General features: G+C 37.7%; 9 protein-coding genes across 11 annotated transcripts; 4 read left to right on the top strand and 5 right to left on the bottom strand.

The window, feature by feature from the left end:
• The first annotated feature begins 42,154 nt into the window (after positions 1-42,154).
• cgref1 (cell growth regulator with EF-hand domain 1) lies at positions 42,155-51,884 on the top strand. Its single transcript, XM_015339072.2, has 7 exons — positions 42,155-42,247; positions 42,557-42,832; positions 43,614-43,725; positions 45,457-45,534; positions 46,075-46,148; positions 47,438-47,562; positions 50,113-51,884. Exons 2-7 carry the CDS (start codon positions 42,823-42,825, stop codon positions 50,488-50,490), a joined length of 777 nt encoding a protein of 258 aa, XP_015194558.2. The 5' UTR covers positions 42,155-42,247; positions 42,557-42,822; the 3' UTR covers positions 50,491-51,884.
• A 43-nt stretch (positions 51,885-51,927) lies between these two features.
• ctsbb (cathepsin Bb) lies at positions 51,928-125,759 on the bottom strand. Its single transcript, XM_069185836.1, has 41 exons — positions 125,622-125,759; positions 118,283-118,406; positions 117,269-117,354; positions 116,631-116,745; positions 116,204-116,319; positions 115,432-115,517; positions 115,055-115,201; positions 114,568-114,684; positions 114,077-114,205; positions 113,699-113,772; positions 98,879-99,073; positions 98,097-98,257; positions 94,331-94,513; positions 92,130-92,175; positions 90,335-90,447; positions 89,373-89,546; positions 89,232-89,280; positions 88,959-89,124; positions 88,345-88,550; positions 75,230-75,273; positions 74,628-74,725; positions 73,206-73,268; positions 71,291-71,426; positions 70,405-70,571; positions 69,252-69,365; positions 68,240-68,345; positions 66,858-66,921; positions 66,187-66,264; positions 65,150-65,238; positions 63,592-63,657; positions 63,002-63,049; positions 62,397-62,438; positions 61,848-61,959; positions 60,736-60,872; positions 60,058-60,147; positions 59,130-59,271; positions 57,942-58,105; positions 57,203-57,319; positions 56,344-56,406; positions 55,421-55,496; positions 51,928-53,122 (listed from the first exon to the last, which is right to left on the bottom strand). Exons 2-41 carry the CDS (start codon positions 118,403-118,405, stop codon positions 53,036-53,038), a joined length of 4,389 nt encoding a protein of 1,462 aa, XP_069041937.1. The 5' UTR covers position 118,406; positions 125,622-125,759; the 3' UTR covers positions 51,928-53,035.
• Positions 103,065-111,218, top strand: LOC107075915 (uncharacterized). The gene is made up of 5 exons (XM_015339039.2): positions 103,065-103,176; positions 106,942-107,259; positions 108,299-108,487; positions 109,333-109,376; positions 109,695-111,218. The coding sequence occupies exons 1-5, from the start codon at positions 103,134-103,136 to the stop codon at positions 109,794-109,796; spliced, it is 696 nt and encodes a 231-aa protein (XP_015194525.1). The 5' UTR covers positions 103,065-103,133; the 3' UTR covers positions 109,797-111,218.
• Positions 125,760-128,604: 2,845 nt separating the features above from the next.
• fdft1 (farnesyl-diphosphate farnesyltransferase 1) lies at positions 128,605-143,225 on the bottom strand. 2 transcript variants are annotated; one of them, XM_006642920.2, is made up of 8 exons: positions 143,016-143,225; positions 140,819-140,916; positions 138,357-138,540; positions 137,112-137,240; positions 135,899-136,090; positions 132,290-132,466; positions 131,284-131,436; positions 128,605-130,952 (listed from the first exon to the last, which is right to left on the bottom strand). In XM_006642920.2, exons 1-8 carry the CDS (start codon positions 143,112-143,114, stop codon positions 130,731-130,733), a joined length of 1,254 nt encoding a protein of 417 aa, XP_006642983.1. In that variant the 5' UTR covers positions 143,115-143,225; the 3' UTR covers positions 128,605-130,730. The 2 variants fall into 2 exon arrangements, with proteins under 2 accessions (XP_006642983.1, XP_015194553.1); XM_015339067.2 differs by lacking the exon at positions 143,016-143,225 and having other exon boundaries at positions 140,819-141,338.
• A 7,971-nt stretch (positions 143,226-151,196) lies between these two features.
• gata4 (GATA binding protein 4) lies at positions 151,197-174,996 on the bottom strand. Its single transcript, XM_006642933.3, has 6 exons — positions 174,037-174,996; positions 157,447-157,613; positions 156,847-156,972; positions 155,228-155,312; positions 154,806-154,933; positions 151,197-153,364 (listed from the first exon to the last, which is right to left on the bottom strand). The coding sequence occupies exons 1-6, from the start codon at positions 174,566-174,568 to the stop codon at positions 153,239-153,241; spliced, it is 1,164 nt and encodes a 387-aa protein (XP_006642996.2). The 5' UTR covers positions 174,569-174,996; the 3' UTR covers positions 151,197-153,238.
• A 28,481-nt stretch (positions 174,997-203,477) lies between these two features.
• On the top strand, positions 203,478-216,227 carry xkr5a (XK related 5a). Its single transcript, XM_006642934.3, has 7 exons — positions 203,478-203,695; positions 204,829-205,009; positions 207,184-207,368; positions 208,227-208,439; positions 210,669-210,838; positions 211,732-211,843; positions 212,789-216,227. The coding sequence occupies exons 1-7, from the start codon at positions 203,596-203,598 to the stop codon at positions 213,691-213,693; spliced, it is 1,866 nt and encodes a 621-aa protein (XP_006642997.2). The 5' UTR covers positions 203,478-203,595; the 3' UTR covers positions 213,694-216,227.
• A 5,561-nt stretch (positions 216,228-221,788) lies between these two features.
• tram2 (translocation associated membrane protein 2) lies at positions 221,789-240,303 on the top strand. 2 transcript variants are annotated; one of them, XM_069198513.1, is made up of 11 exons: positions 221,789-221,996; positions 225,124-225,187; positions 231,035-231,144; positions 231,601-231,717; positions 232,610-232,668; positions 233,519-233,603; positions 234,239-234,309; positions 235,994-236,098; positions 236,350-236,493; positions 237,772-237,929; positions 238,891-240,303. In XM_069198513.1, exons 1-11 carry the CDS (start codon positions 221,877-221,879, stop codon positions 238,965-238,967), a joined length of 1,110 nt encoding a protein of 369 aa, XP_069054614.1. In that variant the 5' UTR covers positions 221,789-221,876; the 3' UTR covers positions 238,968-240,303. The 2 variants fall into 2 exon arrangements, with proteins under 2 accessions (XP_069054614.1, XP_069054619.1); XM_069198518.1 differs by lacking the exon at positions 221,789-221,996 and adding an exon at positions 224,304-224,512.
• Positions 240,304-242,880: 2,577 nt separating this feature from the next.
• On the bottom strand, positions 242,881-255,616 carry efhc1 (EF-hand domain (C-terminal) containing 1). The gene is made up of 10 exons (XM_069198505.1): positions 255,433-255,616; positions 252,978-253,199; positions 250,824-251,111; positions 249,626-249,775; positions 248,899-249,091; positions 247,727-247,947; positions 247,169-247,309; positions 245,604-245,817; positions 244,229-244,381; positions 242,881-243,083 (listed from the first exon to the last, which is right to left on the bottom strand). Exons 1-10 carry the CDS (start codon positions 255,493-255,495, stop codon positions 243,064-243,066), a joined length of 1,665 nt encoding a protein of 554 aa, XP_069054606.1. The 5' UTR covers positions 255,496-255,616; the 3' UTR covers positions 242,881-243,063.
• A 2,820-nt stretch (positions 255,617-258,436) lies between these two features.
• LOC102696298 (histone H3.3A-like) lies at positions 258,437-267,090 on the bottom strand. Its single transcript, XM_006642922.3, has 4 exons — positions 266,981-267,090; positions 262,912-263,059; positions 261,934-262,087; positions 258,437-261,292 (listed from the first exon to the last, which is right to left on the bottom strand). The coding sequence occupies exons 2-4, from the start codon at positions 263,037-263,039 to the stop codon at positions 261,164-261,166; spliced, it is 411 nt and encodes a 136-aa protein (XP_006642985.1). The 5' UTR covers positions 263,040-263,059; positions 266,981-267,090; the 3' UTR covers positions 258,437-261,163.
• Positions 267,091-269,761: the final 2,671 nt, after the last annotated feature.

The following is a 269,761-nucleotide window of genomic DNA, read 5'->3' as shown; positions in this document are numbered from 1 at the left end:
TTAAAGCCATATAGCTTATCACCATATGTCCCAAGACTGATTAACTCAGTCTGAGAACCGGAAGGTTTGTTTTTTATAATATGTAGTGTTTAATGGAAACATGTCTCGTGAAGTGGTTCCCTTGAACTGGGCGGCTGCAGTAATATGTACACAGCAGTGACAGTTTCATCGTAGGATTATTTCCTGTACAAGTTTAGTGAATGCAATATAAAGCACTTTAACCTCCCTTCTCAGTCATTCTTATCCTAATGACGTTAATTTGCTTTTCATTGAGCTAACCTGATAGTACACTAATCAAAAGTCTCTGTGTAATTGCACATTGCAAGGATTTCAATTAAATAGCACTAATTTGTGGAGCATGCTGGTTTGCCCCTGATTACATTTTAAGTTGTAAATTGAGGTGATTTGATTCTTCCCTGTGTCCTGTCTAATGCTATTAAACTTGATCTACTATAAATTCTCACACCATGCATTCATCGGCTTTAAACATTTTTTAGGAAATACCTTTTATTTTTTAGCAACTTTTATTAGTTCAGCTTTACTGAACAATTAACATATTAATATTCCCACAAGGGGAGGAATGGTGGCACAATGGATAGCATTGTGCATCACAGCACAGGGGCCCTGGGTTCTCTCCTGAATCTGGGGTGCTCTCTGTATCTTGTCCCTGTGTTTGCTCAGGATTCCTCCCACAGTCCAAAAACATACTGGTAGGTTAACTAGCTTATAGGAAAATTTGTCTGGTGTGTGTGATGAACTGGTGTCCTTTCCAGGATTGGAAATTGCTTGCTGGGATAGGCTCTGGCTCTCCCGAGACTGTACTGGATAAAGAGGTTAGAAAATGGATGAGTAGATTGACTACAATAGTACTGTATATACTAGTAAATTCCTAACATAGTACCCATCTACAGTATAAAAGGAGTGATAACACTGAACCAAATAATAACAGACCAATGAGTCTGACTTCTATTACATATTACACCTCAATATCAGAATTTAATTTGAAATTTAAAGAATTTGAAATTAAAGGTTCACATAGATGGATATCAGATACTATGGAACAGCCAACATGGTGGTGCATCTTTAGAATAGGGAGATTGATTCCCTTTCACTATTGGGCCTCTGGATTTATCTGAAGGGACCTTTAGCACTGGGGTGTATTCTGTTTATTTACGAAAAATTATATTTGGCCTGTATAGGCATTATGGAGGATTTCAGGACTTCTGAGATGTCTTGGTTTGTATAAACCTTCATATTTAATGTAGAATGTACTGTACAGTATGTAAAGTTTTGTTCATCATTTAGTTTTGTGTCATTGTCTCATCCATAAATATTTAATAAATATTATAATATAATTATGTTATTGTTCCTCCTTGCTACTGCCTCGTCACTGCCAGAGCTGTCCCAGAAAAAAAAACAGAAATCAAGTACATCAAATTATTTAATTATTTTATTATCTCACTCAGTTTTCTATTTTCCAAACCCTTATATTTAACAATAGTTGTATACGTATGTGTTAAAACGTGTTAGACCAAACACCAATTTCCCCAGTTTTAGCTCATAGAAAGTATTGGAACAAATTAACTTAAATTAAACTAGTGTGAAGTTTGTATCTGTTAATATACCCCTTACATGCAATGATTGCTTCTGAAATCTATTAACACCACCAGACTCCTGATATACAGTATTGCTTTGAGATGCTTTTCCAAACCTTAATTGCAGCAATTTTCAGTTGTTGCTTATTTGTGGGGTTTTTTTACTTTAGTTTCCTTTTCAAGAACTAAAATGCATGCTCAATACGAGTATGTTTTCATTTCTTCATCCTGATGAACTCTTTGGTTAAATTGATTATTGTCTTGGTGCAGAGTGAGATGCTGCCCAATCAGTTGGGCAGACCATATGTTTTTGTACATTTCAGCATCCTTTCAGGGTGTTTCCGACCTCTTAGGATGCTCCGAATCAGAGCAGTCCCTCGGGAGGGCACCAGAAGCCGAGCTGATTCAAGGCACATGCCTTCGGGGAGGTCTACCAGGCCAGGATTGTGCTAGTCTGGAAAGGAAAGGAAAGGGCCTGGAAATGGACAGAACTGGATTCCCAGGCGTCCTCAGGACCAGGCCAATGGAGAAATCTGTTGATGTCAGGTCCCCCCTTCAGACCCATCCTCCGATCCCCTCTCAGCTACTGGAATCCTCTGAGCAAGGTTAAAACCAAAGAATTTAAATCAATGAGTGTCACGGTAAAGTTATTCAGTATAATGCAGTAGCAAGATCTCATTTTGCATATTGTGTCAGTCAGTCCTGTTTTACTGCATCTTAGCCCAGCTTTTGATACTGTAGACCATAAAATACTTCTGCATAGACTGGAAAATTGGGTTGGACTATCTGGAGCGGTTCTTAGTTGGTTCAGGACGTATTTAGAAGGTAGGGGTTATTTTGTCACTATTGTCAATTATAAATCTGACTGGACCACCATGAAGTGTGGTGTTTCCCAAGGTTCAATTCTTGGGCCTCTCTTATTCAATCTCTACATGCTTCCACTAGGTCAAATTTTGCAAGATAATAAGGTTGCTTATCATACTTATGCAGATGACTCAGATCTATATAGATCTATAGATTTACTCTGTAAATGGCTAGAGAAAATAAATAACTGGATGTAACAGAATTTTCTTCATTTGAACAAAAACAAGTCTGAGATAATTCTCTTTGGGGACAGAGGAAAGGCTTAGCCTTAGTGCTTACCTTGACTCTAGGGTTCTAAAGACTAAGACCCAAGTCAGAAATCTTGGTGTATTAATGGATGAGGATCTTAGTTTCAGTGGCCATATTCAAGTAATAACTAAATCAGTCTTTTATCATCTTAAAAAATCTAGCTACAATTAGAGTTTTATGTCTAAGCAAGACTTAGAGAAACTCATTCATGCTTTTATCTCCAGTAGAGTGGACTATTGTAACACTCTTTTGAAAAAGAGAATTAGACAGTTGCAACTCATTCAAAATGCCACTGCTAGAATTCTAACAAGAACCAAGAAAACTGAACATATTACTCCAATTCTTAGATCCTTATATTGTCTTCCAGATAGTTATATAATTGACTTCAAAGTATTGCTCCTTGTGTATAAATCACTCAATGGCTTAGGCCCAAAATATATTTCCGAAATGTTTGAGGAATATAAACCTGGTAGGTCTCTTAGATCTTTAAGGACTGGTCAGCTAGTGGTGCCTGGAGTTGAAACTAAACCAGCTCCAGAAGGATCTTAGATGTGTCCCAACCTTAGCCATTTTTAAATCTAAGTTAAAAACTGTTTTATATTCCTCTGCTTTTGCTTAGTTTTATTGTGTTTTTAATTATTTCTTTTATAATATTATTTTAATTCATTTTTATTTTATTTTCTGTTTTTCTTGTGGTTTGCACTTTGAATTACTTTGAAAAGCACTTTGAATTACCTGTGTGTTTTTGAAAATGTGCTATAGAAATACATTTGCCTTGCCTTGCCTCAAGTTTACCTTTTAGAAGTCTTCAGAGAAAGAAAGATTTTTGGTTCCACATTTTAAAATTTCACTGATTCAAAATGCAATCTTTACTCTTTGTGTAATTGTGTTCTTATGTAAGCAATGCACAAATAAAATTCCCTTTTCAATAAATACATACACATTTGCCAGTGCTTAAAATACCAAAACATATTGGATGATTGCAGCTAAACATGATTATCTATTCAGCATGTGGAGTCACTGAATCAGTATAGGAGCTGCCTGCAGATGAAGGCTTCTATTCATGACTGTGCTGCTCAAAACACTTCTTGCTATGGATTTTCTTGGGGCATTTTTCAAGCTCCTTCATCAAAGCCTCTGTTGTGCTTTTCTGACAGAAGTGTATGTATTGTCAAAAAATCCAAAAACATAAACCTACTGATCAAAATGAAAAACGATACAATATTTTGTTCTAAATGCAGATTGCTGCTTATGTTATGCTGGTTTGGCTTTCATCAGTGAACCAAAACACCAAAGTTTGTCAAGGCAAAACTAGAGCTGGCAACATGACACAGTGTCACTGATGAGATGTTTCTCCTTGTTATTGCCAGGATACCCTGAAGTCTGATTGGCAGCCAAGGAACCTGTTATGGAAGTGCCTAAAGCAAATGTTGAGGTCTTGCTGAGCTGCTGTCACATACAGTTCTTGTCAGGAAAGCCTTTCAAACACATGACCAGTAGCACACATTCTCAATATGAATCCTGAAATGTACAAAGCATGACTGGTCATTTTCACAGCAATCCCTGAGAGATTTGGTAGTTTGTACTCTGCAACCTCATTAATGACACAGCAAATATTGACAATTGTGTCAAATGTTATGAAACCATATTATGCTGAGTCTTTACTGTTCAGACCAGTAATTTAAATACTACTGCCATAAATTAAAGATGTGAATAGTGTTTTTTTATTGTGACAACATAATCCTATCACCAATTGTTATATCACTATTTATTTATGATTAGTCAATAAACATCAAACTCAGATAAACAGTAGACAGCTCTAATTGTGCTCATTCCAAATGTGTTTTATATTGTACTTTATTCTCACCTGTATTTTCCACTGACCTTCCCATTAATTTACAAAGTCTTAGCCCAGCACCTATAATTCTATGAACCGTATTCTTTCCAAAAATTATGGATGTTATTCTAAAATTGTATAATACACCAGTAAGATCTCATTTGGTATATTGCATACAAAAAGACATTGCTATTATGGAATCAGTTCTGAGAAGAGCAACCATATACATTATGGGAGTTAAAGGACAGGAACTGACAGGTTGAAAGAACTGAAACTTCTTGCTGTCTTGAACAGCGACGGGGAATTGGTACAACCTTTCAAAGTCCTCAAAGGCATTTATAAATTCAATAAAACACATACCAGAATGAACAGTGAACAAAAATCAGAGGGCGCATTGTAAATGCATTTAAAACTGGGAACACAAAGATTATTACTTTAAAAAGGATTAAGGGAATGTAGAACAAGCTAACAGGCAATTTTATCAAAGCCAATACCTTGGCTTCTTTCAAGAAATTGTTAAATGAGGTTCTCAGATCAATTAGCTCTTGATCAAGGTTAGACTAAAGTGGGGCTTTCCAATCGGCTCAACTGGTAAAGGTGCTTTCTATAGGCAGGTTGAGTTCTAAGATCCCAGGTTCATACTGTGGTCATATCACTGGTCAACTGTATCCATAATTCCAACATTATAATGACTGAAAGGGTAAAGTCTTCCTCTTAAAAACATTTATGCTGTTATTGACCAAAAGTGTTATTGAAGATTTTAGACAAGTGAAATGTGTCAGTATGTGAGCTGCGAGGAACAAGGAGGGTTTTATTCATTAAAACAAAATTTTGCATGAGGAGCTTTCTTTGGGTTTTTGGAGGAATAAGGGAGTCAGCAGGAATATGAATGAAAGAGAAGAACTGGGAGAAAAAAGGGTTGGGCACATACTGTACCATACCAGCATTCAAAGATTGATTACTCTCTTGTTAGTCTCACTTATACATGCACACTTCCCCCTAGAATTTGTCTCCCACATTTCAATTTCATTTGTCCCCTCTTTAATGTTTAATGTTTCTTTATTAGCCCTATACAATTTCTTGCATTAGGAATTCATCTTTTCGCATAACCCAGCTTTTCTCCATGGAGACACAGACAGGGAGAGAAGCTTGGGGTCAGAGCGCAGGGTCTGCCATTGTACGGCACCCCTGGAGCAGTTGGGGTTAAGGGCCTTACTCAGGGGCCCAACAGAGTAGGATTTCTCTGCCGGCCATGGGATTTGAACCGGCAATCTTCCAGTCACAGGCGCAGATCCTTAGCCACCGCTCCACCCTACCTATACCTCAGCCACTGTAGTCTGATTTAGCTGTTATTTATTTATCCTGGGATTATCCTCTTAAAATATTATTGTTGTAAGTTTTCTAAGAGAAAGAAAGTTATTTTGCCGAGCACAATGAATTTTCTACTGGTACTTATGACTGTGAAAGTATCAACAAAACCATCAACTGCCTTCTTTTTCAGTCTACCTAATTAAATGTAGTTGCAGTTCAGATGTTTCTGTACATTATTTAGATATGAAATCAACCATCAATCATCTTTTAAGCAGATTTTGTTTATTTTTAGACTTTATAAAAATAACAGCTCAAAAGATTTCCATTTTCCTGTGACAACAAGGAGACTTGAAACACTTTTAAGGAAATTTAATTTCTTTCTTTATTTCTGCCACAAGAAGTGAAAAATGGTGCGATGCCCGACTAGAGAGTTTTAATTATCTGCTCTAAGAATCCTCAGCAATGCCCTGTCTGTATGAAGCAAATCGAGAAGCAATTGCTGGGTCATGGAAACAGTGTTCAAAAGTCAGCATTAAAATCTGCTGAAACTGGTCTACAATTCAAAGGCTAATCACTGTAAATGTTGAGGTTAGCAGAACAAAAAGTATCATACAAAGATAATGAAAATATGCTGCTAGAATTACATTACCAAAGATTTGTGAAATAATAAGGGTATATCCAAAACAGTACACATTTTCCTGAGTGTATGTATTGTTACAGGCTGAGGTAGGTGAAAATGGAGGTGTCTGAGACTAGATAAAGTGTGTAACACCTGGCAGTTTAAACATTTCCAGCTTCAAAGCAGAGGGGATGTTTGCTGAGATGTAGGGGGTCCAGAGTCTGTGATCAAAGCAATCATAAAGTTAACTAAGCTCTCGGTAAATGATTAAGTGTCAATCAATAGTCCAGAAACACACCATGTAAGATCAGATCAGGAGAAGGAAGGGGGGAAAAGGAGAGAAAGGAAAAAGAAGAAGGTCAGACCACTAGAAAGAGAGGAGTTGGAACTTTTAGCATGAGCCAGGCAAGAGCCCCTACTTTATGATCATCCGAAAATAACCCAATTGGAATTAAGTATTTGAATCCTGCTAAAAAAACGTGTTATTCTGTAGCTTTTAGGGAACTTTGAGTCCCTGAGTTAAGAATCCCTCAGCTTAATACTGCCTGTCCTACAAGCAGGTGCATTTTAGAATCGAAAGTTAGGCTCCCATTTATTTTTTCTCACAACATAATAAGGAAGTATTCAAAGTAGCCCTGGACAGTAGGAAATAGAGGGACCTTGTAGACGCCTTCAGTATGTAACATGATGAGGCCTTAATAAGCAATAACAAACAATTATTTATAGCCATGAATACTATTGTCAATGTACTTAATTATTTCTTACACATCTGTTTTAAAGTGCTTTTTATGATTCCTTGTTTTTTTTCATCTTTTGGCAAGTTTCATGTTTATTCCCCCACATCTTTTACAATTAATTACAAAGACAAAAACAGAGAAAGAATTGCATATGATGTAACATACCCATGCGGCATGTCATAACAGGATCTTTAAAATAGGCGGATCCAGGCCGACAGACACACCAAACACACAGCTGTAAGGTTAAAAAATAACCAGTGCAATTTCTGTCACAGTGTGTGGAAAATATCCAAAACAAAAAACTATGGTATTCTTCGAGCTACTAACTTAACTTCCTCTCTAAGTCACTAACACAGAAAAGCCGCTAAACTACTTACTGCTCTAGAAAAAACAACAGCAATAATAATAATTCCTTACACTTACTGTAGATGGCACTTTTCTGGATACTCTTTACTGTTAATGTGGACTCCTCTCCACCAGCACCAATGTGCAGCACCCACCTGGATGATGTGATGTCAGCCATAGTGCTCCAGTTCACTCACGACACACAAGCTATCAGTGAGTAGGAGAACAGAGTAATGAAGCCAATTCACAGATAGGGATTATTAGGAGGCCAAGATTGGTTAAGGTAAATGGGAAATTTGGCCAGGGCTCCGGGGTTACACCCCTACTCTTTTCAGAAGTCAGGACCTCAGGTTTATTTCTCATCCAAAGGATAGTACCTTTTTGCAGTATAGTGGCCCTTTCACTATACTGGGGCATTATGACCCACATAGACCGCAGGGTGAGTAGCCCCTGCTGGCCCCACTAACACCTCTTCCAGTAGCAACCTTAGCTTTCCCAGTAAGTCTCGTATCCAGGTACTGACCAGGCTCACACCTTCTAAACTTCTACACACATCTTCCTTGAGACTCATCTCAAAATTTCCAAGATTCACAAATTTCAATGTCTTCAGTCACTGGTTAGTCCTTCTCCCACTGGTGACTGGTCCATGCAGGGGTTCTGTTCTCAGTCCCTCAGCCCGTCAGCCAGCTGCCTTCTGCTCCCACAGACTGAACCTGGAAGCATCTTCTTCCTGTTTTATAAACAGTCAGCAGACCAGTGGGCTTCCTGCAACTGGTCAGGTGACAGAGCAGCAACACTTTGCCCAGAGGAATCTGGTCCATGCTGGGGCTGTATTCTCGCAATGAATTTTATTTCAAATATTTCTGTTAATTTAAGGACAGATGGAGGCATTTTAATTTTGTGTTTGTATTTTTCTTACAAATCAGCAATCACAACTATACCTCAGATGTAAAAAGCAAAGTGATCTAAAAAAAAACTTTCTTTAGTACATAGTATATGGCACTGAGCAGCTCCAAGTCAGTACCTGGACAGCAGCACAGAATAGGCTGGAGACAGGAATTCAGTTCCAGCAAAAGGGGGATTATTATCCTTTCCTAGTACAGTGGACGTGCTAGTGATTAGTGGGTGAGTAGGTGCAGGGCAGAGGAAAGGGGATGATGATGAGGGTGATGCAGAGGAAGCAGAAGCAGGCAGGTGTCACGCCCTCTGCAGCCAGAGGGCGCTCCTTCTCTGTCCTGTTCCTAGTTTCCGGTCTGCTGTCCTTCCTGTCCCTCTCTTTCCCTTGGGCTATATATTTCCGGGTCTTGCACTCTGTCCTCGCTCAGCATTGTTGTTCGGATGTCCTGAGACCCGCCTAGCACCAGGGCGCCCCACGTCCGCTCCCTGAGGGCATAGGTTTCTATACGGCATTCCTGAACTCTTTGCACTAATGAGCCCGGGCCTTTTTCCCGTCTCGCCGCCACGCATATGGGTCTTTTTCCGCTCTCCTGCTCCCCACGGTTAGTCCCTTTGGACGTCCGTGACAGCAGGGTCAAAGGTGAGGGAGCAGAACATTACAATCGAATTTCCCAAAACTTCTTTTAGAATATAAAGTTACTTTGTGTGGTGGAGCAGAACAAGCTAGCATGTCTAGCGAAATCTATATCACCCAGCAATTTTCTTCCAATGAAACAGAATTACACTAGCCCCTCTGGGTGGGTACATGCAGCTGTTCATAAAATCATAGCTTGTAGTGTGATTGTTTACTATTTCTAATGCTCCTTCCATTATATATGAAGTATAGCAATCCAGTTATCAAAACTAATGAAAATTACTATTGAATGTCCTTATTTTGAGACAATAATAAAGATACAATTACAAACTCTTTTAGTGTGGCAAGCTGCCAGGTATATTTGAGAACAAATTGAATGTGGCATCATAACTTTTTTTATATGTTATGCTTAGAAACTCCAAGTGAAAACATAATGGTGTCATTTTAAACCAATAATGTGGTTTAATTTATCAAACAGTTATACAGTATGATACTGATTGAAGTATGCTGCATTCAGATTGAAGGTCATTACATTTTACTAATCAGTAAACTAAACTGTACTTTATTAAAACAATACAATGTGTTTATAAGCTATTAAACTAATACATTAGTACTCTGGACTGTTTTGACACATTACAAAACATGAAGTCCTCATAAACAAGATTTATATATATTTTATATATTTAGCAGAGCTTAAATGTTTTGGGGTTTAAATGTTCACTGAAACATTCTTTCTCTGGATCAGTTTTTCCATGGATGATTTTTTTAGAATTTAAAACATATTATAAAATATGAATTGTTGTATATTTATTTTTCTCCTTCCTTCAAACTGCATAATTTTAATTCAGCAAACAATATCATAGCAATTGATCCAGAATTATGCATTTTTTTATTTTCTTCCAGATTGAATTGAAAAGGACAAAGATCTGCTGTGCTTGCTTAAATCATCTGACATTTTTAATCTCAATACAGGAATAATGATTGTCAGTTACCTTGCAAGAAGCTAGATTTACATAACACGTACATAAGCAATACGTTTTATTATGGTGATATTAGCTTTTATGTGTGCAGTTGCCAGTCAGGATGTAATTCTATCCAGACAGTAATCTTTAAATTCTCAATTACTGTCAGAACAGTCTTGTTTGAATTAACACCAAAGACGTTAGATCAAAACAGAATAAAGATATATTCTGCAATAAAACCACTAATTAATTTGACACTGTCGAGCAAAGACAAACTTTAAAAGGCATTTTTCATCAATGTTTAATGTAATATGAATGATCAAAGCTTGGATAAGTTTTCACAAGTTTCCCCATTCAAATTTGAAAAGAGAGATCCTCATTTTAAAAATATTTTGCAATATGTTTTTTAATTAAATCCCGTATTATAATCCAAGGTAATGTTTAAGTTTAAAGTTTGCTCTCTAACTGCAGTGGTATGGTAAATGCAACCCAGTGAAGATCTGTGAAATTATCATGTTAATTAACTTTATTATCTCATTCAGATGAAATGTTGATCATTAACTGTTAAACAAAATACTGTTATGTTGCTTCAAAAAACAAATATCCTGTAAACACACTAAACAGAACCAAATTCTGATGAGCTGACTATTACAATTACTCTCTGAAAATGTATTTTTTTAAATTCTATTGGAGTAGGACATTTATACAGTACATGCAATATAATCTACAATACACTTACAAGTGTCATTGCAGGCTATATTCTCATTGCACAGCTAGAAGCTATTGATTCTGGATGCTGAACACCTACAGGTATACATGGAAAAACACCTTCATATTGTTGTCGAAAAGGCTGCAAAGTTCAATGATGTGCAGTGTAAAGCTATATTTCCATGGGTCTATAATATACAGTAACATCCCTGTCTTTCATAGGTACTGTAACACCCATCAGAAAACTAACTAGGACATTATGAATAAAACAAGAGGTACAGTGGAAAAACATAATTTTGCTTACTATTCTTCTTTCTTTATTAATAATAGATGTATCAATTGTGATAGAGCACTTCATAAATACAGAAATTATTCCAAACTGAACTGTTAACACCAAGCATTCTGTTTCCTTATTGGTATTAAGATCTGTTCTGCTTTCTTGCTTTACCATTTTCTGGAGCTTATTTTTGATGATTTAAAAACATCCAAACCCTGGAAATTCTTACTTCATCCTGCCCAAGAAAAGACCAGATGACTTTTCTGACAGGTACTGTATCAGTCTCAAACAGTTATGCATAACATTTTTATCTTCACCCAAAACAATAAACAATCCTTTTTCTCTATTTCACTATACACTAAAAAAATACTTCAGAAATGTGTAATCTGCCTTGTGAGACAATAAAGAATAATAAGGAGACCGCAGTGCTACCACCTTCTACCCCCTTACCAGTATCAGGAAGTTCAGCATGGCTGGGCCTTGACAGTTTCAGAGTGGAAGACCTCAAGGGAAAACCAGGATACTGCGGTAAGTGGTGTTAGTAGACCAGTAAGTGTCAGCCTTTACTCTTCAACAGATCTTACAACACCAATTCTGTCACAAGGGACACTGTGCTTTGGACGAGATATTAAACCATGGCTTTGTTAATGCATTTTATTACTATAAACAGTATAATAAAGTATTGAAAAAAAAGACCTGGTGTTCACCCCCCTCCCCCACAAAGAGACACTCCAGCACTGTACCACTAGGTTTATAAAGTAGCTGGGGCTAATTATCCCTGACTGCTGCTGTAATCACTGCTGGGCTGCCCATCACCATTTTGGCTCAGCCATTCCCCTTGATTCCCGGATGAGCCAAAATGGCTGCTTTCTACAGAAGCCTCCCAAGGACCCCTCAGCTTCATATTCCACACTGGAATGTAGACTTCCTCATACCACCTCATTTGGAATTATTTGGTTTTGTGGCTACAGTCCTTGTACTGCATGGGACAAAAGGACAAATGAGGGCCTGCAGACACACTCCTCTAACACACCCATCTGTTAGCACCAATTGAACAATTAGCATGCCGCTCACTGATTTAAATGCTAGGTACAGTAACTGGTAGATCTCGGGAATCATAGTTGTGCCAAAAAACTAGAGACCCCTAGTCTCTAGTGATTAGTGACTAAAGCACACTCAAACTCACTTTTCTAAAACATAGCAAACATGTAAAAAAGTGTCGTGGGGCTTTTCATTATGAAGCCATAATCAATTCACATTATATTACTGGAATAAGAATAATTAACCATCATCTTAACATTGTTATTAATTTAAATTTATAGAAATACTGTACTGTATGTCCCTTATCATTTTGCAAACACAACTTTGTAGCACACAGAGTTTAATTATAAGTTATATCTTGTGACAGTTCATGTGAACAGAATAAAGCAATAATACATTTTTTAATCAAGGCATAATTTGGCAGACAATGATAACGTGGGGCTTTTGTATGCATCGTTAATTCTCTGGAGCTCTATAAATAACCACAGTGTATGAAGCACCACAGAGTTTTCTTTTAAAATTAGCTGCATGAAATTTGAAAACTTACATCATCTTGGATCAGAAATCTTTCTTGCTTTCCACATGTACTTTCTGACATAGCTTTTGTCCAATGTGGTAGCTTAGACAGTGATAGGGAAATGAAAAGATTATTTCATGCATACATTTTGCCTCAAGGCAGATCACAGTTCCAGTCATAACAGTAGGACAGTGGCACCAGCAGAGAACCACTTAAGGCCTGGTGCCTTTTTCCTTTTCTGTGCTCATAGTCATGCCCTAGTTAATAATGACATTATAGTTTGCTGACTCAGAAAATAAGGTCATTTTTTAAGCAGTATCCATAAACCCTGTTGTGAGAAAATGTATTATCTTCTGTATCTTCTGGTTATGACCATGTTCTCAAGTATTAACATTTTTTTTATTTATACGATCACATGTAAGCAGAATGAAATGCATCTATTATCTATTGCTGTGCTGGCAGGCAACTTCAGTTAAGTCAAAGGACAGATGTGTGATGTTTAAACTGATTATTAGGCTGCTGCCAAAAGAGCACTCTCTCACTCGCAAAATTAATAAAATGAACTCCCAATATAGAAATCAATGAGTAACTCATTCCTTACTGTTTTTATTTATTTTATGCTTGGTCTAAATTTGCAAGGGATAACCATAAAAGTATAACCTACTAGATAATGCAATTGTGTGTTTGTGTGTGCTAGTTTAAGACTGTGTACTGTACAGTATGTATATCTTTCATGTAAGAGGTTTCTTCCACAGTGTTTTTCCTAAAAAATTCAAATCTTCAAGGAGAAAGACATAGTTAATATTGTCACAAAAATCTAAAATGATATGGTCAGCTTTGCATGTGTTTTCTTGGGTCATGTACAAAAATATATTACCTTTCTGCTCTCAATTCATATTGCCAGTTTTACGTTCTGCTTGTCAGCTTTACAACATAATTTAGCACATAAATAATGCCTGTTCTGAGAGTTTCATCCACACTTTTGCAATTACAGCATGCAGTATACATTATTGTGCACAACTCTATTAAATTAGTAAGACACTGCATATAAATTGTGTGCTTTTATAGCATCTTCTTCATTAACAACTTAATGCTTAGCAGCTTTTCAAAAACAGTCAGTCTGGTCAATACCTGGAAGGGAGACCTCCTGGGAAAAACTGAGGTTGCTGCTGGAGAAGGTGTTAGTGGGGACAGCAGGGGGCGCTCACCCTGCAGTCTGTGTGGGTCCTTATGCCCTATTATGGTGACTGGGACACTTTACTATAAAAAGGCACCGTTTTTCAGATGGGACGTAAAACTCAGGTCCTGACTCTCTGTAGTTATTAAAAATCCCAGGGCATATCTTGAAAAGAGTAGGAGTGTTACCCTGCCATCCTGGCCAAATTTAGCATTGGCCTTTACCATGGCCTCCTAATAATGCACATCTGTAAATTGGCTGCATCACCCTGTTCTCCTCCGCACTGGTATGTGGTGTGTGTACTGGTGTACTATAGCTGCTGTTGCATCTAGTTGGATGCTGCACATTGATGGTGGTAGAGGGGAGTTTCCGTTTCCTGTGCTTTGAGTGGACTGTCCAGAAAAACGCTACTGTACATAAGTGTAAGGAATTGTTATCATCAATATCAGTACTTTTTACCTCAACCTAAATCAGAAATTATTTGCATGAGGACAGAAATCAAACTCAATGGACAATAGTTTCCCACTGGAAAATCAAAGTAACGGGCTGTACTATAATGGTGTAACATGTTATGAACTCATTTACTGTAGGTCATTAAAAGCTCCGTTTGAATGAGATCCAGCTGACACACCATTCTTTCAGGAGCAGTATCCATTCCTGGTGTTAATCCTGGGTGTGATGCTGCTGTTGTACCTTTGAGCAAGGTACTTCACTCAAATTGCTCTATTAAATGCCCTGTTCTCTCCTGGTTATCATTGTAAACGAGAATTTATTTACATTTGACCTTTCAGGTTAAATAAAAGCTTTTTAAAAACGGTGTCGTAACTCATGAGTTCAGAATTGCAGAGGGATAGAATCTATCAGATTTCAAAGAGCTAACGACCTCTGAAAAATGTTAAACTAGTCCAATTAATATATCAGATCAAAGAATAGATCAGTTAGGTAGTCATAAAATCCTCTGACACTGCTCAAAGATTAATTCAATGATCTAAAGTGGCTCCTTACATATAGTACAAAACAAGATTTGTACTTGTAAGAGTTGTTGAAACATAGTCAAGAAGTTATGTGTACTGTATGTCAGATTTAAAAGTAATTTAGCATAATAAGCTTCAGATACTTCTCTGTTTTGAAAAGATTGTTTTTGGCAACTTTGCAATCAAAACATATTACCATTTGATGGTTTAAAAGTCTTACTCCTATGCATTACTACAACCAGTAATTCACTAAATGTATGTTTTAAATAATTTTTTTACTTATTAATTTATCTTATAGGAATAAACACAATTGGTAACAAAGACTGAACCTTTTAAACTATATTAAACAGACTGTAACTGAAGTGCTCTCCACTCTGTCAGTTTTTGAAAGTGAAGGTTTTTCATTTTTGTCTGTGTACAGAACATTTACTAGAATATCTCAAGAGTTGTATTTTATGTACTGTAGCTTTCCATACAATGATAGCATTATTTTACTACACCAAACATTTCCTGAACAATTATCTTTCATAACATAGCTGAAGACTAAAAAGAAACATGTTTCTTGAAGTGTTTTTTATTAAATAAACGACTGCCTCTATCTTAACAAAAAAACTAATCAGGTACTGGTTGAAGGCCAGTTCTTACCTGTTGCTTTTTAAATTGGTCTTTTAGGCCTTATCTTCTGCCCCCCATCTTTTCTCCATTTATTTTCTGCTTGCAATCTGTGTACCTACTTTACTCTCCATGCCTCTATAAGATGAAGTCTGCAATCATAGGACATCATGACAGGAAAGCCTTTGACCAGTTTTTTATCTATTCCTCAATATTCACCCATTCAGACTGCACCTGGAGATACTGTATAATTTTGAATTAGCAATAGATTAAATCTGTAAGAACCAGCAGCTTTTTCAATTGATTTAGTAATTCAATTGAAAAGTAATACATGGGTATTAAAGGTATAGGAGGAAATCATACTGTTTCCTTCTTTTGTTTATTTTAAAGAAAATAAGAATAAATTTTAATAAATAATAAGTAATCTGCATATTTGCAAATACAGAATCTAAGCTGAAATTCACTTCCATAGTTTCAATTTAAAGTCCTAGCAGTGATAACGTTCTGTAGGTACATATTTGTTGAGTTTTATAATAATTTGAAATTATACTTTTGTGTAATTTAAAAATGTGAACTCTCTACTAAAACTTTAATGCTTTCAATTTAATAATTTTATATAGGTTTCAACAAATGACTGATCAAAGGACTGATTAAAAAATGTATTTTTAATTAGTTTTTTCAGTTAGTACTTTTATCCCGCATTGGCATTGGCATTGGTTGGTGGTTTCATTTAGTCTGTGTATCAAACACAGAAAGTTTCAGCTAGATTTTATTGTCGCTGAGGTTTTCTAATTTGCACCTTGAGACTATTTTATAGTTCTTAGATCATTCAGTATGGGAATAACTCATTTAGTTTAGTCCTGAATTACTAACTCAATCAATCAAAGTTTATTTATCAAATGCACAACAATACAGGACTTCTTAAGACATCTAGCTGAGTAGATATCCTGGATGTTTGGTAGTTCACAGCTGTTAATGAGCTGCGCTGACTTCACCACCACCTGCAGTATTTTGGGAGCAGTTCCCATACCAGGCAGTGATGCAACCAGTCAGGATGCTCTCAATAGTGCACCTGTAGAAGTTGGCCTGGATATGTGATGGCATGCCAAACCTCTTTAGCCTGTGGAGAAAGAATAGGCGTTGCTGTGCTATTGTGACCACAATGTTGGTATAGTTGTTCCAGGTAATAATGTAATGATAATGTTGCTTTATTAGCCATATACAATTTCTTGCATTAGGAATTTGTCTTTTCACATACCCCAGCTTGCTCTCCATGAGACACAGACAGGGAGAGAAGCTTGGGGTCAGAGCGCAGGGTCTGCCATTGTACAGCACCCCTGGAGCAGTTGGGGTTAAGGGAATTGCTCAGGGGCCCAACAGAGTAGGAATCCGCTGCAGGCTGCGGGATTTGAACCAGCAACCTTCCAGTCACAGGCACAGATCCTCCAGGCACAGGGCACAGGGCCACCACTCCACCCTAAGTCCTCTCTGATGTTAATTCCCACAGGTTTCAACCTCTTCCCTGTACTCAGTCTCTTCACCATCTGTGATCAGGCGGATTACTCTTGTATCATCCACAAACTTAATGATGGAATTTGAGTTATGCCTGGCGACACTGCAAAGGTTTCCCAGCTCTTATATACAGTCAGAAGAAAGTTTGTTTCACAATCTGAGTTCTTTGGTATGTAATAACTTAATAACGTATGTCCTACTCTGTCTTGCTCTAGGTTCTGTCCTTTGATATGCAGCAGACATTGGTCTGGTTTATCCTGTTTGTGGGTGTTGTTCCTGTCTTTTATTATGTAGCGTTAAGCCACTGGGGCTGCTACAGCAAGTCAGCTTTATGGCATCTTAGTTTAACTTTTGTTTGAGGCTAAATTAACAGACCCCTTCAACACCTCTCACAATGTGCTTAAGTGGTAATACTGTGATGCTGGATAAGTGAGATATATGCATGTTCCACTTCAACACAATCATGGGTAAATGAAGAGTACAGGACAGGACTAAGCACACAGCCTTGGGGGGCTCCAATGTTTAGAGTCAGAGTAGAGAATATGTTGGTGCCCACCCTCACCACCAGTGGACGTTCCGTCAAGAAGTACAGGATCCAATTACAAAGGGAGGTGTTCAGTCCCAGGTCCTGGAGCTTGATGACAAGCTGCACAGTCATCTGCAGCTACTCCATCTCCTTTTGTTCATTGCGCTTCACTCATTATGACTCAATTTCATGATGGCTAATGATTTTAATCCTATCACAGAATAAATCTACTGAAAGATACCAACAAGGAAAACAAATTCAGCACTGAGCCAGAATGGCTGCTGAGGAAACAAACAATTGGGGCCAGGAGTGCATTATCACACCAGGTGCGCCCAGGGTTTATGTGTGCAGGGACACCAAGAGAAAGAAACTGAATAGGAGGATGTAGAGTAGATTGGGAACAAAATGGTCCCATACAGTATGTCAAACTTGGAGATGATTTGGGTCTGATAAAGTAAGACGATTAAGAATAGCATAAATTAAATGTCAATTAATTGGTTGTTAGCTGAGACTCCAAAAAGGAGATACTTTTTTTTTGTTTGCCTAATACAAGGTACTGTATATGTTATGCATTCCACTCATGTCTCTGTCCTATCTTGCATTCCCACGCGCACACCCTTTAACAAACGCTCACGCCGCAAATAATACACCTATCACCGTTTACTCCCATCACTATTTTAGCTCTCCTCTTTCCTCACTTCCCTGCTCATTATTGCAGATACTCATAGGGCTCCCAAGGGCGCGTTATTCTCTTCTCACTTAAACCTCGGTATTTGATCATCTAGCCTGCTCCTCGTTTTCGACTTACATTTTGGATTGTTGCCCTCTAGTTGTCTCTCCCGTGTACAGACCTTGGTGTTTTCTCTAACTCCTAAGTCCTGCACAGGATCCATTCACCCTCTCAGCGCGATCCTGACGGTATATTTCAAAACAGTCAGATGAAAAGTTTTTGGCAAATTGTTTTAATTTTGTTATTTAATGTGCAAATAAATGTATTTATAAACCTGGAGTCCATATTTAATCATGGTTCTTGTAACCAGACCTATACTCACCTGAAGTGCACTCTCACTTAAATGCTATTTTTACAGCATTTTTCAGCTGATTGAAAATTTGCCTAAATAAGCTACATTATTGATGAAGATACATTTCCAAGAGCTTTGTTCATTGGTTTTGATTGTTTTTAACTTATTTTTTTGGTTTAAGGAACATTTTTAAATCTGATGACTGGAGGGCTTCAGAGACACATTGCAGAATTGCTCTGTTAACAACCCAGCTTGGGTTGGCATTAACACACTACTTAAACATTTTTCAAGCTCAGTACTGGATTTTAGGTGCCAAGTAAAGCTTAGGATAAGTGATAAGCTTAGATACTGTAAGTTACTCTTATTTGGATCTTTTTTTTCAGTAGTTCTATTCCAAAACTGAGTCAGATGTAAAGTTGTACACTCTGAATTATATACTGTAGTGTTTACAGGTTCTTTTCAGAACGAAAGAACAGTGGAGACGCAATTAACAAACCAAGCGCTAGCTTTATTCGTTAACAACCACACAAAACCAAACACAGGATATACACGCACATAAGGAGACTGACGGAACACATACACATCTTTAGGGTGGTAATTACATAAAAACACGCTATACTTTTACAAGACTATACAGGGCACTAGAACAACTAGGACATTATTTACACAGGTAGGGTCAGCCGCTGGTCATCGTGCTGACCCTCAGACTCTCCCCGGCTACCACTCCCAGCATGCCCAGCGGTACTACGAGCGCCTAGGGGCGCTTCCTCCTCACCACCAGGTGAGGGCATCACAATACTATTTTTAAAGCTTTTTCATCTGATTTGCCTAAATAAGATACATTATTGAAGAAGATACATTTCCAAGAGTTTTATTCAAAGGTTATGATTATTTTAGCCATATTTTTTTGTTTTGAGGAACATTTTCAAATCTTATAACTATTTTTTCCCAGCTCCAGTTTCATTCTATGATGTGTACAATGGCATTTTCTCTAAAGTCAGTTTGGTGTTCTCCCAGAGCAGAGTGTGTAGAATGTATGAATGAATATAAGAATGGTAACAAAACTTACTGAGGCAATTGTAGACCAAAAGGTCATTTTATTTACATAGAAGGTTGTTGAGAAAATGGGGCAGGTAAAGTTAAAGAATGCATGTCTTACTTAGCAACTTGTTAGATTTCTTTAAATAACAAACAACAGTAACACATTGAACATACAAATTCCTCTTAAAGTTTGGTTCTTAAATTACAGGTGATATAATGGGGAAAAATGTGTGTGCTTGGATTGAGAAAATTGAAAATAATACAGAAAAGGAATAAATTCTCCACTTTAGGGCCTGTGATTAATGGGAAACAACAGGAATCTGTAGTTGGACCACTGTTCTTCCTAATTTCTGTCTATCAACTAGATTATTGTATAGTTAGTAAACTAATCAGGTTTTCAGGTGATAGGAGGATAAGGATTACGAGACACCGTAGAAGTAGCTAATTAAATTAACAAAGCCTTATATATAACATGAGAGTGGGCAAACACCTGGAAGATCTATATCACCCTGCAACTCACAAATGGCAACCCACTGAAGCTACAGTAAGTGGTTGTGACCTTTGCCAGTACCTGGTTGGGAGACCTCCTGAGAAAGCTAAGGTTGCTGTTGGAAGAGGTGTCAATGGGGCACACCCTGCGGTCTGTGTGGGTCCTAATGCCCCAGTATAGTAACAGAGACACTACACTGTAAAAAGGCTCCATCCTTCAGATGTAAAACTGTAAAACTGAGGTCCTGACTATCTGTGGTTATTAAAATTCTGCGGGCATTTCTCAAACAGTGTTGGACGTTACCCCAGCACCCTAGCCAAACTTCTCTTTCCAATTTCCAATTGGCCTTCACAAATCATGGTCTCCTAATAATCCCCATCTATGAATTGGCCTGATCACTCTGCTCTCCTCCACACTGAGAGCTGGTGTGTGGTGAGCGTTCTGGTGCACTATGGCTGCCGTCACATCATCCAGATGGATGCTGCGTTGTCACACAATTAATAACACATGCACTGATCCCAGGTATATCAGAAGATGCATATTTACTCTTAACATGTACTTCTTGATTTAAGTTCTATGCACTCTTCTAGATTTTATACTGAAGCATTACATTTTTACTGTTTGTACTGCTTCCCCACATTCTTTTATGGATGACTTCCTGCAGCTCAGAATCACCCATGTGACATGTGTGATGTGTGATCCTCCTTCCTGTGTGGGTTTGTGTTAAATTGTATTTACAAGGCATCTGCCAAATACTTGATTTTCATCCAAGTCTATTTAGACTTGCTTTTCTGCTGTTTCTGCCATGTTTACTATCACTATATTTGTATTGCATGCCAGTTTAACTATGTTGTTAACTTTACCAGAATTTAAATCATTGACTGTACAGTACTGTAGATCAGGGAGGACTGTAACAGATCTACTGCTTTCAGCTGCCCAATAAGGTTATTAAGCTGAAGATGACTTGCTATTGCCTGTTCCTTAACCAGTTCTTAATCCTTGTGTGTACATTACTTTTGATTCTTATGACTATTATCTTTTAATGAGGAACCTTGTCCAATGTTTTCATGAAATATAAATATACCAATATGTGTCAGTGCTATTAGCTGTTCTTGTCACTTGGTGAAAGAGGTATAGTAAATTATTTAAAACCTTCCCTTTCTGAAACAATGATGGCTGTCTTTTAATGCACTATTGTTTTTTTAAGTATTTTTCTAGTTCATCATTTTGTTTAGTTTTTGTTAACTCTTTCATTTTCAAACTTTACCAGTAACAAAGGTAAGATTAGTAGTTTGTTGGTTTGGTTTTGTGCTACAGTCACATAGAACACCCAGAATATTCATTCACCCATATCCAATGTTTTCCTGGCAAACATTGGGCGCAAGGCAGGAGGATGCATGGGCACACACAGCATAAAGACACTCACACCAGGAACAGCTTTCCCAGAAGCCAGTTAACCTACCAGTATGTCTTTGGACTGTGGGAGAAAACGGGAGCACCAGGTGGAATCTCATGTGAACACAAGAGAACATCCTGTACAAACTGCACACAGACAGCACCCCAGGTCTGGAATTGAACCCAGGCCACACCACTGCAAGGCAGCAATAATAAGCACTGATAGCACTAATAATCACATGCCATCCAGATTCAATATATCTAATTAAAAATAAGTTACAGTATGAAGATTAATTAAATCCTATTGGTACTTGCCAATTAAATTTAATTGAAATATTTAATATAAGAATATTACAAAAAATAAAATTGAGGTACAATGGAAGCACAGGGATAACAGATGTGTTTTTTTAGGAATTCAAAGGTGTGTAAGTAAAGACAAGCATTCACTCCACTATGTTTAATTTTCTTTTATATAGTTTACAGAATAAGGTGAATTATGCATGGGTTCATCTATATTAAGGCAGAAAGGAAATACTGTACAGTAGGTGTTTGTCTTATAGCATGTCAAGCTCTTGCACACTCAGATATAGCTCTGGCTATGGCACTACTGTGCTGTAGTAGTATTTTACTTATGCTTTACTTTAGTCAACGATGGATTCTGAAACAGATTAAATTAATCAATAATAAGGTCTGCATTTAAAGTGTTTATGCTTGAAAGGGAAATAGCACAATTGTGGGGCAAGAAAGTATTTGTCATGGGAGTCAGCCATGCACCTGTCTCTCAGTGCCAGTTACCATGGAAATATGTGCCAACAGGAAATCAGCATCACCTGCAGGCTTTTTACAGAGTGTAGAGTATTCTAGGACTGCTCTGACACTGCTCAGAGCTCTGTTATAGAGCTCTGTCTCTGAGCCCCTGGAGTCCTGCTTGCTCTTTCCCTGGTTTTGCCTTTCTTGGAATCCTGACCCCTGCAATTTTATCTACCTCGATCCCAGATCACCCCTTGGCTTGTTTACCTGTCCGTGTTAACTCAGCTTTGACCCTGCTTGTGAGTAAACCAATGACTTTTGGATTTGGATGTGCCCTTTGTGCTTTGGACTCTTTGTTTCTCATCTCCCAGATTCGACCCCCACTTGCGGATCCAAGGGCGGAGACTGCATTCTTTGCCTGCCACACTACCATCTCTCACTGTGTGCGCAGCTCTACTGCATCTCCAGGTCCCTAGCTAGCTGCTGCACCACACCGCCTGTGTGCTCAGCTTACTTGGCTGTCCTGCCGGCTCGCAGTCTCAAAAATGTCTCAAAGATGCACACTTTCCTCTCAGCGCAGGCACCTGTGTACAGTATGTGCAGCATGCAACCTGCAGCTCCTCTCCCCATGCGCACTCTCCAAACTCAGCCTAGTCCTGTACTGTACACACCATTGCTCAGCTTTCCCCTGACAGTGTGCAGTTTCCTAGGTACTGTCAGTTGTCTCTCCCAGAGTGCGAGTTCATCCTGGGTCTCTTAGATGCACCGTTAGTCCCCATCAGCAGCAGATCTGACGTGACCAGTATGTGTTCCAACATCAATGGAAACCCATTATTTGGACCACCAGTTTATTCAAAAGGTAATATAGGAAGTGAAATGTAATGGACCCGAAGAAGGCAAAGTGGACAAAATGCTTGCAACTGAATTCAGAATGAAACGTATCCAAAGATAATGTACGTAGTGTCCGGCTCTACCATTGACAAGGTTTGGGAGGAAGAGTTCATGTGTTTAAACTGGCTATCTTCTGAACCTTCCCACCCTTATCCAAGATGTTGGGCTGGAAGTGCAAGTTCCTCAGCAAAATGCATTATTTTGCATAAAAGTGCTAGATGATTAATATCAGGTTAAATAGCAAGCTCTTACAGTAATTCCTACTGCCTTGCTTCACATAACAGGAAGAAGGATTAGCTGCTATCACTGTCTTATTCACTGTCTTATATAGTGTTTGATGCTTGAGGTTTATGCAATGAAACTGGAGCTTGGCCCAAGTAATGTTAATCCACATACATTAGCTCTTGTTAGCAAACAGAAGGTATACAAAATTGGTTGATCGGTTCTGATTCAATTACGTACAAGTTTTAAAATGATTATTGTACTGAGTTAATTTGTAGTTCAACAGTAGTAAGGGATTCTGAATTCTCTGATCCTATACAGTATGTATTGTTGCATGTGGAGTTTCACCAATCCGATTGGTGAGGTAGGTCCACAATCGGTGGGAAGGCAGTATTCGTTAACCAAGAGTCGGGAGAGATTTCCAAGTCCAATTCGTAAGGCAGGTGCATAGTCGGTAGGAAGGTATTCTAACCTAATTCGTAAGGCAGGTGGTATTCGTTATCCAAAAGGTAGCAAGACAAGCAGGCGGTGAAAGGGATAGCTGAAATGAATAGAACCCAATGGTGAGCATGGAGAGGTGAGGTGGAAAGGTTTAAGTAGAACAAAAAGGGGAACAATGGTTGGATAATAGGTTAATTAGAGTGGAGAGAGTACGTTGGAATGAGGCGGCGGGTGCGTGGAAACTCTGACAGGAAGGCACTATGGGTCCATATCAGACTGTGGTTTTGTTTTTGTGTCCTTTCCTTTATGTAACTGTTCACGGTTTCTAGGGGGTTCTACTGCAGTATTTGCTATTGCTCTGTTTCCTGAGTTTTTTTATTTTTCTGTTAGAACACCTTAGTGGTTTAGCGCCTCGGAATTGGATCATTCTATGTTCAGCAGTGTGTGCGAACAACCCAGTGGTGCTTTTGCTCATAGCTAATTCATTATAATTTCATTGCACTTTGCACTTCTTACCACAAGGAGGTACCAACACCACAGCATATTGTAGCTTGAGGGAAATATTTATAGAAGTCAGTTTAGTTTGATCATGATTTTGGTATTTACCCATAAAACATCTGTCTCATATGAAATATTGTTAAAATCGGTTTATCTACAGCCCTTGTCTGACACAGAGAAGCTAATAAATGATTTTCTAGCTTCTTGAATGAATTATTGTCAACATGGTTATCTGGGACAGTATTTTTATTACTCTACGTTATTGGCAGGAGTTCAGGTCCTGGGAAAACTGACCACACCGTCCCTAATTATACCTTCATTATACTACCATTTATAATAGGATTTTACTTTAAGCTATAAGAACATAACAGTTTAGAACCAGCGTACTGTAAGCGTATTGTAGAGCCACGGGTGGCGCTTTAGCCATGCGCAAGCAAGGCGGGCTGGGAACAGCGCCTGGGGGCGGGACTACGGGGCTGTATAGAGTGAGGCGGAGGTTGGGAGACAGTCTCTTCCCGTCGTGTCTGTGTGTTAGGGAAGGTGCAGCGCTATAAACGCTGTCCCTGTGTGTGTACCTTTCCCCGGTTCGAGTTAAAAAATGCGTTGTTCAACCCCATTCCCTGAGCCCCATGCCTGCTCCATTCCGTACCGAAACCCGAGGTCGTTACAGTATGAACACTTTTACCTGTACAGTATATTTCACCTGGGGCTTGATAAGAGCTCGATAGAACATTATGTGTGCAGTTGTTTCAAGGATCAAAGAACCTTTATTTATCCCGAGTCATGAACTTATTTTTCCTTGAATAAGGAATATAGATCGTATCAGCAGTTTTGTGTGCAGCTCAATGCCAAACACTTTCATAATGATTTTCAAAAACTTTTTGATCGTTTTATTGCTTTTTCAGAGCATCTTCCAGAGTAGAACAGTATTCTTTAGCAAAGTCAGAGAAGGTCATTGTTAACATCATCGTTGTCTTGGTAATCTTTTGAAAAAGATAGATACTGTATGTATGCAATTTTCATGATAAAAAACATCGTCAAGACTTGTGGTTTATAAAGTGGGCAACGTGCCTAATTCCTGAAATTGCAGAGACAACCAGGTGTTGGAAGGTGGGGTAAGTGTGGAATGGGGGCGTAGAACTCCTAACTCTTCCTTAGGCTATCGATGTTTGCACAGCCACAGCATGTTCAGAAAGTATTCACCCCCCTCGGATTTTCTCACAATTTGTTATGTTGCAAGCTCAAATAGAAATACATGTACTGTATATGTTTTTTGTCACTGATCTCCACAAATTACTCCATGAATTTGTTACAAATTATGTTAAACTGAAAAATATAAAAAAATACGGTATATTTTACATCTCTTTTTTTAGGTTGGTTAGGCATTATATAGGTTGTGAATACTTGGTAGCAGTCTGGAGCTTTTCTGGTTGGTCAGGATGTAGGTTTTTGAGAGTCCTTGTTGTAAACAGTGTAACTTGCATGTTGATGTTCAAGTAGATAACCCCGTCAGCATGCATAGACAGAAAAGGAACATGTAAAGTTTAATTCCTTTCTAAATGTCAGGAAAAGAAACACAATGTTTTAGCTGTGGAACTTTCTTCAGGTGTGAGGGAGAAAGGCAAAGCAGCAGGTAAATAAGCACAGGGGGAAACAAAGTAGGTAAGAAAGGGTGGGAAGCAGTAGGGAAATGGGCATAACGCAGGTGAGGAGAGATGTGAAAAGCTAAAATCTGCAAATGAACAGAGAATTTAGAAGGAGATGTCATTTAGAGAAGGGGAGAGTTATGATCCAGGTTTTGGCTGTTGTTCTGCAATAGGAGTTCCAAAATCCCTCTAAGAGGGGCCTTGAGGAAATTGGAACATCAGCACTTGGCCTCCAGTGTTTCTCTTACAATGATAGAAATGAGAGTAGAGGGGTTACTGGGGTTACCAACCTTGTGAAGAATATAGCCAACTGTGCACAGCTATACAAAGATCGCTTTTGCCTCAAAACGGGAGCATCCAGCTTCAGACAGGACAATATTCTGCTAGCAAACTTGTAGAATGGAATGTAGAACTGATGAAACTGCTCTAGAGCCGTTATTTGTCATCTCATCTATGAATTTCCTACTTCTCACCTAACAAGTATAGCAATGACCATTGCTTGACAGACCATCACCATAGAATGCATATGCAGATTTCGCTCGTCAAATTACTCTGTCTTAGGCAGCCAAAGGAACTAGATGCACAGTATTGAACTTCTTAATTGTTGAGGTCTGCCCAGGTATGGGAAATCCTGAACGATTTTAAGAACGCTTCTGTCATGTTGATGAAGCAGGAAAAAACAAGATCCACAACAGAACTAATAACAGTAATAAAATGTACTTTATTTATTGACTTCAAAAGCCTCATTCAAATGTACATATAACTGTCCTAAATTCCAAATACAAAACTGCCTTGGTCAAAGTGGATTTATTTATTTCTTCACTCTATCACAGCGCTTTGCATGTTCAAGAACTAACAGAAATACAGGTGAACTAACGTGTGGCATATTAATTTTTTAAATGTGAATTACTAACCGCATTCACACAAAGCTAATTTATTCCATAAACCATCACAAAAACATACTGTACATACCGGCATAAAGAGCTGATCTATCTCTATTTGTGAGTATTTTTTAACTTCTTAGCTGTGTTTTTTAACTTCTTAGCTGTCTCTGAACCTGCAATGATGCACTTAGCTTTGTAGACTTCTTTTCTAACAGAGGCTCAGCCATGATGTTGTCATAGAAACAGCCAATTTTCAGATAGAAACTGTGTTAAAAAGGGGGCAATGTCATATTATGTGTCACCAAAACCCTAGTGGATTTTCCACTTGGCTATATCTGTAATTCTGTGACTTTATCTACTGTTTGTTTAATGTAAATCTGGTTCAGTGTTATAAATCCATTCTCATCAGATTAGATTGCCACTTTATGCCTGTGTCTTTACAAAAAAACACAGTGTTAAAAAATTGACGCTTATCAGTTCTACTAAACACAAGCCTTCCTTGCATTCTGGGAACAATTTACAGGTATATTGTTTTTCTTGAATTAAATCTATTAAATTTCAGGTTTGGCACCTTAGTACAGAGTTGCTGAAAATCCCTGAAGCTAGACAAACAAGCATATTTTAAGGTATCTTTTTAAAATCGATCATTTAACATTGCGTTTACAATCTACACGTTTTATTGGCAATATGTACGAAATATGTGCGAAATGTCCAAAGATGTTAACATCATTTAACAAATTCGGCTGTCTTCCTGCCCTTCCCGTTGCAGTTAACTACTCTGTGTGTATTTAAATAATTGACAAAGGTTACATGTGAACAGTGAATATCTTATTCTACCTAAGAGAAACATTTGGGTTCTCCACCCCAGAACCCCTTAGGTACCTCGGTACTGAGCCAGATCCCACACCTGTTCAGTTGCCTCAAAAGTATTAAATTGAAAATATGAGGCATAGCATAATGACAATCATAAATATTCACTTTTCTTTGTCCTTAACTTTCATCAGACATAAAGACCCATAATCATTCTTCTTCAATGAACATAAAATACACCCAAAATTCAGACTTGGGGTACATTTTTATGCACTTTACTAAGATCACTTTATTAGCCATATACAATTTCTTGCATTAGGAATTTGTCTTTTCACATACCCCAGCTTGCTCTCCTTGAAACATAGACAGAGAGAGAAGCTTGGGGTCAGAGTGCAGGGTCAGACATTGTACAGCACCCCTTGAGCAGTAGAGGTTAAGGGCCTTGCTCAGGAGCCCAACAGAGTAGGATTCCCCTCCCAGCCTCAGGATTTGAGCTAACAACCTTTCAGCCACAGGCACAGCTCCTTAGCCACAGTGCCACCACTCCACCCTAGCAGTCTAGGAACTGGTGTCCTTGTTATTTCCATAGAGATTTTGTAAGATCATGAGGATTCTGTCACTGTTACTGTAGTAGTTTTCATAAAAAGGAAGCAGATCTTCCATATTGCTGTTCTCTGTTACTTTATTAGTTACTTTTAATATTTAAGTTAACAGTCACTGTTTCCGTTTCTCATTTTGTAAACACATTTTGAATAATCCCATTGCTTGGGTAAAAATTATATAACATAGTGATCTCTCAAAAGAACCTTATATAAAATCCTTTAATTTGGTTAATACATTTTAAAATATGATTTACAACAGGAGTGACATAGTGGCACTATGGTTACCATTGCTGCTTTACAGCACTAGGGTGTTGGGTTCGATTCTTGGGGTGCTATCACCATGGAGTTGGTATTTTCTCCCTGTGTACAATGTGTGTTCCGATATCCCCCCACAGTCCGAAGACATACTGGTTGGTTTATTAGCTTCTGGGGAAATTAACCCTGGTGTATGTGTTTTTCTGTGTCAGTGAAGGCCTTCCATGGACTAGCATCCTGTCCAGGGTATACCCTGCCTTGTGCCTGTTGCTTGCTGAGATAGGCTCCAGCTTCCCTGCGACTCGGTATTAGATAAAGCATCTAGAAGATGGATGGATTTACAAAAGGTCACTATTTTATAGGTAAATGTAAAATGCAGACATATACATAAATACTGTAGATCAATTTCCAGTTCAGTAGCATTTTATAAATGCAAAGTGAGTATGAGTTATTTCATTCATCGGCCAGTTCTCTCTGCTTATTGTTTCTGTCATTATTTTTGTACGTTTCTTTAAAATCTTAAAATAACTAAATGAAGAGATAAACAACAAAAGTAGCACATCAAATCAGTTCAGTCAATTGCAAGGCAATTGTTCAGATGTAACACAGTAGCCCATCTTAACTTTCCTAAAAAAGTGAGACCCGCCACTGTACACCTGCATATTGGTAAGAGTAGGAAAGGACTGTCTGTCAAAGTTAGGGGTTTGGGATTCTTAATTTCAGAATTTGTTAGATATGTTGATTAAATAAATAGTTTCAGTGGGTCCTTGTGATGTGTGTTAGACTACCGAGGTTAGCTCCTTGGCTCTACAGACAGTATAAAGAGAGAATATTAGAGAGAAAATAAAGAATTCCAACAGCACACATGCACTTGAACAGAGGTGGAAAAGGAGGAAGGTCACTCTCCAAGAATCCTACAATAAGCCCACACAGGGATGCCCATGTTTAAAGACTCTCCTGGGTGAAGAGGCAAAAGATGAAATAAGGGATACCATGTGCCACCTGCAGCAAAACCATCTTTAGCAATCCAATCTTGTACATGTTACTATCCATTTAACCTAATCCAGCATCTTGGTTTCCCACACACCTATTACTGAATGCAGCTAGGGCTACTATTATTTTACACATAAATGTCTTAGCAGCGGTACATGCAATGCTTATCATCACAAAGCTTAACAATTACGTCCACCTATAACCTCACACACAAAAGTGCAGCACTGCAGGCAGTAGAATAAGGCACATTAGGATTCAAGGAAACCATTTTTTTTTTCATTTTACAGTATTTAACTCTAAACAAACTCCAATGGACAAGAAAAATAACTCTGTTCTGTGATATAATATAAGTTTAATTTAGTTTAGTTTTAATGGCAGCAGTAGCATCGTCCATGCAGGAGCTGCTCATAGGTGGTGGTGCAGGGCAGTCCCCGTTACCTGTAAAGCGCTTTGATGGAGATTCATTAGTCGCATGCCTGAACAGACATCAGTATCTGTAGTACAACATATTTCCGTTGTATGCATTTGTAGTTTTAAAGGAGATGGAAAATTCTATTTTAACATATTTTAGGTTTAAAGAAGCTGATATTCAGTTACTACCTGTCCCTTGGATCTTGAATCTAAATCTGTACGTTTGCTGTTTCTTTGTCAATAGCAAAACCAAATGTGAAAGAACTCGTACAATAGAAAGAGGAACATTTCAAAATATCTTCATCTAGCTACTAATGGCAGATTAGCCATCTTAAACCGTATAAATTAACATTTGAGCTTGAACATAAAACTCATTTTCCTCTGGAAACTGAAGGCAAATAGTACATCAAAATTCAATGCAAATCATTGTGCCCCCAAAACACTCCTCTTTTATTACAACACACGAAACAGAGCATTTTTAAAAATTGGCATTTTTTAAAATGTTTGCATTTATTATTGATTGCGATAGTTTGGAAGTGTTTTGAAACGTTCACTGACTCAGTGGCTGACTGCGTCATAGAACCAACCTGGCATACAAGCTGAGAGAACATGCTGAGTGCCTTCACATAGCCTGCTGCCTTCTCCCTTTGAGAGCCTTTCAATGAATTCACAAACCAAATGGAATTATACATGATATTTTAATGTAGTTTTCTTCACCCGTATATTTTGTCTTTAATACACTGCACTCTAATTCTTGCATTTCTAAGATGCAGTACATCACAACAAAAAGGTTTCTCTAAGAACACATTTTTGGAGTACACTGGAAATGATGTCAAATGAAAATAGTTATATTTTCCCATTCAGTGGTTTCTCATTTTTGGAAACTTGGGACTTCTTTTATTCCTAGTTGGTTGTAATCTTTTTTCTGTAACTCTGTAAAACGGTTCTACAAAGCAGGTCATTTTCTGGGGTTATTTAAGTTGGTACACCAAGGCACTACAAAAACAGATTGCTTTAAGTAACAAATGGAAGAGCGGAGAGTTATATTGTATTCATCAGCGCTAGAGGAACAAAAGAAAACCATGCCCACCAGCAGAGTAAATGTTCTTTCCTGAATAATGAAAAAATGACTATTTATGGTATGGGGTTTTGATTGACATTTACATTCAACTCACAAAGCTTTTATTTTCATTCCAGCCTACACCGTGACAGATCCTCCTCCATATGTCTCATTTTCCACAACACAGTGTGACAAGAAACGTTCTCTCCAGAGCCATGTCTGTCTGTCTTTAAAATCAATATCCACTCTGTTTTTGCAGAGCAGGAACCCATTTATTGATGTTCCATCTATCTTTATTGCCGGTCCATTTCAAGCATTGCTTGAGTATTAGGATAACAGATGTAATAAATACTTAAATTATGGTCTTTATTTAGCAACATTTTCTGAACATCTGTGGACATTCTGTGCGCAGCATTGTAATTGCTCAGAGGCTACGTCTTTCATCAAAGACACAATAGTCAAATGCATGACTAGATTTGAATATCATAGAGGCTATTATACTGTATGTGTCTTTACATTATCAGTGATACATATCAGCTTACAGAGTCCATTTAAAAACAGTCATGCATCAGCAGTCCTACAGCTTTCCTATTAGTGATTTCATAGCTACTGCTGTTTTAAACAACCTGCAACATATCTCAATATCATACATATCTTTATCAGAGCATGGGTCATCTATAGTCACATCCATACCCTTAACAGACAATCTTCCATCTTAGCATGTATTTTATTTTACTTTATCTTTGATTAAAGATAATCTTTAGAATTCTAAAGGTCTATTATACAGTATTATTAAATATATTACTACTATACTTATTCACCTTCTATGTAGTTTTATTTCATACGGTTCTGAACACATGTGTTCTTCTAAAACTCTCAGCTTTACCTTGGTACCAACTGTGACATTTCCCTGTTGGGATGTCCTGGTTCACGTTTCTTCCCATAACTAGAACTTGTATTAACCACAATTATTGGCCACAATAACCAGGTCTTCCCTTATGCCCATCTTTGTTTTCCTATTCTGTGAGAGAAATATATTATTGCAAATACAACCCATGTACGAGTTCCAGATTCCTGTTCAATTACCACAGAAACATTTACATCAGGGGTTTCAAAATCAGTACCTGGGGAGCCTGTTGTCTTCTGGTTTTGTCCTTTTGTAACTGTGCTGCTCCGTGCACTGTACGTGGCCTGCTATAACATCTCAATACTAACTCAGCGCATCTCTATCCTAACACTCCTCTCTTCTTTCTGTCTAAACTGTGGTACATCTATAGGACACATCTTTTCCTAGCAACCTACTGTACTTAATCCCTGTACTTGTCAGACACTAGCACTTTGTAGACTGTTAACTTCAGCTCTCTACTTGCAAACCATTCTTTCTGCTTCAGCAGTCCACCCTCTTGAACTCAATCACAAATCTACAGCTTGTCATGTGTTCACTTTGCCTGGATTCTTTCTTACACCTCCTCTCCTTCAGTCTCTTCATTATTCCCTATCTCTGCATACGTCCAGTTCAAGATTGTTTAACTCTTACCTAGCACTCTACATCTCTCTGCTTCATCCTACCTTATTGTCTTACCTTAAAATCCTTCACTTCCATTCTTCTCAATTTACTAACTGACTAATGCAACCTCACCTTTTGTCTTTTTTTTTCTCTCCTGTCCACTTTTTTGCTTCTCCCATACCTCTGGGGTAGAACCAGCTACCTTTGGATCTTCCTGGTTAAATTTTTGCACCTTTGCAAAACTCATCTTTTAGATTGTACCTGTGATTCCTACCCCGATCTCCTGATACTTGTGATTCAGAACTGCACTGTTTGATATAAACTAAAACATTAGCATTATTAAATCACTCTGCTTCTTGTGTGACTAATTTACATTGCACAATGGAACTGTAATACCTCATTACAGAAATCATGATTATTTAAGTCATCGTGAGTAAAGGCATCTGTAAATTACAAAAACAATTCTGTATTTATGTACAGTATATATACTGTATATGTTTTACTTGCTTTCTCCATTCCATATGTACAGTATATTACAGAAGCATCTATATTTAACATTTCTTATTTTCTCTTGTTTGCGAAGGCCCTTCAGAGCTATAGTTGTGATCCCTGGTCTTTGTCTGTTGAACTAAGTATTCATTGATGCTTGGATGTTTACCCTTTACTGCACTTTTTAGTTTAAAACATAAATCAAACATAGATTATAGCCAACTTCGGCAAACAGACCTTTATGCAGCTATTTCTTCTCTATTTTGTTAAGTAAGAGTTTAGCTCCCTTATTTCTGTCTATGCAGCACTAAATAGATTATCAGTTCCTGTTGAACAGGTGAGAATGGCCATGTACAGTATCAGACAGTCGCACAGTGCTGATCCCCTTCCTCAGAGGTCCAGATGAATGAGGGCAGGTCTGTAACTGGGGAATTAATACAGCAGTGATACTTATTAGAGATACTGTAGCATTCCACACATTAAGAGCTAAAGGCAAGTGTATTAATATGCCTACAATAGATGATTTAAAGTAATTAGCCTGTGATTAAGAATAAAACCAGAAGAGAGAGGGATCATCCAGGATCAGAATTTGTAGTTTGTAGTCTCTGTAGCATGCATTTTTCTTTTACCATCCTAATATATTATAGAACCGGTTACATCTCATTAAAAATGCCAGCTGGAAACTAGGTCAAATAAAAAGAAGTAGGTAGACATTTGCCATTTGATTTTGTAATTATGGAAACACAGATCATATCAAATCACGGTGAATGACCTGGAACCATGCGGGCAAAGAGAAAGCTAAGTTTTATTTTTTAATTTTGTAAAATGTTAATAATTTTATGAAAACTCATATAACCACTTTAAGTGTATAGGACACAATAATGAATAATTTAGTGAATTACTGTTATTATTATATTATCATTAATATTAAGACTTAAATACTGTTAATATTAATAAATCCACTAATATTCCATCAACAAATAAACATTTATTTGCGGGTTTAAGAATTCTTGTCTGTTCATATATTTTATAACTTTTTCATTTATGCCCAAAACTTCATTTTATGCAAAATGTTTGAGGTGTCTTTACTGAAACTGATACATTTGCATTTCCACCCAGTTCATTTCAAGATAAAGAAGAAAGCAGACTGCACTGTGACAGTATTAGTTTACTGCATGGTTACGTCACAGCTACAGTTTTCTCTGTAAACGTGTTGTTCTAAGAAATTCCAGTAAGGTTTGTATTGGTCAAAGTTTTGAAAAGGAGAACACAGCTGTGCTTTCATGTTTTACATATTGCTATTCATTAAAGTAACACAGGTAACTGTAGAAACCTGTCCAAACTTGTTATTGCTCTTTCATAGTTCCTCTTTCCCTCTCTCTTTTCCCCTTAAGAGAATGCGGTGAGGTACAGTATGTTCGCGCAGTACCTTGCTGATTTCATTTTTAGAAGTATTACTTGAAAAGTATTCCAATTCATTTCTGCATTCTTCAGTTGTGTTCTCCCATTATGAGGTTAGGGTGAGGAGCTGCAAAGGAAAAAGTAGAGACTGATTCCATGCTGAAAGTGAAAATAGAAAAGAAAAATATGTCTGGTATATCTGATGAAGACACTATGAATGCAATCTTTTTTCTCTTATATAATTGTTATTGTAGAGTTTCTTCAACTGTTTCAAAGTAAGAAATAGAACCTTTATAATAGTGTTTACTGTTAGGAAAAGTCTATGGACCAACTCAGAAGTGAGGCTAGTTAAGAAAAATGTCATTTAGGTTAAAATATCCATCTGCTTGTCATCTTAAAAGATCAACATTTCACTGACCACTGACGAAAATGTACACAATTGTTATTGGACAAATGGAATTTCTTCTGTGGTGACACAAAATCACACAATTTTAAAACAATACAATATGAAATGAGCATAGTGTACAACATAATATGTATGTGACTCATTTTATAGTTAATGTTCCCTGAATACAGTAGGTAGCAATTCCTGCCTTTGAAATACACTAAATGTTATAGAAACTCATTAAGAAGGCATGGAATAAATATATTACTTGTTCCTTTGCAGCCTACACATGCTGATACAGCTGCCCACCTGAACAACTTCCATATCTATGTGATTATTGCAATATAGGATAGAAAGTATTTTTATGTCTGAATATGATGATATACAGTAATCAGATTAGACTTGGGTATCTTTTACTGCATACCTTTATACATCTTGTATCAACCCATTGGATCTAATTTACAGTATGTCTAAATCAAAATAAATGGTGTAAGCCTTCCACCTGCTGTCAGTTTCATGAAATAACAGGTTTAACTAACTTTCTTAGGCGGCTGCTCTCCTCCTTTTCAGTTAGTGTCAGTGTTTCTTAGTGCCCAAGAGAAAACATGATTATTGTGTACATCCTCAGCAATTCTGTGCATAACCCAAGGAAATATAGCAAAGAATCTAGCACAGTTTTATTCAAACTGCACAAATTATTCTTAATGATATTCATCTTAGAAAGGTTGAAGATGTTAATGACATCCACATGCTTCACAAGACATTCAAATGATTTAATAAACTCACTTATCACAATCATTTTCAATGTCCAGTTATCCAATTCAGGGACACAGTGCCTATTCTGGGAAGCACTGGTCAGAGGGCAGGGTGGGACACTAGTCCATCACAGGGCACACACAAAGCTTTTTTTTCCCCTTAAGTCAATCTACCCATAAATCTTTGGATTGTGGAAGGAAGCCCAGGTGAACACAGTGAGGACATATACTGTATAATCCACACAGATAGCACCCCAGGAACTGAACCCAGGACTTCAGCACTGTGAGGCACCAATGCTCACCACTGTGGCACCATGCCAGCCATTGAAGAAATTAGTAATGACCAGGTTAGTTAGACCAATTAGTTTTGTCCAGTAGTCATTTTAGAAGAATTTTTAATGTGTTCCAAAGTGCGCCCCCTCAAAACTAGACTTACACCCACTTACTCGCTTTTTTAACTTGACCGTAGGATCAAGGAACTCTTGCATCTAGCAACTTTATTTCTATAGTTAAAGACTTGTAGTGATTTGATGGTTTTAATTTACTTAGAAGATTCAAAATTTGATCAGTAATATCAGAGGATATGTTTAATAATATAGTTTATGGCTATTGGGAATCAAATAGAGCAATTAAATTACACACGGTATATTACAACAATCTCAAAGAATACAAGATACAATTTCTTAACATAATAATAAAATGTGACAATTTACAAAGGCAAGTGTAAATATAAGCCAAAGTGATATGATGTATGCAAATGACTGATAAATGACTCTGGGATTGCAACTGCTCACTCATAAGGAGTTAAATAGCTTACAGGTACAGTAGATGACAGTGTGGTCAAACTCATAAAAGTCTCAAATCATGAAAATGAATATTTAGAGTAGAAACATTTAGAGAAGACAGGTAAATATTATACCCCTGGTAGCATTAATATGTTTGGAATAATGGTTTAATTCTAGAGTGTTAAATTGTGAATATTTAATATTTTATCCATCCATTTTTTAACTGTTTTATCTAATATAGGGTCATAGAGAAGCGGAAGCCTATCTTGGCACGCTTCAGACGCAAAGCGGGATTCACACTGGATGGGATGCCAGATCATCACAGAGCACACACAGAAGACACTTAAACCAGGGTCAATTTTAATAGAAGCCAATACCTACCACTACGTCTTTGGAGTGTGGAGGAGACCCACACAAACACAAGGAGAACATACTGTACAACCTCCATGGAGATAGCAGCACGGGAACTGAACCCAGGGCCCCAGCACGGCAAGGCACGAATTCTAACTGCTGCACTGCTGTGCCATCTTGGAATGTTCTACAGTATACAGTGTACATAGGAATTAATACGCTTGACCATGCAATGTTTCCCAATGAAGACAGAAAGCCCTGTGGTGATAGAACTAGCTGAACCCAGAATCTATATTAAATTGTGCCTGATATTCAGTCATGTTGACAAATAGCACACATCCAGAATGTCCCACTTTATTACTTGGTTCTCTCATAAAATCACACTTAAGAACATTCCAGAATTTGTCTGGTTGCCTTTGCACAGTATTCTGTTCTGCATAAACTCTCTCTCGGCACAGCAATGTCTCTTGGCTGAAATTATTTTTTCTCGGCAGTTCGGTAAGGACAGTTTGTCTGCTGTTAACGTAGTATGTGGTCAAGTTGCCAGGACCTTGGAAAGAAAGCACAGGATGTGGTGAAACAACTTTTAATTCAGCCACACGGATGGTGATTGTCGGACATATGGCAGACCCGTGTGTTATTCTGCTTACTGGTGTGTCATTCTGGCCCTGTGATTGGTGACAGCTGCCATCCATTTGGAGCTCAAGTCTGGACTGCAGTCTTCTGGGAAGACCTGGCCATAGACTTTCTGTTACAGAGTCCTAAACTCTTTCATTGAAATCTAATTATCCAAACAGCATACCCTTAGCTATGAAAGTTTTCTAAGTTTTTGTCATTAAATTGCAATGTTTTCCTAATAAGGAAAAGAGACGAAAGAAAACACAACGTTTCGGCTGTGGAGCCTTCTTCAGGTGAACAAATGCTTTCCAAATGTCCATCACTGAGTGTATAAATATTATTGTTCTTGCTGAAACAGATTCCTTTTGACAGAAATAATCATTTTGCAAGGTTATGTCACCAACATTAAAGTGAAATAGAAATTGGAGTATACAGTAATTATAAGAAAACTTTTTGTTACAAATACTTTGTAGAACACTTCAGGGCTGTGTACTGTACGAAGCCAAATTAAGTTCAAACCTTTAGAATCTAAAATCTATTAGAATTAGAATCTAGATGCTGTTCAAGGACTAGGGAGTATTCTGGATGTTCTATCCACAGAAGGTGATATAGGCGTTCAGCCTATACTTTGCATATATTTTATGTTTTAAAAACTTGTCTCTCCATTGCTAGGGACTGGAACCCCTCCAGGGTGTATTCTGTCTTGTGCCTGTTGCTTGCAGGCTCTGGCTCCCTTGCAACTCTGTATTGGATAAAACAGTTACAAAATGGATAGATGAAAGTTGCCTCTCTCATAATTGCTGTTCCCTAGTTCTTTTTCCAAGCCCCCAACACTTGCTTTCAATGAAATAAATCTATTTTTATTTCTTTTTTAACACTATGATGAATAATACATGAGCAGCAATTGTAAGACAGAAGCACATAGTAGTACTTTCTGAGATGTGTTTATTAAGCTGGTTTCGTCTGTGTAGGTGGATTACAGATGGAAATTGGATAAGAGAATGGCCTGACATGTAAGAGTGAGCCCCCCAGGTACACTTAAAATCTATCACCTGACACACTGACAATAGGTTCAAACATGGGCAAAAGCTTTTTTTTCATTAAATTATTTTTTCACGTACTCTAGATTGAAATGGAAGTACTGTGTAAGTGTTATAGTTGAAATCAAATCAATAGAAAACATCAGTGGGACAGTATAATCAAGCTCCTTTAGAAATACCAGTTGAGTTGAATATCGACAGCACTTTGAAAGTGTATGAGTCATCTCATCTCAGCATAATATTTTTTTCTCTCTTTCAGTAACTGAATACATTGGCCTTCTTTTTTTGTGTATATATGACAATTTGGCTAGTTTAAACACCAATTGACATAACTAATAACAGCCCATGCATGTTCTCTGTAAAATAAATCACATTAATAAATTAACATAATTTATGTCAAATATCAAACAGATAACAATGTCTTACTGTGCAATTATAAATAGCATAATACATAAGCTCCATAGCTGAAATGTGCTTCTTTTCTTCTCTTTTCAGAAACCTTTACTTCTTCCATAATATAATAGTTTCTTGACCCACAAAAATGTAAAATAAAATGATTACGTAATACAAATTTAACTTTTTCCCATGATTGCGTTGCCTCTGAAAACAGTTTATGGATTTCAGAATGTTAAATAAGTTCAGTTTGTAGTCACCTACAGTATCTCTTTATCTGTATCAACCTCTTCGAGGCACATGGCTGCAGTGTCACATGTTGCACTGTATTGGGCTCAGGACGCTGAAGAATCTTGCCTTCACATCTGGAGCCCCAGATGTTCCAAGGATACTGTGGGTCCTGATTGAAGAGCCCTCAGCAGAGGCAGGAAGGATCTGTGTGTTTGCAACACTGAACTGTTTAGTTATTACTGTGGTGTGTTTATTACTAGAAAGTACAGTATGTATGTACAGTATAAATGAGATACATTTACTTCTCAAGTTTTTAAAGACCTTGATCTTTTTACCATGTGGAAAACCTGCAATGTTTTATTACCTTGGACATCTGTGGTGCTTGAGGAATTGATTTACTCCCCACTTTTTAAATTTACAGTGCCCTCCAAAAGTACTGGGGCAGTGAAACTCTAAACTGGGATTTTCACTATGAATTGTAATTGGAAATTCTCATAAAAATACCACTGATAACTACAAGTTGTAGGTTTTATTTTTGATTAAGCTACTTTATTTCTATGACCCTATGGTCAATTAAATAGTTTTGAATGTCTTTATTGCAGTATGAAGGCGAAAAAAGCATTGGGAAAATTGGCTGACAGGTGTTTGTTGTTGGGTAATTAGTCACTCATAAAAGAGGTGTGGACATTCTCTCAGCCTGCCTCCCCTGAAGTCTTTTTAAAACACTTTTTTTGTTCTATCTGAAACTGATAGAAAATACAACTGTAATCAGAACAATAGTACAGTAACTGGGCAAGCCCTAATCATCTATTTGGAATATAATGAAGAACCATGAAAACACAGACATAACTACCAATTAACTAAGACCAAACCATCATACACAACAATATCTGCAATGGATGATAGAAAATGTATCAGAGCTGTAAAGGAAAAGCTTAAAACAACTGTCAGTGAAATCACAACAACCTTCAGAGTGCTTGGGTGAAAGTATCAAAATCCACCATTTCAGAAGGCTGAGATGCAGCAGAAGACTCTATGCACAGATAGGACCAAATTAAAGCTTTATCAAAGTGATGGAAAAGTTAAAGTGTGGGGAAAAAAGAAACTAGCACCAACACACCAATGAAGCACGGTGCTGGTAATGTCATGTCCTGGGCCCATACAGTATGCCAACCTCTGAAACTGGCTCCCTCCTCTTTGTCAATGATGTAACTTTTTATAGCAGCAGAATAAATTCTGAAGTTTACAGGAACATTTTGTCTACTTATGTACAGTAGTACCTACTGGGCTGTGCTTTACTGTGCAGTATAACAATGACTTATAGTTGTTTATCGATAGGAAAGAAATGGAAAATCTTAGAATGACCAGGTCAATATCCAGACTTTTGTGAATTCAGTGAGTCAGTGACATCATAACGTTATTGCCTCAAAGGGATATACAACCAAATACAGTCTTTTCTACACTGAAAGTACTGGAACTGAATGTGTCTCAGACTCTTCTCAAAAACATTACCAAACATTTCTCAAATTCATAGATCACTTTGACCCTCAGTCAGTTGCTTCCTTCTCACTTCTCTCTGCTGATGTTGCAATGAACAAGATTTGCCCTCAGTCCTCCAGACAGCAGATATGACCAACCGTTGAAAGCCTCTGATTCCTGCTTTTTTTAACTCTAACCTGACCGGTCATCATCCACTAACTAGCCAAGCGACCAAAGGCTGCAGTTTATTATCCACAGCTTCTTGGGGAAATTTGTCTGGATAAGGGCTGCCATCTTCCCTGGACCTGTTTTATCTGATTATACCACCCTGCAACTCACAACTGGCAGCCCACTGAATCTCAGTAGATGTGAGCCTGGCTAGTACCTGGATGGGAGACTCCTGGGAAAGCTAAGGTTGCTACTTTAAGGGGTGTAAGTGGGACGAGTAGGGAGCTCTCACCCTGAGGGTGTGGGTCTTTATGCCCCAGAATAGTGATGGGGACACAATACAGTAAAAAAGTGCCGTCTTTCGGATGGGACATAAAACTGAGGTCCTGACTCTCTGTGGTCATTCGAAATTCCAGGGTGTTTTTCAAAAACAGTGAGGGTGTTACCCCATTATCACATTCAAATTTCCCAATGGCCTTTAACAATCATGTCCGTATAATAATCCCCATCTCTGAACTAGCTTTATCACTCTGTTCTCCTCTCCACTTACAGTATAGAGGATGTGTGTTTAGCATACAAAGGTTCATTTATACAATGCAAAAAAAGGGGGCTAAAATTTTTCATTTACTTCCTGGAAAATTATTTTCATATTTATTCAAAGACTAGGAAAACTTTAAAGCTCATAATGTGTCTAGTGGACTTAATATTTTAATATCCAGCAGAGGAATCCAGTTTGGATCATACGTACGGTATACTGTTTCCTTTCCTACCATGATTTGGTTAGATTTTCTTATAATGTAAGGGCCTATTGTGAGATATGGCCATGTTATTCTGTTGCTGTGCTGTGTGGCTATGTAAGTATAAATAATCAAGGGTTCCCAATGAATCTGCTGTTCCTTTAGTGGCTGTGTTGTCCACAGTAAACTCAATAAGCTTACTGTAGCTAAATTAGTTAAATGAGTGTACTGACTTTCATAAAATTAATGCTTTTTTTCTTTAAAACAATGGCTTTTATTTTCACCACTGAGCAAAATATAGAGGGGGAGATTTTGGATATATTTTACAGACGTGTACTGTAGCTGATAAACACAATTCTTTATTGAAAACCAAACTATTATTCATATTATCGTCGGATGGTATTTATAATATCTATCAAACAGAAACATCACATTGAAAACACATAATTCAGACGCAGTATAAAAGTCCAAGACATAATCCCTTAAAATGTTGCTGCTCTGTGTAATATCTCTGTCATATCACAAGTCTGAGAAATGTTCTGTAATATAATGATGGTAGTATGGTGTGTAGTCTCAATGCTGAGATCCTCTTATCAACAAGCTCTTAGCAACCATACTGGAATAATCTGTCCATTCTAAAGTTCCCCTTAATTGAATTGGTGAAGCAATTCTCAATTATCTACCAGCTTTTCTGTATAGTGTGGCTGTTAGTGCATAATGTCTGCTGCCCATCAGTCAGGTGTTTGGTGCACTTCAGAAGGGGAAGAAGTTGGTACCCTCTTATCTTTAAAGTGGTGTTGGACCTTATGAAAGGTGGTCTATAAATTAAAAAGTAAAGAATAACAGATGAGTAAATCTGCCAAAATGGCCACTTATTGTTTGTAACCTTTATGTTGTCATGAGTGAAAATATTGTATTTACTATGCAAACGACTATACAAATGAACAGTAAAATAAGGTACTGTACCCACCCACCCTTTTCCAAATAAGTTAATGGTGTTTCCCTGCAAACACCATACCATACTACACATCGTTTTTAATCTTTTCATTCATGTGAAAATAAAGACCTCGAACATTGTATTTTAGATAGGAACTACGATTCAGGTCAGTTGTAGCATTTTCATTTTTTAAAGATTTGTTTTTACCCTCCGCGATGATAGTAGCGCTTATTAGTCAGAGGTATTAATGAAGAACGATAAACGTTGTTCTAATTACCGAATCAGTAGTGTAAGGGTAGTGTTGTGGCTTAATCCAACAAAGTATATTCTCTGTTTCAATTTTGCCGTGGGACTACGCTGTAGGAAAAACGAAAAGGATTGAGTTTAAAATATCAGGTTTAATTTCGAACAGGGTGAGGGGATAAGTCGCTGACGAGAAATTCAAAATGTGTGCTGTTCTCTTTGCCCACTACAGCCAAGATGAGCAGCCGCTGCAGCTACGTGGCGCCAGTATCAGATGGCCCAGAAAGGCGGAAAGACAGCAAGGCGAGGCGGAGCAGGCAGTGCGGTACCGAGATAAACGCGACACGTCCTCGCGATCCACGTGGAACCTGTCATTGACCAAAACAGAGCTCCGCAGTGCAGAACACCGGGGTCGAGTCGGTAGCGAGTGCTGTTGCAATTCGTGTACAGTATTTCCCTGAGGCAGCGAAGAACACATATCTCGACCCAGCAGCCATCATGACACAAGGTACAAATGCACAATATCCGGCAAGTGAGCTATGGCTATTCTATGCTGCATGTTTTAGAAATATGGTAAATGGTTAAAGGTCTAACTTGGATTGCATCAGTTTTTATTAGTAACAGAAAAGGCTCATGTACGGTAACTGTACGGTATCTGTTTCTGTTGCATAGGCTACTGTACGGAATGTATTACTGTTGTACTGTATTGGAGCATTGTATAGTAAATGCATTCAATATGATTATCGGTAATACAAGAATAGTGTAAACGGTATAACATGTATGCCTGATCTATATGGTTAAATGTATTAAAATTTTACTTTCGTTTTCAATCTCTTTCCTATACTTGAAAATAAAAGGCATTCATTTACAACAAATGTTTTATTATCCTTTCTGTTGAAAAAAACGATTGAACAATAATCGGACAATATGCCAATAGTCATACGGCATATGAGCTGTGATATAATCTTCTCATTGAACTTAATATTCCAATTGCATTCATAATCATTTGTACTTACAATGGAAAATTGGCATTTTATCGCACTTGCAGGTTTCCGTGTATTTATATTAAGCTGCATACATGGATTTTCTTGCGTTTGTTTTAATCAATGTATGTGTCCGATGGACAGAAATAACAGGCTACTCCTTTAAGGAGTCAGCTCATCTTATTGTCACCTCTGAAGTGTACTCTGCGCGATCATTTGCACTGGATCCGCAGCCCGTTGTCAACCTGCAGCAACTCAGAGCGAAACCCGGATACCTTTTGAATTACTGCACAGTGTTGTTTCTAGGGCTGGCGTCGCGGGTCTGTGGACACAAGGAGGTGCTGAAGGCGACCGTAGTTTTGCTGCTTCTGATCTCACACCAGTGCCTAGCAGCGCCTCAGGTCTCTGCTTCTCAAAGGTAGGCGACTGGACTTGTTGTCACAAACAGTATTCCAGAAAGTTCTGTTTATGTGAAGCCGGGGGGATTTTAAATGTATTTTTTTAGTACCAGCTGCCCTTGTGTTTGGAGAAAGAGTGGGTTTTACAATTAGAGTACTTGGCAAATAGAGTATCTAAAACTTTATGGTCTTTAGAGTAACGAACATACCCTGGACGAGAGAACACGGACAATAGCTCCTCTCAAAAACCTATTTATTGCCATCCTACTTCATTTTCTGTAGTGTAAATGTAAAATGTCGAGCTTTTCTTGGTTGTGATTTGGAGAATATGTAATGGAATAACACATAAAGTACTCGTATTACACACAGAAAATGTCCTGCACAGAATAATCTGATCAGCCAACTTCAGGTTCATAGAAGATAATTCGCTTCAACAATGAGTGATAACAAATGAATATATATATATATGGTTCAAATTGATATATATATATACTGTATATTAATTTGGGGTTATTCTAAGTACAAATGAACTGTAAAATCCTGTGTTCATTTACTGTATGATACATGCATTTTGAAAGATTCCTAACATTCCATCTTATCAGAGGAATTTTACCTCTCCAAAAGACTAATGTCACTACAAATGGATTTTCATTCTTAAATTCCTAAAACTAAAGATATAAGGAAAACATAAAGATACTGTAAGTTGATTTTGAACTAAATATTTCATTTGAATGTCTCTGTCCCTTTTAGAATGGAACATATAAAACAAATATCTGTTAAGACACCCAATAATTTTGTTTTGTATTTCATCTAATGTGGCAAATTGAGCAAATTATTGTACTTCACGTTAACACCCTCATCCACAAGAAAAATATTTAAAAAAATATAATTTTCACCACAGAAACGTGAACTTTATATACAGTATTATGTATGCTACCTGTATTATGTTTGTATTCATGAAAGAATACTGTATTTGATGTACAGCATGTTTCCTTTTCTAAAAACTGATCAACAGGCAAGGCAAGGATCAAAGGTTCATTTAAGCCCCAGAAAAAAAGTGTTCATACATATTCAAAGGTTGGAGCAGAATTACAAATCATTGTAAAGAAACAGAAGCAGTAACTTGTTAAAGCAGGTTATTTTATTCCCAGAGTTTTGTCCTTTTTTTAAAGTAATGGATGATAAAGTTTTCACTTCAGTAGTCTACTTTAATATAGTATACCTGGTAATGTACAAATATAAAAAAAAACTTTTACTGCAGCTTATATTAGTTACCTTGTTTCACAATAACAAGTTATGACAGGATCTGGAATGTTTAACACAGGCTAGGAAGGTCAAACCCTGACCTCTCTCTTTTCCTCTCACCTACATGTACTGTAACTATCTTGATTCTGGAGCACCCCCTCGTGCATCATGGGCTGAATGGCTTAATTATTTTTTTTAACCTTTCTTATGTCCTTAATTTAATCTCATATCTCTCCCTATTCTCCATAATCACTCGGGCAGCAGCTTGTATGCTTCTCTTAAATGAAAGGAGGAGTAATCCTCATCCTTGTGTTCAGGTTGTCATTCTCACATTCTCAGGCAAGTTATGCAAACAGAATTCATCCTATGCCTTCCCATCTGTGCAGATCAGGGAATTCCCTCGGACATCTGCAGCATAATTGATGTTCAGAGCCTTTGCTTTTCCATTCTTAAGGCAAAAACTGGCACTGCATTTGGTAACCAAATCTGTCCATATCTTTCCCCAGGGCAGATGCAGAGTTGGGAGAAAAGTCTCCATCTTTAACTATGACAAATCCGTTTGGCTCTGGAGAAGAAGAGCGCAGGTAAAACTTGCTTTCTCTCTTACATGACCTAAAAAAATTCTTAGTGTAGTTGTGCAATCTTGCATTATTAATTTTTGCCTCCAAAACCAGAATAAAACTACCGTACTATTTGTTCAGCTATCATGTGTTATACCCTATATCCTATGGTTGAAATGAAAAAAAAGCTTATTTAATGTCTGTTATCTTCCCCAAAAATAACCTAGTTTGTCTTAAGCACAAAAGCCTGAAATGGATTTCTGCCTGGCACAAAAATGATGGATTGATAGAAGATAATGACACCACATTCACTGTCATGAAATGTGTAACCCCTATCACCATTGAAGCTTTGCAAAATATATGTGAAAAAATGAAATTAATAAATTGTAAAGTAAAATAGTTACTTCACGCATGAAGCTCATTAAATTGCATTCACGGTGGGGTCGGATAATGTAACACATTACTGTAAATTCAACTAGTCAGTTTTGAAGTGTCTTCAGATCTATAGTGATAACATGGTAAAGTGGCTGATAGCTATAATCATGTTGTTGCTTTCTCGGACAGGTTACTCAAGATGTACATTAATAGTAATTTGAAGGAAGTACAAGGGAGTCCTGATCACATGACATGGGAACAAGGTAAACAGCAACAAATATCACTGCCTATTGTTTTGGGGTTTTTTGAGTCCCACAATATTCAGATTTTTTTTTGCTGTACATTCTTCCTCTTTCAAAAATAATTTGTATATTGGAATGATAAGGGTAAAAAATTGTAGAGTATACTTATGGAAAGGGACACAGATCTGATGACACTGAGTTGACGTGAGTGATAAGCAATTTAAGATCTCCCACAATATAGTTGAAAAAACCTTGCAAAGGTTACACCCAAGCAACATTTTGGTCCAATAAAGGATTTATTTAAGGAAATTGCACAACTGAAATGAAAACTAGCAGGTATTTAAATTCCCAAGAACATGATTGGGAACCTTAGATCTGTGGAGAATGTAATCTTTTGCTAAGATATTTGGAAGATTAGCATTTGCTCTCAGACGATAATCTAAATTATTTATTTTTTTGTTATTATGACACATCAGTTGGTATTTGACAACTGTCATTACAGTTCACCTTTACAATCCTTCAGCCAACACAGGAAAGAGGAAAACACGTGCCTTCCACCAAAGTGTTTTTCACATCATGCACCTTGAATGGAGCAGCATCCCACTCGATTGATGCTTTTGTCAGAGCCAGTCAAAGTGGTCAATCTTTCATAGCACGCTAAAGATATCCCAGCTGTTCCAGACCCCTCCAGTTTTGGCTGGGTTTGGGAATTATTTCGCAACAACTTGGAGATCCCTGATCACAATGACTCAATGACGATGTCTGAACCATAGGCCTCAAACTGTGGTCCATCAAAGTGCTTTCATCTGTAGAGCCACACAGGGTCAGATTGGAATATTTGTCTTTTCAATTCGAATCCAACATCTTTCGCTTTTATGTGCTTCTTAACTTAAATTCACTGTCTGATCACCTGGCTGTCCCTTTTCACTGCTTGGCCTTTAAATCTCTGTAGTACCAGAGAGTACCAGAGTGTTGAGCGCTTTTCGTATACGCAGTTGAAATTCAGTTTGATTCAATTCTGATATACTCTTTTACACGTGAAGTTTTATGCATTAAGACTACCACATAATTTGTATTTGAGAGATCACACTGTCAAATTATAATTGTTTTCAGCTTTAATTTAGTTTTGATAAGATTCTGCAAAGTAATTATTGTTGCTTTTGTGTCAGCACTCTATTGTGATAGAGCGCTTTGAATATATGCAATTTTATGGTGAAATTGTAGTAATACCAATTAAGCTGTTGTCAGCTCTTCTATAACACAGGAAATACTTGCTGTTGTTCATGTTTAATTCTTCTTTCTGTTAACAGAGATATTCTACTTGTTCTCTCTCCACGACTATGATAAAAGCGGAGAAATGGATGGATTGGAGCTCATGAAACTGCTGTCTGACTTCATTTCTCATCAGTCTCTGACACAGCAGTCATCAGAGTCTGTTAGTAGCACTTGAGTCTTTTGCGTCACAACAAAGGGCGAAAGTTTGTGTGAGCGTGGGAGTGTGATAAAACTCTTTTCATGTGTTTTGTTGGAATTAACTTTTCAAATCATTTTAACTATGGTATAAAAGTGCAGTTATTTCCCCTTTTTCATATTCAGTTAGAAACCAACAAAGAAAAATACTGAAACTTCATCTTAATGTCTGGTAAGAAGTACCAGAGTATATCAGTTACACAAATATTCCTTCTTTAATTAAGTTTTCATTGTAATCTGGCATTTATTTGCTTCCCTCCTACACATCTGGGCAGTCAGTTCTTTCAAATAATTTGAGAAGTTGATACTGTCAATACAGTAGCTCTATGAGCCAGCAGCCATATAACCCTGCAGCTCTCAATGGGCTACCCACTGAAGGTAAGCAGCATTGAGTCTGGTCAGTACCTGAATGAGAGACCTCCTGGGAACCTATGGTTGCTGCTGGAAGAGGTGTTAGTAGGATCAGTGGGGGGTGCCCACCCTGCGGTCTGTGTGGGTCCTAAAACCGCGGTATAGTGGTGGGGACTATACCGGGGCGCGGTATATTGGGCGCTGTCTTTCAGATGAGACATTAAACTGAGGTCCTGACTCTCAGTGGTCATTAAAGATCCCTGGGCATTTCTAACAAGAGTAGGGAGTTATCCTGCTGTTTGGGCCAAATTTCCCCCCTCAGCCTTTACATGACATGAGTAGCTGTATGAACCACAGCAAATACAGAAGCAATGTAAAAAGTAAAACTTTACTCTATTGCATTATACAGTATGAAGCATGCTAGGGATGGAGTAACATATGATGTAATACATATGATATAATGTTTTGGTTAAATAATTGCAGGAAATGTTGTGAACAACAGTCGGAGAGCCCTGGACTCAATTCCAGACTTGGGTGTCTATGTTTCATGTCCTCCCCCTGTTTGCACTGGTTTTTACCAGGTATTCCTGTTTCCCCATCCTTCCAAAGAAATGGTAGATTAGAAAAAGTTCCCTATGGACTTAACTCCCACCCACTGGGAGAGCAATCAGGTGTTTGGAATGCTACCATGCATCCTGTAGAATTCAGAAAAGGCTCCGGTATCCTGTGACCATATCTAGGATTACTGAGCCGCTTACGGATCATGAATGCATAAAGTAATGCACCAAAATATTTTCGATGTTGCTCTGTTATCATTCATCTCCACTTAGATTATAGATGCATTGCAGTTCTTTTTTGTTTTAATTTTTCAGATATTTGTCTAGCGCTGTATCCAACATCTGATGGTATTGTAGCTGACACACTGTGTTTATTATGTTATTGACAAAGATGGTTTTATTAGATTTGTGATCAAGACTGTCCCTGGGTTGAAATCTATTCCTCTTCACATACAATGTTATGTATGTACAGTTTGGGGACTTTGGGCACCTGAAACATAGTTTGGTGATGTTCAGAGGCAACAAAATGCAGTAGAAATTGAAAGCTTTTTTGGCTCCAAATATCCAAAGTCGTTATCCTTTCTGGTTACATATACAGTACCCTCCATAAGTCAAAATGCCTATTTTTGCTGTATAGCCAAAGAATTCGAATTTGAGATGGAAAGAAAAAGTTACAGCTTTAGATCACAAACATAGATAAACCTCTACCCAAGTGAGGGCAAGTACAAGTATGGAGAAAGAAACGAGCTGCAGATGAGCCAAAGCACACCACTTCATCTGTGAAACATGGAGGTTGTGTCATGGCTTGGGCATGCAAGGCTGCCTCTAGAACTGGCTCACTCATTTTTATTCACGATGCTTCTAATTATTGTAGCAACGGAATGACTTCAGATGTACAGTATGTGAAAGAAAATGCCTCCAGACACATTGGCCAGTGCTTCATCATGCAGCAAGATGAGTTCATCAGGAGGAAAAATGGGAAACTCTTAGACTGGCCAAGTCAATCTCCTGATTTAAGTCCAATCAAGCATGCATTACAGTTACTGAAAAGGAGACAGAAGTCAGAACCCCACAAAATAAACAGCAACTAAAAATGGCTGCAGTAAAGGCTTGGCAAAGCACCTCAAAAGAACAAAGAACACATAATTGATGCAGTTATTGCATACAGTACAAATGATTAGTGACAAAGTTCTCAGTTTTATACTACTTTTATTGAATTTAAGTTAATTTGTCCCAATAACATCTAAAATGGGGATGATGGAACACAAAAGGTGGTATTGTTCTAAAACATCAAAGCAAATACTCAGGAATAAAAGGTCAAATTTCTGTACTTTGCCTCATATTCATCTTTTCATGTCAAATCCAAATTGCTTGAGTTTACAACAAAATAGCAATTTTAATTTCACTGTCCCAGTACTTATGGAGGGCACTGTATGTCTTTATATAAATATGTTGACCAGGTTATGGAATCACATGTTACCTCTGTACGTAGTAACTCTCCTTCTATGGCTAATTTTGCGCTCATTGATTCACCTTTATAAGGTGAGCCTTTTTTAGTTTCATTGCAAGTGCGTGTGTAGTTACTCTCCTCCCCCTGTGTTTCCCAGGTGATCTCCATGGTGGACGTTCTTTTGCAGACCCAAGACCTCAATCAGGATGGAATGCTGAACCCTACGGAACTGCTGTCTCCCCCCATAGAGCATCGGTCAGCACCAGCTGATCAGCAGCCAAACCAGGTAGAGGCTGACACCGCTGCCCATGCTCCACCAGAGCAGGGAACCCAACCAGCATCGCTGCTGCAGTCAGAGGAGAGTGTGCCGCAGACAGGGCAATTGCAAGACAGCAAGGCACCTGAGCCACCTGGCTCTCACAGTGCAGAGCAGCACAGTCTGGAGATCCAGGACCAGCAGATACGAGAAACGGGGGAGGAACGGGAGGAGCAGTTCAAGGAACCTCCAGGGCATCAGGAAGAACCCGAGATGTAACTGCACTGACCAGAATTAGGAATTAGCCATATAAGAAGCCACTGCAGGCACAATTATTAACATCCTGTATTTGCTTCTAACAAAAACAATGAAGTTGCTTTTTGTCTTGCAGCCGCAGTATGCAGTAGAGATGTATTTGATTTTTTTAATGATTTGTGCTCCTTTTGGTATAAAACCACCAAAGCAGAAAATAATATTTGAAAACAACTTCTTTTGTTCCGGGTACGTTTTCCCCTTCTGTCCTTAAAATGTATATTATGAACATTAGTACTGATGTTTAATTCTTGGTATTTAAAATACAAGGAAGGCTTTCTTGTGCACTTTTGTAAATAGCTTCAAAAAGTTTTACTTTTAAAAAAATTCAAAGAGTGTCTTTTCAGGCTGTTTTCTTCCTCAAGGAAATGGCTCTGATAAAAAAAGAAATGGAAAACTGAAAAATAATTCAGTGGCTGAAAACAAGTACTTGAAATCAATATCTGTCGTATAGACTGCACTGGCTTTTAAAAAAAGTTTACTGTTTTGTTTTTCCATTTATTTTGATCACCATACACAAGTACTACTATGCAGCTTTTAATGTGCATAGTATTGCAAGTGAGGGATACAAATTTTATAAGTTCAATATAAAATTATTGAATACTGTAGAAATTTACAGACCATTTATAGGGCCTGTCAGCTGGACAACTGACATGCATGAAATAATATATTTCTATTTGCCAGGTCATTCAAAATAGATCCAATCCTATGCATATAAAAGATATTGTACATTTATTCTTCTCCTGTGGCTTTAACAGCATTCATTAGCAGTTTAGAATCATGTAGTCCGTAAGACATGTTCAGTTTCTTCCAATGTTTCTCATGGAAAACAATACCAGTCCTTTAAAACTACAGTTTGAATAGTTTCAGTATTTTGTTTCACATGTCGAAAGGCAAGGCACTGTGTGTCATTTTATATTCTTTAATGAAAAACTATTGTATCCATTAGTTAGCTTTCATAAAACCCCATACTGTATTTCATACTGTAAATGCATTGATTTCATACTTGGGAGCTAGGTGGTTGTTTTTCATACTATATCCAGGACTAACTGAGGGAGTTAAATTGTAACCACATAGTCTCGATGAGCCAAAGGGCCTCCTTTCATGTGTGGCCTTTCTGATATTCTGATTTCAATAGTTAATGTATGAAAAACAGAGAATTGAATCTCCCGGGAACAGGAAATCCAGTTGTCTAAATTGATTGAACTATGAATTACCGTTCTTTTTTATTGTATTTACAATTCGGAAGTTTCTTAGCATTTTGCACCCTAAAGGTGGAAATCAATTGAGCATGCCAAACTGCCTTTGAATTTCCAGAAGAAGATGTAACATTTGAATAAATAAAGACATTTGTAATAAAATTGGTGTTGGTGTTGTTTTATTCCTGACAAAAGCTTTTGCATTGGTGAATTTACTCCTGGAGCTCAACTAACACATTTCTTGTACAAAACATCTCTGGTACATTGGGAAAAAGCTTTATTATTATATTATAATCTGTCTTTTTTAAATTAGGTAGAAATGAGAAAACACTTGTAAATCCGTTGATAAAACTTGTTACCTTTTCTTTTATCTTAGATCTAATGCTAATGTCAAACAAAAATGCAAGAGCTATTTTAAGGCCTTCCAACATTATAATGAAAGTTATAAATCATGAAGGAATTCTTGAAAGCTCTTAGACAAAATAAGTACATACTGTACAGTAACTGAGTGTAGGCAGTATGTAGTAGTTTCTACTTTAGTGGGAACCTGATGGCTATAATAGTTTAATAAACCAAAGAAGGTCAGTAGTACATGTAACATGTTATGTAATTTCATCTGTACCTCAATGTCTTTATCAACTTCCCTACTTGAGAAACTGTGGCATTTCTAGGGCAAGTATATATGAACTAGAACTGAACTCTGAGGATTAGTGCATTTATCAGCCGAAAAGCCCGTCTGGGTTTTGTGTCCTTAGATAACCTTGGGCTGATCACACAACCTCCCTATATATATATTTCTTTTTAATTTAGCACATGACATTGATGGCATCCATACACTAGAGGTCTCTTTTGGTTTTTGTGCTAGTTTCTGTATAATAGTTCAATAAAATATTTCTCACTCCACAAAGGAAGGGTGTCTGTATTTCAGCCTTCAGCATTTTTTGCTGTTCATTATTTACATGCTAAAGGCTTTCTCTTCTAGCACAAGAGGCAGTACTTACACAGTGTTCAACAAAGAGGCAAAGGTGACCCTTACAGATCATCTCTTCAGTGCTGTTCTGGAGTAAGAGAAGGAACCAACAAGATTTTAATGCTGTTCATTGATTGAATATTTGTGTCCTGAGACCCACACAATAAGTTAAGTGCGTAGACCAGACATCACTTCTGCTGGCCTAAATGCTTAAAATAACAATAGAGGAGATTCCTTTGTTGTTGCAATCTCTGAGGATTAAATGGACCTGGACAGTCCCATTGTGTCTCAGCAAATCCAAAGATAATAGCCAGTCACAGACAAGCAAACACATCTCAGAAATTCAGAAATCATCATCCCAGCCAGAGAATTCCTCTTCTGCCTGTGTATCATCTGGGGGGATCCTGTCAAAGTTCACATATAAAGGACCCTAGAGGAAGACAATTAGAGACCAGTTCAATTAGTATTAATTTTCTATCACAACTACCACAATGGAAAAACAATTTCATTTAGCCTGGCATGCCAATATAACCATATTTAGACATTGATACTTACTTGTGTGTTTTCATTACATTTTCTGATTTTCTGAACCAGTTTAATATCTTGAACCATTTTTGCTTTATGTGCTTTATACCAAATCTCAGTCATCATCAAAGAAGTATCCATCAAAGAAATCCAGGAATGGAATGGAAGGTGGAAAAGACCAATAAAATTCAAATGGAAGATACTGTATGTGGGTTGTGAAGTCAAAAGAAGAAACCAAATGGAGGGCAAAAGAAACATTTTACAGATGTTCCACGTTTAATTGGATTTTAAAGAAACTAGAAATGTAAATCGTTCAGAACTGATGCTGCTCACGACAGAAGTTGTACCCATGGATTGGAGAATTCCTAATACATAAGAAGGGTAACAAAACTGAACCACATAATTATAGACCACTCCATCTAAGCGGAATATCCTAGTGGATAGTCAGCATGGATTTAGAAAACATAGGCCTTGTTTAACTTATATTTAGAACTACAGCAGTGGACACAAGCACAGCAAACAACATGGTGTATTTAGATTATTGAAAGACTTTTGACAAAATTCCCCAATAAAAGATTAATTCCCAAACTACAGGCAATACTGGTGAATACTCCAACTGGAGTGAAGTAACAGGGATCAGTACAAGGGCCAGTGCTCTTCCTAATTTACAGCATATCAATGATGTGGATGTAGCAGACTACCAAATATGACAGAAGCAGCAGATGAAGTTCAAGAAGGTTTGGACAGAATTCAAGACTGGGCAAAAACTCAGTAAGTGACATTATAAGATAATGTAGAGAAGTACAGTGTTGCAGTGATTTAGAGCTGATACGAGAAGCATGTTTGACAATTGTAGGTGCACTGGATGTCCTCCTAGTATGCTGCTATTGTAGTCAATGTTTCAGTTTACACTGGCATTGTGTGCAACACATCAGCATTGCAGCACAGTAAGAGGCTCTGTATCCCATTTGGGTCTTTTAGGGCTCAAGCCCATTTTTTTTCTCCTACTTACATTACTGTAAGTGTATAGGATGCATTTAGCGATGCTGATGAGCCTCTTGCTGCTACTCGCTTCCTTGTGCTATCATGTAAAGCATTATGGCCAACTGAGGACGTTGTGGGCCAAGTAAATAAATGCCCATAAATTAAAGGGTATAATAATTAGTTTTGTTAAATGGTTATGTAGGTATCTGTGCTATATTTTAGACAAAGAAATGTCGAAGAAGTTGAAAAGTTTGTGTTATTGTTCAATAGGCAGTGGTGCAGAATACACTATGGAGATTAAACTAGTACCAAACCCCAGTCACTTAAAAAATGCTACACAATTTGGAAACAGTGTACTGTAGGTTCAGCTTTACACGAAGGTATTAATGACATAAAATACAGAAAAGATGGGAAAAGCTGACCTTGAAGAGACTACTTAGAAAAATGACCTTTTTAGTGACAACAATGAATGTTATTTAAAATGGAATAATGCATAAGTAGAACCACAACTAGGTTATTGTGCTTAATTTAGGTCAAGAAGATACAAACTATGTTTTTAAAAATAAATCCAGAGAAGAGTAACCAGATACAGTCTACGGTTAGATGTAATGTCCTATACTGACAGATTAAATTTAAATTAGCATTTTAAATTGTTAAATTAACAACTTAATTAACATTTAAGTTAATTAAATGTTAACTTAAATGTCCAGGTGGATGCTGCACATTGGTGGTGGTGGAGGGGAGTCCCCATTACCTGTAAAGCGCTTTGAGTGGAGTGTCCAGAAAAGCGCTATATAAATGTAAGCAATTAATTATTATTATTATTATTAAGTTGTGAACAGAGAAGCCTAAAAAGACCCAAGTATCCAATATCCTCAAAGGCAGTGATAAAGTCAAATCACGGAGCTTCTTCAGAATAAGTAGTGAAACACAATACAGAGAACACAACTGGAAATTACACGCAGGAGCATTTAAACAAAAATCAGGAGGCTCTTGTTTACATAAAGGGTTGTGGAAGTATGGAAAAAGCTACACAGCCATGACGGTGAAGCCCATAAACTGCCTTTGTTAAAAAAACAAGTGGTTGAGATGCTCAGATCAATTAGATACAAACTACCAGAAGGAATGGATGTGCCAAACAGCCTCCTGTCACTTGTAACTATTCTTATGTTCTTCATCCCCCTGCTGTCTCTTGGCACTATAGGCCTTCAGCCCTTACCTTTCGTATGAGGCACATAGTGGGAGCATCCAGTTGACAAGCCCGCAGCTTCTGCCAGTTGAGGTTATTAAACCACCTAAACACACATACGAAAAGCGGTGAAGGCTGTTGCAGTTAACTGACATTTCCAAAGTGATGTTGGCTTTTTATATAAAAAATATCAAATATACTTAGATATCTTCGAAATCTTCTTACAAATGTAAAGGCTTTTATGACATCAAATGCAAATTAAAAAGCAAAAAAGCCATATTTGTTACAGCATGTTGAAAATTAAAACAAAAACATGGTTTTAGTTTTAACTCGATTAAAATGCAATTTGATGATCTGAAAATAAATTTTCAAAAACTTAAATGTTTGCTTTGTGAATTAATCCAGAGATTTCTCCCCATACATTATTTTACATAGTGGATATGGAGAATAAATTATAGATCTAGTAGTTTGCACTTCATTAACATTAAGAGCTGTGGGGGTATCAAACAAGCTACCCAGCCATGTGGCTGATACACTGTTGATACACTGGTTTCTTTCATGAAATGACTGAATGTGATCCCGAGTTCATTTACCTGCTAGAAACCAATAGAATCTAAAGGGCTAAAAGGCATCTGATTTGTACTCTTTCTTATTTTCTTAATACATTTCTTAAATATCTGTCATCTAACAACCATAAAATCTACAGTTAACAATGCTTATTCTCAGATGATATACAGTACAGTACACCAACCACTCAGACAATTATATATCACAAAAGGATAAAATGTCAAATATAACCAAACAAAACTGGTTACAACAAAACTCACTGCACACAAGTAAAAGAGTATACAGTATATACATTGTTTTACATTTTAATTGCTGTAGGAATATACACTGTAAATCAAATCTGTTTTTTCTATGAAATTAATATCCATATACTGTAGTTTCAGTACCTGTGGTTCCGAATATCCTTTATTCCATTTTTATTGTTTCCCAACCGTTGGCCTGGTCGTAGCCTGTGGAAGAACATACTGCATATTAGAAAAGAAATATTGTAAAAGTCTTACCTTAAGCTAAGACACACTGATTGCATTTTTGCTATGAAAGGTTAAATAGCCTACAGTACATCATATTTCTGAAAGACATATTGATGAACACATTATTTGACTTATTGTTTCAGTGATTAGCTAATTGGCTTTATTAAATATTACCTTCTATGATGGAAAAAGCTGAAAACACAACTAAAAAATCACCCATAACCTTTCATGATATATAGATCATACATGGTGTTGTTTGTATATTAAGAGTGGTCAATTTCACTTGATGTAATTCTATACATGTCCACGTCTGTGGCACACAAAAGTGGTCCATGCATGAATGACATGTAATGTCTTCTGATAATTAAATAAAAACAAACAACACCATTTTCCTAATTTCATCACAACACACTAGCATGAAACTTTTCATCTTAATGTACTGTAATTGTTGCAGATGAGCTTTGTAAATGATAATTACATATGTAAAATAGAAGTTTTATTATAAATGGATTGTTGATGTCTTTAGAATATCTGAGTCTGAATGTATTTTTTTCTTTTTTATACATTAATTTCCAAAAAAAAAACAATTAAAACTTTATTTGTTAATAAAAGGAAGTGATTTTGGTCATTTTTTAATATTTCTTTATCTTTTTCACAATGAATATGATGTTATTTCTGTCTTCATTAAAGAGGTGTTTTCCCTTTAGGACAGGAAACCTTAAAGCAGTGTGAGTGAATGCTGTGCTTCTGAAATATGGTAAAGAATGTTATTTACCTGCAGAGCTTACTGATAAGAGATCTGGCTCCTTCTCCCATGTGATGGGGGAATTTAAGGATCCCATCAAGAATCTTGCTGTATATTCTCTGAGGGTCTGAGCTTGTGAAGGGGGGGCTGTGAAAGAGCACAAGACACCATGCGTTGGCAAAGGTGTGGCCAAGACCCCCCCGCAGAAAAAATATTAAAATGAATTGTTCATTCTGTTCTTTAAAAAAAAACATTGATTTAGACAACTACTGTATAGTTGTCGATCTGCTTTTGTCTACTTTATCCTTTAATCTCTGTTTCACCATGGTAGCTTAATTCTCAACTGAATTAAATTATTTCATCATTCAAGGCATCAATTCATCAATGCACTGACACTATCAGTATCTAACACGATAAGGGCCTAAAACATACTACTCATTTTAATTATTTGTATTGTGAATATGTATTGCACTCATAGTTTTATTCTGAGCTGAATGAAAGGATTCCATCATTGTATTCAAGACATCAGTTCATCATTGCACTTATCTAACAATGGCACATGGCACTTATCTAAGAATATAAGGGCTGGAAAACACACTACTCATTCCACTGCTACCTGGTCTTGGAAAATAAATTAAGGCACATTGTGGCAGAACCAACAAATTTAAAGGTAACACTTGCTGAGTTTTTGAACATGTACTGTACATAGGAAAAAATATGAAAGCATTGAATAGCCGAATTTATAACATATTCTTTACCATAGACTGACCTGCCTGCCAACAGCTCAAACACCAAGACTCCCAAGGACCAGAGGTCAGCAGCAATGTCGTGGCCTTCATTCTTTATGATTTCTGGCGCCAAGTACTCAGGAGTGCCACAGAATGAATATGTCTTCTCTCCTCGAGATAGTTCCTTTGCAAATCCAAAGTCTACCTATCAATGGCAAAGGATCTATGATTAGATACAAGGATAAGAAGACCTTGTATCCAGTTATGGACATTGTAGATATGTGGTTCAAGTAGGGAGCTGCGTCAGCATGCGTAGGCTTCAAAGGAACAAGTTAAGGTTTATTCCGTGCTGAAAACGGAAGAAAAGAAACACAATGTTACAGCTGTGGAGCCCTCTCTGGGTGTGAGAGAGAGAGGAAAACTGGCAGCTGATAAAGCGTAGGAGAACAAAAGCCGGGATTGGAGAGGAGGCGGGAACAGGAGAGAAGCAGAGTGGACACCCCGTGTGAAGGACGGTGTGGTCACGAGAGTTGAAGAGGGGTCTGAAGTCAAAACGTGCCAATGAATAGAGAAGATTGGAAGGAAACAAGTCTGTCGTAGAGAGAAGGGGAAAGGTGTGATCCTAGTTCCAGGAAAATTTTGGATTCGGTTGTCTTTCTGCAATAGGAGTTCTGAAACCCCTCTTTGAGAACGCAGACGGAGAGATCAGTATGATCATGGCTGTTAGAGGTAAAATGGGAAACTATGGGTTTGCAGAGATCTTTGACATGTTCTCTGAAGCAGTTTCCCCTTCCTGTGTCACCAATGTACTTATGTTCTCTACTTGTAAATGACTGTTGGGAAGCTATAGTGTAAAACCATGTGAACCAACTATTAGATCAAACTAAAAATAACCTTAAAAAATAAGGTTTTAATAAGGGGACAGCCTTATTGTTTTAATTCATCAAGACAAACTTCTTCTTACACCAGTGGCTAAACCCAACTTTCCAAAAAAACAAAGCATCTGTATTTGAACTCACATTTCAAAGCAGTTATAAGACAAGAAATAAAAGTTATTAGGTAACTACTATTTTGTATTTCTAATGATCTCTCTGGAGCAAATAATTCAGTATTTTAATTAAAATAATAATAAATTAAGTAACAAGATTATAGAATTTTCTCAGTTTAAAAAATTTGACTGTTATGAAGGAGCACTCACTGAGAATGCAAGGGAAAAAAGAAAGTCTTACCAGTTTCACATATCCCATCATGTCCAGCATTAGGTTCTCAGGCTTAAGATCCCGGTAAACAATTCCTTTCACACGGAGATAGGCAAAAGCCTCGACTACACAAGCTGTGCAGAAAATTGCTACAGGTTCCTCAAAACGACCTCTGCAAACAGGATAATAAACTCTTTTACATAGGCTCCCAAAGTTTACTTTACTGCTTGATTGTTTCTGATATCCCATTCTCAAACAATCAAAAACAATTAACGTTAGTATCTGACTTGTTAATCCGTGCACACTTACAGTATACACATTATGCTGGCAAGGACTGATTAAGGACCATTTTCTCAATATTGTTCACTGCTGGGTGCTTAAAAATTAGATAAATATAAACATTTACCTGTCAAATTAGAGGAAAACACACATAGAATGTGACCTTTCTAAGATATATCAAATATAATTATAATTGAGATCTTCTCAATTAAGATGATAATCAAAGAGCTTTTTGCTTTCTTTCACAAATGCTTGCTCAACTGCTGAATTCACTGAGCTGGTCATGTCAAGGCTATTGTTGCAGAAGCAGCTCGGTCCTATAGGAAGAGCAAATCTCTTTCTCCTCCTATTTCACAGATACATGCTCATAAATAATTTATATAACATCTAAAGTAGTCCTGCAGAATGCAAACTTTTGGAAAATGATCAAATCATAGTAGATGACTCAGTGATCTTGACAAGTAAAAAAAGGAAACAAATCGTATACCGATTAGTGTAAATTCGCCCTTTAGACATGAGCAAAATAGCTTTAAAGTGGACTTTGCTCTGCATGATCTCTGGGGCCAAGTGCTACAGAATGAGTAATAAGTTATAGCTATAGTAATTCCTACACATAAAGCAGTGAGGAAAAAAGTAATCTCAGATGCTGTAAAGGAAATTCTTAGCATTCATTTCTTACTTTTCTCTCAGTTTGGTCCATAGTTCCCCACCAGAGCAAAATTCTAAAACCAAATAGATGTTTCTTGTGTCCTTAAATGCAGCATAGAACCTGATAAGAGAAATAGAAGAGAGATTCTGAAAGTGCAAAAAGAGAAATATGTTGCACTCAAAGTTGCAGTATCCAAAGATACAGCTTCATGTTATGCAAAACAATCTAATTTAATATATACACACATCTTGAACTAAAGCTTGGTAATTTATTGTTTTAAACAATTTACCCAGAATAAGGTTTCTGTATGCAATTAAAGCTGGGATAAAGTTTGTTTTTTTTGTTAACAAGACTCGTTTCTTCTGGGATGCGGGTCACCCATCGTGCCCCACAATTATAATCCATACAGTAACTGGACTTCGATAATTATTTTCAGTTACAGTATTTCAGTTCAGCTGGGTGTTCAGTCCCTTTCAAACTTGAAGTGAGAATGTAATGCTACTGTAAATATGGGGCACTTATAAAAAGAGCAACTTTATGATGCTTTTCTCCCCAAAAACTATAGAACAAAGACAAATGCCTGAATTTTCACAGCACAAAGAAAAGTCAAATGTTTGCCAGTCGGGATTCAATCTTTTCTGATTTGCAATATCTCCTGACCCTATTTAATACTTTATTCAAAGCCATTTCACTAATTATCAAGTTCACCTGACAATAAAATTGCATTGTATGTCCTGGAGGATGCGCCTTTCCATTTTGACATGTTCCTGCTGTTGCTTAGCAACAATATGATTTTTGCTGACACGTTTCAGGGCAAAAAACTTGGAAAGCTCAAGACTTGTCACCTAAAGAAAAAAAAAGGTATTAAGGATATCAGTAATATCTTTCAAAATTACACTATTTTACAATATGGTTTAATTTACTAATGTTATACAGGTACTTCATATAGAATGCAAAGTTATTGCAACAAATCATGCATGTATATACTATATATAAACTCAATATTTTAAGCTAATATAGGAGTAAGAATTCTTGTAAATAATTTCATTAATAATTAAAGTTTTATTTGATTAGTGTTTCAGATACAAAAATCTTTGTTGAAGAAATTACATCATGTACATTTTGCTGTCCTGTAAATGAATTTCATTTGTATGTAATTTGGAGGCCATCAATCAAGCTGAAACACAATGTAATAAGGTAAAAAGGTTTCCATTCTTATCGCCTTTCATATCAATACTCAGTTTTCAGCTCCAGCATAAGCCCAAGTGCTTTTCTGTTAATCGTGTCTTAGACATCTATTTTTTATATACAGTGTAGTAGGTGTTAGACATTACGATGAAAAAAGATAATGATATGTTACTATATTTACAACATAAAATGTACATCGCACACGCATAAAATACTGTATTTTTACATTGCCTCGGATATTTAGTGAAATGTAAAAAACTACATGGGTATTCATGCCAAAATTAACAAATCTTTAGAAAATAAAGGCTTCATTTGCACTACAGGCTTTGTAGTCATGATTTTTTTAAGGTAAGAAACAGTATAAATGGTGAATGGTATGAACCTTTACTGCTGTTTTACACATTTTTTAGAAATATCTGGTGACCCTAGATCTATATGTATATCTCAAGCATTTTATTTGGATTTTTAATTGGAATCTTTAAAGGACTTTTCAATGTTTATTTTGGTTCTTCATCAAACACATCAAAATCTTCTTCACACATTCTTCAAGAAGACATTCAGTTGAATGTCAAACAGTGGACTGATGTTATGAAGAATGTGTGGACTGCTTCTCTTGAAGTCTGTGAACTTACCAACTCAACTCGCCCAAATCCTCCCACTCCAAGTGTGACAGGCTCTCCGTGGAACCGGCCTTCTTGGTACAACACTGGAATAAGATCCTGCAGCTGCAATGTTGCACCTAGCCTGGAAGAAAAGAAAAGGGCAAAATATTGGCCTGTCTGATTATTTATTTCCCTTCAAACAACACCAGCAAACTTATCAATTGTATTAGTACGCGGGCTTTATTTCTGGTTTGTGTCTGAAAATTAGGAGAGACTCATAAATAAACGGCTTTTCTTAATTTCACAGTAACTGCTAGTCTACATTTCTAAAACACAAATAATGCTGTACAATTTGATTCTTTGGAGAAATCTAACTTAAATTAACAGTATGCGTCAATAATTAACAATGGAGGATGTTTAAGCTTACATATGAGAACAAATTATGAATGTATTCACAGGTATTAGTTATTGCAGTATATAGATGACATACCATTTCATGTCCTCCTTAAATAAAGCATTAAAACATCATACACTCTTGCAACATACTTGAATAATCTACATATATTTAGAGATACTCACCTCTTTCTCTCTGGCAACATTATGTTTTCAAAAACTTCACAGCTTTAAAAACAACAAGGTCATATTAAAAGAATTGCAACATACATTACAACATTCTGGACAGAGGTTTATGAAATACACCATTAATTAGCCAAACTCTATATGAGAACTTCTCAATTCAGCCACATGGCAAAATAAAAGAATAATCACAAATTCTGTTTTCACTCTTAACAAAAAGAGTGACAGGAAATTTGAGTTGAACAAAATCAGCAGTACAATAGAGACTTTTCAAGTCCATTAAGGCAGGTGAGCACAACTGCAGTCCTAGAGGACAGGAGTATGGTTTTCTTTCCACCTGTGCCCGTAATTGCATAATTGAACTCATTATTGACTTAATTGGACAAGTTAAAGCCTCTCCATGTTCTTAGATTTAGAGAGACCTACAGTATAAGACATGCTGGACAGTGACACATCAGAGCTGAAGCTGGTCTCCCCTATGTTAAGGTATACACTTGCAGGACCTTTTAGAAATATTAACAATAATTACATTAAAGACATATTGGTAATAGGTAATAAAGGCTATTGCTACTACTAATAATAACAACACATGCTTTAGTAATACTCACTCATCAGGCAGTTCTATATTCTTAATTGGTATAGTTTCTTCAAAAACCCTAAGAAAAAAGGCACATCTATTAAATTACGTAAAACGTTTTAATTTCACTTAACTACTTGTCACTGAGACAAGTTTAGGTGGAAAAGACTGTTGATTCTAGGATCTTACTAAATTTCTTTAGAGACAACCAGACTTTCTGAAACTAGCACAAAATGTTACATCTCATAACAATTGCAATGTCCACAAAATGGGGTTTAAATTTAATGACAGTGCTTCATGTAGTACTACTGATTCATAATTGTTCAACAATAACAAATCAATCGAATTGGTCTCTAACTCACTTTCAGAAGGACTATTTCCAAGCTTGGGCTTTGATAATGGGTCCTTTTTGATTATCAAGTCCAATAATTTTAAGGGCTTGATTAATCTATAATAAATCTAGCACCAAATGATGGATTTTAATTGTGAGTGAAGTTATGGACACAAAATATAGCTTTCTGATAAAACAGGTTTACTGTATGTTTGTTCTTAACTAAAGTATTTTATCATTTTAATTAAAACTTAATTTACCTCAAAGGCAAGTATAAAATATTAACTTACTCTTTATCGATGGAAATACATGTGACAGGTCCCACTGCAGTGCATGTTGCAGTTCTGCAAATTTCACTGAAAACAGATGGAAATTAAATATAATTATTTACATGATATGCCTATATTTGAAGTTACTAAATCTAAGCAATAAAGACCAACTCAATGTCTTTCTATTATGGAATAATGTATATGAGAAAATCAGAATTTCTAAGTGATAAAATGTTTAATCTGTTTTATGTGTTTTTCACTTTGCAGAAAATGAGGCCTAAGAAATGTTTCACAATTCTGCATTATTTTCTATACTGTAGACATCAAGACTTCAGAATTTCACCTTTGTCATAATGTAGAAGTGATGTAGAAACATCATGCAATGAATAGTAATTATGAAATGCCACGATTAAAATATTATTTCGAAAATGTTCCTACATTTTTATTAACATGAGCCCTAAGGACTAAACAACCGCAGTGTGAAGGGTGTTTGTGTTTTTGAGATTTATGGTTTTTGACATGTGGGTTTGCTGTTGGATAGCAGATAAAAACAAAATGGACTGGTGGTGGCAATTTGGAGCAAACAAACTAATTTCACTGAAATATCTAAAATTTTCAACAGAATAGAACAGTCTGAAATATGCTATACACAGAGCACATAGGAAAGTAAGAAAGGGACAAAGGCTGTCCCTTTAGACTCGGTCACCCAAACAAGGACAAGAAAACAAGAGGAAGAAGCCATATCACCCTGCAACTCACAACTGGCAACCCACTGAAGCTAAGCAGGTGTGAGACTGGTCAGTACCTGGATGGGAGACCTCCTGGGAAAAACTAAGGTTGCTGCTGGAAGAGGTGTTAGTGGGGCCAACAGGGGGTGCTCACCCTGCAGTCCGTGTGGGTCCTAATGCCCCAGTATAGTGACGGGGACACTATACTGTAAACAGGCGCCGTCCTTTGCCTGAGATGTAAAACCGAGGGCCTGACTCTCTGTGGTCATTAAAAATCCCAGGGCATTTCTCGAAAAGAGTAGGGGTGTAACCCTGGCATCCTGGCCAAATTTCCCATTGGCCCTTACCAATCATGGCCTCCTAATAATCCCCCTCTATGAATTGGCTACATTACTCTGCTCTCCTCCCCACTGATAGCTGATGTGTGGTGAGCGTTCTGGCGCACTATGGCTGCCGTCGCATCTTCCAGGTGGATGCTGCACATTGGTGGTGATGGAGGGGAGTCCCCATTACCTGTAAAGCGCTTTGAGTGGAGTGTCCAGAAAAGCGCTATAAGTGCTGTAAGCAATTATTATTATTAAGAAAAAGACATCTTGACAAAGATAAGAAATGCATTTCCCAATGAGGGCCAGCACTCCTGTAAGCCCACTCTTGCAGGTTCAAACAAATAGACAGATTTAACACACAGCATAAAAATAAGTATTTTGAAAAGCTAGTGATATTTAGATTAAAAACATGATTCAAAACTGCTTTTTAAATGTATGGGAGGGCTTCAGCTCTGCCATTTCCAGGCAATGTTCAATAACACATGTACTGTAAGCAGCGTAATGTTGCACACCACCTGACATTACCGTATTAAAGCTAGTTCCCCAAAGTGCTCCCCTTTTCCCATTATCCGGATCTCCTTCTGTTGCCCATTCACCATTTTTGTCACTTGCACCTGAAACACAAATATTGCAAGAGAACACAGGTGAAACAATACTTTCAGATCTAGGTTTATAGCAATAATTAGAGAAAAAAGCAGAAGTAGTGAGAAGTACCGTACATGCAAAACTTGACTTGCGAGACTGACAAATGACATTGTATACATCATAAGAGTAGGTGGAGACAAGATCCCCTATTTGGGAATGACCAGCCATCTCATGTCACTTGAACAATTGGAAGAAGGCAATTGGTCAAGTGACATTCAGAAACCAGGAAACATCAGATTCCATCAAGCTCTGCTCTCTAGAAAGAAAGCAGAGCCTCTGATAAGCATTGCACCAAAAGTGAAGGGAGCAAGGAAGCAATCCATGGGCACATTTAAAATGCATTTTGAAACTGATACTTTGGGATGGGGGGGGTTTGTTGCCTGCCCTTAATCAGTTTAGCTGCACAGCAACATGTCTTGAGAGGACACTTACAAATAAGTTTTGTTTGCAGTCTGCACTGTTTTTCCCTCACTACAAATAAAGGACAATTTGTTTTAACTTTAGAGCTGTTGTGTGTCCTTTTACCAAGAAGTCCTGTTAAAGATAGTTGCCACGGCAACCTGCCCAGGTATTAGAATTTGTATCCATTTAATAAAGCATTTCTAGAAAAATCTGAATTTTGTTAAATCCTTTTACATTTTTGACAACAGATCCAAGTTCACAAAGGCAGTCAGAGAGCCTTGGTTCACAAAAGTCAAGATGATGAAAAAGATGCATTTTTAAGCAAATGTTCTATATTGCTGCATTTTGATGGGCACACTTGTCTCATTTACTGTTGCAACTTTTGCTACCTTTTTCAATTTTTAAAAGTCTGAATTCAGACAAAAAACAAACTTTTATTATTCATATGACCTATTTTCTTCTTTGGATTAACAGTGTGTCTAAAACATACAATTAATAACAAACTGAACACATACCTCTCCTTTCAGAATGATATAAAATGTATTGCCCTCTGTTCCTTCTCGGACAATAACCTCATTATTTTGGAATTTACACTGGAAAAAAAACAAACACATACACAAATTGTATATGAAAAGAAGATCAACAATCTTGTTTTTAAAAGTTTTCAGCTATTTTTGGCAGGACTATTTTTGTAGTCATGTATTAAATACATGTAAAGTTTGTCCATTTTCACTCTGAGTAAACGATAAATGGGGACTGTGCTAAATACTGTATGTTAATGCAGAAGTGAGATCAAAGCTTAAATGCAATAGTCATCAAAAAATAAAGACCATTAATATTGAAAATGCTTTTAGGGCAAATTTGAATCTTCAATGTGAAACATTCAGTCTTTCTGAATGACGGAACGTCAGATGTGTGTTTCCAACTTTTTTGTTTGGATATTACAAAGTTGAAAATGACAATGTAGCAACAAAGTAACATTAAATAAAAAATAAGGCCTTTTCTGTTTCATTTGAAATGCTGGTACACAGCAGGACCCCACAAAAACAAGATTTTACTATTGATGAATATTACAGTGGCCTTCCAGGTTCCGGCAGTTGAATCAGCATTGTGAGTAAATTATTGAGGTGGGAATTGGCACCACAGTGTGTTCAGAAGAGAAAGCAAATAAGACCAGAGCACAAACCTCTTCCATGGAATCAATTATTTTTGAGAGCTGTGCATCACTTAGGTCCTTCAGAGTTCGGGCTCTGCAGGAAGTCACAGGGAGAGATGCTTTTATCTCAATTTCTGTAACATTATATTTATTCTGTACAGCTTACTGTTAGAATTACAGGTAATGGTGTGCACACCTTTTGTGCATAATGAGGCCATGTAAACATTTGGGCAAAGAACAAACATAATGAAATAAATATCCATAGGCAGTAAAAAATATTACCAATTGTATTTAGGTGAAAAAGTGTCCAGGCACCCTATGTTATGTAAACAGTGTAAATAACAGCATCCTCTGTAATTTAATAAGGGTAGAACTGTATTTTAAAGTACAATATTATTTAAAATTTATTGTTAATTATTTTATAAATTTGGAACTGGCAAATGTTAATCGCCTAGATTCACTGCTAAAACTCTCAGACCAGCATAGTGAATGAGGGTTGTGCACACTTTTTTTCAAAATACCTACTGTATTGTATTTCCAAAATTTGAGATTTGTGGTATTTCCAAATTCACCCGATATTTTCTGCAGGACCTATAGTGTCTAGCAAGAGAATAGATAACAATTTGATGTATGATGAATATCTAAATGATGGAGCTGCAGACTTGCTGCCTGGAAAACTCCAGAGATGACTGGGAAATCTAAGATGTCTTCTCTGACACAAGTCCTTTCAAATCCAGCACACCTGGACTGGGTGAGTCCTGGGGACAGGTAAGATTACAGCTCAGGTCCAAAATGAAATCCCTGGATTATAGAACCCATCTTGTGCTATGATTGAGTGGTTTTATTGGTAGAACAATTACTTGGAATCTGACAAAGCTTGTGAATCCCAAAGTATACAAAGTTTGGCTACTTAGTAACCAATATGGTGTTTACAATTGCTGTGTCTGTAGGAGCCAATGACACAAGGTTTGCACATTCATCAACAGCTCATGTAGTAAACACCAAAGCCAACATTATAATCTGATGAAAAATATTTTAGGAAAAAGATTATTATATTGACAACACCAATCTGAGGACTTGCCAAAACTAATCTTTATAGACTGTGCCATTAGATTCCACAAAATTGTAAAGCGAAAGCTTATATTTTAACATTATACAGGTAGTCCATAACAATAGAAAAAAAAGTTTGCTTTTCAGTGCTTTAGGTTTATTATTTTCTTTTGCATTTGCAATTCTCTCTCAAATTCTTGAGGACTGAGAGTCTTATAGCCACATGTTCCTTAATGAGATAAAAACACAAAAATGGAATATGTTTCACACTAACTCTCAAAAATATGATACTGTATTGAGAATATCATTTCAATATCAATATCAGTACAATATCAATAATGTTTCTCTTCACACACACTTACATCTTTAAAAAACCCATAATTTGCTCCCTTTTCCGTTTTGACTTGTTGGTCATAATCATTCGATATGTCTGCCTGTCAATACACCACAGTCGGATGTCTGTGATAGCTGTAATAAGACAGAAAGGGAAATGGAAGGTAATTTGACACACGTGGTGCAAGAGCAAAGGACATGAATGCCTTTATATTTTCTTTACTAACTTTAGTTGCCAGCTAATTAGGTATCAGATTTAAAAGGTAACCGACATACTGTAAGGCAGAAGCTAGGAAAAATCATGGGGGGATTGGCTTTATTATTTTACTTAAGAACAAAAGAAAGGTTGAAATTGTATGTGCTTCCAAAAGAATCTTACAAATTTGACCTTCCTCCATTTTAACCAGGATTAGATTTGTCAGATAAATACAATAATAAAAATAATCAATACAATATTGATGAAGTCTGGCTTGGACATTAAACCTTGTTGGTAAAATTGTATTTAAGACTGCAGAGTATCATTTACTTAGAAACACAAGGCGGTGTAATTGGCTACTGTTAGTGCATTCCTCCATGATTATTTATGAAGTCTTTTAAATGTAAAGGTATCACCTGTTGCCTTTATCTCTGACACTGCCACAGTATACAGTATGTCTGTTCAATTACACTACTTTGTACATACTTTGAACTTTGTACATACTGTAGATTGCTTCCAAGAACTGATCTTCTTGTAATGTGTCACTTGTATTTTTACTTTAACCTTTCATGATTACATTCAAGCTTATTTTCTTAATGAAGGGACAGAAGCCGCATATTTGCAGTTTTCATGCTTTATCCTTCCACTGAATCTTCTGAGTTGAGATATTACACTTAGGGTGTATAAATGCAGTCACTCGCTCTACAGAAAAAAGCTGCTTGTGATGCTTACCTGAAATTGTACACATTCCTATTCTATCTGTCTTGTCTAAAAGTAACTAAAACTAAAAGTAATATTGTTGAACAGAATGTACAGATGAATATACAGTATGTGCCTGGCATCACCTCTGACTGTAGCTGTGCGTTTGCAGTTGTACAGGATGGCCAGCTCTCCAAAGACATCTCCAGAGGTCAGTGTCCTCAAGTGCCGGCCTGCCTGGGTCACTTCCAGTTCGCCAGCTGAGAACAGCAGCACACAAGCATTAGCAAACCTCAGACAGACGTACTGTAGGACTGCAGCACCTGCAGCACTTGTACTGGAATACAGGATAAAGAACGAGCTTTGATACAGAGATTAATATTTTCGGCTACCCTGTATTTCTGTAGAATACATAGAAGCTCTATCACAGAGAAACTGATGTTAATCAAATGCGGATGCCATGATAGCTCCGAATAAGTACCAGGCATGAGGGATGTCACATGAACTCACCATAATTTACTGTATAAGGACATCCATCCATTTTCTAACCACTTTATCCAGTACAGGATCGTGGGGAGACAGAGCTAAATCCGGCAAACAATGGGCACAAGGCAGCTAAGCACACCAGTCCATTACAGAGCACACAGAGACACAAACAAGCACACACTCACACCTGGGCCAGGTTTCTAGAAGCCTGTTAACCTACCAGTACTGTATGTCTTTGGACTGTGGGAGAAAACCAGAGCACCCAGCAGAAACCCACACAAAAATCGGAAGAACATACAAACTCCACACAGATAGCACTCTGGAATTGATGTCTATACACTAGTATCTACTGTACCTATCTTCTCTCATGGGAGTCACATATTTTTACATACTGTAGCTGTGCAGATTGAAGAAACAAAGGAAGGGTTAATGTTAAAAAACACCCATTTTCTAACAGGTTCTTTGAATTCAGGTTCATGGGGGAGTCGGAAGTTATCTTGGCAAACAACAGGCGCAAGGCAGGTTACACCCTGGACAGGACTCCAGTCCAACATAGGGTGGACATACAGACACAAACACTGACATGCATGCACTCATATCTAGGGCCAACTTTCCCAGAAGCCTATTAACCTACCAGTATCTTTTTGGACAGTGGGAGAAAACGGGAACCTAGAGGAAACCCTCACAAATAAGGGGAGAACATACAAACTCCAAGCAGATAGCACCCCAGGTCTGGCGTTGAACCCTTGGCCCCAGAACTGTGAGTCAGTTAACCCCTGAGCCAAAGTTTCATTTGAAAATACACATGTATACCTGCAACAATGTACATGGTATTCCCCTCACAACCCTCTACGATAACAACTTCTCCCCGGCTTCGTTCAGCAGGCAACAGACAGTCCAGCATCATCACGATCTGATCATCATTCAGGCGGTGCAGGAAGTCATTTTGGTGGATGGCCTTTATAATCTGGCTGGTTTCACTTAGGGCAGAATTGAGAAAAAGAGATATTTGAAGAGCAATTTATTTAAAAAAGGTAAATATACAGTAAAGTCTACTCTATATTTGTTTTAGTGAAATAAATTATGGGTTTTTACTTTAAAATTTGATAAGGTTTACCATATATACAGTAGGAATAAGACTAAATTCATACAGTAAATCATTTTAATACTTAAAACAACAGCTTCTACTGTGGTTGTATTAACATATAATAACTGAGCATTCTTTGTCAAATATATATTTTATGACTATGGAATCAATTCAGTTTTATTACCAACATAAATTTAAACTTAAAACCTGTATTCATACAGTATATTCTGTAGGACAGTATGTACTGTACATTATTCTATTTTACAAATTGTAAATCAAGTTTTTCAATGCTTTGTGACTCTTGCAAAATTATTAATTGCTGCTGTATTGTATTGAAATGAGTCACTCAAATGTAAAGTAAATGAATGTACTGTGTAGTAAGCTTGTACTAAACCAAAATTCAAAGGCAAGTGCAGTAGATGTGTGAGTGAGAGAAACTTAAACTTTATTTACAAATGACTTTATTTGGGATGGCAGCATAAGTGAATGAAAATGCTGTTTGTAAATATTTGGTTCTATCAAGGTTTCAATCTGTATGTTTCACAAGAAAAAGACACAAAACTACATTTTCTTGTCTGTGTCATATTTTCTTTCTGTGGGCGTATTCAGTACCTGATTGTTTTATGGTTTTTGTGCTCGGTTGGCTCCCAGTCCTCTGGAAGTGGTTCAGGAGCGATGGCTGCTGTGCGGCTCTTCGGCACCTGTGGCTCATTGTCCACGCTGGCTCGCCCTTGCTGATGATCTATGGCTGAGTATACATGGGAGTCATGAGAGACAGGACACTGCTAGTTTTCAGTTCTGATTTTTTTGTTAGGTTCATTAAGACAGGCATGCCGTGTCCCAATTCTTCTACTGAGTTGTAAACCCTTCCTCCAAGTTCGCACTTCTGTGACATAGCGCAAGTGTGGACTTCAAGTGTGCCTCGGGACACAGTGGGACAGAACTCACTGGTTACACGGCTTAGGGTCAAAATGCTGTCTGTAGTTGATACTGTACAGTACGTGTTTTCCTGTGGCTAAGTGTGTGTCGGCAGATAATTTTTTTAAGTTTTTCATTCTCCGTTCGCAATTGAATTGAAATTGAATTTCATCTGATCTATTCCTGCACAAAGGTAGTGACACATCGCGTTTATTCACGTTGAGCAGGCTCGACTCAAAACGGGCAATGTAAACAGGAAAACTTGGCAATACCATTCTCTGTTTATTAAAAGCTTTGTACTACTACTTTCGTCGTCTGCCCCAGTACAAAAATGACAGTTCGAGGAACAACGCATTCATTCAACTAAACTAAATAAGGTAAACTTGGCAATACCTCAAAGCTTTATACTATTAAATAAGTGTACTATTAAATATTCCGTGTATAAAATACACTGCAGGTAAACGAATATTCATCAGTCAAAATCAGGTGACGAAAAAAAAGCTTTATGTCAACACTTCGTACCAAGAATACATACAGTATGAATTTAAAGTATCCCAATAAAAGGTTGTTTTTACATAAAATAAGTTTTAAAACTAAAAAAGTTAAATTGTACTAATTGTAACGAATATACCCCTGCGTATAAGAGGGATCTGAGCCGGCTGTTAGGAGAGTTTTTCTTTTGCTCAGCTGGCAATTTCCCTGTTGCGTGACGCCGGAGGCCAGGGTTCGCGCCCAGGCAGTGAGGGCCGAACTGCCAGGGCAGGAGCGGAAAGAGCAGAAACCCCAAGAATCATTAAATAGTGCTTGGATATTTTATTCTCCCTAGTAAATTATCTCTGCTTTGACTAGAACATGAAACGTCACCATTCCGCAAAGAATTGAGGAAAAATCTGCTCAGATGCGGATTTCAGAGAAAGGCACGTTAAGGACGGATTAGGGGCGCTGGTGAGCACCCTTGTTAAACACAAATTTAGAAATGGGACACCCTAAATCCTTGAAGACTTGAGCGAGAACGTGCATATGAAGGGCGCAAGACCAGAAGTGTGCATGTAGGGACGCGGCTGAAGAATTCCTCAGAAAGTCTTTTAATTTCCTTATCAAATAAATGCACATGCATACAGTATATTCACACATATGAAAATATTGTAGCACTCTCGCCTGGCGTTGCGGCCTGAAGAGCGCCCGGCTGGGGTGCGCGGCGAGGGGCAGGACGGGAGTAGTGGTGGCCAGGGTGGGGACTAGGAGAGCCACTGACCAGTGCAGCTGACCAATTGTCGAACTTGTGTACACAGTCGCGAGATCCCCCGGACTCATGTAGTTTCCCTGGATTTGCACCCCTTTTATACATGTACCCCATTTCCACCCTATAACTGTGTAACTTTACTCGAATTGACCACAATATGTTGCAGAGCTGCTTGTCTCTCTCTCTTTCTCCCCTTGTAGTTGCTGTGCCGGACGCACATCCGATTAATAAAGCGCTGTGTTCTCATTTAAGGAGAGCTTGAATTCCTGTCTTTATCCTCCTCGAACCCGTCGCGTTACAATATAAAACTCCACAAGTTCAGCGCATACATCAAGCACAAATCCAGATACAGTTAAAAATCCTCACCCAGCTCATCAAAACGGGTCTGTAAGTCCTTAACATGTTTTTCCTTTTCTTGAAGTCGTTTCTCTAAGGGAATAGAATAGTTATGAAAAAGTGTATTCAAACCTGTGTATAATTGCTTGATAAAAAGCATCATATGAATAGCACAGCATATGCATATTGTTTCATTGGGCTTCTTTTATTATTGTGGCCCTCTAACTTTTTATAGACTTTGGTTTAAACCGAACAGTGATGTTTAGTGTACATCTCCCCAAAAACCAAACATCGGTGAATACAATGAAGTTTGGGTATGAATATTAACTAGCTCTTTGCCCAGTTACATTGTAATAAGTATCATCATCATCAATTAAAATAAATTAAAACCTGACTGAAAAATACAACTGGGAATATAGTTGCAATTTAGTTTTTATTTAGAACTTCTTTATCTGTTCACACCAAGCCCATCTAAATAAAAAAATATTCCGTGTAGGAAGCTACTTTAGTTAAGGGCAAATATTTCACAGTTCACAATGCATATCAATATCAGCTTTCTTGTTATATTTCTTGTTTTGGTACTGCAGATGTTAGGTTACTGCCATTGTGCCAATGGCCTAAGACTGATTTTAAAATTTGATCTTAACCAGAACTCAGAGACAGAAAATTACTGAAAACAGAGGGTCTGCACTGTGTGGGGAGAGAAGATCACTGAGTTCACAGAGGTCAAATCTAATTGTTCCACTCATGTTGCACCAAAATGAAACTAGGTGTTGCGAGCGCAGCTAGCCCTAATTAACTCCCATTACCCAATTACCACACCACACCCCCTTCCCTCACTACTCAGAGCAATGGCACTGTGGCTAAGGATCTGCACCTATCGCTGGAAGGTTGCTGGTTCAAAACCCGCAGCTGGCAGAGGAATCCTACACTGTTGGGCCCCTGAGCAAGGCCCTTAACCCCAACTGCTCCAGGGGTGCTGTACAATGGCTGACCCTGCGCTATGACCACAAGCTTCTCTCCCTGTCTGTGTCTCATGGAGAACAAGCTGGGGTATGGGAAAAGATGAATTCCTAATGCAAGAAATTGTATATGGCTAATAAAGTGATCTTATCTTACTTAAACCATCTGCTCACCTTGTTCACGGCTCGGTATTAGGAATCGTTCTGCCTCCTGAGCTCTCGTTACTTATAACCTTTGACATCTTGCGTTCTCGGACCTCGCGTATTGGACCCCTTTCCAGCTTGTACCTTTTGACCACTCTTTCGTCTCGTCCTTCTCGGATTCGTTAGCCTAGCTCTCCTCTCTTGACTCAACGACGGCTGGACCGATCGACTACTCTCCTGCCTCACCCTTCTCTGACTTGGTCATCCCGGACTCCATCAGAGACCTGCACAGGGTTCGTTATACTCGCCGTAACACTAGGGTTTCAAGGATTTTGTTTTGTCTTACCCAACTCCTGATTCTGGATCTCAAGATGTTTGTTCTGCATGCATTGCCTTTCCAGCTGTAACCTCAGATCCCGAAGCTGTGCCTCCATGGCTCCGAATCTGTAATCGAACATTGCTGAGCATCAGAAGACTCTCATTAACATTGGCAATTCCTGTGGTTCATTAATATTGAAAGAATACCAAATGAACAGGGGGTCTTTGAATTTGGAACATAGATATTTCAGGCTCCTTCATGTCTTTGGAACCTATAATGTATGCTATAAATTACAATAAAAGAGATGAGAGATTTTCTGGCCTGCTTTATGTGGAAAAGGTGTTTCCATTCTGTGTAAGTAGGCTTCCAAACGTTGCAAAGAGGCCATTAGGCATTCTCTAAAATGTTTTCACCTGAAATCACACTAGGCAATCCAGTTAATATTGCTAATCCAGATATATGAAGCCAATGGTAAGAGTCTCCAATGAATATTGATCTTTTTTTTCTTAAGTAGTAGATTTGACGTAAAGTATTACTTACATTAAAGTCATACCTATGGAATAATTGCTGCAGCCACTCTTACATTAAGAACATAAGGAGAAATAAGAAAGAAAGGAAAGAGCACTTACTTTAATGGACCAAGAGACCTGAACCTGTCCAGACAATCCATCCACTAAAGAGATCAAATGTTGATTTAATGGGATTAATAAAATCCACGTGTTGTATTATTTTGTGGAAACTCAGATTTCTTACTTATCGACCAAGCTAAGGTAATTTTGCATAGTCCCACTTGTTTAGTACAGTAATGCATTTTGTGCCTCAGTCGACAGGTACAGTTCTGTGTTTCCATGTCTGTGGAAGACAGGGCTCTGATACTCACAGTATTGTAAATATCTATACATAGTTGTGAAATGTTGCATATTTTGCAATTCTGTATTATTATAAATATCTATTTATTTCACATTCATCACCAGGTTAATACTTTGTTACTTTTTGTGGGAAAAACAAAGAAAATGCATGTGACATTCAGTCCCTAACAATAGGAGTTGTAAAATGTGAGTGTGTTTATAATGACACAAAAAGCAAATGAAGTGGATACTGTACTACTGTTTATTACCAATAACCACAGTATGAATGTAAGTTGTGATTGTTTATTTTGTCATTTTTTGGTGGAAAAAGTAAAAGTAGGGGTGAGATTTTAGGAACTGGAATACATTGTAAGTTTTCCCCATAAGAAATAATGGAAATAAGTTTTTTTTTACAAATTTTTGTTATACGAAAGGGTTTCTGGGAATTAATTATGTCCGTAAAAAGAGGTAGAGGTGTATTTCAGTTTTTATTTATATTTTTTACTTTTAACTCTGTCCCCACACCTAACCCATTACAATATTTGCTCTCAGAGAAATAGACATAAATCTCAGTCTTAAATTTGCCATTTATATTGGTGATTGTGTCACACATAATATTGTCACTTACCTGATATTTAAATATTACTTTTATTATTTACATGATGTAAAGATGTATGAGTCAGTTCATAAGCCATAACAAAGCTATACAATTACTAGTCTTATTGTAGAAACACTCTGAGTTTGGCTCAGTATGACTCCTTGCTCTCTATGAATAATGAATATGAATGGAAACTGCTGGGAATGCAATTAGGAATATTGACACACTCCTGTCAACAGAGAAATGCCATGATACAGAGGTGTCAGAGAATACTGACATAAATCTGCAATTATAAAGTCTATTTAATTAGGTTATTAATCTTTTTTTTTTCCTTCCTTGGAAGAATATTACAATTTCTGTATAATTTAGATTTAGTAGCACTGAACATAGTATAACAACGAATGTCCTCTACAGTATTTGCCTAATACAACAAAATGTATTGAAATTAATACAATTGTTGTGTTTTAAGTGGTTCTCAGTATATATTATATTGCATTTATAAAGAGTTGTGAAGATTAGTAATGTTAATAGATTTATAATTTTAGATTGCAATTTGTGAAACTGTCTTGTGCAGTACAACAGCATGACTTTTCAACATTCACAATAACTGTAATGGCCTTAACAAATGTTGCTTCAGAGCATTGTTTCAGGTCAACAGCAAACGTCTCACAGGCAGTCCATGAGAAGTTTTGTTTTTTTAAAGTTGAGCTAAACCTACACTACAAGTACAGTACCCCAATAACATTACATTTCAAAACTGGAGCTAAAAGTAAAGTCTTAAATGGAAAGGAAAGAAAATACCTTTCTGAATATAATTTTCATTATTTTCATTTTCAAAATATATTAATTTCAAAAGTAAACAGCTGTGGTCTGCTTGATATAAATGACCCATACAAATATATAAACTGGTATAATATATAACAGTACATAAAATCAAAATCTAACCAATATAAAATTGTTATAATATATACAGTTTAAAAATGCAAACCCCACACAGATAGCACTCTAGGCCTCTGAAACTAGGGCCCCAGCACAGCAAGGCAGCAATGCTAAGCACTCCACCACTGTGCCACCCACTGATTCCCTAATTGAAGCTTACTACTCTTTACAACAATAAACAATTAATTAATAATTATAATTAATTAATAATTAATTATATTAATATTTAAACTTAATAACTTGAATATATAAGACTTAATTTGACTACATAAGAACAGGTTAATAGAATATAAATATTCATACTGTACAACTAATGTTAATAAGTATATTGTGACTTTTGTTAAATTTAACACAGCTAGAGAGGCATTTGTAAGATAGCATCTCTTTCACCAGGTGCCTTGTGCCCACAGTGAAATATTTTGAGATTTGTTATTTTAGCAGGCTGCTATTTTTTGGCCCAGAACTGAGATATCATGTGACACACGTGCAATGCTATAATCATTGTGTTTTAATTTGCTGCTGAGCTTGTGCCAATTTTGTTTGTTGACTCTGGACACTGCAGTGATACAGTGATCAGTTAGCATTATAATATTTTATTAGGAGTCAATAGCATTTACAGTATATATGTAAAAAACAGACAGCATAGATTATGTATCTGTTATGTTAAAATATATTTAGTGTTGAATAGTGTAAATGTCCACTTCAGAATACAGTAGACACTGATTGAAATATCCTTCTCTCTTAGCCCGAGTATGATCTAAAGTTCTAGGGAGCCCAGATCTGTTCTTTTTGTTTGCTTGCAGATAAGTATCAACAGTGTGGCTAGCTTCATATTTGAAAACTAAGCATTTCTTTGGTATCTCTGACAGTAAAAATCATCTTTCTGGTTTAATCAATCATTGTTGCCAAAGGGTGGTTTAAAACCACAAGTTTCTTTGGTTTAACTTTGGCTTGGGCCAGTTAAGTCCAATATTTGCCACAACAAACCATGCTGTGTTTTAGGCAAGTATCCCATCACTTGCCAAATATCACTGTAACATTGTCAAGCTAGATTTATTTACAGTATGAATGGATTACAATGCAAAATGCCATAATTTTTTCATTGTTTGCAAATGGTTTACGTGATATATATTCATCCACACAAACCTGGAGATCGATTAATTAAAGACACTAATCAAGGTGCCTGTTACTCTTAAATGAAATGTCATTTATATAATAGTTACATGAGGTAAATAGATACAAAACATTTCAGTGCTGTTTTTATTTTAAGCTGAATGATGTAAGGATATGAAAGAAATTCAAGAAAATATTTATAAATGGGTAAATGTACTAACACTGTACTTGCTCTTGTCATAGTACAAACCATGTCCCTTTTTTCCATAGATTTTTCACATTAAAAAATCACAGGATCTTTCAGGGTGTAAACAATTACATGGAAGTTTTTTTTTTTATTATAACTGTCAACAAAAATACCAGATATATAAATTACTTAAAGGCATTTAATAATCATACTAATAAACATCAAACCCCTGGGTAAAGAAGGAGATAAATCAATTAAAATGTTGAATTAATTTGTTATGCACAGCTATATTTTTCAAATTATAATTGAACACTAAAACCACTTTAAAACATAATACCAAACTTCAAAGACTTTTTTGCAAATAAGTGAAAAACAATATGCTACTGATGAAACGCTTAAAAAGCAGCCTAAAAATATCAGGTGAATACATCAAAATGCTACTAACATATTTTGTAATAAAAAAGAAAGAATCATTCTTTAGAATTTTGATATCATTTGCCATGTTATTTTCTTCAAATTATATTTTAACATAAAAGAACATTTACTCATTAGCAAAGAATTATTTCATCCTTTCTGTGCTATGAAAGAGTACTCATGCTTAGCTGCTGTCTGACTAGCTGTTCTGCCTGTACAGCACACCTTTGGACTTTAATCCAAGAAATCTATTGAGGCAAGAGTCTTAACTCACCCAGCTCAGTGGAGAGGCTTATTGTTGGGAAGAGAATCTGGGGTTTTCACACTACAGCAGAACAAAGAATCAACTGAATCCTTAGAGCTTGTGCTTCCTGGTGGACAGGTAAAGGTGTAGTTCTTGAAATCTGCTGGCAGCACAAGAAGGCAAAACAATATGTCTTACACGCACATAATCTCTCTCCCAGTGTGCCTACTGTATGTGTCCCTGAGGCTCATCCGGTCTGCTCCCTCTATCGCAGCATGCACTTGACTAAAATGAAACATTAACCAGCTTCCCTCAGGTTTGTTTCCTCCTTTAGCATGAGGTGGGAGGGGTAAGCTCTTTCTGCTGCCTTTGATCTGGGTTCCTCACCTTAGTGGTATTCTTGTGAAGGTGGGAGCCAGACACATAAGGTAATGCACAAGGTGGAGTTCCCCTTTTAGGACATAGGCTAAATTTTGACCTCACCATTGAGATGAATGTGAATTGCATTGTGATAGTCTGAAAATAATATAAATACATACATTATATATACAGTATAGACGTTGTGTTAATCTTCAAAATGAACCTGAATGATTATGAAGGAATTAAGTCAAAGTAGAAATCCCAGGGGTGATGCTTTCAAATCTCAGTATGTTTATTTATCTCCTACTTTATCCAATACAGGGTCGCAGGGGAGCTGGAACGAATCCCAGCAAACAATAGCCACAAGGCAGGATCCACCCTAGACAGGATGCCAATTCATCATAGGGCAAACAAACATGCACATGCTCACACAAGGACCAACTTTCCCAGCAAACAACTAACCTACCAGTATGTCATTGGACTTGAGGAGAAAATTGGGCTGAAGAAAAAATAAAAGCTGAAATATGTTGCTTGCACAAGTATTCAAAGAGGTCTTGGTGGACAACTTTGAAGGGAATTCCAGTCTTTTCGGATACATCTCTACCAACGTTCTTCACTGGGATGGTGCAGTCATTGCCCATTCTTCTTTGCAAACTTGCTCTGTCTTTGTCAGATTGATTGGGGATCGTGAATGGACAGCAATTTTCAAGTCTTGACACTCCAGAGCATTCCCTTTCTTATCAAGCCCATTGACCCATTTTCTTCCAAGAGGTGAATTTTTGGCCTACTTTTAAGTCTCTAGCAGGCTAAAGAAGGTTATGCTTTTTAACGTTTGCCTGTACTTTGCTCCACCTATTTCCCTGTCAATTTTGACAAACTTCTTAGCTGCTGCAAGTGAGAAGCAGCCTCATAACATAATGCTGCCAACAACATGCACTATGTTGGGTTTGCTCAAGACATCATGATTTGCATGCAGACATAAAAGTTACAATTTTGTTTCCACATAACCTTTTATGACATGTTTGCAGTATCGCCTAAATGTTTAGTACAAATTCCAAGATTGAGATGGGGTTTATTTTTCAATTCTGGGGTGTTAACTCATGGACATTTTCTTTCTTGTTATTCATTGAAGTCTGTTAGCTGTCACTACAAGGAGTATCCCAAAGAGAGTTTTCTTCTTGCCTGTTTGGTTCCTTGATTTTGGAGGGACAGTTTGATACAGTATAGGCAGTCTAGCTGCTGGTTGGTACAGTACTTGCTGGTTAAGATGCTTCTGTCTCTGTGCCTTTTTCTGGTTTTATCACCGAGATGTTTTAAAAACATGCTGAAATCATGTCCACGCTTATTATTGCACACAGAAGCCATTCAACTAATCGTGTGATTTGTCATACAAAGTTATTTGAGTATGTGAACTAATTTAGGTTTCCGAAAGCATAGGCATGGAATCAATTTGTTTTTGATTTTACATTGCAGTATGTTTTTGGCTTTTCTTATTTCACCCATACAAGTGATCAGCTTGAATCAGTGAAGTTTTGATTAAACATATTCACTTAAAATGTGCAGAAATGTTTTGTAATTCCACTAAATGTGACATAATTTAAAGGGAGTGAAAACACCTGTATGTCACTGTATATCCTGACAGGTTTTAAAAATGCTAAAAATAATATTGCCCATCCATTTGTCATCACTAAAAAGATGTTTTTGAAATACTCCATTGCTATATTTTAAATTGGAAGATTAGGATTGTCAAAGACCATTTTATATCTATCAGTTGCTTAGTCAATTAAATCGTTTTTTTTCTCAGGAATCCTACCAGCACCTGGCACAGGTGAGTAATTACAAATGTTAAAATATTGCATTTTTAATCTCTCTCAGTAGTGCCCTCTAAAATGATTAACATTGCTGATCAAATAAAAGCTGAATAATGCTGAATAATGTTCTTTGCTTAAAAACAGTTCTTTAAAATACCTTTAAAATGTTATACAATAATCTTAATAGCACTGCCCAAAGAAATTGTTATAAAGTATAAGAGATTTCAGTGAACTAAGAGTGGGGGTCACATTTACTGTATTCACACCACTGTAATTAGTATATTGTCAGTTCTTCTTGGCAGGAATTCTAGATGCCTCCTGTAGTGTGTTATTTATTTCTGGCACTTCAGATGTGAAAATTATAAACTCCATTACATGGATGAGGACAAGAAGGCTTGGCAAATCATACCTGCACAGATGTGACAGTGTTTCTAAATAAAACCTTTCTCATATTCTTATCCCTCAACATCTGGAAGTCAATGACTACTTGCCTGTAGTCTTCGATAAGCTCTCTGACTTAAATTGTGATGATGCATGCAACTACAGAATATTTTATGTGCATCACCTTATTTACGCAGTATTTTATTTAAAGGACAGGTTAGGGTGTGCAAAAATGTCACCCACTGTTTTTCTGGAATTCAAATATTGATGACATGCATGACTTTGTTCTGCGCAATGCTATTTTGATTAAAGTCTAACATTATTAGAAGTTTTGTGACAAATTATCCAAACCATAAGTAATTCTACTGTTTTTGTTTCTTTTTCATCGGAAAATCGGGAGGGTACTATAAGCCTGTATGAAGACAGAGAAAAGGTAGACATATATATAGATAGATATGGTGGACATGGCAATTCAACCACTTACCAAGTTTCTACAAAACGATATGTACTCTTTGCCCAAGGATATTAGAGAGTCACCTTCTCTAAACTCCTTCAAATCCAGGCTCAAAACCTTCTTCTTCAGAAAAGCCTTTACTTAACTGGTTCCATTCTTCACCCCTCTGCTCTTCTTAATACCACCTTCCACGGTCTCCTCTATTGTTATAATTATAATTGTGTCCTATCTTGTGAAATCTTCTTATTTATTGTTATTGTCATCCTGTAAAGCGCTTTGAGAAGCCACCTTTAAAGGCGCTATATAAAATAAAGTTTATTATTATTATTATTATTATTATTATTATTACAGGAATATTTTTTTGCCTTTCAGGACTCAGAGACAGAATAATTTCTGTCACTTTTCTCTCCCGACCCTTTATCAACTTGATGGCTTTGCACCTGGGTAACACCAGGAAATAAGATTATATAGGTAGCATACACAACATAGTTGGGAATGCTGCTTTTGGTGCATTTACTGTAATGAAAACCGCAATAATGTCAAGTGCCTCTTTAGTCAGTGCAGGGGCTTGTTTAAATGCTAATCAGCCAACAGTGATTAAAGGAAAAGATAATAGCTGACCTTTGCTCCTTCAAGCTGCTCCCTTCTCCTAATCCTCTTTATTCTCTAAGATCCTCATAAAACTTTTAGGGCTGCTTTAATTACCCCTTGATATCACCAGATTCCCTGGGCACTAAGCAGGAAGCAGGCAGAACTCCCTTGCAGACATGCACCAGCAGAAGGAAGAAGCTGGCTTTGTACAGGGCTGAAAAAAATCATTTCACAGGCTCTGGCCCCAAGGATGACAATGATTTTTATAAGAAACAATAGTACCTGTCCAGTCATCATCACTGAAAACAAGGTATTGAATTACTCCAATGCTGTATTCTAATAGTTCCCTACAGAGAGAAGAATAAACAAGCTGGCTTGGTAAATGTTCATGGGTTCAAACCTCGATTGCGGTGGTAAAAAAAGAAAGCAAAAAAAAACAATTAATCTTGTAATTGTATAGTTTAACGTGTGAAACGTGAAGGAGCTCAATCCAGGGATACTTTGATAAAATCATATCACTAAGTACATGCTCTTGTCACAGAATTTGTACAATACACAATCCCAAGATTCAAATGTTCAAAATTATTAAAGCTACAGTATATAACAAAGATTTACTTTATATAGTACTGTACAGGATAGAAATATAAAAACCTAAATGTTTATATAAGCACTTGAAGTATTATCTTAAATACTGTATATTTGAAAAAAGAAGCTGAATTTGCTGTGGCAAATCACTAATCTCTGATGTACTGTAGGAAGAGTAAAATGTAACACATTTAGTATAGAGTCCCATTAAATCTTTTTTACAAAATCACTTAAATACTGTTTACATAGCCCTCCAGTAAAATAGTCTTTGAGCTGAAAAAAGGGTCATGTGGACTCGTGAAATAGTGTCTCACTTTTGCTTTCTCTCCATATTTAAAGAAAGGCGACTACACTCAATGAGAAAATGACTGAATATGGAGTGTGGATAAAGAGGTAGATTTACATATCATTTCCTGCAGCAGATCACTTCCAATTTAATATTTATATATTCCTCTGAGGTCTAGATAATCCATTGCTATAAGTAGCTGTCTCTGAATGATTCAATACCTTAGCTGGAGATTATTTTCTCAGATTCTACTCCTGCCATTAACAAGATGCAATTTTGCATCTTCCACATAAAGTACTTGACAGTTTTCCTGAAAGGTGGTCCTTAAGAACTCGCAAATTTGTAGCAGCTTCAGAGAAAACGGAAAGTGGAGAGGTCACAATAAAGGCTTTGGAACAAGTGTTGTTACTCACTGGCTGAGTCAAAATGTCAGAAAAAAATGTTTAGTTTGCAAATAAAATGAGACTTTTAACAATAAAGATAGAGGCACACCGAAGCAACATTTTTAATGAAGTACAATTTGCCTTCACAATCAGCTGTTAAACAAAAGAGAACTTTTTACAAAATTAATGGAATACTGTTTGCAAAACAAAGGCTGCAAAATGAAATCTGTTTTAATTACTTATTATTAAAGTAATACATCAGAATAACTTCCATAATCACAATTTATTACTATCCTTCATGTATTATCTACAATTGCTTTAAAGACAGGGGCCCCAGAAGAAAACAAAATGTTGGGCACTGTTCTCAATGTCATTTCTTAGGAGAATGTGTTCTGCAATTGAATCTGAATCTAGGATAAATGCAGTATTCTAATGTATTCTCCATTGCACAGCAGAAAAAAGAGTAATTTCAGAGAAGTAATTCAACTGCCAGTGGCAGACAGAATAACAATCTTCAATGATTTTTCTTCAGTCTTCTGGATGGCCTAAATCCCCTCTTCTCATTTACAACATTTGCATTTTCATGGTCTAGCACAAAATTTCTTTCCAAAAGTATATCAGTGGGTTAACAGAAAAAATCTAAATTGAGCTTGTTTTATTGAGCTGTTTATACATTGTTCCATTCTTTTAACCAATCATATTGCAATGAACATGTCTTAAAGGGTTAACACTATTCTTAGTATTCCTAATATATGTTTTTGAAAATTATGCAACCCTCATTTACTAAATCCTTGTAATAATAGTTTTGTAATCTTGTTTATCTTAACATTATGTATCAATAATTGAAATTAAAGTGATGATAATGTGAAAAAAGTAAGCAATACTACATGACTAAAGGTTATGGCTAAATCAAAGCAATAACAATATTGCTCAAATGCACATCTGTGGGCTAGTGCAAGGTTTCTACCCAATCCAATTGCAGGGAATTTACTTCATGAAATGCAAAATGATTTCTATGACATGTTTGAAAACCATGAGCAGGAAATTATATTTTTAATTACGGCATAAATTACAGCAATTCTCCTTCAAAATTCCTTTGAAACATTTTGGGAACAGTGCCCACCGTCATTTTATATTCAGATACATACAGTATCTGTTGTACTACTAATGCCCACTGAGTAACATTTACATACAAAGATGAGTTCTATAGTACTAAGCAGCAGAAACATAATAAAATGTTTAAGACGGACTTCATTTGTTCCCTATGGTATGCCCAACGTGTGTGCAATTGTGTTGAAAAACATTTTTTCCCTTATTAAAAGTGATTAAAAATCAACAGCTAAAACACACAATTTTTAAAAAAAAACCTAGGAAAAGATTCATGCGAACTGAAATCCAAAAAGCTAAGGCACGTTTTTCTCGTATGGACTGAACTGCTGTGTAACATAAAAGTCGATATACAAAACACAGACAGCTCTAAGCTGTGACGAATTCATTAACTTCCACAGGGTGGCAGTACATCTACTGTGCGGAGACCTGTGTTACACAATTCCTCGGTCCCGATTAGAAGTCCGATACCTGACCCGAGCCGAGTATCTGGTTTCAAGTCGGTTTTTCACGTACAACGTCGGACTCGGGCCGGGTTCGTTTTTTTTTTTACAATAAGTAAAAATTTGTTTTTATTTTATGTAAATTTATTTTTATTAGAAGAATTTCGTAACTCATTTTGCGCGCTCGTTCTCTCTCTCGTATGTGCGTAATACTAACAGAGCAAAACCCAGTAATGTTTTTTTCATTTTGAAATGTGCTGGATATTCACTTTGCTTATAGCGCTAGCTTTTTTTAGTAGGCCTATTACAGTTATCAGCTGTTCCCCACTTTAAAAAGTATTGCAGATAGATAAAATACCAGTTTTGCCTCAGTGCACTTCATTTTCTATCAACCCAAGCGCATAGCAGTCGAGCAAAGCACAGTAAAACGGCGCCTGTGAGGATCCGTCTCCGTGCGTGCATGTGTGTCTACTGGCTCCGAGAGGAAAAGAGAGTGACCGATTTCAGGGTCAGGTCTCGGGTACGTGCCGGGTTCGGGCTTCAATTTCATGCCCGTGCAGACCTCTAGTCCTGATACAAAAAAACAGTGCTTCTCAAACCGAGTCCTGGCAACACAACTACATTTATATTGTGGAAAAAATGTTGTAAAATTAATATAATGAATTATATAACTATTAATTTCTGGCATAGTTTACCAAAAAATATTTTTGGTAAACTGGGCCAGTTTGCACACAACTTTCCAGCCTTCATTTAGGACTCATAATGTGATTTAAATTTAATCCCATTAAAAGGTTAAAATAATAAAAAGATCTGTCACTAGCACCTAGACTGCTAGTGCTGGATGTGTAACATGTTATCATCACATGCTGGGATTTCAGGCCATTTTGCTGCAGATTCATCTTTCATTATCATCATTACACGGAAAAAAAGTTTTATTTGCTAGTCTTGAAAATGAATTCTACATGAACACACTTCCATTCCTATAGATCCAAAAATACAAAGCAGAAGATGGCACGGTTTCAAACAACTACCAGCTGAAGTGTGTTTTTAACTAGGCTTGTGATTGAAGTTGCCAATTTAAAATACATCCAAAGTGAAACAGCACAGATTGTTTTCCCTACCATATACATATTTTTGTAAAAGTGGTAAGAATTCTGTGGAGTCTATGCATACAGTACTGTATATTAAACAATATACATGCCATATATTATGCATTACGTAGGTTAGAGTGCTACCCATTTTAAACCAAACTAGTTTTGAACTAGCACTGTCTGTAAGGAGTTGTCTGCATGTAACGTACTTCTACATTGTATCATAACATAACTAAAATCTGAAGTATTGTTAAGCAATTCATATTCAACACGTACAGGAAGACAACAAAAATCACTGTTCTGTACTCAATGAGAGAATAGGGGAGGATAAAAGAGGAAAAAAGGAAATTCAGAAACTGTTTTTAATATTATGTTTTGTTTTCCCTCGATAGTTCTGAAGTTTTGTCCTTCATTGTGTTGTCCAATTCTTATTCCTTTTTCTTTTGTTCACCCCCCAAAATTTGCTCCCCTACCATCTAAGAATATGCCACTTCAACTGAATTTACTACTCTTTTCACCTTAAAGACATTATAATCTCACTAGATAACATGCAACTCAAGCATAACAAGCGTCGTGCATCTTCAAGACGTAGTTTATATATTTTCCTTTCATGTATAATTTTAAATGCATTGGCATTTGTATTTCAATTGTTTATTTTTTAAATGATGGAATTTGCTCAGTAACCTTAATCACAGAGATCAGAGATGCAATATAAACAGCAATGCTTCTAGAACAGCAGCAGCAAAGCTGTTCTGTGATTTTTTTTTTCCTCAAACAGACAAAATCTGAAGAGCTAGGATATTAAAAAGAAAATGAACCCAGCCGCCAGCCTACATGGCCACATTTCCAAAGCAGCACCATTACCTGAAATACCAATCAAATGATTGTGAATGATCTGATTAATATACAGTAGTTCATAAAAAAATAAATATTCACAGATGTTACTCACATAACTTCTAAAAAAGTTTCAAAGATAGTTTCATGCTGTAATACCGTACATTCAGTTAAAACATAAAAAATCTCAGTTACATCCTTCAAAGCATGTGCCAAACATTAGTTGTCACTAGCACTGGTTACCAGAATACTACACTGTATTGGTGATATTTACACATTTTTTATTCACAATAATGTCTTCATTTTATTAGGGTAAAGAATGCATACTTATTCTGACTTATTTTGGGGGAGAACGGTTAGCACCGTGTTAATCCATTAAAAATGGCAAATTTCAAGAAGTCTGAAAAATGCCAAAGACTGAACATTCATTGCATCTACCTAAACCTTTTACAGCAATGTACATTTGAAATATTTGTTTAGTTGAAACAGGAAAGGTGTTCCAACCACCCTCGAGGGATTCTTGACTATTGTCTTGCCCTTCTGTCAGCACAAACACTCTTCAAACTACACCCTTCATGTGGAGAGAAAACAACTAATGCCTTGCACTTAGCAATGTGTGCACTTAGCAATTAACTGAACATTCTTCTTTCTGCTTTTGATTTAATTCAAAAGATGTCAGCCCATCGGCTTTCAAATTTAGAATAAAGGCAACCCGTTATATTTTAAGGTACACTAGAATAATTAGAAATTAATTTGAAAAATATTCAGAACAGATGGAATGACAAGCATTTTCATAGACCTTATTTCAAATTCACCACATTCTTTCAACAAGTATGAATTAGAGAAGCCATGGACCTCATTACTTGCTGCAATCTCCGTTCTGTCTACGAGTTTACAAAATACAAAGCATTTTTAGTCAGTATAAACTTAGAATGCTTTCTTTGTGTTGATTACATTTTTTTTTGCTAGTGATGCATTTAACACGAATAGAAATAATCACAGCACTTTCTGTCAAAGAAGTAAAAAAAAAAAAGAAATCTGTTCAGGTACTAGGACTGCTAAGGGGACAGAATCAATCAGTGGGATCATTCTCGATCCTTTTACACGCACCCCTCAAGTCCCCAGGGTTTTCAAAAACCGCCTGCACAAACTGACCAAACAGCCGGTCCATGTAGCTTTCTCCTCTCGGGAACAAGCCCTCTAGAAATCCGATGTGGCCACCACGGGCTGTGACCAGGAGGGCGACGTTTGGTAACCGCTGGGCCTGCTCCACTGGGATAGCTGAAGGAAGAGAATTTACACAGCTGTCATAACCCATCTCTATTAAAGGGCAGGACAGTCACAAAAAAAACGCTCAAACAGGAATTTAAATCTGCAGAATACATACAGTAGATGCAACAAAGACTATACTAGTACAGTACGTTACCACTTTGGTTGAGAATTTTATTGCTCCAAGCCCATGTGTTACCATTTTATAATGATACAGTTCAAAATGGAAACCACCATAGTACAGTTTTGTTTTCCTTTTCCAAAGCAGCCATCCTTTTCAACACCTGAAATATTATCCTTTTCTAAATACTGATCCGAGTGTAAGATAATGTTGGTGTTTAATCTCAGATAGTATTTAAATAATGAAGCAGACATGTCCGATGTTTGCATTACACAAGACAAGTGTGTAGGCCATCTTACTGTGCTCTGGGGAGAAGGGGTCGTCTGCTGCATTAAGGCACAACACGGGGATGGCAGTGTGGGCCAGCTTGTGACAGGGACTGGCATCCCTGTAGTAATCTCGGCATGTCTTGTAGCCAAACATAACAGTGGTGTACCTCTCATCAAATTCACGGATAGTCCGAGACTAGAAAAGAAAAGCAGATGCAGTTTAATTGCAAATGTCCTCCATTCCAGCTTTCTGCTTCCTTTGTCCATTTGGATAAAATGTGCTTGTAAATTCTGTTGGAATACCTGCAGTACATGGTCCACATCAACCACGGACTCCAGGATCTTCCTGTGCCTACAGACCAAACAGGGATTACAGTAATGTCAGACATGCCCGAGAGCTCTCAGTAATAAAAGGCGACTCCCGTGTATTCACGGCAGGGCTACCTGTTGATGGCTCGGCACAGGTTGGCAGCGAGGTGCCAGTTGAACAGCACCTTGTTGAGTGGTCTCTCCAGGGAAGCGCAGGACTCCAGAGTGTCCCAGCTCACAGACATGGTGAGACCTGCCAGCAGGCCAGCCTCACTGCCCTTCCGTGCCAGATAATTCAGCAGGAGCATCCTGAGGGACAAGGAAAACCTTTCATTTTCATATAGTGGACTTCTTTAGACACGTTTCAAGAGATACAGAACATGCCCAACAACATAATATTTCTTAAATGTTTTTTTTTTTAATCAAACTGGTTTCTCTGGAAAATTATTACACGGTGGGTGGCACCCAGTCACTTGAACGATCCAGAGAGACCCTATAAGGGCAGTGACAGAGAAGGAGAAGGGATGGAAAGCAAAGAACGATGGACTCTGTCTTTACCACCAATAAAACGAGGCCAGTGATGAAAGTTAAGGGTCTTATCAACCCAACCTTCAAGTTTTAATATCCCCTGAAAACTTTCAAAAGCTGAAGCATTTTACCTAGTCCATGCACATGCGAAAATTGAATGGCCTGACATGGTTATTAATTACAATGTGGCGTGCCTTCAATAAATCTTCTTTGTCAAGGAGTGTCTCCTCCGTAGCAGACCAGTAAGTGGCATTTGTTGGGGTCAGAGTTAGAGCGGAAGTCCAAATGAACAAAGTGAAACAAATTCATGAGTTGAGATATGCAAAACAGAGTGAACCTGGCCTCTATCTCACAAGACGCCTGAATAGGTAGCTGCATCAGCATGCACAGGCTGTAAAAGAACAGGTAAATGTTTATTCCGTGCTGAAAGGAAATGAAACACAATGTTCTGAAGAAAGCTAAACAGCTGAAACATTGTGCTTCACTTTTCAGCATGGAATAAACCTTTACCTGTTTACTATCTCACAATACTTATAAACTATACTGAAATTAAAAAAAACAAATCTTACCCTCCCAGTGAAACACCAGCTCCCATCAAGGGAGCCTTTGGATAAAGGTCCTTAATGTGAGTAACCACACACTCCAGATCTGAAGTGTCAGCTGCAGAGAATGTCTGTGGAGTCTAGAGAGGAAGATAAAGGACTGCCTTGAGAGATGAACAGGTGATTGCTCAGTGACTATCGTAGACGGTTACCGAGAATCCTCAACCGTTTTGTTGGAAAACGAAATCTGAGTTACAATGACATACAGTATAACTGCGTGTGTTGTTTCAGTTTAAGATTTTCATGTGTTTAAAGTACAAGAATAAGTTCTGCACTCTAATGTCCTAACCATTTCTTTGTGAAAAACAGTTACAAAACTCTGTTTAACCGAGCTTCCCAGCAAAAACAATCACACACCTGCTTCAAGTTAGAAACAACTTGTTCAGATACAGAAAATCCTGATAAAGGTGAAGGTTATTCACAAAACTAATATGTCCACATTACAATGCCACAATGACTGTTTTACCTTATTCATACAACTTTTGTCAGGAAAAATTACATGGGAATACAAAGGAATATCATACTGGAAAATTCTAAGTAATGGAAAATTACTGTCAAAGCAAATAATAAAAAACTATGTAAACAAGAGTCTGCTTTATTACTGAGCTGATAGTAATGTAGCTTGTGCTAATGGCTTGAATTCTAATTAATTTCAGAGAAAAGGCAAAGAAAGACAAAATTCTCCACTCAATAACATTATTCTAAGAGAAGAGCTTATGTTTTTTTTGCATAAGCAATGCTAAGTAGGTCACAAACAGACAGCATATTAAATTATTTAAAATGTGAGTGTCATGGGTGTTAATTTGAAGGCTTCATAATTATACTTGTTCATTATAAGGGGATAAACAGTAGGCAGCTACTTATCTTCAAATTTTCTTTACGGCATACACAACTAAAAATAGTGTGTAAAAGCAATTACAAGTACACCCTGTTCATTATTATTTCATAATACAAAATCATTTTTTTAAGCCATGGGAACTTTCTCCAGAATTCAAGTATATGTCAAATATTCAGTATTTCAATTATAACATACAAAGGTTACAAAATATGAAGAAGTCATTTAGTCCATATGGCCTGTCTGGTTACTAGCCTATATTTTTATTAGTTATAATAAGTTAGTGGGTATCAGCTTCAACAGCAAGGTTTGTAGCTTGTTTCTATACTCTCAAAGGCCTCTGTGTCAAGAAGAACAAGAAAATATTTGTATTTATTTTCTTTGTTTCATTTCTGTTATGATAGTTAACGGAATAACTGATGCTACACAAAAACATATTATTGTATTGTATCAGGCAGCCTTTCAACACCACATCAGAGTCACACCTCAATGTTACAACAGGTACTTTATACAATTCACCCAAACACTTCAAGGGGCCACCATTACAGCATACAGTCATGGAGTCTCAATATTTGAAGTGCAATTCTGTCAGCTTTACTTTCCTATAGTGAGACCAGACACCTTTAAATCACCACAAACACTAGACTCTATCCTGTTGTTGCTGGGATAGGCTCTGGCTCCCCCGCGACCCTGACTTGGATGAAGCAGTTAGAAAATGGATGGATAATAATGTGCTTTTTGTAAGAAATCGGAACACATCTGGATTATTAAGATAAGTTTACAATGACAGAAATATCAATTAACAATGTCAGAAAAAATAGAAATGTGCATTATTTATTGGAATGGTTATAGGGCCTCCAGGTACTTTACTTTAGGTCTGGAAACCTGGAGGCCCTATTATCAAGACACAGTGTTGATTTCACTCACCAGTAAGTCCTCACCCCCGAAGCCTCTGTTGTTAAACACCACAGTTCTAGAGAGAGTGCAATGTAAAGGTAAGAGAAGATTCCACATACCAACCATAAACCTATGCCCTGTGTGCACCAAAGAGCAAACCAAGAAGCAGCCCCAAAATAGGAGAGAAAAGCTTATGAACCCATTTTGAAAGAAAGAATGAACTGGTAAGAATAACCCCAAAGCAATATGTTTATAATCATCGTATCCCTTAATACAGCACTTGTTCAAGGGTTTGGAAACAATGTACAAATATGCTGAGGAAAAACTACATAACTACAGATGTGCATTCTGCCTCAGATATAATCTCTGGGTACTTGGTATCTCTGAATACATAAACATCTTAATCTAAATTTCAGAAATAGGGATGAAATTGGTGGTTTCTATTCACTATGAATTTTGGATTACTTATATCTTTTCAAACCTTGTCATGGTAGCTTTCTCTACTTTAAAAATGTATGAAAGATGTTAGTGAGAAATGAGTCCTATAAATGTGTTGGTCACCCACAAAGTGCTCCTTTACAATTTATAAGGGGCTGTGTGACGGCTCAAATTGAGGTCATCCCTGAATTACTTTTGAAAGTAACTCCTGCTCAAAGAAACCAACATACGGAGGATTTAATGCACAATTACCCCATACAGTGTGTGAAGAAACACACCGAGGTGTGGAAAAAGCACAGCACCTGAAATATAGGCAGGTGGGAGGAGTCTGCCTACACTTTCTCATTCTCTGGTGTACATATCTGTGAACCGAGATGTGAAAAACAACTGGCCATTTAAAATAAATCAGGGGAGTACAGAGAACAGTAATTGGTGACTCTAAATTCAAAATAAAGGCCTACATAATGTACTCATAAAAGTTGAAATGCCCCATCACAAGATTATTTACTGTATATTAAAGCTTCTGAGGTTAAACCGTTTTTGTCAGTCTTTTGGTGCATTAATATTATGCAAAAACCTTTGGAACACAACATTTTTGTTCTTAGAATGTCAGGGCATAGTGAATAAAAGAGATTAAGTACTCTTGCATGAATGCTGTTCACAAGTGCTATGCTACAGTTTCTATGCATGTCAAGCAATCACGCCACTGTCACACCTTTACTTTTAAACTAAGAAACATTTTTATTAACAAGACAAGAGAGACCAAATGAGATCTTTAAACCACAGGAATAGATTTGTGTCAACGAAAAGATACTAATTCAACTATAACTGGATCTATCATGAGTACCAATATCACTTTTTGCACAAGTTATTAGGGTAATAAAATAAGAATTTTGTATATTGCACTAATTCACTTTATCAGTGAGATACCTGATAAGGTGATTTACCTGGTTTAATGTCATGTCTGCTGATAATAAAATACAAGCTTGGGAAGGAAGAAAGGAACACTACTATGAGACATTTGTGAGCAGTATTTCTCAGCTGCTGAGCCTTCAGACATTAATGACTACACTGCAAAATGTTGGAATGTTCATAAGAGAAAAATAGAAAATTAATTAATTAAATATTATTTTATATATATAAGTTTTGTGGAATAGCTAAGTGTTGTGTTGCATGTTCAGTGCATACACACAAGACAGAAGCCACACTCTTAAGACTTTTACTAGCACTTCCACTACAGGACATACTGTTTTATCATGTTGACGAACATGAAAAACTGGAAATGTCTGAGACCACTTGAGAAATATGCCTTGTGCTTTATTGTCATTAATTCCTGCCATAACATGCACTATCAAATGCGCAAATTCAGATTAAACACTGAAATAAGTTTTGTTTAGAACAAATAATACTGTGCACTGGGAGATGTACATGTTTGTGGGGGAGGGGAGCAGTGTGCACATTTCGAAAAAAAATCAAACTTTTGCTGAGGGATGAAATAGATTGAGAAACACTGCTAGAGACTAAACCAAGCCTGCGCACCACTCCTTGCATCTGGAGTGCTTACAGACAGCAAGTTCTAGACTGATAAACATTTACCACCAGACACAGTCCGTCAATGATAGGTCACACTCAGGGACACCATGAGTTACAGTACCCTGGCAAAATCAACACAATATTAAACTCTGTTTTGCTGACTGCTTTTTGAACTACAGATTATACTGCACCTGATAATTATCTACAACAAAACTGGGAGGAGAGCCATTACAATGACTCGATTTAGGCCGTAGTCTCACCTGTAACCCCGGCGTGTGGCCTGACTCACTGCATGAAGGATGTACGTCTGCCGGCTGTTCCCAGTCAGGCCTGGAAGAATTAGCACTGTGGGCCTCAGACCACAGTCTGGGAAGACAGCACTCTCCAGGTTGTCAACCCAGTCCAAAGAGATCTGACCACCATCCACTGTCCGGATCAGCTCACTGGAGACAAAACAACAGAAATCTTTAGATACAGTGACTAAGGTTCCACACACCAGTGACATGTGGTGCCCATTCAACTAAGTCATGTCAGAATAACTTGCTATTGTATTTTCAAATACATAATCTGAAACCATGAATACGCTCTAGAACAGTGGTTCTCAAACTTTTTGGACCAAGTACACCCCTAATTCAACCAAAGCATCCAAGTACCACCTACAAGTCATCATCTCATAGGAACCCCAGAAATTCTCAATGACCAACATGAGCGCGCGTGCACACACACTCACACATACATATAATAAATATTATAATAAACTTTATTTGATATAGCGCCTTTAAAGGTGGCTTCTCAAAGTGTTTTACAGAAAAAAAAACATTAACAACAACTAATAAAAAAGCACCATTTCAGTGAGAGGGGTGAGCCTGTTTATTTGAGCAAAGCAGATGTGAATTAATTTTTCGAGCCTTGATACAATTTACAACAGAGTCTAACAGATATTAAATCGTCAGGCATTTTCTTGACGGCAAAGGTCTCGCGGTGGATGTTGTAATGCGTACATTAATTTCTTGAGCAACCTATCTAATTCGTGCAACTACACCGTTATGTCGGCTTGTCATTGCTCTGGCACCGTCTGTACAAACTCAGACGCATTTTAGCCAGTCGAGGCCATTCTCTCCAATAAATTCATTCAGAAGCTGAAATATATGCTCTCCTGTAGTTCCTGTTGGTAGCGGTTTACAGAACAGAAAGTCTTCATGGGACATGCCCTCAAACTCGTATCTAACGTAAACGAGCAAATTGGCCAAATCGACTACAGACTCATCTAATTGCAGTGAAAAACATCTGCTCATCTTAACGCGCTCTATCAGTGTAGTTTTGATATAATCCTTCATTTCAAAATTTCTATGAAAGACTGTGTCTTTCAGGGGGAGGGGGGCAGCAGGTCGAGCTGTTTAGCAGCTTTTTCTCTACACATAATACGTGTCAGCTCTTTTGCCAACGGTAAATAAGGTTCTTCAAAAATAGTGTAACTTACCAGCTTTAGTAATCCGCAAGCTTGCATTTTTCTGCGTTTCCGTTTTTATTTCCATATTTATTTAAAGTTTTTATTTCATGTGCATGGGAGCGAAACACAGAGACGCTCGGTGTATTTTTCTCAAATTAGAACAGTTCTTAAATATTTTTCTGTTATCACGCTTTCGTGTGCTTACAAGATTACCTGCGTTCGTAGCACGTATTTCTACGCATTCCTGTGTTTACAACGTTGGCGTTGTTCCAAAATCACGCACATTCTCCTTTCTCCCTATTTGCTGGAGATACAGTAGCTTTTTTTTAAATACAATTGGTCACTTGCATCCGTAGCACGCATTCCTATAGAGTGGTATAGAATTACAGAGTATCTCTTGTGTCCACTGAAGTATTAGCGCGCACTGTATCGTAGTACGTAGGCTGCGTATTCGACACATATTAAAATACAAAATATGAAAACCCGTCCCGATTTTTCAGCGCACACGACACAGTTCCAGGGTCATTTGGCGTACCACCTGGTGGCACTCCACGTACCACTGCCGGTACGCGTACCACAGTTTGAGAACCACTGCTCTAGAATATACACATACTTGTGAAATAACAACCATCATTACTTGTAGATGAAATCTAAGTCGATCTTCCCTCACAAACAAAAAAGGATTGAAAAACAACAAGATACGGTTAAAGAAAAGAAACAATGAACTGCAAAAACAGGTAAAGAAACAGGATATTGGAAAGACCAAAGGAGAAATTTAAGGGAACATTGTAATGGTGGTTAAAATAAATAATTTAAATTTCCTCGGTAACACAAAAGCAAAGGGAACATTAAGAATGAAGTCAAATACTATATATTTGGAAAACTAATGGGAAATTAGTTTAGACAATTGTCAATCTAGACAATGAAAGGGAAATGCCTGTATAGGCAGCATAAGGTCAACATTCTGTATTAAACAGTATTAATGTCTTGGGTATTAGAAGCACTCAAGATTAATAAATCCCCGGGTTCCCATTGTATCCTACTGATTGTATTAATTGTAGTAAGGCAATAAAATAGTTCTTTTAGAATATGGCATACATTGTTAATCACCATGTTTTAGAAAAGATAGCGCTGTTGCTGCCACTGACTGGCTGAAGGAATTGAATCTATATTTTCTTAGACAGTGACATCTAGAAGGAGACCTCATACAAGCATCAGAAAATACTCGAAGGTATATCAACTTCAGGAAGAACAATGTAACATGATACGTGGAAGCCATCTGAAAAGGTTGTGGAAGTATGGAACAAGCTACACCATCAAAGCCGATACCCTGGCTGTTTTCAGGAAATAGCTGAATGAGAATTTTGCATTAATTAACTCTTCACTACCAAGCATGTAAGACAGGCCAAATTGCTTCCCCTCTCTTCTAACTGTTGTTAGAAAATGTGTACTACAGTGGCAGTACTAACTGAACTGCATGATGTTACATAAATCACACAAGATGGACAAAAAGAAAAGTAATATCACTCAAGTCAGTGAGTGATACACACGAGGAAGTACACGGAGAGAACATATAAAACTCAATGCAGATAGCACCCGGAGCCCCAGTGCTAAATACTGTGGCATTATGCTGCCCACAAATGTGTAAGAGGCTACATATAAATATTGTGCAATGTATATCACCCTGTTCATGTAATTTAAATTTCAAACAGTAAACACTGACATTACTCAGAAAGACACACTCTGCAAGCAAAAAACTATGAGCGAAGTCATCAGTGGACTTTGCAAAGAAAAAAAGCAGCTGAATGTGGCTTTTCACCCACAATACACGTGGCTCCTCTCTTATGGAAGTTAGTTTCGGGTTAATGAATAAAGAAATCATATCACAAAAGCCCACAAGCTCCTAGCCCAACTACACATTAACAACAGACGTTATTCATTTTTGTCAACCTCTACAATTTGATCAATTAAAAAATGACCCTTTAATTAAGCTCACATTTCTATTACGATGACAGATCTTTCACAAGAGCCCCCACAATTTTCTGAAATTCTCATACACATGACATCAATTATAAGTACTTGCATTTAAAAAGAACATCTGTATTAAGCAGCTATACCCAAGTGTCCTCAGTGTATATTGACAGCTGAAGCATCTGTTTATTCCATTTTCAGAACAAAAAAAGGGTCACAGAAAAACTAGATCTCTATATGTAACAGAAAATAACAATAAATTAAATAATCAAATTGAAGTCAATAACAGGAACATTTCACGAACTTTGTTCTGGCAAACAACTGGATCAAGGCTCAAGGCACCCTGGACTCCAGCCCACCGCCCATCGCAGTGGACAGTTTTCCCTCTTTGAACTGTGGAAGGAGAGCGGACCACCCCAAGGAAGCCCAAGTGAACTCTGGGAGAACACACAAACTCCACACAGATAGAACCCCAGGCCCAGAACTGAGCACAGGGCCCCGAAGCTACAAGGCAGCAATGCAGACCACTGCGCTGCCATGCCATCCATCATACAATGTACAATATACCGTAAAAACAGATAAAAGATAAGAGATGGGGTTCTCACTTCCTGTAGCTGATGGGAGGGCTGGATTTGATGAAGACACGGGTCACGGTCTGAAGACGGCCTCCCCAGCACCAGGGTGTGGGTATGAATCGCTCAGCCACCACAGGGCAGTGTCGCTCCAGGAAGGCACGGAAGCCATCGCCACACACCAGGATCGGTGTCTGGATAACAGCAGAGAGAGTTACCACTCAGTGTGTCCTTACAAGTCTTTAAAAGTCTTACTACAGCTGCAAAGGTAGTGACTGAGGGAAAATTACAGCAGCTAAATTGGGCACCGCTGATGTTTATACCCCTCACTTGTACATATGCTGGTAGGAAGGGGGCGGTTGCACAAATAAAAGAAAAGAAAGTAAGTTTGTAAACATGAGGATTTAAACTAAGAATCTTACAAGGTTTGCCAAGTAGTGTTATTTCTTACTGATTTCTTGCTGGTACTTTTTTATTTGTTGCTGTAGCTATCTGAACAGAAGAGCAATTTTAAAAAGTAGTTTGGTGGTAATAAAAGACGTTCAAAATATATATTTTTAAAATTGTTAAAAGAAACAATAAAAAATGAACCAATTTAAAGATCTCAGAACAACAGTCCCCAGTGCACACTGTATGTGTACGGTAGCTGTGTGATTAGTAATAAACTGTAATTGAACCATGAAAAACTGAGTAATTTCTCTATTTGACATACATTGTCACTGTGGTTGTGCAATCAGAGCTGAGCACCACAGCTGTTGTAGTTTTGGCCATAACTGAGCCTAGTGATTGCCGTGGTTCTCTTTGAGGAGACTAACCTGGCCCTCACATCCCCAGACGGAATAAATGAAGGCAGTAACAGCACCGAGGATCACAGCACAGGGTCGAGTGAGGTAGTCCAAGCACACTTTCCACAAATCACCGTGAGGTAGTTGCATGGCTATATAGTTTAAAACAGGTAGCATATTGCGATACCGCAGCACCGATATAAACACCACTTTGAGATCTGACCTCTAAAGCAAATCTAACAACAAAAAAAAGGCCAAGTAAAATCTGGTGTTGGAAAAGTCGCGCACCTCACAATTACCATAAACTTAACGGGAACCCTTAAAAGTGACAATGCAAGCAGTCCGCGAAGCAGCAAATTCCTTTGCGAAATTGCAGAAACTAAGAAAAGCCACAAGAAAAGGCGATCTGGCAGGATGCGTAAATACCGTGAAAACTGTGCTTGTGATAAACACATATGATTACTGTAATTCACAATAAGGCACCTAGAATATCTCATGCGGCATCTGCATTCTTCAGTTACAGCACAGAATTTTAGAGCGGATCTGAGGTAAGGGAAGGTACAGTATCGGAGTAAAAGAGCTAACGACGTTACAGCATTCTGTGCCAATCTGTCTAACTAGCATGCTAATTCAAAATGTTTCCGTTGTGCAGTCCACCGCTAGAACCTTAGACTTCCTAAGCTCTTTTAAGTTCACTATACATTCCGGCTCCCACAGTGTCACATTCACAAATGACTGCTACAGGTAAATGTTTCATTCTCCAAAACTATAAACATAAAAACAGAACAACCACCAACAAAGACAACATAAAGCAAAATGCAGGAAGGTCAGCTAGCCATTGCCATGTCAAAATATAAAACACCCCACTGATCAATTCGCCTGGACCCAAACATAGCTGCCCGCAAACATGCCTTAAAAAGAAACATGTATAAGATTGCTATTTAGTCGTCTTTTCCTCTCCAGTCCCGGTGCTTCTGTTTTAATATCCCCCAAGAACTTCAGGTGCCACCAAAACGTAAAATATGTTTTGCGAATGGCGGTATCTCAAGGTTGTAAATTGATCCTCACTAGATCCAGGAAACAGAAAGAAAACCTGTCAGCTGATGTGACATCAGAAAGTAGGCGTTTCTATCAGATTGCCTTTGTCTTTTTCTGTTTTTGCTCTTGCAAAATTCTTAATCGCAAGCCAGTTGATTTTAAATGTGCTTTTTAAATCATCTATCAGCTTTTAGTAAGTTAAATAAAAAAACCTCTTACTTTGCGGGTGCTTCTTTATCAGTCCCATCTGTTTCAGTTGAACAACGTTTAGACACAAATAAAAGAGCAAATTCTTCATGAGTAAATTGAAGAGATAATTCATAAACTTGAGTATGCTGAAGTTGCTAAATGCAATACAGTACGAAAAACAGACGTGTTCGTGTAAACTTTGTAAATGAGGTATTCGTGTTTTATGATAACTGTTTCCCGACTAAAGTCCATTACTTTTTTGTTAGTGTAAACATTATATTTAATAGCTAACATTTTTTCATCTCCAATTAAGTAAACTGTAAAAAGTTTCTCATTTTTTTTGTAAGAAGAACAGCACATAAATATACAGTATAAAGAATTTTATCGTATACTGGGTCACTGAATGCAGCCTATTAACTAGGGATGAGTGGTAATACGCTGTTCTGTACTGTAATACTACGTGGTGCACGAGGTCAGCCCCTCACCATCGGGGACTCGAAACTGGGCCTCCGGCATCACTCAATAGGGACCCAGCCTATTGAGCCAAAGGGAAATCTCCCATCAGCCCAGCGGCTGCAGCCCCTGCCATCCACAGGGGAGGGCGGTGACATCACTGCTCTGGTAAGCCAGCTCAGCTCTCGCAAGCAATGGAGGCCATATGCGTTACACTCTCCCCCGCTTAACTCGCCATCCTCAGCGAAGGGCTATCCCATCCCATTCTGACACCAATGTAACACTCTGGGGTTCACATGGGCACCCTCGCCACTGCTGCAGCAGGTCAGCCCCCCACCATCAGGGACTCAAACCCAGGCCTCCAGGATCACTCAACAGGGATCCAGCCTCTTGAGCCAAAGGGCCTGCTGTTTTCTTTGATCTATTTTTAGAAGAATGCTAATTAATTATGTTTAAGACTACCTGAGAAACTGGATTGATGAGTTTTTTCAATTTGAATTCTTTTTACAACATAAGTAAAAAAAAAACGTATACTTTGTGCTGTTATTCAATAATGGATTAGAATGGTGGAGAGAGACTGTCCAAGGTGTAACCGACAATAAGGAAAATAATTTTAAACTAGACTGTAACAGTGTGTAAAACTCAACAGTGTCACACAGTTAATCTGATTCTTGTTGATATTCAACATGGGTTTAGAAAAGGGGTGTGTCGCTTAACCCTTTAGACTTCTTTAGTAAGCAACAACAGTAATGGATTACCTGATATAGTATTATTGTGAGTCAGGGTTTTTTTTTTAAATGTCTGTAAGAAGTAATGCAACTTATTCTAGAAAGGGATCTTTACCCATGCCAAGGTTCCAGTTTTTCTGGGGTCTCTAGATAATGAGTATCAGTGTACTGACACAGCTGTGAATGGTATCTGGTAAAATAACAGCCTGGTTTGACTGGACCACATAATGGGTTACCATGTCAATTCAGAAACACTGGCCCAGAGACACCACAGAGTTCAATGAGACGAACAGAAGCTAATAATTTCTCCATGTTAGTTCTCTATTGGGCATGTGGCTTTCCTCCAGGTGCCTGGTTTCCTTCTGCAGTCCAAAAACATCCTGGTGGGTTAATGGCTTCCGGGAAAATTAGCCCTGGTGTGAGTGTGTATGTGTGCCCTGTGTTGGAGTTGAATCCTATCCAGGTATCCTGCCTTATACCTGTTGCTTGCTGGGACAGTCTCCGGCTCCCCTTCAACCCTGTATTCAGGATAAAGTGGTTAGAAAATGGATGGATGGAATATGTAATGATGTTCTTAAAATGTGCATAGAATGGCTTACGTAATTAAATTCTACTCTTCATATTTTTGTAGGGGTTAAATCATATTCACCCGATAACACTAGATGCATCACACTTACCCAAGATGCAATGTTTCTCACGCTTCAAAGTCCCTGTTGTCTTCCAATAATATCACTCTTAGGAAGATACTGTTGAACAAAAGTCCTGAATGTGATATCATTACAGCAGCTGTTACATTGGGTTAATGAGAACATTTTTAGTATGGAGCTTGCTGTCATCATGATTAAGGCATAGCAGGCAGTTCATTAAGGGGAATTGGAATAAGATCCATTCTGCCACTAGATGTGATAGTCGGAGGCCTTTATCGCTTGTAAATAGTTTCACTGGGTGTCAAATTGTTGTTATTATTATTATTGAGAGGTAGATTACATATTCTTACATCACTATTAATGATGTTTTGGATATATAAAGTGCTTTTACAGTTTTAGTAATAGTTGGATTTTAGGAAACAGTCAGGAGAGACTGTTAGAGTTTAGCAGTAATAGAGTAATGGACTTCTCTTGAGTCTTTGGAGTACAAGACCTAAAGTATGATCTCTGCAAATAGAAGTCTTCTGCAACATACAGTACAGTGTTGTCCTCATGAGTTCTCATCTGTTCTGATTGCTGCAGCAACCTTGTTTACGATAGTGATCAGACACAAAGACACAAAGACACAACTAATACTGGTCATGATTTAAAAAGAACCAAATAAGCATGGTAGTCTGAATGGCTTCCTCTCATTTTATCAATTAGTTTTCCTAATGCAACAAAGCTCTTAAGGTTCACTCCCAAAACACATGCAGGGTGCTAATCTCCCAGCACCACAGAATGTCAAAGTTTTACAATTACTCTTTCCAAACTGGGTAGAAGGGGGAAAAATGGTATTCCTAACTTGAAAATGAAAGTTAACCTTTCAGCTAGGACTGATTTAATCAATAAAATTAAAATGAATTTAATAGCTGAGATCTGCAATATGATGAGGTTCGATTGCAATAAATAAGACATCAACTGAATATTTTGGTTGCTGGAAACAAACTGCTGATAGTCTTCCTAGTTATGCTTTTCACAAAGAAATTAAACCTGTTTTGGAGCAAACTATGTCTCAGAACAATCTCTCAGGTTGTAGTGTTTACTGGTATGTCATATATGCAGCCACCTTTAACTCCTCCTACTTTTTCAAGGTATTAGTTACAGAAAGCATGTGAGTCTTTTTCATCCACACACAGGGATCTGTTGTCTGATGTGCTGTCCCTACAGTAACATTTCTGCTGTGTCACGATGGGTTCAAGGCTGTTTATAATTCTGCTTGTGGTGCATTCTGGTGAGTGAAATATCTATCATTTATTATAAAGAATAAATAAATAAATGTGTTGACACAATACTTAATACTCTGACATAACCAAACAGACTATCTTAAATTAATATGAAGAAAGAAATCACAAAAGTAGGAAAGGTAAGAACACTTACAGTACCACATGGTGAAGGGTTGAACATTAAAGACCTAAAGAAATATAGTCAGGTTTAATATCCTCCATTTTGAAGTCACGTATTCCAAAGGAACCGAGTAAATATGATGTTTCACACATGTAGCTAAAGAAAAGTATTTGTATTGAGAAAAATTATTTTTAACAGGCTGACTTGATTAGCCTAATCTGTCAGCAGCTGTATCACTCTCCAACTCACAACTAGCAACACACCGAAGATAAGCAGGTATGAGCCTACTGGAAGAGTATTAGAAGGGCCAGTAGGGAGCGTTCACCCTGTGTGGCTTTATGCCCCAGTATAGTGACAGGGACACTATACTGTAAAACAGCGCTGTCCTTTGGTGAGATGTAAAACCAAGGTCCTGACTCTCTCTGGTCATTACAAATCCAAGGGCATTTCTCAAAAAAGATAGGAGTGTTACCCTGGCATTTACCAGTCATGGCCTCCTAATAATCCCCATCTGTGAATTGGCTTCATCACACTGCTCTCCTCCCCACTGATAACTGGTGTGTGGTGAGCGTTCTGACGCACTATGGCTGCCGTCGCATCATCCAGGTGGATGCTGCGAATTGGTGGTGGTGGAGGGGAGTCCCCATTACCTGTAAAGCGCTTTGAGTGCAGTGTCCACGAAACACTGTAGAAGTGTACAGAATTATTATTGTTATTAATTTTTTTTAATCTGTATTCTGCATTTACAATTGTTTTCTACTTGTGTTTAGGATGATCTTCCATATCAGTTAATATGCTTAAATGACAATGGAGTTAAATGCATGTAGTTATTTAAAATCTTAAAATTATGTTTTTGATTTTTGTTCCTGCATGTTTCAATACAGTGACAACAACCTTCATGCAAGGGCAAATTTCTTATTTCCCTGTTTTTGAAATGGCATTCATCATATGCTTACACAATTTGTTAACAGTTTACATTATGTCCATTTAAATTTAAGATTCCTCTAGCAGTCCTTATACACTCTTTGTTGATTCCCAATCATGACCTAACCCAGGGCTGGCAGATCATTATGGCAGAAACTGGGGGAGGGAGTGTGGCGTGGGGCACTGTTTGGTATGAGAGTGTGTGTGTTGGGACAGGGGGTGGATATTGTGCCAGAATCTGCCTGCAGAAAGGTTTCCCAGGCTATCGTCTGCCTTCATCTCTACTCTTATACAGGAAGCAAAAGCAAAATTAGAGTTTCTTTATTGTAAATGAACCCTGCAATTGGCTGTCATGCTCTACAATATTTAAAGAATGAAGTTTGGCCAGTTACTGCTTGCATGACGTCAGGATCAGCCAGTGATTGCTTTGGTAACACTCAAGGATTAATGCCTTCTGTCTCGACAGTGGCACAATGTTCCTTGTTCCTTATAGAGTCACCTCTTCTTTCTGTTTTTTTTTTGGTTGTCTGATGAAAATAGTTGGTTGATGTTTATTATTAATACAAAATGCCACTTTTGTTTAATAGAATTCAGCAAAACATTCATCCCAGAATTCCATTTATAGATTCATTTCAATTCTTATCAGTCTAAAATCCAGTTTTCAAAAGCAAGGGGGGGTGGTTATTGTGCCAGAATCTGCCTGCAGAAAGGCTTCCCAGGCTATTGTCTGCCCTCATCTCTAGTCCTATATGGGAAGCAAAAGCAAAATTAGAGTTTCTTTATTGTAAATGAACCCTGCAATTGGCTGTCATGCTCTACAATATTTAAAGAATGAAGTTTGGCCAGTCACTGCTTGCATGACGTCAGGATCAGGCAGTGATTGCTTTGTTAACACTCAAGGATTAATGCCTTCTATCCCGACAGTGGCACAATTTCCTTGTTCCTATAGAGTCACCTCTTCTTTCTGGTTTTTCTTGTTGTCTGATGACAATAGTTGGTTGATGTCTGTTATTAATACAAAATGCCACTTTTGTTTCATAGAATTCAGCAAAACATTCAACGAGGAATTCCATTTATAGATTCATTTCAGTTCTCATCAGTCTAAAACCCAGTTTTCAAAAGACAGCAGGACAGCAGGCTTTTGAACTCAGCTGACACCATTATCTGCATTTATATTAGTCAATTGCTAATTGGAGAGATATAGCAATTTAAAATGATAAAAATCAAAAGAAAGTGTTTTAATAGTAATAACATCTGTGTCATTTCAGCCAGCAAATACTGTACCATAAAAGTAGATCAAGTAAAACAGAAGAGTACTAACACATAATATTATAAGGGATAATTTTTAATGGAGTTAACACTTATTAAAGTTTCGTAGTATGCATTAAACCACCAATATATTAATATTAAAAATAAAAAAAAACCTATTAACTACAAAAACAATGAGAAAGAAACAGTTCAATAGCAGGAAGATACACTTTGTTAATATATTAGTAAAATACCAATCACCTGGTTTAGAAAGATTTCAAATACCTAATTTCTTATGTTAAATCTCTTTTGTGAAAAAAACATCCAAGATCTAAAGCAGTTAATAATAATAAAGGAGACCATAAAGAACATTGACTGATCAATTGGTAAACAAATGGTATCTATGACCATTTGTGTATTAATAATCAATACATCAATAATTTGTCCTCATATAGTGCCTTTCAGTCAAGAGCATACATTCTACATTAAAAATGTATAATAAGTTTATAAAATACAAACATATATATATTTATTAAATTCATAGAAAAATATGTGAGTAATTGAAGGCCATCGAGAAGCCTTGAGGTGAAGTGAGGTGAGGTGGTAGAAATTTAATGAAAGAGAATCATCTAACTCAAAAGATAAATCGGTGGTCTGAGAATGTAAGTAAATAATGAAACAAGAACAATAACACAAAATGAATAGGAATTTAGTAGCAGAGGCACAGATTAAAGTACTAACATGACATGGCTGAAACAAGCATTTAAATGATTAAATGTTCAAGTAAAAAAAAAGAGAGATTGACTCAAAACCGATCAGTGACACAGCTGTAGCAGTGTATGCAGAATGGCAACAGAATAACTCCCCGAGTATCAGATATTCATGTGAGACTATACTTGCCTTCTTTGTGCAACCAAAAATGCGCTTGGATTCTTAGAAAGGAAGTCACAGGAGTTCATATCCATAACACCCAGAGCGCAGGATAATGAGGACAACCCCTATAGATGGTGTGAAGTCTGACATGAAGAGAGTGACCTCTTCTGAAAAGAAATGAGATTACACCTATGTGCTGAAGGATGACAGCACAAATATGAGCCTTGTAAAAGAAATAAAAGTAAACTTTCCCGAACTTTATCCTAGGTCTCATTTAGTTTTGTTTTGAAATATAATTATACAAATGCTTGGCAGTTTATACTTTTTGAAAAACAGCAATTCGCTACTTACCTACACAAAGATCAAATTTAGAGATCTTTGCGTGTAAATGACTTGTTGTGGCATCTTTTAAAAATGCTTAATATTGTAACTGTCAATGGTTTTGATACTTGTAATTTAAAAATAAATGATAAAATCAGGAAAAATCTATTGCTTGTGTCTGAAGCTCAGAATTGAATTGACCGTGATGAAATAATACAGCTGAAGGTGAGAAGATATAGGTTAGTACAGAAATGTACCATCATTCTTCTTTCATTTTCTTCTTCAGTGTCTTCCATCGATGAAAGAAAAGCATTAGAGGGAACAGCAGTCATTCTTCCTTGCTTTGGTAATGTAAATGAGGTTGAATCTGGAGTGGTCAGATGGTACAAAGCAGGGCTTGAGAATCCAGTCCTAGATCTCAACATAAATGAAGACAAACACATTCAATACTCAAACGACTTCTTGCTTTCTGGAGATCCGTTGCTCTTTGATTTCTCCTTGAGTATTTTGAATGTTCAAATGCAGAATGCTGGAACTTACAGCTGTTTGGGAATCAATGGAGAGAATTACACTGAGATAAACACCGTTGTACTGCTTGTGAAAGGTGAGTAAAGATAATGATTTATTCAGAATTCCTGTTTCAATCTGCATCTTGAATATACATATACCATATGTATTCTATATACAGTACTTTGCAAATGTTTCCCCACTTTTCCGATGATGTCCCATTTTTGTTGAATTACAAATGATGTTCACATTTTTTAGACAGAACACTTTAATGGGTGAAATATCCAACTCAAGATTTCGATTGGGCCACTCAAGGGCACTCACTCTCTTCTTGACAAAACCACTCCAGTGCGGCTTTGGCCATATAAGTATTCATTGTGGTGAAATGTGGATTTTCTCTAGAAGTTTTAGATTACATTACATTTGTTGTTGTGAATGATGTGCAATCGGTAATGATCTTAAATCTTACTTCTATGCTTAAGAGTGCTTATTTGCAGTTAGGGTTTCTCCTGGTTGTATATTGTATCTCTGTAGTATTCTCTTTCAGCCATTCTTTAACTGGTTACTGCCTTGAAAGAGTAACGTTGAAGCAGAAGAATCATGAGTGCTCAGTAGCTCAGTGTTTAGTATTGTATCTTTTCAGTTTATGCTGCATTCTGCAGCATAAATGCACCATACAGCACAGTATGTTTCCATACTCCTGTGAGACAGAATGTTACAAGCCTCTATACTATTTAGGTTCAAATTTATTTAATACATTTGTTACGATTTCTTTGAACAGATATGACTTTTTAAATTGTATGTGTGTGTGTGTATATAACTTGGTTTATGGAAAACACACAGTTTTTTTACATTTATGATCCACTGTGCTCATATCCAGCTTATGAGTGCCGGTATGTTCTGTCTATAGTCTTCTTTCACAAAGAGAGAAGGAAAGAAAAATGAAAGAAATTGAAACAAGAATCAACAAGAACACAGTAAACATTAATGAACAATTTCAAATAAAGCCTTCAACAAAACAGTACAACCTTTTACTTCAAATAATGTTGTTTCAATAATTAATGCCCCATTCTAAAAGCTGCATGTACAGTAACTGTGTAATTGTGTAAAACTTAATTTTATTGTGTGCTTTACAGTTCCTTCCACTCTTGTGCCAGTTCCCTTGCCTGAATTAAGGCACAAACCTGACGACAATGATGGTTATGATGATAATGACAGTTATGATGACAACTGCCACAAACCTGAAGACGGGGGAAAATTTCCAATAGCAGCCATTGTTGTACCTGTTGTAATTGGGATACTCCTAGTGGCTGCAATTGTTTTGGGTGAGTAAATGTAACAAGGCCCTGGTGTGAGTGTGTGCATACCAGTGTCTGTGTGTCTGCCCTCCTTTGGACTGGTGTCCCGTCCATTGTATATCCTGCCTTGTGCCTGTTGCTTTCCAGGATAGGCTCCGGCTTCCCCTCAGGCCAGAATAGGATAAAAAGGTTAGAAAATGGATAGCTGTTACAAGACATTACATTCTATTGCAGAAAAGGATCCCTGGCCTTGAAAACCTGGAGATTATAGGATTCTCCTGCAGCAGATCTCTTTCAGATCTACTGTAGTCTTTGGTGTAATGGAGGTTGTCACTGGCTAAGGAGCAGCACTGTGTATGCTCTAACTGACCTTAATTGAGTCTTGATGGGGTCAGAGTCATCTGCAAGCCATGACATCAGATGAATTGAAAAATAAAAGTATCACCATAACCCAACAGAGATGTGCTGTATTACCATCTAATATAATACACTAATAAGATTTCAGTCCCTTTTGAAAGGGAGGCCTCAACAGTAAGAATCTGGCTGGAAGGCAACTGAATAGAGGAGTACATTGTACTAAGCTTTTACAAAAAGTGAAATACACCCTGTAGTTGTATGAGATGGAAGTGGCACATCCATACAAATAGAGTGCCCTCGCAGTGCTCTGAAATACAGGGAGACAGTTTTTAACATTACATTCGTGTGAGACTACAATCTATCAAAATGTGACCGACTACAGTGTTCTTTTTATTGGATCAGCTCACCGCTTCTGGTTTTATATGTTAACATAAAGAATTAACTTATGCATTATTATGTCTGAAAAATATTACTTTCATACTACAGTCATTCATTTCCACATTTTATTTTTATAGGCATTATTCTGTACAAGAAATACTCCCACAGCAGCCCAAAAAAGGTAAAAGACGTTTTTTTTAAGCATGTGACAATAGGAAAAAAAGTACATGCTTATTCAGTTTTATGTCCACATTACAAAGTGTACACAGTGTAAAAAGTATTTTAGAGTATATTAGAGTGGCCATTCTTTGCCCAGGATTCCTTAAATGTAAACTTAGAATAAAAGTTATCTATTCTCAGAAATGTTAAACATTGCTATGCTGAAACCTATCAAGAAATACCATTTTGTCAATAATATTCATTTTAAATGAATAGTAATACTGAATGATGGTAAATGTTTATCATGTTAAATGCCTCATCTAATTATATTTCCCCACAGCTAAACCAAGTCTCAATCAAGAAGCCCATCCCGAAGGCTGTAGAAAACATCTATGAAGAGAAACCTTATTACATAAACTTTAACTCTTTTCCCATAGAGTAGATGCCTCACTTTTGAACAAGAACTGCAGAAGCATTTTTGTCCAAGAGCTCTGCATGACCTTAAGTCTTGCTACCTATTTTCTCAATCAAACCACCTTATGTCAGAGTTAAAAATGGAAATAAATAGAACATGTAGATAAAATTCATACATTAATACAGAGTATTCTTTAAAAACTGTCATATATTTAGGCACAACCTTAAACAAATCCACACCATTTGAGATTTAAAGTTTTTCTCATGAAATGCAATTTCAATCATGAACTGAAAGCAGGAAAACAACTCAGGTAGGACAGGTATTTAATATAGATGTTTTACTTTTATTTCAGTAAATTAAAATATATCGTAGCACCTACAAAGTTCTAGCATTCTCAAGGGGCAATTAAGAACAGGATGAAGTATGCCATAGAGGAAATTTCTTCCTCAAAATATGTTTGAATTCGCTTTTTACCTTTGATGAATTCTTAAAATTGGCATGGGATATGGAAAAAAAAGAAATCAAAATAAGAGATTAATTGATAATTGACCAACAGTATTTACAACTGTTTTAATCTTGTTGACTGGGATCCACTCCAATTACTACTAAGTCTGTGGTAGATGGGAATTGGTCATATCCAAAGGCAATAAGAAATGTTTAGGTGCACCACCAAAAAGAAAATCTCAATACACTGAAGAATCACTGCATTTCATCTACTCATTTAATGCTTATCTCTTGCACAAGATGTATAAGAAATGAGTGAATGAACACAGGAAAATGGACTCTGTAAATAAAAAGTTTATATGTCCAGTACCTGCATACTGTATATAGACATACTTCATTCACTTTGCTTCAGTAAAATACCAAGCTATGTTACGACAGACAAGTCTTATTTTTATATCCCGTTTACACCCAGTCCTAAACCAGCCAATATTCAACCATCCTGTGCTTGAAGATACAAAATGGACTCCAGGATGGCAATGGCAGTGTTTTTTTAATTTTCGTTTTCATATTTTCAGTCTTTTTCAGATTGTGATCAATCTGTTAAAAGTTATAAAACAATATGAACAGTGTATCATGATTTGGCCGTCTTGATCCATTCTGTGGATAGCTGCAACGACAAGTTTGTGGTATTGCTTTCCTGTTGAATCATGCTCATGTTAATGTTCAATTTACACTGGGTGCTGTGAGTCAGGGGTTGACCACACTCTTCACAATCTGCTGTAACCGTCACACAAGCGGAATCTACCCTGGAGCGGAAACTTTTCATCTTCATTTCTAGGATGTGTTCAAGAATTGCCGTCACACTGCTTCATAAATTTGTTTGCATTTATTTGTTAAAAGTGTACTAACATACTTATAGTAAACTTTATGTAAATGTTTTTTCCAGAAAAATCAAAAACTGTAATGGGGGTGTCAAAAATAAAGGAATGTTTGTGCAATACAGAAGCCTTGGCATCCGAGCGTGGTTTTTTTTAAAAGTTATAACTTGTAAATTGATCGGCAAGGTGTGCTCTTACAAAACACAAAGTGGCATTTGGATAATGTCACGGAGAATATGCACTTACAACTCTTTATTATAATTTTTAAAAGTTTTTTAATTTTATAGACTATAAATCACAATATTTACCAAAAACCCTGTTGTGAATTGACAGTGACTGAACATAAGTGCGTCTTGATTTCTGGCCGTTGAAGTCTTCAGATAAATGAAATCCTAAGCATCAAACAGACAAGCGATTTGTAACTCAGTTTCTGAATTAATGTACTTATCTAATGCAAGAGTGCCTTGGCATGAAGGATGTATTAACCACTGACCTACCACTAGAGGCCACCAAATCAGACTCAAGATTGTATGTTAAGTTCCTCTTGCTTTTGTTTGGAATACTCCATATAATAATGTTGCTTTATTAGCCCTATACAATTTCTTGCATTAGGAATTCATCTTTTCACATACCCCAGCTTGCTCTCCATGAGATGGACACACAGACGGGGAGAGAAGCTTGGGGTCAGAGCGCAGGGTCAGCCATTGTACAGTGCCCCTGGAGCAGTTGGGGTTAAAGGCCTTGCTCGGGGCCTCAACAGAGTAGGATTCCTCTGCCGGCTGCGGGATTTGAACCGGCAACCTTCCAGTCACAGGCACAGATCCTTAGCCACAGAGTCACCGCTCCGCCCATATGTTTTCCCCCACCACAGTGTCAGCAAGTTTATTTGCTTGGTCACTAAAGCTAGGGCTAGGAAGACTAACTTGGCAAGTTTAGATGTCCCAGAACCTCACAGAGGAAACCATACATCAACTCAGGGGATCTAGGTTTAATACTGGTTACCTGGTACATTTACATTGTAGATCAGGTGTGCTATCCAAAAGAAAAACCATTGGCCTGCTGTTGGAGTCCAAAACTATAACTCCCACCAGCCATCATGAATTGATCACCCATTAAAAGCAGTTTAGTCCGAAATAAGGACAAATTTAATTATTAAGCTGCAACTGCAAAATGCTGCATGTGATGTAGTCATCACAAACAACTACAGTATTTTTTAAACCAAGGGCCGAGTAGAGAAAAAAAAAACTAAGTAAATCAAATCACAGGTACCAATTAGCACAGGTGAATTAGGATCAAGTTAAAACCAATCCAGGAAGTTTTAACTCCAGAACTGAGAACTGGTGCAGTACAAAAAAAAACCCACAAATGCTGATGTTTTGCAATTTCATTTGAATTTATAGATGTGTAGAAAATTTAAGCAACAGCAAGGTCAAAGTCAAATATACTGCAATGATCAACACCATTTTCAGATTCAGATCTTTATTTTGAGTATCTTTCCATGGTGACACCACCTCAAGGTGGTCTTCCATTTATCATGATACAATTGGGCAGAAGGAGGAAGAATAGTAAAAATACAACTTGAACAGAAGGAAATCAAAATTCCAGAAATAAAACATTAACCTAAGCTTCATCTTTAAAAACAAATATTCCCCTAAAATTCCAAATGCATCAAATACAAAACAATTTGTCAGTGATTATTAATAGTGCTGAGTTTGTTACAACTCTCATCCTGCTTTGCAGGACATTTCAGGATTAAGTAGCGGGCTATGTGCTCCATTCACACTTACAGCACTTGATCTGTATTTTCCATCTTGCTCTCTGAAACCAGTTCTAAGACGTATCCATTAGAATCTCCACCTAGTTTCCCCAGCAGCCCAGCCTCTCAAGCAGATTTCAGTCAGTTATCCACTAAGGAAGCAACACTGGTCACCTTTTACAACAGTTTCACAAAGAACCAACTGAAGACAAATCGTGTGCACCTCATTTAATGTGTTAAAGAATTTCTTGGAGCCTTGCCATCATGTTGGGGTAGAACAAATTCACTATTTGTTCAAACTTCATAAATGAAAGGCAGCTAAAATATCAAAAATAAGGATGAAGGTTTCCCCATTAGTTGTTTTTCATTATGGAGGGAAATGCTTTGGTGTTTGATGGCCTCTGTTCTTATCACATTGCACTTAGTCATCTGCATTCTTAACTTATCATATTCTTGCATCAACCCGTTTATTGCAACACATTTTCAACTTCACTCCATGTTCAGAAGGCAAATCAATCAAAGTAGTCAACTACAATAACACACCAGCTGATGGATGTTGCAGTAAATTTCAAGCAGCACATGAAAGCACTAAAAAAAAAAGTCAGTGATTCTCAACTAAAAAACTAAAATGTGGCTAAAAATATTTATAAAACTCTTGTATGCCATCTGCAGACAGCCAGCATAATAGGTTTCTGAAGCCTAATATTATACAGCTAAAAGCTGGAAAGGGGCAGATCATTAATCCCCTCCATTCCAAGCAAGACACCAGAACAGTGGTGCTTAACCATAACCAGATCCTCAGATCCTCACTGCAGCCCTGCACAAAAGGCAGCTAGCTGTATGGAGTCCTAATCCCGGGGTATTCCAGCAACGATCTCCGATTCGATCCCACAGTGGTCCTGCCCCCGAAGAATCTTAAAGTATCCTAAAATGGAAACAAGCCTTTAAGATTGATAGACAGATCTATGCTTAAATCTCATATTCTGAAATTTGAATACTCATAAAAAAAGCCAAGCACAAAAGGGAAAAAAAACAAAACCAACTAAAAATGTTAAAACTGTTACTAATTTCTAAAAAGCCTTTCGTAAGACAAAATTAACTTCTAGGACCCATTAGAAATTATGCAATTATAAATGAAGTGTTTCAAGTAAGCCTAAGACTGCCATTTATGTTTTACCAAAAATATGGCATTCTGAATTATCCTGTTCAAGGCTGTGAAGAGTTCTTACCATTTTCACCCCAGTCTGTGTTCCAGGAGTTGGCACCCAGCCAGTAGGGGGTGCCCTGCTCCTCCCCCCAGCCAAGAATCTTGATAGCATGGCCCCCAACTGCTGACCCACTCACATGCTGATACACTCCTGAAAGAATAGGAGAAAAAATAGTCATCTGGATCAAGGCACTAGTTTTCACATTCTAACCGCTTTAAGCTGCTGGTTTTTAGGTCAGCCTGGAGATCAAGATGGAAAGGATGGCACAAAGTAACGCATTAGCCTCTGGGTCCTTAACCGACAGGTCTTGGGTTGAAGTTCCCACTGTAAATACTGTTGTACCCATGAGCAAGGCACATACTTGGGGATGGACTACAGTAGGAGTGGCCATTTGTTGGGCAATAGTCCCCACAACAGACCAGCATCCCATCCCAGGGTGGAAGGAGTCAAAGGGTGTCTGTCTGCAAAAAGCTAAAGGTAACCACAAGCAGCTGGACAGAGGAGAAGCCTACCTGATTTGTACATGAGGAAATCCTCATACACCGTGAAAGCGCCCTCTACAGGTCCGTTTTTGTAAATCTCCGTCATGATCTGCGTCTCGTCAGAGGGCACACCATACGATTTCTTCCCTGCAGAAGGCAAGACGCACACACTATTACATACAGGAGCGAAAAAGGTCAAGCAGCAAAAGTCTCTTTGAAGAGGAGTGGGAAAGCATTGAAAAAGTTAATTTAGAAGAGTGGGATAAAATAAGTAGTATTAAAGCACATAACCCAGCAACCTCTTTTTGTTTGCATAACTTAATTCGTTAGATTAAAAAAAAACTTGAAACCAGACTTATGCAGGAGAAGGAAAATCGGAAAGTGAGCTTGGACTGTACAGAAAAAACGATCCTTGCCAAAAGTCAACAGCAGAAATATATGAAGAGGCTACTGCATTCCTCCTGCATAGGAGGCGGGGGACAAATAAAAAAGTCCAATGTCCACAGATGCCTCTTACCATAGTGTTTGTCCTCTTTGTAGGAGGGGGTGTAGCCAGCTTCACACTGCATCCGGCATTCTGGGGTGTTTCCGCCCTCCCCAGTGCACGGGGGGCGTGTGCCGTTCACATGGTGCTCACAGGGAGGTATGGTGTACGGCCGGCAGCCTGCACCAGAGCCACGAGACAATCAAGCCCCAGGGACTTTCACCCAGTGAAACCAACAGCCCCAGGAACGTGCATTTCAGTTTCAATCTACTTCCGTCTAACTAGTAGTACTGAAATGTTTGGTCATTTCCCCAAAATGACTAAAAAAAAAAAATAATGGCATTAAAACTGCATTACTTGAGGGAAGCGTTGTCCTTTGCCGCAGGCATGTCTTCCCAAGGGAGACTTACCCACATGAGAGTCGTAAAGACCTCCAGACACCAGCCCACTCTCGGTCCAGTACTGCCAGGCTGATGCAGGGTAACCTCCATCACATCTATACAGAAGACACCAATTTCACTAATCATAGAACTCCAAACTAAATTTATATATCAACTGAAGCATTCAGCTTTGAGACCTACAAAACTATCCTTAGTTTTACAAAAGGTTGAATTTAGGTCAAGGCAGTTTTCAAGACCAGAACATGGACTTCCGTAGAGGATCGGGTAAAGATTTATTCCATGCTGAAGGGTAAAGAGACACCGTTTCAGCTGTAGAACTTTCGAGTGTAAAGGAATAAACCTTTACCCGTTGCTTTGCAGCCCACGTATGCCAACGCAGTTATCCACTCGATGTACTTGAGTAATCCGGCAAAATTGCTCACTCTATGCCTACACTATAAGAATACCTTCAAATTAGTAAAGAGGGAGTTATCAATGATCCTGCATCTTCATGACCAGCTCAACTTTTTAAAAAGTAACTGAATACAGCATGCATTTCCAACAGCTCAAGTCTCCAAATTCATATATATACACACACATTCCTTCAACTACACACAGCAGTGTAACAATTAACAGCTTTGACAAACATTTAAAGTAAAAAAAAAAGCTTGGGAATGAAGTTTAAACATCCAGATTCTCAATAGTACATCCATGACAAAAGATCAGGCTGAAGTCAAGTATGCATTGGAGGGCACAAAGAAAAACAAAGTAAACGGCCACTAGACAAGAGTGTGGCTCTTACCCCATCCCACATGAATCGCAGCAGGTGAGAAGGTCCTCAGCAGAGATCTCCACACTGACCTTGCCATTAGTGTGGATGCACACGCGGTCAGATATTGCCTCTGCTGCTCCAAAAGCCTAGTGCAAAAGACATGCAATTAGGGTACATCCAGGCACCGATACCCTCATCCTACTAGCAAATGTATTTATAGTAGAAATCTGGCAAGCTATGGCTTAATTGATTAAATTAGGATCAGTGAAACTATAACTGCTCTAAAAACTCACTTGAGACTTAACCACTGTCACTGAAATAACCATTTTTTAAGCTATATTATGTAAATTTTTCATTTGTAAAGAGCACAAAATGTTACAATTCACTTTTCATGTAGTACAGCCATTATCTACACTTCACATTTTATAATGTAGTTTATAGGCATGCAAGATATTACCCAGCAAGAGCCACAGGAACCTTGATCTCGAATTTCCTTGATGGTGGGACAGTTAGGCCACTGCTCACGGGAATCAAAGTTCTTAGGCAGTTTAATTTTACCAGCATACTCCACCCTGCAGTGAGGAAAAGGCACCAACAAGGCTTTTTAGGGTGAACTAGAGCACAAGTTTGTGATGGGGACTGCTTCCCCTAATTATGAATTGTAACCACCAAAAATACTCTGAAACCAGGTTAACTAGTCTGAAGCTATCTAATCAAGGGTTTCAAAGTATCTTTGAAGTACCAGCTCCTGATGAGCTAGATGAAGCTGTAAAACTATCAGGTAGCTTAACCAGAACAATATACGAGCAAGGTTGGTATAAAACCTGCAGAGAAACCAGTCTTCCATGACTGGATACCCCTGCTACAACCTCACATCATGCAAGGCACAGAGGGCAAGGTTAATAAAACAGGATTTCAATTGCTGATATGGGCAACACTTTTCCTACAGTGTATTTTTAAGATTAAAAAACATACAATTTTACCAACTACTTTAAGAATTTTCTAGATTAAAAGCCTAGAGTTAATTCTACTTTTAAATACTAGTTTAAAAAAAAATGGTTTATTTTCATCTTCCCAATCAACTCTGAGACTTACATAACTGGGAGCTTGGGGCCTTTGAGTAGTGTTCCACACAGTTTCTTTACATAGCTGAAATCTGCATTTGGGAAATTGTGTCCAGCCTGGGGAGAGAAATCTGGTTTAGAGAATTCATCGTTCTGCCTGTTGTTGGCCAAGGAAAGCGTTTCCATGTCCCACATGGAGGGCCATTTCCAAAACAAAGGGACAGAAGTATGGGAGAGGGAGGCTTGAGTCCTTTTCTAAACCATATTACACAATGCATTAGAGACACCTAAACTGACATTCTATGATGCTTTAAACAGTATTAGAGTGACTAAAATGTACCTAAACACCTATGTCTACTGTACCTACATGTAGTATTTAAATACTAAAACATACTATGCATTCTGACAACCATCTAAAATGCAAAATAATTGTAACGTTAAGCCTTATGAAACAGACGTTCATGGATGGTTCGTCTGGGGAACCTAGTTAACTAGTTCTCCTAACCCAATTTCTAATATACACATTTTCTTAGGAAAACGGGAATGTGCCTTGAGTACTGCCCAGTGTTTAATTCTGGATAGTTTTTAAGACCACAAAAGCCACATCGCATCCTCACTTAACGTAAGCTGTAAATGTCTTTAAAATCATGAAGAAAATAAATTAAACTAAAGTTCTGTCATTCAGATTTATGAGCGACAGAAAAAATAATAATCATTCACTTTTGATAGCAAAAAAAAGTTGGACAAAATTAAGAAGTGGATTGAAGAGAATCTTTTAGCTTTCAAAAGGTTAAAGAGGAAATACCAGTCACCATCACAAGAAAAAGGTTTATAGACTTTTTACACTATTGGATAACGGATGCTCAATCTAACTTTTCCGTTGCCTCAACCACATTCCCCCCACACTAGAATTATAATAAAGAAATGCAGCCACCTTGTCGGAACAAAAGTACATCCTTGACACTGCAGGACGTTTCCACATGACAAGTTTTTAAAACGACAAACGTTACTCTTGGGAAATCTTCAGGCATAGATGGTCATTTACCTTCCAGGTGGTGTTGATCTTGTTGACATAGTTGACAAGGTCCTGTGACATCGGTGGGATCCGTGGTCGGGCCCAGGCAATGGTCAGAACCGAGAGCAGGCAGAGAAAGGCGAGGCGCACCATTCTAGGGGAGGTGAAAAAAGTCACAGCAAAGGATTAATCAATCATGGACAAACATCCCCTCCCCCCCCCCCCCAAAGGCTTGAAGTGGTGCATACAGCAAGGGAGTCAGAGGGACCCAACTACTGTATGTGATGGTGAGGTCAAATAAGCTGGAAGCCAGATATGGGCTTCATCCCTTTTTAGCAAAAGGGAGGTAAAAAGAAAATGCCCTGCTTACAGAAAACTTGTATGCTGTAGTAAGTACACCAACACATAGAACACTTTTGGATTCAGTTTATTTGACCTTAAATCTCTGCAAACGAATCTTGGGAGTAAAAAAACCGCAGTAAGTCGAAGATCTTTCATATTGCCGTATCCCAAGAGTTATCCTCCCCACTGCGAGTCTCAAATTCTTATGAGCACTTTTGTAAAACTTAAAACTGGAAACTCAAAATAACATACAACAGATCCCTATATTGTGCTCATTTCTACCCCATACTTCATATACAAGGCCACATCTGAGGTATTTTTCTCCCCTATCACAGCTATAGTACAGACTTCTGCTTAGCAACAGCAAGTCACGGATGACTTCAGTTTTTGCCTGTGACAAATTAATCATGGGAAAGTCTAAAGTTCCCTTTTATACTTCTACCACTCCTACCCCAGTATCCGTGCTTGAGTCAGCTTTTTTAAAAAACATTAGCTCCACTGCCGATTTTCTTAACCGGCTTTATTGTGAACTCCGGCAGAAGTTCAATTGTTCTACTGAAAAAGAAACAGGTGGAACAAATTTTAAATTGGGTGTAGATTTATCCTCAACTTGTCATAAGGTATTTTTGCTTTTCAATGCAAGTTACATTATGTCACCTGCTCCCATAAAATGCATTAAAAACTGGGGATGCCATCCACAGTTACTGTAAAGTGCTTATTTGCTGCCCACCAGTAAAATTTGTCACTACTTGGCTTCAAGGAATTTGTTGGCAACCAGAGTACAATGTCACACAGACAAATAGTTGACAGAGGCAGGAGGTTATAGGGTAAAGATGTTTTAAGGTAAATTCACCTACATAACAAAACGGATTACCATGTTTGCGCATAATCTGACAGAGGAAGCATATACTGTATAAAAAAAGCAATAGCCCCAAGGCTCAACCCAGCAGGATGTTTGATCGGGGCCATGGGTGATCGATTAGGACTAAGGGAAACCTGATGCTGCCAGTTTAAATGCTCTTTGCAAATCTTTGTTCCTCCTGAAACAGTGCGAGCTGTGAAGGCACAAATACATTGGAAACGTCAACACGCCAAACTGTTCACTTATTACATAACACGTTAGTCGAGCCCTAACAAATCAGTCATGTTTTAGTTCATCCATGCAGACTTTATTGAAAGAAAAGGTATGTGAACCACTTGTTCAGTTAAAACGCGGGACCTTCTGTTCTGCTGAAAACCTGACAGGAGGTTTTCAGCACTGTTTGTTCCCCCTGTGAGGGCTTTGAAGTACTCAGTCTGAACAAACACTTATTCAGGAGTGCTTTTCCCCCCCCATAGAGTGTGATGTTCCGGATGACTTTTCTCCTCAAGTTCTAGAAAATTAAGAGAGCAAGGAGAAGCAGGGTTTGAGAAAGCAGGAACCCCTCCCCAATAGTATAAATATTCTACAGTGACATCTGCTAACTGCTTGATTAAAGATGGCCAGCAAGTGAACTGTTACTCCGGTAATGAAGATGTCGTTTAATTCTCTCAACTCATTACTTTACAAAAGCATAAAGACAATTTAAGAAAATAATTCAAGTTGCATAACTGTTTCTGGGAAGCAAATGATTAAGCAGACCATAAGATTTACATTTGAGCTAAATGTAGTTTTTCAAAAGTGCATTGGGGAGATACTGGAGAGAATTCCAGTTGTGGAGCTGTACATCTCACTGGGTGGAAACGTGGACTTCACTAGAAGTAAGAGGGACAGAAACGGCAAGTTACAGATGAAGGGTTGAACATGAAAGAGTATACACAGACTGCAGCTAGACAGCGCTTTAGTGCCCTAACAGACCAGCAGAAGAACCCTGAAGTCCCACTAACTTTCACGGGAAGTCAATGCAATTTGCACAGGACTGTAGTTATATGCTGATGCATTGTAACTTGAGTTAACAAACTGCTGAGTTTGGGACATACTTAAGTCTCTTTAGCACCTTTCCATTACCAATCCTGGAGGCCCCACACACCTGCTGCTTTTCATTCCAGCTGAACTCGTTCTGTCCTCCAAGGTAGAGAGGTGAGGACTAAGCACTCATTTGCCAATTCCTCTTTCGTCTCCAACCAGATTTATTTTTATGTTACTGAAAGACTCTGGATGAAGCCTAGACAATTCAAAAGCAAAGACGACCCCAGCAGATCACATCAGAATAGGTTGTTCAGGGCTCTTAAATCGCATTACAGTGTATATATAATAGGCCTAGGGAGGAAAAAAAAAACTCAGCAACCACTTACACGTGAATGGATAACAAGTCTGATCCGCTGGAGACAGGAAGGCACTTAGCAAATGAGATAACCAATATACTGCCCACTGCAGTAGGAGGGCTGCTGGGAATGCAGCAAGAACAAGGTCTTGTGGAGAAACTCCTCTTCCGAGAACCGCATGCTACTAAAAAAGAAATACAGCAGGACCTTTTACTGCCAGATGCTCTTTGAACAACCACTACCACCTTCAACCAATTCTTTGGTCCGCTGCCAGTGGGGCACAGCAAAAAGAGGAAGAGGATTTCGAACGAGTACCACACTTATCAGATAGCTTGTTTTTGTTATTTTAACACTAGCTCAGACAGTCCCTCGAGTTAATCACAAGATGAAACAATAGAACCTAAACCAGGAAGGACAAACGGAGAACAGAGAAGCACAAGACTGAGGTTTGAAATAGGAACCCAGAAAAGAATTTAGTTCCTCATATACAACAAGTTTGAATGGAGAGGGTTTGTGAAAATGCAAGTTTCTTTCTGGAGAAGCCCCGCATGCCCATCTTTGTGCAAGGACAAGAGTATTCAAGCCTACACAAATACATGTACTGTAACAACTGGAACTGAGAAATTTACAAAACAGGGGAAAAAATGAATTTGAAAAAAGGCTGCTTTAAGACTATTGCATTAATATTGTATACTTCAAACAGGCTTGTGTGGACTGGTTGGAATATTTGTACAAAGTGGCTGAACCAAATGGATTCAGAGGCAATACATTTCTTGCATTGCACTAAGCAGCACAAAGGTGAAACTGCACAACAGCTAATGTAGAATACTTCTCATCTGTAAAGTCATTCACTTGCTTCATTGTTTTTTTTTTCCCCCAGCCACATATACCGGTACTTGCTTCAGTGCAACTAAACCAATAATGAAAGAACCAAAAAATGGAAACTTTGAGCAATTTAGAAAGTCACACATACACACAAAGGCATGACTATCCAGAAAAGGAAGTTACCATGACAAATATCAGCTACTCATTTGTTTAAACGTATGATTTTTAACTTAATATTTTGTTAAGTTACATGGACAGCACTTTCAGTCACTGTAAAGTGATGTTAAAGTCTCCATTGAGAAAAGGCTTATACATGAAGGGCTGGTGTCACCAATGTTGGTCTCCAGCACTTAAATGCAAGACACTCCTGTCTGTTATTGGCATACATGTTATAAAATGGTGCTTCAGAGCACAAATATGAATTCAAGTAATAAAAGGTAATAAGTAATCAATTCAAATGTAAATTGTATGACAACTGATAATGTAATATTTGCTTACTTCTTTTAATCCATTTGATTATTTTTATTGAATTATGATCACAAAAACACAAGTGGGGAAACTGACCTGCAAAGTAAGCTACCATTTTAAGTTTTCAGGTGACCATTAACATACAAAACCTTTTTAAATATTTTGTACCCATTAAGTTCTCCAAAACATTTCACAGCAGACAAAATTATACCTGCAAGGACATTTGTTGAAACATGCCGTATAAAATGAAAGCAAAATTTACTGGGCTCACACTCGCAATGTAACAGTAAGCATCAACAAAGGTCACTGACTGACAGGACAAGTAAAACTACACTCAGGTCATACATCAAGTTTATCATCTTTGAGGTTACATTACTAGTACTAGGCTCAGCGCCACTCACTTTTTTTTTTTTTAAAGGTGCAGGTCATTTCTAGGATAATCCTGTAGCACTTTAGAATTACACTATTTAAAAACAATTTTCAATCTTAATATCTTGTCATTTAAGCTTTAAATTCTAGCTCAAGCATTTGCATTAATTGGCTTAGCTGTAATGCATACTTCTGTGAATCCATTCAACTGACCAAGCATACAAGAAAATCTTAAAGAAGAAAGGAAATTACTTAATTGCTCCCTCCAACCACCCATCTGCTTCTTAACGAGCATGTGTCCTAGGATCACATCACTACTATGGGAGTAAAAAGCTACAACTAATTTCAGAAGCAGCCAAACTGTCCCAGTTATTTTCCCCAGTGTCAAATTTAGTTAAACAATTACAGCTTAAAATGGTAACTTGAAAGCCCTCTCTATCATGGCCCAGCACTAGGCTTTTCTTATTGTACACGTACTTCTGAGCTCTTCCAATTCTGGCAATCAGTTTTCACTTTAGCAGTTTGTTTTACACCAGTCATACAAGATGTTTACTACCCCCCCCACCCCAATACAGTTAACAGCTATTATGTACCAGTCAGTGAACAGACTACTATATCCAGCATTTTCAGTCAACTATTGTAATTCAGCCAAACATACACAAATCAAGTATGCAGGAGTTCTTAATCGCCTTCCCCATCAGTATTGCCCATAGGATGCCAACATTCAGCACATCTAGCTTATTTAATTGCTGGTTGAAGACCTACCCAAAAAGGATTTAATTGAGGTTTCCTCAGTCTTTGCCATTTGAGAGAGAGAAACCCCCCCAATCCATCCCAAACCCTTATTAATCTAGAATCCGATAGCATCTTCATTAGACATCTTGTCCAAATAATTATACCCACTGTAAAGAAAGTCTCACTATAACAAACTCATGAAACCAGTAGAGGTTTTGATGGACTAAATTAAAGATGCACCCAGACAAGTCTGCAGTAATGTTTTTTTTACTACATTGAATGGCCTAATGTAGCCCAAGCAGGCATTTGCCAATATAAAAAGATTGCTTTTCTCTTGTTTTCAGTAATACCCAAATTTAAAAACAGCCTCTTACAGGGTACTTGTAGTGGGATAATCATTTGTACCCAAGAAGGTTAAAACCGTGTACTGTACATTCGTGGCCATTTCCACATAAAAACGTTAACATGCTCAGTTGCAGGCCACACATTTCAGAATCGATTTGGAAAACTCAAAACCACGATTATATTCTTATCACAGAGATCTGCATTGGATTGCAAAATACATTATGAGAACTAGACAGCAGAAATGAAACAGAAAACCAGAACAAACCAACTTGGTTAAATCTAAAGAACCAAATTATATTCCATGCTAAAATGAACAAGTCTTTAAGAGAGCTTCACAGATGGCAGTCAGTTTCTAGTGGCAAGTTCCACAGACCTGGTGCTGCACACAAGGAAGGTCTATCACCCATTGTGGGGCAAGAAATCCTTAACTGCAAGATCGTAGAATAAAGTATTGGATTTTACTTGCGACATCCGAAAACAAGAACCTTAACCCGAAATTTTGCAGGGAGTCAATGAAACTCCCAAAGTAAAGGTGTTCTGTGCCGATGCAGAGGATTTTTTTATATAGCCAGTACACACCAAAGCTTAGTACCTTAGAGGATATCGCAGTAAGTCAATACAATAGTCTAATTCAGATAAAATAAAGCCACATTCATTTTCTAGCATCAAACAGGAATTTTAAAGATCAAGGCTCTTAACCCAGCAACAGCACCCAGGTGGAAGATGGATAACCATGCAAGATTCCCCAACACGGGCTTTGAATGACAATATTGAAATAAAATCTTTCTTCATTGTGACTTCCTTTTGCAGACAAGTAGGCTACTATAAAAGGCCACTATTAGAAATTATAACAAATTACAAGTAAAGAATCCAGAGGGAGAGCTCCACTTGGGGGGGGGAACTGAAATCACACTACAGGAATGAAAACCTGATGGCAATTGCCACAGTCCACAGAAGAAATATTTTATATTAACAAGATGACTACCAAAATGTGCTTTTTCACCCCTAAATTGGACTCTCAAACTGTTTTAGTAATATAAAGCATCATGTAGGGAGGAAAGATTTCTCCCCACTAGTACGCATTCCACCCTGGATGATAAACATAACAGCAATGGAAATCTATAATCGGGGCCAAGAGGGCAAAGAAAAACGACTGCTTTCTTTCTCAAAGCAGTCACTGTAGTTGTTTCCCCATTTCCACTATCAAAGTTACACACACCAAATAGATTAAGAGCAGCAGCGTCACACCCTCCAAGTGCTACCAGACTACCAAGGCAACTTTATCGTACTACCAGCGAGAACAGGGCATCCGAGACGCAGTGCCCAACCCTAGAACTCCGCACTGTACATGGAAGGGCACGGCTGTTTACATTCGAAGGAAACGTGCTTTTCACTCACCATCCCCATATTAATCTTGAAGTACAACCTAGATACTCAGATCACGATCCCCGTACGTACTAAAACTAGTGTACTACAGGAAGCGATGCAGACCCTGTACATCTCTTATCAAAGAAACCCTAGCCAACCATTTCGTACTTTAATTTCACTTCTCGTCACGTGATGCCGATCACACTCAACGGCATAAAACACTTTTTCACACGATACCAGTAAAACAAACCTGTACAGTGCACAGCCGAACATGGGTATAATTTTAACCAAAACAAACAATGCGTTTTAAACAAACCTGTTCACATAGGAAAACGGCGAGAATTGGGTAATGAAAGCATTCAGTACTAGACCGACGCTTCAAATGACTCGGTAACCGCGATCCAAATTAGCTGAATTAAATAAATTACTACAGCCACCGGTAGCTACTTCACCCACAGACCAACTCGAGAAAATCAATCGGTTAACACGTTGAGCAGCCTGGAGGATCACTGAACAATGCTTTACCCCAGGCATACAATCGGCGCAAACACGCTTGAACTCTAGCATGACCAAGCAATCACTGCATTTCTAAAACCAGCTTCCTGTTTTAAAACTCTCAGCTTCTCTAGACAAACAGAAACAGGCCGCCATGGGCATCACGATATCTTAATACCTGTTATATCGAGTCCACAACCAACTCTTCTAATGGTCTCCCAACTCTCAGGGTTCTCCGCAGGTTTCAATCCTCCCCTGTGCTCCTGCCCTAAATAAGCCTCCGGCCAGGCTGTCGTCATATGACCGGTCATGTGCACCAGGGCGCTGATGACTCTCACGTGATTTGACTGAGTCGAGTCGAGCGAGTGCTTTAAGTATAGGTGGGAATTATGCATTTGCTAGAACCAGACAAATGGGTTTAACATAGTTCGCATTTTTTTCTGATTTGATAGGTTGGACGACGTGTCTAGTTACTTCTGTTGGTGTATATATATATATTTTTTTTAATTCTTAGTTTGGGGTGGCTGACATTTGTTTAAATTTGGCGGTAGGAAACTTTGAAGTCATAGATAAAGTAGGTCGCTGCGTCAGCATGCGTAGGCTGCAAAGGAACGAGTAATAGGTTTATTCCGTGCTGAAAAGAGAAGAAAGGAAACAACGTTTCTTCGGCGGAGCCTTCTTCGGGTGGCACTCGAAGATAACTAATCGATTACTACCTGCTGTAGTAAGATTTTTTCCTTTCACAACAGTACCCTAAGATCCTCTGCGTTTTTTGTGTTACTTGCACGAAAACAGATTATGTCAACGTTATCCCCACTATTCATCTCATTCAGAACGAAAACTGAGCGCGGCAGCGAAACAGACACGTCTATGACTATAAGCAAAGTACGATCACAATAACCATATCGAATCGAAAACCTTTGTGGGAAAAGAATAAGTGGAAATCCCGAACTGAATAGGTACTGTACGCGTATGCTCTTCGCTTACACTGGCTCTCCTTTTAGACTTCCAACAGGTGGGTCTCAGCTCCCGGGGGATTACAACACAAAATACAACTGCACCCAGTATATATCAGCATTCTAAGAGATCAGAAGGTTAGCTACTGAGCCAGATACAAGAAAAATGCGATGAAGAAGTTCTTATGAGCAGACAGCAGCACATATGAAACAGATTTTATTAGATGTTTCATAGTTTTCACCGTTTATACTCGTTTATCTGGGACAGGTCAACAGCTCCAGGTCCGACTGTTCTAATGAAAACTAACGAACCTACAGAAACACCGGCCCTCCATGTCCAAGACTGGAGAAACCCTTCTTTATAGACCATTTTTTTTCAAACAAAAAGTTGTTGAGTCGATCTTTTGAAATGGGCAAATAAGACACCAGAAAGAAGCAGCTGGTTTTGCTGATACCGTGACACTAAGACCCACAGAAGTGCAAGTATGCAGTAGCAAGAGTGCTTGCAACACTTCCCTGAAGTTGTGTAAGATAGTGTGACAGAATGATGAGGTCGCAGGATTCAGCTGTACAATAGTGATGAGTCACTTCTTCTTTCAAATTCACTGTACCACAATGATTCTTTTTTTTTAAAATCTCTTATCATATGACCACTGAAGTAGACTGAATTTGCAGGAACGTGCAAAACCATATTCTGCGATTCAAAATGAGGTATCAAAACGTCTGGTGATGTGATGTGGCCCTATGACATTGTAAACAGGCAGGCTTGTGAATACATCTCTTTTAATCTAATAGAACTGTTGTTCTCGATTTCAAGACAGTTTTCCCTACAAATACTACATACTTGTTAATTCTGCATGCTGATCACGCTGAAACATTTCTGAAGTACAACCTGTACTTATATGCTCGTCCATCACATTATATTGGTCAATGCAGTGACTAGTGAGAAGGAAGGGGCTGCATCACAATGGAGTTTCTTGGGAGGTCTCTCTTAAAAAAAAAAAGTCACGTGTTTTTGATTCAGTATGTCTTTGGACTGTGGTAGGAAACCAGAGCATCTGGCAAAAACCCACGCAAACGTGAGGTGAACATACGTATAATTCCATGCAGACAGAAATCTAGATCCAGAATAGAACCCACGGCCTCAGCATTGCAAGGCAAAAATTCTAACTGCTGTGCCACCCTAGATTTACTCTGTCATAATGTACATTATGATTTACAAGGTATTTTAACATTATAGCACTCAGCTCCATTCTGTAAAAGACTACATCCTTTTTTGTGGATTTTGTGTAAAAGACTACATCCTGTTTTGTGACATGCTGGGTTCACCGAAGGAGTAGAATGCTGCACGTAAGAAATGTACTCCATCCACATTTAACTGCTTCATCCAATCCAGGGTCTTAGGGGAGCTGAAGTGTATCCTGGCAAGCAACGGGTGAGGCAGAGTACACCCTGGTTGGAACGCCAGTCCATTACAGGGCAGACACAGACACACACTCACACCAGGACCAATTTTCCCAGAAGCCAACTAACCTAACGGTATGTCTTTGGACTGTGGGAGGAAACCTAAATGAACATGAAGAGAACATGTAAATCCACACCCTTGTGCGAGTGTGCATCATAGGACAAGCTAGAAAATTCCTTCCAAGTCCCTTTACTGAAAACGTTCTCCGAAATACAAAAAGAAATAACTGACACATACTGTAACTGGAGAACAGCAAATCTGTGGTCCAAGTTCTCCAAACTCAGTCCCAGCTGCTGAAAGGTAGCTACATTTCAACCAACAACATACTTTCTCATACCATTCATGTATGATACAAGTACAGTATGTCTATTATTTGTTAATGGATTCATGTTGTGTTTCATTTACAGTACATGCCTGCAAAGAAAATTTCTCATCTGGGACAATAAAGTAAAGTAAGTGTAGCTCAGAGAATCATGGACAATCTTGTAATTGACTGCTAAAGCTCAAACAAGACTAATGCTCACCTGTCTGTTTTTTTTGTCATAAGGGAAGAGGAGCTGAAAGACTGCACATTCATTATCAAATTATTTTCATACATTCTGGGAATATCACATGAGCAATGTGGGTTGAGTAATTTCAGTTATTTGTGAAACCAAACAGGATAATGACCATTACACTCCTGGGGTGCTAGGAAACTGAAGGAAATAGCAAAAACACTGGCAAAAGAAAACACAACAAAGTTTCTATTTTAACATTTATTACTTAATCAATTATGTACAAATCAAGATGACACATTACATAGCAATGGTATAACGCCACCTTATTTATTTCAAAATACAATCATGCCAGCTTCTACAGAACAAAGCTCTGTGTTAAGAATAGTTAACAGCAAAATAATGCTGCAATATGGTATACAGCAAATACTTCAAAAGAATGCACGGCTGTCCATAACTCTCCTGCAGGTTCCATCATGCAGAAGTGTTTTTTTACAAGTTTGTTGTTGTAATTAACCCTTCTAACATAAGTTGGTTTAGCGAAATCACCAAATTAAAAATGAACAATAAAGGTAAAATTATTTTCAAACATGTTTTAACTTGTCTGACTGGCACACATGCATTGCATTATCAGCAAGTCAATAGGCCAATGAGAGCTAGCTTAGTAAGACTATAATATCAACAAATATCTTAAACATCGCATGTATCTTATCTGAAGGTTAAATGTCTCTCAAAGTGCCAGATATGACTACTTAGAGGTTGCAATTAGGACTAAATTAATATGTTACAGTGAGTTGTTCACTTACACAAGCAATGAATGAATTTAGCAGCCCAAAACACTGTCTTCTCTTTTAGGACGCTGTATGCTTTTAATAGGATTTAAAATAAATAAAATCGTGTTAATGTAACTGAAAGTTGGTATAATCAAACACTCTGGCACAGTCCATAAAAACACCATGGGCTTATCTGAACAAAAGCACTTACATTAGGGGTCAATTAAATCTCTACACTGAATTAAGTTAAGGCAGGATCTTAATTGACCTACTGTGTATTTTGTTCTTAAATCAACTTTTAACTCGTTTTTTTATTTTTATTTCACACGTCAGTGTGTAGTATCACCTGAACCAGCATTTCAGGTTAAAACCTCAGAACATCAACTCCAATTAAACTGCTCACTGGAGTTGATATACAGTAGTAACTAACACATCAACTTATGGTTAATTATTGATTCTGTCCTAATAATGAGGGACATTTACAGCAACACTATAAAATATAACTTGAACAGACAAACATCTTTCTTACAGAAGGTAAACTATTGTACAGGACACGTATTCTTTTTACTTCCATAAAATGTGGAAATGCATTTTAAAGCAAGAACAGGATGCACTTTCCAGAAAAGGATGGATTATAGGAGTATGGAACACATTACCCAGCCATGCTATCAAAGACAACACCCTAGCTTTTTTGGAAACGGTTGGGTAAAATACTTAGATCAATTAGAAACTAATAATTTGTCTAGATGGGCTACAGTAAATGGCTTCCTATCATGTGTGATCTTTATTATTTAAAACAAAGACCTCAACACTGATGCTAGAGAAAAACAAAATCTGAAAAAAGACTGCAACACCTAATGTTGGATTTGTGCTTGATTTCTGTCCCTTATGCAAGTTTACTCGCATAAACTAAATTTTCAGTTTTCCCATTGTTTTACAATGCTAATGCAATGCCTTTACAGCGCTTGCCTTGACTTCCATTTAGCTTCCCCAAACCATGGTGTGTTCTATCATTCTTTAGCTTGATTTCAATGTGCTTCAATACATTTTATGTTTTTCCAAGGTATAGCACAGTATAATTTTATAATGGATGTTAAATAACTTTTAGAATCTATCAAGGGGGAAATGAAAATGCTTACCTTGTCGTTTACCTTACTTTACCTTTACTCTTCACGGCAACTATATTTCAGACTAGAGTGTGACTTTTGTGTTAAAACAAATCTTGCTATACCGTATTTTCCATTAAAATTGCAATCGGTTTAATCGCTAGATGAATTTCAAATGGCCTGCCACCTTCCCTTGTTCTCGTCTGATCACCACAACGTCCTCTCAAGAACTGCCCTGTAAGCAGAGGATTGTGGAAGCTTACAATGTGTTACCCACACTGACAAGGTATTGATTTCAGCCACTGCATATTGAGTAAGAGAAATTAAAGTCAAAAGCACTACTGTAGTAATAATAAAGTGCTACCCTGCTGACAACCACCGTTAAGATCCCTTACATCTATTTTTTAGTCACAAGTGTGTGAATATAAAGGTGGGATGCTTCCCTAAGAAAAAGAAGGCTCCCCAAGCCTGCCAGTCAGTTTCCCAGGCTCCCTCAGTGTCCTTGCATGTTGCCCGTGCTGTTCTGCCCTGTGGTGGCACTCAGGTACTGCCAGCTCAGAGCAGCTAGCAACATGGCAGCAGAAAGATAGACTGGAGAGAGACTGGAGACACGGGAGGGCAGAGGGTCCTGGGACAGATTCTTATCGCGGATGGAATCCAGGATTTGTAACGTTCTGTCCTGTGTAGGGTCTGTGGGTGACACCTTCTGTCGAATCTGGTGAGGATGAGAAAGCCAAAAATGTATTTTAGTTCAGATCTTATGTAAAAAAAAAAACATCTGCAGTTTTACTTTTATGAAGGCAACTTTTATTCTCTTTAGTTGCTGGTTACAATAAAATACCAGTCACTTGTTATACAAAACAGAAAGAGAGAACAATGAAGATAAAAAAATAATCTGTCTGATCAAAGGCAGTTCAAACAGTAAATATTTTAACTCACTTCACAGAATAGCCATAGTATAGGTTCCTCATTTGCATATTCTCTCACACACACAAACATCCTTCCTTTCACATCTCATACCTAGAGACTGAACGACTTAAACCCACCTCCTGAATGTACTGAGAGATAATGACCCGCACCGCTCCCATGCTGGTGGCCTGCATCATGAGGGTCACTGCCTGTCCCTTGCGGATTTTCACCACACCCTGGAAAACCTGTGGGTTGTTGTAGCAGGCTGACAGAGTGGCTATTGCCATCACCTGGGGTGAAAGAAAGAGATGTATGAACAATTGAGGTTACAAAGAGGAAAACGTGGTCTGCCTTAATCTGTAGTATACACGTCATGAAAGCAGACATCCCTTTAGAGTTTCTTTTGGTAACATCAAGCAATCATCAGATGATAGTGTAATCATAGGAACCCCACCTTTAACCTAAAGCTCTGTATACACATAAAGAACTGAATTCAATTCAGCTTGTGCCGTAGTGTCCGGGTAGGGTAGCATGCTCTGAAGTAAACAAAAAATGCAAAATAAAATACATTTTTTACGTTTTAGATAATCCATTAAATTCTGTGTACATAATCAGCATTTATACACGATCTTAACTTGCATGCACATCTACAAAAAATCTTCTCAAGAGTTAAATCTTTACAATTTCTAGGATTGCTGAAATGAAATAAATTAGAATTAGTTGAAGGTATTCTTAACCTCCATCTGATTACTAATTTACTTGACTGACACTTATTCAAAAGTCATTTACTTCCGCACCCACTTAAGCAGCTGCATATTTACCTAGAGAAAGTTTGGGTGAAGTACCTCACTCAAGAGTACAGTACAACAGCTCCAGCTGGGATCTGAACCCTCAGCTTACTAAATGTGAGTCCAGAATCCCTAACCTCTATTCCACACTCCTACCCTTGTTTATGTTAGGATTTTGGATTTCAAGGTAACCTTCCCCAGTGTGGTCAGAAAGGGTTGTAGGATTCTACTCTAAATTACGCTGACAACACTGCAAATGTGCCTTTTTTCTCAAAGCAATTTTGATGTGAGAATCCTTCCCAGTCCCTGTTAAGAGAAATAAGGGCAGGGAGGTCCAGGTGTCTAGGAAACCCACCTGGGGGATTGCGCAGAAGTTAAAGACACTCTGGTTCCGGAGGCGGGAGAGGTAGCTGATGACGTCTGGCACGTGACGGAGAGCGTCTGTCACCAGGAGGTTGAGACAGCTCAGGGCTGAGTCCAGGTGTTGCGGCTGTGCAAAGTCCTCCAGCCTGGCAGCAAACTGACTCCATGCCTGGAGGAACCACAGAGCACAACGTGCACAAAAACACAATACTTTTAAACAGGAGCCCTTAGAACATAAGGCACCTGCCTTATTAAGAATGGCCGACCTGATATCAGGTGAAAGATGAAACTGGTACAGACGCATTTGGACATGACACCTTAACTTTGAGTATCATCTATTAGGGAAACATAACAAAATAGAAACAGATCGGAGGTGCTCATTTTCACATTAGAGCGCTCAGCTCTATCAGTGTATTAGGTCACGACCTGTTTTGTGTCATACTGTATTCACCAAAAAAAAGTAAGATGCTGCACAAATGAAATGTCATTCTCTAGATAACCATGTAGCTGCTTCATCCACTTCAAGGTTGTGCCCATCTTAGCAAAGCAAGACAGGGTTCACCCTAGACTGGACACCAGTGTATCACAGGGCAGACAAATAAAACACTCACACCAGGGCCAGTTTTTCCAGAAGCCAATTAACCTACCAGTACGTCTTTGGACTGTGTGAGGAAATCAGAGCACCTAGCAAAAACCCATCTTAATACGGGGAGAACATACAAACTCCACAAAGATAGCAGTCCAGGTCTGGAATCGAACCCAGGGTACCCGTGCTACCCCATATGTAGTCTATCATAATGTAAATTATGATTTACACCAGGAAAAGAAAACCTAATCCACTCAAAAAACAAAACAAATGCATCTACACCATTACAATGATTTAAATACAGAAAGTGATTTTATGTAGAATTCATTATCTTACTCTAAGAGTACATCATTTCCACTTGTTTATTTTTTTATTTACATCAAAAAGATGTACATACATACACATATAGTACCATAGCTCTAATTCTGTGTTAACAATCATAATAAAGTATTTTTTAACAAACATATCCTAAGATGAAATACATCTATGGAATTGAAATCTCTTATGCCTTTAGAAAACCTTCAATATCCTCAGAAAGTACCTTAGTGACATCTATGGCCCTTTGAGTTCACCAGACACTGCGTAATAACGTGAGCTGCTTTGCCAAGCCTTTGCTGCAGTCATTTTGAGTTCATGCCTATTCTTGGGGTGTTCTGACATCAGTGATTTTCTAAGCATGTAAAATGTTCACTCAACCGAATTTAAGTCTGGAGATTGCCTTGGCCAGTCTAAGATTTTCTGCTTTTTTCTCTGATGCACATCTTGTTTCTATTAGCTGTGTATTTTGGTTTCATTGTCATATTGCATGGTGAAGCTCTAAACACTACGAATGGAAGCTTTGTCTTTCATATAAGCGGACAAAATGTTTCTGCAAATTTCAGTGTTCAATCTGCCATAATTATTACATCATAAGTAAAGGCCAGTGAGCAAGTTTCACAGACAGCCACACATGCCCAAACCACGACATTTCCTCAACAATGCTTCATAGCTGTTGGAGAAAGAGCCTTTTCAGAATCTGCAGTGCTTTTCCTTCTGTACTCTTTCAGCTTCAAAATAGTCTGTTTTTCTTTAACAAAGTACTGTAGTTTTCACTTTGACTTTTGGTTACAAAGTCCACAGAGTGAAGTCAAAGCAACAGGGGATTGCTCTTTTATGAGTGCCTAATTATGCCTGACCTCACTAAAACACTGACAACTGTCATTCAGTTGTTCCAATACTTTTGGTTCTTCAAAATAAAGTTGTTGAGCACACTTCATTTGTTTAATTGGCTCAAAGGGGTAGAAATCAATTTACTTTAGTAAAAATATACTACTTATATGATGTATGTTTTTGTAAGAAAACGTTTTTTAGAGTTCACAGTAAAATTCACAGGTCAGACTTATGTGTCCTAATATGTTTGGAGTTCATACTTCTTAAAATGTAAATACAATGCTTTAACTTTTGCAAACACGCAATGGCCAAAAAGGCTACTCTAGGCTAAATGTCATTGATGGTATTTAAAAGGAAAAAAAAATTGTAATTATGTGATATAAAATGCCAACACTATCTAGTAAAAATAGTATTAAAAGTATAAAAGTAAAAATATATTATAAATCACTGTACTATCCGTCAACTTTTTCTTATTTTTGAGATATCTTATGTTTGACTGTTGGTCAAGTCTGTGACTATTCAGAGTTAAGAAATACTCTGCTGAAAAAAAAAAGTATTGCTCAAGTATGTGGTTTGTGAAAAAAATCAGCATTAAAGAGACCGTGGTCCTTATTTATATTGTGGGAAAACAGCCCATTTCACAGTAGATAAAATTAGAGTCAATTTCCCACAGTTTGCCTAAAGGACAAGTCAGGCTCTATGACTTCCAGCTACTTTTCCATCAAGGGTCTGAACTTTTATATAGAGGAACAAATCTGTTTTGTGCAACATAACTGTGTAACTGATAATATTATCAGTTGCAGCAACATCCTGAATGACACACCCTACCCTGGAGCAAATCCATTTTTTTTAATTCTAAAAAAAAAGTACCATGATTTTTTACGCATACCTGTAAGGAGCATGTTTCAGTTTTAAGTTACGCATCACTGAGAAATGTAATTACAGCAAAATGTCAAATGCAGTAGGCTAATTCTCTAAGCCAATAATGTTAAATAAGATTACACACTATGTGCTGCCGTGAATATGTTACACACAGTGAACATGTTATGTCAAAGCCTTGCTAGTGCCGCATGCATCCAAAATGTCAGCAGCCATATCACCCTGCAACTCACAACTTACAACCCACTTAAGCTAAGCAGGTGTGAGCCTGGTCAGTACCAGGATGGGAGACTCCTGGGAAAGCTGAGGCTGCTATTGAAAAAGTGTTAGTGGGGCCAGTAGAAGGCGGTCACCCTGCAGTCTGTGTGGGTCCTAATGCCCCAGAATAGTGACGGGGACACTATACTGTAAAAAGGCGCCATCCTTCAGATGAGACATAAAACAGAGGTCCTGACTCTCTGTGGTCAAGAAAAAAACCCAGGGTGTTTCTCGAAAAGAGTAGGGGTTTTAGCCTGGCATCCTGGCCAAATTTCCCATTGATCTTTACTAATCATGGCTTCCAAATAATCAGCTTCATCACTCTGTTCTCCTCTCCACAGATAGCTGGTGTGCGGTGAGCATTGGTGGGGCTGCACATTGGTGGTGGTGGAGCCCCCATTACCTGTAAATCGCTTTGAGTGGAGTGTACAGAAAAGTTCTACATAAGTGTAAGGAATTCTTATTAAAATGCAAAAGATAGATAGATAAGACTTTGTTGATACCGAAGGGAAAGTGAGGAAAACCTTAAGACAGTGTTGTTTCATGCCACTATTTGAACGATAGTGTAACGCTCTCGGGTTCAAGTGGGTATGCGCCCTCGCCGCTGCCGCCTCAGGTTGGCCCCCCACTGCTGGGGACTCGAACCTGAGCCTCCGGCATCACTCAACAGGGACCCAGCCAGTTGAGCTAAAGGGACATCTCTAAAAGGGAACAAAAGGCTACGATTACCTCTTTTGGCCAGAATGCCCGGCCCTCCTTCTGGTCCTCCAGGTAGTCGCGGATGATGTTGGTCTTCTGCAGGAAAAGGCCCATGGAGTTGGCGAGGTCTGTGGCTCTGCCCACCTCAGGATCCTCCAGCTGGGAGGCAGAGAAGAGGCGCGACAGCCCGATGCCAACCAAACCAGCCACATAGTGACAATACTGCCAGAGACAAGAAACACGACGACATTAAACCTGAGGGATTGCACACTGCTGTAAGGCATTTCAAAAGACTCCATTGATCACTGCTGCAGTTGACTGCTAAGACTTTTTATTTCTCACTCCCCTATAAGTACCTGTTACACATCTGTAAATCTGAGACAAACACAAATAACTAGAAAGCTTAACAAGCATGTTTCCTTAATCTATATCTGATTCTCTAAAGAAAATCTCTACTAACTTTAAATACATTTTCTGGACTAGTGTCAGATGAATGCCTTGCTTTTATATTTTTATGAATATGTTTTCAAAAGGATTCAGCATATATAGCACTTTATTAAATTAATCCTTTTTAGTTTGTTTTATTTTTTAATTACATTTCTTTTTTTTAGTCTTGTTTTCTTTAGAAAACAACAATAGAAGATGCTGGAGGAACACTGGAACTTTGTGCAAACTTAAAATCAATAGTAATGATTTGCATTTTATTCTTTATAAGGATGGGACTCCATTACAGATAAAGGGTGAGGGTTTGTTATAATCCAAAGCTATACATGTATGAATTCAGACTGATGGATCCGATATGAAATTGTAAAGTAAAATGATTATTAAAGCTTTGTGCTCAAACACAATGACAGATACTTGATTGCTGGATGCTAGCATGCTTTTCTAAGTCACTTCCATACTAAGGAAGATTTTCCTTTTTTCTTCAGTCAGAAAGCCTACGATTCCAAGACTCTGCTTCTGAAAACAATCAGTGAAGTGCTCTGATAGCATTGTCTCACTAGTCATTTTTCAGCATTGCAAGATTGTGTTTGAATCCAAGGCAATAGGAATAGACAGATTAAGAGACATCATTTTTGTACAACATGACAAATCTCCACAATTTTTTTCTCTGCTCTAGATTTGAAGGACAGAACTACATTTCTATTCACATTGAACACACAATCAGAATTCCAACAGCAGAATCTTCTAAATAACCATGTACGGCAGTACGTTCTAAGGCTAGGAAGAGGGCTTAAGTTACCTTGTCCCATTCTTTCATGGAGCCCACCTTCTTCTCCAGGAACTCTGCCATGCCAACTCCCATGCAGTGGCAGATGTCAAAAATCACATCCCGGTATTCCTGGCCCAGGTTACGGAATTCTAATGAGATCTGCATCAAGAAAATAATAATCACAACATCATGAGCAGGGACTTACTGGGAAGAAATGTGCCCTCAAGCACAGGAATGTGTTTTGTAATCGGTGCGCAGCATTTTCTGTTCAACACCCTGTTATTCAAGAAACCTTCACAACGGTTACTAATGTTCTTAGAATTGGTCATGCTGACTTGGTCAGTGATAGAAGTGAAGTCATTGCTAAAGTGAGCCACCTTCTGTTGCAAACAGATACAAATAAAATACAGTAAATCATCAATTTGAAAACATCCTAATGTTGCAGTGGCAATCTACTGAAGTGGGACTTGTAGCGTGATCCAGGGACACGAAAGAACCCAATTTCCAGGCAAGAGGCAGTCGATTGGGGAACCTAAAAGCAGCACGCAAAGAACAGTCCAAGACTGCCTGCTCCCAGGACCATAGGCAACCCCAAGCTGGGTCACATCCGGGGATTTATTTTGAAGAACACCTGGAATGAGCACGGTCACAAACCAACTCCAGGTGCTCCTAGTGATTAACTTTCCCAGCAACTTTTGTAGGGAAACGAGTTAACAATGACATACAGTGCAGTCCATAAGCATCTGGACAGTGACACATTTTTGTTGATTTGGCTCTGTACTCCAGCACAATGGATTTGAAATTAAACAATGACTATGAAGTTAAAGTGCAGAATTTCAGCTTTAATTCGAGGATCTATATTGGGTGAATCGTATATGAATTACACCCCTTTTTATACACAGTCATCCCATTTTAGAGGACTAAAAGTAATTGGACAGACTGTACTGTAAGTGGCTGTCCAGGCACAATTACAGTAGCATGACACAAATATTACTGCATCCTTGACTCTTATAAATATTTCAGAGTACATACTGCTGCTAATTCCTACTCTGGAGCACTGAATTTATCATTTTATTGATAAACAGTTTATTACAGTTTATTGAATGCTCCATTTATTATCCCTATGATTTATTATCAAGTGGTAAAACACACTCATGCTCTATTAAAAACCCCTCTGTATTGGAAATGAGAGAACATCCGTAAATGAACAGAAGACAAAATTAAATGGGGAACTCAGCTCAGGGCAGTTAACTCCTTCCCATTGGGAATACTGACCGTTGGGAAATCCTCCAACACCTGCCGGTCCTTCTCCTGGCTCTCGGTGAAGCGCCAGTCTTCCTGGTACAGAAAGGTGTTGAAGTTGTGCAGCAGTGGGACCTTCTTGTCCAGTGGAATAGTCATATCATCTTCCACTGTGTCCAGAGCACGAAGCACCAGATAAAAGATACACACTGCGTGTCTGAGGGAACAGAGAGGAGCGCATCTGCTCAAACACCCGGAGAGGAGGGGCAATGGGTAACAGTGACAGATAAAGTACATGACCGCACAGGGGAACCTGCCATAGGAGAGGCCCAGAACTGACCTCCCCCCACATACTGTATGTATATGGAGTGTGTTTCAAGTATGGGCCCACTTGTAACTCACAGTACAACCCACAGTGAGTTAAAGTTAGGTATATCGATATACAATTTAATTAAAATTTACTTATATAATTGGCAGGGCTTATCCAGATGACCACATAAAGGTCTGTGATAAATAGATTGATTTGGGTATTTAAAAATTATACTTACAAACTAGTTTTAGGAAGCAAATGGAACTTTGCTGCAATTTTTTTAATTACCCACAGGTCATTGCCACTGCACCACTGCATAAAGTCATATCATGTCACCTATACCACAAAAATTGAAAAGTGGGACTCTCAAAGAAAAGTAAAAAAGGAGCAGTTTGGGTTTTTCTAGGCTACCACCAATGAAGACTTCAATACAAAGCAATCTTAACTCTTGCTCATTGGTTGTTAGCAACATGTCACCTAGCCATTCCTGCCGTGACTGGTGAGGAAATGGTGGTACCTACTCCGATGAAGAGGTACTGTATTCACCAAACCCATGATCTCCAATAATGGTGTGGGCAGTGAATTATTTATCCAACCAAAAGGGGACATTTTACAGAAAATACAACAGCTTGACAAGTAAAGCAGGATATTGTACCAAATGGCTCCTGTGAACTCCCTGGGCCTTTCCTTAGAGACGTTACCCAAAACAATGATCCTTGACTCAGAAGATGAAAATCAAATAAATAAGTAAGTTACTTTGTTATAGTGCTATTAGTGTGTAATGTGAGAGGAAAGGGCAGAGGCCCCAAAAATATTCATAACTGGCCTGAGATTGGAAGGTTCGCAGAGATATATCTGTATTGCTACAAAGATAAATTGTAAAGCTATCCTAAACCATACTTGCTGAACAGTTTGCAAAGTCATTATGCGTCACTTATTCCTGTAGATTTATGTCTACAATCTATGTCACTCTACCTTGTTTTGTCCTTGCTACTTTTTGAGTTATTTGTTCTTATCTATTATTTATATTATACAAGTTTCCTAACTTTCTATTAATCGATTTTCTAACTGCTTTATCCAACACATGGTTGGGAGGGTGTCAGTGCCTGTCCCAGCAGGCAACAGGCATGAGGCAGGATACACCCTGGATGGGACACCAGTCCATTACTGCGCTCCTACTGTACAAACGCAAACATGCGCAAACTCACACCAGGGCCAATCTTCCTAAAACCAATTACAGTAACTTACCAGTATGTCGTCGGATTGTGGAGGAAACCGACATGAACACAGGGAGGACATACAGTACAAACTCAGAAACTGAACCCAGGGCCCCAGCGCTGTGAGGCAGCAATGACAACCACTGTGCCATCATGCTGCCCACCTAACCTTCCATAAAATATTTTAGAACGTATTTAGATCACGGTGTATTATCGCAAAAATGTCTATTTTGAATGGAACACAGTTCTGGTATACAGTATAAATTAATATTAAAAGGCAGTTGTTTATTGTATAGCGAATAGTACTGGTTGCTTTAGCACTCATTCGCTGATACTGTCTCAATTATTTTAAAATCAAGGAACGACTGGCTGTCGAAAAAAAATACTATTCAACTTCGGTCAGCAACTATCCTATAATATTCATGCGGGAAATCTACATTTTCTAAAGCGCACTGAGCTGGTGTCAACGTCCGTGTTTAACCTTTCACAAGGGCGACTAGAAATTGTTTACAAACATAGCGCTGAAACTTCGTGACCGCCCTAAAGACTGTTCATCTCCCTCTCTCGCAGTTTAAACGGATATACGTAAGCATATTATGTAATATGGATCTGCTCCCAGATTGTCAAAATATATACAGGTATCCCATCTACCACCCTCATATTTAAAATAAAAGTTGCAATCGTTATGTAATTCTTTGGTAATATTTTGGCGTTTTCAAGGTCAATGGATGTTGTTTCCATAAAATTAAAATAAACAGAGTATTCTATGCGTATTATTTCTCATAATGTAGTTATTAGCCAACACAGTTTAAAAGTGAATTGCATTTTCATTAATTTAATGGGCGTTATCGGGCAAGACCAACTCTTCCGTTGTTTACTACCTCAAGCAATACTCGGCACTTCGTGCAGACTCCGACCGAGCTTGTCCGTACAGTCAGTGACACTGTCCAAATCTCACGGACACCTACCGTAACTCTCCGTCGAGAGCCTGGATCACGGCTGCAAAGCTACGGCTGGTCTGATTGAGGTAGAGGTAGCAGGTTCGCAGGCTCTCGCTCATCGACTCCTGGCATGAGAAACACAGAAACACCGGGCGTCGGTAAGACAGCCCCGTCTTCAGGGCAGGGGGACGGGCCGCCCACCAGCCTTCCTGGGTACCCCTCTCACTTCGCCTGCCCCACGACAGCAGAGGCCGCGAAGTTGTAACGGGGCCCCGTGGTGGCGCAGAGAGAGTCCGTTTGAACACCGAGAAGGGCAAGGTACTCTTGCAGCATGGGCCGGCCATGAAAGGACTGCACTGCCGCAGTTTTAAACTTTTATACTGTTTATATTCCCGTCATCTCCGTGTCTGAATATCCCGTGCGTGCTCGCTGTTCAGGGGGAAAGGGCATGGCAGCCATATCGCCCCAGTCCACACAACACCTTCCACTCCTCCTACATCCCCCAAAACAGCGCTGCATGGCACCACGCCTCTCTCACCCATATCAACTACAGACCAAAACACACACACACACTGTACTGCCCCCTCGACTCGCCCGGATCTGTTACTGACAGCACAGAGTTTATACATTCTTTAACCAGGACATATTGAAAAATAACCTAACGTCTTAATACATAAAGTGTACTGCAGGACGTGGTTATCTTTAAGAATCATCATAACGGTTTAGGAAATACAGAAAATGGACGTATAATTTTGGAGCCTCGATACATTATAATTTATATAGCTGGTCCGCCCCTAGTGGCAACTGGTGACCCTTTTCATTGCTTACTTTTCATCACAAACACACGCTGTAAATGCTCGATGGTTATCTAGCTTTTGTCAGGTGAGAAGGACTGATTAATAAACTACCCATGTTTCCAGATTATACCAAATTCAGCAGAAGCAGCAAATTAAATTAAAAAACATTTCCATCAAATTCAAAAGTGGGCAGATACCTGGCTGCTTCTGTGTAATGCAAACAACTGCTGAGATTTAAGTACAAGCAGAAAAAAAATCATTAACTATAATATAAAATGGGAAACTGTGAACTAGAAGAGGATACTTAGGAAAAGACATAGGTGTTTATATGTTCACACACCTTCTACATTCTCTAGACAATATGGGGAGGCAATTAAGAAGGTAGAAAAATGCTAGCATAGTTAAAAGTAGAAGGCCTAGAATACTGAGTAACATTTTTGGTCACCATGTTATAGAAAAGGTACAGTACAGGCTGGGGCTTAAGGTAATGTCCTACATTGAGAAGCTAAAGAAAATATATTTTGGGTATTCAAAATCTTTAAATGCATACAGTCACCATATCCTATTTCTTTAAAGTGAACAGTGAAACAAACCAGAGAACACAAGTGCAAACTCCTGTTTGTTATTTTAAAGTTAAAGCCTATACACTGGCTTCTTTCACGAAATGGCCTCATCTTGCTTGTAAACGTTTAATATTCATATATAATTACTTTACTGTCATTCTATCTAGGTTGTACTTGTGCAACATCATATTTTCTGCTTGTATACTTTAGTGCAAGTCAACAAGCAGGGTTTGCTGCTTCTACAGTGTTCGACTATTCAAGACTCCACATACAAATAGCTGCATTCTTAAAAAGAGGTCAGTTATTTAACGCGTATGAGAGCAAACCATTAAACACTCAAATCAACAGGAATTAACTAATAAATGCTATATATGGTTTTTACTATCGCTGCTATCTATGATGTATTAATATAATTTGTTTCTATGGCTTTACTTTTAAATAGTGGGAAAAAAACAAATGTGTTCGTTTAAAACCCATCTTTATGCTAATTTAATTAAACTATGCATTACAGTGCATTTCCAATCTTTCGAAACCAATGGGGGAAAAGCAATCTACACAGCTGTAACCGGGATTAAAAGATGCAATGACAAGTTTGAATAAAAACATTTAATTGAAACTGTCATTTCTCTTCGATTTGTGTAATGGTGTGTTATGTGGTACTTAATATCACTTAATTTCCTTATAACTCATTTTTTTTACTCTGCTCTGTCTTGATGGAAATAATATAGAAAACTAATATTAACGACACCTTCAGATAACATTGTATTGCTATACCTCACTACACAGTACAGTGACTTTCTTAAAATGCTAAACCTACTACAATGTAACAAAGTGTCTCCTGACAAAATTTATTTTGATACTCACGCAGTCCAGTTTTGGCATAACCGTCCTACAGCCTCCCATTTTAAATTTAAAAAGATTATATATCTCTTCTGGGTGGCCAAGTGATTTCAGTATATCCATTTTCACACTTGATCTGTAAGAGCAGTAGTGATGCTGCAGTGAGATGTACAGGTGAAAGATGCAGGTTTATTGCTCGATAGCCTCCTATTTGACATTAGCATGGTCGGCCAAGACAGGTACCGCCTCCTCCACTCACTCTCCAGTCGATCAAATAGTACGTCAGATGGACTGACGCTGGTGATAGGCCGATCCTCATGGGCTCAGGCGGAAGCGACCAATCACTGCACGGGAAGACTGGTGTGATAGCCCGCCTCGCTGAGCAGACCTACAAGCATAGGACATTTCACTCAGCTGCAGAGCGATTACTGGGCAGAGGTTTTGATTGTGGTTTGTAGGCGTGTGTTAGCGTAAAATGAGAGAAATGGGCAAAAGGTTTATACCATAACTTCTATTTCCAGGAGTGGGGAAATGACTGGACCTGGTACAGTACCTCCAAAACTTTATTTTCTCCTACTGGGAGATTTTTTTGGTTTCCCTGTCCTCTGAGTCCAATCAACCGTTGCTATAATGAAAACTACAATACGAATCTGCAAAGCGCTTTGTAAGGGAAGCCCGTTTCCGTCAGGGAGTTAAAAAAACAGCGCTATGGTATCTCAGAATTGCGACTTAAAAACTCAGAATTACGACTTTACAGTATATCTCACATTTGCGACTTCGAAATAATTTAAAATTTTAAAGAAACTTTAAAGTCTGTTATGTTTTTTTGTGTCAGCTTGTACATGGCTTACAAGTATTTAGGGCATACAGTAGTTATATACAGTAGTGTCACAGATGTCGTAAAAAATACTTTAATCTTAACAGACACAAGAATAGCCTTTGTTAATTGCCATTTACAGTATCTATGCTTCCATTTGAAAATTATGGGCTTAATATATTTTTTTTATTAGAATGCTAAACAGAACAGGAACCAGTGCTGAGAACTGAACCGAAGAACAAAACAACTAAATGATCACCCAACTAAAATGTATACTTAGCAGAAGACGGTGGAAGACCCAGAATAATGTAGAATACAACAGTCAGGGAAAAAAAATCTCTGAACCAGATCTGAGGCACCAGAGCAAGAGCAGGCCAGGACAATAGATAGTGAAGGCATGACTTTGTGTGACCTGTAGGTGGCAGTAACAGGAATGCAAAGGACTCACTAGAGAGAGAGTTAGGTAGGTCTGGTTAAAAAACAATAATAACTTTATACAGAATAATGAATTTCCTTCCTGTCCTTTGTAGCAGGAAGCAACTGTATTGTAACTGTTAACGTTTTAAACAGGCCCAATATTTGCTATAAGATGTCATTCTGGTAATTCTTGTGTTTTGAATGATTTATTGTAATCATTTGTACTGATCGATTAATGAATTATCAGCATGTTATTAATAATGTTATGAACCCTTTTAGATTTAGTATAGTTAATGTTTTTGCTCAAGTTTAAAGTTTAGTGACTAATATAATTAATAATTACAACAATTGCTTACACTTATATAGCGCTTTTCTGGACACTCCACTCAAAACACTTTACATGTAATGGGGACTCCCCTCCACCACCACCAATGTGCAGCATCCACCTGGATGATGCGACGGCAGCCATAGTGCACCAGAACGCTCACCACACATCAGCTATCAGTGGGGAGGAGAGCAGAGTAATGTAGCCAATTCATAGAGAATAAATATGTAATTAATTTACAGTAGCAGTTGGTCATCATCACTTTTATATTACTCTATTAATACTTTATTATTGTATTCCATGTATGAAGTGATTAGAAATGTCATTTACAACCCCTAAGCTTACCAATATTATTTATCATCACATTCTAATAATTCTGATCATCAGTAGTCACTCTCATGTTCTGTGTAATGCTGCTGTCTGATCATGATGTCTCTTCATTACAGTCCACGCACAATGCAATCATTTGTGCTTTGTGACTTGACCAGTAGAACAGCCTTGTAGCTGTTATCTCCAAAAGTGTATTTCCCAAAAGAATTAACTATTTCACTCTCGAATTTTAAGTTTCTTAGTACTGAAATATGATCATTGGGAACCTATCTACTGGCAGGCAATGCCTGGGAAGAGCACACCTCCAGCCGTGTGGAAAAGCCTGCTCAACAGAGAGGAGAACCACAGTACAGGAAATAGTGAGGAATCTGGAGAATCAGAAGTCCAGAGCAGTGGAGTTGGGAGTGCAGGACAAAGAGGAATCTTCCTGAAAGGAGATTGACTTGGACAGAGCTGTAGAGGTTGGAGCTCTTTCAAATCTCTTTCCCGTTACAGGTAGTCTGTAGCACCCTCCCATCCGTAACGAACCTGTACAAGTGGGGTATGAGCAGTGGCGGAATAAGGTGATCAGAGGCCCCTAGGTTACACGTTGCGTAGCCCCCCATAAACATTTTTATGGACCAATGGGGGCCCACAGGTCCGTTTAAAAAATACTCTGGCCAATCAGGGCCCCCTAGGCTACAGACTATGAGGGAGGATCCACTGTGCAGGCTCTGTGGAGAGAGTTGAGAAACGATGAAACCCACCTCATTCGTTAGTGCCACGTTTGTGCCATTGAAAGTAGTGTTTGTGCTGCTTTCGTTCCCGAGATATAGCGCCTTGTTTTTCCGGTGATCACGTGACCATGCATGGTGACTTTGACCTCCAGTGACCCCGCCTGCCGAGCGTCTGTTACCAGCGCAAGAGTAACAATTCTGCAACTTTGTTCCTCTGTTTGCCCGGGTGAAGGTACGGCGGTGGATTTTGCATTTAATATCATTATCTTCTATGCGTTTGTTTGAATTGGAAAATTAAATTTGTCTCCAATATCATACCCGAATCAGAAGAGTTGCGGGTGTAGCCTTAAAAAACAAACATCAGCAAACAATTGAATGTTCTTACAAAGAGGCTTTAACGAACACGTCTTAATACCTCATAGCAGTGTGCTTTTTTAAAAATCTGAAGAAGTAAAAAGTTTCACATTGTCTCCTTCTTAAATAAACATAGGCATCAAGGGACATGTGAAGATTCGACCTGTCTGTCGAGCCACGTATTTAAAAAGACTTGAATTTGCAACTTTCTGAACCATTGTTGCTCTTTTTTTATGCAAACACATTTGCCAACATGAAGCGGCACAGAGGTAGCACTAACGAATGAGGTGGGTTTCATCGTTTGTGCTGTCTGTAGTAGGGCATCTTCACGGAGCTGGCGAGCACCAGCCTCGTCGTAGGCTTGGCTGGCGTGAGGGTCTGCCGAAAGGGCAAAGTTTCCATTCATTCTCCTTGGCTATACCCTTCTGTTGCCTTTGTGTTTTAATGAAGATTGAGTTACGGCGGACCACCTCGCCTCTTCATTCTCCCCATCAGCACCTATCGCTTCAATGTTTTAGATTTATGCACCACGAATGAAACGATGTCACACATTGAAAACGAGACAGTTGTCCTTGCCGCCGTGCAGCAGTCTTTTGTTGTTAGTGATGCACGGGTCGGCTTTTTACCGGTACCCGCACCTGCCCAACCCGATAAAAAATCTTTTTTTTGAACCCGATTCAACCGGGCATCACTAGTTGTCATGAGTGTGTAGTTACGCTATTTGCGTTTTTGCTAGTGTGGTTTGACTGTTGCAGTTTTGTTCTTACTTCTGAACATTGTGGCGCCCTGGCCTGGCATTGCGGCCGGAGAGCGCCCGGCTGAGATGCGCGTCGAAGGGCAGGAGGGGAGGAGGAGCCAAAGTGGGGACCGAGGGCTACCGGCCAGCGCGGGTCGACCATCTTGTGTGGTTGGACATTGTTGTGGGCTGTTGGGCTGCCATGTAAATAGTTATCCCCAGTTTATACCCGTACCCACTTAACCACCCTAAAATTCCTGTACCCCAGGTGACCCGAGTGTGTTATAGCCCGACGAGTCTGTTTTTGTGTGGCGGTGTCTTTTTTGCTGTTCTGGGAATAAATAATAATAATAATAATAATAATAATAGACACTCCACTCAAAGCGCTTTACAGGTAATGAGGACTCCCCTCCACCACCACCAATGTGCAGCATCCACCTGGATGATGCGACGGCAGCCATAATGCGCCAGAACACTCACCACTATCAGTGGGGAGCCAATTCATAGAGGGGGATTATTAGGAGGCCATGATTGGTAAGGGCCAATGGGAAATTTGGCCAGGACGCCGCGGTTACACCCCTACTCTTTTTGAGAAACGCCCTGGGATTTTTAATGACCACAGAGAGTCAGGACCTCGGTTTTACGTCTCATCCGAAGGACGGCGCCTGTTTTACAGTATAGTGTCCCCGTCACTATACTGGGGCATTAGGACACACATGGACCGCAGGGTGAGCGCCCCCTGCTGGCCCCACTAACACCTCTTCCAGCAGCAACCTTAGTTTTTCCCAGGAGGTCTCCCATCCAGGTACTAACCAGGCTCACACCTCCTTAGCTTCAGTGGGTTGCCAGTTGTGAGTTGCAGGGTGATATGACTGCTGGCTAATAAAGAGCACTTTCAGCTCTAAAAGTCTGAATTCCTCTTAAAAGGAGGATGCAAGTGGTTACGTTACCTGTACAGCGCTTTGAATGAAGTGTGAAGAAAAGCACTATACAAATATAAGCAATTATTAATTATTTTTGTCATGTCTTACTTTGAGTTTGAAAGTTCTGAGTGTAATTTAAAGAAGCAAAAGGCTTATTATGGAACACGGGCTCAAATCTGGGACTCCGAAACACTAATATAGCGATGATAATGACAGGAAAAGTGCAAGATGCAGAATAGAAGTGAAAAAGCGAGTGAGGTAATTTGTGAACCATACCAGCAGTGCTGTAATTCTAATTCCAAGAGCTTGATAAATGTGATGTGCAAGGAAGCAGAAAGTGTGCTTGATGTGATGTCTTCGTCTGCCTCTGGACATGAGACTAAAGTTGTCTAGCTTGGATCCGCCTATCACTTCTCTGATTGCTCAAAAAAAGCAGCTCCATTCGTCACATTAACTTTTTAAGTAATAAAAACATTTGCAAAATATGCAGCTTTGTTTGTAAACAATATTAGAACTTTTCATAAAACGTAATTCAATATGAGTTATTTTAGTACTTTAATAGGTGATCATTTTTAAAGGGGAAGAAGTGGACGTGGGCATAGGTGGTCTGCGGAACAGAGAACCACTGCTATAACACAATAAAATGTAAAAAAGCCCAAGGGGGGTGTAGACTTTCTATAGGCACTGTATATGTTTATTGTATATTTGACATACTGTACATAAAAACTGAAATAAGATTCAGATTGTATGCAGGGTTTCATTAAGTGTGCCAATCTGATTCCAGTTCTGTGTATCATTATTCATGACAATACAGTACAAGCAACATCTTGACAGCCTAAAACATGCTGAGGGCATCCTGTTTAAAAATCTGTATTGCTGTTGTTGAAGAAGAACGTTAACAGTAATTCATGCTGTATGTTTTCTGTAAAGAATGAGTGTGGATGGAAAGGTTTCTTTAAAGTGACCTTTGTTACCTTGAATAGCTGATATACCTTTTATAGCTGATATGGTATGAATGAACAATTACTATTATACATTTATAGAAATAATTGAACAGAAACAGTGATTGTATTACCATTCTGTGTTTTTTCTACTATTCTAAAAAAAAATACTTAAAAGCCATTATAATTCTTGTGTAACGATAAATCTTCTGAAGATATTTTTGCTTACTTTTTCAATGTTTCCTGTACATCACAGTGAATTCTCACACAGCTGTGTATGTATCTTTCTTGTTCTTATTTTAGAACCCCAAACTGTAGTTTTAAAGAAAATCCAATCATTTTGTCTCATGTGTACATTCCACAGTAACCGAATACCCCAGCAGAACACTGAATAAGTTTGTCTGCATATCTTCAGCCCTGAAGTGCGTGAATAAACTAATGCTGATTTTGGGAGCAGTCATAGGCCATGGAGATTGACACAAGAACACAAAAGGGAAAAGAAAATCTGGAATATTGATCTGTGAAATATGACAATCATGTACAAAACAGAAAATTGCTGTATTCCCTTTGTAGGTAATCGTAAAAAATATTACTGCATGTTAATATTTGTTGTATCCTTAATTTTTCAATTTGTTTGTGTTCATTACTCAAAAATTGTGAAATATTTCAGTTTAATTCAGTTTAATTGCTCAAACAAAAGTGTTGAGAGTCAGAAGTGTAATTGTTATATCATTTTCACATGGGTTACAATATACAAAACTGAAAAATTCATACTGCCTCTTTAATTTTACTCATGTTGATGTTGATCTTGTGAGCAAAAAAAAAAACTTTTTTTGAGAATAATTATTTAACCAGATTTTTTGTGTTTGTAGCACACTGTAGCAAATCTGCTTTCATTTTGCTGTTTTATGTAAGGTTGTCTTCTATTAGGTATAGTTTACATGTGCAGGGGTTCTCATTTTGCAATGTAGTTAATTTGGGGTTCAACCATATTTGTTAATCATTCCACTAGTAAGAGGTGAAAAGGCATGTATAAATAAGTGAGTTTTCATGCACAGTTTATAATCCATGAGGCTCAGATGATGGTTGTACTTTGTGCATCGTCGCCTTTTCTGACGATGAGCTGCATGAAGAAACCAGTGCAGGAGAGCTTTTTGAAATGGGAAAGCCGTTGCACTGGGGCTGTCCCACTCTCTCAGCCTCAGAAGCCTGGGTCCAGTGGTACAAGTAGTCATCCTGAATGGAGACTTCCTTGGTTGGAGTGGATGGCTATGACATCTTTCTGTGCCTTGTCATGCTCTTCACTTTCTATGGAGCATTGCAACAGTATAGTGTCTCTATTACTATACTGGTGCATAAGGACCCACACAGACTGCAGGATGAGCACTCCCCCATGGCCCCACTAACACCTCTACGAAGGCAACCTTAGCTTTCCCAGGAGGTCTCCCATCCAGGTACTGACCAGGCTCACACCTGATTAGCTGCAGTAGGTTGCTAGTTGTGAGCTGCAGGGTGATATGGCTGCTGGCTGATGCTAAGATACAAATGTTTAAAAGTTAATGTTACAACAAATTAATGAAAGGTCTATAGAACAACTACTGATAAACTTTGAATCTATTTTATTTTATTGGCACACTTGCAGGTCACATTTATATGTGTATTAAATATAAGTATTAGAGTCAGTAGTGTTTTTTTTTTGCATTTTTATAATGCCCATCAGTATAAGTTTCAAGAATATGAAATGCATCACAAATTGACAGGTTTTATGACATTTGGATTGAGATATTCACATTCTCCAAAAACTGGACTATCCATGAATTACAGCAGTCTATTATTATTTCACAGAGCACCTCTATTTTGTGAGTCGAGGTACTAATTATTTTATCTGGTGAAGGCCACAAAAGAATGTACAAATTAGAATTTGAGTTGGCACTATTTCCATGTAATGGTGTACTTTATTGTATGACTGTTTAAATTGGGCCACAGTTAAGCCTACTAGGCCTACTTTATACTTAGGTCTGCGCATACTATAGAGGGTTAAGATAAGCATGTACTGCTTTTCTTATTTAAAAGAATGCTTGAATTGTACATTTCTGTTATTTGCACTATGACTATTCAAGACATTGGGTTTAGCCAACAGCAACAGGGATACCTGTATTGGATGAGTAGACGTTTTTACCAACATCACACAAAGTGGTGGCAAAAGTCCATTAAATGTAGTACAGTTGGCAGTTTGCCTAAAGGTTACAGGGTATGTAAGTGGTGTTCACTTCTGACATTGTTTATAGCTGTTTTAAAAAAAAAACAGCAACAAAGAGAAACATCTCAGGTTCTGCACATTGAAAATTAAACCATTCTGACAAGACTTCCCCATAAAACTTTCTATCCTTCAGTAGAGGAATTGCAACCGTGGATGAAGTCTTGGTGATAATGTCATGACTTCCAAATGTCGTTGTAAATGTTGAAATTTGTTCTCTTGATTAATGTGGCAATAACACAGTTTGTATTGTCAATTATGTCATGTTTGCCAATAACTTTTCTTATGCTTTAACCAGACTAATACCACAGATTCTGAATAGATAAGGTCTGAAAAGTCCTTGTATTGTTTTCTAAGTTGATACAAAGAAATGAATCACCAACAGCAGCTCTTCTGAAACATTTAATTTCTGTTATGACATACGCAAAAATAAAAATGCTGTTATGTAATTTAAATCATTACATAATATAAATACTCCATTATTCTATACCTGCCATAAACCACTCTACTACATATTCATTTTTAAAACATGGCAGGTACTGCAAATGGTTAAAATACATAAACATGACAACAAACATCGTGAGCAAAATATATCATCTAATTAAAAGGACTGCTTTTAATTCAGTGTTCTTTGCATTACCCTGTCTCACTTTGGCTGTGTCACATAATCCAAAGAGAATGGAAGTGGAAGTTCAGGGGAAGTAGCGTTAAGACTGAGTTTAGAAGTCACTCTTTTATACAAAGGCTTGTGGGAGTATGGGACGAGCAACCCAGCCATGTTGTTGAAGCTGCTACCCTGGCTTCTCGCAAAAAGCAGCTAGAGGAAATAAAAGAATTGATAGATACCAATCATCTTATCTTTTGTTTATAGCATTTCTTGTGTTCTTATGTTCCTCTGTTGGAAGAAACATGTGAGAGGTTTTGCATCTTCACACTCACTTTGAACAGATCATGTTGCATCCTTTTCAACAGGAAGGTAGTGGTGCAGTACCCAGGACTGATCTGCATCCTGCTCCCTGCGAGTCCCAGTTTAAAATTCATTCCTTTTTTCTTATTTTATTGTTAGATGTTCATATAAAATAACGTAATATCTGAAAAATATCTTCGTATACCTTGGGAGGTCAATGAAAAAAACAATGCGAATTGTTTGTGTAGTCAAGATGGCCACACTTTATTTCAGGAGAGGCAGATGAAGAGCAATGCAAAGACGCTGCCTTCCAGTACTGTTGAACATATAGTATGTTTTTTCCACTTTTTTTGAGGATGAGCTGTGGACTGCGGTTACTGGGAACACAAACATTGTTGCTTATGACTTTCCTGAAGTGCTGGATTGCAGCGTCAATGCAAAGGCATAATTATATGGAACAGCTGCTACTTCCTCACCAGTGTTCAGGACTCGGGAATCGTAATCGCAAGTCGGTGTCAATAAAGATTAAATTTGGAATATGCTTCAACTGCAGTAATGTTCCAGTATCTATCTTTTCCATTAAGTAAAAGCCAAAACGCCACTAATGCTTTTAGTACCTCTGTGTAAAGCAGTTATGAAATTATTCGTCTTAATGGCTGTACTGGTTGCTCTTGTTCTGTGCCTAGATTCCTTTCCAAATAAAAGAACTTGTTTAGTTGGCAGACTTAGGCTATTGAACACATAGTAGCATTGGACTGGCATAGTGAAAGCATAAAATTAAAATGTTAAACAATATACCGTATGTATTTCAGGATTATTTTTGTACTCACTGCAGGGCTGCAGGTGCTATATACTTTAAAGTTCTCCACAAACTAGTATCCACTGACTTAAAGCTCCTATTTCTAGATGTTACACATTATTCCTTAAATTAAAAATGGTATATTTATTGGTTGTTCCAAAACAGAATAATCTGAGCCCAGATTTTTCAACTAATTTCCCTGCTATCTGTGGAACTCTATTCCATTTACCATTAGGAATGTTAAACTGTTAAATTCCTAATTAAATTGGATTGTTTCAATTCAAAACCAACGAACAATCTTTTGGAATGTACGTTTACAAAACAAATTTTTGTAATTTGTCTGTGTATCAGGCTCATGGGCTGTCCAGGACTCTTGAATAACGTGGAATAAATACAGTAGCAGTTTTAAAAAATAGAAATTTGTATTGAATGTCAAAAAAGGCATTTGTAAGAAGGTCTGGGGCTCAACTTCCACAGAAGAAAAGAGGAATTTTAAATTTTGTAAAAAAAAGGTGTCTTCACGCTACATCGCAACAAAATTGAAATGTGTACATCAGTGTATGAAAGTTTGCTGACACCCACTGAAGACTCGGTATCAATGGAAAGGTGAAACAATTTACAAACATTGACGTTGATCCATCTGAATTCTCCTTTGGTGCTCCTACTCCTGGGCTGTGTTTGTGCATGGGTATCTGTCCAGCTGTTTCCATAAATGCGGAGCTCTTCTAGGCCAGAACCAGGCTGTTCCAGGGCTCAGTTTTGGAACCTGAGGTCACCGCATGACTTACGGGTGACAGCTTAAGAGAAGAGGCGCTGCTATTGACGGCCATATAACCATGGGTAGATGAAGCCTAAAGGAATCATTGAGAAAGAAACCTGTTAATTTGATTGCTGTGCATGTTTACATTTTGCACTTTTGCAGTTCCACACTGATAAATGCACATTATAAGTTTAAATAAAATTAATTACTGGCCAATAAACAGCTAAAAAATGCTTTTTTGACAGATAATCTGCAATCTAGTTACAGAGAGTTATATGTCATTCATCCGATCTTTCATTTTCTAACCCTGTTATGCAACAGGGTTGTGAGGGAGCTGGAGCCTATCCCAACAAGCAAGGGGACAAGGCCCTGGACGAACACCAAGGGGAGCACGCAGAAACAAACATGCATGCACACACTCACACCTGTCATGAAGGTGTTCTTTCCGGACCCTATGCAGATGACACAATCCGGGGATGAGTTAGGAAAACACAGGGAATAAGGCATGCAGGAGTTGGGAATGGAAACAGGGGGCGTGTCCATGGTGCGCTGGTGTTCGGGGGAGGTGTGGCCGAGGCAAACAATCCAGAGCTGAGTCCAAAAGGGGAATCCAAGACGGGGCAAAAGTCCAAAGCCAGGCAATCCATCCAAGACAGACGAGATTAAAACAAGAACCGGGTCGGGACCGGCACAGGAACAGGAACAGAAACTAAAACCTTGACAGGGCCAGGCACTTCCAGGTCCCGGACTCGCCTGGTACAGGAACCAAAGCAGAGCCCGGAAGAGAGTGAGCGCCTGGCTTTTATAGGACGAGGGGCAGGAACCGGAGGCAGGTTCAGGGAATGAGTACTGAAGAAGGAAGGGCTGGACCGCCTTCAGAGGAGGGGTTTACGATCGTGACACACTAGGGACTATTTTCCCATAAACCAAGTCACTTCAGACCGTGCAGATAGCACCCCAGGGCTAGAATTGAACCCAGAGCCCCAGGGCTGCAAGGCAGTAATGCTGACCATTGCTCCAACCATCCCGCCCCTTATATATAATTATGTAATCACTTTACTAATGTATTTATTCTTAATAATGTTTTATTCTTAATAGAAATAGACTAGTTAAAATATGTGATTGTTGTAGACTTTAAACCTCTTTTTAATGTATAGCAACTCATTTTAAGAAAAGAAAGTGTTCCTCATTAAATGAAACATTTTTGAATTAAAATGATTTCCCATTTATTAAGGTGATAATTTGATACAGGTGATTTGCAATAACAGATAAGGTCATATTAATCAAAGAAGATAAATATATACTGTACTTTTATAGCAATAAAGAGCACTAATTAAAACATACTGTATAAAGGAAAACGAAACTACACAGATGAACACAAACAGTCATCAGTCCAACTTTCCAAGAAGGCTAAGTGAGGCAAAGTGTATGTGTTGTACCTCAGAGAAAAAAATGAAGAGTCACAACAGAAAAGGTTCACCCTGACAGGTTAGGAATGAGAAAACAAGATAACTTTCCTTTGTTCATCTTACCTGATGGTGAGTGCTGTGTTGTGCATACTGGGGAGTGGTCCCAGGCTCAATTTTGATTGGGAGTAACTCTTGTGTGCTGGAGTTTGCAGTAGGAGTGCTAGGGGTGCGGGTGTCTGCGCTGAGCAGCCCTGCCAATGAGAACAGCATTCATCACAACTCAGCATCCCGTCCCCTTTCAACTTAGTAAAACTGTTTGGAGTGAAATTCCCAGAATGCAAGTGGCTGATATTCTTACACATACAGTCTCATTGCCAAACATGGCTTCTTATTTAAAGGTAAATGAATATGACTTTTGTGGGTGAAAATGGGGGGAAAACATGGCTTTTAAAAGAGACATTTGGTATCAAAGCTGTGAAACTGAAATCTGGAGAGTGTGAGGGACTACTTGAGCGGTTCGTTTCTTGGGCTGGGGGAGTACACACCTGCTGGCTTGGCTTTATTGAGGTTCTTCGGTTTGCGCTTGCGGGTTTGGATCCCTTCCTTCTTCATTGCCAGCGGCCGCGGAACCTGAGGGACAGCAGAGTTGTTGGCCGCATGACTGTACACATCATACACCAAAAAACCTTCACTTCTGCCCCACCTGGACATTTACAGATAGATAAGACTTTATTGATGTGTTACAGCAGTCCAGCCCAGGACAAGCAAACAAAAAAAAACAGACATCAGAATAGACGGAAAATTAAAATACGTACAGCAATACAAATAAAATATAAAATAAATACATAGGTGTGTAAAAAATATGCTCATAGCCACTGTAAAAACAATAAAATATGTGTAAAATGTGCATAGGTATATACAGATTGAGTGTACAAAAAAAAGTACAATGGAGCAACATGCTGTCCATAGACGAGCAAATGAAGGGCTAACAGTCCTAGCCTAGGGCAGCGTTATAGACCCTGACAACCGCTGGGAGGAAAGACCTGCAGAAACGTTCCCTTGAACACCGTAGCTAGAGCAGTCTGTTGCTAAAAGTGCTCTGCTGCCCAATAACGGTCCCATGAAGCGGATGAGAGACATTGTTCATGATGGCTGTGACAGTGATGCACAGTTAAAGGTATATTTGTGGCCAGCATAAGTCCAGATAGATTGAAGGATCTCCGACAAACCCCCCACCCAAGCACACACATACACCCATGTTTAAATAGCAGCAAAGACATGGTAAATATTTATACCGTATGTGGTGTGAAGTGCTTATTTGTACATCAAATCCACTTTGAAGTATGCATATATTCCCATCCACAAGTCTTCAGTTCAGGTAAGGCCTAGTTATATTATAATTTGTTCTATTTTGAAACAATTAGTACTGGATACAACAACTGTTCAGTCCAAATGGATTGAATGTGTTATTTTGGATCTAAGAACATATATAACATCTGCCATTTGTGAATAGCATTGTCAAAAATTCTAATTCCTGTTACATTTTTAAGATTATTTGTCAAGTGGGTAGCATTCAACACAAGTCATTAATATGTCTTATATGTTTGTAGTCCTTGTTATAACCCCCATCCCTGGTTGTGATCATGTGATTAATTATTGACATTGATTTGTTATTGACCACAGTTAGAATTACATTCTGGGATAAAGGTAATATTTCATTTTTATTTCAGTGAATTCCTTATGAAGACATCTGGAGACTTGGAGATTTTTCTAGTATTTTCCAATAGGCTAAATATCCATCACCATTCGATGTCCATTGGTTTCAGAATATCTTGTATGTATTTGGGTTGTTCCCAGTTAAAAGTGACCTCTGGCCCTGTCTGGCCTCATAACTAGCAATCTTGTGCTTATCATCTGAATGAAATCAAAGGAAGTACCTATGTCAGACATTATTGAAGGCACTTGTTGATATACTTACTGTAGTGCCTGTTCAGTAAGGGCTTCTTTTTTTGTGACTACAATGAAGTTGGTAGAAAGGTGAGCGAGTGTTTATTCTAAGGTGAATTAAATATTCTTGTTCAATTGGAAGAACAAGTTCTGCACATGATTTTTCAGAGGGTGCACTTGTCATTTTGTGCCCTTTGCAGGACTGAGTGAATCTTACCCCATGCAGTTTCATGTAAAGTCCACACGCATTGCACACAGGCTCTCCCTCCGCATTGCGGCGCCACAGGGTGGTGGTGGTGGTGTGACAGTTGGTGCAAGACAGGCCCACTCTTCTGGAGGCAGACTGAAAACAGAGAAACCGAGTTCTGGCGGCTGCTGACAAACGACGAGCCACGAAGCCTACCGGCAGCGGTTTTTAATCTTGAAATCTGTGGCAAGGTGATGGGTATCGAAAGCGAGGTAGAAATGAAAAGAAATTGCCGAAAGGGCATTAGGCCTCGTTTTTTGGCGTAAGCTTCTAGCATCATGAAATCTCCATGCACTAGAATTTTAATCCTTTCACCCATTTTTGGCTCCCTCCTCAAATGAATAACACTTTTTCCTTCTGTTTTTGAACTACCGGATGCCCTGGCTCATTATAAGTTTGTTGTCTCTTCTGTGACAAAAAGGGTTTCTGGCCTCCAATCTCATTTTGGTTCAGGCAAGGGGTGCAGGAAGGTACTTCAATTTTGTGCTCTTCCCGATCCCCTAATTCCACCCAATTCCTACGGGCAGTATACTGTGAAAGCTCGCCTGCCGTGTTGTGACTCTTGCTTACCAGACGACGCTGCGGCTTGATGAGGGGTCGGTTTATGCCGTTCATCTTGTGGTAGAGTCCACAGGCATTGCAGAGGTAATGCCCCGTGCCATCGCGCCGCCAGAGTGGAGTGGACATGGCACCGCAGTTCACACACTCCCGCCCCTCAGCAAAGTCATCAAACAGGTCTGCGAGTCGGAGGAACAGGAAAAGTCAGCCAGTGCGGGCACTGAATCTGTCCGTCAACCTGATCACCACAAACGGGTGCCTCCCTCTGGTGTGGTGCGCAAAAATGCAGAGCTGGATTCAGAAGCATGAAAGCAAGTTTAAATCGTTACAATGAATTTTCTGTTAGTTTACGTAAGTCATATTGATCTTTATTTGAGAATTGTGTTGAATAATCTGAAATATGAAATGGCCTGAGTTCAAATTTACACCTTTTACTGTTTTCTGAGACAACATTTGTACTGTACCTCCTCAGACAGCCGGACATTTTACTGGAGCAAACAGGTGGAAGCACTGTGCTCAAGGGTTTGACAGCAGTGCCTCCTTGTGGGATGTGAACCCACAACCTTTCAGTTCTGAGCCCAAAACCCTCCTTGCACACGGCTACCATAAACATTTAACAACTCATTGATACCTATTTAAATAGTGATGTCGGGAGTACTGAAGCAATAGTTATATACTCATCACCTCATGATTCCCAGTTTGCATCTATGAGCTCTATTGTAAAAGCTTGATAAATAATGGCCAAAAAATCTCACTAGCTCCTGTTAAGAGAATATCAATTCAAATATTTGTAAAGGCATAATACATAAAAACGGAGGTTTAAAGTTTAATTTACTTATATACATTTAATCTGAGACAAAAAACAAATACAGTGATAAAGCTGTACTATAGGCAGCAATACTGCTTATACAGGATGTGTACATGGATAGGTTTGTATATCTACAATTTACACACTGTTTATAACTGACAACATTTGTTTCTTCAAAGTGGCCACTGATTTGGATAGAACTGAATTACATGAACTGCAAGAAGTGTTCAACTCCACTCAGACCCACTTAAGAGTCCTGCCTAAGTGAAGTTAAAACAGTCAAAATAATGATTTGTGTGAAAAGAATAAATCCAGTACTAAAAGAAATGTCTGATTTACAGGATTTGTGTTACTACTACCTGAAAACATTAACTAATGGAGAGTTCATTGATTTCACTGATGTGAAATCCTGAACAAATACTTGGAAGAACCTTAGAAACCATAACATTGAACATGTTGTTGTTATCTTTCAATACATGTATTGAGAAGACTCCTTGGTTATTAGGCTTCTAATAACCAAACTAGCAAGAAGGGTCAGGTTACCTGCTTTAATTTGCAAAGTACTTTCTTACAATATGTACCATAGAAATATTGATCACTGTTTTAAAAAAAGATATCTCTGCTTTTAAAGATGTCCAGAAACGAGTAATCCATACATTCCTGGGCTTAAAGGAAAGCTCTGTACAGACAGGCTAAAATAATTGTACCACTGTGGTCTTGAACATAAAAGATTACAAGGGGACCTGATTCATGTATTCAAAAACTTTAAAGGCACTGACAGTCTGAGAAGTTCTCCAGAATTAACATTGAAATATGGTTAAGGAAAAGCTACATTAAAATGGGTTCAAAACTGAAGACAGGAAGCACTTCTTCACTCAAAAAGGTTGTGGGAGTATGGAACAAGCTAACCAGCCATGCTGTTGAAGGTGATGCCCTGGCTTTCTTCAAGAAACAGATAGACAAGATCCTCAGATTATTTAGCTACTTACTACCAAAGAGGGACAGTATGGCTTCCTTCTGATTGGACCTTTTCTTATGTCACTCCCTGTATAATGCCTAAGAGAGCCACAGGCAGACAATAGGAAGACTCCTGGAGATGATACAAATGCTTTGACCAGTTTTGACCAACAGGTGGCGATATAGTTCTATATAGGAAAGCAAATTCTGGAGATATATTTTATTTTATTGAAAGCTTTGTATTCATGAAATTCCCTTCAGGTTCTGTCCAGAACCTATGAAAGTTAGTCACACTATATCTTCTCTTCCTGACATGCATTTATTTAACTGTTTTAAGTAAAAAGCTGTTCATTTTATTTATTGACTACTTATTAAGGTCCTTATAGTAATGTTAGAAGATATTCCGTTCTTATGAAATTGCAATGTTTTGTACAACCTATTGTTCAGTGGCTTAATACACTTCTTCAGTGTCATGATTGTTAAAGGACATTGAATCAATGGCCAGCTTTATTAAAAGGTAAAATTGTTCATTGTGATGGACTGTTCAGAAATATGGTTTAAACAGATAACATTTCTGCTACATTTTAGAAACAAATTGTTTTTGAAAAGGGACCTACGAACATAATTTGTCAGGCTGTCAATGTACAAGATTTTCAGTTGATGAAGTGTATCTTTCTGAGTGAGGACAGTGTTTCTACTGGCTGTATGAATGCTGTTGTTTTTAAAACCTTTTATTTTGTCTGTCCTTTGTATGAAATTAGTACATTAGAATTATATAGAAATCTTGCAAGACTGTACATATACTGATCAAGAAGAGTGCATCCATCAGAAAGTTTTGAAAAGGGAATTAAAAACTTGATTGTACAAAATGTCATTCAATTAAAAAACTTTCGATTTTTACAAGACAGCACTTTTTGTTTTGGCCAATAATATTATCTAGCATTATTAAGAGAATCTAGCATTATTTTCCATAAAACAAAAAATGCATGAAACATTAATGTGCTACTATTGGGCTAACTATTTTGACACCTGAAGATGGCTCCACAAATGAAACACTGTGCCTCTTTTCTTTTCAGCGTGGAATAAACCTTTATTTGTTCCAAAATATAGAGTATAGTTTATTTTATGTAACAGTATAGCTGTTACAATTATCTATTGTTTCTGTAACAAAAAGTAAAGTAACATTTTAACAGAAATTAAATTTATTTTGTTATTTTATAACGTTAATCATTTGCAAAGTAAAAAAAAGTTATAAAACTGACAAAAACAAGAACAATTATATATGAATTTAACACAATTAAAAATATACAACTGAGTTGCTCAGCTCAATCTAAAATACAAAGTATATATAATACTGATGTTTTTTACAAGTTATAAAATGCTGTTATTACTGCACACTCAGTAGCTTTTCACATATTAATAATTGGTTGAATATTGAGAAATAGCTTTCTAAAATTGTGTGCTTTTATTTTTATCTGAAATTGTACCTTCTTGTACTTTAAGGAGGCCAAAATATGTACATATCAATATCTGTAATATCTGTAGGTTAGTTTAAAATAGTAATAGATTTATTAAGTCTCTTATTATTTTTAAAGACTATTATATATTTTCAATATACACAATACATACAGTATATTAAGATTTTCAAATTATCAAATTATCATTGTCTAAAAAATAAAAAAAGCTAAGAATAAAACTCTTGAGAAAGCAAGTAATTTTGTTGTACACATAAATGTACAATGCTGAATAAATATGATCTGGCAAGAATATTTTCTTTAGCCTTGTGTGAAGGTATAATGAAAAATACAAACGCAACTTGTCCATAGTCAAGGTTAATATAGCTACATCTGTGGAAACTTCACAGATGCAAAAGTAATTTACATTTACTCAACATTAGCACTGTATACTTCAGAATATATATATTATAATAGATTTTTAGAGTAAAACATAGTGTCCAGGTTTACTACTGTATATGATGTTATAAGGAGAAGCACAGAAGAAGGCTGGAATGTTGTATGAGATATGGTTTTATTGTTCCCAGTATATTATAAATAATGTTTATACTACTTCCTTTAGGGTGTGCTTATTTTGTGCTCATTTTATTTTTATTTATATTCAGTTTAGCTTTTATATATAATATTTGGCCAGATCTATCAAATTCAGGGCCATTTGAATGAAAAATTATTCAATATTACTATTTTTATTCTTAATAGTTCTCTTCCAGAAGATATCAAGTGTTTTTCTTCCACGAGATTTTAATGACTTCTTAAGTTAACATTACTCATTTTGACAAATTCATTCTTGCACATGAATGGCAAATTTAGAATTATCAGTGGCTGTTATAAATCTCTCTTTTAGAGATTTATTTGAGAGCTATAACCACAAACTGGGGTTTGGGAAGAGTGCCTGGTACTGAATAGGCATTTGTGTGTACATGATATATTTTATAGTGTAATGCAATACAAATGCAAAAAGAAACTGGAATTTCATGTGCATCACTGTTGAATATCAAATACTTTACTTTAGATGGCATGTTCCTGTCACTGTACTGTATACTTTTTATTCCATTACCAAAAGTGCAAATTCAGATGAACATGAACTTATCTGGACACCTCATTGAAGAATATAATAGTTAATAGTGAGTGCTGGTATTTTTAAAATTGTCTTATCAGTATATACAAGCTACTGAAGTGTTCTTCTTTGGAATGAAAAGAATTTATGTTTAGTAATATAGGAATTACTGGGGATTAGTAATATGAATTCCCAATAGATATATTTATCTTTAGTAATACCAGAAAGAAGCTCCATCGACAAAACATTTAGCCCTTATCTGGATGTTAGTTTTAACCTTTTATTTTTACAATAAATAACAAATCATTCATTAGGAGTTTACAGATTTATGTTAATACATGTTAATACTTCCAGTGTTTTGAATTAAAAATGGGAATAAAAAATTAACAATATAAAAGTCTGGTAAAAGAGCAAGCTACAAAGGTTAGCAATGAAACATACAGCTCAGTATGGGTAAGATGCAACTGTCTTTTTTCCAGTGATAAATCCTTTGAACAGTAATATGACAGCCTAAGACTGATTCTTCTTATTTTCAGTTTATAGACTCCTCCAAAGCTCTGTTCGGTCTACCCTTGAATCTTAAGGTTTCATCTGTTTTCTTTAGCTTAAGTATGATAAGATTAAAAGCCAGCAAGACTAAATATTTATATGGACTCCTAATGATTTCTAAAGACACTCACATTCTTGGCGTTATTAAAAAGTTCTTGATTTGAGCTGGCATATCGCCAGTAAAATGTGCTACAGTATATCTTGTCAAATGAGACTGGTTCTTTTCAATTACAGGCACTGCAATTTTTGATAGGTTTTCCATTAATATTCATTTACACTTCACGTTTTGGAGCAATCGACGTCTCTTTTGAACTTAAAGACTGAATTGTATACTTTTAAATGTATATAAAATGATCAATATCATACATTATTTATCCATTTATCTGCTTCTTCTCTGAGTCATGATCCAAAGATGGAAGAAAAAATAGTTTGAGATAAATGCAATGTATGAATGAAGACCTACATTAATTATGAAACAAATCCTATAAAAAAGTATGATTAACCTGTGAGTGATTTTTATGGGGCTTAAGACCACCTAATCAAACTCGAAGGTAATAATTGCTCCAAGGTTATTGTAATTTTCATGTGCTCAGTTACCTGGCTGTGTTGCTGTTGATTTCTTCAGGAGTTTGATTTTGAACTCCGATAACTGTTTCAACAGGTCACTTTAAACTGACATACAGTATGTCAGCCTCAAGTGTCCACTGCATTCAGGACATTAATTCTCTCTGTACTACAGCACAGAGTCTAGAAGGTGATGTTTTGCTCACAAGATCTGTTTCACATTCCTCCTGAAAACATTGATAATTTAATAGTTCTGGTGGGTAGCTGCATCAGCATGCGTAAGCTACAAAGGAAGAAGTAATAGGTTTATTCCATGCTGAAAAAAATAAGAAAGAAAACACAACGTTTCGGCTGTGGAGCCTTCTTCAGGTGTCTTCAGGTGGCACCTGAAGAAGGCTCCACAGCCGAAACGTTGGGTTTTCTTTCTTTTCTTTTCAGCATGGAATAAACCTACAGTATTACTTGTTCCTTGATAATTTAATGCTTTGCTAATTTTGATTTACTTACTTTATAAACCTGCAATTTTTCTTTAAAAAAATAATTCGTAAAGATGATCCCAAAGGAAAAAAGTTCTGTTATCGGAAACTAGAATTTCTCCAAAGACAGTATTATCTTTTTAGAATTTCTCTGTAACATAACAGGTTTATATGATCTTATTTTGTGTTCCAGCAGTATTATTCAGTTTTCATAACTACCCGTGAAGTGTAAGTTAAGGATACATTTAATCAGCCTTAAAAGATTTTTGAGAATAGGTAATTAAAGTTGTTTAATTGCAAAAAGTGAATGATCTATTCAAGCAGTATAATCTTGCAGTGTGACACAGGAGTTTATTTAAAGAAGTATGATGCATATTTCTTAAAATATATCTGAATGTTGCTATATGTTGTTATTCATCTGAAATTAGCATCAAAGAAATTATATCTTTTTATTTAATATACAGTATATCACCTACACTGGGTCTTTTAACTTGTGTTATCTTTTATAACAATAAACACAAAAACATAAGAAAGGCCTTGTAGCCTATTTGATTTTAGCTAGTTTAATCAAGAATCCCATCTACAAATTTAATTTAAAAAAACAAAAGAAACAGCGTTTACAATATGGCTAGGAGTCTTAGTTATGAAAACACTTCTTCTCAGTTTCCATTTGAGCCTTCTGGCTCATGATTTACTTTTGATATTATGGAAACCACCTTTTGATGAAAACCAACTGTCTTGATACCATAATGTTTTAATTGTATAACTTTAACATAACCATCCATCCAATTTCTAACTGACTCCTCCAATTCAGATTTGCAGTGGAGCCAGAACCTATCCCAGCAAGGCACGATACACACTGTATGGGAAGCCAGTCCTTCACAAAGCACAAACACAAACTGGAAACCCACATAAACAGGGGGAGAACATACAAATGCCATGAGATAGCACCCCAGGAAGTGAACCCAGAGCCCCAGAATCACAAGTTTGTAATTCTAATCACTGTGCCATCCATATATTTAATTTCTTCAGAATTTATGCTATTAATATACAAAAATTATCCATGTTGCAGAAGACTTTACATATAACTTTCCAGTTGTCATACTTGTAAAGTGGGAACATATAATAAAGTGAATACTGAAATTGAGAGCAACAAAGTAACTTTATGATGTGATCCCCCAAAAGTGAAAAAGTAAAAAACTACAGCTTTTTACTTTGGCAAAAGTCCAACATGGTCAATAATTGATAAATGTGTGCAATGTAATCATTTCATTTCTAAAAAAAAAATTTAACACTCTTTATTTGTTGTTCAGTGAAGTCTGTTGTTAAAAAAAGTCTAGGCGGAAAGTAGCTATTAGTAACAACAACAGATTAAAGATGTCCTTAGTCCCTTATGAGGTTTTTTGAGATTATTACTGTAATATGGATTCCCAGGGGATAAGGGATAATGGGCTTTTTGTGGGCAGTTAGGTGTGCTCCACAGGAAGTGAGAGGCTTGTGCCTGGACGTCTCCCCCACACTCCAAGAAAAGCTCAAACAATGTGACCGGATACAATTCAGCTTTGAATAAAACACTAGAATAGCTGAGTTCCTTCTGTCAGCTCTCTATTGTAACTAATGCTGGCCCTAACAGTTTAGCTTCCCCTTCATTCTGAAAGAGAGATTTACAAAACAAATGAGGTTGGAAAACCACATTTAAATTAATAACTAAATGAATAACTGCTGAATCAGATTTTCACAGAAATATTCTTCCCCTGCTCAGAACTGTACAGAATTGCCGTTAGCTAACAAAAATATGCATTAGGCCCAGACTATTTTGTCCCTTAAGGCATAACATTCTCACTCTGGGCCTCTAACCCAACGCTCTCCTTGTTCTCCTCTAAAACTGTATCTATGCACCTGTTCATTCTCAATAATGACTTGCACTGATCACAATAGATGTCTTATAATAAATCAGATATTTATTTTACTTAAATACTTTAAAATAAAAAACATTTTTTTTGCTTTGTTCAAGAGTTTTGTAGAAATCCTCAAAAATGAATCTGCAATTAATAATTCTTACCTGATTTGCAAATACTGAAATTGTTTTTTAGACACAACACAATATTTTCGCCTCTTATTAATACAATGCAAACTGATGAAGCTGTTACATTTTATGCTACACCTGTAGGAAATCTTAGTATCACTTCCTTCCCTTGACTTTTTGTAACCTCCAGAGTAATGAAATGACAGAACGAATGACAACAAATATACAAGAGATTTCACTCAGAAGTTATGCACAGGGGATGTGTGTATGTAAAAAGAGACACAGGTGTTCGTTGGTTTTAATTGTGGTGCTGCAATGGCACAGCCCGGGGGCAGAGAGAGAAGAAACATGTGCTGGGAGAGCAGCTGTGAAGAACATTGCAACATGAAGCCGGGAGGATGTACTGTAGAGAGACCGTACTGTACTGTTCATTCATCAAAACAGAAGAGCTACTGATCAACCAAGACCGAATACTCAGATTTTGATGCAACCCCGCAGAAATGGAATCATGTAGCTACAAACATAAGGGGCTTATGTGGAATGACACGATGCTGGCGATGGTTTAGATAAGATAAGATCACTTTATTAGCCCTATACAATTTCTTTCATTAGGATTTCATCTTCTCGCATACCCCAGCTTGCTCTCCATGAGACATAGACACAGACAGGGAGAGAAGCCTGGGGTCAGAGCGGTTGGGGTTAAGGGCCTTGCCCAGGGGCCCAACGGAGTAGGATTCCTCTGCCAGTCACAGGATTTGAACCAGCAACTTTCCAGCCACAGGCGCAGATCCTTAGCCACAGATCCATCGCTCAGAAAGCTCTCTTTTATACATTAATACTCTTGTTTTGTGTTGGACACTCAATGGCCGTCATTACTTAAGACAGACAAACACTTTTAAACCTGAGGACAGACTCCTACTTGTACATTGTCTACTGTTTGTTTGTATATTGTCTTGATGCACTGTCTGCACTTTGTGTTTTTACACTTTTTAACAATCGAGAGACTTTCTGTAAGTAAGAATTCCATTGTACCAGTACATGTACCGGTTACATATGGCAATTAAGTTCAAGTTCAAGATGTTGATAATGTATTATTATTATTAGTAGTAGTAGTAGTAATAGTAGTAGTAGTAACATCACCACTCAACAAGATCAAAGTTACAGCAGCAAAGCTACAATTTATGCACCATTGTGGACAGCCACCTCCTGGATCATGGCAAATTGTCTTTTCTTTTCTTCTGATTAATCCTGGTCTTGTCTCATTTAGCAAAAGTAGAGTATGTTCATTCAGGAGAGATGTTCTCTCTAGTCTGCAGCTGTGTAGTGTAACAGGTTTGGAGGCCATTACTGCCAGACGTGTTGCTATCAAAGGTAACTGCATGACACAGCACTATTTTGAATCCAGTTTTAGGCCTGCTGTCACTGCAACAATAATATCAAAGTTGTTGATCTTATGCACCAATATATCTACCTAATGCAACAGTGAGAACTTCAGAACTCCATTGCTAGTATGGGATTAAAAACTCAATTTGTTGCCATCAATGATCTACTGATTTAGTTTTAATTTATTATTAAAATGATTTAATTATTTTAATTCTCTGAACATCTATCTCATTCCTTTCATGAAATATTCATTTTAATTTAAAATGTAATCTGAAAAACATTAAAACTTCTATTTGAACCGTTTTAAAATATACATCAAAAGTATTCCAGGTTACAGTTACATTTGCCTAATGGTTCTCTCATTTATTTTGATTCTTTCAAAAATATGTTAGAAAAAAAAGTTGAAGACCTAAAAATACAGAATGGGAAATAGTGAGATTCAAGAAAGGTTCTGTATATATGAAAAACACTTGTCCATGTTAGTACAATATTCACATATTCATCAAGATGTGAATGTGAATTCATTATGAATTCACTTTGGTGAGAACTCAATAGAAATACAAAACATAATGTTAGGAAAATAGTTATATAATTTACACAATTCTAATTAATAGTTAAAAATGTAGAACTTAAATCAAAGAAACTGTTAAAATATTTATCAAGAGGCAACATGTTTCAGCAACATGCAGACAGAGATATTGAAATACTTATGTTTGTCACAATTTAGCAAAGCCTGTAAAAAAACAACCAGTTTTGCTTTTCTGTCATCACATTTTTTGTTTTGTAACATCTTCCTTGTTTTAATTGAGATCCTGGGCTAAGGGCAGTTATTGGATACTGAATATGATACAGTATATAGTATAAGGTAGATATATAATGTTGATATGCATACACAATCTACTTAATTCACAGGTGATTGTTGGGAGACAATATTTTCTCTTGGCAGGCTTTGAGGTTTCAGATTGGTTGACTTTCTGTTTCTGATACTTTTTTGAATGGTTGGGCTAAATAGTAGCTTCAGTATTTCCTGCTAATTTCTACTAATATTAATTTCCCTCAAAAAACATCCTTTCAAAATTCCATCATTTCTAATGAAGCTCTGATTTCTGGCACGGCCGCCTACAGACTGAAACTTCCTGACCTTGGTTTTATAGCTGGAAGCCCATGTATTCAAGCAAATATTCTGTTTATATTTCATGGGTGTCTGCTTTCCTTTATGTGTGTAGTCCGATCCTTCTAATCATTGTGATTAAAGATGTAAAATACATTATATGAAAAACAGTAGAAAAGAAAGGCTTTGAAACAGTGCTAAAAATGATAGGAGAACTAACCCCACTGTTTAAGGAAACACAGTTTTGATAAACAAATTAGAAAACTATTATTGGCAGAGTATTTGAATTATTTATCCATGCACATCCTGACCAGGAAGCCTTATTGAAATTAACATATCAATAGTGTTAGAAAGTGCAAGTATCAATTCTCATGAAACCTTTCTGTCAAACAATTTGCATAAAGAATGAAATAAAGTCTCCATGGTTGTTTCTTTGGTTTAACATACAAGATATATTATATGCTGCATCAAATAAAAGTTAAGCAGCAGATTTTAAAATAAAGCTTTAATGTTTTTTCTGTGAGACTAAACAATTAGGAAAGTCTAAACTGGGTTACTGATAAAACAGAAATACAATTTATGTGCTTTGCAATGTATCAAGACTTTACTAGCTCAACTAAAAGACTGACAAGTCATCCTAAAAACCTATCAAACACAGTTAACAGGACTGAAACAACAAGAATTCGGAAATAACAAATTAAATCATACTTTGGCAAATTCATCAATTCCAAATCACAAATCCACTATCAAATTATTTTATAAGCTTCAAAAGCAGGTTCCCACCAGGTATCATCAAGAAAAATCAAGCCTCCCTCAAAGACAACTGCTTTACTTCCTACATTATAATAGATTAATTTTGCTTCGTTATTATTTGCCTATAAAATAAAAGTTAATTGCTTCAAGATTGATCTAACTATGCTGGGGAAGTCTTTGATATATTTTTTTAATTGGACACATATTATCTGTATTTCACAACAGCTAACCTAATCAATCACGAGATTGTGAAAAACACTGTATTTTCACCTACATACAGTAGAAAAGTAAATAACACTACCTCCTTCAAAATTAATCATCTAATCGCAGCATTGCCAACATTAACCATTAGAATTTATTATGCATAATTTACTTTTTTCTTATCGAAAAGCTTGTTGCATTTTTAAACTTGTGGTGCAAACCCAAGGCACAATTTTACTGGCTTACAGTTTCTTACACAAAGAGAAAGACACAAGCCTTCATGTATTATAGATATGTTCACCACTTCAAAGGCTCAAATATAGGAAACTGTGGTAGTCTCCAGACACTAAGAGAAAATTTGATTAATTAATTCAGAAAGTTAAATTTGGACAAAAGCTAGAAAACACTCTGGATCTCTATGATCTTGAACATCACTGGAGAGGTATAATAAAATATACTGTACTGTGACTTCTTTAGTCCAAAATTCAGGTTGCTTCCCGATTTCCCAACTGTAGAAAATGCAAGGAATCATAATGAGATTTAGGTCTGTCAAACTGAATGTGGGTATTAATTGTAAAATGTAACCATACAAAACAGTGTGCTGTGTGTATACGCAATCTGGATTTAAAAAAAGGACCATTTCTTTAATCACGAAAGCTTTCTCCTGGACTTGTGGTGGGAAGAGATCACTCATTAGTCAGAGTGCCAGAGTGTTGCAATGTATACTTTTCTAGAGGGTAAGAGAGGGGATAATTTCATTTTCTACTGGTTTTAAAACAAGTTGGAAACAAATACAGGTTTTAATGGGCATTTAGGTTTTCTTAGATGTAATAGAAATAATAGATTATATCCAAGTTCCAGTATGCCAAAATTCTAAGAGTAGATTTTAATGAAAAAATATGAATGTCTTCATTATGTAAAGTCTCTATTACACTATGTCTATTATTTAGCACACTATCAATAAGATTGTTATACTCTCGATAAAACTCTTCTGGAGATATTGGACTCCAGTATTAACATAAGAAAGGTTACAAAGAGAAGACCACTTTTCTTATGTTCTTAGATTCTTACATTAACAAGAACTTAACAATAGATTTTTAATATTTTCCCACTATTAATAAACTATAGCCTACGCGATAGCACAGAAAAACACGTTTGAAGATGTGAACTGATTATTGTTACAGGCCTGTGTCTAAATAAAATTCCTAGATTCCTACTGTTCAAAACTCTCAATAGGAAATATTTTTATGTCCACAGGTTAATGCAAAGATTTTATACTTTACATGATAAAACATTGACATACATCATCAGGAGATATTAAATTATTTTTACTACTATTATTTTAAAATTTTTACGTGGAGTTCTGGAAAAAGCTAGGTTAAATGGCATAACAAGGTACAATGTATTTTATATTACATTTTGAAAGTGATGTAAAATCAGCAGTTACGCATTCTCTCTATGTTCAATTCTGATTAAAACTTAAAAAATAGGAATATCTTAGAGTTTAATTGTATAATAATAAAAATAATTTGCCGATGGCCTATGTCCAGATTCCGATTGTTTAGCACTTAACCAATACAGAAGCCAACATTATTACTACAGTATTTTTGAGTTCGTAAAATTTCGTTACAGAAGTCAAGATTATATGTTAACTTCTCATTGCACAATGTAATGTTCATAAGTGAAAAATAAAATGTTTCATTACATATAGACTTGTTAACACCGTAAATATGCAATCTGCCTTGAATGCTCACAGTGATTTTATGTTTCGCAATACATACATGCTCTAATATAACTGCATACTGTTTCTCTCCAGGATTGTTTAACGTAAAAACTGGAGAACGCGTCAAACACAAATATATTGACAATGTTTCCTAAGTAATTACCTGTATATTCTTTGGAAAGGAAATTTCTAAGACATCAAGATTTTATTTTACCCTCACAAAAAGATGAATATAGCATGACTGATATTTATTAATCGCAAATACTAAATTTGTATGAGAATCAAAGAAGCGGTGAAACAAGGACACCTAGTCATCTTGTAACTACAGTATGTCTATTAATGTTAATATCTGTGGATTCACAGTCTGCCTTGAGAACGACACTTATTATATTGGAAAGTTTTGAAGTGACGCCTCAAAAAACGTAAATTATACGTATATAATATGTTGTATTTTTAAAATGTACTATTAGGTAGATACGCCCAATGATAGAAAGAATGCAATAGATAGAATTTGGTTTACACCAAGACTTAATTTTCTGTTGTTGGGTATGTCGGATACCAGTTCATACTGTAAATGTAAATCCATTCATTTTAAACTGATACGTCACTCAAGTCATTAACTACAAGAATTAAACACATTAGACATGTCCTTATAACTCTTTGGCATTGAATATTTTCATAAATATATGTCAATAGCGAATTACAAAACCAGTATGACTGTTTTTCCCTTATCTAGACATAAAACACAAGCTGAAAACGCAAACCCGAAAGTTGTTATTTCCTGTCGAGTGTAGGTCCGAGTCCTTCAAGCAAAACAAATAAAAACCTATTTTTAAAAAAAATAATTTAAAACTGTTTGGGGAAACAAAGTATTACGTATACAGCCATTACGTATAAATATAAATAAGTTAAATCAAAACTTTGATTTATCTAAAACTCCTTAAAGTACAAGTATGTACCACAATGTTCATACTAAAAATCCGTTTTAAACCAATGGTATAAAATGAAGAGATATAGATTCATTTATAGTGGGATTAGAGCTGATATTTAACCTCCTGATTCTATAGCATTTTGAAACGTGAAAAGTTTCTCTGATTCTGGAATTTAAGCGGCACCATGCGTAATCTGAATCCATATGCTGAATACCTATTCCGTCGGCCTACGACTACTTTTAACATCATGATGTTTCACTTTAAACATGGTTCGTCATACACAGCTACTCACTTAAAATTTTATTAAAATTTGCTATTCGTCTTTAAAATACAGAACCATTAATTTGCACGGGATCTTCATGACTAAGGACAGTATCAGTAATCAACTTTCTGATTGCAAAAACTGGTGATCACTATTGCCTAGTTGACTGGATAAAAGTGCAAACTGAGACAAAGGTGAACAAACTGAGACAAGTTAACATTTTATCTTCATAACGTCTGCTATCGTTGGAAGATAGTATTGCGTTGTGAGAGCTGATGTGGACTATAAGATTTGTTTAAAAATACTAGTGATTTACTAAGAAGACGATAGATATATGAATAAACCTCTACGCAAAAAACGGATCTACAGTATATGATGTATTGGGTTGCATTCAATGTACTGTATTATGGAACGTAGATATGCATTTAAGCTTAAAGAGTATGGTTTCATTTTGACTAATAAATGTTTAGTTTACTTTTTAAGAAATGCCAACTTATGTAACTTAATGAAAGCCAAGCAAAACTTTATCTGCTTTTTGTTATTCATTGCGTTTTAACGCTTTTCATCTTCCAGAGGGAGTTTACAGTACGAACACGTGAAAAATCCTTAGTGGTTCGAGTAGGGACAAGCCGGCATAGAGGTCAGCGTGTCAGGCTGGAGTTTGAGGCCTATTGCAGACGCAGCGGGTAAATAAGCATGGAAAATGAATGTTTAAACCATTTAAATTGATTTGTTGTGCAGCGTTAATGTAATTGAAAACGTCTGTGCTCACATTTTTTATTACAATATTAAAATACAGGTAGAAGAGATTCTACATTACATTAACATTACAATGTTAAAAACGTTTAATAATACATATTGGGTTCCGATTTATACTACGAATTCTAATAAACGTCGTTTGTTTTACTTAAATATTTTAATAAAAATGTAAGTTGTTTTTAACTGTGGAGATATCTATGAATTAACTAAAAACTAAAAAGAACACTAAAACTGTATGCTATTTAGGATTATTTCATTAAGTAGTGCCTTACTTAGAATATTAGGAAATCGTAGAATTAGTTCAGGATATGGAGAATGGTTTTCTTTAATGGTAATGATATTGCTACAAGACAAATACAAGATTTCGACATATTCTAATATTACGTCTATTTCTTTTTTCCAGGGAAAGGGTAACTTCAGTTAAAAATCAATTGCGCGGTATGTGACTCCAATTCACTTAAATTACTTTGAACATCATTTGACACAATCACAAAACCAAATATCATTGTCTTTGGTTTTAATTAAAACTCTCTTATTTTATTTCCAAAACAATACAAAAAACAATTCCAAGAGAAAAGATGTAGGTCTGTTTCTTCTCATTTTTTTCTTGTTCTTCGGCTGTTTTTTATGAAGAAAAATGCCAGACGCACTGCATTTAAATAACATCCTATTGTAAGAAATATATTTTTATTTCCACATTAAGTGCTGACTTATCAAACTACATTTTCATCATTTAAAAAGAAAATAAATTGTGGAATAGATTACTATAGCTCTGAGGTAGAATCTGTAACCCTCGTTGATCACATAGCTTTTAGAAAAGTGTATAAGAAATCTTATCAACTTTAAAGTCTCACTTCTATTTATTTTAGCAGAATATTGGTGTTTAAATAAATGGAGTCTGACGCTATCTAGATACTCATGTATTTGTAATTGTTCAGCAATTTTAAAAACATAAGATAGGTTGCATTCGATCTATTTAGCTTCTCTGGTTGCTAGTAACTAACTATTTTTGATATTTTCAAAATGCGTTTGAAAAATACTGCCCAAGGACACTGACCTACTGTATTTAAGAAGATACCAGGAACATCAAAAATAAAATGCTTCCTATCCTTGGAAGATAGTATTGTGTTGTGAGAGCTGATGTGGACTAGAAGATGTGTTTAAAAATACTAGTGATTTACTAAGAAGACAATAGATATATTAATAAACATTTACGCAAAAAGCAGATCTACAGTATATGATGTATTGGGTTACATTCAATGTGCTGTATTATGAAACGTAGATATGCATTTAAGCTTAAAGAGTATGGTTTCATTTGGACAAATAAATGTTTATAGTTTACTTTTTAAGAATGGCCAATTTTTGTAATTTAATGAAAGCCAACCAAAACGTTATGTGTTTTTTGTTATTCATTGCGTTTTAACGCTTTTCATCTTCCAGAGGGAGACTACGAACACGTGGAAAATCATTATGCGCATAGAAATCGGTATTTCTTCCCATCCCTCCCTTTTAACAACAGATACTTACCTATGCTAGGGTGCCTGGCTGTCCCCGGCGCTCCTCCGGGCTGTAGACTGTGGAGCACAGAACTGTCAAAGGGAGACGTGGTCCAACCACCCCCCATACTAGGACTCACATAGGCTGGGTACGGACTGTGGTAAGACCCGCCGAGTCCCCTTGTCCCGTATTGTTCCCTGCCGTTGGCAGAGATGTTCAGAGGGCTGGGGTATGTCGCGTTATCCCGGACTGCAGCGACTGCAGCAGAGATGGGTGGACTTGTGGAAAAGGTAAAGCGTGGAGACATGGTGGACTGATGAGACCCGCCAGTGGTGTAAGAAGGGACCGGTTCCTCTGTGCTCTGTGCCCAGCCAGAGTGGCTGCAAACCGGACTGTTTTGTTGAGAGGCCGCGTGTGGCTGCAGATAAGGCAACGCGGGGATCATGGGTGTAGCCCGGGTGGTTGGCACGAAGACGGGCGAAGTAGCTGCGGCACTGTGCATGAATCTGGATTCGTAAGACGGGGCTCCATGGTTAGTCGTCATTGCTATGCCTTGGTACATATCCACAACTCTGGATTTACCATTCGTACAGAGTACCTCGTGATACAAACGACTGCTAAAATCCTTATTTGTTACGGTTTTCCACTGCGCGCTAAAATCCTCCGTATTCCAATAGAGAACCTACTGTAGGTGAGACAGGGTTTTCCGAACAGAAGTTTTTATCCATACAAAGATCTACGTCCGGATCTTGTTTGATAGCTTTAGTATTTACAAGTCGCACATAACACAACGAAAACGTAATGGGATTCCTCGGGAGATAGAAGCTGGTAAGTGTCCTCACGTGAATGGGAGAAACTCGGGGCTGTTGATTTCCCGAGGACCTGCCAAAACCTCAACTGCTTCTCCTCTCCTGTTGCGCCTCTCTCTCCGCTCTCTCCTCCTCTTTCTCTAATCGCTCCCCCCACCTTGTTGTGGAATTCGATCGAACTACCACTGTAAGCAAAAGGTTCCTTAAGAAGAAGTTGTTCTGAACCTACCATTATTGTGTGTGCGTACGAACAGGTTTGCGTTTTTTCCACGTACAGAATCAACATGTAATGTATTTAAATACGATCTGTTTCCACGAGACATCTCCAATCATTTCGATGGGAGGGAAATTAATACTCTAGACCTGTGAAAAATATGAACCAGTCATGTCGGTACTGTACATTACCGAAGGGACGTTGATTTAAAGTTAATGTGATAAGGTGCATGTGGGCCAGAATTATTTTGCTGTGGTGAAAGGAAATAATTCGCATTATTGTACATTGGTCATCTTAACTTGCATTTAGCAGTTTATCCAGTACTATTATTACAGTAATATTCACTCATCTAAAACACGCAGTCACAGAGACAAAAGTCACAAAGCACAAAGTAAGTTATAGTTTTATAATTATTGTAAATTGTATTGTATTATGTGCAAGGAAGTTGCTTGTCAGCGAGGATGCAAATTTGAAGACCCTACTATTTTTTTTAAATGATAGAGTCTTAATTCAGTTTCAATATCTGGTATCGTGGTTACAGAAATATTCTCAGCATCCATAGTGAAAGACTAATGCGTTAAATAATTCAAGTAGAAATCGTGCTGAATTGCCATTAATGTAGAAAAACTGAAGTGTTGTCCGTGCTTCCGCATAAAAGTATTTTTGACGAAACAAAAGTAGCTCCATGTGAACTTAATTTTAATTCTTCTTTATTTCTATTTATTTTCTTTTATTTAATTTTATTATTTTACCAAATTGGTTCTTAATCTTGCTATACTTGAAATCAGGAGCGAATAATACACGTAATGTCAAGAATGTAATCAATTTACTATGTTTTCTAAGTGGTAATCATATTAATATGAATTAAACCATCCAGACAGCATGGTGTAGAATTTTAGTCTGTAATATACGATAAAACAGTTTGGGGGGTAGTTTCGAGGTATGACACTTGCTTATTTTCAATTGATTTTTAAAGATTTATAATTAAATAACCCAGATGCACTGAATTGAAGCATGTTTCAATAATGCACCCGCTTTACATTTTACGGATGTTTTGAAGTCATGCACTGAAATAACCAGAGATTCGATGAGTTGCAAATATTCTGTTTTATTTTTTTTATTTATCTTAAAAGACTCGAATATCATTTTCTAACCAGTGTCAATTTAACCCCCTCCTGCCTTCACTATTCCTGTGCTGAAGGTGCCCCTGTACTTAAATCTTCAACACATCATTGCTTTTAATGTAGCACTCAGGTCTTGTTATCTACACTAGACTGTTTTCCTGTTTTATTTCACGTTTAATGATTTTCGTCATATCAAAGTATTACATAGCATATTTTAAGCCTCACAACGCCCGACTGTTTAAAAATAATAAAATGTTTTGAAAAATGTCAACCGTTCTATATTAATTTTATTTTTTAAGTTCTAAATATGTCCACCTCACAATCTTTAACACGAATTACTTCTAAGTCGTTGGACGTGGTAATTCCAATAAGTTACATTATTATTATACAAACATATTTAACACAAGGACCAAAGCATGAGATAAAATCCCCGACTTCACACTTTTCTAATTCAACTACACTGAAACTAATTTTGTGTTAAACGGTTCTTGTATTTCCAGTTATTTTTACTTAGCATTATTTTACATTTTACATTTACAATTTACAAATACCCTGATATACCGATGGGAACCTTTAATTGTCACGTGATGCAATCTACAAAAACATAGACCGTGGATCAAAATAGTACAGTGAAATGTAGCACAGTCTCGTGTTGTCTTTTACAAACCTGCATTGAATACGCGCTAGCGTGTTGCTTCATTTGGTCGTTGAAAACATACAGAAATCTTTCAGTTCTGGATTTTCTTTAAGGTTTAACGTAATAGAGACCCCCCACTGAGGGCACCACTCGCCGCCAGCACTTACAGTATTTTAGAACCAGATTCCTTAATGTTATCACTGTTTTGTCAAGTAAGCATTTTCGTAAAGTCTGAATAAAAAACGAGACTGACTGACGTAAAGTTCAGACTTTTCCGAGGCCTGAATCACGAATTTGACGTACTGTGTTGTGCAAGTATTGGTGTTTATTAAATGTTTAATAGCTTTCTCAAGGTGTTTGACTAATAAGGATATGTTAAACACGTTGTACCTGACTAAAAAGCTTCATTATTTTAAACAAGTAATAATATAAAGTAATAATAATATAAGTTATAAAAATAGCTTCTACGGATCATTTAATGCACTTAGCTAATGTTTGAATATATGATCACGATAGTTAGGTTATTAGACACTTATTTTAAAATAAATATATCTACGTACCTTCGTGTATAATTACATATAAGGTACTTTAAATGATTAACTGAATTGACGGGCTAATGTGCCATAGGCTACACATAAAACTACTCAACCAACTCCTCTTTGTGAATATCAGGAAGACCTTGAGGGTGTGTGAGCTTTCTCGCTGTATTACTTTATACAGTATACAGCATAATTTGTGAAAGTCTTGGCATGAAGTTTCTTAGTTTAAAAAAAAAATCAAAACAAACGATCTGTCATCAGCTGCAGTATTAGCACATTATCTCCATGACGTCCACTGATCTGATTTATTTTTTCTTAAGTATTCTCCATCCGTTTCTGTTTTCACGTAGGACCTGGAGAGTCCATGGAGTTTCAATGGACCTTGAGACACAGTTTAACAAGGAAAATGAAGGAAGGTTATTGTACCGCTCCTAATGTTTAATGAAACAGTACAAAACATATCTCACATAGAGTTTTAATATTTTAATAACCAATTGTTTCTCGCGTGTTAGGAAAATAATATGTAAATATTACTGTTATTCTAATGATCTTTTACAGTTCATTACATTATTTGTCATATATTCTACAGTAGCTGTGACTAATGATGATAATAATGATGATGTTCGAGTGAGGAGCTGTGTCAGTGTGCGGTGGCTATAAAGGAACAAGTTAAAGTTAATTACAAGGTGAATAAACGGAAAGGAGAAACAGATATAGGCTATAGAGCCTTAAGACTCTGGTGATGATGATTTCTTCATTCAAGAAGATCTACTGTACATTTAAATCAATGAGATGTTAATCACGGGTTCGAATATGAAGTGTTACATGTTTTATATAAAAAGAAAACATATAATAATCTAAATAATACAATAACAGAAGCAGAAGTACACGACTTGTTACAAAACTAGGACGAAAAATGGATAACATGTAAATAAACTCTGTGTTACTAATTTACTTAGCCTACAGTTAATTACATTACGCGTGAGGAATCAAATAATTAATTCGCTGTATGTAATATATTTATGATTTAAGCCTAAAAACATTCGAGAAGGAACTCCTGAAACATTGAAGTGAAAAGGCAAAACGTTTATTATCGGTGACAAGCTTCGAATCGTGTGACTTTATGTAATGGGAACAATTAGAGCAGTAGCATTCTAGGTAATACAGGCGGATGCTGGAGAATCCGGCTGCTTTCTTCAGTTAATGAAATATGATGGTCACCAATCCTCCGTCTCCTAAATACAGTACGTTACAGGGCTGACGAGCGTGATATAGGATAGGGATTCATCACCACGGTCCCCAAAAGCCACGTGCACTCCTATTTTTTATCACACTCGAGCTCTAAATAGCTTGATGAATGGCTCTTAATGCACTGGTTAGACCAAACATTTCCTTTATTCGTACCTATTTCGTTTAAAAATATTTAACGATGTCTATGTAACCACCCATTTATCCTCGTAACGACAAGTCTAAGGACGATGATTAAGGCATTCATGTTTTGCTAGCAGGGTGCAGGTAACAATATAATTTTTAATATCGGTAAATAGGATGCATTCGATCACACGCGTTTATTCTAAGTATAGCATGTTTTTTTTAAGTAGTGGTAGGTCCCTGCACTTGTGCAAAGTTATTTAAGATCCATAATGAAAATACCTTAACCAATTGCGTCAGGATAACAACGCATTAAAATAAAATGAGAGTCCACTAAAACAGTGCAGGTAACGTTACAAATGAATTTCAATGCAGTTCACATTTAACTTGAAAAGATGATTTCCCGACCTCCCTTTCCATGGAAGAATCCACGGAGAACGCATGGCTTGACCACCTGCATTAGGTTCATTCCGAGCAAATATTCCTAATCGTTTCATTTCTTTTTCTTTTTTCTGAGTGCCCGCTTTGCGCTCCACTATTATAACAAGCTTTAAAAACACGCAAGGAAAAAACAAATTCAAACAGAAAAACAAATACCTTCCTTGGATGGACAAAATTCAAACATTGCAACAATAAAAACGATATTGTTTTCGGTGAATACAATCAAATCTTGATAATCTGAGTCAGTACTAATATGTCATACAATGAATTTAGCACTAATCTGTGCCACAGAGTACTGCATAGCCTCCCCTGAATTCAGGTGTCCTTGTTTGTGGGGTGGACATGGTAGACGGTGTGTTAAAGTGATAAGGTGCTTCATCCCATTTCTGGAAACACTATCTTCCTTTTACTGCACAAGGTGTTGCTGGTAACGTATCCCTATAATGTTCATATTATTACTCTTTTGGGTTAACTTTTGATCTATATGTTTCTGTCTCTCATAGGACTGCTGAGGAATGGAAATGTTCATCCCCGTAGGAGTTAGCAGAGATACTATTGTTTTCTATGTAGAGTGCAGTAATGTCTTCTGTCCCTGTAGGAACTTGGTCCAACAACAAACCATTAAATAACCTCAGCTGCTCCAGGGAGAATGAAAAGCATAACGGGAAACTGCCTTCATCAGTTAAAAACTTTGGAAAGAATTTTAGAGTTAATTCTGCAGTTCAAACTGAGAAAGTGTTGAAGTTAAAAAATAACTGATATTCCCATTTCTCCAGAAGGGAAGTAATATTTGGTCATTTAAATTACCTGCCTGCTTTGGGCTCTCTTCACATAAACGAGTTTGGGCCAGGTTCAAAGTTAGCTTTTTCTGGCATTTTTTTTCACTTTGTTAACTGTCCCAATGCTCCTTCATAATTTATGTGCTCCTTGCCAGATTGAGAGCAACGTGCTTCAATGAGTGGTTAACAAAAGAGGCTATTCTCCTGCTTCTGAGGTATGGGGTTTTTAACACTGATAACTTCAGCTCCTTTCTCATCTCAATGAGTAATCTCACTGTGTTTATTGGACTTGGTGACGATATCTTCCAGGACCCTCTAAGGACATCCAGGAGACTGCCATTTAGTCTTCTGTTTAACAACTTAGATATACAGAATCTTTTGAGGGTCTGTCCTAGATTTTAGTAGGGCTAAAAAAGACAAGCCAGACATGATAACCTACAGTATCTTTCCCATGTTTCCAAGACAAAATGCGTTCATCAGTTGTTTCATATGGTGACCAAACCTTTGGATGAGGCTGAAAGGGCGTCTGGTCACTAAAACTCTCAAGAAAATATATACTTGTTTCAACCTGACTGTAAATAATTCCTCACCGATCATTTACAGTATTTTGTAGATTGACATAAAACTGAACATAATTACATGCAAGTAGGTAGCTGTGTCAGCATGCAGAGGCTGTAAAAGAACAAGTAAAGATTTATTCCATGCTGAAAAGAGAAGAGACACAACATTTAGACCGTAAAGCCTTCTTCAGGTGAGTACACCTGAAGAAGACAAACAGCCGAAACGTTTTGAGCCCGGTATATTGTAATTACATACATTTTAAAACCTCTAAAAGAGTAATAATATATTACCACAGGTTTACTGGTTTTATCGAATAAATTAGATGATATCATGTGAGGGTTTTCCAAAGGTTGTTACAACCACATTCCTCACACGCCCTCACTAATTACCTCATTTTCCAATCACGCCTAAGCTCTCTGCTATTTAAACCCTCTTGTCTTGCTTTTCGTCGCTCGGTATTAGAGTCACTGACTTGTCGGCTTGCTGCCAGCTCAGTCTAGAGCCCTGCAGGTGAGCAGGGAGATGATGAATCCTCCTCTCCCTGGAGGTTGGGAAATGACCGGATAGGAGCTGAAAGGCGACCCAGCATTGGGTGATGAATCCTTAATGCTTGGCTGGGTTCTCGTCAAACTTCTCCGGGATAGCAATCGGAGGACACGCAGTAGGAGTAGCGGCGACTGATGGAGGGGGAACCGTCGGGGGTGGAAGGGAAGTGTGGAATTGAGAGACGTGGTCCATGAGTTGTTACATGGAGGTGTGGAGCTGGGTGAGAGCCTGTGCATGATATTGGAGGACCGAGCAAATCGCTCGATATCCCACGAGGTCCATTGTGTGGGCTTGGTATTCTGTTAGACCGGCAGCGTCATAAAGAGCTGGACCCTATGCGGAGCGTTCAGTTCATATCCGAGAGCAGACTATCTGATAAGGGCAGAGCAGAAGGCTGAGGTCGAGAATAGTGCAGAATGAGTAGACTGAGCTGGCAGCAAGCTGACAAGTCAGGGACTCTAATACCGAGCGAGGAAAAGTGAGACAAGAGGGTTTTAATAGCGAGGAGCTGAGCCGTGATTGGAAAATGGGGTAATTACTGTATAAGGGCGCGTGTGGAATGGGGATGTAACAAAGGTATTTAAAAGATATCCCAGGACAGGAGTGCATTGGGCATTGCTTATAAAACAGAAAACGGAGAATATAGATAAGGGGTGAATACCCAGATTGATGTGATTAGTGGAATACCATTGGAGTCTGTACTGGGACCACTGCTCACGATTATTGCTAATTGTGTCAATGATCTACTTTCCTGTATGATACATAATCTATGCAAAAATTTGCAGGTGATACCAAATTAGTAGGAGTAACAAATGCAGTAGAAGCAGCAAATGAAATTTAAAAATATTTAGATAATAGACTGAAAATAAAAGACTATAAAAGACTGGCAAAACACTTGACAAATAATGTTTAATGTAGACAAGTGCAAGATTTTGGTAGCAAAAACATAATATTTAAATGCAAAGAGGGAAACGCTGAGCTAGTAGAGGCCAGTGATGAAGAAGACTGGTGTTTATGTTAACACACCACTTACATCTTCTACAGAATGCGGGAAAGCCATTAAATAAACAAAACTGCTAGAATATATAGTTAAAAGCGTAGAATTTAAATCAAATTCTTGTTGTGTTAAAAGTGTATAATTCACTAGTAAGAAGGCCATTCATCCCTTCTAGCTTTGGTAGTTTGTAGTTAACCAGCAACAATATTTTAAGGGTTCAATAACATGCTTGTTTAGCATGTTCCACACTTTTATAACTCCAGTGAAGAAGTGACTCCTCAGTTTTAAATGCTCTTCCGCAAACAGTAGATTGATTTGTGCCCCCTGGTTCATGATTCACTGCTCATTCTGAAAAAAGATCTACAGGGTTGAATTATGTCTATATACTGTAGGTGTTCCTCTAGTTTAGGTCTAATAATTGTTTTTTTACACAAAGTCACTTTTACACCATATTATGATTACAGTTCCCTATTGGTTCTCTCCCCTGTGTTTGCCTCATGCTGTCTTGATTGTTTAAAAAGACAAGATCTATATGACCATTCCCACTTGTAGGTGGTCTGACAAACTTAGTAAGAAAGTAACCATTTATCATGTCTACCATTTCAGTTTCTGCTGCTGACATTTCTTTTAAGTCTTCCCCAGTGTATGTGGGGAAAGTTGAAGTCTCCCATAAAAACCACTTCTTTTCTGCACGTAAATACAGTACTTGATTTTATTATCCAGTGTAGATTCTGAGGTTCTTGATTTTTCTGGCTATAGTTCCTGAGCCTAAAAAACTCTTTTGATATACTGTATAGTTCTGCACCCCCTCCTCTTCTGAAAGAGTCTCTTTGGAAGAGTGTGTTTTCTGTTAAGGTCTCATTCATTTCCATCAGTCATATTTTTTCAATCACAATATCATAACAGAATTGCCTGCCAATGTGGTAGTTTTAATTTGTCTAACACTATCATTTAGTTAACATCACTTAATCACCTGTTGTTTTTTGTTTTCCCCTTGCTTTTCTCTGGTAAGAGGACTGATAACCATTTCATTCAGATGTACAGATGACCTTTGCAATGGAAAGGTTTTCAATGGCCATTAAAGCTAAATCCTTCTTTTGCACACTTTGTCCTCATCCATGTGTCGTTTTGACGTGAGCATTTCAAATGTCCACCTTTACCCAGTGCTGGTCGGATTCCTGAGAAAACAAATCAATTTAGTCTCGTTCTTTAATTTGTTGCCACGTTACCTGAATCTTTTACAGATGGAAATTGTGTGGTTCGTACCAATGTCGTGTGTGCCCACTTGGTTTGAAACCAACTGGGTTGTTGCTTGCCCTAGGTAAGATCCTGTTACCCCTTCGGGTTGGACCTGGTTATCTTAGCTCCAAGGAGACAGCAAACTTACAGTCACTGGTGCATGGTTCTGTTGCTGTGTTCCAGAGAATGCAGTCTCACTGGACTGGCAGTAATGATGTATTTTAGCATAAGTATGATGCCTTAGGTGTATTATATATTGATTTACAATTTATGATGCTCTATATTGAAATAGTATTTCAAATATTATGTCATGAAGTACTACATGACACATTATTTGAAAGGCAATTTGTATCTGAAAGGAGAAATTTGATTTTTTTTTAAATAACATATTCCTGAGTAAACAGTATGTTTTGTTTTTTCTCTGCATTTTAAATTGTGGAAAATAGAATCTATATTTCTATTGTTACTAAGGAAGAAAATGAATATACTGTAATTTTAAATTATACCTTAATGTATCTATGACAAATGTAGGGTTAAAAACAAGACAAAATATTATATTTATGAAGGTTTATTAGTAAATTGACTTGTTCTCAGATGTTTGAATCTGTAGTTTCCTGCTCTATAAAATCTTCCTTTCATACAGTACATTGATGTTGTACAGTAGGTTCTCTTTTCCACTTGGCTGGAAATCACTTGGTTTCTAAAAGCAGGGAGAGAAAAATCATGTTTGTAGATGAATGCAGTTTTACATTGCTATAAAGATTCTTGTGTTAATGTAGTGTGAAATGGAGATATATTTGTGAGGGCCTTTTAGTCCTTTGTAGTAGTTCATTGTGTATTTATGTTTTCTACTTTTACACAATAAGAATAACCTGGTAGGTTAACTGGCTGCTGGGAAAACTGGCCCTGGTGTGAGTGTGTGTATTTCTCTGTGTGCCCTGCGATAGACTGGCGTCATTTACAGGGCCATGTCTGGCTCCCCTGGGACCATGTATGGGGCAAAGCAGTTAGAAACTGGATAGATAGAAGGAATAATTTGGTCTTCATCAGTCAAGGCCTCCATTAAATTGAGATGTACAGTAACTTAAGTGTAATTATCTTAACATAAGTTACAGTTTTTGCCTGCAATTCATTGTTTCCCTAATGAAATTATACAAACTATACCCAGAGTTATTTCAGAACTGCTGTTATCTTTTTTTGTTTGTTTTAATATCCTGCTTACTTTTCACTACATCCCAGACCATATGCCAAACAGGATACATAGAAGGCGTCATCATGACAGCCACAAGGAATAGTATAACTTCACAAAAAGACGAAAATAACCAGACTCTTCACGTAGCATGAATGGGCTTCCAAATTCCTTCCTAAATAAGTTCTCTCTGTTTCCTTTCTTGCATTTTGTTCCTTCCTTGTTGTTTAATTACCATTGCATCTTCCTTAAACTGAACTGTTGGCATAGGCACACTTCTGTGTGCTGTACAGTGTTGTAGGGCTGCTCACTGGCAAATCATGGGCAAATGGAATATTAGTTAAGCAATATGGTCATAGCTGAGGTCATTTTCAGTCATTCTCAATTTTGTCCCATGGCATTGAATGTTAATGGACGTCTATACATTTTTAAATATATATATATATGTATTATTATTAGAATGTGGTGTCCAGTTAATTGTCTGTCAATAGGTTTATTCCCTCTGTAAATTCCTCTGGGCAGGCATATTATGTTCAGTTGATCTTTCACCAGGACAGCATTGCAAGATGTAATCTAAGTCAAGCAGGTATTACAGTATTGATTTTCTGTCCTTGGTTCTCCAAAGAGTCAAGGTAAATAAGACAATATTGGACCATTGCAAATGCAGACTTATTAATGTATAACTTGTTCTGCTGATAACACTGATCTACTGACCCTCTTCTTGGTTTTTAGGATTTTGAATATACCAATTATGTCATACTTGAGTCTAATTACTTTCAATAAACCTATTTAAACATCACTCCATTTGGTATAAATCAGTGATACTTTGGGTAGTTTTTAAGAAATGATGCGATGTCTGTAAGATGTAATATGATCATGCAGTTGTGCCTCATTGATTAAATTAGTGTTGCAAAGATTGCAGGGTGTGTCTTGCTCTGCTTGAGAACAAGTTTCTTGATACAGTACTTCTTCAACTGGATATAGTCAAAGAATTCCGTGTGCACCTTTATCATGGTCATCTCCAGAAGATACTTTGTGATTCACCATACTTTGGGGTTTTGTTGTGAATTATCACTTTGGTAATATTGCTCTCATTTTAATAAAAGATGTCTAATGAAATGATCAAAAATGAAAACTGGATTATTTTCTGCACTGTAGGATTGTTCAATTTAAGACTTTTCTGTCTTACTTTTAAATTTGGAACTGTAGTATTGTGAAAAGAAGATACAATTATACAGTTTGTAAGTAAAACACTATCAAGACAGAAACAGAAAAAGTAACCTTGAACAATCTTAAGACATTAAATTATGTTTTTTTTAAATATTTGCATTGCTAAATTTAATTTAATTTCTGGTGATGTTTGCTTCAGTTCATGACTATCCAGTAGGAAAATCTTTTACATTAAACTTGTCAACACGACTTCATAATCTCAGGACACCCTTAAAAAGATTTGGTTTCTCCCAAGGTGCTCATGAATGAGGAATTAATTGTTCATAATTAAACTAATCTACGTACTGTTATATTGTTGAGAATTTATTTGTTTTGTTATTCAATTTTCAGTACCATACAAAAGTATGTGAAATTACTTGGAACTTGGAAGTTCGAACCGAAAAGACTTCTAAGATTAAGTTATGTTATAGTAAATGTTAAAAAAAATTAAAGAGAAAATTGAAATATGCTCTTTGTGTGTGTATTCAGCCCCTTGAACTCAATATTTGGTGGAAGCACCTTAAATAGTAATTACAGAGCCAGTGTGTAGCTTTGGCCTTGATTTTAGGATCATTGAAGCCATTGAAAGGTGAATGTTGTACCCAGTTTTGATTTTGTAGCAGACTAAAACTAATATTCCTCTAGTATTTACAGTACATGTACTTTGCCCGGGTTCTTTTTTCTTCAGCCTAAAAAGCAACCCCATACCAAGATGCTGCTACCAGCATGCAGGATTGGTGTTGACCAAAAGTTACGACGTGTTCTCATTTGACTACATCTGACATCTGACCAACATTTGTTCAGCAGCAATCACATACTTTGTTGCAAACTCCAAACTACAGGATATGAAATGGGTTTTCCACTCGTCTATACACGACAGCTTTGTGAAGATACCAGGATATTGTTGATTAACGCATGTTTTCTCCTACATCACCCATTGAAAATCTTTCAAAGATGTCATTGGCCTCAGAATGACGTCGCTCAGCATTTCCTACTTGTCTGGCTGCTCAGTTAGGAGGGACAGCCTGATCTATGGTGTTAGGATAGTAACATGCATCTTCTATTTCTTGATTGAATAGACTATGTTCATGGATGTCTGGATTACACGATCAACCCAGCAGAGCTGATGTCAGATGATCACAGCTTCAATTATTGTGGTGCTGCTTTGGAGAAAACAGATGACAATCTGTCTGTCCTTCCTCTTGATATGTAAAATCTTCTCCAAACACTGTTGGTGAAATGACTGCAGTTTTGTAAATGTGCAATGAAGGACTCTGAAAAATGCTTTCAAAACAGTATTACTTTAAGCATGTCAGTTTGCTGTCATATTTTCTTGAAATGCATGCCTGAGCTGTATTCTACAAAGCTTCAGCTTCTAACCATTACAAGTTGGTTAGCACTACAGTATATCATATAATTCATTCCAAGACAAAAGCAACCTCACATGCAAAAAACATGACAAAAGTATTCTGAGTTATGATTTTTTGTTTAAGCCTTATGAGCTGCAGGAAAAGTAAGTATGATAAGAAATAATTCAAACTTGTCATGTTAAATATTTCCCAAGACACTTAATCTGTTTGTATTATATGCCATATCATTAGTTCTTAGTTCTTTGCTAAATTCAATGCAACATTTAAGCCTCAAAGTAATGAGCTTTCTTAACAATATTTAAATAATTAAATTATAATTTTTACAAAATTAAATACAAACATATAGTGGATGCTATAACCTTAATTGCTGTCAGCTATCTCAACATTAACTATTTACTGTAGATAGCCCTCATTAGCCAGATATTGACATAGTGTATCTCAGGATTGTTTCTGACAATTCACAGAAGTCCTTAATCTTTAGCTTTCTTGTTGGTTTGTTAATATGTTGTTCTGAGCATTCTCCATAAAAGAACACACATTTGAGCACATGAGATACATATATTGAATACAGTCTTGTGACCTATCAGTAGTGTTACTATGATGTGTTCCAAAGAACCACATCACCTGCCTCTTAAAGAAACACAGATTAAAGCATTTGATAGATTGGGCCCCTTACCGTCAGTGCACAACTTAGCCATTAGCAGGAGCGATAGAAAATCACACAGAATTACATGAACCTGCTATTGTCGGGGTATCAGTGACAGACATTGATGGACCCCAGAGTACATGCTCTTTTTGGTTCTTACAATACGTAAACATTTTGTAATTCTGTTCTCTCTGTGTGATTAATGCTCTGTGTCCTGCCTACTGTCAAAGCCCTTATTAATGAGGTGTTCGGTGAAAGCAGGGAGCAAACAGAGGTGGGACTGAAAAAGCTCTAGGTTTGGAGTAGACATGTGGGGCCTCAGCATTTTTAAAAATCGCCGGGAAGTCTGTTCCTCTTTAGCGCAGATCAGACATTGAGGCGCTGGGGGTCACAACCCATTTAAGTTCTTTTCCTCTGTCCAACCAATAGAAACAGGAAAGATACATCAAATGTGAATCATGAATGGACACAACAAAATGGGAACTGGAAAGACTTTTACACATTTTAAAAAGACATAATTAAGGTTTGGCGTAAAATAAAGTGAACATGACAGATCTTTGCGGATTATTTTAAAACACTACAGGGTCTGATAAAAGCAAAATTAAAGGGCACTATGAGCTAAAGGTACTGTCAATCAATCTTTATAGATTCTTTATGCTGGTTATGATGTAGAGTTACTGTATATTTAACTGAATATTCTCTTCCACATATGTCTTCTTAATCAAAGGGTTATATAGAATTTTATACTGCATTATGATCACATAAAAGTAATGGGAGAATACATTCCCAATGAATCCTACAAACCAGTCTGCAAAGAGAATTTGTATTTTGCTTTTCCCTCGTCAATATTGCAATTATTTTTCCTTTCTAACCTCTGTATAATTTACTAATTGCACAGCAAGGCAGGGGCGTTTTTGTCAGTCATTTTTTTCTTCAACTGATGATCATCCTGCAGAAACAATAAACCCTGAAGAGTGAGGATTAATAATTCAATAATACATTAAATAAATAATATTTGTGACAGAGACATAAATTCATACATTTCAAGCACACTTTTACGAATAGTGCATATAGTGTATGCTATTTAAAACTCTTATGAATATAGATTTTTAGTGGAGTTCTGTGACATAAATGTGGCTTTTTTAACTTTAAAAAAATGTTTTGTGATAGAACTGTTCTGATTATTTGCATGTCATCAGAAGAAGCTGAGTGATTAATGGTAACTTGTAAGCACCTGGTTTAAACAACATAGTAGAAGGCTTTGTAACAACTGATAATTTTCTAACTTGAAGACAATTGATAAACAGTTTGTTTTGTATTAAATAATTAACTAATGTTGATGGGTTATTTAACACCCTGTCACTGAACAGGGTATTTAAGTGCTAAAATGGATCATTTGTCACCACTATAGTAACTACTTGGTAAACAAAGATAATGATCATTATGTTAAAGTCAAGACAGTTTTACAGTTTTTGGTTGAATTTTTAATTTTCAAATAATGAAAAAGATTACAAACCAATTTAGAACTTATGTTTAAGCTTGTGCTGAGCATGTCTATCAATAGCCTTGAAAGTCTGAAGTAGGTAACCTGCTTACAGTCTGTATTTGGTCATTTTTCTCAGTACAAGGAGAAGAATTATTAGGGTCATACATAAAATGTGAAGTACTTTGGAAAATGAAATACAATCTTGTTTTAACAAAAGTGATGACTGGAAGACATGTATAAGGCGATGAATACCTGGGATTGAATTGTCAAAAGATTTACGATTATTCATCACATCTATTGTGGGGGAAAAATTAGTAACGGGCTTTGATGCTTTTTAATTGCCAATCCTTGGATTCCTATCAATACTACTAGTTAAAAAGTATGAACACAATGAAAAAATAAATCTGGGACAATGTGAGTCAGCAATTATTTCAGGGATGTCATTGACCATTGGACTACTTGGCACCCTGAGCACTGAGCGTCAGACCTCAATGCTAATTCTTCAACTTCAGCCACAAAGAAACACAACCTCCCTGCACCAACCAAGAGTCCATGTGATCTCCTGGTCTGTCAGCTTTCCAAAGTGACATTCCTCCCTATAGGCCTGGCTGCTCTCTCGTGATGTTCTTTGGCGACTGAGGAGGTCTGAAAGGGTTACCGATAAGTGTCTTTCCTGCCTGCTTATGATTGATTTATTGTTGGGTGTATTTTTAGCATGGGGGCGTACCACTTGTGTTCAGGGATCCCAGGACCTCTCCCTGTGATAAGCCCTGGCCAAAGTCCATAGGCCTGTGCAAGGAGAGCAAACAGACTTCTCTGAGCTAGGGATACTGATAACACAGGGCTCCCTAGCGACAAGGCAGCCTGACAGTGACGGGGCCATTCACACAGTAATCAGTGCAGCAGCCCTTCTGGAGCAGTGTAAGGGGTCATATGTGGTTCAAACCCCAGCAAGCCAGAGGTAAAGTCAAACCACCAGTACAACATGCAAAGGTTCAATGGATATTTACGGAAATCTACAAAAAGCTTATGAAATATGATGAACATTTTTGAGAGAAATTTGGATTTGTCTTGCGTATTGTGTCTTCGGGTTTTTAGGAGGCCTTGAAAGAGGAATTAAAGTTCACAGCTTCTCATAAATTTGATTTGACTTCCTCTGCGATTATTATTTAATGAGTAAAATGCAATAATCCTGCCACCAGCACCAAAAACACCATGCCAACTTCGGAATCATGAATAATATGAGAAAAAAGGTCTGCAAGATTAAAGATTTTCATTGTAGTTCTAGTCTAGTCAGAAAGAGGTGGATTGCTTTCACCAGAAGAGGGGGAACGGCTGTCCCAAGTGGAGGAGTTAAAATACCTTAGGGTCTTGTTCTTGAGAGGTAAAGGGTACCATGAGCTTGACCATCAGATTGGTGCTACAGCTACAGTAATGCAGACACTGTAGCCAGCCATGGTGGTGAAGCAGGTGCTGAGTTTTTAGATGAAGTTCTTGATTTTCTGCTCAGTCTACGTCACCATCTCCACCCATGGTTCTCTCTAGGACTACTGGACTTACTCTCTGTGACAGGAGATGCTGAGGAGCACAGCTTCCAGTCAGAAGTAGAGTCACTGCTCATCTGGATTCATTAAGGTGGTTCAGGCATCTGATGAGGATTATCCCCCGGGCACTCCCGCTAGAGGCGTACCAGGGCACTGCCCATGGGTAGAGACCCCGGGGCAGGACCCAGTACACACTGGAGGGATCATATATCGCATCTGTCTGAGAATTCCCCAGGAGGAGTGGGAGAATGTTACTAGGGAAAGGGAGTCTGGTTTGCCCTTCTCAGCTTTTTACCACTGCAATCTTCACTAGGAGTAAGTGGGTAGAAAATGGATGGAGGTATTTTGCTTCATCATTTGGTAAAAAAGAAAGTGCAATCTTAATACCATTAAACCATGGCAAACCACAGATATATAAAACAAAATTATTTAAGGAACAAGTAATAGGTTTATTGCATGCCTTCATCAGGTGTGGCTCCACAGCCTAAACGTTGTGTTTCCTTTCTTCTCTTTTCAGCATGGAATAACCTTTGCTTGCTCCTTTGCAGCCTACGCATGCTGACGCAGCTACCTACCTGAACTAAATTATTTAAGAATCAGTTATTTTGTTTAATTATGAACCAATACATTTTTTATCTTTAAGAATTCATAAAAATGTAAAGGTTGTATATGTGTTATAGACTTGTAGGTATATTATCTAATTGTGTAACAAAATAAGTCTGAAGTTTAATGTTAATGCTTAGAATGTTGCTTGAAATGTTATAAAAGATGAGCAGTTTATACACACTATTAAACTTTTTAGGATTTAAAATTATGAACTAGAAATTGAAAGTTGGACCAGGAACTTGTGACTTATGTCACATTCATTTGGGAATTATCCTTCTAAGTACTCCCTGGAGAAACCTTTATTTCTATGTTTCTGTATAAAAATAATTTCTCTCAGAAATATTTCAGAAGAATTAAAACTCAAATCAAAACAAAACTTGTAATATGGTTAGAAATGCTTCATATTACCTCACCACAGAGAATTGTAAAGAACAGTGGTAAATGTAATTTGATCCCCTGCAAAAGTTCCAAAAGTTGAAACTAAAAAAGCTTCCAATGAAAAAGACATTAGTACATATAAAGTAAATATAAAGATATGAAATGCTCTGAAAAGTACTAAATCTTAATTTTCTTAAGAGTTTCTGCCATGTACACTTAACATGTTGCATGACTTCAGCTAGACTCAGCATTTTAACATTTAAGTATTTTTTCTATTTTTCCATATATGAAGTTTGTGGCAAATAGATTGCCAAAGGTTTAACTTTTGGAGAACAGGTCTGGATTTCAAAGAGGTCAGTATGTTTTTGTGGCCTGGTATGCATGTCATGATTGAGCAACAACCTGATAAGTGATTAGCTTTTCAGATATGCTTTTCTATAGATTAGCTGTGTATTGCAATGAGAAAAATAAACAAAATGTAATGCACAATGATCAAGTATTATCAATGGCTTTGTGTTGTATTTTATTCTGTTTCTAAGGAGCAAATTCGATATTTTAACCTTTGGCTTGTAAACTGTATTATTTGCCTGTTGTGAAATAAAATGTGGTATTGCATCAAAAGAAGGAGGTTTAGCTGGACAATTTAATTTTAGACCAATGATAAGGAGAGTAATATTCCTGTTTTTTGAGGATGAGCGAATGATGAGGGAGCTGTTTGAAAAGATTTAGAACAATAGGGCTCCATGGTCTTGGTTCTTATCTGTCTCTGGCCTTATCCAGGGCTGTCTCTGTTAGTGTAACCCCCCCAGCAATGTGGACCCCCTTATCAGAGTTCCCTGACGTCAGGGTTACAGAGAGGAATGCCGGAGACAGTCTCTGATAGTGAAGCTTCTGCTGTGGGAATGAATTCAAAACACTCCTTCTACATCTCAGAGCCCCAGCTCTATCATGCTTATTAGCAAAAGAAAATGGGAAACATTTATATTAATTTAAATACAGGCAATGAACACCTTCAGATTAACCAGAACAGTGAAGGTACTTGCACTGCATGACGCTCAACAATGGTTTCTTTTGAGTGCTGAGATGATTCACCAATAGCATTACCCAGCTCACTCCCAGCAGGACTTGAAATAGAAGTCCACTTGTATCTCACTGGTATCTCTTTGTCACAGTCTACTGTTAGTATGTGAAAAGTTGCAACAATAATTTGACACCAATAACAGCTCAATGTTACCAATCATGCAACCTTCTCCTGCTCACAATCTGTTTGGTAATTAACTTTTTTAAGTAAAATTCTAATAGACACAGGAATATATGTGACAATGAGGTTCCTGTGTAAACCAAATTAGCTCGCATCACATCTTTCTTTGCTGTCAGTATGGGACTCATATCATGACCTCCGGAGGTTTAAAAACTATTTAACCAATTAACTCCAAACGTGGTATGATTCTAGTGAGCATACTCTTAATGTCTGACACATTGTCTTTCCAGTGTATACTAAAATGGTTGCATGATCAGTAATCTCTTCTCACAATTTGAACTCATGAGAACCACTACACCTATTGAATCAAAAACTTGCCAGATTTTACAAAACCAGAGTTATTTGTGATTTGTGCCCCACAAGATGATTTAACCATTTTCATGTCCACACCATATCTCTTGGAGACACATGTGGTTCTTATACAGAGGGCTTTAACAAGGACTGTTTGGCCAATTAACTCATCTAATGCCAATAAACTTTACATTTATTTAAATGGGGCTCTTGCTTAAATCAAGGTGGAGTTTCTTTCTCAAACTTCAAACTACCAGTGTCTTGGGAACTGCTGCCCTGATTCTTGTTGGGTTTTGACACACTAAAACACCAAAACCTGGTTAAAAGGTTCAATTCATGCACTTTTTATGGCCACAATAGGTCATTACCTATAAGATCAGGGTGGAGTGGTGGCTCTGTGGATAAGGATCTGCACCTGTGGCTAGAAGGTTGCCAGTTCAAATCCTGCAACCAGCAGAGGCATTCCTACTCTGTTTGGCTCTTAACCCCAACTGCTCCAGGGGTGCTGTACAATGGCTGACCCTGTACTCTGACTACAAGCTTCTCTCTGTCTCTGTGTCTCATGGAGAGCAAGCTGGGGTATGCAAAAAAGACAAATTCCTAATGCAAGAAATTGCATATAGCTAATAAAGTGATCTTAACTTATTACCTGCTTGGGGAAACACAGCCTGTACTACTGTTTGGCAAGTAACACCTAACTTGGCAAGTATTATTTCCCTCTTAAAATTTGACTCTGAAGCAGTGTTTCAGGGGTGTGGCTACAGTTTAACTACAAGATTGAGAATTAACAATGAAAGTGGGGAGCTGCTCTTCTCTACAATGTACTCCCAGGATACAACAAGGAAAAATTACTTTATAGTAAAATACTGTACTCAGTTGCATAAACATGAGTAAATGAAAGACACTTTACATAAGAGCATCAGCCAAACAGACTCATAAAGTTTGCTTGAGAGTTCACTAAGTGTTGAAGTAAATGGTTAAGGGTTATTTGGGAACCTTCAAGAATGAGTATTTATTTAATTCTAAGGAAACTCCACAGCCGAAACGTGTTTTCTTTCTTCACTTTTGAGCATGGAATAAACCTATTACTTGCTCCTTTGCAGCCTATGCATGCTGACACAGCTACACACCTGAACTACTTTATTTAATTCTAGTTTATTTTCTATCTCATTCAGAGAAAATGTATTTATGAAGTGTATTTCTTTGTAGATCAATTTTCCTCATGAAAAAAGACAAAGCAAAAATGCAGGTGGAAAGAGACAAAGCCAAGGAACTTACTGGTAAATTATGTTAGATATTATTTGTATTTCCTGCTCTTATCAATATTATATATAGAATATTAAAAACTTGTGAGTTTTTACTACTTTTAATCATCATTATTATTATTGTTGTTGTAGTCTTGGCATGTTTTTTGGGGGGTCAGAGAATCATTTTATCAGATAATGAAATTATCTGATGGATATTTTTGAATTATGCTTTATAATACCTTTGAATAAAAAGGTCTTTCCAAAATAATTGCAAAACTATTTCTTTAAAAAATCTTTTAAGACCCACCTCCTGTCAGAAGGTTATAAATCTTATGGTAATTCTAATTTCTAGACAGTATGATAAGAGTGCACTTACTGCTGCAAAGTTTATGGTTATTTTCAAGTTAGAAATTACAAATTAGAAAGAAGACTCAGAGGTGAAATGTAGAAGATAAATTCCATTCCACAGATTTCAAGATTTATAGCTTCCTCTCTGCTTAGGAAAACCACAGGAGTTGGTTAACTATTTATCTAAAAACAGGAGAATTTACAATTCATAAGACAAAAAAGGCATGCCATACATCACACTTCTCTGTCATATGTTTCCAATTCATATAAAAATATCCAATTCAATAAAACAATATAATAGCAAAAATACTCAGAAACTGACAAAGGTTTTCTTAAAAAATAACTTAAAGAGACCTAGCCGTTTCCACTAAAGTAATTTTATCATGAAGAAGCTACATTTTTTCCCTGATAGATTTCATTAGAGATCTGTAACATTTACGATCTTGAAAAAAAATGTTTATCAGTGGCAGATATCAGCTTGAACCTTTTACAATGAAGAGGAGGGCAACAACCACGGCCTTGAAATACTGAGGGGAGTTTTGTCTTTTAGGCACTTGTTTCCTTCTCCTGCCTTCTCTCTCTCACTCTTTGTGACTCCCTCACTCCCTAAATCTATTTCCTTCTTAGTTTGGCCTTGGTTGAAAAGTAATTAGCAGAAAAGGCTCTGAAGAGAGAAGCATCAGAGCAGAATATTATGCTTCCTTGGCTGGAATTTGCCTAGCAAAATTTGTTGTTGTAGTTGGTTGGATAGTTTCCTTTCTCTGTAGTGAAAGCTAATCGAGGTGATGTTTTTAACTTGTTGAAATTCAGAAATAGCGCAATGTCACTTGATCTCTTAAGGCACTTCTGACAAAGAAACAAATGCGTCAATTGCTGTTGCTGGTAGTGTGGCTTTTGTAATTTTCCAGCATCCTCCTTGCTCTTAAATATTTTCCCCTTTCTTCTATTTAAAAGACACTGGGGCACATTGCTAACAGATTGTGAACAAGTAGAAATAACTCCAAAATGAGAAGTAGAAATATGATTTTTTTCTTCTTCCTCTATACTTTTCAGTGTGGACTTGTTCCTTCGCAGCCTGCATGGTGATTCAGCCCCCCAGTCAAGCCTCTTCACTGCTAACTGGTTTACCATGATCCTTACCTGTTCTCCCTGCCCAGATGAAGGTGAATGTGATTAACCCCTTCAGCTTCTGTTTACACACAACTGTCATCACAGGATGCCAGGTGATTCATTCTTGTTTTGAAACAGGCAGTTGGGGGTGAATAACTATTTTCAATCTATTGGATAGTATAATAATGCATCAAATGGGCTGAATCTTTGGTCATAAACTGTGTTGTGTATATTGTCTTCTCTCCAGTGCAGCAGTGAGCTGAGTTTACAATTAATTGGAAATTATGAAAGGGGAATAAAAAACAAAATAATAAACTACTGTACATTCAGAGGTAAACACATTGATTCACTGACCGCAAATCCTTCACTGCAACAGCTGTCTTTGTGTTGTGGGGTAACACTATACCAGCCTGATCATAGATTTACAAAAAAGGTGGTCAACAAATACCAGATTTTGGTCTTCAATACTTCAACAGCTGAAAAAATTAAGGTACATTAAGATCTTGACAGAGTAAAGCTAATGGAAGCTCTTTGAGTATTTGAGAGAATGCGCAAGTCTGCATTTTGGGCTAAGAGACTTAAGATGAGATGTAATGAGCTCCCATTGTGCACAGGTGTGGGCAGGAGCTCTGCTGGGGGAGGAAACTCCAGTGCACTGTGTTCCTGGAGTCTGGAATGCAGCACATTATTCCTCCAGCTTACAGTCCTTGAGCACGAGCTGAAAGTGGAGGAGTCTGTAGTTTATGGGCAGTTCTCCAGAACACAAGGAAACAAAAAGGCTCTCTTCTCTATATTCATATGCAGGAGTGTCAGAGATGTGGGAGTCCATACCCATCCACGGTCACATGGTAAGGTCAAAGTCATCTGATGGTTTCAGTCTGACACAACAGCAATTAAGACGCCTGCTTTAAAAAAATGGGACTTCAAGCACTTTAACTGGTATTTGTTGAATGGCTGTTCTCAATTAAATTGAATAAACCTATGCAAATTGTATTTGTAACTTTAAACATTATATATGGAGAATCCAGCAAGTCATTTTTTTTGTAAAACAGTCTTTTTTCATTTTGTTCGGAAAACCTACGTTTGAAAGACAAATCCCAGTGTTATAAAAGGTATAAGTAGAGTGTGCTAATATCGATCAAGTTTCTAAAAAAGTGGGTTTTTAACTTATTTAAATAAGGCAGCAGAGGATTCCAAACTCCATCCATCCTTGTAATCGCAAGGATGATTTTTAGTTTGGCTGCGTTCTGAAAACACCTGCTCTATAAGTATCATCCCCATTCAGTGAATAGAAGAAACCAAAGAAAGCACAAGAACTGGCATTCCATCTGTAACAGAGTAATCTGGCAATGTGCTGTAGTGATGTAACCTCCTAGAACACCCAATAGCATTGATTGTAGGAAGAGGTGCTGTGAGGTTCAGGACTGGGAGTATGCCCACGATAACAGTCCCAACTAGGAATAACATGTGAATGCCACACATCTTAAATTAGCAGAAATAAGAATATATTTTTATAAAACATTACTTATTTGACCACTATACATGATTCTTGACTTTAACCTGGAAATAATCTTCAAGTTTTAATAATAATAATAATAATAATATAAAAATGATTATATATTTATAAATAATGGGGATTCCCCTCCATCACCACCAATGTGCAGCACCCTCCTGGATGATGCGACAGCAGCCAAAGTGCACCAGTACTCTCACCACACACCAGCTATCAGTGAGGAGGATAGCAGGGTGATGAAGCCAATTCATTATTAGGGGGAAATTTGGCCAGTACCCTGGGGTAACACTTTTACTCTTTTTGAGAAATACCCTGGGATTTGTTATGAGCTTAGAGTGGGCACAGTACGTCTTTGAATGTTCTGGGCATTCCTCAATTACCAGATTTACTAGTAGAGCTCCAAAAGTTACTTGAATTAAAATGCTGTTGGAACAAATCATTTTACTGACACTTTGTAGCCACATGTGGTTTCCTTTTAAAGGAATTTCAAAAAACCTAAAACTGGTACCTCCAGAAGGTTGAGTCACTTGCTGCCTTTTCAGATAGTAAGAGTGGTCTAAGAGCTCAGCATCCTTGGCAATGAAGACAGAGGCCAAAGACCTTTGTCTGACCCGGTGACCCTGCTGGTTATCGCTTAGAAAAAAGATCAGTGAGGGTGGTTTCAGACCACCAACGGAGATAAGCACTCACCATGGCCTGAGTGCCATCTCTGCCAGGACTCATTTGTACAGAGCCTGCCTATTCCTGCTTTGGATTTTGGCTTTGAAGAATACGAATCAACTGTGTTTTTTAAAACACTGTATAAGCAAAAAAGCTTTATTCCACCATGAAAAAGATGACATTACAAGGCTCTCAATTCATGGCTCCACCAACTTGCGAATCACAAACAGTGAAAGAAGCAGAAAAGCAAAACACATGCATGGCTAAGGAACTGTTAGAATGAATGACAAAATATTATTATTATTGTTTACCTCCTGGAAGGTCATTACAAATACATATGCTTGGTTGTGCACTAAATATGATGACTTGTATGCATTTGAAAAAAATGTTTAAGTTTTAGGTGCTTCTGTACATACAATATTTATTGATGAAGCAATGAACTTGATTTATGTAGATTTCTGCATGTTATTTCTATGAATATTTTTTGTTTTGTTTAATATTTAGTTAGTTTAGTTTAACATGTTACTGTTTTCATTAAGTCGTTACTGATAAATATATATTAGTTTTAAAATGTATTATTAGATTCATTGACTTTGCATTAGGGTGACACAATAGTGTAGTGCTGGCCCTGGGTTCAATTCCAGACCTGAGGTGCTACAGTAACTGCTGTCTGGGGTTTGTACTGTACATTCTCTCCATGTTCTCGTGGCTTTCTTCCGTGTACTCTGGAGGTAAGTTAGTTGGCTTATGGAATAATTAGCCCTGGTGTGACTGTGTGCATGTCTATGTCACTGTGGGGACCCTGCAAAGGAGTGGTATCTCATCCAGTATGTATCCTGCCTAGTGCCCTTTGCTTGCTGGGACAGGCTCTAGCTCTCCTGTGACCCTGAATTAGATGAAGTGGTTAGAAAATGGATGGATAGATGATCTTCACGTTACCACCGTGTTCCTGCAGTTATCTATTACTGTAGCCTAACCTTGTGGCATAGCCCTCTACAGAAAAGACCTTAATGCTTTTTCAAGGTTTATTTTTGCATAAATGTGTTTGAGATCTTACAACAATCCATATTTGAGCAAATGGTGATTGTTTTGTTTTGCACTGATGCACAGCTTGAAATACAGTACTGTGTTCTCTAGGGGACACTCATTTAAACAGCAAGACATTTAGAGAGAAATGTAGCAATTGCAAACTGTTAATCAGATTGATTTCCAGGTCTTAATCTTTAAGTATTTTATATACTGTACTTGAGGTAAAAGAGGCAATCATTATTTTCATTGTTTCAAACATAAATGCATTCTTGTTTTTGCAGAGTCATTAGTTTTATGAGCTTAAATATTTTATTAGATGATTACAAAAACTGAATAAACTATTGTTCTATCTCTATGGAACTTTTGAGAACTGAAATTGTCACATGATCTGTGTTAAATTCTTATGAAATGGTGGGTTTTAAACCTGAAAATAAAATTAGTATAAAAAAGGAGAAATCTGAAAGAATTTTAGAACTACCCAAACAATAGTGGGTCTAATGCACATGGAATGTATCTGCACTTACTTCATTTAATTTAATTTTTTTAAATTTAATTTTAAATTTACCAAAAAATAAATACAAAATTAAAATAAAAATTATATGAAAATGAAATTAATTAAAAATACTGCATTTTTTTTAATTGTATTCGCTTTCTAGAAGCAAATATTGACATTACAGTTTCAGGGCTCCATATACATTAATTTGTTCTTGGAAATGTTAAACGCACAAATACACCAGAGCTTCAACAAGCCCTCGATTCTCTCTAGTGATCATCTCAGTTAAAGAGAGGCTACAAAAACATCAGTAAAATTAATACAAGACACTTCATACTCAACTTCTCCGCTAAATTGCATTCTATTATCCAGCCTTTCCAGTGCTCACTGCATTCTGACCTGTTTTGTCATCATGATTATTTGTTTTTTTGACTGTTGGGGAATAATTGCAAGACCACATTTTCAAAATGTTTAATTTGTTCTGCATTTAGGAGGGCTTTCTTCCTAATGCAGCATCATGATTCAGCTCTTGACACAAAGCCAGCAAACATTTTATTTTTGTGCTGACCCTTACAAAAGTCCACCACAGTAAAGATGATTTCACTTTTTTATCATGCATTTGTTTTACCGTACATTTCATTCGCCGTTCTTTCTCGTGTTTTTATAGTTAAATTGGTCTCCCTATGCTCCACCAGGAAAGGTTTGTGAAGGGGGAACACATCTACTGTGATGTTTTTTTTTAAATGAATGGTGTGAATGTTTTTAAAAACAATGACTATTTTGCAGAGGTAAATACATGTTGAGAAGTGTGCCTGTGATTATAACTGACCATTGCCATGATTTGTGTGAAGGCAATCTTAAAACAGAGCAGAAAAAAGAACCCTCAGAAGTCTTCTTTCTGAGCAGTAGAGCTGTTCCTCAATTTCAGGTACCACACTTTACTGTCTTTTCAGGGTGAGTACTTTCTTAAAATATTTTACCAAGATGTAATAACAGAAAATATGTTGTCTGTTCTACGGTAAACAGCATTCACACCAGATATTTCCTTAGAATTGTTCATGAACCCTGATGTATCAGTGAAGGTGGCACTGCTTCCCTGGAAAACAACACAAAACCACAGAGAAGACAGAGAATGAAAGAAGATAAGAGAGGATGGGAGAACAGAAGGGTGTATACAAGCACAGGGCTTTAGAAGAGAAACTGCGATGATTGCCAGAGCCCTGGGGTCTTGCCAAGACAAACCTTGCTCCCCACAAACCCTTCTCAAATCTGGGATGCTTGTCTGCCAGAAAGGGGGACACACTGGCGCCATGGTGATTTCTAAGACTGCTTATCTCAGAGTGATAATGCTGTCAAAATAACTGCCAAGATACATAGTGGAAGGGAATTGGTTAAAACTCCTGTCATCCCAATCTGTACTTTCAAAGACTCATAGGCTTATATTCACAAAACATTCATGACAGGTTTACATGAACGTTTCTGTTGCAAAGGGAACAGAGTGCTTTTGTCACAAAACAATTCACAAAAGCTCCAGGGGTTGAACTAAAGGATCCTGCATCTACCTTGACCTGCTTCTCTATTATTCCCCCAGAGCGAACCTTCCTTTCCTTATACATCTACCGGTCTTGTATTTTTGATCATCTTCTACAGTAGGAACCAACCATTGTACAAGAAAAAAAAAAAACAAATGATCTCTGGTGCTTGTTTCATTTTCTTTTTGTCATTTCATGGCATAACATCACTTCCTAGGTTAGTATTGTTAGTATTAACTAATTACACAAAGAAGATCGCTTCAACTTAGAGATCAAACAAATTTACCATATTTTTAAAACCGTATATAGCAACACAGAAGCACACAGATACTGTATGTGGGAAAGTTTCCACCCTGAAAACAAGCTTGAAACTACCTGCAGTTTAAAAGGGTAATGATTAAGTCACAGAAGGGGGGTCCTGCTGTCTCTCTTATTTAATTATCAATGACTTGGCACTAAAACTGACATACTGTATTCTACTTGTCAGATTTCTTGTTAAATCCTGTAGCTAAATTGGCTAACTTCATGTTTTAGATAGATACTTTATTGATCCCGTGAGGAAAATTGCCACATGTATGTACATAGCCATAAGTGAGAATTATATTAGACTGTATATAAGGGTAAATATTATGTATATGATGTGAACTCAGAATAGTTGATTATTTTCTTATTTTGATTTATTATTATTATTATTATTAATTTCTATTCATTGTTGTAATGTTTATAGTTACAATGTATGATCCTCATCACATGATTACATGATACTCATAGCATTGAAATTTAATTTTCTGATACTTTACCACAGTTTTCAGAGAAATCAATCAGGGGTTGTCTGCTTCTGTAATTCCTCCTTTCATGTTTCCTTCCAATTTTATCAGAAAATATTTTAATAACCCCCAATAAAACAGACCGTGGAAGGCATATAACACAAACCTTTATTGTTAGAAGACTCATAATGATTTTATAGTTCTGTTTTTAAAATTTGTTTTTAAAGCGATAAGTAACTTCTGAATATGATGGAAGGGAATTATTGTTTCTGAAAAGGAGATTGTTGCGACATATAAATCAGTCAGCTGTCACTAAGCCATATCCAATTCTGAACTCTTTCACCTTTTTAACAAATTTGTTAAATGGAAAGGAAAAGCGTATTGGCAGTATGAACGGTGCCTTTGTATTAATTAATATTAGTATTTCGAATATAACTAACATTTTTATTCGTCCATCTGTATTTTATACTCTTTTGTAAGCTAGGAAAAACTGCATTAAAGTTTAACAGCATTGACTCAAGTTAGTAATTAATGCTTTGAAACATAAACAGTTTTCCTTTGTTTTGAAGAGAAGGGTACAGATAAGAAAAAAATGCCTTTTGGACCCCTTGAGCCTCCACGCGTACAGTACATCGGGCTTTTGGTCAAATCCTGGAATTTGGAAGCGCCAGTTTTCCACAGGGAACATTAGCGCCATCTGTGGTTAAAGGGGTTAAACGAAATGGTCCTATCTTTTTTAATGCGAGTTTGCCCCCTTCCGAAATATTCTGAAAGTGCCCCTTTCTTTCCAAAAGAATCCTTCACCAGATCTGAATGCACTGGGGTCTCCATGCCTGGTTCCCGAGAGCCTTGGCCCAGCAGGTTTTCTTAGCAACCATTTCATCATTCGTTTCTAGAGACTTGCAACAATTTAACCGTGGGGAAAAAAAGGAGACTATAATCCTCCAGGACTAGGACTCCCGTCAACCTGAACATGGGCAGGACACAACCTACTGTATGAATGGCACAAGGAAGGTGCAGCAGTCTACTGCACAACCCAGGACTCAAGACCTATTATTAATGGCACAATACTTTGAGGGCATGCTCTTGCAGTTTACCTTGAAGTGAAAGAAATTCCACATGCTAAACATTTAGCTTTTGACTACATGAAACGCACTTACGCACAGCTGTCCAGTGTCGAAGGGTTGTGGAAAACCTAGTTTTCCTAAATAAATGAGGAAAAACTCCCAAGACAGATGCCCCTGTTTTCAGAAGTACCAACCGCATAAATGTGCGACTTTTATAAGGAGCTATAGCTTGGTTAATGGAGCTCACTGCTATTTGCATTAAAAACGATTCTGCTTTCCGTGGATATTACGTGGGACGATAAAACAAAAACAAACAAACAAACAATCAATCAAACAAATCATTGCAGAATGAATACATCTAAACCAGACATCGGATAAAAGAAAGCAAATCTTTGTTTATAGGCAAATAAAGGAAAAGGTAATCTATCGCTTTAAGTCCAGATATGTGACGTCACATTCCCGGTTGACTTGGAGGGAGAAGACCGCGGAGGCACTGTACTGCCGAGAATGGGCATCCCCCCCAAACAATTATTGTAAAAGCTTTGCGTTTGTAGTGCAGTAAATCAAAGACGAGACTTTAGTTCGAATGATGGCGCCGACAGAGCGGACAGGTTGTGTAGCCGCATGGTCCCAGGTGATCCTTTTCAGCGTGTCGGCAGTCGTTATCCTTGCGGAGCGAACCGCGCGTAAGTCTCATTCTCCTTGCAGTAAAAATGAATGCAGAGAAATAACTCGCTGACTTCGGTGTGACTTGCGGTAGAGCTTTCCGGGGACACGCAGTGAGAGAACTGCAGACTTTCCGGGATCGATGCAATGAAATTAGCGGCCATTCTTCTAATAGAATAAAAAGTAGCCCCTTTATTTTTATTTTTTTCCGGGGGAGGGAGAGGAGAGGAAGAGGGGGAAGGGGCGTGTAGTGTGTTTGTGCACCCCCCCAGAAATAGAGCAAAAGCCAGAACTATTCTGATCCGTTTAATTTCCTTCTCTATAATTAGTGCTTAGATTGCGCGCCTTTTCAAAATAATATTCAGGAATGAATGAAGGATTGCCAAGTTCCTCCTTGCAAACGGGGCTTTCCGGAGAACTGACGGTTGAACAGTTACCCTTCTCTGTTATGAGACGAGCTTCATTAGGCTGTTCTGACCGTCGTAAACATAACGTGCTTAATGTACAGCAATGCTCGCCTTATTGTTTCTGTCATTTTATGTCAGATAGTTTCTAATATGTGTACACGCTTGTGACAGTGCAACACTGCATTACATTAATGTGGCATCAGTTATAATAAAACAACAGTACGGGAACTTGTAAAGAATTGAAAGACTGTCTTTTGAAGCTTGAACGATGACAAGTTATGGATCGCGTGTAAAAATGTCTTATTGACTGTGAGATGGTATCTACAGTCAGAACAGCCAAGTTATAACAAAAATATACAGTATACAATAACACATTAGATACAATTTGTTTGAATTGGTCAAAAAGAACAACAGTTCTATTTTTAAGAGTGCTATGTGGGTGTGCTTTTGAAGGGAAGCAGAGCTGTGAAATAATGTATTTTAGGGGAAAGTCATATTTTCAGCAGCTGTTGATCCAAGCTAGTCAGTTGTTTGGTTTTGGTAATCTTTAGCTGGGCTTACTTTCCAAAATGTATAAGGTATGAAAAAAAACTATGTATTTGACATATTTAATTATAAAACAACAATGACAGAGGAGGTCTAATGTTAACAGCTTTCACTGCCTTAAGACGTGCAGTAAAAATAACATCTGATAGTCTTATGCCCCAGCCCCGCTGTATCATGCTTTGTTGTGCTTGTTTGAACAGTGATCTTCAGCCTCGTGCACTACCTCCTGATGGGCCAGATGTGGTGGGCGGGGCTGACCCTGGGCCTCACCTTGCCGGGTGCTGGTGTTCAGGTGCTGAGCTTCCTGTGGTACCGGGCTGATGGGGCCAGGGGCTGGCCTCTCCTCTTGGTGCACTTTCTGCAGCTGGGGCTCTACAGAAGGTGAGCAGACCCTCCATACTTGTGTGTGGGAACGCATCTTGTCCTTTGCCAAGCAGCTGGGCAACATGGGATAATAATAATAATAGCTTACCTTACATTGCGCCTTTCTGGACACTCCACTCAAAGCACTTTACAGGTAATGGGGACTCCCCTCCCCCACCACCAATGTGCAGCACCACCTGGATGATGTGACGGCAGCCATAGTGCGCCAGAACGCTCACCACACATCAGCTATCAGTGGGGACAAGAACAGTGTAATGAGGCCAATTCATAGAGGGGGATTATTAGGAGGCCGTGATTGGTAAGGACCAATGGGAAATTTGGCCAGGATGCCGGGGTTACACCCTTACTCTTTTCGAGAAACACCCTGGGATTTTTAATGACCACAGAGAGTCAAGATTTCAGTTTTACATCTCATCCGAAGGACAGCGCCTTTTTACAGTATAGTGTCCCCGTCATAGGACCCAAATCGACCGCAGGGTGTGCACCCCCTGCTGGCTCCACTAACACCTCTTCCAGCAGCAACCTTAGTTTTTCCCCAGGAGGTCTCCCATCCAGGTACTGACCAGGCTCACACCTGCTGAGCTTCAGTGGGTAGCCAGTTGTGAGTTGCAAAGTGATATTGCTGCTGGCTTAATGATCAAATGGACAGAAAAATAAGCATTTTCTCTTAATTACCCTATTGCTAATATTGTGAGGTTATCAATGGTGGTATATTTAAGTGAAAGTAAATAGTATTGTTGGTTTAATAATTGTGCAGAATTCGCTGCAGGGTTGTATGATTATTTTATCTGCCAGAAGCTGGAGAGTAGAATCATTGTGGGGTTTTGCCACCTGCACTATAGGACCTGGTTGTTGCCTTCTGATGTTCTTTCCTTCTAGGGAAGCACCTTTTGTTTGGGAATGAGTAGGTGAGGGCAGTTTTATTGGTTAGCAATGAAGAGAAATGGGGGTGGCATGGTGGCGCAGTGCTGTGAGGTGCATTGAACACCACTGGGGCCCTGATTTCAATTCCTGGGGTGCTGTCTGTGTGGTTTGTATGTTCTCCTTGTGTTTGTGATGCTTTCCTGCAGGTGCTTAGGTTTCCTCCCACAGTCCAAAGACATACGGGTGGGTTAATTGGCTTCTGGGAGGATTGGACCTGGTGCAAGTGTGTGTGTGAGTGTTTGTGTTGGGCCCTGTAGCGGACTGGTGTCTCATCCAGGGTGGATCCTGCTTTGTGTCCGTTGCTTGCCAGGATAGGCTCTGGCTCCCCTGCGACTCCAAATAGGATAAAGCTGTTAGAAAACAGAAGGATGAGGAGAAGGCTTGTCCAGGGAGCTATGCCATGCAGTCCAGATCTCCCATAAGGTCCAGGTATGATAGATTGACTTTCAGCCAGAGCCCTCAGCTCTGCCTGCACAGGAAGGTGTGGGCAGACCACAAGATCTCCACAGACATCCTTGATTTTTCCCCACTCTTTTCTCCAGACTGGCAATATCTTACCAGAGACAAGAATGAGACTCATTTTTACAAGCTGCAGATAGATACTTACTAGATAGATACTTTCAATGTGTTAATAACGCTTCTGCCTGTACAGATTGAATGAAGATAAAGTAGTATGAAGGATGTGTATAATACCTTGTCTTGGTTTAACTTACACAGCTTATGTCACCTTAAACCCGAAACAGGTCAAACCACTATGTAAAGGCAGTTTGTCCCCCCCTCTATTTTCAGTAGTATGGCAAAGAACAAATTATACTGTCAAAACGCAGGAGAAGAATAACTATAGGAAAAATAAGATATTAAAAAATGGTTCTATATTGGAACTGTGGTTCTCAGTCTCCTTTGTCTCTCTGGTTCTTATTTCCAGCTATGGCGGAATCACAGGTTGTTTTCCAATTTCTGTTTGAGGTTTATCGTTAAATTTCCTTTCAGCTTTTAAAAAGTTAAATGGAATTCCCCATTGATATCAGGCCTGTACTAATTATTGAGTTTCATGGTTGCCTTTATGTGGGTGCGCCAATTGAAGTGTGACCAGGAGTTTAGCAGGAAAAGCACTTGCTTTGTGTGTCTAAACCAGCAGATGTAGAAGTCCTTTAGTACCAGGGATGAGAACCATGTGGATTAGAGAATGATTTGCTTCTGTGCCCCTGAACCTCAAGGTTTTTTTCATAACTGCTTTCTGTCGACAGGTACTGGGACTGTATTTTGTGTCTCTGCCGGGCACAAGGCACAGTAGGCGAGCTTGGGGCTGTGGTGATGCAACAAGCTGATGTTTCTGCATTGCGCCTGCTGGAGGCGCTGTTGCTCTCTCTTCCACAAGCTCTGCTGCAGACCTACCTGCTGATGACCACCGATGTGGGCTTGTTGTCCCCAGGCAAGTATTCTGGAGAGGGTTTTTTCTGTACTGCAGTTGAAGAACACATTTCTGTTGGTATGTTGGGTATATTCTGCAGCTGCAAAGGCAAATTAGACTTTCGCATTGCAGTATTATGAGTGGTAGCAGCAGTAGTATTTGTGTTAAAAGTGTTAGATTTATAAGCATTATTATGCATTACACAAAGGGTATGAAGCGTTCTCCAGAATATGTGGAATAATTTTTACACAAGACTCGTAACAATTAGACATGGGGTAGGAATGAAAGATCAGCACCAAAGACTGTCTTACAAACTGTAGTTTGACAGTACTCCCCAATTTGTTCTTACCTCTCAGATTCAGATTCCCAGACCAGTAGATCAGGGCAAAAGGTAAAGCAGGTGCAGTAAAAGACTGATAAAAAATTATCAACAAGAATTATCAGCCTTAAAATATTTGAGTTTCCTCAAGAAAAATAGATGCTATTGCCCTTTTTTGAATAGACGTTTTCCTCAAAATGAACTTGCAGTCTAGAGCCATCTGTAACTACTTATATTCATCTACCACTTCCACTGATATGCCCCTGATGCGGGTTTGAGTGGGGAACTGAGGATTATTCCTCAAATCGATTGCCATGTCTTTGGTCTTAGAAACATTTAACTTCAAATAGTTCTGTTCACGCCAAGGCATCTACAACGGGCACATCTACAACTCGGTTCATCAACAATAACAGAGTCGTCTGTATATTTAATTATGTGTCTTGAGTAAGGGAGACAAAACTCATCCCTGGGGGAAACCTGTGGACGAATACAGCTTGTTAGACACAAAGATCACTGAGTGATCGGTTGCTTTATAGGATCTCTCCTCTGTTTTCCTATAGTGGCTCTGTGTTGTGCTCTCTGCCTGCTGTCCTTGTCCTGGGCGCTGGTCCTGTACAGCAGGGCATGCTGCCTTATTCGACCTGGGCACCTGACCATGCCACCAGCTGCTCTGCTATGCCAGCTTCTCTGGAGGGTGGGCATGCTGGGTGCCAGGATCTCCAGTCTCATGTTCTTTGCAAGGGTCTTCCACTGGTGGGTCTATGGAGTTGCAGGTAAGTAACGGATGGGGCTGCAACACGTTTAGCACCTCATAAGCACAGCATGGTGTGCCTTACTCATGTTGTATATTACGAAATGGATGATTTAAAGACCATATTAGAAATTGAATCTTGTTTTGCAAATACTTCTCTGTCCTGTATTTCTTATGTTTTTCACCTTACATAAACACTTATAGAGGCTCAGGGAGAGTGAAGTGAGATTTATGTCATGAAAAGATAAAAAGGGAAAAGTAGAGAATGTCACCTTTTTGTTTTTGGATATTTATGTGAATACTTGCTAAGCCATGTTAAAACAAAAGTATTTTAGTGTTCATTTCCCCAGGTCCACATACATTTTGGAACAAATGAACTTTAACTTCTGTAAGGTTAGTATTTGTTAGCATACCCCTTACATGCATTAATTGCTTAATGTCTGTGACTCATTGACATCAACAGACTCTTGATATGTTCCTTTGAGATGCTTTGCCAAGCCTTAGCTGCAGCTACTTTTAGCTGAAGGGTTTTCAGACTTTAGTTTCCTCTTCAGCAAGTGAAATGCGTGCTCAACACGATTCAAATCACGAGGCCAGCTTGGCCAGTTCAAACATATCCACTACACCTACTGTATCTGTTGTGCAGTATGTTTTGGGTCCTTAACTTTCTGCAGGGTGAGGTGCCTCTGAATGGGTTTGCTGGTATTTTTTTTTTGGACCTGGGCAGACAGGATGTTTCTGTACACCTCAGAATTCTTTGATGCTGCCATTGTCAGTTACATCGTCAGTTAAGGACCAGTGAGTGAGTTCAAGAGGAAGCCCAAAGCCATGACACTAACTACTGTATATGATGCTTCACTTGTAGTCACTTGCGGCTCTTTTTCAGACTTGCCTTTCTGTCAGTTTGAAAGGTTTAGCATCATCTTATATGTCCATAAAACTTTGTTCCCAAACAGTTGAGACTCATCTTTGTCTGTTTTTGTAAATTCAAACCTGCTTGTTGTGCTGAAGAGAGGTTTGCAACTTGCAGTGTAGCCATTAGTGATGCGTGGGTTGACTCACACCCGTGGGTGGGTTCGGGTTAAAAAAAAAAGATTTTAGATCGGGTCGGGCGGGTGCGGGTTTGTTTCTCACAACCACGGGCAGATGCAGGTAAAAAAACAGCTGACCCGCGGGTCACTAGTAGCCATTGTGATGCTCCTGTTAAGGTTTTCAGTGTGCAGTGAAGTTAAACTGTCTAGAATGTCTTTGGCTGTTATTTTGGGGTTTTCTTCATAGCCCTGATGATTTTTCTGTCACAAACGGCTGTCTTCTTACTTGGATGATCTGCTTTTTGCCAATATCTTACTCCTCTAGTAGCTTCTTTCTTTTTCAAGACATTCCATAGTGTTGATTTTGAGATGCCTGTAGTTGTTAGAGGTGTTGTAAGAGAGTTGTAGTTCTAGTTGTAATTTTCTGCGATCTTGTCTTCACAATTGCTTGCTTTTCCGCCATAGACAATTATCTAGTTTCATCTTGGTCTATGCCTTGTAACTCAAGAGGCAGACCCAAAAAGTATCCAAAGGCTGGAACCGTGGCCATACATTCATGGCTCTTTTATGTCAGCCATTTGTCCCAATACTTATGCTCAGTTGAAATGTGGGGGGGTTGAGTGTACTAAATTACATTGTTCTAACATGGCAAAATGTTACTCAGAAACAAAGGGAAAAATTCTGTATTTTTACCTCATGTAATAATCTATTAATCTTGTAGGATATGTAAATAAGGAAAGTGACACTTAAGTGATTATACTTATTTGCATTTTATTTGATAAATCTTCAATAGTTTTAGATTAAAAAAGTGCTTGTTGTGCGGTCAGTCTCATTTGAATCACAGTATGTACAAAAGGTCGAACACTTTTAGATCAGAAATGCTAATGTCAGGAGGATTGCTGCTCAGGTTGATGAAGACATTTTATAATCAATGATTTCCTATCGGGTGCTCGCAGTCTTGTGATTTCAATGAAGTCCAAATCAGCAGGCGATCTCATCTGCTTAGCTAAACTGGGAGGGGAGTGTAAGGAGTGTGGTGGTAGAACGTAGTTTTCTTTAAGCTGTGTTCCAAAGATACACACTCCAAGCCTCCAGGAGAATGTCTGTTCAAGGTGTCTCTCCCAGGAGGACAACTACAGACATCTGAACGTCTGTTTTTAGCTCAGGTTTCAGGAGGCTCAGAGTGGTGTGGATGACAGCTGTTTGTTCTCTGACCGCAGGTTTCCACTGGCTGGTTGCATCATTTTGGCTCGTCTCTCAGCAGACAGATATCTGCAGCAGTACGTGGCACTGGCGCCTCTTCAATTGCATTCTGGGTGCTGTACACGTTTTCTTTTTTCTCAACGTGAAGGACGGTCCCTCCCGGTTTCGAGTGGCCGGATTCTATGTGGTAAGCCCACTTGACAGCACTGGGGAAACATAAACTATAAAACACAATTCTCTGAAAAGACCATTCCTTTCGTGTTTCTGTATGCAGTACCTTACAAAACTATTCACCCTCTTCCAGGGATATCCCATTTTGAATCGAATTACCAAAGCTGTACACTTTATTTTAAAGTGAATGTTTTAAATCCAGGCTTGAATACACAAACTGAACACTTTTACGGCTGAAAGAAGTTAAATGTCAGCAACCTGCAAATACGTGCCAGAGCGTTTGCAATAATCTTGTTTCTTATTGCAGAAATGATCAATTTCTGATGCCTTTTACTAGGCTTAAATTCACATATTGTGAAATGGGTTTGCAGAAGAAATTACTCAAAGCACGTTGAATCACTTGAATACTGCTAAATAAAAATATAATGAAATCATTGCAAAAGTGTGGCAACTTTGCTTGCTCAGACTTTAAAACCCATCACAGAAAAGTCTAGAAAAATCAGCAGACAGCAATTGTCGTTGAATTGTGACCGCGATTATATTGTAACAGTTTAATGGACAGCTCTCAAAGCTTCTTCATTAGACCAAACTTTGCATCACTTGAACAAAATTTAAACTATATGCAATAAATAAACTACAAAATTCAAGAACTTGCTCAATGAAAGAAAAAAAATTATCTTTATCCTTAGCTTGGTAGTTCCACACCTTTCTGCAACTGAAGGTACTCTCATGAAGTGGTAAATTCCACTCATTCTTAGTACTGTAATAACCAGCAGATGCTTCATTCAGTCTTCCAAAGTACGTCACATGGACTGTCCAGAAAAAGACTGTCTAATCTGCTGTTAGAAATCAAAGCAATTCCCAGAGGATCCTGTGTCTTATTTCTGAAAGGACCTCCTCCTCTTCCAGGTCATGCTGCTGGAGAACGCTACACTCCTGCTGTCTGCCTCTGACTTTCTCAGCGCTGCATCCTGGGATAACACAGGGGTCTCCACTGCAGTGCTGTGCAGTTTTCTCATGGGTGAGAAACAGATCTGTATGTGATGGGCGAGTTAAGCTGTGCAGACTGTATTTTAAGCACTACCTCATCGTGGGTACCTTGGATAACAGTACTTACTACTTAATGTAGGTGGGCTTTTAAAAGGAGTACAGAGCTTCTGACCTGAGGCCATGCAAGTTACTGAAGTGGTCAGCAGAAAATGCAACAACAGAGAACCAGCAGATTCTCTCACAAAGAGTGGGATTTTTTAAAATTGGCTACAACCGGCCAATTCGTTAACTAATTTTATTTGTTAAATTATTCAACTATTTAAGATATATGTATAACTTATTTTTGTTTGTTGAGATTTGAAGGTTTCCAAGGTAAATGTAATCTGTGTGTTCCCATGTTGAACAACCTTTTTCTTCAAAATACTTTACATAGTTGCTTCATAGTTGCTAAAGTTACTTTTCGACACAACAGTGCCACTTCTCTCAATTTATAATACTTTATTTTATTTTGTATAACTACATTTTTCAGTTTCTGAGCACTTTCTATAACAATGTAAAGATAGAAAAATTATGCTTGGTTTTTAGTCAGTGTTTTAATGGACATGGAGATGAAAAAAATGACCAGGTGAAATACTGTATGAGAATAGAATATACAGTGAGTTACATTTATAGCATGTACTTCTGATTATAGTAAGACATTAACAAAGCTGTTTATGTCAATGGTATATACTGCAGTTATGCCATCATTTGGAAAAACACTGTCAGAGCACTTATTGTTTTTATGTCCAGATACTATAAAAAACAGTATTTTCTAAATACAAAATAAGGACAGTTTATCAATATATCATTTGTATATATTCAGGCAAGTTTATTTTTAAATAATGTATTGTTCATTGTTGCTTTTGGTCCAATTTATTAATACCACCCTTCGGCAGAAAAGCTCTGGAGACTGACATGTTTCGCCCGAATATTCCAGGTCTCACCTCGTTGGTCTTGTATTACCGCTTCCTGCACCCTAAGTCCACGGAAATCTCCCAGAGCCTCCGCCATGGCCAGATGGGAAGTGCATGCTGGGAGAAAGGCGAATCTTCCTTCTCGTTAGGGGACAAGACCGTGGCTGCCTCCTCTGTCCATGCTCTTGGAAGCTGCTGCAGAACAGGAGCAGCAGGATCACTAGTGGGACACGCCGGGACGTGTGGGGCTGAGCCTGGCGGGCAGTGTAGACACCACCACTGGCTGCTTGTGCGCCTGGCCCTGAAGACGGGAGACTTGGCTAAAATCAACCACAGCTACGGTGCTGGGGGAACCGCAGCCATCCTGGACGCGGAGGAGTTCATTCCAGAGACGAAGGACGGGCCTTCTTCCCCTGTTTCCGACTGGGAGCATGCTGTTATTCCCTTTTCGGAATTCCCAAGGGAAGAGAGTCAGAGTGCCGCTGATCCGGCCTTCCCTAAAGACCATGAAGAAGGTGGTAAGATGGAGATGGGGACTCCTCTGGGGTCTCAGGAATCTGAATTCAGGAGGGGGTCCCCAGAAGGGAAATCCGTGCTGGATGATAGCCCAGAACCAAACGTCTGTCCCACGGAGTCCAGCTCAACTCTGTATTTCAGCGCAGACCCCCAGTCTCCAAGCAGTGCGAGCAACCCAGGCCTGGAGAAGGAGGTTCCTGGACTTGGTGTGGACAACCTGGGAGAACTTAGTCCCATATCCAGCGACACGGGGCCACATCAGGAGCCGAAGGGAATGCTAGGCAGGGTCGAGCCACGGTTCACTTCAACTCCAAAACTGGAGTCAGGAGCTCAGGAATTCACGGGTGCCCGTGCTGGAGTGGCCAGGAGGCAGCTGGTACCGTCCAGAAAGGACGAGGCTGGGCATTTATAAGGATCAGAGCTCGGAACCTGATGAGCACAGCTGTCCAATAGTCCCAAAAGTCCAGGAGAAGACAATGTTTTCTCTGTTGAAAGAGAACAAAGATCTTTTTTTCCTGTTGCACATGGAATTTTACTGAACACTGCTGATAAAGTATAAACTAACAAGGTAGTGATGAAGCTCCCTTTTTGCAGAAACTCTCTACATGTTTCATTTTTATTTGACTGCCTTTCAGGAGGTACGTATATCTGTAAAAAATATTATGGCTGCTAGTACTAACTACAGTAATGTTGTTTTATTTATGACTTTACATCCATAAGGTACAGTACCTGAGTGCTAATATTATGATAAAAATATTCTGCCTTGCTAGATATTATCCAAAATGCCTAATGTGCTTTTTAAAAAATATTTATAAGCAATTTAATTTTCTTGTGTGCTTTTCAAACCTTTTTTTTAAAAAAGATTTTAAAATGTTTTTAAATCGTCATCATTATGTATAGTAATGCCTACGTTGATAGCGAGACCTGAAAAGAAGAAAAAACTATGCATGCAGTCATGTGAAAAACCTGAGATGACAATTCTGTGATTGAAATTCCTTTACATAATATAAGAGTGGCTAATGCTCTACAGGTTGGGAGGGCATGTATTTTTCTGAAACTCCTGCGATGATCCCTGCAGATGTGTTAATTCCCAATGTTTCAAATTGATGGATCTTTATGGTACAGTAATACCTCATTATTCGATAAATGAATTGGTACCTAGACCCTTTTAACCCTATTCACCGGTCTGCTGGTAGATGTCCCATTACCAGGATATCACATAAGGTACTGTAACTGGTGTCCATTAATTAGTATTTGTGATTAATTTTCTGTGTTGTATAAAAAGCTGCAACAGGCAATTTTGTTTGTGTTAGTTAACAGTCAGCAGTGTTGATTGATAGGTTTTACTTACTCTTTCATTGACACTCCAGGGAGGAAAAAATATGTTGCACTGACATTAGGTACTTATCTGATGAATTTGCTACTCTAATTTTTTATACCAAGTGATTGTACATATTGCTAAGTGCATATTACGCCTCTGTGATTTTCCTAGTATTTTAACATTTTAATGACAATTTAGTGGGCACGTGGTTTGGCCTGATAATTGCTCCAGGAACAATACTGCACGTACAGATTTCTTAAAACCTCCTTCCGGGATATGTACGATGTACGAATTGGCACCACAGTTTTATCTCTGATCAAGCACGATCAGTTTCAATTACCTTCTTGTCAACTTTAGAATAGTAACAAAAAGAGGAGGCCATCCAAGCCATATTGCATATATTGTAGTAGCTAATTGATCTAATAAGCCTACCCTTTCAAAAACAGCTGGGCAGCTTTAACAAGTTGTTACTGACTTCCAGTGTGAATAAAAACTGTTAGTTTTTAGAAAAAGTTCTAAATCTTCCCTGTAGTTCTCACTCTGTGAATCAACAAAAGTGTTGAATCAGAAGGGGTCCATTAGGTTTTCTTTGTCAGTGCCTTTGACGGTTCTGAATACATAAGTCTCAACTGCTCGCAGTCTAATCTGTTTACGATTCAAAATGTTCAGTTTTTTAAGCCTGTGTAGAAATTCCTTTAAGCCTAAACAATTATGTTGCTTTTGTCTGGACTGAGAACAGAGCAGCAGTATCTTTTTTTGTATCATGATAACCAGCTGTACAGAATATACTGAATATACTGAATTGTCCAATTTTAACATCATTAAATTGTATGTTTTTAAAAATATAGCACACCGTTCCAGTGAATTTTCCTATTGTGATGTGTATAAATCTAAGTTATTTCCATAAGTAGCCTCTTCAAGTTTGTTTTTTCCCATTTAAAGTTTTATAGTTTGATTTTGCAGCATGGTTTAGTTTTATATTTTCTGTACTCTTAACTGTTATACAAGTCCATTATGCGTACTGTACCTGAAACATGTACGTTTTCAGAATACCATCTGGCCCTGGAGATTTGCTTGTGTATGTTTACATTGAGTTGGCCTGAAGAGATTTTACCTTTAAGAAAAAGCTCTGAAATAATTAAATCAATCATTTCCCTTTCTACATTTAAATGTTTTATTTCTGAGACATTTCATCCTGTGTAATTTTTTTTTTCTGCTATAATACTGGAAAAAGTATTTTAGGGGCCAATTCAATATTTCTTTCTCTAGAACCTTTCTAGAATTCTTTGTAACCCATTATTGCAGTTCACTATATTCTGTGTTCTTTAACTGGGTCCTTATTTTTTATTGCTTTGTAAAGTGCTTTTTTTCCTCCTTACATTTATTTAACTACATGGCCACTACTTTCCCGACTTTGATTTGAGTACTCATGGGATAAAGCTGTTGTCATTCATTTTCTACCAGCTCCAATTTTCTCCTGTCCCATTTATTTTCTTTTCAGTTCCATCTCATTCCTTCTTGGTAAGTCTTTCTGAACTTGTCAACTTTTAATTTGGACGCTATCCATACAGTTTCAAAGTGTACTTTGCATACTATGTCCTGCATATTAAAAACATGGAAACGTTTTCTCTTTTCATTTGCTCTCAGCATGGAATAAACCTTTACAGTACGAGTTTACGTGTTCCTATGCAGCCTGCGCATGCAGAAGCAGCTGCCCCCTCAGACCCCTGTTCACATTTAAGACACTACATTGTCTATCTCTCAATTATGTCAAGGATGTGTTGCATGATTACAGTCCATGTCTTTCTGTGCCGGGGGCTGGGTGACACGGCCTTCTCATTTGCAGTACCACATCTGTGGAACTCGCTGCCAAATCCATTAGAAACTCTGCAACAGTTCATGTTATTCAGTTTTTCAATATTAATTTGAAGACCTTCAATGCTCTACACTTTTTATTTCACTTTCATTTTGCTTCTGTTGTTTACTATATTGTGTGCACTTTCACAACACTTTGGTTCCGTAAAGGAATTCAACAAACAATTTTATTATTACATATTTTACAATAGCTGGTTTTATGGTTTCCCAAGGAAACTGGATGAAAAGTGTTCAAAACTTTTTACAATCATCTTCAACTCTTATTATGAAGACATTTACTCTTGGCCTTACATTGGATTTAAAGTGTTGAAAGGACGAAGGTAGGCCACATGTGAACTTGTTTTATACACTATGATGTTCCAGTTCCATACTTAATGACAACTCAATACCTTATGTTTGCCAAGCCACTGAAATATCAGACTGAAACAGGGGTAACACTTCTGTAATACTATACCTGTAGTGTTTTAGAAATTATTTTGTAAGTGGACAATGCGCTAGGGAAATAGGAGTGGAGATGTTTAATGTAACAGTATACAGAAAGACAATGCTTTCTGTGGTTTATACTATATTACTGTACTTTTAACTGTAGTTGGTCCTTCCTGTCTGAAAAATGTTTGTAAAAGCTTATAAATACAATGTTATTTCATTTTCTTCAGAATTGAGAGTTCCTTTCTGATTAAGTACCATAGTTATATTTTATTCTGTATCTTCAGATTATTTTTTGTGTATGAAATGTGGCAAATAACTTATGACCTTATTAAATGTTGTTTACCTCAGAGTTTATTACAATGCTTTCTAAAGGTTTTTCCTATGAACTTATATAATGCATTGTATAATAAGACTAATTTAATTACAGTTTGTTTCATACTGTATATGAGCCAATCATTCAGCTGCTTCATTTATGTATTTTAGATTTTTAGATGCTCTTTACAGAGAGATAAACCTTCAATGCCATTGGTAGTTTTCCATAATTAAAAAAATAAAAAGATTTAAAATAAAATCATATGTAATAAATGTTGGATTTTCTCTTCCATTTTTCATCAAGTGTAGTTAGTAGCATAATTTGTAATGAGTCAATTTCAGGTCAGCTTTGATGTTAACTTAGAGAGTGGTGTTTTTGAAAAGGGGAACCCTTACCAGAGAGGCATTGTTCAAAATAAATGTTATAAAAACATCATCAGCTTTTAGATTTAGATGTGTATTGAGTCCAGTAAACAGTCTAAGCCTAAAAGACAGTCAGTCTTGATATTTTAATTCTGGAGGGATCTCATGTGAGAACATTTGCCTGTGGAGCTCCTAGAACTTAATACTGAGCTTTAGGAGCAGTTTACTCTCCTGTGTAACATGAATAGACAAATAAAAAACCAATGTGTACTGTAGCTCTGTGAAGAAAAGCTGAACCCAACACCAGAGTCATTTCACCTAGCATTTGCACAAAAGACATTGGCTTTTTTTTCTTCCAAATATATATTCACAGGCTGTTGATATTCTGATAAAGTTTTCTAAATTGCCTGTGTAATAAATGGAAATTCTACTATTTCTTTTACCTTGTACCAGCCCAGTGCGACGATCCTGTGCCAATGCATGGAGAACGAGTGAGTGCAGACAGGCTTCCCCCTGTCCCCCCCTACAGACCTGTATGTGATTTCACACACTACGAGCTCAGCATCTGTTTCTTCGGGAACCGAGCAGTAACCCCCAGCCACACTCGGGCCACTGTGGGAATCCCAGTGACAGCCGGCCAATGACATGACCCATGTCCAGACTTGCTCCATTTGGATCACAGAGCTGCAAGCGCACTCAAAAGTGGGCCACTCGGGAGCACGCAAATTGTTCTTCTGATAAATATACTGATAAATATCTTCTGATAAATATTCTGATATACTGTTTCATGGTTTTTAATATCGCCTGCTTAAAGGGTTACTGGGTGCTGTATTCTAAAACTTTGAAAGTGAAAACATGCCACTCCATTTCCTTTTTATTAGTATCCTGTGTGATTTGGTTGCTTTATTGTGTTAAATAATTTCACAGTTAAAATCTGAAAAGTCTTGCACAATCTTGCAAAAGTCCACAGTGAAAGTGAGAGGCTGTTGCTCTGAGGGGGAGGGAGGGGGTAGGGGGGTAAATGCTACCTGCCGTGTACCGAGATCCATGTTGAAACAGCTGGATGAGATCCTTGGCTCAATTAACTACTTACTACCAGATGGGCCAGATGTTCTGAATGGCCTCTTGTCTGTAACCTGTCTTGCAGTATGTTCTTACGATACCACATTATTTAATTGATATTTTCAGAGTGCAACAAATGCTTAATTGCTATTGTGGAAAAAATGTGTAAAGTGCTGTAAATGCAGATGTTCATGAATTGGTCTTTCACCTTGAGTGATATCCCTGACGCATTCCTTATGTTTCTTTTTCATTGCAGATTTAATTCCCCTCCCCATACCTACCATTTTATGAATGTTGTACCTTTAAATGGATAAATGTCATTGTTTCCTCTGAACTGAATCTATGTCTGTACTTCCCCTGAAGCTATTTATGTGAAGTGAAATGCATATTCATTGTAGGAAGATGCAGGTTTACAGGAAGTGGAGTTGAATTCCTAAAAATAGAGCTGTGATCTTTCAGGAATAAGACTGGTCAATCAAGAATTTGTTAACGTCTTAGGTTGTCAGTAAGAGGATCCGGTATGCAAAAATGCGGTAGTAAAAAGCATTAGGTAAGGAGGAATTGTTAAAGAAAACAATGTTCTTTCTTTTAAAAAATTATCTCTGCGATAGTCATCCCTGTAACACTCTCTCCTTCATCAATACATATGCACTTGAACAAATCTCCTTTGAAATTAAACTGGTCCTGTTTTTTCTAGAATTAACTGCCGGAAAGAAACTTTTCGTTCTTTTCTTCAACATGTTTTAAAATCAATGGTTATGTGCAGCCTGCCTTTTCTTCTTAGGCACTGTGTTGATGTAAAAGTGAATAAATGTGAACAGAATGTCACACAATATTTGTATATCTACTGATATAGAGGTTGAAATAATGCCAATAATTTAAATTGAATAATGTGGGGTACTGCTTAATATGTTGGTTGACCTAATTACTTACCCATTTACACTTTCGCAGGTATGCAATTTAAATTGAAAGAGACATTGTAAAACAACAACTGAAGTACTTTTGCGGTCTGATCTCTCCCGTGAATATCAAACTCTTTTTTTAAAATAACAAGAAGGGCAGAAACATCAAATTACAAAAAGGCAAAGGAACTATACACAGTGGACGGTTTCCTGATTATGAAGGGTTTACCATGGCCAAACTAAATCACATAGAAGCACCATTCTTTTGGAAATACACATCTCTAAGCCATTTTAGACCAACTGTGAAAGAATACTTGCACTTGCACAGTAAGAGTGACAAGCCACTGAAGTTAGACATTTTCACTTTGTCCTTTCTTTTTTTATTTCTCTTTGGGCATGCCTTTTTTATTATGTCATGCTGTTGCAGTTTAGAAAAGTCGTAGCTAAAGCGCCTTCAACTTGTTTTATATGTTTGATAACAACAACATGTCATATTTTAATACAATATATTGGCTTTGACATTGTTTTTCGTTCTGTATAATAAGGATTAAAAAACATGTTTTATACCAAAATTCCCATACAGGACCCTTCTCCTGTGTCCTCAGTTGGGATTGCTTCATCTTCTTCCTCACCTGATTTAAAGGAGGGGAAACTTCCTCACATGTCCTCACATGTTTCCAGCCGGTGCCTCTATCTCTTTCCCTCTAAACACCTCACCTCTCTCTGTGATCCGTTCGCCCCACTGTGCTTCTGCAAGGCACTAAACCGGAGTGAGCCTGGAGCTGCTGATCCTGCTTGGTCTGTCTTTGTCACCCTACCTGCACACCAGAAGAGGAAATGGCTGCAGCAGCTTCAAATGGGCAGGTGTACAGTATATCATTTTGTATCATGAACGATGTGTGAATACAGTATGTGAAAATTAATTTTGTGTTTATTACAAAAATAAAATCTTGATCACAGATTGCAAATCTCAGTCCTTATCCTCTCTCTTTTGGATTTTATTCAAGGCAGGTTCACGGGCTAATTGATTTTATATTTCTGGTTGAGACATATTTTTAAGTTTGCTTTTAGGTCATACAGTGTTACAGTAAGTGCAATTTCCAATAGGTATCAACTCAGTACTAATTCCTGAGTTTCAGAACTGCCCTCATTCAGGAGCACTTCATGAAACATGACCACCTGGACCACTGAAGAAGGGGAGCAGCACTATGGGACTCCCTGATTCTGTACATGGTCGTTCCTACCTCTGTCTGATCATCAGAAACTGTTAGGAGCCTGTTAGGAGCTGCTTAGACAACTAAGAAAGAGTTATACATTTATGATCTACATGTTATAGGTCTGTGTTGTGAAGTAGAGAATTTTAAACCAAGGAGTGCAGAGAAGGATACAACAAATGTTTCAGCGAGCAATAGATTTAATTGAAGGTGTCAATGTGCACCGAAGATTTAAGGATCGGTTGAAACATAAACCAGGAGACATGAGGATTCCCTAGGTCCAGGTTTGGTTTGGGAACCACTGTTTCACAGTTTTGTGAAAACCTTGTTGAGCTGTTAAAATACATGTTTTTTTACTACAAATCTGGTGATTTGTAAAAATTATTTTAATACTTTTTAGTGCTTTGACAAAGGTTTCCCTTTTCTTATGAAATCCACTTGTTACTTATTACTGTACATAAGAATGGAAGGGAAACCTTGACTGTTGTGGAATAAAAATACAATGAATCGTTAAGTGCTGACAATTAAATGTGTGATTAAGAAAAAAATAAATGACTAAAATTACTAACTAAAGGGTACAACAATGATCTTAATGTGTCAGAAATGACAATATACGAAGAAGATGAAAAATAATACAAAACTAAAACGGCTGCCTTTAATAGAAAGGCTGTCTGTGTGCTTTTATTCTCAGATCCAGATCAGAAACTGCAGCAAGTAGCTCCAGCTGTGGAACATTTCTGCTCTGGAAATTGGAAATAATGATTTGACCTTAATTTTTGCGTGTTATCTTCAATTGTATGTGTTATGTTACACATTGTTGTTTTAATACATAGATTAATATTTGTTTTAGTAATAATAATAATACCTTTTCAGTAACACATCAGCGGTCATATAATTACTTAACCTATGGCCATCTTCAGTTTTATAACTTACTAAAAGCTGTGGTCTAAGAATTGACTGGAGGCTGTTCCTCATTTCTGTCGGTGTACATCGTCCTTTTAAGTTTCCCTTTAAGCATTTTAGCGCATGCGCAATCTGGTTTTTAAACTTTTTAACTACTGAACTTCGAAGAAACTTTTCGAATACAGAAAAACGAAGAAAAAAAGATTACGTTAAAATGGCTTTCAGGAAAAGAAACAAGAGTTATCCATTCTTTAGCCAAGAGTTTCTCATTCAAAATCATGCAGACATCGTCTTTTGCCTGGTGGTTTTCATCTTAATTGGATTGATGTTTGAGGTGAGTTGATTTCTGGACGCTCTGATGTCTTCGTGCATTTTTGTCCCAAAATGTGTATGGGCTGGTCCGACGGAGATAATCGCTTGGGATTTTTTTTCCTTTTAAAGGCTACATTGTTGCAGAGCCCAAAGGTTGTCTGGTTTCATGATGTAGCCGAGCCGATTAATCCCGAGCGAAACTTCTAACAGATGACAAGTCATCTGTAATAAGATTGTACAGCGATTGTACTTTGTAGTTGGTATAGATAACCCAGAATTGAAATGAGGAACTATGACAGTAAATTTCATAATTAATAGCGTTTTAAGCAAAACGTATGCCTTGGTTAACTAGAGACGTCTTCCCTCGTTAGACTTCAATTGTTAGAACTCAGTTGGTATTTGTCGGATTTCTTTTACTTCTTGCACGGAGCGAGGTCTTTTTTGTGTGTGTTAAAAGAGATCGCCTTTAAAAAACAGATACTGCATGAACTACTTTAACCCTAGTGACTAGTTTGATAGGTATTTTTCAGAGTTTTCGTTTGTAAATCCGGAACGGGATGGGAAATAAAACCGATTTATAAAGGGGTGTCAATAAAATTAGGAAAGCAGACATTTTAATCAGAGTGTTTAGGTTTGTGGTTACCCGAGAAAGGTATTTAGGATTTATATAAACGTCTGCATTTTCCTTGTTGGCGTCGAGGCAGTTTTTTTTAAGACTTGTTGATTTTTTTAAAAATTATTTTCCCGTTTCCTCAAACAGCACCGTGCAGTATCTCCACTGAGATTTGGTTTGGTCCTCAGTGCCACGTCTTAATCTCTCAACTGGACTGCGGTCTGCTTTTTTCGCTCTGACTGTTATGTGGGGCTTTGGTTTTGCAAGGTCGGGTAACGTTTATTTAAAGCTTTTAAAAACAGGTAGTTTTACTCATGCGAAATTACAATTTAAGATGTATGTGAACTAAGTGTTTTAAGCATTGGATTATTTTTACACCCAGTGCTGTCTTCCATACCAAAACGTTCTACCACCTAATATTTGCTTTTGCCGATTTTGTTCTGTAATATCCTTAAAATGATTAAACATGCCGGCTTTTGATCGTAAACGCAAGGAATGTGTACAGTCCGTTAAAGCCTTATCCAAAGAAATATTTGATTTACAAATCAGTCTATTTTCTTTTAAAAAGGAGCGGAGAGTTAAAAAATCATGCATTTACTTCTTGAAAAGAAGAATACTTAGTTTGGGAAGGTTTAGATTTAATTTTAGGTGTTCAGTGAATTCCCACCCTCTAGGCATTCCTTTTTCCCGAGTGTTTCACAGCTTCAGAAACCAGAAATCGTCACACTGTCAGACGCTTATAGTTAATGTAAGGCCTAAATATTGGGACAGTATGATATTATCGTTTTATAGCCTTCATACTGTACGTTAAATAAATCTATCTTCAACCCTAACCGATATCAGTTTAGTGCTAAATGGAGGCTCCAACAATATTCTTGCAGTAGCTATTGTATTCTGTACTGTACATACAGCATATACTAGTGAGCTGTACACGTATACCGTAGTGAAACGTGTTGGAAGTGCAGCGTTATAGCCTGAACGTAGTGCTGTCGTATCTTCATCTGACTAATAGCTAAAAATGGAGCTCTGTTTTTTCTGCGATGATCCCAAAAACTTTGGTATGAATACTGTCATGAGTATTTGTATCAGGCACTGCACAATACACAAGGCCGAGCTGCCAGATACAGCTGTTTCTTTCAGCTCTGTTTTGTGCTTGTGGTTATTCTCAGTTTCAAGGCTGCTCATTTGAATGCGACAGAGCTCTGAGCAGATGTTTCAGAGTGATACTTGAAATGACATGCAGATATTTTAAAATTGCCAGAACAACCTACAAGTATTTACTGCTCTGTGTTATGTTCCCAGCCTTGATACCTATACAATGTGTGTGAGGCTGGAGGTACAGTATGTTCACTTTTCAACATGGGGAGAAAATATCACTTTTCCTAGATTTATACCTCCTGTATCCAAGATTGTACATTAACAGGTAATGTGGAGATGTCCCTGTAATGTACAGTCTCTCCTTATAAACCAAATGGCATCTTTTAATTAATAATTTTGGTACCTTAAGATGTGGGGTCTACTTTAACCTGTTGTTGAGTTTCATTTTGGCAGAGAATATAGTAGTAAAACCAATGGGAGTCAATAAGAAGATTTGATTGTGTGTGGCCTTGTCCTGCTACCTCGATCAGAGTATGATTTAATCAAAGTACCACATATTAGCATGGGAAAGTTTAGCTTAGCAATAGGGTTTATCTTATTGACCTGATGATTAATGTAGCTTACACTACATTAGTAAATGTACAGTAGTGTATTAGTAAATGGGAATGTAGCTAGGCTTGGCCTATGCCTTGATGTAGGTTGTACTTTAGCTCACAAAAACTATGAATCAAGATTAAACATCTCTTGGCTTCCCTAATGAGTGTCACAGTTTATTGCCTGGAAACATGTCCAAAATCACAGACTGGAACCCTGAAACTGTAAAATGGGTATGTTTTAACTCCACCCACTTGACAAGGTTTAAGTACAAGTACTCGTCAACAGTAGAAGCCATTTCATTGGGCAAGTCAAGCTGCACCTTTTCCTAGTGACGTTTAGGAAAAGTCTTTTTTTTTTGTATTGTTCAACTTAACCCGATGAGCAATGTGGGCTGAATGTCTTTCCTTCCTAAAGAAGCTTTATTGTTCCACTATATGGCATATATTGCATAAATATGGAACTATCACAGTTATGGGAATATTGAAGAACAGTACATTAGTTCTGATAGCTTGGCCTACGTTTTTGATAATGGGAAATAACATTCTGCCTGCTTATTATGAGGGTTATAAAGCAGATTGAATTATTTTATTTGCAGATATGATGCATAAAGACAAAAAAATATGAGACAGTGCTTTATGCAAAGAGTTATACAGTTCAGGAGCAAACTGCCTAGCCAAACTGTTGATGCTGGCCTTTGAGAAGCAGCAGAACAGTATTTTATGATCAGTGAATTTCTTGCAATAACAAAAGCAGATTGAACTCTAACTATGCTTATGTTCTTATGATATGCATGACTGAGGAGCAAATCAGAAAAAAAATACATACATTTCTTATTTTTCAGGCAACAGCAAAAACATCCTTCCTGTTCATCCTCCCACAGTACAACACTAGCACTTTCACATCTGGTAAGTCCATTTGGTTCAACAGACCAATAAAGAAGTGGAATAATACATTTCAATCCTTCTCAGTAGAGTTGTAAACCAGTCCTTGAGGTTGAAATTAATTCTTATTATAATTTGATATTTATCATTCTGAAGTTTAAATACTGTAAAAAAAACATTAACCCTTTACTATACAAGTAAGAAGCCAACCTTTAAAAATATGAATGTGTGTTTACAGAAAATGTTATTAAAATAAATTGATGTGAAGATATTTAGTAAAACAAAGTATTTAAATACCACATCCCACTTTTCCTGTACAGTATGTTTTTGTACGTGGCATCAATCATGTGGCATCACATGACACATTTGCCTTTGTGTCATTCTATATAAATCAAGCAAAGATAATGTGGTAAAAACATTATTAGTTTATTAATCACAATTTACATGTATATACTGTATTTTACAGTCCTAAAGCTGGATATTTGGAGAACATTTGCATTGCACCTGTGCTACAGTACAGTATGTTTTAGTGTGAACAGTCTCTATACAGTATATGCCTCTGTCAATGACTTTGGCAAATGACGTTTGAATACAGATTTAGTGTAGCCGTAAACAAGAACATTTCTGATGTTCAACAACTGGCGTGCTGTGCCCTCCGGATACAGCTATACTGCTGATGAAAGGTTTTTTTGTTCCTATGACAGAATAAGTTATGGATTAGATAATGTCCTGCGGAAAACATTTCTACAAATGTTATAGTGTGGTTGTAATAAGATTACACAGTGCAAAGTCATAATTTGTCATAATTTAAATCCAGAAAATGCAAAGGTCTCCTTTATTGACACCTCTTTTAGTTAGCATTTTCCATTGCCTCTTCTGTCATGTATGGCATTAATGCCACCTGTGGTGTGCTTTGGGGTTCTACCAGCTCCAGGGAGGGATTTCTGTTCATTCCTCAATGCAGAATTTCTGCTTCAGACCCTTTGGTTTCCATATGTGACCAGGTCATGTTTTTTTTAAGATTAGATACGTGTTAGAAAGTGAAAAACAGAGGGAGCTGAGAAGAAGCCTCAGCTCAGACTGAGTGAGGTCATTAGTTGGCTGCTCCCAAGACCAGTCTAAGAACCACTGATATCCTCAATCTGTGTCAGTGGTCTAGACTCTGCTATAGTGGGTAAACGTTTCACATTTACAGGAGATACAGATAGTGAAATAATGATTGCCTTTCAGATCAATTGATTAATGTGAGTCAAAAGTATAGAATTTCAGCGTTTGTTTCAGGGTATTATTTTGCATACGTGTTTAGCCATGTTGTCATTTGTTGTGTTCCAGCCCATGTGTTAGGAGAGCTTAAGTATTGGGATAAATGGCTGACAGATAATTCTAATTAATTGTAGAAAATAAAAACTCATATTAATCCCAATACTTTTGGTATTCACTGGAGATGCTTTTGCAAACACAAAGTAACAGCAGCTTAAGCAAGAAGAGGTTAATGTTAACCATTGTATGGATGACAAATGTGTTGTAAGTGTAAGATAATACATACATGAAGCAAAAAATGTGAACTTCAAATATGAGCTGTCTATGGTCTGTTTTTCAGTTTGCAAATAACCTTGACTTGTTCATTTGCAGCCATAGCACATTGAAGAAGCTCTCCACTGAAATATATTGTAAAGAAGGCCTTACTTACTAGTGCATGATACAGTTCCATCCCTTGATTTAGATTGTTTTACTGTATCTCCCAACGTCTTGTTCATTTTTTGCTTTCATAAGTTTCTAGAAAATGTAAAATATTGCTGTACACACCTAAATCTTTTTTTATAAATAGCCTCTTCTATTTCAGCTTTTCCATTTTGTCTATAGTTTTTTTTTCTGCCTGCGAGTAATATTCTGCACTTGCCTACATTAAATACATCTGCTAGGTAATTTCCCAATCTTGAATTTTATTTTTTAAGATTTACTTGCTCCTTACTAAATTTTCTATTTTTGTATCATCTGCAAACTTCACAAGTTTACAAATAGCCAGAATCTTGATCATTGATATGTCTGTAAGATAGGAAGAACAGTCGCCCCAGTACAGATTCCTGTGGTACCCCAGTAATTACATCTCCTTAGTGTAAGCTTTCATTCCTTATCTCTGCTGTTTTCTACCTGATAAGCAATTTTATATCCAAACCAATGCATTTCTCCAAATATCCATCCTCTGTAATTTAAGAACGGATCTTTGTATTTAATATTCATCATAAGAGGATTCAAAAGCCTCAGTACTCCATGTCTCCATTGCTGGTGGTTTGTGTTCAATGGAAAGACAGACAAGTACCTTTTTTAAATCTACACATTTTCCCTATTGACCTAGAAGCATATTGCCAAACAACCATAATGCTGTTTAGTTGTTCTTCAAATGATCAATGTGAACATGTGTATGAGTGCTATTGGATATGTATTTACAGGTGATAGAGCAGCTGCTTTTGCAGTAAAGTAAGTTCCTGGTATGGATGTCATCTGTGCATGATTAAGGGAATTGGAGAAAACTGTTGTGTAGGTTCCAGTAAAAGAGCCCATTCTCCAAAATAGAGACTTGAAAGTTTTGTCTCAACTTGGAAATGACATGTTAAGGTGGAGTGGGAGGATAAGAGGAATGCAGTTTTGGATGTGGGAAATCTTCCTGGGACTGATGGCATGGGTACTGCTTTTGGCTTGGTTTGGGATCTGTCTGGAAATCTTCTTTGCACAAAACTGACAAATAAACTAGGCTTTGGAACTCAGTCTCATCTCTGCATGAACACAAGGAATAAGAATTTTAGTATATTTGTGATGGAAATAATTATAAAGGAAATAACTGTTTGAATCATTAGGCTTGTATTATAGGTTATTTGTGGATAGTTCATAGAAAAGCCATCTAAGATAGGCATAATGGTATATGAATTGTTAACAGTGTATTTGAGAGATAGCTGGAAGCTTTTGTACTGACGTAAAAATCACCGGAGTTTGCTATAATGGAAGGCGGCACCTGCAGTGTCCTCATTGTATCATTTGTCGAGTTTAAGGACAAAGCCAGAAGAGGAGGAGAAGGAGAGCTCTTCTTCCCAGCTGACAAAGATGTTAACATAGCTTGGCCACATCCTGGTACATATGGTGCTACTGTTGAAGATGCATTCAGGCTGAGAGCCAATTCAGCTAGTCTGATAGGAGTCTGAGGTGGTGGATCTTGCAAAGTCCGCCTGTTGAATGTGTCTGATAGGAATGATGCAGTGGTAATTGTAATGACGGGTGTGTGATGAAGTCTGTCGTGAAGATGAAGCCTTCTGGACCCTGAAACCGAAAACTGTCACATACTGTATGTACAGTTGTTAGGAGTGTGTAGTTAGTGTCCTTTACGTATGTAGTGAAACCCTCAAGAAATGGTCTCATCAGGTTGTAAAGGAAAGAACGGAAGAAAATCTCTAAAGGAAAGTTGGACATTTGGATTATGTTGCTTGTTTGATAGTTTATTTTATTAGTGGATCTAAGATTTTGTTCAGAGTTTGGACCTCAGAACTCTCACACTCACAGAACTCTTGTGTTTCTAGCTCTCCAATTTATATCTGTTGCCTTTTAGTTTCCAGTTGTGACCCTCGGTACATGAGATGAAATTGTCCAGGTACTTGCAAGTAGACATGATTGGGGAGTTCTGAGATATCTTGTGAATTTTGGAAGAGAGGTACTACTTTGATGCTTGTGAATGTTGAAGTGGATACAACCTCCTCTTTTTAGTTATTGGTTGGATCCGGTGGAAGGAAACAGTACTCAGAAGTGTTGGTGGTCTTGTGGCTGCAGTAATATACAGTCTCTTTTGCCATGCAGCACCACCACCCCTGCCAGCAGCTTGACAGTGTTGTTCCTGTTGTGGAGTGGTTGGAGTTCCTGAAGTTCTCCTGGGGTGAAGCTGGGAGCAGGCAAGGTGCTGGGCTTTACCAAATTCATTGTTATACAGAGTTTATATTCTCAAAGGTACAAATATGGATACAAAATTCAGATGGGTGGCAGAATGGAGCAAAGGTGTTGCCTTGCAGCACTAAGGTCCTAGGTTCAGTTAGAGATCTGGGGAGCTATCTGCATAGAGTTTGTGGGTTCTCCCTCTGTTCGTATGGGTTTTTGCTGAGTATTTTGGTTTCTTCCCACAGTCCAAAGACATTCTGGTAGGTTAATTGGCTCCTGGGAAAATTAGCCCTGGCGTGCGTGTGTGCGCGTGTGCGCGTGTGGCCCGCAATGAACTTGTATCCTGCCTTGCGCTCATTCCTTGCTGGGACAAGACTCCAGCTCCCCTGTGACCCTGTATTGGATAAGCGGTTGAAGATCAATGAATTTCAGAGATGATGACCTTCAGATCTTCAGTATGGAAACAAATTGCAGACATATAATTAAAAATCGAAAAAAAATCAAGTTAATGAAGGCAGTGCATCTTTTTAAGTCTGTTTCAATTAGAATCATTGTACAGCAGTGTTCAGAAATAATGGGATATTAACCAATTATGGTCTTTGTTTCTTTTAGTCAGCCTGAAGTGAGTAATGTGTCTCTACCATGAGAATATCTGCCCTTATTTAGTCATAACTCTTTATACATCTGCAGAGTTTAATCAAATTTCCAGTCTTGTGAGGTGGGTATCCCACACTCTACCAGCTTCCTAAGCTATGACTACTGCTCAGGGAATTCAAATCAACCATGAAGAACAAAGAGCTGTGAAAACAAATCGAGGATAAAATGGAAGAGAGCCATGGATCTGGAGGTTACTTGTGGAACAGTAGAAGGTTAACTGGAATGTATAATATACCACCCACACATGACCTACAGTAGATCAGGCTACCCGTCCAAACTGAGCAGCTGGGAAAGCAGGAAACAAGTTAGGGAACCCACTTCAAAGTAGCAAGCTTCTTTTTTCAGGAAGGTTTCTCTGCACCTAGCTGTATGTTAGAAATTAAAGAATAGGTTGTAGCCTCAGCTAGCTTCTGTTTTCGTGTCTTCAGATTGGAGAAAGGACAGCAAGTGAGGTGCCAGAACATGATCAGCGTAGTCAGGTTGCGATTAATTAGCACAGGGGATTGTCACTCCTGGCTATCGCATCACACTTGGATCTCTCCATCGATTTTCTAGTGTTGTTGTGAATCATAGTCTCCCAGATTGTGACCCATTTGGTTTATGTCTGACTTTAAAATCCTGTTAGGTTTGCTAATACTGTCTAACAGAGGGGAAAAGGTGCTTGTTCTGTTACAGCGAGTGTCTTTTTATTGGTACCAAGGAACTGAAAAACGTAAAAGATTAGTGATGAGGTGCTGTGAAGCTGCTTGCCGCAAATATTTCTGTTTTTGATGTTTTTGCCAGTTTGGATGATGTTTTTGTATGAGTAAGATGACAGAATGCCGTAAGATTTTGGAAAAGTTGCCTTTGAGTGCTGAATTAGCTGGTCACATAACCAAAGTAAAAAAGGTTGTATGTGTATAAGTGTTTTGATATTTCTAACTTCAATTTGGTGTACAAGCCTTGTGCATAGGTGTAGACATTGCTACTCACCATAGCTTATGGCAATTCAGTTTATATTGCTGAAGATCAGACAGTTCTTTTTAAATATTAAAATACAGAAATGTGAATCGTACCGAGTAAGAGTTCTTTCAACATGTTAAATCTGTGTGCAGTGTTTAACAATAACTGCTCAAAGGCACTAATGTCAGTTGAGGTGCTGCTTTCTGTAATCTAGATTTTCAGATGGTGCACACCACTTACTGTAGATAACGCGGCTGGCAGGTATTCCTTGAGGGCTCTGCACAGACTACTGCTCTGCCAACCCAGAAGAGTAACAGAGTCCAATGGTCTTCTCTTATCTTCCTGCATCTCTAGAAGGGGAGGTGTCCTTCTATCACTACGGCTGGAGGGACTGTGTTACGATTCTCTTCTACTTCCTAATTGCCATTATCCTTCATGCAGTTGTGCAGGAGTATGTGCTGGACGTGAGTATTCACTTAAGCATCAATTCAACATGACCAAGATCAACAAATCAATCATTTCCAGAAATAACACTTTGGGTTAGCTCTAAGCTTGTTCAAAAATGCTAGTTTGCTTAGGAAATATTGCTATACTCCTTCTTTCTCTATTCAGATATCTGTTTCTCTATATGGCAATAATACTATCAATTAGATTTGGTCCTACTTAATGCTTATGTTTCAGAACAGAGCTTTTTTATATATATTTTGTCTTGACTGTAGTTTGTCTGATGCCCGATAAGCTCCATGTGCATAAATATTTTGCACTTACCTGTGTATATAAAAAACGTTCTTCCCTATACTGCTAAAAATACATTAAAATCTGGAAACTGTATATAGTTTTATAAAGTTTTCTCAAATGCAATGTGTTTGGTGTTCAAGACACTGCTGCATAATCATTCGACCACTTCTTTGCTGTTTCAGAAAGTTAACAGACGTCTCCATCTTTCAAAGAGCAAAAATACGAAGTTCAACGAGTCAGGGCAACTATGTGTGTTTCACTTAGCGTCTTCACTGTGGAGCCTCTACATTCTAATTACGGTGAGCAGATCATGTCTTGAGCATCATGTTGGAATGTGAGGCCTTTTGTGTCATTTGGCAATACCGAAAATAAAGGAGATCTTTGCTACCAATAATGGGTTAGGCAACTGAGTTCTGATTGCTCTTTTAAAGAACTATTAAATTGGGAGAATATCCTCTTTAACTTAAAGTGTGTAGTATTTAGTTGTTTTTTACTGTGTTAGTGGGTGCCGTTTCTCTCTTGGTCATGTTTACCTGCCCACGTTGTTCCAGGGACTGTAAATCAGATTTCCCTTTAGCTTTTTACGAGACTTCCCTCTATATTATTATTTCTTCCCCTGTCAGCGCATCTCTGTGACCTGTCACATGAGAGTTATTTTGCATTTTAATCTTAAACAAATGTTCCCATCATAGTGAAAGAAATCAGCTGGATTTCCATGTTATACCTGAGAGCTGTTTGTGAAAAAGAAATGAAAAACCATTTCTTCTCTTTGGTGAACATCCTCCGAGGGCAGTAATGAACTGTACAAATTCACGTGCTACACTTGCAGACCCAAAGACACAGAGAAGAGCCTCATCTGATATTCAGTCACTGAAAATGCATTTTTGATGTTATGAAGAAGGCCTTAATCATAGTTTGTAAGGCAATGAAGCTGACTGTTCTTTTATATTGTGCCTAGAAGATTTTTCTTTATATAAAATGTATTTCTACACTTTAATTGCAATTTTATGATCTGTGGTACGAAAAGATTTTGCTGTCTGTCCATAAAGACTTCTCAGTCGTATCTTAATTAGAAGCATGTCCCGTGTACCTTTAAAGCTACATTGCCTAGTTTTGATTCATTTTTCTAGTTAATTAAGATTGTTGTTTGTTCTATTTGATTCCCTCCTTTCTATCTGTGCTTGCTTCCAGGAAGGATATCTCCTAAATTTAAGCAGCCTGTGGGAGGACTATCCTCATGTGCACCTCAGGTAAAAGGCATTGTTGTGGGCCTGACCTGTGAACTGTGAGCCCACAAGGTCATGTCCTGACTTCTTTTCTTCCACAACGAAAACTACGCTCATGTAGAAACCGCAGAACCATTCCTAGTAAAAGTCAATAATGCAATTTTGCCACCTTACTATGAGCAGATATTTTAAAGTAATAAAACTATCTTTGTGGCTATGATAAAGCATGCCTGAAAGATACACCACATCCCAGATTAACCTACCCACCAGCTACTAATTACTGCTTAGGTCTTGTCCATTCTCATGGCATTTTGTTTGCTAAATCCATGTTCCTGCAATTACTTATTTGACTTGTATTGAAGATGAATGTTGATCTAATCCAGGGTCAAGAGTCTGATAGTATAGGAGATGCAAGGCAACAGGAAGCAGAATGGAATCCCTTTTCACCCCTCTTGTATCACTCTTGCATTGTTAAAATGGTAGCTTCTGTTTTCAAATTCAGCTTATTTTCACTTGAATATAAAATAGCACAATTCTGGCACTTTAGTTCTTCCTTAAGCAAAATTCTGTATTTTGAAATAGCGCTACCATCTTGTCATCTTGCCAGCATAAAGTAAGACCAACTGAAAACACACAGTCTGATTCGACCTGTGAGGGAGTTGAACTGGTGAGGCTAATTTAAGTGCAGTATTCTAAGATGTATCTATAAGCAAAGATCAATCATTTAAATTCCAATAAACAAGGAGAGCAAGAGCTGAAGCTCGGCTGTTTCATGACACATCCTAGAATGATGCTATTCAGACTCCGCAATGAAATTCATTAGGTAGAATGGAAGGATGTTTGTTAACCAGATCTTGTTTTGTTTTCCTTTCAGGTTCCAGGTTAAATTCTTCTACCTTTTCCAGCTGGCTTACTGGCTTCATGCATTGCCTGAGCTATACTTCCAGAAAGTGAGGAAAGTGAGTAGGAGACATCAGTTGAAATATTGGTGACTAGTTATGTCTTCATAGTTGTAGGATAAAGAGGTCTGCAACCCATAAGTCACCTACAGATCACAAATGGTGGACCTAAGCTCAAGGAGATGGCAGATGGGAGAAAAAGAGACCACAGACATGAGAAGGATATTGAATAATAAAGAAAAGAGGAGAAGGGCCACTGGGGTGAAGACTTAATTAGGTGAAGAGAGCGAAGGCAGAAAATATTGGACAAAAAAGGACAGCGCTGCTGTTATGAAAGGCTTTTGGCCTATTTTTTTCTGTTGTTTGTGAAAAGGATCACTTTGGTTAAAATGGATTGAGGAAAGAATGGGAATTTAAGAAGCATTCTCAATGCCCCAGATGTTTGCTCTTGTGGCATAGTCCGTATCTGACAATGATCATAGACTGAAGTTCAAGAGAATTTTCAGAGTTGGTTTTATGATCCGCTGTCCGCTTGAAGCAGCTGCATTGTGGCGTTCTGGAGAATAGCAAAACTCTGGAAGTTTGGGGAAGAGAAAAACAGTAACAGGCATGGTTGACACACAGTTTCACTATAGGCTTTGTAATTGAAATTGCTTAAATAAAGGGAAGCTTCATTTCAATTCTTGCTCTTTCAGGAGGAGATGCCTCGTCAGCTGAAATACATCTCCCTCTACCTGCTGCACATTACTGTGGCTTACCTGCTCAAGTAGGTCTTGTCCGAGAGCACCATACCCGTGTATCCCAGACATAAAGTATTTAAGTATAGACACCACTGTAGTATCTGATTTTTGGTCTAATATGTACTGTACATACATGTCCAGCTTAGGAGAGAAGTGAAACAGCCTTGTATAATTGTGGCTTTATTGATGCAGGGTGTGTTCCTCTCTTAGAATAAATCTTCTTTGTGTTTGTAAAAAGAAACATGGTGTGTGCTGCTAGCATCTGATAATCACATTTGTGTAAAAGTTGTAAATGTCTTTTAAATCTATTAATTGAACTACACTATGCTACAGTTTTTCCAGGTCACATGAGTAAATTGTGACATTCGGCCACATACTGTACCAAAATGCATGTCGCCTGAATAAGATCTTGCATTACGGTGTTTTTTTTGTGATAATAACTTTTGACACTCTATTTAAGATGGCTAGAAAATAACACGCCAAGGAACGTGCAAGAAGCAACTATTCTTATAATCCGCCCAAGGGTGGATTAGGGTCTTTCTTCTACATTTTTTTTATTTGTTTTCCAAAACTAAGATCACATTTGTTTCTGACTGCCATTTTACCAAAATACCCACTTCAGTGTGGTACTGAAGTTTGTTGGCATTCTAAGACAGTCGCCCTATGCTTTTCTAAAACATGTAGAAACATTTGTTTTCTATTTTTTATTATCCCACTCCATGTGGAAAAGCAGATTTTTGTTTATCACATCCTGGTGCACAGTTATAAACCTTGCTGCTGCCCATAAGGGAGAGTGAGCAAGTGAGGGAAAGCTCTTCTGACTCAACTACTTGAGTGGTGGTTCACACGTAACTGACTGTGCAGCTATGTGCAGGAGGTTAAGCACCTCTTGGAGGAGAGTTGCATCCTTCAAATGCCTTTACTGATTTATCCAGCTGGGAGCCCTCCTTTGCTGATTTTATCATCTCTATGGAGTATTGAGTGGATAGTTATTCCTAGGCAGAAAATAACTGGAGAAATGACTCGCCTTTGACGGGGACCAGTATTTGGTACAATTTATTTTGAGGGGATATTGAATTGGTTCAAAAGGAAATCAAGTGTCCAAAGTCAGAGTAATCCACACATAGAAATTTATTCATGTCAAAGAGTTCCTCCAGAATAATGGTGTTTCTCTAAATGCAGAGCCATAATCCAAGGAAGAATGCTAGCACAGGTGTTAGGAATGTTTGTGTTGTGAAATGTAAAGGCATATAGTCGGAAACGTAACAGGAAAAAAATGCATCTGTAAAAGCTTCAGAGAGTGTTCTCTGTTACATGGTTTAACAGACCCGTAGCTATATCAAATGTATATAAACAGAATAACAGTATGGAAATCACAAGCACAAATGAACAAAAGCTCACTTTAAGAAAATCAAGATCGCAGAGTATTACTAATTGGTGGAAAACTAGAATTTCTTTTTGATATGAGATGCATAGACTATACATTTTTGTATTTAAATAGATCAGTTATAAATTAAATCATTATTCATCCACAATACATCAACTGCTTCTTCACTAGAAGGTCACAGCAACCTGGATCAATAATGCAAAGTTAAGAGAGTAATTATGCACAATTAATCTAGCCAGTATTTCCCTGGAATGTCTTTGCACATGTGAATGCAGAGAATGTGCATGTGGTGTTAACCTGTCTCGTCTGCTTGTTCCCTGCAGTTTTACTCGAGTGGGGCTGGTTCTGCTGTTCCTGCAGTACCTGTCTGAGCTTGGTTTCCACATTGCCAGACTCTTTTATTTCACTGATGAGAATCATCACAAACTGTGAGTACCTCTTACCTCCTGAACTCAACTTGAGCAGTTTGTATCGTTCAATGCCTTACTTGAGTATTTTTTTCATAATTCAATGGATTAAAAGCACCTTGCCCTGACCATATGCTTTGCTGCTTGTTGTTGCTCATCAAAATTATTCTATAAGACTTCATTCTGTTGACTGTACTGACCTAAAGATGTTACACATTGTTATATCAGTGAGGTTTTACTTAACCATTGTGGGTTTTTTTTCTGTGTGTCAGGTTCGACATGTGGGCGGTTGGCTTCATATTCACTCGCATGATGATTCTGATACTGTCGGTCCTGGTGGTGGGATTTGGCCTGGCTCGTGTGGAGAACCAAGGGCTGGACTGGGAAGCAGGAAACTTCAACACCCTGCTGTTCAGGTGAGCACAGGCTGCAAGATTAAATACTTTCAAAGAACTGAAAACAAACCAAATACCATGCTTCTGTAGTCTTAGAAAATTCTTCATACACTTCTTTTGTGTTAGGAGCTAAACACGATGGTTTTACCAATCTACCAATCCCAAAGGGTGAATCCCAAGGTTGCCACTTGTGTTAATGGTCACCCTCATCCAAATCATTCCAATCTACATGAAAAAGATGACGGGACAAAACTCATTTTATGCCACATGGTGGGTGGATGTGATTTGCTCCATCCCAGTGATTCAGGCGATTTCAGTTGTATAGTAAATGTCTCCACTCCTGTCTGCCAGGCCCAAGTCCAAGCTTGGACTCGGTAGCTTAGGGGCTGCCAGCTGTGTAAACCACTCCAGGCCTGGTTTAAATAGCAGTTAAAGCACGTCATATTACTTCCTCTCCCGAAAAGTCTAAAGTCCTAATGTCTTTCTTGAGGTTTTATGATCTTATACATATTCATTGCTTTTTTTTCTGAGGGTAATAAACCTCCTTGCAAACCATGGAAAGAAAGTGAACAACATAAACATGCAATTTCAGTCTTATACCTCAAGATGGCAGTTTTACTCTGATTTGCACGCAGAATCTTCCTATTCACCTGTTCTAGAAAAAAGTTAGTTCTGATTTGTGCATGTGAAAACAATGGGCCCTTGCTTCTACTGATCAAAATTGGCAAAGCGTATCTAAAAAAACAATTAATATAAGGTGTGTTCTGATAATGCCATTGCATTTGACTTTTTCTGACACTGTTCATCTGGTCATTTAGATTTGTATACTTTGTCAAATTAAATGTTTTTGACTTGCAGTCTTCTTTCTTATTGTTTGATAGAGTATTCCAAAAGCCTTAACTCTTGGCTAATGATGTACTGTAAGATAATTTGGGTTATGCTGGGGATAAAGTCACAGTGTTAAACCTTCTGCAGAATTCATACAACAGGTCAACCATCTTGTCCAAATGAGATGTTCTTGCCCTGTAAACCTGACCTAAGCAGCTATATTCAGGATTGGTATTGGGTCACTGTGTTCTGTGGGTTCTTACTGACACTAAAGGGATTCATTTTTATATATTTGTTTCTTCCCTGTGGTTTTCCATGGACCTTGTGCCCTCATATGGAGTAAAAGGCTTGATAAAAGAGTTTCTCATAGACACTCGTCATTCTTGGAAGAGTATTGTACTGTATAAACTGTGGGTTTGGAGGGGACTAGTGGAGCTGTGACCAACTTAACTTTAATTGTGCTGTCGGCAGGTTGGCTGTCCTCCTCGTGGTATGTCTGACACAGGCCTGGCTGCTCTGGAAGTTCATCCGGTTCCAGCTGCGGCGCTGGAGGGAGTACCGGCAGGAACAAGCTGCGCGCAAGAGAGCCGTTGCCAAGCAACCAGCCCGGCCTGTCAAGAGAGAGAGTGGTGAGTGGGATTCTGGATCATGACAGAGGGAGAATGGTGCCTCATGTTCTTTTTCTTGATTCTAGTGAAGTTATCCTTTGCTAATGGGTTGAAATCTCAATTAAACAGTTGCTAGAATGGCCTGTGCCCAAGCTTGTGGAGTTCCTGTACCACAGAGGTTTCTTGTGCGATTTCTTGTTTCAGTTACAAGCCTTTTTTTTTTTTTGCTGTGCTTTAAGCATCCTACTTTTCTCTTTTGATTGATTGTGATTGTTCAAGTCATGCCGCATCTTCACTGTCTTGGATTTCTATTGTTGTGTGTTGGTAAGGCTACTGGACAGTAACAACTGTTGTTGTGTTAAAGGCCGTCGTTCTGCCCAATTAACCAATCCCAGTGATGGTCATTCTATCACTAAAAGTTTTGCGTGATGCAAAGATAGTCACAAGTCAGGGGGGTTACAACACGAATGGACCAAACGGCTTAGTCAATAATATACCGAGTGGTTGGTATAATTAGAGGCATGTGAATTCTTTGTTCTCTGACAGGTTTGGTGAAAAGAACAATAATTCCGGCACACTGGGTTAAACAAAATTTATTAAACAATTAAATATTTATTAACAGTGACAATAAACACTACACACAATATAAACATACAACACAAGTTTCTCCATGTACAAGTATTTGACTCTTAATGCCTACATAGGCCAAATGAAGAGAAAAACTGCCTTCCAAACTAAATAGAATACATGAATTAATGAATTAATTTTTAGTGGAGTTTTAATTGTAAACCCCAGTGGGCCTTCTGGTGCCAGGAGTTATGCCTGGCATATTACTGTGACCCTTCACCTCAAGGTATGGCATATATCCGTGGCACCACATTATCTGTCATGCTGTATATCCTGCATATATGAGATAAACATACTACAAGGTGAAATGAAAAGTCAAACTTTTATGTAACTGTTTTTTTTTCTGTCCCAACAGGAGGCCACCATGAGAACGGAGTGATTAAGGCTGAAAACAGTGCCTCCCCAAGGCCCAAGAAGTTAAAGGCCCCTTAGGTTTTGGCCGTAGTTCAAGCTTGGATTTGTGGAAATGGAAACTGGTTTTGATTGTTTTGCTCCCAATTGGATATTGAAGACAATGCAGGCACTGAATTCTCCTTGGTACAGTATTGGGAAGGGCACTGAATCTTCCACACCCTGACAAGCATTGAAGTTTCTGATCAGTATTCCATCCTCGCTGGCAGGATATCCTTGGTTCAAGTTCTTCCAGTCTCTTGTGCCTGTTTTACTGAATGTATTGTCATCAGTAACGAGTCATTTCAATACTAATGCCTTTACTCGTGTACTGCAGTTTTAAGCACTTTCCTTTTTATTAATAACTAGAAAAAGCCAAGTCCCCCTTCAAAACTGAAAAAGGCTAGATTTTCCTTTCCTTGTTTGGTTCCCCAAGAAATCTGAGTCTGAGTGCTTTTAGTAAATAGCTCACCCAGGCTTCCCCTTGTCTTTCTGCGGCTCTTTGTGAACTACTCACGTGTGGAGCAGAGAGTTTGAGTATTAAGCTTCAGTATGGAAGGTGACAGGTTTACAGCTTCAGGTTAGGTTAGAGAATCCATGGCAGTGGTGCATAACTTATAACACCTGCTGCATTCAGGCACCCTTTTTTTAAATGGAGATAAGGGGCTAATGTAAAACTGCTTTTTACAAGCAGTTTGTATTAAAAAATGATTTTTTTCATTTGTGACCAATTCTACGTATGAATTAATGATAAAAAATTGGAGCAATATTATGTGCACTACATTTTTTTGTTACAGTGCACCACTGGTGAATAAAATCACGGAAATGATCTGAAAATTACATTAGGCTTAAGCAGGTTTTCTGTAGTAGTCTCAATTGGTGTATATCAGTACGTTTCCTAATGTTTCAATATCAGACAAGTCCCCTTTTCAGATCTTCCATAAAAAGAAACAGGTGATAAAATCATATGGTTTACATCTTTTTTATGAATTAATGTAAAAAAAAACAGTGCATATTATCTATAAAAAATCTATCCAGAACTCATTGCTATCTTCAAATAGTCAATTGCAATATGAACAGCAATTGACTTTAATTACAACATACCAAATCACAGATTTATATTTTCTGCTTACTACAATGAATTAAGCATGTGGAGACATTATTAATTGAAACAACTATACCATTGTGAATGCCATTACCAGAATTTGTTATAAAGGTAAAAGTTAAATATGATCTTCCTTCATCAATAGAAGATAAAACTGTTACAATAAAAGTATCTTATTATGAACACATACAAAGTGTAAATACCTCGGCTTTGTTTTCTGTTCATCTGACATGTTGCTAAATGTTCACCAAAATATACCGTATATACATTAAATGCTGTTCAAAGTCTTGTTTGTCAGAATTCAGGTCAAGAAAACATCCCATGTTCATCAACCATGCATTACAATTTTGTCACGTCATTGTGTTAAATTAGCAGTTATGTAAATATGAATTATGACTAAGTTGTCCATATGGTAATAGGAGCATCATTATGTTAGAACATTATGATATTGAATTTAGCAAGGTGAACAGTTTTCAAAGATGGTGACTAGCCAATTAACTGAACTGACGAACAGGTCAACCTATTCAAATGAGATATTAAGTGTTCCGGGGAGCCATCTTGTCACTAAAATAGTGTTGTGTATTTTACAGTTGCATAAAAGCCTTTTTTATCCCAATAATGTAGTCGGGTGCTACATTGCCTATAAACCTGGTTTTGAGATTCAGAGGTATTTAAATGTATTTTCAAAAAATACATACTTTCTAAAGAAGCCATTAAAACCTCATGTCCAAACTTAAAATATGCTGTTTTTTCATTGCAGTATCATTTAACTTAAATACAGCTTTACAGAAATACCATTAAGATTCTATAGCAGTTTCTGTGATGTGAAATGAAATGTTTTCAGACAAGCATACTTACAGCTTTGGTCTATAGTATCTTAAGGAATTGTAAAAGTTCATATTCGACCATGTACACTGCCTTGCAAAAGTATTCACCCCCCTTGAACATTTTCACATTTTATTGTGTTACAGCATGGAACCATGATGTATTTAACTCAGAATGTTTGCCACTCATCAACACAAAGTACTCTATAATGTCAAAGTGGGGGGAAAAAAATCCAGACATTTTACTAAATTAATTAAATAAAAAACTGAAAATAATTGAATGTATAAGTATTCACCCCCTCTCCAGAGTTCATACTTGGTAGGATCACCTTTGACAGGATTTATAGCTGTGAGTCTCTATCAGCGTTGCACATCTTGACACTGGAATTTTTGCCCATTCTACTTGGTAAAATTGCTCAAGCTCCATCAAGTTGGATGGGGACTGTTTGTGATCAGCAATTTTTAAGTCATTCCACAGATGCTCAATTAGATTGAGGTCTTGGCTTTGACTGGGCCACTCCAGGATATTAAACTTTTTGGTTTTAAGCCACTCCAGTGTGGCTTTAGTTGTATGTTTCAGGTCCTGTTGGAAGTTGAATCGTCTTCCAAGTCCCAGTACTCTTGCGGATTGCAGCACGTTTTCCTCCAGGATTTTTCTGTACCTCCATTTTTCCTTCTGTCTTTATGAGTTTTCCAGTCCCTGCCATAGAGAAGCATCCCCAAAGTATGATACTGCCACCACCACCAGCTGCTTTACTGTAGGGATGGTGTTCTCAGTGTGATGTGCTTAGGTTTCTGCCAAACAAAGTTCAGTTTTGGTGTCATCAGACCATAGAATCTTCCTGTTTTTGTTCTGTCTCTCACATGCCTTTGCCAAACTCTAGCCGAGATGTGATATGAGTTTTTTTTTTCCAACAAAGGCTTTCTTCTTGCCACCCTTCCATACAAGCCAGATTTTTGAAGTGTGCGTGCTATTGTTGTCTCATGCACAGTTTCTCCCATCTCCGTCATGGAGGACTGGAACTCCTTTAGAGTTGCCGTAGGCCTCTTGGTGTCCTCCCTTATTATGGCTCTTCTTGCCTGGACACTCAGTTTTGGAAGATGGCCATTTCTGGGCAGATTCACAGTTGTTCCATATTTTCTCACCTTTTTAATGGTGGACTTCACTATGCTTCGAGCTATATTCAATGCCTTGGAAATGTTCTTATATCCTTGCCCTGACTGATATTTTTCAAGAACTTTGTCTCGGATCTGTTTGGGATGTTCCTTGGTCTTCATGGTGGAAATTTAGTGGAAATGCACTAAGTGGGGAAGCTCCCATACACAGGTGTATTTATTCTGAAATCATGTGAAACACCTCAACTGCACACAGGTGGACTCAAGTCAAGTTATTGGGTGACTTGGAGAAGAGAGTTGATTAGTTCAGAGGTAATTTAGGTGTGTCAAAGCAAGGGGGTGAATACTTATGCATTTTTAATTTTATTAAAAATGTTTTTGATTTTGAATTAATTTAAAAAAATGTCTGGATTATTTTTCACTTTCACATTAGAGAGTAGGTTGTGTTGATGGTTCTATGCTGTAACACATTAAAATGTGAAAATGTCCAAGGGGGGTGAATGCTTTTGTAAGGCACTGTAAATATAATCTAATTTAATATTTTTTCAGAATTATATTATTATTAAACATATCCTGCGTTTTTCATAGATTGTGCTAGAGTCTGTAGTGTCTGAAGATAACAACAAATACACATTTTCAAAAGCCACCCATTATGTACTTTACCTAAAGTCAAAGATAAAAAGTATTTGGGCAAAAACTAAACATAAGTTTATGTATAAATAATGGTATTTTGTAATGAATAAATGCAGTAATACATTGTAATTAGATAAATGGCAAAACTGACATTATACATTAGTGCCCACACAGTACTAAGCACTTGTATCGGTACTTGAATCAAAATTTGTCTATTAGACTCTGAACAAATAGTCACACTTAGGTTCTGCAGCATCAAAAGGAATACAAATTTATCTTGAGATCATTCAAGTCTTTATTTGTCTTTATTCTTTATGAAGGGAGTTCAGGGGTTGGAGAAAGGAAGAGAAGAGACGTCTTGATCACTGAAGGGGTGAGTGGAAGGGAACGGGCTGCTGAAGGATGTGGGCAGGGGCAGTGTGCATATCTCTGACGCATCCTTCAAGGAATTCTGGTTCTTTTACAAAGACTGGGCCTCACCTATGGAAGAAAAATGAAACAACATGACATGACGCTAACATATCATTGGAAACCTTCTGCACAGGAGTCACTAAAAATGGATAGCAATCCTTGAATAACCAGTCAGTCTTTGAATTACACGTTGTAAAAGATGTTTTTAGATGTCTCCGATACACATACTGTACACTTTCAGAATTCTGAATTTTCACGTGTTTCCGAAACAATTGTATTTTCATTTCTATATTTCCATTGCTTCTATCTTGTTACATGTAGCAGCAAGTCAATCTATCTGCTGGTATATAAACTGCTTGTTTTAAAACAAAATTAAAACATTTCTTAAACTCTTTTGGAATGTACTCTTGAACAGAAGCATTTGTAAAGCACATGACATGAATCTTCTGTATTGTTACTATTAATTACCTGTAGGCAAGGTCTGTATTGTGCGCAATCATTCTCTGAGACTGCCAATCTCTTCATGATTTTTGGATACTTAAAATCAAATTTGTTTATCCCAAAGGATGTAATCCACCACAACAATTCTCATGAAATGCAAAAGACCAAACCGAGACTAAGTGATGCTGACATGCAGAGTAAACTCCCAGCAACAGTACCAGTAATACGGGAAGAATGGAGTAATTGTTTTCCACATTTCTTTCCACATTTTTTAGCCATCTATCTATTATTAGAAATCCTATTATTTCTATTCCTACTAAGGGTCACATCAACCTGGAGCTTTTTCCAGAAGCATAAGGCACAAGATGGGGCAACATCCTAGCCATGACTCCACTCTACCCCAGGACCCATGTACAAGATGTTAAGTTTCATCTATTCATTTTCTAACTGCTTTATCACGGATGCCAGTGCCTATCCCAGCAAGCAAATTTTCACAGAAGCCAAGTGAAATACCATTATGTCTTTGGACTCCTGGAGGTAACCCATGCAAACACAGGGAGAACATCATAAACCATACAGATAGCACCTCATGTCTGGAATTGAACCCAGGGCCCCAGCATCGTGAGGCAGGAATGCTAACCACTGGGCCACTGCGCTGCCTAGATAGCTTTCATGTGCAATATAAACTGGAATGTTAAGATATTAAATTAATTCTAAACATAATTTCAGCAGTTTGACTAAATAAAGCCAAAGAAAAAGGTTGCATAACTTACCTAGCTGGTTTGAGTGTTCTTGCAGCTGAAGTGTATCTTTTGACCTTTGGCGCAAGGAGTTCAGAGTGTCTTCCGGGATGCGGTCTGCGATTGTCTCTAGATACTTTAAAACGTATTTGTCTGCATCTGTCAGTTTGAAACGGTGTCTGAAAACTAAAAATTGAGACAAGGGAATAATCCAATTTGAAAACAGAGATGTTCTGCAAAAATAACCCCTCCTAAAATCTTTTTATGTTATAAATAGATTGTTTATAGTTTCCTCTATAAAACTGGCTATGATATTTTTGTGAGAGAGGTATAATACAGTAAAGGCCAGATTTAACAGACGAAAGAAGGAAAGTGTGGTCTGTTATTGATAATTGTCTGTTAAATCGTATATTATTACTACCAGACAGAACAGTTAATGATAAACATTCAAATGACAAATACTTAACCACTCAATTATATTAATGTCAGTGTGGATTACGGTTTGTTTAACTTTGAGGGGAGAATAGGTGTGGACTCAGGAACTTGCAGGTACAGTCTTTCTGCATTATTTAAAGATAATTGTGTGTCTTGTATTTTTCTTTTGGTTTGTCATTATTATAAATAAATCTTTCCAGTAGGTAGCTGCGTCAAGATGCGTAGGCTGCAAAGGAACAAGTAAAGGTTTATTCCATGCTGAAAAGAGAAGAAAGGAAACACAACTTTTTGGCTGTGGAGCCACACACACGGGTGTCACACACGAAGAAGGCTCCATGCCGAAACGTTTTTCCTTTCTTCTCTTTTCAGCATGGAATAAACCTATTACTTGTTACTAAATAAATCTTTGTATTTTTGGTGAGCTTTCTGTCCATTACACTGCCTTTAAAATGCCAGAAATAATAAAACCACATGACTTTTCTCAGAATAATTTCTGAACGTATCCTTTAACTTCAGTCATTTATTATAATTTGTGCCAGGATCCTACATTTAACCCCCCACTATTTATAAGATTTGGTGTTAGTGTAGAATAATCTGTATTTCCCAGATATCAAATCACCAAACTGAATACAATATTTATAATTGGCTGCTATAACTGGTCTTCTTGCAATGAACAGGACCATGAGCCCATTCTCACAAGATCATGAATATTCTGCACAGATCACTGAGGATTTAAATAGTATAAAATAGCTAGAGGTTATAATAAAAGATATTCTGGCCATTCAGTAGTAGAACATTTACAATCTTATGAAAAGGTGCCACACTACTGCTCGAAAGAAAAGCACAAATGGAAATATTCTGTAGCTCAAGCAATGAATAAACAGCTCAGATCTCCTCATTGCTCCTTCATGATCACCTGCACATGGCTCTTAAAAATACATGTCTATGTACACACGCATGCACACAGGCCTACCCTCTACTGTGGATCCAATGGCAAAATCTTCTGGACCGTAATATTGTGGATTGTCCACCGTGCTACCAGGCTTGGGAATTCGTGTCTTCTCCAAGAACTTTCCTCCAATCATTCCAGAGTTACGGACAGGGGGTTCAAAGATGCTGATCATATCATTAGACAGGAAGTAGGAGAGGATAAAACGGCGTCCATTGTCCTGGGGATTCTGAGAATTCTGTGGAAAGACATTTATTCACCTGGTCACATTCTTCAGAAAACCTCACTTGCTTATTTTTTTTCTGTTCTGTACATTGTTTTCCTATGTTATTTTTTTTTAAAGATTTTGTTCAGTTTTTGGAAACAGAACATATGTAACTTGAATTGTTTCATTGTCTGGCTTCAGAGAATGTCCAGTGAGAACAGTTAATGTTTTGTACTGACCCAATATTGTTAATATTCTGGCTTGAATTTTCATTTTTGTATAAAAAATTAGAGCGTTCTCATATGTGGTAGGAAGTAATAGAAACATAACCCAGAAATACTGTCTTTGTACAACAATATATACAGGCAAAAAGATAACCTTGTCTCTCTGTGCCTATGCTGAATGTACCCATGTTAAGTATTCTGATGTTATCAGCTTATCAAATGATTGTTTTTTACAAGGTGTGCATATATTGTTTTCTTAGATACATAACAATCTCAGTGTTATACATTTTTCATGCACTGTGAGTAAGATACACTTACAGAATAATGATTGAGCTATAGACAATAACCTAAGACTTCAATGACCACAATATTTGTAGTGAAACTCAAAAAGGCAGTATTTTTCATTCAGAAATAGAAGGAATACTGCAGCGTGCCTTTGAATGTGGCTGAAATTCTGTTTTTACAGAAGCACCTATAGTATTTGACATCTGGCTCCTTGGGAGATGAACTCCGGGCAAAAACACAGATTTAGAGTTTACAGACATTCTTTTGGCAGGGCTTTTAAGTCCCGAGACACCACAAAGGATTAATCCATATCTGCACCAGCATTGTTCACAGCTAATTAATGAAGACACATAGCTTGGACTGGTCCCTGACTAGTGGGGGTGTATGATTGCTCTTATAAAACACTTTTACTGAAGCTTGTGGCAAATCAAGGCTAATTTATGTATTACACAAACTGTTCTAACTTAAATCCTTTGAATCCTATTCAACCTCACCTTCCATTACTATGGCTGCCCTTTTCGTACTACAATATTTTTGGAATAATGCCCTAGTAAGATCACATAAGACCCCAAGGTAATTACGATTTCAATAACATCAATTATATTGTAATAAGATGCACTTACCAAAATCTCTGGAAAATCTCTCTTCAGGAGACTGTTGCTGAAGTATAACTACACTGTAGCAAAAACCCAGTATACTTTGAAAACCATGAATGAGGAATGAGTAAGGATCTACTCTAGTTAAACTCACATGAAGTGCAGCAAAACCTTTAGCCTTGATTCTGTGTGAATCAACATGCTTACTTTGAAGGGAGTGTAAACCTGAAACAAGTAACTCAGTAACTATAATAATACTCATTATAAACTGAGCCTTACCAGTCTGGCTTCATATCTCAGCACTTTGTGGTCATTTTCCAACATCTTAATTAGATCCTTCTTTGGCGGCTCAGGGATGAGGGACAGGCAGTTCTGCACAGAGTCCTCAAGGGAGCCAAACCCATTGTAAGGAGGGAATTCCTGTGAGAAGGACAAAAAACTCTCATGTAAACTTCATATAAAAGACTGAAGATCTTTTAAGGAAATGATGACACTCAGCAATAATCTTTAGGGGTGTTCACACAACATTCTCTATGCACATTTCTTTATCGTATGTTATCTGTGAATCTCACCTTAAGTATTAAAACAAATTCAGATAAAACACAGCTTTTATCATTAACCTTTCATCTGGTGTACCTCCCTGTTTATAGATCTACTCACTATGGATAAGCACATATGTTTTAGGATCAAAACAAAGTAACAGTAAACATAGGAATGAAAAATAATTAATTCATATTTTACATGTATTGATATTTCTTTTTTTTTAAGTCCATACAGGGCTTGGATCACAGCTCTGTCAGTCTATATATCGTAGAAACCCAGAGGCAGGAAACTCACCTTCTTCTTCTCCACACTTTCTTTCATGTTCACGTCAACTGGCTTGAAATCAGTCACTCCCAAGTGTTCTTTGTAGTAGCTCCTGGTGAACTCGTCACAGTTATATAGAAGGAAGCGGCGCCCCATGATGGTAATGGTTTCTCCCACCCTGAAGTCCTTAGGGGACAAATACTCTTCTACCTCCTTGTCTGAGATCTCTAGTACAGATGTCGGAAAGGAGTCTGTAGGGAAGGGACGATCACACCAATGAGCCCAAAACTACTGTCACCTCAGAGACACAACAAAGCAGAACTATTTATTAGACCAAAATGACCAAATCCATGCATGGAATTACCCCCAGAAAACTATTTTGTACTTATCATTCATATTAAGCATAGGATTACAAATACAAATTCCCTTATTATAAAGCAAAAACATAAATATTGATGTTGCTATCCTAATGTTTTTGGAGGGAAAATGTTATCTACACAGTACATTCATTATATAATTTGATGTACATAATGATGTTAGTATGTAATGTACAATGATGTTATGATGTTTTGCATTTTTCAATTTTTTCTAATGCTTTTATTCCACCTTACTTAAATTTCCACCCATTTGTACCCATACAGCTGGGTATTTTACTGGAGAAACTGGAGTGAAGCGTTTTTGATCCCCATCTAGGATTTCAACCCACAACCCCCAACCCCCAGAGCCCACAGCCTTGACCACAAGTGGATTTATTAGTACTACAATACGCTTCCCTTACAATGTTGTTCATTTCTAAATACCCTACCACACTGTATTCCCAGATTACTAGCATTTTATGTGCAGTGTATATACAGTATATGTAAAATGTCTTTAGTTCTTAATATTTCCATAAAATCTAACCAGACCTGTATTAATTATAGCACAGAATGAGAGTGGTTTGAAGCTAGATGTCTTTGGACAAAGGCAAAAGTGTTTTCACATTATATTTAAAATAAATCCAATACTAGTCACAATTCCCAAAATCTCTAAATATTTAACCAGTGATTTGAGGTCCACTGAAATATCTAAGGCAGGGCTTTCTGAAAACTTTCTGTGTTTCTGACCTACAATATACGTTTGATAAGCTGCATCAACCTACTAATCCCATTTTGTCAACATACTTGACCATGGGTGTATATTGTGTCTGACTGGCAGCCCCTTACCGCCAGAGGTCCGGGTCTGCTTGGGCAGCCTCTGTCTCCGCAGCAAAACCGGGAAGGGGTCCCTGCCATTGTTGGGCTCATGAACCTCCCGGATCTCCACTGAGTCGTCCACTAGATAGTACTGAATTGTGACAGGGCGAGTCTCCCCATAGAGAGCGTCTGTGTGATCCCACAGGGCATAAAACCGGAGCACCTGGAAAGGATCGAAGCACTTTCAACACAGGGGTTTGAGGAGATTCACAGAATAAAGAGGGAAGGCCTAATTCTGACCTAATTACTAGGAGGATCTTCATTAACGGGGTTTTTCTTTAACTAATACCTCCCTGTGAGTAAATTGAATAAGGTTTCAAAGAAAGATGAGGAAATGAATACAGTGAAACTGTAACATACAAAACTGCAAGCAAGACAGTAGGAAATCATTTGATGCAATTTAAAAATGAAGAGAAATTAATTATTCATTATTCATTATAAGCACATTGTTTAATTTACAGTATCAGCCCAAAAAGAAACCGAACTGATGTTCAAAAAAGCAAGTAGTCTGTGCAACATGTACTTAAAATCTCATGCTTGCAATTAAAAGGTTTTTTACCAGGATCCTTTCCAATTCAAGTGATAAGTTAAAAGTTCCTCCAGCAGGGGATACTTTTCTTAAAAGTCCCCTTTTCAGAAGGGTTTTAGGAAATGCCTCTGAAAAATTAGAAGCTACTACCTACTTCTAAAGCTGTACCTTACGGTCCATGGTTAAAAATTGTTTGAGACGGTCAAAATCGGAGGGGGTGATGTAGGAGCGCAGAGGTTGAGCCCGTCTTTCAATGTACGGATCACTGGGGATGTCTTCTGGCTCATTCAGGACTACCCCCTGACTCTCTAGGAACTCCTGTCACAAAACAATGTACTTAGTCAAAACCTGAACATAAATGAACACTAGTGACAAGCAGAAATATTTCCATTTGTTGTAGCTCTAAAAAAAGACAAACATTTTCTTATGAAAATACAGTAAATCTATTCTTATCAAAATGTAGACACAAGTAAAGGTAATAATTTTGTTAAGGAGGATAAAGTCTTATACTTCATTAAACACAATTTAAAATTGTTAACCAAATTTAATTTAATAATTATTGTTAGATTTTACTGAAGCACTAGTAAATATTTTAGCTTTTAGAAAAAACTATCAGACCTGCAATTAGCAGTATCTATAATGTAGTGTTCATAGAGTTAGAATTCGTGTATTACATTTAGTAGGTAGGTCCCTTTTCAAGACATAAAGGCCCATGGGGGGAAATGGGGGGCAAGGGGCACCATTTTTCACAACCATCCGACACTGGAGGTGGAGGTGATGTGGTCAGCATCACGCTCCGGCTGGCCTATTACCCCCAGAAGGATTAACCCCCGGTACTCATTTGGAAAGCAGGCTGAGTGGACCTGGGAGCCATCTGGAAGGATTTAGAGCAAGCTACATCACTTGCCCCTACCTGGGATTGATCGCGGGACCTTCCGGTCAGGAGATAGACACCCTTGCTGTCTGAGCTACCACGGCTCCCGTATATTACATGTACCCAAAATAAATACTGTTTCATGAAAAAAGAGAATTCTGACCAAGCATTTTGCAGGCCCATCTACTGGAAGTGAGCTATATTTTAGAATTTAGTATGGATACATAAATCCTTTGTCATTTGTATAAAGTGTTGCTTACTATACAACACTCACTTTGAAAGCCTGCACACAATGTAAGAATACCTCCCAGCAGCGTTTCACCTAATGTAACTTTAAACAGGTGATCAGGATGAATCTATAAATGGTCACAATTTGCTTCCTGAACTAACAAGGTTCTAAATCCTGTTAGCAAGGATCCTGTGGGGACTCCATTAGTGGACACTTTGTGTAGTCAAATTGTGACAGCCCCACATGCATGATTATGAGCTCACCTGTGTATAGGAGTCACAGTGTGCGAGGCGATAGGCAGTACCGTATACACACAAATCAATGCCTAGGTTCAGATCTTTCCAATGATAATGCTCGCCGTGATCATTTTTGGGCAACTGTTGTCTCTTAATCAGCTTGCCCTGAGGAATCCCAGAGTTCTCCACCACTGGCTCCATCACAGCGATGCTGTCATCCTCCAGGTAATAACAGATCACCACGGGGCGCACACGGTAGTCCTCATCTGGAGAACCCACCACCTCCTGCTTGATGTACCCATTAAACCGCAAAACCTGCAGGCAAGAGGAAAGACATGTCCCTTATTTTTTCACAATGATACTGGCTCAAGAACAGATGCTGAAGGAACATAATAATAATTGCTTACACTTATATAGTGCTTTTCTGAAAACTCCACTCAAAGCGTTTTACAGGTAATGGGGACTCCCCTCCACCACCACCAATGTGCAGCATCCACCTGGATGACATGACGACAGCCATAGTGTGCCCATCAGTATGCTCACCACACACCAGCTATCAGTGGGGAGGAGAGCAGAGTGATGAAGCCAGTTTATAGATGGGATCATTAGGAGGCCATAATTGGTAAAGGCCAATGGGGAATTTGGCCAGGACGGAGAGTGGAGAGTCAGGACCTCGGTTTTTAATGTCTCATCTGAAGGATAGCACTTTTTTACAGTATAGTGTCCCCATCACTATACTGGGGCTTCAGGACCCCACAGACTGCAGAGTGAGCACCCCCTACTGGCCCCAGTATCACCATTTCCAGACGCAACCTTAGATTTTTCAGGAGGTCTCCCATCCTGGGACTGGCTAGGCTCACACCTGCTTAGCTTCAGTGAGCTGCCACTTGCCACTGCAGGGTGATATAATGTGCTGGTATGTGATATTTTTTTAAAATAGCCAAAGCATCTGAATAATGATTAGGTTAACAAAACTAAAGTATTCAGCTTCCAAGGCATGCTGCTAGTCACTGTAATCATATCAAACATATTTTACAATTCAATCAAAATAAAGATATCAAGCATAAAGCTAAGCCAACAACAGATCTTATAAAGACTAGAAAGCTAGATTAACCTGCTGACCCCCAAACCAACAGAATACCACAACATTTGCACATGGATTGCATACAGTATGCTAAGTATAATCAACACACCTATTCTAATTTGTAAGAATAACTCTAAAAGCTACTGAAATAATTTCATTTTCCACATTTGTACTTTGTATATGTATATAGAATGTTCAATGAAAAAAAAAGATTCTAGCAAAAAAATGTTTATTTTTCCATACTTGCACTGTTTGTAACATGCTACAGTAGCTACAGTAAGATAATTTGTGTCTCTAAATTGTATGTTTGCATGAGTTTGCCCTGCAACAGACTGGTGTGCTATACAGGTTGTAGCACTGCCTTGCGTGCACCCCGTGCTTCCAGGATGGACTCTGGTTTGCTGTAACCACTACCGGGAATAAGCATCATTCTGCTCATGAATGCATAGATTATAATGCTTAATCCATGGGAGCCTTATTAAGATCCAGATTATTTTAGAGTTGTAAAATTGTAAACAGATTCAAAGCTCAATCTATTAATTGTATCTGTGTAAACATACTTTTGCAATTCACGAGGAATGACAGCAGCCGAAAGCTTGGGAGAAATTAGAATTGTTTATTGTGATGTGGAGATTTGGCGTAACCCGCTTGGCTGAGGGCCAACCTCCCGGCCGTTGGACGGGGAGGATAGGACCCCCATGTGACCAGTGGGGTAGCTGCAAAGGTGGAGAGGGGGTGGAGGAGGGATGCAGAAAACGAACGAGGAAGAGGAGAGGGTGACGTTTGATATTTATGGAGACCGGTTGCTTATGTCAGGATTAGTGAGAATTGCAGCAGCTGTGTCGAATGAGCGCGGCTGCCTTCATTCCTCCCGAACTTTCATTAAAAACTCCATTTAACGAAAAAGAAACATTCTTTTACACAAGTGTGGATGATTGTGATGTTGCACTTATCACACTAGGATAGTCTGAAGACCAGATCACTTAAAATGATGTGGATCAAATACCTTGAACAGCCTTTTGGGGGTAATGGGGAAGTTCACATTCTAGACTGTTCTTCTAATGTGTGCAGTTTGATGTGATGTAAATGAACCATACCTTCTTATCAAAGGCGACATGTGCAGGGATAAAGTCCACAGGGGGCGAGGGGCGAGACTGTCCATAGATCAGAGTAGGATACAAGGTGGCCAGCTGGTTGAGCTCAGATTGGGAGATCTGATTGGAAAGAAGGGGATCCTGTCCAATGCCCACCCTTGGGCGCCGTGGCAAAGCATAGCCATTCTTATAGTCCAGCGTCTGCGACCGGTGGAATGATGACTTCTAGAAGAAAGAAGCACAACAGAGTTATAAAGATGTATTTTTCAATAGTTCTTTTGAGTTTTGAAGTTGACAACTGTTTCTTTTCGTGTCACCTCATTCCAAGAACTCCTTTCAATGCAAGGGGAGAATGAATGAGCTTATGTTTTGGTTGAACACTCAGGGGTTCTGCAAGTGTCATTCTGAAAAGTCTTTAAGACTAAGAAATCCAAACTTGGTTCAATGTGCTCTTTGGCCATTGACGGTAATAAAATATTCATCTTTGTCCTAAGCAGACTAAATGTCTTTTTAAGAGTTCTTTGTCTTGTCTTTATCACTCTACCAATCCTGGAGGTATTGAAACAAAACTTCAACCTCCCGTATCTGCCAACAAATAGAAAATAAATACAGTCCTTCAATGCAGTTTTTTTTCTGCTCAATAGTAACCTGCCATCAAATACTAGTCAGAGAATAAGTTGTGCTCTTCATTGTGCTATTTATTGGCTTTTACTTACAATGTTCAACTGTGAAAAAAATGTAGTTCAATGTGTGTCATCAACTAGTTGTTGAAATGTTTTCTTGCTATTTGCTTCTAGCAAGAGTGAGAGCTTTTACGTTGGTGGGTTTGCTAAAACCCACAGCCTCCTTTTGATTCATCTTTAACATTTGACAGGAATGAAGATCACTGAATGACAAACAAAAGCAACCATCAGTCAGATGAGACTACAGCTGCTGTGGAGCATCACAGTCTGTGATGTCTGAGGCCCGTCAGTTCTGGAATTGAGGTTTCTCTCTGTCATATGCAGCTTTCTAGTCCCTGAGGGTTTAGTACAGTTTATGTGTTGCGATGGGACTGAGTAGGTTAAATATCATTTTGCTGTAGTCTTCTGTTTAATGTATCATTCTAAACTTTGGTACTGTACCTGCTTTGCAAACAATACATTTTTAACAAATACACAAATCAAGGTTTGTTTTCAAAAGACTTAATATGTGCTTACTCTTTTGTACATGTTGGCATACTCCATGATATTTTAGAAGCTCTCCTGAGAACAGTGGCAAACAGAAACAGTAGAAAGGGGCTAACAAAAAGACAAGATCATGGACTGGCAGGACACTTCACAAATGAAATTTAATGCCGGCAAGTGCAAAGCGATCCACGCAGAATGCAGGAATACTCAATACAGGATACAGAGTGATTCTGAGCTGCAGGAATATTGGTTGGTATGAGGGGTCTGGGTGTTTATGTAGATTTGTATTCTTCTACATCCTCATCAAGAGGATAAAAAAGCAGAGTTCTTGGGCATCCAGCAAAAAATGTAATTTAAATCCAAGAAAACTATACCTGCTGTTCACTGAATGTTCTGGACTTACAAGTAGTTTGTCATTGTCTATGACAATGCCAATGATGCGTTTATGTTAATGAGTACTTAGCAACCTATTATATCAAGTTAAACACATAACATCAAAACAAGTGTTTTTAATGTATTATTAAAACAAGGAGAAGATAATTAGCGAAAGGCACATTTCCTGAAAAAATGTGATCTAACAAAAGTGTGACTTTCTATTTTCGAGAAGACTTCTTAAAATGCAATATACAAATAAATATAAACAAAATGTACACATACTGTATATAAACATATTTTGCAAAAACCGTTGAGCCGACTATATTACATTAATTATTGATAGGTTCAGTTAATATTAACATTATTACATACACTAACAATATTATTGAATACAATATCATTATATAGTGCTGCTGTTGTACATTTTATAGTATTTTACACTTTGTTTTAAGTTATAAACACCACATTTCGCGTTGTTTGTATATACAAAGGATAATTTGTCTTAAATTTAATTAAAATACGTTCATAACGTAGTCAAGCAAAAATACTTCACAGTTTTTTGCCCAAGTCACGACACAAACTCACAGTTCTACTTATCTATATTAAAACCTGATCACCAATAAACCGAACTCATTCCGTAACAGGGCGTGTGATGGATATGGGGGACGAGTATTTCTAAAGTGAAAAACACAAGTTTCTTCTTTCGGGTTTTTGGTAAACTGTTCAATCTTTACAGCAGAGTGACGTTTTTTATCATGGTATTGTACTGTTGCTATATTGTCTTCCTGTCATACATGCTATATGTTATGAACTCTTGTTGAGCAAGACAAATTCCCTTCGGGACAATAAAGGTTACTTCAATTCAGAGTATGATGTTATGTTGAATTATTCAATGATAATGACAGCAACTTTACCGTGGGATCCCGAAACGTGTTTCCAGGTAAAAAGGGTAGTCCTTGCGCTGGGTTTAAAGCCATCGCGTTTCACTTCCTAGCTGCAAGTGAAGAGTTTGGACTCCGTTTCCAAGCTCCACCAGTGGTACTGAGCTTTATAGTTTCTCCGAGCACATCTGAGCGCACTGGGTTTGCTTCCCATACTTAAAATGGTAACCTGGCAACCACGGAATTAACGCGGCTGCCATGGAGACGCTAAACAAAACTGTGACTGACTAAGGCAAGCAACGCCAAAAACCTTTCAAATAACCCCATAAAACGTCTGTTGTAAGGGAAAAAAGCGGATGCATCATCATATAAATGATTTTTTTATACTAATAAACTCGCTACTGTGAGATGTGTGCATTGGAATGGATTACAGAGGTGTTAAGGACTGAAGTGGAAAGGGTCAGTAACTTCAAATTCCTTGGCGTCCATATCACCGAGGACCCCACGTGGTCTCTCAACGCCACCTGTCTGATCAAAAAAGCGCAACAGCGCCTGTACTTCTGAAGACGGTTGAAGAAGGCTAAGATATGTCCCCAGATCCTCACTAACTTTTACAGATGCACTACAGAAAGCACACTGACATGTTGCATCACAGTGTGGTATGGCAACTGCAGTATTGCTGACCGCAAAGCCCTACAGCGGGTGGTGAAAACTGCCCAGTCCATCACTGGGGTTGCCCTCCCATCCATACAGGACAATTATGACAGACGGTGCTTGAGGAAACCTCTAAGCATCATCAAAGACCCCACACACCCCAGCTACAGACTGTATGACCCTCTACCATCTGGATAATGGTACCAGAGCATTCGGGCCCGGACCACCAGACTCAGAGACAGTGGTCCGGTTTTTACCCCCACACTATCAAACTATCGAACTCCCAGCCTCTATCACTTACGATCTGAACCTCACAGTGCCTTCTTACCAAAAACTCAAACACACATTGAAATCTACCTCTACCTCACATGTCAAGAAGCTCACTCCCCATCATTTTCTATTCTTTATTTTATTCTGTTGATGTATGATTTTGCAAATCCGATGTTGTTTTGCACATTACCTTTTACCTGTTGTTGTTTTGCACACCGCCTGTTGTTTCTGTCTTTTTCTTATACAATTGTATTGTTGTTTTTTTGTACAACTTATCCTATGAGAGCTAGCTAAATAGCATTTCATTATACCATATACCTGTTTATGAGTATAATGACAATGAACTTGAACTTAAACTTAAGAGAAAAGTCATAATGTAATTTGCTATGAACACCTTTGGTTTATGAGACCATGATATAAATGTAGCATTCTGAGAAAGTGGTCCCCAAATTAAGTTTAGCTACTTTTTCATAAATAAATCTAAATATTAACCACTGCAATGTAATAGGTAGGAACTAGAGATCTAACAGAACCCCTTGAGCTTTCCCTTCAAAACTTATTGGCAGTAGTATAGCCTTCTCCTCCTCTGACCTTGTGTGGTTGTGTCCCTCAGTCAAGGTCCCTGGCTTCAAGCTAAACATTCCAGCCCCTCTGATAGGTCCTGTGTGCATTGAGAACAGCAGTTCTTTTGGGATCTATGTGTCCAATGACTTAGGTTGTCTTTAATTTGGAAGTCTAAAGCAAGCTCCACTATCATGGTCCCACCTAAGACTCCTGTCAAACAGGGAAGCTGGCTGTCCTGGTTCAGCTCTAGTGTGAATCAGAGCCATACACCTGCGAGAGGAAAGCAATCCTGAAAGTAGGCACCCTTATCCTAATTCATCCACGAATCTGCCAAATAGTTTGTCTGTATTCTTCCTGACATCCATGTTTGCCTTTTGGGACTGAGGTGATGGGAATCCCACTTACAACACAGCAGTCATCCTCTTTTCCCTTAAAGTGTGTAATTGAGTGGAGAAGGAACAGGCAGGACATCTCAGGGGTGCAAACTCAAGTTGCTTCTCTTTTAATTATTAACAGGTGTGGTGCACTAGTGAGATCCCTTTATATAGTGAGAGAAGTAGGAAAAAGTGAACATGTGTGACAGAACGTTTAAGGAATTAGTGCTGGTAGTCCATCCCGAGGGGCAGAATACTAAAATATGTAATGTTTTACCTTTTTAAAGAGGGAAGTTGCTTTTAGAAAGTAATGTATTCCTTTACATAGTGGCTATACTCATTCTAAAGAGATCATTCTTTACTACTATCTATTCCCTTACACAAGTAACTTTTAATTGAAATGTATTACTTTTTAAAAGTACCCTTTTCCTCAACACCGAACAGCACACCCCCAGACATGGTGAGACATACAGTACATAGAGAAGTTCATATATGAATGCTTATCCTACCTTACCGTCGAGCTCTTGCACCAACTAATTTTCCATTCAGACCACAGAAGGAGGTTCTCCGAGATCAGAGCGTCAGGGAAGACAACCAGATCCAAGTAATGGTGCAAGAAAGACTCGGGCGCAGCTAACATCCTTTTGTTATGAGGGCATCCATTCTCTTGTAAAATGGTGGCAGAAGCATGTGGATATGGAAGATTAATAAAAACTCTCTTACTTCCTCCTTGCAAATTTTAAAACCTGTGCGTTATTGGAAATGGTAAGATTTTTTATACAATACTTTGCTGAAGCTTTTCTTCATCATCATCAACATTATTTTGGCTGGTGCCTTTCCAGTCCATACTTCTGAGCTCTAACCACGACTCCACATTGCAGGCTTTTACTTATTAAATATACTTATTTAATATTTAAAATACATGGAAATACTGTACATTAAAAATTGTTTTTTTTTAATGTAGAAATTACAACATAATTTATAATGTGCTACAAAAAAAAATGCAAACATTGGTATTTAAGCCATTTCAAATTATCAAACATAGCTAGGAATCAAGAGGTTACATCTAATTTTATTTTTTTTACATTTTTCACAGCTGACCTGGGGACTATCCTTTACTGCAATATCATCTAAATATTTAATCAGTGTTGGGTGACAGGAAAAAAAAGACAAAATTTAGGACTATAAAGTAATTTAATAGTAAACTTGCAGAGACACCACAAACACTTAAATTGTATACAAGACAGCATACAAAAAGAACATTAGACTGATTCTACAGTGATAATGTTTTAAAACATTAGCAATATCAGGCATACAGTACAAAAAATATAGTGGCATTTAAAAACTAGGGGTGGGTGAACAAATACTTAAGTATCTGATACTTTTGGTATCATTTATTTTCTGTTATTGGTATATTTTCACCAAAATATCAACTTTGACTTATTTTTAGCACATTCTGACAAAATGAATGACCATTTTTAAGTATGAAGGAAACTGTGTAAAACTGCTCATACCAAAGTTCATGTTTTATGTTGACTGAAAAGTAGAACAGCATTTATTGAAATTCAGAAATCAGGATCAAAAGGAATACCTTGGCCAACCAAGTGAAGGTACGCTAGTACAGTGCGCAACATTACTGTAAAAAAACATTTACAATTATTTTTTAACAAGAAATTAAAACCAGTTGCAATTTTTGTAAATGCAAAGTGCATAAAAATAGAAATACTGGTAATTTGTTTAAGCACCTTAAAATTAAGCATCCAACTAGATATGCTAACACTGCACAACAAGTTGGCACGAGAAAAAGACGATTTCGCTGCTGCAATGTCTTTGACACAGACATCTTTACAAGACTCATTCCAGAAACAGATCCCCAAAACACCATACAGATAAAACAGGTCAAGTCTCATTGGTTTAAATGACACACAGCAACGCATTGGCACTGTAGAGGTATACTAATACAGTACATACTGTGGTTTTTGTCCAGAGTGACAAATCATTACTTAAATGTGTCACTTCTCCCAAAGAGATTCTATTGCTAGAATTACAAAAATTCTATTGCTAGAATTACAACCTAACTTTTTTACTTGTCAAGTTTTTGTTCTACATTGCTAGGCCAATGTAAATCAGGTAATGACTCTGTCCTCTGTGACTGATTTTATGATGAATTTATAGATATCTAATAATAGATTGTTCTCCTAAATGGTTTTTACCTAGACTTTATATGGAGCATTTAGCACTAGGTTTTGTTTGTGAGCCCGGTATTCTGTACAAAGGACAACAAATTTAATTAAACTGAAGTTCAAACATTATTTGACTTCAGTATTTGAAAATTCAAATGTATTGGATTTTAGTGTTAAAAAATCCACATTGTGTTTTAACTTATTTATTAAAGTGAACTTGAATAAAATGATAAGCACTTTAAAAACAAAGGTTTTACGTATTACTTGCCATCCTGATACAAGAACTTACATGTCAAGAAACTACCAAGCAACAGGTAGTGTTTTATTAACATAATAATAAAAGTACTGCCCAGAGAAACCTTTTAGATGGAATCTTATGGGGCCTGTTCTCTTTCTATATACTGTATACAGTGCCTTGAAAATGTATTCATCCCTTCAAATGCCATCACACTTCATTGAATTATAAAAGATGTAAACATTATTAAAGTTTATATATATATAAAATGCAAAAACTGAACACTTAATGAGTAAAAAGCTCAACGTCGGTAAAAACTGTACAAAGAAAAAAAGTAAACATTCACTTCCATTATAGAAGACAAACAAATCTGACAAGTGCACACATTTTGACAAAACTGTACAATTATCTAATGGCTTCTGTGTGTAACAATAATGGTTCATGTGATTACAGAATATATCGGACTATATCTTTGAGGACAGTTAAGACCATCATTATAAAGTTAAAGGTTTATCATACTACCCAATAAAGTACAAACAGAAGAGGAAAACCTGTGTCATAAAGCTAAAGGACTTTAAATCTTGACAGAAATTGAATGTTGAGCAGACCCAAAGCACAATGCTAAAGGTACACTGGTGGGGTATTTAAAAAAAGAACGTGAAAGTCCTTGAGTGGCCCAGTTAAAGTCACAACTTCAAGCCAACAGAAAATCTGTGGCTAGACTTGAAAATTGCTCTCCATTATCAATCAATCTGACAGAGCAATTTTGCAAAAATAATGGGACATTGTGCAAAGTTGACGGATTTATCTAAAAAGAGTTGCAGCTATAATTAATAGCAAAAGTAATTTCATCAAGTGACTTGTTGGGGTGGAACGGTGTTCAGTTTGTGCATTTTACTTATGATTTAACATATGCAGGTAACAAAGTGTAGACATCTTGCAGTTCAACACAAAAATGGGATATCATAGGAAGGGGGTGAATATTTTTACAAGACACTCAGTAAAAAATGACCTGCTGATCAGGTCCACCACAGATGCTCTCAAACCATATGAACAAGCAACATGGAAGGTATTAGCAAAGAAAGTTTGAAGAGACAGTCTGAATATTAAACACAGTATCAGCATTGTAATCATCCATACTTGCCCAGTATTGCTTGGCATAGTATCAAAGTTAAAATTGGCACTATCGCCCATCCCTTTTAAAAAACAAACAATAAAAGTTATGTTGGCATAGTCCAAAAAACATCCAAGCATATTAAGATGCTTAAATAATTTTTAAAAATCAATCTTTTGTCAATATTTCCAGGCAAAATGTTTGGATTGTAAGACACACAATGAAAAAGATCACATATGAAAATGTAAAGAAAAATGACCACCTTCCTTTTCACCTCACTTGACCTCATGAATTCTTCCCGCATATAATAAAACAACACTTATCAGTACCAAGAGAAAGGAAGATTTTTTCAGAACTCCACAATTCTATATTAGGCACGCTCACCACGGATGCGGCGTGCTAACTGGATGTCTTTCGGCATGATTGTGACGCGTTTGGCATGAATAGCACAGAGGTTGGTGTCTTCAAACAAGCCTACCAGATATGCCTCACTTGCTTCCTAAAAGAAAGAAAAAAATCCATGTTGGTCCAATCAACAGAACAGAAGCAATAGCGTGCATCTCAGGTAGATGAGAGGTACAAGTAAAGGTTCATTCCATGCTGAAAAGAGAAGAAATCATCATTCCCAGAAAGACAAATCAATGTATTTTTTTCAAGTAGGTAGCTGCATCACTATGCATATGCTGCATGGACTTCAGGACTTGAACAAGGCTCCACAGCCAAAACGTTGTGTTTTTCTTTTCAGCATGGAATAAACCTCTACTTGTTCCTTTGCAGCCTACAGTACACATGCTGACGCAGCTACCTACTTGAACTAGATGAGAGGTAGCATGGAAGTACAAAGCAATAATTTTACAATAATGTGTCACATGAGAATAAGGCTGTAATTTAACTGCATAATGCTGATATATTTGACAGACTCCTCCTTTTCAACATGCAACCTACCATCTAGTTGTGTGAAAACAGATGACAGACATTTTTATTTTTTTGTGTAGTATATTGTGAAAAATCTTTTAGATCAACAGGAAAGAAAAAATAAAATAGTCAGCATACATGGTTTATAATCCAGTGAAGCGGACTGTGTTCATCTGAAAAGGATAACTCTTTCCTTAAACACTGCGGAGCACAATCCTTACAAACCTGTAATGCACCAATAGCTGCACCCTGGAAACGCAGGTCAGTCTTGAAATCCTGTGCAATTTCACGGACCAAACGCTGGAAGGGCAATTTCCGAATCAGAAGTTCTGTGGATTTCTGATAACGTCTGATCTCACGCAGAGCCACCGTACCTGGCCTAAAGATGAAGGAAGCAGGTAAAGCTCTTTTGCCAAACCTCACCCTGGAGAGTTCTTTTTCAACTTCATTAAGATGAAGGTATTACTTAAAGCTGATGCTCTGAAAGCACTGCATCAAAACAATGACTCCATAGAAAGAGTTTCTGGACTGAGCATTTTTAATGTTTCTTCCTTGGTTACACCTCCTGTTGAAAGGACTTGGATGATTTCTGCTTAATTTCCGTGTTCAAACAGTGGATATCACTATCACTTATTATTGTACGTTATTTAAAAACAGCATAAACCAAACTAGCTATTCAATTAAGACGGATCCAGTAACCCTGAAATCGAAAATGCACATAAATTGCATCCCATCACTTATGAAGAAGAAAGCTTTAATTATAAAACTTTTTTCTACTGTAAAACGTTTAAAACTCCATGCTAAGTCTTCAAAATGTTTATCAACCCAAGTTATTCCTGAGAATAATATATAAATTAACTAGTATAAACAATCAATATTGATACACATTAATATTGTATCCACGGGAATGAGTAGATATATTTATCCAATGCCTAGGACATGGTTTCACTATTTATGTGTTCTGTTTTCTAAGAGAAGAAATTCTCAATGAAGTTGAATACTTATGTTATTGGATCCATAAAGCCCTATCTTCATACCCATTCACTAACAAAGGTTAAGAACCGCAGAACAGAAACTAACCAACCTAATAGGCATTTAATTCATTCCCTGTATCCCATGTTAATGCCTATAATTTCAAAGGATGCTATGTCAATCACATGAACTAGTGGGACTGGTTTAAGCAAGTCAGTGTTCCGTATTAACCTGTAACGATGAGGCTTTTTGACTCCTCCAGTAGAGGGAGCACTTTTGCGGGCAGCTTTTGTTGCGAGCTGTTTCCTTGGTGCCTTACCACCAGTGGATTTACGAGCAGTTTGCTTAGTACGGGCCATGTTCTTTCACACTTTTACACCTGTTGAAAAAAAAAACACAGATTAAGGAAAGATTTATACGGCTTAGCAAAAGTACTCAGACCACTGCACCGTTTTCACATTTCGTTGCTTTAAACGCTGCAGTCATAACACTAAAAAGTAGCAATTTTTTTTGTTATATACACAACCTACTCCATACACTCAAAGCAAAAAGAAGTAAACAGTTAAATAATAAAGAGAAAAGTCCTGTTTGCAATAAGTATTTAAACCTTTTGCTGTGATTTAGGTGTACAAAAACCACAACAAGCCACACAATTAGCTTGGCGGCCTCTTTGTGTAATAATTGTAGTTTACATGATTCCAGAGTAAATACACATATCTCTTTAAGGTCACTCTGTCAGGCAGTGAATTTCAAGTATTCAACAACTGAAAACAAAAAAGCTTTCAGGGATAGTTTAAAAAAGGCACACATCAGGAGAAGGGTAAAAAAAAAAACGTTTTAAAGACCTTTAACGTCTCTTTCAGCACGGAATAGTAGGCATCAAGACACAGCCATTACTAGGTTGTCTCTTCACACTGAGCAGTTCAGCAAGGAGAAAACTGGTTAGGGATGAGGTCAATGAAGACTTTGAAAGAGCTGCAGAGTTCACCGGCTGAAAAGGGCAAAATGTATATGCGTCTGGCCTTTATAGTAGAGTAGAAACCCGTCACAAATTCCACCGAAGTTTGCACTTAAACATTTAAGTGATACTGCAAACACATAGCAAAAGTTTTTTTTGTCAGGTAATACATAATCAGAAATTTCTGTTATGGATGAAAGATAATGACACATTACATTTGACACAAACCCAACATATTGCACTACTCGGTTAATACAATTCCTACTGTCAGACATGGTGGTGGAGGCATTATGGTACCGTTATGTCAAGAGTGATGGGAACACAGAGGAAGCAAAGGACTGACAAACTGTAGAGAAAACCTCGCTACAGACCTAAACCTAGGATAATTCACCTTTCAGCAAGACAATGATGAAAAGCTGTACTGTACTGCTTGAAAAATCAGGAATTGAAAGTTCTTGAGTTGTCTAGTTAAAGTCCTGAATTGAATCCTACTGGGAATCTGTGGAAAGATTTGATGTACCCACACATGACATTCCTTCAAAACCAGAAAACAGAATGGAAATCTGTTACACTTACTGGGAGAGTAGGGTAAGATTATGAGACAAAACCCAAGACTGGCTAAAAGGGAAAGCAAGCCCTTTATATTATCTGGGTTAAGGTATAACAGGTATTTCTAAGAGATTCATGTATCTCTTAAAATTATATATTATATATATAAAATATTAAAAAGGTCTGTGTCATCTAGCAGGACACTCTGGTAATGACTAGTTGGGACACAAGTATTCATAGCAGAAGACAGAATTGTGTGAAGAGTAATGAGTGTAAAACCTGTGTACTAATGTGAATTGTAGGTAATTCACCTTGGAAATGTAAGTCAACCAAACTACATCAATATGCTCACCACACATAAGCTTTCAGTGGGGAGGAGAACAGAGTAATGAAGCCAATTAAAAGTGGGGATTGTTAGGAGGCCATTAATGGCAAATGCCAGGGGGAAATTTGCCCAGGACAGGATAAGACCCCTACTCTTTTCAGAAAACATCCTGGGATTTTTAATGACTATGGAGAGTCCGGACCACCATTTTACATCTCATCTGAAGGACGGCACCTTTTTTTAAGTATAGTGTCCCCATCACTACACTGAGGAGTCAGGACTCACACAGACAGCAGGGTGAGAGCTCCCTATTGGCCCCACTAACACTTCTCTCAGCAGCAGCAGCCTCAGCTTTCCCAGGTCCTCCATCCAGGTACTGACCAGGCTCCCACCTGCTTAGATTCAGTAGGCTGCCAGTTGAGAGTTGCAGGGGGATACAGCTGCTGGCCTAATTAAGATAATAATTTACGTACGTCAAAAACACTTGTCACTAGCAAAGTATTTGCAGAGTCACTACCTTCTTTCCTTATTTTATCAGATCTCAGAAGCTAAGCAACACTGGACCTAGTCAGTTCTAGGATGGAAGATCTCTAAAGAGCCCACTCATAGGAGTTTCAGCTGGTGTCTTGGCTAAATTCTACAATGGGTAAGCACAATCTGCACTACCTAATGTTATTAATCCAATTGGTGAATCAACTTCTCACTTCTTTACCTGATTTGATGAAAAGTGGTGCTTCTGGAATATAGTGGCAGCCACATATCACTTGAGGTGGGTTCTGCAATTCAGTTGTGGGTTAAGTGAGGCACCTCCCATATGTAAACCTCAGCAATGATAAGTACTACAGAAAGCTATTCAGACAGCAGTGTGGAGTAGTGATCCATACTTTGCTATCCTGACCAAAAAGGCTTGGGTTCAAATCCCTGGTATAATTCTGCTGTTGTACCCAACCATGACAAATGCACTTAATTCACATTTTCCATAAAATGCCCCCCTAAATAAATTATCTAGGTCTTCATTTTGAATGAGAAAGGTAAACATATTAAATGAGACTTTCTTTGAAAAATAAAGGCTTAAATCAAAACAAAATGAAGCAATTAAAGTCAAACGTTGTGTAACTCCTATAACCTCTTTGAAACTGCAGGATTCGGGTTAGACCACAACAACAGCCGAAAACAGATTTTAATTCCAAAGCAGAATCTCATCTTGAATTAAGGCCAAATATCTACTGTATCTCTTTATCTCAGTGCAATGAAGACTCGATAAAATCCCGAAATCCTGCACTCATGTTAGAATACCTTCAGGACTAAGAACGGGAGAATATTGCCCAAAAAAGGGTTATATTGAATTAACTAACTATACTGTTGATAAAGGTGGGTTTGAAGTTCCTGGATCAATAATTTACTTGCAAAAAATGAGAAAATTATATCGATTTTTCTCCAACGTAAAACTGTCCCGCAGATCGTTCACAGATCGGACAGAGCTGATCCGAAAGCCTGCTTACGAATGAGAAAAAAACACGTTAGAGTGCCGCACCAAATAATCACATTTAAAGATCATTATTCTATGACAACGCAAATAAAAGGGTTTTACTCAACATAAAACATTTTCCACTGTTACACTGCTTGAAATTTTCGTTATCTTAGACTGTCTTCAGTTAAGTGGTTATTTTATCGGCTTGAGATTCTGCTTTGTTGCATAGCTTTGTCTTTTATTTTCTCATACGGATTCTTATAATAAAACATGTACATGCTTAGCAAATATTTGGTCTCATTGCAACATTGATTTTTTTTTATTGATTCGATTCCGTTTTGCACTGACTTCTGTATGCTTTGGGGCACTATGAGGAAATGGTGGGAGAACTCACATTTACAACGAAAAAATGCAGCAAAACGTAGAGCTAATTTATGAAAAAAATATAAGAAATAGAAATACTTCGTTTCCTACAGTTATCGCACAAATTCGCCAACTGCCTCAATACACTAAGTCAGCGTGCTCTTTTCAAAATGGTAAGTGCCTGCTTTTTTCTTTTGCTCAGATGCTTAACTGGGGTTTTGAAACGCGAGAACGACAAGATGGTGAATGGCTTGCAACAGATAAAAGCAAACACTGAAACGCTGGAAAGGATAGCTATTCGACGGATATTTTTAAAATATTAAATATAAAATGCCAAAAGAACCAATCTATTTCAGATGATCATCACCTTTTAGCATCACTTTTACCGACCAAATAAGTTTCTGGAAAATGTGACGTTTGGAACAAATATGAAAATATGCTCTGGGTTGCTGCAAGGATTCATAAAATATTTTTACACGGTTTCCCCCCTATAATTTCCCAGAGAAAAACTTCAGTGAAATTTCAAAGTTGCCTCGCAAAATGCTGTGGCAACTTTTCCTCAATCTTGCTTGTGATTTTTCACAACTGTTTTTTGTTTAAATATTTTATGTATTTTATTTTGTCTTAAACTTACCTTTTTCAAAAACCTCCCTGCAAAGCAATACTTGAAGAGCTTTGGTCGCAAACACAATTGAAAGATGGCTGCCAGAGGGCTATCCCAATAACCTTCACCATTACAGCCAATCACACACAAAGAAACAAAGGATCTCCTTACAACTCTGTATACAAACATTGCAGGCATGCCTTAAGAAGAGAGACGGAAGAGAGAGAGCTCATAAATCAGTAACACAGCCAACATGTATTACACAGTCGAAACATCCGTTTTAAAAAAGTTGCATCAGCCATTAAATAGTGTATTAATTAAAAACATCAAAATACCAACAGAAATACCACAATCTGAGTACAGAATAATAAACTATTTGAAAAGCGAGACCAAAGGCAAAAAGTCACCCTAAAGAATAAGATGTTGTCTTCCTTATCCACATAACACAGCAACTTTATTATCTTTTATTATATAAACAGGATATTGTTGACTTGTCATCTGTCATTGAAGTCCAGGATTGAGTCATTACTAAGCCTGTCGATCATGTTGTTTAGCTTTCGCCGTGTAGGGACGTCCTTATTGTTTTTACATTTTATTTTCTGTTGTTTCTTAGAGAAGCAAGGGACAAACTAAGAATATTCAGTTCGTAAAGTATTCAGAAACATATGCCATACACTTACTGTATAAGACTGTCAAAATAATGTGACTTAAAGTACTTTATAATGTATTTGTCAGTCTAAGTTCATGAATAAATCAAAGTTAATCAAGCTGCAAAATGGTAACAAGTACTTTACAAAAGCCTGCACAATAGAAATGTGGTTAAAATATTTAAAAGTATTTTTTTTTTACTTTGGACGGGATGGTGTTGCAGTGGTTAACAGTGCAGCCTCACAGTGTTGGAGCCCGAGGTTCAATAACTTGGGTGCTATCTGCACCGAGTTTGTATGCTCCTCCATGTTTCCGGCAGTTTCTTCCAAGTGTTCCAGTTCCCTTCCACCATCTAAAGACAAACTAGGCTTCTGGGAAAATTGGCTCTGCGTGTAAATGTGTGTACTGTATCTGATGGACTGGCTTCCATTCCTGGGTGTATCTCACCTTCTGCTCATTGCTTTTCAGGATAGGTTACACCTCCCCTGCGACCACCCTGTGGTGGCTAAAGCAGTTAGAAGATGATGTATTTTATTTTTAAACCTATTTAAGTAGAAGTATGTATTAAGTAAATCTAAAGTATCAACCACCTTCAAGTCTGACCTCAGAAGCTAAGAAGGGCTGGGACTGGTCAGTAATGGGAGAGAGATCTCTAAGAAAAAACAGGCTGATATTGTAAGCAGTGCTGGTGTATCAGTAGATGGCAATCTCCCCTTTAGAGTCTAGACACTTCATTGTCCTGCCTGAACTCTGTCCACTCTGTCTAATATTCACCCTTAATTTATTTGGTGAAGCAATTTTAGATGTCTTTACCGGATCTGGTCTATGATGTGGCTGTTTACACATATTGTTTAAGATGAAAATTATTATATAAATATAAGTTATTATCATTATTAATTCAAGTAAAATCACAATGATACACAGTATATTTAGTGGCGTCCCATTCAGGGTGTACACTGACTCCCCCATGACCCTGGACTGGAATAAGTGGTTAGAAAATTGATGGGTATATATATTTTGTCAGAATATCCAATGATACTGTACATCATCCCACATTGAGCAAAGTTTAAAAATCCATAACCACAATAAGCTATAATGTTTAAAAATTGTGAAATAAATGAATTATTGCTGTTCAGCACCATAAAACAAATAGAAAAACATGAAATTTTAAGAATCAGACAAACTACACTATGTAATAGACAATGTTTAACAATTTAGAATAGGTTTCAAGGTGAGAATGGGAAACAGAAGGAGACTTAGAACTCCTTGTGTCATTTTTCAGTACCTAACAGCAGAAGACAAAACTGAGAAGACCATGTTACACACAGTTCATAGTCTTGTAGAGTATAAACAATAAAATAGACACAGAGTGTAGCTACTGATATAATTTAGCAGGTGTGAGTAATGTAAAAATGCACAAAATGCTGTTTGCACATTATTGATAGCCATGCGTTGAAAATCAGATTTTCACAAATGATGTGGAAAACTAGCAGCATAAGTTCAGTTTGCTAGATGGATATATTTAGTTCAGTAGCAAAAACATTTGTGGCATCAAAAATTTTAATATGAGCAATACACCTTAAGAACATAAGAAACATTGCAGAAGGAAGTTGGCAATTTGTTCCATTTAGCCTGTCTGGTAGTTAGAGGATAACTGCTCCAGGGATCTCATTCAACTGTTTGTTAAGATGCCAGGGTATCGGCTTCAACAACATGGCTGGGTTGTGTGTTCCAAACTCCCACAGCCCTAGGGTACAAAAAAGCATCACCTGTTCTCAGTTTTAAATGCACTTCTATGTTTCCACTTGTGCCCTCTGGTCAGTGTTTCACTGTCCATTCTCAATATGTTATAGATGTTCATTTTCTCCATAACTATTTTTAGTCTGAAGTTGACTGAGGAGGCTGGGGGTCAATGCCCACTTCTTTTATTGTTGAGACAGCACTTCACATCAGTTAAGACTTAGTTACTGACTGTAACCAGGATTCCCTAAACAGCTGTGCACAGCTGGCTCAGTGCTGTTGAGGAAAGGGTTGGGATTGTTTATCTAGGACTCTCTTAGCTCCTGGTGGCTCAGTGACCCCTGAAAGTTCCTGGGCACTCGCAGGCTTGTGGTGTGCTGCGTGAGGGTTGCACTTCTTCCATTCGAATCTCCTGTATGAGGC

Source organism: Lepisosteus oculatus, chromosome 2 (genome assembly GCF_040954835.1).
Source record: "Lepisosteus oculatus isolate fLepOcu1 chromosome 2, fLepOcu1.hap2, whole genome shotgun sequence".
In the NCBI taxonomy this organism is placed as follows: domain Eukaryota; kingdom Metazoa; phylum Chordata; class Actinopteri; order Semionotiformes; family Lepisosteidae; genus Lepisosteus; species Lepisosteus oculatus.
This window is presented reverse-complemented; position numbering and strand designations above follow the sequence as displayed.

Coding starts and splice junctions, on each gene's coding strand:
- tram2 (XM_069198513.1), top strand. CDS start 221,877: ATGGCTTTCAGGAAAAGAAACAAGAGTTATCCATTCTTTAGCCAAGAG. Junction 232,669..233,518: donor TATCCTCATGTGCACCTCAG/GTAAAAGGCATT, acceptor TTTTCCTTTCAG/GTTCCAGGTTAAATTCTTCT. Junction 234,310..235,993: donor ACTGTGGCTTACCTGCTCAA/GTAGGTCTTGTC, acceptor TGTTCCCTGCAG/TTTTACTCGAGTGGGGCTGG.
- gata4 (XM_006642933.3), bottom strand. CDS start 174,568: ATGTACCAAGGCATAGCAATGACGACTAACCATGGAGCCCCGTCTTAC. Junction 154,934..155,227: donor CAATAAAGCCAAGCCAGCAG/GTGTGTACTCCC, acceptor TCTCATTGGCAG/GGCTGCTCAGCGCAGACACC. Junction 153,365..154,805: donor AACACAGCACTCACCATCAG/GTAAGATGAACA, acceptor TGATTCCTTTAG/GCTTCATCTACCCATGGTTA.
- cgref1 (XM_015339072.2), top strand. Junction 46,149..47,437: donor TCACATGACATGGGAACAAG/GTAAACAGCAAC, acceptor TTCTGTTAACAG/AGATATTCTACTTGTTCTCT. Junction 47,563..50,112: donor CACAGCAGTCATCAGAGTCT/GTTAGTAGCACT, acceptor TGTGTTTCCCAG/GTGATCTCCATGGTGGACGT.
- efhc1 (XM_069198505.1), bottom strand. CDS start 255,495: ATGGCTTTAAACCCAGCGCAAGGACTACCCTTTTTACCTGGAAACACG. Junction 247,948..248,898: donor GCAGACCCGGACCTCTGGCG/GTAAGGGGCTGC, acceptor CCTTCCCTACAG/ACTCCTTTCCGACATCTGTA. Junction 245,818..247,168: donor TGAGATATGAAGCCAGACTG/GTAAGGCTCAGT, acceptor GTCTTTCCACAG/AATTCTCAGAATCCCCAGGA.
- xkr5a (XM_006642934.3), top strand. CDS start 203,596: ATGATGGCGCCGACAGAGCGGACAGGTTGTGTAGCCGCATGGTCCCAG. Junction 207,369..208,226: donor TGTGGGCTTGTTGTCCCCAG/GCAAGTATTCTG, acceptor GTTTTCCTATAG/TGGCTCTGTGTTGTGCTCTC. Junction 210,839..211,731: donor GAGTGGCCGGATTCTATGTG/GTAAGCCCACTT, acceptor CTCCTCTTCCAG/GTCATGCTGCTGGAGAACGC.
- fdft1 (XM_015339067.2), bottom strand. CDS start 141,135: ATGGCCGGCCCATGCTGCAAGAGTACCTTGCCCTTCTCGGTGTTCAAA. Junction 138,541..140,818: donor GCTCTCGACGGAGAGTTACG/GTAGGTGTCCGT, acceptor CTGTTCCCTCAG/ACACGCAGTGTGTATCTTTT. Junction 137,241..138,356: donor TGTTGGAGGATTTCCCAACG/GTCAGTATTCCC, acceptor TTCTTGATGCAG/ATCTCATTAGAATTCCGTAA.
- LOC102696298 (XM_006642922.3), bottom strand. CDS start 263,039: ATGGCCCGTACTAAGCAAACTGCTCGTAAATCCACTGGTGGTAAGGCA. Junction 262,088..262,911: donor AAAAAGCCTCATCGTTACAG/GTTAATACGGAA, acceptor CTTCATCTTTAG/GCCAGGTACGGTGGCTCTGC. Junction 261,293..261,933: donor CAGCTATTGGTGCATTACAG/GTTTGTAAGGAT, acceptor TCTTTCTTTTAG/GAAGCAAGTGAGGCATATCT.
- LOC107075915 (XM_015339039.2), top strand. CDS start 103,134: ATGGGTTCAAGGCTGTTTATAATTCTGCTTGTGGTGCATTCTG. Junction 103,177..106,941: donor TCTGCTTGTGGTGCATTCTG/GTGAGTGAAATA, acceptor TTTCTTCTTCAG/TGTCTTCCATCGATGAAAGA. Junction 107,260..108,298: donor CGTTGTACTGCTTGTGAAAG/GTGAGTAAAGAT, acceptor TGTGCTTTACAG/TTCCTTCCACTCTTGTGCCA.
- ctsbb (XM_069185836.1), bottom strand. CDS start 118,405: ATGGTGCGCCTCGCCTTTCTCTGCCTGCTCTCGGTTCTGACCATTGCC. Junction 116,746..117,268: donor GGCCCCAAGCTCCCAGTTAT/GTAAGTCTCAGA, acceptor TCCTCACTGCAG/GGTGGAGTATGCTGGTAAAA. Junction 115,202..115,431: donor TCTTTACGACTCTCATGTGG/GTAAGTCTCCCT, acceptor GCTCTGGTGCAG/GCTGCCGGCCGTACACCATA.